The sequence below is a fragment of the Pan troglodytes genome, chromosome 1, assembly GCF_028858775.2.
Source record: "Pan troglodytes isolate AG18354 chromosome 1, NHGRI_mPanTro3-v2.0_pri, whole genome shotgun sequence".
NCBI lineage: Eukaryota > Metazoa > Chordata > Mammalia > Primates > Hominidae > Pan > Pan troglodytes.
In genome coordinates this window covers 143211144-143499501 of record NC_072398.2, presented here as the reverse complement: position 1 = coordinate 143499501, position 288358 = coordinate 143211144, and the positions used below count along the sequence as shown (strand labels likewise).

The window sequence follows — 288358 nt, the reverse complement described above, 5'->3', positions numbered from 1 at the left end:
TTCCATATTTGTATACATTTGAAAGAAGCAGGAGAATGTGAGCTCTCTTCAGGTTGACATCAAAAAGTGACTGTGAATGATTTATAATGCATGCAGAAAACATAGTTAACTTCTCAAAACCATTAGTTACCTTTATTTTGTCCTAGCTTAGAACCCCAGACAGGAAAACTCCATAATAAGCTTTTGGGGAGGGACAAATGTTGGCAATCATGCTTTCCAACAAGAGATTTCAGAGAAGTCACAAAACCAAAGAAACCATTTCCCTGGTTTCTTTCTGTTTGCTGGGCAAATATACAAAGCTTCTTGTCAATTTTACAGTCAATTATGGATATACCAAACTGGAAAAAAAAAAAAGCAGTGAGACACAGGTGACACTTGAACAATTCTGAGAAGCACTCAGAAAAATTAATGTCATTCATAGAGAAACTATGTGCTAAGCGCTGGTCAATTTTTTTTTCTGTCATCTATTTCTTCAGTTTCAGCAAACATTATGATGTCAATGAGAACTTACAAGTGCTGCTCCTTGGACAGGACTGGGATCTGAAGGAAGGAGTTTAGAGAGCTCAGTTCCTATTGGAGTGGCCCAGGCAAGTTGCTTCACTTCTCTGAACCTCAGTTGAGTCTAGAAAGTGTCTTCAATGCCCCAGTTCAGCTTAATATAGACCTTGGATTGTCATACTCTCTGCCTAGATTAAAAACATCTGAGGTAAGACATAGAAAGAAATAAAGTTTAACTCTTTGCCAGTTAAAGAAGAAAGGAAGGGAGGGAGGGAGGGAGGGAAGAAAGGAAGGGAGGGAGGGAGGGAGGGAAGGAAGGAAGGAAGGAGGGAAGGAAGGAAGGAAGGAAAGAAAGAAAGGTGGGTTGCTAGTTTATAGACTCCCTGGAGCTACACACGGTACCTATTTTCCCAGCAATGATCCTAGCAAGGAAAGAGCAACAAGACACTAGGGGCAGCTGAGCTCGCCTACCCTGCCTCTCACCTGAGCTCTCTCATTCTTATTTGGCAGGGACCCCTGAGGATCCATCTCCCATAACTGGACTTCAAAAAACTAACAATCCTCAGAACAAGAATTACTGAAGAAAACAAAAACAAAAAAAATCCCCTAACAATCCAAGGCAAAGTGAGACAGGCCAAGTTCTGCTTCTTAACCCTTTGAATACTATGCATTTAAATACATGTATTTTCTCAAAGAAGAATGTTTGTTCACTGTAGCAGAGAAACATTCACCTCCACTGTTGTGTATAGATAGTGTTTTAATATGACTAAAATCTTTAGAAATTATTCTTTTATCTTTTTGTGATGTAGAAGTTTTTTGTTTGTTTTTTGAGACAGGGTCTCACCCTGTCACCCACACTGGAGTGTAGAGGCGCCATCTTGGCTCACTGCAACCTCTGCCTCCCGGCCTGAAGCTATCCTCCTGCCTCATCCTCCCGAGTAGCTGGGACTACAGGTGTGCGCAACCATGCCCAACTAATTTTGTAATTTTTTTTGTAGAGACAGGATTTCACCATTGTTGCCCAGGCTGATCTTGAACTTCCCAGCTTATATGATCCACCCACCAAAGCCTCCCAAAGTGTTGGGATTACAGGCATGAGCCAACACACCCCATTTAGAAGTATTTTAAGTTTTAATTTTATTTATTTTAGAGACAGGGTCTTGCTCTGTTGCTCTGCCTGAAGTGCAGTGGGATGATCATAGCTCATTGTAACCTCGAACTCCTCGGCTCAAGTGATCCTCCTGCCTCAGCTTTCCTAATAGCTAGGGCTACAGGCGGGTGCCACCATACCCTGCTAATTGTTTTATTTTATTTTTTGAAAAGATAGGGTCTCACTATGTTGCCCAAGCTTGTCTCAAACTCCTAGCCTCAAGTGGTTCTCCTGCCTTGGCCTCCCAAAGCATTGGGATTACAAGCATAAACCACTGCATCTGGCCAGAAGTTATTAAAAAAAAAAAAAAAAATCTGACTAAACAGGGCTCACAGTTGAACAACTTTCAGTCATCTGGACTTGTCCCAAATAACATTCAGTCTTAGAAAAATAAGAGCAGAAAGATTTTAAGTCACTTGCTTAAGCACCCAAGCTGCTTCCTGTCAGAAGCCAGGGGCATCTTTTGCCCTGTTTGCGTGTGTGTTTGCTCTTTTTAAGGTGAGAGCAGCCATTAGGAAGTCTTTCCTCAAGCCAGTATTACATCAGGGCTGCAGTATAAATCAGGTAAACTCAACATGGTTTTTGGCAGAGTTGTTTTTTTTTGTTTTTGTTTTTGTTTTTTTTTGCACCTAGGGAAAGAAGTGAAGGCCAGGATTTTTGTATAGTTCAACTCTTTGTGTTGTCCCCAGATACATCCTCTTTTCCTCCCTCCCTAGTAGCTAACTTTTCCTTTTTGTAAAGCATGTGTTTCTTGGCAACAGACTCCTTTCCTGATTTAAGAGTTAGAGCATGCAACCCACGTCAGGCCAATGAATGCATTTTCTCTACCAACCTCAGTGAATCCAGAGGGGCCCTGTGACCAAAGCTGCTCCCATCAGAGGAATATCAGGACTCATTAGCAATACTGAAATAATGCTTTTTTCCTTCTTGGCTGTGAGAAGCACATAGCTCCAGGAAGTTGGTGCTGTCATTTGAGCACCACGGTAGGAGTCATCTTTAGGATGAAGTGATAGCCCGGAAGGCAGAGCAAAGAAAAAGAAAGAACTAGACACTTGGTGACAATGTTGGGTGGCTGGATCAAGCCTCATTTGATACTTCTGGATTTTTCACCTACAGAAGGCCTTATATGCCTTTTTATTGTTTAAATCATTTGGAATTGTGTTTTCTTTAAGTGCAGTTGAATGAATTCCAACTGAGAGAGGAATAATGGGAGAGCAGAGTGATTATAGGATAAAGGTGGGGCCTGGGAGTCAACTGTCGATTTAACATGAACCTGAGAGTAACCGGGTATATCTCCTCCACCCGGGGGCAGATATCCTAAACCCTTACTCTCAGAGATCAACACAGAGTCTCTGAAATCTTTACCCTCATAAAAATGAGGGTAAATATTTCTTTGTTTTTGTTATATTGAGATGATTAAATCTAATATTTTTGTGGGAAAGAGAGATACCTCAGTTCACTGGTGTGGTGTGTCTGCACAAGTGCTGATGGAGAAGGCATGGTTAGCTGGAGAAAATATATGCCATTGGCCTCCTTCCTCACCACATGAATGCGTGAAATCTCAACGGGCAGCAGAGAAGAAGTATAGAAGGCAACTGCCTTGGCCAGAGGTTTCAGGTCAACCACTCGGGGGTCTGAATTACGCTGCAGAGTTGAGTAGAAACTAGTGTGTGGAATAAAAATGTTTAAAAGTTATATTTAAAGATAAATAGTTATCTTAAAAACTCTCTGACTGGAGAGGTTTTTAAAAAGACAAGGGTTAAAACGTCACGGCCTGTGTCAGGTATCTAAAACAATGTCTTCCCCCCTTTTCTGAGGGAAGGGTCTGCCATGGTGATTTAAGCAGAGAGAAAGCAGGGACCTGTGGCCTGAGAGGAGCCTGAGAAATGACGGGGAGCATTCCTAGGGATGCAGAAATGCAGAACGCAATGCCTTCGTCGACGTCTCTGAAACCTGGTGGGATCGAGTTCATAACCAGAACGGGAGCAGTCCTACCAGGGCATTAGAATTCAAGAGAGCTAATTTGGGGGAATTAAAAAAAAATCTAGTGAGTATGGTATTGAAGTAGGGAATACTAAAGCCCAGGAGAAGGGCAGGCTGCTGGAATATCCACCATAATTAAAGCAGATTACAATTGCTCTGAGAAAAGAGGGACGCAAAGAGTTAGAATATCCAGTGCGCCCGTCGAGACTGATGGGACGGAGGCTCTGTAATGGCAGTGAGGAAATTGGGAGGGAACCCTAGAGAAATTTTTCATAATACCTATTCTTTTTTTTTTTTAAAGAGGAAATGATAATTATGACAAAAACCAGAATGGAAAAGCTGAATACTGTAGCTACGTGAAAGGAGAGGCATTTGTGTCTCATATGGGGGAGCAAAGCAAGCAAGGCCACTAATACAAATCAGAATATTTGCAGCAATAATCTGTTTTTAAACTCTTTTAAAATGAACGGCAGGGAAAAAAAAGGAAACTTAGAAAAAAAATACTGACACCTCTGTTAAAGTCACAAAGCAGAAAAAAATAATTTTGAGCAGGTACACTGACATATTTGGAAATCAACAGATCTACATGACAGACACAGGGTAGCTGTTAAAGAAGACAGATGACAAATTTAGACCCAACAATTTTTTTCTCTCCCTTCGGAGTGGGAAAGGGAGTGTGGAGAAAGCTTTGAATCTGTTTGATAATTTTCCTTCCTTTTAATTCTATTTTTTTTAAAGGAACTACATCAGAAAGTTACCAGTACATTCTATAGTAATTAAAATAAAGTAAAGCAAAACAGACTCATTGAGCCATAAATGAAAACTGAGGAATGTTAACAAACAAGCGGAAGTGTGATATGTGAAAAGAAGGTAGTGGCTATTAACAGGACTACAGAAATAAACCTGGAAAATATCCCTTGAAAAGCCTGATGATACCACTTTAATAAAATTAAAAATTGTCTGACTCTATTTGACACATCTGTGAGCATGACAGCAGCACCACTCACAGAAATAGCTGTACAGCAGATAGTCCTGGGCAGGTCCACCGGATGGCCTGTGAATTAAGTACATATGTCAATCAGCTGGCATCTCATATTTATGGAACATTCATGATGTGCAGAGCATTAGTTAACCCTTATGGGCAATTTCTACCTCCAAGAAGTATGAGGCTACTTGAAAACAAAGTAACATATGTATAAAAATAGTTACTAGCATAAAGCAGTATAGGCTTACTGCACATTAGGCTCAGGAGAACGCAGCACAGCTGGGACCTGAGTTTAGAATTCAGATACAGAAGACTACATAATTCTAGGCCAGAGTAGAAAGGCAGAATTATCCAACATTATTTTTTTAAAGGTGGAGTTAGAAGAGGGCAATTAAGTTTATCAGTCTACTTGGAGTAGAAGAATTCAAAAGTGGGAACTGAGATTTCACCAAAAATAAGAAATTAATTGAGAATGGATTATAAACCTGAAAGTGAAATGCAAAATAATAAAACATCTAGAAGAAAACATAAGAAAATATTGACATATTGCCATGATCTTGGGGAAAGATTTTTTAAACAAGATACAATAAAGCACTAAACATAAAACATAGATTAATTGAACTACATTAAAATTAAGAACTTCTCAACCAAAAGCAGCCATTAAGACAGTAAAAAAGCAAGCCATAGACTGAGAGAATGTATTTGCTATCTAGCTACATATCTACACATATACATGTCATATATATACACATGTATTAACATGTCATATATATACACATATCTACATATCTACACATATACATGTCATATATATACACATGTATTTTTATATATGTACATGTATTTGGAAATGTATGTAAAATATCTGGCAAATAACTTATATATAGAATATATAAAAAGCTTCCATTAAAAAAAGAAAAAGAAAGTTGCCAAATTAAAAAAAAATGGGCAAAAGACTTGAACAAGTACTTCATAAAAAATGACATCCAAGTGGCTAATAAGCATGGGAAAAGGTGATCAATGCAATTAGCAGAAAAATGAAAATTAAAATCATAATGAGATGTTACTACACACCTACTGATACGGGAGGGGGGCAGGGAAGTGCTGGGTAGAGAGAGGCAGGTCCCTGGCTAGGGCTCCACTCCCATGGACCTAGGTGAGGACAGGCACTTCTGCTTTCACACCCAAATGTTGCATTTTCCAAGACCATCCTGGCCTACCACACCCCTATCCTATGTCTATAAAAACCCGAGACCTGGCCGGGCGCGGTGACTCATGCCTGTAATCCCAGCACTTTGGGAGGCCAAGGCAGGTGGATCATGAGGTCAAGAGATTGAGACCATCCTGGCCAACATGGTGAAACCCCGTTTCTACTAAAAATTAGTGGGGCATGGTGGTGCGGCCTGTGATCCCAGCTACTTGGGAGGCTGAGGCGGGAGAATTGCTTGAACCCGGGAGGCGGAGGTTGCAGTGAGCCGAGATCCTGCCACTGCACTCCAGCCTGGCGACAGAGCGAGACTCCATCAAAAAAAAAAAAAAAAAAAAACCCAAGCCCCTAGCAGGCAGACACACAGGCAGCCACAGGGCAAGAGGAGTACATCAGTGGAAGAAGACACAAGCAGCTCGTTGGCGAGAGGATGATGTAGGAGCACACCGGCAGAAGAGCACGCCACCGGTGCCAGGCGCAGGCAGGCCATTGACTGACGGGAGGAGGCGGAGTTTGGCCTGAGCAATCGGAGGAGAGCCTGGGCACTGAGCAGCGCAACTCCAGGGAAAAGACCATCTCCCTTCTGGCTCCCCCATCAGCAAGGATTATTTCCACTCAATTAAACTTTGCACTCATTCTCCAAGCCCATGTGTGATACGATTCTTCCAGTACACCAAGGCAGGAACCCGGGATACAGAAAGCCCTCTGTCCTTGAGATGAGGTAATGGGTCTAATTGAGCTGGTTAACACAAGCTGCCTATAGATGGCAAACTAAGAGAGCACCCTGTAACACATGCCCACTGGGCTTCACCTGTAAACATTCACCCCTAGACATTGCTGCCAGGTTGGAGCCCCACAGCCTCCCTGTCTGTATGCTCCACTAGAGGTCTGAGTAGCAGGGCACTGAAGAAGCAAGCCACACCCCCATCACATGCCCTGCAAGGGGGACAAGGGAACCTTTCCTGTTTCACTACCAGAACGGTGAAAATTGAAAGGACTTACAATACCAAGTGTTGGCAAAGATGTGGAACAAATGGAATTCTATGTATTACTTGCTGGTTGGAGTAAAAATTTCTTAAACTCCTTTGGAAGCTATTTGGTAGCTTCTATAAAGCCAAACATTTATACACTCTACCAGAAATTCTACTTCTAGGAATATACCTAACAGAAATGAGTGCTTATGTTCACACACACACACACACACAATGTGTACAGAAATATTCATAGCAGTTTTTTTATAGTACCCCCCAAAGAGGAAACCATTTGTTCATAAATTAAAAAATATAAGTAAATTATGATATATACAAAAGATAGAGCACTGTGAGTATTGAAAAAGAACAGCTCTACATAATGGTATCTTATTATGCCCAGTGAATAACGGAAGCCAGGCATAAGGGTACATGTTGCATAACTGCAATCATATGAAATTGAAAACAGGAAAAACCAATCCATGTTGATTATGGTTAGAATAGTGGTCACCTTTGGGAGTATAGTCTGAAAGGGGAATGAGAGCTTTCTGGGGGATTGGTAATGTTGCGTAACTTGGATTCAGTAATGGTTTCTTGGGTGACTGCATATGTAAAACATTTACTAATCTTTACACTTAAGATTTGTGCCCTTAATTGTATGTAATTCACACCTCAATTTAAATGGAGGTATCAGAAAAAACAATTGAAGAGGACATTAAAAGAGAAAAAATATAAATATTTATTCTTTCTTACATCCCTTCAGGATTTAGGAGTCAGATTATGGAGAGTATCTAATCACAGGATGAGGAAGCTGATTCTGTTTTGTTGGCAATAATAAGCTGTTGCAAACTTTTTGGGCAAAGTTGATATTTTAGGAAAATTAACTTTATATACAAATATGGAGAAAATATTGGAAAAGAGAGAGAATGAAGGGGAACAAAGAAAGTCATTAAGAAGCAGTTATCGGCCGGGCGTGGTGGCTCACACCTGTAATCCCAGCACCTTGGGTGGATCATGAGGTCAGGAGTTTGAGACCAGCCTGGCCAATATGGTGAAACCTGTCTCTGCTAAAAATACAAAAAATTAACCAAGCGTGGTGGTGGGTGCCTATAGTCCCAGCTACTTGGGAGGCTGAGGCAGGAGAATGGCATGAACCCGGGAGGCGGAGCTTGCAGTGAGCTGAGATCACGCCACTGCATTCCAGCCTGGGTGACAGAGTGAGACTCCATCTCAAAAACAAACAAACAAAAAACCCCACAAAAATTAGCCGGGTGTGATGGCGTGCGCCTGAATTCCAGCTACTCAGGAGGCTGAGGCAGAAGAACCGCTTGAACCCCAGAGGCAGAGGTTGCAGTGAGCCAACATCACACTACTGCTCTCCAGCCTGGGCAACAGAGCAAGACTCCGTCTCAAGAAAAAAAAAAAAAGAAGCCGTTATGAAAATCCAGCAAGAGTGCAATCATGTGTCCACTGTACAGGAAACAGTCTGTTTTCCCAGCTTAGGGTACAACAATAAATGAATTTTAATTTTTCAATCGATCAATTGAGATCCCATTTACATGTATTTTTAGGAATTGTAGTACTTCACTTTTGAGGTTCACCGATTCTGAATTGTCCAGGAACTCTGAGGGATTGCACTGTTCAAAGGACGGCAGAACTGTATCACACTTCAGCCGCTAAGCATCGCTGCTGAAGACTGGTTCTGCACTTGCAGGGATGCAGTGGGGCATGCATGCCTTCCCTGGGGAAGCAAAGTAATAAATTTTTAATTCAGTTTCATTTGGTTAGCCATTTTTTCTTCAAACCTCAACACTGTTCCATGGTGGCTGGATCCAGATGGGCTTCCGGACTCAGGCATAGGTTGTGCTGGAATCAGTTCTCCAATCCAACCCTTAGGTGATTGTGTTGAGTTCAAGTCATGGACCAGGCCCTGTACCCACTGGTAGGTATTTCTTTGGGGGCTTTTGAGAACTCTCCTGTCAGTAGACCTTGGACAGAGCAACTGCAGTTGGACATGACAGCTACCTATCAACTTGAATCTTAGAGAACCTGAGAGCTTTGATCTCCTTATAAAAATTGCTTAACTCTGCTTCCAGAACTTTCTATACTTAAGGACCTCACATGGTACCATCTTTGCACCATCTTTTTCAAGCCACTATACAGTTTTGCTATGGGCCTCTCCCTATGGTAATACATCTTCACCTTCCTCCTCACACCTTGTTAACAAGAGGGGTCCATTCAGGTGAAGCCTATCATAATGATAAAAATCGGCCCCAAGGCCGGGTGTGGTGGCTTACGCCTGTAATCCCAGCACTTCGGGAGGCCAACGTGGGTGGATCACCTGAGGTTGGGAGTTTGACACCAGCCTGACCAACATGGGGAAACACTGTCTCTACTAAAAATACAAAATTAGCTGCACGTGGTGGCACATGCCTGTAATCCCAGCTACTCAGGAGGCTAAGGCAGGAGAACCGCCTGAACCTGGGAGGCGGAGGTTGCAGTGAGCCGAGATCGTGCCATTGCACTCCAGCCTGGGCAACAAGAGTGAAATTCCGTCTCAAAAAGAAAAAAAAAAAAAATCTGCCCCAAAACTGTTTGATGTTTTCATTCGTGGGCAGAGAAACAGCTGAAATCATTTCTAAAATTACACCTTATCAGGTAAGTAGAGCATTATATAAATAGCCTTTGCTAAAAAAAAAAAAGATAAAAAATTTAAAAAATGGAAAATCAAACAACCTAAGTTCATTTGCATCTATTTAGTATATGATAAGTGATTAAAAATTCTTATGCATCACATGCTAAAACAATAGCCGGCCTATTTTCTATACAGAAAAATTAAACTAGAATTTATGACTACTTAAAGGGGCTAAAATAAAAATGAAATAAGCAATTAAATTAACATGTGTAGATGGTTTAGTGGGATAAAAAGTAGACTTGGGGTCGGGCACGGTTGTTCATGCCTGTAATCCCAGCACTTTGGGAGGCCGAGGAGGGCAGATCACAAGGTCAGGAGATCGAGACCATCCTGGCTAACATAGTGAAACCCCGTCTCTACTAAAAATACAGAAAAATCAGCCAGGCGTGGTGGCAGGCGCCTGTAATCCCAGCTACTCGGGAGGCTGAAGCAGGAGAATGGCATGAATCTGGGAGGCAGAGCTTGCAGTGAGCCGAGACAGGCCACTGCACTCAAGCCTGGGCGACAGAGCAAGACTCCGTCCCCCCCACCAAAAAATATAAATAAATAAATAAAATAAAATAAATTAAAAAATAAAAGATGAAAGGAGACTTGGAACTCGAAAACCTGAGTTCAAATCATGTTTCTGCTATTTATTAGCTGTGTGAGCTTATTAGTTTATTAATTTCTCTGAGCCTGTTTTAAAACATGAAAAATAAAACATCTTCCAAAAGTTGGTGTGAGACCATTATGAAGGCATCTAGCACACAGCTAGTCCAATAGGAAAATGTCAGTGAGTAATTTTTTTTTTTTTTTTTTGAGACAGAGTCTTGCTCTGTCGCCCAGGCTGGAGTGCAGCGGCACAATCTCGGCTCACTGCACCCTCTACCCGCACCCCCTCCCCACCCCCCGGCCTCTCCCCCAGGCTCAAGTGATTCTTCTGCCTCAGCCTCCTGAATAGCTGGGATTACAGACATGCGCCATCATGCCCAGCTAATTTTTGTATTTTCATCAGAGACAGGGTTTCGCCATGTTGGCCAGGCTGGTCTTGAACTCCTGATCTCAGATCTGCCCGCTTTGGCCTCCCAAAGTGCTGGGATTATAGGCGTGAGCCACCGCGCCCAGCCAGTCAGTGTTTCTAAACTAAAACCTGACGGGGGGTGGGAGAGGAAGTTTTTTAACAGATGGGTTTCAAGGTGAGTAGTAAGTCCTTATTTGTTTATTCATTTGCCTTCATTAGTAATTTGGAAAATGAAGCCAACCAGATAAAAGTGACAGTAAATTGCGAAGTAAATTGTGGGATAAATTGTAAGGTATAGTTTTAAAAGAACATAAAATGCTTGAAATAGGTGGTCATTTTCTTAGGCCTATCATAGGTAAATTTGATGAGGCGGAAGAAAATGCCTCAGAAACTATTCGAAACAAACCTATAGTCTTTGGAACTCAGTGTAGGAGTCAGAAATCTGTGTATCTTAAAAGGCTGGGCTACCATATTTGCATCCACTTCAACACTATAAGGAAAAGGAAAACACAGACTGGATTCAGAGTAGAACCATTCCAAATGGTTAATGGAAAGAATTTACCATGAAGAGATTAACGTCTGTGCAATTGTGTTGAATGATGGCAGGGGTCTCGGTTTGGTATTTGGCAAAGGTCTTCAAGTGTCTGGGATGAGGAAAAAGAAAATTAACTGAGGACAGGAATAAAATTAACCTGGTATAAAATAGCTTTATTAAGAAAAAAGAACTAAACTTTGGCTATGTAACACTTAGGCTGGATTTTAGGGAACAAAAATGACCTTTCTGACAGTGGGAACCTCATTTAGGAGTAAAATAACATTAAATGGAAAAATAACCCATGAAAAGGTGAATAATTGTCATCTCCCAGAAGATTTTGAAATTATTTTCTGCCAAATGGAAATTGGGAAGTCTTCTTATCTATGCAGCTGACTCCCTGCTGTACTCTATCTCTGTCAATGCTTTAACCCTACTGGGATCTCCAGTCCATTGATCCATCTTTTTAGTGTCCCTTTACTCTTGGTGACCTGACTTCCTTCACTTTCTAGCTTAAATTCCAAGTTCAGTTCCTATATCATTCCCTGGCTTACGGATCTACCTCTCTTGCCCATCTCTAGTATCTCTCCTATAGTCAAAGTGACCTTTTTTAAAACTTAAGTGAGGAAAGTCAATTCCTTGCTCAAATATTCTAGTAGTTCCCCCATTGGCTTTTAGAAATATATATAAAAATGTCAGTAGCTACAACACAGAATGCTAAACTTGGTATTTTCACATTAACTTAGCATCCTCACATGGGAGTGAGTGCTCTCCTCTTAGGAGTTTTCTAGCAGAGGCAAATAAAACATTTCTTTAGAGGAAGGCATCTTCACTTTGGAGCTTTGTTATTTCCATAGATGAAATCACATAAATATGAGCCCATAATTTACTAAAAAAACCCTCCAAACATACAAGGAAACAAACCACCATGAATGGACATCAGTTGAAACAACAGAGATCCAGACTCACAAAGACTTCATATATTAACTTGGTACACATAAAATATAAAATAAATACACATATAATGTTTAAGAAAATAAGAGGGCATAAAAGTAAGTAACTTTCCAAGAAACCTTAAAAAAATCCTTGAAAGTTTTGGGAGGGGGGAAAAAGCCCAAACTGAATATGTATGGATAAAAATATTGCAATTAGAAACAGATACTAATGGAGATGAAATGTATAAACTGAAAGGTAGATCTGAATAAATTATAAAGAATGCCACCCAGAGAGCTTTGTCACCCAGAGAGACAAGAAGATAGAAAATAGGAAGGAGAATGTAAGAGTCATTGAATACAAAATGAGGAGTTCTAACAGACATCTAGTAAGAGTTATAAAGAAAAACAGGGCGATTAAGAGGGTTGTAATAATCGGAGTCTACAGCTCAGAATTTCCTGAAACTGACAAAATAGAAGAATCCACAGACAAAACAAACACAATTTTGCCAAGCCACTATAACTAAGACATCCACAACTAGACACATTACAGTGTATCTGCAGATCACTGGAGACAAAGAGAAAACATCTTAGCAGCAGCCAGACAGAAAAGGTGACTTGCAAAGCAATGACAATTTTACCCGCAACAGACTTTGCATCAGTGATAATGGACACAACAAAAAATAGGAAAAAAAAAAAATCCGTGTGTTGAAAGATAATCCACCTAGAATTGTGTACCTAACAAAATATCTTTTAAAAAATGAGGAGAAGCCGGGCGCGGTGGCTCACGCCTGTAATCCCAGCACTTTGGGAGGCCGAGGTGGGCAGATCACAAGGTCAGGAGATCAAGACCATCCTGGCTAACATGGTGAAACCCCATCTCTACTAAAAATACAAAAAAAAAATTAGCTGGCCATGGTGGCGGGCACCTGTAGTCACAGCTACTCGGGAGGCTGAGGCAGGAGAATGGCGTGAACCTGGGAGGCGGAGTTTGCAGTGAGCTGAGATCCAGCCGATGCACTTCTGCCTGGGCAACAGAGTGAGACTCTGTCTCAAAAAAAAAAAAAAAAAAAAAGAGGAGCTAATACAAAATTTTTAGGATACACAAAAGTTTTTTAATCATATGTATAACTTAGCTAATCTTCATTAAAGGAACTTCTGACTAAGGGACTTAAAAATGAGCTCGGGAAGAATGGTTGCAATGTGAAGTATAAAGATATACAAACGGCTTATTAAACTCAGAGATACTTAAAAAATTATGCTGTCTATATAAAATAATTTTAAAATAAAGTTTAATTTACAGAGCTTAAAAAAGATGGGATTAAAATGCTGGGCAATACTAGCCTATAAATTAGGAGTGGGGTGGGTCATAGTAAAAGTGTTCTAAGACCTTCATATTATTCAGGATAAGACATTACTAAAACTTACACTTTTGGTAAGTTAGCATACATAGTGAAAATTTCAAGAGTGACCTCTAAATTATAGAAATAGAATGCATAACATTGAAACCAGTAAAAGGTATAATGTAATATTATAACAAATTCTCAGTTACAAGAAACAAGGAAAAAAACAAGAAAGAGACAGAATGGTAGAAACAAATATAAAAGTATCATTACTTATAAAAAATAAAAATAGACAATATGTGCAAATTAAATCAGAGTTTGTCATATTGGATAAAGATACAATCCAGTGATATACTGTTACAAGAGACACAACCAAAGTTGAAAGACATAGAAAGGTTTAAATTAAAAGCATGAAAAAATAATAGGCAAATGCTAACCACAATAAACATGGGGTGACTGTATTAAACCAAACAAAATAGGCTTTAAGATAAAAAAGAAGCATTCCTGGGAGGATTACTTACATAATTATAATAATTTCAATTCACCAGGAATATATAACTATTCCAAGTGTGAGCTGACTAGTAAAATAGCCCTAAAAACATGAAAAGGAATAATTATAGAGTTATAAGGGGGAAAGTAAAAAATCACAGTTGCAGCAGCAGATTGTAACAGGCTTAACAATTTAACTCCCTTAATTATTGATAAATCAATAGACAACACATTAGTAAAGGTATAGAAGAATTTAGCTCTGTTTTTAGCAAGTAAGATAAAATGGACTTCTGTAGAATCACCTCAAAATAGACAATACATATTATATTCAAACACATATGTGATCCTTATAAATTTACCACCATATTAATACATACAGCGAGTCACAACAAATTTCTAAGAATTGGTATTACATAGATCATATTGTTTAACTGGAGTGCAATTAAGTTAGAGGCCAATAATAAAGATAAATGAAAATTCCTACATTTTTAAAAATTAAAAACACCTCTAAATTACTCATGGATCAAAGCAAACATCATAATGAAAATATAAAACTCACTTATAACTAAGTGATGATAACATTACCTATCAAAACTTATGTGATGTGGTTGAAAACAGGCTGTGAAGGCCATTTATAGCCTAAAATGGTTACATTAGAAAAGAAGAAAGGCTAAAAAAAAAAAGAATGAGTTAAGTATCATACTGAATAATCTAGACCAGTTGTTTTCAAATGTTTGCCTGAAGACCATGTGATACTCTTAAAAATTATCAAGGGCCCCAGCTGGACATGGTGGTTCATGCCTGTAATCCCAGGACTTTGGGAGGCTGATACGGGCAGATCATGAGGTCAAGAGTTCGAGACCATCCTGGCCAACATGGTGAAACCCTATCTCTACTAAAAAGACAAAAATTAGCCAGGCATGGTGGTGCGTGCCTATAATCCTAGCTACTTGAGAGGCTGAGGCAGGAGAATTGCTTGAACCTGGGAGGTGGAGGTTGCAGTAAGCCGAGATCAAACCATTGCACTCCAGCTCTGGGGGACAGAGCAAGACTCCGTCTTGGGGGAAAAAAAAAATTATCAAGGGCACCAAAGAGCTTTTATTTATGGGAGTTATAACTGTCATACGGAGGTAGAACTTTAAAATTTAAGACATTTATTAATTCATTTACAAATAATAATAAACCTATTTTATATTAACCGTATGTTTTAATAAAAATATTCTCCCAAACGAAAGAATTTAGTGATAAGCATATAATTATTTTACATTATTGCAAATTTCTTTAATGTCTACCTTAATAGAAGAGAATTGGATTCTCATATCTGCTTCTACATCTAATGTCCTATAATATGTTAGTTTGGTTGAAGTATATGAAGAATACCTGGCCTCACACAGACATGTACTGGGTAAGGGAGAGTATTTTAATAGCCTTTTCATATAATTGTGAATATTATTCTTTGATACTATGTCAAATCTCCACTAACAGTAATCTCTTAAAGGTTAATTGCAATGTGGAATCTGAAACCACATCAATGAATGTTTCATAATCTGTTACATTAAGATCTATGGGTATGTCTTGCACTTTGAATGAATCTTTTACCCATGCATAATTTTGTAATATCATTTATTGATCATCTAAAAATATTCATACACCAAGTAACACAGATCTCCTGAATGTTTACATATTTCATTGTATTATATGGAAAAACACTTGTTAATTTCACCACCGATTTCATCAAAATGGCGTTTAAGCATTGGGAAGCTGTTAAACTCACAGTGACAGATATTCTAATTTTTATGTGAAAGCTCAAATTTTAACACTTATAATAAGCATTTTCAACGTTTTCCTTGAAGTGACAGTCTCATTTCATTCATTTTTGAGAAAATGTCTGACAAATACCCGAAGCTAGGTACTCGTAGTTTGCCTAGTTCTTTCAAGTAAAAATGCTGTCCTGTGATGAAAATGGCTAGTTCAGCTTGCAACTCCAACAATCATGTAAGTTCTTTTTTTTTGAGAAAGGCATCAGACTTTAAAATACAGCAGAATTGCTTTATGTGTAAATCCCAGTTCATTAGACAGCATACTAAGAAAATATGTAATCAAGGATCAAGTTTTAATAAAATTAAATAGTTTTTACTGTTTCGTTAAAGAAATTCCTAAGTGAACTGACATACATTTTTATAGTGAGGGTGCAGTGATGGAAATACCATCACTGTCTTGATCTGTGCTAAAGTGCCAGTGATTTTATCCACCCTAGTTTTTGTACTGCAGTTCAATGTAACACGGTAAGAAAGTAACATCCTAGCATTGTAATGAAAATAGTTTTGATTTTACTTCCTAAAAAGTTCCTAGGGACCCCTCAGAAGTTTATAGACCACGTATTGAGAATCCAAGAGTCAGTAAACTGGCTCAAGCCAAGAGTCAAATCTTGCTCCTGTTTTTGTAAAAAAAGTTTTATTGGAACACACCATGCCCATTCATGTACATTTTTTTTTTGTCTATGCTTGCTTTCATGCTACAATGGCATGAGCCTATTACTTGTAACAGACACTGTATGGTCCACAAAGCCTAAAATACTGACTACTTGGTCCTTCACAGAAAAGTCTGCCAATGTCTGAATTAGGCTGTATCAACAGAATAAATCCAACAAATGTACTTGAAGGAGATAATGAAGATCAGAAGTTAATGTAAAAAGAAAATGGCATGTGATAGAAAGGATGAATAAAGACAAATGCTAATTCTTCAAGAAGACTAATGAAATACAAAAATCTCTGACAAGATTGACTAAAAAAAGTTAAAGGATACTTATAAGCAATAATTATAATCATAAAAGGGGGCTAAAAACATGTCAAAGATTTACACATAAGAGAAAAATATAAAAAATTTTATGCTAATTTTAAACTAAAGACAGAAATGATAAATATCAAGAAAAATCTGAATTACAAAATCGGACAAAAAATAAACAATTATTCATTGCACATTTAGTTAAAAATCTTACCTTGAAAAAACTAGGGACCAATGGTTTCAGGCAAGTTCTGTAGAATATTCAAAGGATGGATTATTTCAATCTTATAAATTTTTCTAGAAAACAGAATAAAAGGAATATATAATGCTAGTATTTAACCTAATTTAAAAAATAGGTAAGCACAAAATAACAAAGGTAAATTACAGTCTAGTTCCACTTATGAGTTTGACTATCCTAAACAAAGTATTAGAAAACTGCATATACTAGTATATAAGAAAGAATAATTCAGCATGACCAAGTTTAGTTTATCCAAGTAATTCAAAGAAAGTTTACAAACTTGATCAATATAATTACTCCAGTAATAGATCAAAAGTGAACAACCAATATTAATTTTTTTAATAGATGCAGAAAAAGCACTTGGTAAAATTCAACACTCATGATTTAAAATGCCAACAAAACCCTTAGCGATCAGGAAAAAGGAAAAGTTACCCACTATTACCAGTTCTATTCCACATTCTATTTCACATTCCACATAGCCAGTGCAATAATCCCTTCCCCTTACAAAAGTTAGCAAAATTAAGAACTGACATTATTCTCAAATTATTATTTTCTACACAGGAAATATAAAATAATCTTATGGAGATATTTGGAATTAATATCAGAGTTTGGCAAGATTGCTGAATATGCAAGCAATATAGCATTACAATTGATACATAAAAATAAATTACTATCTACACCTTGACAACAAAACAGAAAACATACTTTCTCTCTCTCTGTCTCTCTCTCTATATATATGTATATATATGTAAGTATTTATATAACTTATAATTTCAACTGAAAATATAAGATGCCTAGGAATAAGAATAAGAAAAAAGAAAAATTTCAAGACCTATTTGGGAAAAATTTAAAAACTTTATTGAAAGATCTAATAAGTGAGAAGTAAACCATGATCCTGGACAGAAAATCTCAGTAATGTAAGAATTTCGATTATTTCCAATTTTAACTATAGATTGATTCCATTATATTACATCGAACAAAATTCCAAAAAGAACTTGATAATGTATAAATTGTGAAATTTACATGTAAGAACAAAGGCCCAAGAATTTTTAAGAGCCTTCTGTCCGGGTGTGGTGGCTCACGCTTCTAATCCCAGCACTTCGGGAGAATGAGGCAGGTGGATCACTTGAGGTCAGACATTTGAAACCAGCCTGGTCAACATGACAAAACCCCGTCTCTACTAAAAATACAAATATTATCAGGGCATGGTGGCACACACCTGTGGTCCCAGCTATTTGGGAGTCTGAGGCAGGAGAATCACTTGAACCCAGGAGGTGGAGGTTGCAGTGAGCCGAGATCGCACCACTGCACTCCAGACTGGTGACAGAGCAAGACTCCATCTCAAAAACAAAACAAAACAAAAAACAGAACCTTCTGAGGAATAATAAGCTAAAGGATTTTGTTCGTTCATATATCAAGATGTATTATAAATACATAGTTTCTCAGATAATATATTGGCATGGGGATAATGAAGTCGATCAATGCAACAGAATAGGGAACTTACAGGGGAATCTGACAGTTGGCCTGCCATAAATTATGATGATGACCAGGTTTCCTAGCAGCTCACTGGGAAGTATGGATCACACAGTAAACGGTATTTATATTACTAATTATCCACATGGACAAAAATGAAATTGAATCTGTTTTATTCACAAAAACAAATTCCAGATGTATAAAAATGAAACTAGTAAAGACATAACTATAAAACTTTTAGAAGAATGTATATATATATTCAAGAAAATATAAAAATTTTGTTGCTACAAAAACAAGATTTGTGAGCTTACAATTGCTCATCAAAAAGCACCATAACAAGAGTAAAAGGATAACAAACTAGAAGATATTTGTAATATATATACTATGGGCTGAATTATGTCCGCCCCCAAATTCATATGTGGCAGGCTTAACCTCCAATGTGATGGTATTTGGGGATGAGCCCTTTGGGAAGTAATTAGGGTTAGCTGAGGTCATGAGGGTGGGACACTCATATGGGATTAGTGCCTTCATGAGAAGAGACAGCAGACAGATGGCTCTGTCTACCATAGCAGAGGCAGCTGTTTGCAAGTCAAGAAAAGAACCCTCACTGGAAACCGACCATGCTGGCATCCTGATCTTAGACTTCGAGCTTCTAGAACTTTGAGAAATAAATTTTCTGTTGTTTAAGTCACCCAGTTTATGGCATTTTATTATGGTAGCCTGAGCTGACTAAGACAACATATAACCAACAAAGTATTAATATCCTGTATTCATAAAGAACTCTTGCAAAGTAAACAAGAAAAAAAAACCCTTCCAAACTGAAAAATGGATAAAGTATTTGAACAGGCATATCACAGAAGAGGAAATACATTTGAGAAATACAGAGAAAATGCTCAGGCCAGGCACAGTGGCTCACGCCTGTAATCCCAGCACTTTGAGAGGCCGAGGCGGGTGGATCACTTGAGATTAGGAGTTCGAGACCAGCCCGTCTCTACTAAAAATACAAAAATTAGCTGGGCGTGGTGGCATGCACCTGTAATCCCAGCTACTTGGGAGGCTGAGGCAGGAGAATTGCAACCCAGGAGGCAGAGGTTGCAGTGAGTCAAGATCACACCATTGCACTCCAGCCTGGGCAACAAGAGCAAAACTCCATCTGAAAAAAAAAAGAAAAAGAAAAAGGAAAGAAAAATGCTCAAAATCATTAGTAATCAGGGAAATGCAAATTATGACCATGATGAAATAGAATTCATATACACAAGACTGGCAAAAACTAAGAAGCCTGGTAATAGCAACTAAAAGTGAGGATGTGGGAAAATAGACATATTTTGCTATCCAGACTAAAAATTGGCATGACCACTTTAGGAAACCACATTGTGAAATCAAACATTCTTATACCTGAGGATCTGGCAACTCTTCACCTAGATAAGGTATTCCTTACAGCAGAAGTTTAACAGTGGTGAAATGATGTGTCGAGAAGCCACAGTGTGCTGTTTGGTCTGCTGAGTAGAGCTGGGAGCAGCTGCAGTTCAGATTAATGCAGGTCTGACAGTGCCATAATGTGAAATAGACTGGAAAGCTTCACCTGAGTGAATTCCTGGCATATGTACAGGAGGAGATCTTTAACGGATATGCATAGCAGCTCACTGGGAAAAGGAGGATTAAATAAAAATGGTGGTATAGTCATAGAATGGAATATTATATAGCACAGAAAATGTGAAATGGGAAAATTTCCCTTGTCCCCCTTGCAGGGCATGCCATGTGAGTGTGGCTCACTTCTTCAGTGCCGCCCTGCTGAAACCTCTAGGGCAGCATACAGATGGGCAGGCTGTGGGGCTCCAACCCCATGGCAGTGTCTAGGGGTCAATGTTTACAGCTTCTGAGGCCCCTGTGGGCATGTGGTACAGGGTGCTGTTTTAGTTTGCCCTCTATAGGTGGCTTGTATTAACCAGCTCAATTAGACCCTCTACCTTGTCTCAAGGATAGAGGCCTTTCTGTATCCTGGGTTCTTGCCTTGGTGTGTCGGAAGAATCAGATCACACATGTGCTTGGAGAATGAATGTAAGGTTTTATTGAGTGGTGGTAGCTCCGGGGAAGTGAGAAGAGGATGGAGAAGGTTTTTCCCTGGAAGTTGGGCACTCAGAGGCCTGGGCTTTCCTCAGACTGCCCCAGCCAAACTCCATGTCATTCTACTTCTGCCAGTCGGTGGCCTGCCAGTGTGTGGGTGCCTGTCTGTGGGTTCCTCTAAATGTCCAGCCGCCCGTGTGTTGTTCTGCTGATGTGCTACTCTCCACATCCAGCTGCCTGTGTGTCTGCTTGCTAGGGTCTGGGGAATGGGTGGGGGGAGGGGTGTTTATAGGCACAGGATGGAGGGTGTGGCAGGCCAGCGTGGTCTTGGGAAACCCAACATTTGGGCAGGAAAATAAAAATGCCTGTCTTCACCTAGGTCCATGGGGTGGAGCCCTCGCCATGGACCACGCCCTCCTCTACTCAGCACTTCTCTGTCCCACTTCTGTATCATTTAAAGAGACCATGCCCTTCTCTACTCAGCACTTCTGTATCACATCGATGAATTCTAGCTACACTTATGAATTGTCGAACGTACTTCAGTGATAAAATCAAGCTGTAAAAAAGATGCACGCCAGTACCATTTTTACAAAAGTCATTACAAATCAAAGCAAAGAACAATGTTGTTTAGGGATATGTATATGTAATAAAAGAGATAAGAAATAAAGACATAATGTAAAATTTCTTAGGCTCCTGGTTACCTCTAGAGAGAAGCGGTGGCTAGGATTGGATGGGGCAGAACCTATGCAGTTAGTAATATTCTTTCTTGTTCTTAAGTTGGTGGTGGGTTTACTTTATTACTGTGCTTTAAAACTTAATAAATACGTGTGTGTGTGAATATACAATCTTTTAAATACATTAATATTACATAAGAATGGTTTGGCCGGGTGCAGTGGCTCACGCCTGTAATCCTAGCACTTTGGGAGGCCGAGGCAGGCGGATCACGAGTCAGGAGATTGAGACCAACCTGGCTAACACGGTGAAACCCCGTCTCTACTAAAAATGCAAAAAAAAATTAGCCGGGCGTGGTGGCGGGTGCCTGTAGTCCCAGCTACTCGGGAGGCTGAGGCAGGAGAATGGTGTGAATCCAGGAGGTGGAGCTTGCAGTAAGCTGAGATCGCGCCACTGCACTCCAGCCTGGGCGACAGAGCAAGACTCCATCTCAAAAAAATAAATAAATAAATAAAATAAAATAAAATAAAATGTTAGAGCCAGAATGGACTAAAACATATGATAGGTGCACTAAATGTTTGCTGAGGGAAAGAAAAAAATAAGATGGGACCATAGATACCAAGTCCACTGGCTTTTGAATGTTTTTGATTTCAGGTCACAGTAAGAAGTACATTTCATATTGTGTCCAGAATTGGTGGGTTCTTGGTCTCACTGACTTCAAGAATGATGCTGTGGACCCTCACGGTGAGTATTACTGTTCCTAAACATGGTGTGTCCGGAGTTTGTTCCTTCTGATGTTCCGACGTGTTCCGAGTTTCTTTCTTCTGGTGGATTTGTGGTCTTGCTGACTTCAGGAGTGAAGCTGCACACCTTCCAGGTGAGTGTTACAGCTCTTAAGGCGGTGCCTCTGGAGTTGTTCCTTCCTCCCGTCCAGAGTTGTTCATTTCTCCTGATGGGTTCCTGGTCTCGCTGGCCTCAGGACTGAAGCTGCAGACCTTTGCAGTGAGTGTTACAGCTCATAAAGCCACTGCGGACCCAAAGAGTGAACAGCAACAAGATTTATTGCAAAGAGCGAAAGAACAAAGACTCCACAGTGTGGAAAGGAACCCTAGCAGGTTGCCACTGCTGGCTTGGGCAGCCTGCTTTTATTCCCTTATCTGGCCCCACCCACATCCTGCTGATTGGTCCATTTTGCAGAGAGCTGATTGGTCTGTTTTACAGAGAACTGATTGGTACGTTTTGACAGGGTGCTGATTGGTGCGTTTACAATCCCTGAGCTAGACACAAAAGTTCTCCAAGTCTCCACTAGATTAGCCAGACACAGAGCACTGATTGGTGCATTTACAAACCTTGAGCTAGACACAGGGTGCTGATTGGTGTGTTTACAAACCTTGCACTAGACACAGAGTGCTGATAGGTGTATTTACAATCCTTTAGCTAGATATAAAGGTTCTGCAAGTCCCCACTAGATTAGCTAGACACAGAGCACTGATTGGTGCATTTACAAACCTTGAGGAAGACACACAGTGCTGATTGGTGTGTTTACAAACCTTGAGCTAGACACAGGGTGCTGATTGGTGTATTAACAATCCCATAGCTAGACATAAAGGTTCTCCAAGTCCCCACTAGACGCAGGACCCCAGCTGGCTTCACCTAGTGGATCCCGCACCAGAGCCACAGGTGGAGCTGCCTGCCAGTCCCGTGCTGTGCGCCCGCACACCTCAGCCCTTGGGCAGTCAATGGGACCAGGCGCTGCAGAGCAGAGGGTGGCACTCGTCCGGGAGGCTTGGGCTGCGCAGGAGCCCATGGCTGGGGGGAGGCTTGGGCATGGTGGGCTGCAGGTCCCAAGCCCTGCCCTGTGGGGTGGCAGCTGAGGCCTGGCAAGAATTCGAGCACAGCGCCAGCAGGCCGGCAATGCTGTGGGATCTGGCGCACCTTCCGCTGCTGCTGGCCTGGGTGCTAAGCCCCTCGCTGCCTGGGGCCAGTGCAACGGCCAGCCCCTCCAAGTGAGGGGCCCGCCGAGCCCATGCCTACCTGGAACTTGCACTGGCCCGCGAGCGCCGCATGCAGCCTTGGTTCCCGCCCGTGCCTCTCCCTCCACACCTCGGAGAGGGAGCAGAGGGAGCTGGATCTGGCCTCGGCTAGCCCAGAGAGGGGCTCCCACAGTGCATCAGAGGGCTGGAGGGCTCCTCAAGCACAGCCAGAGTGGGTACCAAGGCCAAGGAGGTGCCGAGAGCGAGAGAGGGCTGCAAGGGCTGCCAGCACGCTGTCACCTCTCAATATTATGCCCCACTAAACACACACACACATAGAGTACATAACTGAAACAAAAGTTATACAAAACAGAACCCACCCTTTCTACATGCAATTAACTCTGATGGTTTCTATTCTAATTTATTCTACTATATGTTTTTTAAATTGATAGTTGTTACCTACTATAATAGATTAATCTCATGACCCTCAGAAAGGCCATGCCATGCTTTGAAAAACACTGAACTGATTTATCACTCATATTTTACAGATGAGGCAACTGAGCCTCCAGCAGGGTTACAGAGACAATGGTTTTGAAAAGTGGTATATGTTCATGTGTCTAGAATAAACTAACATGATGCTAGTTTTAAATGTACCCTGATCATTGACATAAGTTTACATATTTTATCTTTGTTTCCTCTTCTCATATACCCACAGCCCGACATTTGTCAAGTATGTCACTGTCTCATGAGATCAGATTAATCCAGTGGAATTTATTCTGAATAAGCCATGCTAAGCACTAGCTAGTATCTTCTCCTTGTTTGCAAATCAATCTCTTGAATGGCTTTCCAATTTTTTTTTCAGGTATTAAAGTTAAATCTACAGAGCTATCTTTTTAAAAAACAATGTTGTGATAAAACAACCAGCAATACAAAGCAGTCCCTGGATCTGTGACTTTACACATTTATTTCATTACTTAAGCTGGAATTGAAAAATGCTTTGAAGTCCAAACACAAGTTTGTGTTTGCATTCTCTGATGAAGCCCATAACATACTGGCAAAACATCAGTTAAAAGAAAAAAAGTCTTAAGCTCAATTTTTATGTATTTATTTTTTACTTCCTATACGCATCTTCACAGATCTGTGTCTAGATGGTTAACCAGTCATCATCCTTTCTAAAGAATATCCAAAATACATTATTCCATGCTTAGTTTCAAAGGGGATTTTTAGTTTAAATTTATACGTGAATTCAAATAACTCACAGGTGGATTCCTTTTTTGTTACTGTTCTCATTACCATGATTATTATCAGCAATTATACTGTTATTTTTAACCAAATATAGATTAATTTTTTGCTTTCCAATTGCTTAGAGGAGTCCAAAGCAAATGCACAGGAAAGGGAAGGAAATGCTCACTGTTTGAAGACCTGTACAGGGATTATTGGTGGTCCATTCCTCCAGGGTAAAGGCATGTTACTACTGCTCCTCAACAGACCAGCATCGTATGGAATTGAGGTAGAAGGTGAGACTCGACTCCAGAGGCAGGGCTTGGGCACCAGACCAGATTGAGGACTAGCTAAAAGAGGGAAGAGGAGAAAGCACCTCTCTGTAAGACCTGGACACCAGTTTGCTAAGTCAGTTTACCATTGCCATGGCAACACCTGGAAGTTACTGTCCCTTGCCATGGCAGTGACTCAATGATCTGTGTATTAGTCTGTTCTCACACTGCTAATGAAGACATACATGAGACAAGGTAATTTATAAAGGAGGTTTAATGGACTCACAGTTGCACATGATTGGCGAGACGTCACAATCATGGTGGAAGATGAAGGAAGAGCAAAGTTAACATCTTACATGGTGGCAGGCAGGAGAGCTTGTGCAGGGGAACTCCCCTTTATAAAACTATCAGATCTCATGAGACTTATTCACTATCATGAGAGCAGTGCAGGAAAGACCCACCCCCATGTTTCAATTACCTCCCACGGGGTCCCTCCCACAACACGTAGGAATTATTACAAATAAAGGTGAGATTTGTGTGGGGACACAGAGACAAACCATATCAGTCTGGAAGTTACCATATTTTGTCTAAGAATTTGTGCATAATTTGCCCCTTAATTTGCATATACTTAAAAATGGGTATAAATATGACTGCAGAGTTGCCTCTGAGCTGCTACTCTGGGCACACTGCCTGTGGGTTAGGCCTGCTCTGCAAGGAGCAGTACCTCTGCCACTGCTGTACACTGCTACTTCAATAAAAGTTGCTGTCTAACACCACCAGCTCACCCTTGAATTCTTTTTGGAGTGAAGCCAAGAACCCTGCCAGGCTAAGCCCCAGTTTGGGGGCTCCCCTGCCCTGCATCAGAATGGCCACTTGTAAAGGGAAACAGTTTATGACTTAAAACTTTTTGAAGGTTCATACACTGGCTCCTGATGATAAGTGTTTTTTGAAAGTACTTACTGTTTTTGCATTTCTGTATCCTATGAGATAACATGATGCTTTTCCACATAGTAAATTATCAATAAATGCATATTTAATTTTGCAAAGCATTCTTAGAATATTGTTCTGGAGAAGACCTTGAAAACCCTTCACTGTACAGGTGAGGAAAGTAAGGGGAAGTGAGATCAGTTTTCTCCCCTAGGTTTTGTGGCTTGGAAGTGGCAGTGCTGAAAAAGTGGAGCTCCTTTTTTCCAAGCCATATTACCTCTTAACTTTGAATTCTTTCCATGTTCTCAAAAGGACTCACAAAAAACAAATGAAATATTCCTCTGATCATTGTCTTTTATCAGTTTTAACAATAAACTTTGAAGCCTCTTTATCTACATGTAGCAAAACCTCTTTTTTTCCTGAGTGATTGTATCTAATAGTAAAACTGATTAAGCATTCCTTCTCTCTTCCAGTAAAACACCTCTATCTCCCTAAAAAAGAAAATACAAAAAAAAATTGCTCATACTAGTGCTGATCTGTTTAAAAGTTAGAATATACTTAACCTAGTCTTTCTGTCTCAATCTATCCTGTATTTATAATTGTTTAGCATTGGCCAGGTGCGATGGCACATGCCTGTAATCCCAGCACTTTGGGAGGCCAAGGTGAGTGGATCACCTGAGGTCAGGAGTTTGAGACCAGCCTGGCCAACATGGTGAAACCCCATCCCTACTAAAAATACAAAAATTAGCCAGGTGTGGTGGTGCACCTCTGTAATCCCAGCTATTCGGCAGGCTGAGGTGGGAGAATTGCATGAACTTAGGAGGTGGAGGCTGCAGTGAGCTGAGATTGTGTTACTGCACTCCAGCCTATGAGACAGAGCCAGACCCCCCTCTGAAAATAATAATAATAATAATAACGATAATTGCTTAGCATTATGGCCATATGCATTAAAAAGTCCCTACTCATCAAATAAGCATTGATATAGTCACTACATTGTCCTTAAAGATGAGAAATTTGTACGTTTTAAAAGTCTTTATAGAAAACTTATAGAAGTAATTTTCCCATGTAGTTGTAAATTCAATTAATCAAAATTCTATATTCTCTGCAATTTTTTTTTTTTTTTTTTTTTGAGATGGAGTCTTGCTCTGTCACCCAGGCTGGAGTGCAGTGGCACGATCTTGGCTCACTGCAACCTCCACTTCCTGGGTTCAAGCAATTCTGCCTCAGCCTCCCGAGTAGCTGGGATTACAGGCATGCGCCACCACACCCAGCTAATTTTTTGTACTTTAGTAGAAACGTGGTTTCACCGTGTTGCCCAGGCTGGTCTCGAACTCCTGAGCTCAGGCAATCCACCCGCCTAGGCCTCCCAAAGTGCTGGGATTACAGGCATGAGCCACTGTGTCTGGCCCATGCAAATTCTATTTTTATTTATTTTTTATTTTTGCTTTTTTTTTTTTTTTTTTTTGGACTCTTGCACTGTTGCCCAGGCTGGAGTGCAGTGGCGCGATCTCAGCTCACTGCAAGCTCCACCTCCTTGGTTCACGACATTCTCCTGCCTCAGCCTCCCGAGTAGCTGGGACTATAGGCGCCTGCCACCATGCCCGGCTAATTTTTTGTACGTTTAGTAGAGATGGGGTTTCACCGTGTTAGCCAGGATGGTCTCAATCTCCTGACCTCGTGATCTGCCTGCCTCGGCCTCCCAAAGTGCTGGGATTACAGGCGTGAGCCACCGCACCCGGCCATCTTTTGGTTTTTAAATATAGAGATGGGATCCTACTATGTTGCTCAGGCTGGTCTCAAATTCCTGGCCTCAAGTGATCCTCCCATCTTGGCCTTCCAAAGTGTTGGGATTACAGGTGTGAGCCACCGCACTCAACCTTAAAATTCTAGTTAAGTATGGTTCGAACTATTGTGTTTCTTTTGTCATGTTTGAATATTTCCTGTCGCTTGCACTTTGATTTTTGAGGTAATGCACATTGAAAACAAGACATATATTAAGCCCTACTATTTACTTGAATCTCGTAGGAACACAAGCTGAATGTTATAAAACAAGACTTAACCTTGCATATCAGGAAATAAAATAAGTTTCCAGGGTGAGACAGGCAAGTCGGTGGAAATTAGACAGGGAAAGATCATTTCAAGTAAGAATTATACAGGGAGATTCCAGGATGGGCAGAATTGTTTGGACAAGATGTTTAAGGTTCACAGGTATCAAAGGTATACAGAAATAGGTGTGGTCTCTGTGGTGGTCAAGAAGAAAGGTGGCCTGGGCAGAGCAATGGCCACAGAATTGATGAAGGCAACGATAAACAATAAAAGCAATATTTATGTAGCACTTGTAAGCATTATCACACTTAGCCTACACAACACTTCTAGAGGTGAGTACCACTGCCATTGCTAGCTAAGATCTGAGGGCTCAGAGAGGACAAGAATTTGCCAAAATCACAGTGCAAGTAAGGGACAGAATCCTCTGACAGATTAAGCTCTGGGAGCAAAAAATGCCAATGGCTTGACTCTGTTCTAAGATGAAGTTCTGGCTCTTTTCCTTTGTCCCCTCCTCTTCCTCCTTCTCCTCTTTGTTATTATTATTTTTAATCTGAGAATTCCAATTGTTTGTGTATTAACCTGGCCAATAGTAGGTGATGCTATGCATTGTATTCTAGACACATTTCCCAATACCCAGGACCTATCTCTTTTGGGCTGGTTATCTTCTTCTCAGAGATTTGTTATTTCTGAGAATTTCTTGATGGAAGAAGCATCTTTTATTGTTTGGGACGTGTGAGCACGGGCCCCACGTGCCCCCCATGCCCAGCAGAACTAGGGAATATGAGTGAAGGTCTGTGGAGCATAAGGCATCCAAACAGCAACACTGAAGATCCATCCTGAATGACGTGAGAAAAACACATTTCTGTGCAAATCAAAAACTAACAAAATGAAGCCCTCAGGATGAAATAATTCCTCAATCAAAAATCACTTTGGTGGAAATACGTACTGACACCTGGATTTGCAAGAAAAAAAAATATGAGACTGAAAAAGAATTAGAGCTCCCTTTCAATTAATAAATCTTGGCTACTGTTGGTAGCACTGAGTTTTGTTTTCCAAATGAGGTTTAAAACTATATTTTGTAAAAATGCAAAATGACAGGTATTTAAACTCGTCCACTTCCTTCGAGCACTTTCCCTAGAAACTGTTTTTATCTGGTCTTTTTAACCACATGCATGCCATATGTACATTCCACCCAGGACCACTGGCCAGGGGCAATTCTACAGTGATCAGTCGAGCAGCATGCTGTTTACCTCTTGTCCTTCAGGCTGAAAAAGGTGCCCTTTTGTCAGAGTAGACTCCCTCTGGACAGTCCATAGATTAAAGAGAAAAATAAAACCCCCAAATGACTAAAAATAAAACCTTGCAATGACTAAAAGTTAGAAACAACCATAATAAAAAGAAATATAGTCGGGAGAAGAATATTGTGGATTTTCTTCTTGGAAATTTTGAGAAACCTTAAGACGCAGGTCTAGAATGATCTTACTGTTGGCCACAGTCAAAGGACACATAGCTTTAAATGAAAGTTTCAGGGTGGGTATTTGAGAATGTTGGGGCTCCTGAAATGATTATCTGTTTGAGCAGGTGGTGTCCATGAACTGGTCCTGAGGACATACTCCCCTGGTCTTTTAAGTCTGAGGTCAAACATTTCACAGACTCTGCCACACTAAGTGATTAACAAAACTAAGTTGTAGCTGGTAGGCAGCTGGGTGCTTATAGCCTTGTAAGCCCCAGTGGTTTAGGCTTCTTTGATTATAGGAGCTGACCTTGGTCTCTACAAGAGTTGGGCAATCTGGGGGACTGGACAAACTGCAAATAGATTGCTAGGAGTTTCCTGTTTTCATTCAGATGTGTACAAATTACCTCAACATGCCCTTTTTTTCAGAAAACACTAAGGTCTGAAAGAAACTCTTGTTATATTGTTGCCACTTAGGTTTCACCGAGCCTGCATTATCTACTCACAGCTTTAATGACTTCCTGCTGAGAGAGGTTCTGTAGCAGTCTTGGCAGCAGGGCTAAGAATAGCATTAAATGCAAGGTTATCTAGGCATTACACTCACTGTAACATGCAATTAACTCTCCTCTTCCATTTTCATTACACAATTATTCATTAATGTCAATTTAATTTTATGCATTGTTCTACATGACCGAAGGCTGATTACGGGCCTTTTCACTCCAATATCCTAAGTTAACTGGTGCCAGCCGCACTCAGGGCTGCCTAATTGCAATTTAGCCCAGAAAATTCCTCCCATTTTTGCCCTCCAGTAATGGAACAACAGATCATGGCCAGGTAAAGATTTTAAGGTGGAAATAAAGCCCAAGCTACAAAACACTGAAGTTCAGAAAAGCCTTTTTTCTTTTATTTAACGGAATAAAGGCTCTCTGGAAAAATTAAATGAAGCAAGTTTTGTCCCCTTTTTAAAAATACGATGCTTTTGTGAACTGGAGTTTAGTAATTTTAACATAACTACCAAAGTCAGAGTGTACCCCACGTCCAAGAACCCCACTGGGCTCCTTTAGTTCAGCAACATCCTTATAATGCAAAGCTATGCTGTCCACACCTAGGAATTTTAAATGATAATGTGGAATCCACAGGAACATTGGAGAATGGTTTCCATAGGTTTGATGGGTTTTTTGACATTAATGAATAATTATTTGTTGCTGTTGTTTTAGAATATGGGCAGGTTGTAGGGTTCTGAAGTTAGTCTTTTTATAACTGTAATGGAGTGTTTTTTGAACAGCATCCCTCAGGAGGTAGAAATGAAAAGAATCCTGCTTCTCTCAAAAGCTTTCCCCACTACAGTCTTTCTACTTCAAATCAGAGTAAGTCCATTAGATATCCACCTTAAAACTATAATGGTGATGTAGACTAAAAGTAATTCAGATCCTCATACATCCTTGTGTCCAAGTAATTCACATTATCGTTTAATCTGCACAAACAGCTCATCATTAGCTTTTCTAGTTTTATCAGCAGACAATTGTTGAAAATTAAGATTTAAAGAACTATTAAAGAGGAAACTGGGACTGTTCCCTGCTTTCTGTAGGTAGTTACTGTTGTTAAATCCAGGGGAAGGTGAGTCTCTGGGATAATGAAATCTATTAAAAGTCAGGAAATAAGTTTGTCCCCTCTCACAATGGGTTACTAGGTTCATTTCACAGAAGGCTTCAGTGCTAGCTTCTTTGCAAACCACAAATAGTCAGAATATATGAACACACACATACTTTTAAGCAGTGTATAGTGCCCAGGGCTAAGAGTCAAGATTTCTCTTTCTAAAGCCACAACAAAGCAAACATGGTACAAACAGGCAGTGCAGCAGCCCCCTTCTTGCCACTATGGGTAAAGCTGCGTCAGCATTTCCACTAGAAACCCCCTTTTTCAGGGGCTTTATAACTCAGCCATAAAAATTAGTTCCAAACAAAAACTTGGCATACAAAGTTTCAGTCTTAAAGTGACCTTTTTTTTTTCCTTTGACAAATTGTCAAAGGAAAAAAACCCAGTCCTTTGGCTATTTTTACTTTTTTTTTTTTCTTTTTTGAAGGCACAAAAATAGAAAACAGAAATGTACTGGTTGTGCACTTTTTTGGAACTCTTACAAAAACATTTATAGGCCATTATGGGGCATGAGTGTTCTTGGAGTACTACAGGTTTTCTAGACAGATGGTTTTATAAGACTAACGTCATCAATGCTTGTGAGGTGACTTTTCAAAAAAGTATTCTCTGTTATATCTCTTTGTCTTCAGTCACATGGAACAGATCTGCCTTATAAATGGGTGTGACAGTTCTGATGCACACAATAGTGAGTCGTTGAGGTCTATTAGCTCAATAATCCACGCTCTGAAGTATCCGTCAATATAAATTTGGCCAATAGACCGCAGAGACTGGGAAAAGCTTCCATAGTTCTTAGAGCAGCTGCAGTGTGTTCTAACATTCTCTAAATATGTAGGAAAACAACTGGGCCCGTGTGTAAGTTTTCAAACTCCTTTGAAAACAATGGGCTAAGATCCCACTCTGTGTAACTCTAGGGGAGAATTAAATAACTTTAAATAGCAGCACTCAAAACTTAATTAATGTGATTCAGCCAGAGTTGTGCAAGTTTGGTGATACAAAGTGCCAGTGGTCACAGAGTCACACTTGTGGCTAACAGTGACTCACCCCATTGTTCAAAAATACAGATGAGGTCTGGGAAAAGCTTGTGATGTTTTGACACCATAGGGACTATAGCAACTTGGTACAATGTGACGAGTTAAGGACAGTCGCAGTGAGTTAAAAATGAGGCCTACTCTTTGGAGCTTGAATTATGTAAGAACATAATGAAAGAGTTTACATTATGATTATAATTACTTTTATTTGTGCTGAGGTTGCCTTTGTTAGGTTACATTAAGACCATAACCACTGAACTTACTCTCCCACCCAACTTTGATTTTACACTTAATTTATATGTTACTAATAGCTAACTTCTGTCTAAAGCCTTTTTGATTCATGCTCTGTTTGCTTTCCTTCTGTGAGGTTTATGGTCAAGGGACCTAATTTGCTGGTTTCGTTATAAACTGCATTTTGGACAAAATATGAACTAATGGGGTTGAATTTAGGCTCTCGACTTTGCCTCAAAAGTCAAACCATGGCTTTATAACAAAGAGGTATTTAGCGGTGTCATTGGAGCATTTAGCTTCCTGAAGTTCACATATGATTAGAAGTTAAATATCTAAAAATCCATTTATTTGCTTAATAACACTGCCAAATTGAACCCGTCTGTGGTTTCTGCATTATAAAGCTACTAAAGGACTCTTTTGAGGTACTGTGTATGTGATTACTAACTTAATAGATTTCAACCAGCACCACTCAAATCAAATCATCATTCCTCATGGATTGTGCACCTAGTTCTCATTTAGCAATGCTGGGTGTCAGGGGGATTTGCAGTTTCCTGTGCTTTCCTCTATGATCTCGCTAACCACAGTGTAGTTTTATCAAATATTTGAGTCCAGGTCTGTCCCCCACTTCCCAACCCCTGTTCCTTGATGGTGCAGGCGAATTTGCATATATGTGTATCCTGCAGCCCATAGCACGCTCCCATATGCTCGATGTGGGAGATTAAGCCTTTCCTACATGGTGGTAGCCAATATCGATTGGGTGCTATAAGACACGCCAGGTCCTATTCTGAACTTGATACCTGAAAACACTACGAAAATCTTCCCAACAACCTGAAAAGATAGGTACCATCATATTCCCCATTTTACGATAAGAAAACAGAGATACACAAAGATATTAGGCCCCTGGCTAAGGTCACGCACTAGTAAGGAACATGGGTAGATTCACATGAAGGCATCTGTCAACAAAGTCCAGCCTCTCAACCTCATGTTCTTCTGTTTCTCTAAATGTGCACTAAGTCACTCTGTGACAGAGTTCCTGTTTTTGTTTGTTTCTTTGAGACAGAGTCTTGCTTTGCTACCCAGGCTGGAGTGCAGTGGCACGATCTCAGCTCACTGCAAACTCCATCTCCTGGGTTCAAGCGATTATTCTGCCTCAGCCTCCCGAGTAGCTGGGACTACAGGCAGGCGCGTACCACCACGCCTGACTAATTTTTGAATTTTTAGTAGAGATGGGGTTTCACCATATTGGCCAGGCTGGTCTCGAACTCCTGACCTCATGATCCATCCCCCTCGGCCGCCCAAAGTGCTGGGATTAAAGGTGTGAGCCACCATGCCCAGCCGAGTTCCTGTTCTTAAAAAAATTAAAATCTAGTTGAGCTGATGAGCTCTACGTACACATGTGACACAGCTGTGTAATAAAGGACCACATGTGATTAAGAACTAAAGGTATGACAAGGGTAACAGGTGCTAGAAGCCTCTAAAATGGCAGCTATCAAGGTATGTTAGCATGCTAACCTGGGAAGACTTCCTGGAGATGTCACTGTTTTTGAGATTTGAAGAATGTAAAGGCCTTGGATAAGTGGCGAGGAAGTGGGAGTTATTTCTGTTGTGGGGAAAGAGGAAAGGAGGACAGTGCTCATCCTGGCAGCATAGTCGAACCTGGGCAGAAGAATGGTAGGAGAAGTTGTCTAGGGAGGCAGGGGCCTTGAAAGCCAGGCTGAGAAATACAAATAGAACTCAAAGAAAAATCATAATGATCTGGTTAAGTGTATGGCTTGGAAAATCATCTTTTTCAAATTTGTTCAACAGTCTAGGAAATGGAGTGTGTTCAGAAGAAGGGCCTTGCTGTTTTAGCATGGGAAAGAGCTGTACACACCCTCCCTTTGCAACACGACTGTTGGTCCCATGTCCTTCCTGAGACTTCCTGAAGTGGAGAAGCTACTTCAGTCTGAGGTCTGCAAAGTCTAAAGATCAGGAGAATATGAGCAGCAGTTCATCTGTAGTTAGCAGGGGCCGGCCCCTAAGTTGACTTGGCTGGTAGTCCTAGATACTGGTGACTATAACACATGCATTTCTTGAATTAAGAACTCAGTCTGCCATATTGGATTCAGGGAATTCAGTTAAGTTCAGTGGTTCTTTCCCCTTCTCTCGCAAAAGAGTATTTAGACAATCTCTTAGAATCTCTCATAAAATCTGATTTTAAAAGTATATGTGTTCTGAAAATCCCAAATTGACATCCAGCTGATAACAAGGTAGCGCATCATAAAACAGTCATCAGGATTCAACTGAGTGAACAGCATACTCTTAGAAAAAGATATCCATATTTGGAATTCCACTTCAGATACTCACATTTGGCTAAGTTCTGTCTGCCAAATCGGGGCCTACAGCAAAGTAGATTCTCAAAAGTAGATTCTCCTAGGGGTGACAGGTGGTCCAGGCCTAGGCTAGATTGGAGATTCTTGACATTTTAGGTGGAAGTTATCTCACAGTAGGTTTTAAAATGCATTTTAGAGGCTATTTTTAAAAGCATCATATCAGAAATGTTTTCACATGTTAAACATTTTTGTATTTGCTTTACAATGATAGAATTTAGTCTTAGAATGTAAGAACCCTTAATGAACAACCCTTAAACCCAGAGAGAGTAAATGATTTGCCAACACCAAAACCACGCATTCAACCTAGATCTCCCGACTTGTATTCTGGTGCTTTCACAAACTCAATGTGCTCTTTCCTAATATATCTTTGAGGCTGTTCAAATTATTAGGCTAATTAGAGAGAGTTCTCCTTGGTAAGGATAATTAGCAGAGAGGTACCAGCTTTGAATCAGAAATCCTAGGCTTCAGTCCAAAGTCTCACTATCTGAAAGACCTACAGTAAAGCATTTAACTTTTCTGATCCTCAATTTCCTCATCTGTAAAATGTGTATAATAATAGTACCTAGTGCCCTGGGCTGTTAAGAGAATAAAAAAAGATAGTATATAGGAATGTTTTTAATAGACCGTAAAGCACTCTGCAAATATAATTGTAAAAAAGGATGAAAATATGATTTTAGAATGTGATAATGTTTGTATTGACATAGTTTATATCTGTATATAATTTCTCTCCTCCCACTACCCCCTAAAATACAAAACAAACAAGAAATTGGTTTTAGAACAGATTGCATTCCTGCCATTTTTTTACTCTAAATTGAGTGCTATTGGAAGGTTACAAGGCATAAGAAATGGCACATTCTAAATCATTCCTGTTGAAATACATCAAAATGTTAACAGTGGTTGTTTCAGGGTAGTAGGAATGTGGGAAATCCTTAAAAAGTTTTTTTCTTTATAGTTTCTCAATTATTGCTAATGAAAATGTATTAGTCTTATAATTAAATAAAAAGCATTTTAAAATAAATCTGTGGTGCATGAAAAGATCTCCATTTGACAGCAATAATGATTGCTACAGTTTATCTATTGCATATGGATATATGTAAAGTATCTGTGGCATATACTTTACATACATTGCTTTACTAGAGTTTTTTACATCTTGCATTAAGTATTATTGTTCCATTTATAGATGATAACCTGAGTCTCAGTGAGATTAAATCCCTTGCCCAATGTTATGCAGCAAAATCCATGGATTCTCTCTGATTCCAGAGTCCATATTCTTCTTGCTGTGCGGTGCTATGCTGTGGGATTGAGATCGGGACTTGGCATGTAACTCCTCTCCTCCTCCTAAGTACCACGGTTACAACAGATTGCTGAATGGAACTTTGCATAGTGGGCAGAGACCTGGCTTCTCCTGCGTCAGGGGAATTGGGTTCCAGTCCTGACTCTGTCCTTTAAAAGCTGAGGGATGACCTCACATAGATCCCTTCACTTTTCTGGAGCCTGTGGTTTTTCATCAATAAAATGAAGGCCTTGGATTAAACAGATGGCTTTCAAACCAGCTTTAGCTGCAGATCTAACCCACTTTTATTTTTCAAATGAATTTTAGTCATCTGACCCAGGTGTTAGGGACTCCTCGACCTTTAAGTTCTAGGAAAGCCAAGTGAAGCCTCATCAGCCTCTACCGGGTGAAAGTGCAATTCCCAGGACTGTCATCATATGGGCCCACTTCCACTGAGTATGGGTCAACACTCATGCAAGGCCTTGTGTGTAGAAGGATTTACCAAATATTTTGAGAAGATGGCGGAATTTACAAGCAAATAAAATAAAATTTCTATCAGGTGCTGCTAGACGTTTTTTGTCTGTTTTAAAAACTTGGACTCTAGCCTCTGGTTGTTGCCCTTTCTCTCCTCATTCCCTCCCCCTTCTCCCTTCTTTTTCTCTCTGAACATCATGGATTCCTATTTATTCTTTTTTTTTCGCTCCCAACAAAATATCTACCTTGAAGAATTTGTGTGCCAGGTGTTAATTTTTTTTTTTTAACAACATGTCATTTGATGCTTCAATATATAGAGTGGATCAAGAGTGATGCTTCTCTTTGGAACTGCAGAAGGAGCACACCTCACTTTCTGAGGCACCTAAACACTCAGAGGAACCTGATGGAAACCACTGGACAAGATCACCTTTAAGGTGGAACCCTCTCTGAGCTACTCCCTTCCTTGCCTTTTCCCAAAGACTATTGGCCACTTTCTCCTTTGAACCCCACTGTGCTCCAAGCAGACATCACGTATAGTACCTAAAACGTGTTTGCACATCTCTGTTAAATATCTCTCTCACTGACTAGGCTGTTGAAGGGGAGGAGGGGGTATGTTATTGATTATTTCTGTACACCAGGTATTTGCTAAGCAGGTGCATAATGACTGCTTGTGGATGATAGTTTATGACTGTGTGACCACTTGATTAAATAGATTATCTGCTAGAAAGAAGCCAGCTAAAAGTGGTCATATAGACAAGAAAGAAAGCAAACTCGCTGTATTATGCCTGGGGGAGAAACTAGAGTGATGTCTTTGCTCTCTGTCCTTCTCTGTACGTGTGATATCTGTAGCACCTAGTTTTACAAGGGAGCGAGAAGAAGTTCTGCTTGAAAGCTTCACTTGTAAACTTTTTGTGATCAGCCCAGTTGGCCGTTTTATTTAGATCATCTTGTGAAAGACCATGTTTGGATTAGTGTTGGGCATAAGTAAATGGCAGTTCTTTATCCATTCTGAAATGCTCAAATGGCTCACTGAGGTATCTGTGCAGCTGTTGTAGAACATGTAATGGCATTAGGCGCTGAGTTGGAGAGGAGTCTGGTGCCAGACATTTCTGGCAGCGGCTGTAGTTGTAGCGCTTCTCCTGGTGAGGAAGCTATCATCAGTGGCAGTGCTAGGGGCTAGGCCCCTGAGTAGGCGACTTGCTGGATAGAATACTGGATTTCTGCACAAGGAAGGAGGGAAAGAAGTTTTGCTCTTGAGTCATAATAATTAATAATCACCCTTGAAATTTCATTTCAGTAACTGGGCGTGAAGTGTTCACAACCCAAAGTGATTTTACATGTAACCTGGATGTTTTGTGTAGCCTCTTTCCCCCTCCCTTCCTCTCTCCCTTCCTTTCTCCCTTCCTCTCTCCTTTTCCCTACTGGTCAGATAATGTAAACGAGAGAGAACTTATTACAGCGGCTTGCTCTCACTGGCTTCTTGGGGGCATTATGTCCTTTAGCTCTCATATTCTGGAAATTTGTGTGTGGGGGGGGGGTTCTTGTCACCTCATGTCGGTCACTGTCCTAATTCTTTTTGTAATGAAACTGACAGATAAGGGGAATTACTGTGATTGTACCTCAGGGTAAATTACCAAGCTCCTTCCACCGATTAATAAGGAAACTCTCACATATTTCTAATCACATGCACATACACTTTCTTTCTTTCTCTCATTTTTCACCCTCCCTGCACATAAACACATCTACAGAAAAAATAGGGCCACTAAGCCACAGCACAGACATAGAGAAGCATGGGTAGTATTTCAGGCTGGCCATTCCAAAGGAAACTTTATAATTACATATTAGACTAAGATTAGCTGTCAGTCAAATGTTGATGCATACAGAAATTTAAAGATGTGGATGCATATGGAATTGCCTACAATACTTACCTATTAAAGATTAGAGGCTGCTCTAATTATTCATACTGCTAAGGGTTTGTTTGTTTAAAGACCAGCATTCCACATATACATTTGTGAGGCTCAAGCGTGCAAGTTTCTGACCATTAGATTCAGTTCCTAACCATTAGATTCAATTCTTATGGAAAAGCTCTAAACCATCTTCCCTGTGAAAGCTGTACCATTATAAAGGATGTTGGTCAGACATTCTGTTATACATTCATTAATTTCTTCCTCCACAAACATTTCCTAAACACATTTATTAGGGTTTTAAAGTCTCAATAAATAACACCACACTTCCTTGTCTCATATTTAGGACCATTTCAAAGATAAATGCACAGTCAGAGATATGCAGATCAAAATGTCAACTTTACCAATAAAGCTGATTCGAGAAATGGCCATATAGACTCGCTAAGATAATCAGCACTCTCTGAATTAAATTTATCTCCCAACTCACTAAGCTTTCAGTAGAGTGGAAAGAGAATACAGGTTCCTGAAGGCAGGCTGATTCCTTCCGATGTGTTCTGGGTTATTCTGCCAAACCTGTCAATTAGAGAAGTTTCTCTTCTTCCAGGGAAGCCTGGGAGAGGAAGAGCAGTGAACAAAGGGCCACAGAGAAGCTTGGAGTATTGCATTCATAAACATTGCTATGTGGGAACATGAGAAGTGGAGGAATAAGTGTTCTTCCTAATAGCAGACAATGGCAATACAAGAATGAATAGAACAGAGTCCCTGATATAAAAGCTGCATAAGCAGCATAGAGGCCGTGAAATATTTGTTTTAATACAATGTAGTGAAAGGTAACAAGATGTAAAGGGCAGGTGGAGGGGTGTGCAGGCGGAGCCTACTAGGTAACCCATTTGCCTAGCTTGAAAGGCTAACTCTTCTTGCAGGCATATCATTTGACTCAGCACAACCTTTCGTTTTCCACAATGCCATGTTCCAACTGGATTTTACACATATTCGTGATCAGACATGAGCAGTGTGAGTCCTACAAGAGCACCAGGTGCAGTGACCACGGTGGGATTAAAGGAATTATCCAAATGGTGGCTTCTCAAAGGGGTAGAGATATCAGTATTAGTATGACAGTAATGGAACATTCTCTGGTTGTCACCACCATTATAACCTAATTATTACCCAGTTAGCTCTGGATTCCTCAGACACTGGGTTTTTGGTTTCAGAATGATCTGAATCTTTTTGCTGCTCTTCCTGTTGGCCTGCTTTTTGATCATCTTGCTGTCAGAGGAGACCAAGGGGAATAGCCGACAATGAAATGTCAATCAATTGACCATTGTAAATCTAAGACATTGTATTCTCATGGGACTAGTATGGGATTTGAGGTCAGAGGATCCGAATTCAAATGCTGGCTCTACTCTTCAATTGGCTCTCAGATCTTGGGCATGTCTTCAAACGTCTGAGATTCTATAAATGAAGATGCTAATAAGAATAGTGATACTTTATAAAAACTTACACTGATGGTGAAATCAGGTAGTGCATATGGTAGTAGTCTGAAAAATACATTGCTACCCAACATAAGTTATTATCTGATGAGACATTTGGTGGACTCATCAAGCTGAAACAGATGGCTAAAACATTGCAAAAATCTTTTATTTTTCCCTTTCTCTGTCATTCTACCTCCTCCCCAGATATTGAATTCTGTGCTTTCATTATATGCTCGACCCCACCTTCTGAGAGGTACATGTATCAAATGGTGATGACGGCAGCAAAGGACTGTATGGACATGATGCCTTTCAACCCAGCACCCTTCCCAGGCTGGTTTGCACACTGATGCTGTTGAACCAAGAAGACTCCATTTATAAAAGGGGACATTCAGTGTAGGGCTTTGCAAGATAATGCTGCTCACTGAGTCAGGCCTCTGTGAAAATTGCATCCACTTAGGCCAGCTCTGAATTTCTGTTTTTATTATGGGTTGTTAAAAAAAAAAAAAAAAGTGACCAAAGTGATATGAGAAAAAATTAAGAACAAGTAATATCCTACTCAGGTGAAAAATAAGAATTCCAGATACCTCAAGCATCTGGATTGTGATAGAATACCTAGACAAAGCATCCCTTCTTAGGCCGACCTCATCCTTGCTTCTCCTCAACCCCTGAAAATAAAAAACACATCTGATAGAAAAATAATTTCCTTGATTATGAACATGGATAAAGAAAAACTTAAAACTAAAAGGAATTGATAAAAATAATTATAAAAGTTCAACAGAATAAGAATATTTGAAACACAGGCATGCATGCCTTACACACACGTATTTCTAAAAATTATAGGGTTTTAGGCTGGGCATGGTGGCTCATGCCTGTAATCCCAGCACTTTGAAAGGCCGAGGTGGGTGGATCACTTGAGGCCAGAGACCAGCCTGGCCAACATGACGAAACCGCATCACTACTAAAAATATTAAAAAGTTAGCTGGGGGTAGTGTCACCTGCCTGTAATCCCAGCTACTTGGGAGGCTGAGGCGTGAGAATCACTTGAACCTGTGAGGCAGAGGTTGCAATGGGCCAAGATCATGCCGCTGCACTCCAGTTTGGGTGATAGAGTGAGACTGTCTCAAACAATAAATAAGTAAATAAAAAGAAAAAGAAGGCTGGGCGCGGTGGCTCATGCCTGTAGTCCCAGCACTTTGAGAGGCCGAGGCAGGCGGATCACGAGGTCAGGAGATCGAGATCATCCTGGCTAACGTGGTGAAACCCCGTCTCTACTAAAAATACCAAAAATTAGCTAGGTGTGGTGGTGGGCGCCTGTAGTCCCAGCCACTCAGGAGGCTGAGGCAGGAGAATGGCATGAACCCGGGAGGCAGAGCTTGCAGTGAGCCGAAATCACACCACTGCACTCCAGCCTGGGCGACAGAGCGAGACTCCGTCTCAAAAAAAAAAAGAAAAAAAGAAAGAAAGAAAAAGAAAAATTATAGGGTTTTAGACTGGAAGGGAGTTCAGGAGGCATCTGGTTAATTCAATTCAATTTACTCTAACAAACATGTCTTGAGCACCTTCTGCATGTCAAGCTTGAGGATGCAAAACTGAAAAGACATGGGATCTGCTCTCAGGGGGAACACGCACACACATACACACACTTACATCAGGATTACAGAATAAAGGATTCAGGGAGAGTACAGAAGAGAGAGCTCAGCTATGTTAGGGGTTATAAAAGCAGAAAGAGGCTGCAAGGGAGATAGAACTTGATCAGGATCTTGCAGGGTGAGTAGGTGTCTGGAGCATCTTTGGAAAAGGAAAGAGCTGAGCTAAAGGAAAGAAGTGACAACCATAAGGAGAAGTCAGAAAATGACCAGTGATCCATTTATGTGAGGGGGCAATTCATGCTCAGGTTGGGAAGTGGAGGTGGGCTTTTAAACTCTGGGGAGTCTAAAAAGCAACATTAAATAGTGGTTAAGAACGTGAACATCTGGGTTCAGATTCTGGCTCTGCTGTGGGATTTGCAGAAGTTCCATGACCTCTCTCTGCCTCCTGATCTGGAAAAATGCAGAAAATTATATAAAGTACTTATCTCATAGAGTTATCATGAGGTTTAAATTAGATAGTTCATGTAAAGTACTTAGAACAGTGTCTTGTACACAGTAGTTACTGAAAATAATAATTATTAAACTTATTGCTGTGGACTGAATTGTGTCCTCCCCAAAATTAATATTGTGAAGCCCTAACCCAAAGTGACCACATTTGAAGACAGGACTTTTAGGAGGTAATGAAGGTTAAATGAGTTCCTAAGTGTAAGGTCCTAATCAGATAGAATTGGTAGGTTTATAAGAAGAAGACAGATGTCTCTGTGTGTGTGCACTGAGGAAAGGTCACATAAGGACACAGGAAGTAGGCAGCCATCTGCAAGCCAGGAAGACAGTCCTCACCAGACCCCCATCACTCTGGCACCCTGACCTTGGACTTCCCAGCCTCCAAAAGAGTAAGAAAATAAATTTCTGTTGTTTAAGCCCCTCAGGCTTTGATATTTTGTTGTGGCAGCCCAAGCTGACTAATACACTTATAGTCTGGGGATTGTGAACTCAAACAACCATGGGGTGACAAAAGTAATATAAATAAATGGAGCAACATGTTCTTGGAAATGCAATAGTATAAGCTCAGTGATAAATGGCAATGGACACAGGGCAGATGTGATGGACACCTGAGAACAATGGAGCCTGGTGAACTGCCGAGTGACTGCCAGACCCAAAGGGAACAGCTATCACGTGGGCTGAGTCCATTGATCACTGCTGTGTAAGAAACTGGGCCTAGCATTCCCAATTCTCCAGTGTTTTAAAGAAAAGACAGACTGCTTTTTTCTTGGGTGTGGTGGTATGGGGAAGAACTTCTAAAATTTAAAATATTGGCCAATACTGTGAGGTCATGAAATTAAAACCTGGCCCACAGACCACTGAGATGTCCCACCAAAAATGCTGGGAGACCAGCGACAGGGAGATTATTGGGATGAAGAAGAAATGCTGAGATGGGAGGTGGGAAGACACTGGGATTTCTAGTCAGACCTAGCTCCATTTTAGCTCTGTGATCTTTTGCTAATACTATAATCTTCCCGAGACTCAGTTTTTCCAAGAGAAAATGGTGATGAAAATACCCGTTTTGTATGATTCTTGAAGAAATGGATGGAAACTGTCTGGAAACTGTCTTGAAAATGTTAAGTTCCTTCACTTCTCTCATGCCTGAACAAAGGACATGGTGGTGGAATGGAGAGGATGCTATGAAGATGTTATGAGGTAGAATTTGATTGGATGAGGAAGACTTCAAAGTTGATGACCCTTGGGAGGGAAGAGATAATGAAGCTGTTAACTGAGGAGGGAACCACAGGAGGCAAAAGATTAATTAATTGTGTTTTAGATAAATTGAAGTTGGGGAGTCTATGGAACATTTGGGTTATGTCCTACTGGCATCCAAATAAAATGTATGAAGAGATCAGCTAGGGCTAGAGATGTAGTTTAGACTACCATCATCTCATAGGGAATAGTTGAATCCATGAGAGTGGAGGGGATTTTTCAGACAATGGGGAAAAAAAGCCACCCTGGGAGAGTGAGAGTTGGGGGTGGGGGTGGTGGTTACAGCCAGAGGAGCACGTGTAAAACAATGAGTGGGCAAGAAGCAGCATGAACAGAGAGAAGGAGCATTTCAAGAAAGAAGAGCTTGTGATAGCAGTATTAAGCAGAATGAACATAAAGAAGAAGAGCTTGATTTTCATAATTTGAAGTTTACTAGTGAACTTTAAAAGAGCAATTTGATACAAAAACTCACCTTATGTGGTCTGACTTACAAAAATCAACTCTGGTGACACCTCTTTTACCCTTTTGTCTACATTCTCCTAACTCTCAGTGATGACTCCTACCCATTAAAGACACATTAACTTATGTTTATAAGAAAGAAGGTATATTTGCATTTAGGGTAAGGTATTCCCAGAAACTATGCTGTAGGTTAAACTCAATTTTCTTGTAGTGAGAGTGATATAGAAAAGGATTATGCTCCTGACACAGGGCCGTATGCCCAACTTTTTATGGGCAGGAACACAAACTCTATATTGAATTAATTATAAATGATAACCATGTATAATATAAAGGCTTTTCGAGTATACATAATTAAACAGGGTAATACAAAAACCAATCGCATAAATTATATTTAATATGAGGGAATGGCATAAATATTAAACATAGTTATTATTTTACTCCCTGACATTCTTTCTCATTGGCAGGTGACAAGAACGTCACCATCATGGAATCAGAAGGAATCTTTTGGAAAAGTTTTCATAGACATCTCTGAGAAGACCTTGGAGGCTATTGGGGCTGCTTAATGCCTTTATGTGGAATTAATGGACTATTTTTGCTTCCTTCTTTTTGTTTTAATGATTTTCAAGGTAAACATTGGAGACCTAGATGTTAACTTTTCTGTTACCATCAAGAATATAGAATTTCTGTTTTCCTAACCTGCCATCTCACCAGGATTAGCCCCCTTCCCTTACATCCTGAGATTATTCAAGGAATATAGACTTTGAACCAATGTAAAATACATTTTAAAATGTTGATTCTCTCATTTTGTTGCTTTACATAATATCAAAAGAGGCCCAAAGCTTTTACTTAAATGGTAGAAAACTCCATTAAAAGTTTGATCCAGATCTGTGGCAAGTTTTAGTGAATCTTAGCAATCACCATAGGTTTTACCCTTTTGATGGAAGGAAATTTTTGAGAAGTTATATTTTATGTGGTTTATAAAAAAAGATAGGTATTTTAATTGGCACTGAAAAATCTCACTTTATAATTGAAAATATTTGTGTTATACTTTGGAATTATAAAAAACTTCCTATATATTGATTCATGGTAGTTTCAAAGTGCTCTTATCTATAATAGTAGGGTTATTATTATTATTGAATTGTTATGGATGAAGGTTGGGGATCAGTGAGATTAAATATCCTTCCCTGTGCAACACAACTAATAAAGGATGGAATGAGGGGTGGGATTCCAGGCTCTCTAACCCCAAGATGATGTTCTTCCTAAGAAATTGCCCCTTCTATAATGGACGGTCCCCACATCCCTTGGGATGCTGTGCACTTATTCAAGTGTTGGTATAATTACTCAAAATATTTTCAGAAAACTTGCTTTTAGGTTTATTTTCTCAGTGACATTAAGAACTTGGTCTCAACGCCATCCACCTTCTCACCCTACTTAGAGTGTCATCATCTGCTATGGACCCTGAGGCTCAGCACAGGTGCCTTCTGTTGCAAGCATTTGAGAGAGGTCTGTGCATGGATGATGTGAGCCAGAGGGGTCAGGGAACTCCTGTGAAGCCTGCTAGGCTGCTGCCAGAATCGCCTGGGGAAACTTGTTTGTCACTCTCCTGCCCTCTGTTAATAGTTACTCTCATGGACATAGTGAGCCTTAGCTCTGCTATTGGGAATTGCTGCACATCAAACTTCCAGAAGTCAAGCACTCCGCATCCCTTCCTTATTGAAGCAGGGCAATGCAATCCAAATATTTTCATTAAAATGATTATAATTTTATGTCCACATTTTGGTTTTTATAAAAGTACGTTTTATGTCTCTGGGAATTTTCCTTATGTGGAATTTCTCATTCCTTTATACTACCAATAAAGAGTTTGCAGACTGACCTAAAATGGCGTACAGACTATAAAGGGATGTCATTTGTATTGATGATAAACAGAAATGGAAGGAGAAGAATGTTTATGACAAACTTGTGTGAATCACCAACTGAGATAGTATGATTTCCTTCTGGATATCTCCACAAACAATATATTATCTTTTCCAAGGGGAAATGATGTTACCAGGCTTTCTCAATCTTTTCAAAGTAGTGCATGCTTTTTGAGTAATTCTTTTCTAGTTTATGCGATGGATTTGCCTTCTTCAACCACCCACATTCTCCTTGACCAAGGTTATATATTTTCACAATGTCTGACCCAATAATAGTATGTTAGGATACTCACTAGAGATTAAAAATGAAATAAAAGTTTCTCATACACCTCTAAGGGTCTGTATTTAGATCTTTCCAAAGAAGGTAAGGGTGATTATGTTTGTATTTGTGTGAATATACATATGTAAGAAGACCATCGCCTCAAAGGTGCTGAAGGCATCTTCTCTATAAGGGGTGTGTGTGAAGGCATCTTCTCTATAAGGGGTGTGTGTGTGTGTGCATGTGTGTGTGTGTGTGTGTGTGTTGGAAGAAAGGAAGAAACTGGAATAATGAGATCTATTTTTGCAAGGTGTAAGGGAGGCTGGACAATAGCTAAGCGGGAGAAATGGTGGTAGTGGTGGTGGCAACTGGGAGAGGATGAGCTCATAGAACAGTCAAAACCTGAGATTCTCCTAGCTCACACACCCACAATTTGACTTTGAGCTTGGAAGAGGCTCTGCAAGTGAAGAGGGGGAAGACCTGCTCTGAGGGGCTATGTGCAGAGCCTAAGGCATTGGCTGCACCGGTGTTTAAGGGCATAACCAGGCAAGCCAGCTGCCATCCCCGTGTCAGCACCCTGTCTCATGGTCATAATAGAAGATGTTGCTGTGACTCAGAACTGGAGCTCCAACTCTGATACTCTGGGGAGACAGACAGATCCAAACAATTTGGGCAGAATGCTGCCAGGAGATAAAGGGATACTTTCTGAATACCCTGGGTTTTTTTTCCCCTATAATGTACACATTCATCTATGACACCTATTATCTTCCAAGAAATCATTTTTTAACCACCTCATAGGGATTCCTAAATGTGTTGGTTCCATGAGTCCCTGAAGGTTCATATTATACCCAAGGGTCCTTAAGGAATTTTCAGTTTGTCTTACAGGTTTCTTCACTACCAAAATCCTTTGGGATTATTTCTAGCTCCTATCATACTACAGTTTCACAATGCTTTATCTGAAGTTCTTAGAATTAAATGTATTTTTTTTAGATATTCTCAGATTTTAGAAGAATAATATAAATTACTTAATGTCCCCAGTAGCGTAATACATGCACCCAGTAACACAAAAAAATAAGATTTCCATAGTCTATGTATAAACATTCATACTAAGGGAATAAATGAGGTTCATAAGGAACCTCACATTAATCTACACCAGCTTTTGTTGCCACTGAACTTGTACCAAGTTTGTGAAAAAGTATTTCGGTTTTCAGGGCTTTTCGGATCTCAGAACTGTGGACAAGGAATTGTGAGCCTATTCTAGTATCGTTAAACATCATGAAGGTGAGAAAGAGTAATGGATACAACAATGTATTCGTCCATGCTTGCATTGCTACAAAAAAATACCTGAGGCTGGATAATTTATAAAGAAAATAGTTTAATTAGCTCACAGTTCCGTAGGCTACATGAGAAGCATAGTGGCTTCTGCTTCTGAGGAGGCTTGGGAAGCTTCCAGTCATAATGGAAGGCAAAGGGGGAGCGAGGCATTTCACTGATGGGAGCAGGAGCAAGAGAGAGAATGAGGAGTGGGGAGGTGCTATGCACTTTAAAACAACAAGATTTCATGAGAACTCACTCACTATCACGAGAACAGCAGCAAGAGGATGGTGCTAAACCATTCATGAGAAACTCCACCATGATCTAATCACCTCCCACCAGACCCCACCTCTAGCACTGGGGACTACAATTTAACATGAGGGTGGTGACACAGATCCAAACCGTATCAAACAGGAAGGCTCGAATGGAGGAGAATGGCATGTCCTCTTGTAGTAGGCTGAATGATGAGCCCTAAATTACATTGGGACTTCTCCCTGGGCTCTGTGAATACTATACTATATGGCAAAAGATGAGGCAATGATCTAGGATGATCAGGTAGGCCCTAAATGCAATCACACATATCTTTTTAAGAGGGAAACTTGACCCACACAGAAGAAGAAAAGGTAATACAAAGATGAAGCAGGGAGAGATTTGAAGATGCTGACCTTGGAGATCAGAGTGATGCAGTCACAAGCCAAGGAATGCTGGCAGCCACCAGGCACTGGCAGAGAGAAGCATGGGTTCTCTCAAGAGCCAATGGAGGGAGCAAAGCCCTGGCAATGCCTTGATTTCACACTTCTCACCTGCAGAACTGTGACAGGATAAATTCTTGTCATTTTAAGAGACATTTTGTGGTATTTTATTATAATGGTCATATAAAACCAGTATAGATTTTGGTACTGGGATGTAGGGTGCTGTGGTAATAAATACCTAAAAATGTGGAAGTAGCTTTGGAATTTGATAAGAGGTAGAGGCTGGATGAATTTTAAGGTACATGATAGAAAAAGCCTACATTGCTTTAAACAGTATATTGGTAGGAATGTTAGAAGCACTTCAGCTGAGGACTCAGAAGAAAATGAACATGTTATTGAACATCAGACATTGGCAAGGAACAGTTTCTACTGGGAAGAGTGTGGCTCTACCGACACCTTGGTTTCCATAGAGTGAGACTGATTTTGGACTTCTGGCCTCCAGACTTGTGATAATATTAACTTCTGATGATTTAGTCACCAAGTTTGTAGTAATTTTACAGCAACAGCCCCCAGAAGGGGTATCTTAACACCCACCCCCCCGACTCAAGCTCTCTAATGTCAGTCACATTTTTCAGATCATCTGTCCCTTCTCAGTGGTTCATTGGGTCTTACTTCTTTAAATTTCAGTTTCTTCATGTGTAAAGTGAAGATTATAATACACGCCTCAGAGAGTGATTGTTAAGAATTAACTTTAAAAAAATGTACAGTATGTTTTACATGTCACCAGCATATAGTTAGTGCTCAATAAATGGTAGTTTGTTTTTGACATTACTATTCTCTTAGAACTCCTTTATAACTTTCCAAGAGATAGGAATTTACATTTAGATTAGAGATCATCTATATTGCAGAGAGAGCTGATCCATCAAATCTCAATTTTCCTCATCTAAAAGATTTTGCCAGCCCATTTATATTCACCAGTGTCACAGTGATGATGCATTTGATGTCTAAGACTGTTAGAAGACTAAAGACATACCAATCAGTCCTGGGAAGCTTAGTTTCTATATCTATCCCAAACATTTTTACTTTCCCAAAGGCTAGAGCCTTTGAACCCAGCGTCTTCAATCAAACAATGATAATTCTCTTGACAAATGCTTAGAATTATGCCCATTTGCAGATGGGTATGCCTATGGTGCTTGGTAAAGAGTAGTTTTCCAAAAGTAGGCAACTATATTAAGGGAGGGGAAAAATATCTAAGGGGCTAGTACATTTAGAAGGGAGACACCTAAGAATTGCAAAATTGCCCAAGCTCCTAAAAACAAGAATAAATAGGACAGTAAATTCATTAGGATGCATCCACCAGGAATTAAGAGATATAGAGAGCACAAGCTAATGGATGGCAAAGAAGGAAAAAATGAATATTGTTTGAGTGCCTGCAATGGGTGAGGCATGCATACTAAGAATAGTCACACACAATAGGTATTTGTTCTACTTAGCTCCAGTCAGACCAACTATTTCATAGCCCTCTGCAGCCTCCAACTCCTGGGCTCAAGTGACCCTCCTGTTTCAGCCTCCCAAGTTGCTGGGATTACAGGCATGAGTCACTGTGCCTGGCCCCAGATAATTGTGTTTTGTTTTTTTTTTTTTTGAGTACATACATTTAAAATACATTATTCTTTCAGGCCATGTAATTTTGTGCCCTCTGATAAATGTGTTAAAAGCTCCGGGTGACTGGGAAGTATCCACAACCCCACCAAAAAGCCCAACTGATGCTAAAGTCACAAAATGTGAGCACTGCCAGAGCCTCAGCAATTACTTAGTACTGTATCCACAAAGGAGGAGGAACTCAGGTACAGAATTCCACATACCCACTTGACCATATCACAGTTGTTGATGAGGGAGGCAAGGCTAGATTCCCAGTGCTTGCCTTTCCAAAGACAGCTCTTTCTGTCCCAAAATAAGGCACTAATCGTCGATATGTGATTAATTCCTTTCTTGACTTCCAATTTCGGCCTTTTCAAGCTTGCAACACTGGAGAAGAGAAAGGAGCACAGAACAGTCCTAGGAGTTTTGATCCAAATATAAAACTCAGCTCAACCCCTGATAAAGTATGATCTTGAGAAGATCAGTTACCCTCAATTTGTTGAAGGTTTCCCCATCTGGGACATAGTTCTCACAGCCCGTTTTGTATGGTTTGGCTGTGTCCCCACCCAAATCTCATCTTGAATTGTAATTCCTATAAGGCCCACGTGTTGTGGGAGGGACCTGGTGGGAAGTAATTTAATCTTGGGGGAAGTAACCCTCATGCTGTTCTCATGATAGTGAGTGGGTTCTCATGAGAACTGGTGCTTTATAAGGGGCTTTTCCCCCTTTTTGCTGGGCACTTTTTGCTGCCACTAGGCGAAGAAGGATTTGTTTGCTTCCCCTTCCACCACGATTGCAAGTTTCCTGAGACCTCCCCAGCCCTGCAGAACTGTAAGTCAACCAAACCTCTTTCCTTTAAAACCAGCCTCAGGTATATCTTTATTAGCAGCGTGAGAATCGACTAATACACCCTCGTTCCTTCCTTTCGTAGTACTTACTTCAGTTGTCATTTTCTAATATCTGATTCCTGCTCCAGGGTGTGGTGGTTAAGGGCACAGACTTGAGGCTACACTGCCTGTGTTCAAATCCTGGCTCCCTCATTTATGAAATGTGTGGGAAAGTTACTTAGTCTCTCAATGTCTCAGTTTTCTAATCTGTAAAATGGCATAATGATAAAAGCTACCTCAGATGGAGGATAAATAAGTAGGACACTTAGACGGGCACATGGCACATATTGAGCACTATTTGTGTGCTTGTTCATTAGCCATCTCCTTTGCCACTCTATTCCATGTGGCAATTGTCTTCTTAATCTGGTCCCTCCCTTTTGTTTCCTCAATTTTATCTCATGCTACTCTCCCAGTGGCACTAAACTATTTTTGTTTCTCTCCAACTTTTCTGAAGTTTCCATGACTTTGTACAAGACTTTGTCCATGACTTTGTTTCCTTTCCTTCATAGCTGCCAAACAATAATGTGATAAGAAAAAGACCAAACATGAAAAGGGCAGAGAAAAGGAATGATTCTCTTGGTTTTCTTTAGAAAAAGAGGTGCCTAAGTGCAAAGGGTATTGAATTGGCTGCACAATAAAAACAGTGAGACTCCATTCACTAGCTTGTATGACGCTCTGAGGGTGGATACTTACTTGGTTCACTCAAGCACACCAGTAGTTTTCCTCTAACTAGTACTGACCAGCACAAAGTGAGTATCACCACACCCATTATCATTTGAGAGTGCCCAGAGATGCTCCACGGATCCTGGGGACATGTTCCCTAACACCCTAGGAGAGTTGAAAGCCTTCCTGCTCTGTGCTTCCACTGCACTGTGTCTATATTTTTCTTCCATTGTGTGCCATGTAGATCAATGTTAAATGGTTTAAATATTTTATGTTTTTGTTTTTCTCTCTGACAAAGTTTTGAGCTTTGTGTGTGTCTAGCACAGTGTCTGGCACATGGTCTTAAAACTCTCTTATTCCTTGGTTTCCTGGACATCAAACCCTTCCAGTTCTCTTCTAAATTCTCTGAATCTTCCATTAATTTTTCTTTGCTGACTCTTTTTTTCTTTGCTCAGTCCTTTGGTGGTTCCTAGTTTCATTTTTCTTCCTTTTCTTCTTATCCCTCATGCTCACATGGGTCCCAAGGCTTTCGTCACTCCCTGCAAGCAGAGTCGTCCTACACTCTGGAATCTATCTGATCTCTCCCTTCAACCCAACTGCTGGCCAGGTATCTTTACTTAGATGGCTCATGTGTACCTCAAAGTAAGTCTGTTTCTAAAATAGAACCCATTTGACCTTGTGATATGGTTTGGCTGTGTCCTTACCCAAATCTCATTTTGAATTGTAGCTCCTGTAATTCTCAGTATTGTGGGAGGGACCTGGGGGGAGATAATTGAATCATGGGTGCAGTTCCCCACATACTGTTCTTGTGGTAGTGAGTAAGTCTCATGATATCTGATGGTTTCATAAGGGGAAATCCCTTTCAATTGGTTTTCATCTCTCTTGCCTGCTGCCATGTAAGACATGCCTTTTGCCTTCAGCCATGATTGCGAGGCCTTTCCAGCTGTATGGAACTGCGAGTCCATTAAACCTCTTTTTCTTTATAAATTACCCAGTCTTGGGTATGTCTTTATCAACTATATTCAATTATTTTATTTTTCAGACCTATACATTCCATTAGATTTTTAATATAGATTATTAGTACCCGCTGACATTTTTTTTCTCTCTTTTCTTGAATGTAGTTATTTTAATGTGCCTGTTTAATAATTCTAAAAATATCATTCTAAATCTTATTCTGGATAAATATCCCAGATGGAACACTTGGATTTCTTCATTTTTCCTGCCACATCTAAGTAGTCTTTAAATGCTGAAAATGTAGAATTTATATATCGCATTCTTGATCCCCCCTCAAAATCTACATGGTAATGCTTTAGTTCAGGTCTTCATCATCTCTATGTTGACTGACAGCAGCAGCTTCCGTAACTCCCTCACAACACTGACATTTTAGAAGACTACAGGACAGATGTTTTTCAGACTAATCCTCACTTTGAGTTTTCTTATGATTAGATTCAAGTTATACATTTTTGGCAGAAATAACACAGAAGTAATGTATCCTTCCTTATCAGTGCATCACATTAGAAGGCACATTATGTCTCTGTAATTAATAAGTAATTTGTGGGAAGATATTTTGAGATTATGTAAATATCCCATTTTCTCATCAAATTTTCACCAAGTAGTTTCATCATCCATTGATGATTCCTGCTCGATAAATTACTACTATGATGGTTGTGAAATGGTATTTTTTAACTCCATAATTTCCTCTACATTTTTAGTTAACATTCTACTTTAATTAATTCAATAATGTATTTACTATTTGTATGGATTCGCAAATTATTATTCAATGAAGTACAATCTCTTACTGTTATTATTTATTTGGTGTTTGAATTATCCTGGATTTGGCCAGTGGGAGCCCATTCAGACTGGTTCCCATGTCCTATTACAATTTCTTGAGCATGTCTTTATTTCTGGGATAATAAGATGTTTTATCACTCTAATTTTTGAGGAATATTTTGACTGCTATAAAATTATAGGTGACTAGTCATTTTCTTCCAGTATTTAAAAGCTGTTTTTCATTGTTCTCTGGTGTCCACTGAAAAAATCAATATTGATATATAAGCCCCAAGAATTATTACTGCTTCTTTGAAGTCAATGTGTCTTTTTACCTCTGTTTTTAAGAGTTTCTCTGTCTTTGATTTTTAGTATGTTTTACTATCTTGTGCTTAGATATAATTTGCTTTATATTTATCCTGTTTGGTTTTTAAAGTTTAATGAATCTGTGGTTTGATGTCTTTCAGTTTTAGAAACTCTCAACTAGTTTTTCTTCAAATATTGTTTTTGTGTCATGTTTATTCTCCTTTCTTTGTGGAACTTCAATTACATGTTAGACATTTTCACTATGTCCTACATATCTCTTCTACTCTTCTCCCTAACTTCCATATTTTTCTCTCAGTGCTCTGGTCTAGACACTCTAAGCTGGCCTGTATTCTAGTTTACAAACTCTAATTTCCTCTCTGTCTAAGTTTCTATTAAATCTTTCTGTTGAATTCCTAATTTCACTTGTTATATTTTTCAGACCTATACATTCCATTTGATTTTTAATATAAATTATTAGTACCTGCTGAAATTGTTTTTCTCTCTTTTCTTGAATATAGTTATTCTAATGTCCCTGTTTAATAATTCTAATATCTGAATCATCTGTAGGTCTGTTTCTGTTTGGCTTCGGTCACTAGTTTTTTCTTTTTTTTTAACATGCTTCATACATTTTAGTTGGACGCTGGACCTTGTGTATTGATTCCATTAAAATTATAGAGAGTTTGTATGGTGTTATCTTCTTTCTAAGAGGGTTAAGACCTCTTTTGGCAGCAAGGAGTACTTGCAGATCACCTTAATCCTGTTGAAGATTGATTTTGGAGCTGTTTTATTTCATTTTGTCTTTACTTCTAGGTTATAGACCTTCTGATGTCTCAACTGAGAGTCTGGGATGTTTACCAAGGCCATTTGACATTGGCAGGCCTTAAATTCCTATCTTTGCCTCCTCAGTACCACAATATTTCCAGCTGCTAGTTTCTGACAGTTTTCGTGTACAGCCTAGAAATTGGCCAAAGCCTCAAGTGGAGTTTGAACAGATTTCCAGGCTGATTTCCCTGTAGTATCCTTCTTTCAAGATTTTACCCCTCAAGTCCCAGCTGGTTTGGCTGTTCAAAACTCCAACATGTATCTTCTCCGGCCATTGGAACTACCACTTTCTATTCTCTCGTTCTAAATATTGGCAAATGCTCATGGAGAAAAAGCTAGGCGAATGTAGATCTCATTCATAGTGTTTACCTTCTCTTAAAGGATCAGAGCTTCTCAAGTTCTGTGTTGGTCACTGGCCATGGTTTTGAATGTTTTTTTATTTTCCCTTCTGCAGGTTTTACAGCAGATTTTAATGGAGAAGTGCTTAGTCCAAATCAAACTTGACAAAGGCAAAACTTTTCTATTTAGTGATTATGTTAAATATTTCAGATATATTTTTCAAGCTCTTGCTTTGTCATTGATTTTTAATACTATAGCACCGTAGTCAGAGAAGATATAGTCTGTGATATACCAGTTTGGACCAAATGAAATTGTCATTTTTGTACATCAAATATAGCTGAATATTGGTACTCTTGAAGAACTTCAAGCTGCAGTTCCTTTGCAATTTATTGATGCTTTAGAAAGGGAATATGGATTTTTTATAACATATCTTTCTTTGTTTAAAGAAAATAACATGTATCCTGTATTTGTTGGAGGTATTCTTTGTTTTTTCTTTCTCTTAAAACTGTCAGATGGGTGTGGTGGCTCATGCCTGTAATCCCAGCACTTTGGGAGGCTGAGGCGGGCAGATCATGAGGTCAAGAGATCGAGACCATCCTAGCCAACATGGTGAAACCCCGTCTCTACTAAAAATACAAAAATTAACTGGGTATGGTGGCATGCGCCTGTAGTCCCAGCTACTTAGGAGAGTGAGGCAGGAGAATCGCTTGAACGTAGGATGTGGAGGCTGCAGTGAGCCAAGATCACGCCACTGCACTCCAGCCTGGCAACAGAGTGAGACTCCGTCAAAGACTTAAAGACTTAAATGTCAGACCTAAAACCATAAAAACCCTAGAAGAAAACCTAGGCAATACCATTCAGGACATAGGCATGGGCAAGGACTTCATGTCTAAAACACAAAAAGCAATGGCAACAAAAGCCAAAATTGACAAATGGGATCTAATTAAACTAAAGAGCTTCTGCACAGCAAAAGAAACTACCATCAGAGTGAACAGGCAAACTACAGAATGGGAGAAAATTTTTGCAATCTACACATCTGACAAAGGGCTAATATCCAGAATCTACAAAGAACTCAAACAAATTTACAAGAAAAAATCAAACAACCCCATCAAAAAGTGGGCAAAGGATATGAACAGACACTTCTCAAAATAAGACATTTATGCAGCCAACAGACACATGAAAAAATGCTCATCATCACTGGCCATCAGAGAAATGCAAATCAAAACCACAATGAGATACCATCTCACACCAGCTAGAATGGCAATCATTAAAAAGTCAGGAAACAACAGGTGTTGGAGAGGATGTGGAGAAATAGGAACACTTTTACACTGTTGGTGGGACTGTAAACTAGTTCTCAACCATTGTGGAAGATAGTGTGGTGATTCCTCAAGGATCTAGAACTAGAAATACCATTTGACCCAGCCATCCCATTACTGGGTATATAGTCAAAGGATTATAAATCATGCTGCTATAAAGACACATGCACATGTATGTTTATTGTGGCACTATTCACAATAGCAAAGACTTGGAACCAACCCAAATATCCATCAATGATAGACTGGATTAAGAAAATGTGGCACACATATACCATGGAATACTATGCAGCCATAAAAAAGGATGAGTTCATGTCCTTTGTAGGGACATTTGCTCAGAACCATCATTCTGAGCAAAGTATCGCAAGGACAGAAAACCAAACACCGCATGTTCTCACTCATAGGTGGGAATTAAAAAATGAGAATACCTGGACACAGGATGGGGAACATCACACACCGGGGTCCGTCGTGGGGTGGGGGGAGTGGGGAGGGATAGCATTAGGAGATATACCTAGAGTAAATGACGAGTTAATGGGTGCAGCACACCAACATGGCACATGTATACCTATGTAACAAACCTGCACATTGTGCACATGTACCCTAGAACTTAAAGTATATATATATAAAAAGACTATTCTTTCTCCTTCAAAACAAAAACAAAAACGAAACACACACACACACACACACACACACACACACACACAAACTCTCTCTGGGCTTGCCCTCTGGGATTGCCTCTCACTGGGCTGCCTTTCAAGGTATTATGCTTGAAATGGCCAGTAGAATCATCGGCTATTAACAGTGGGCCCAAAGTTTTCTACTATTTAGATGGATCCATCAGTACCACAAGTGCCACATCTTTCTCATGTCTTCCTATTAAGAAGCAGAACTGACCATGTTATCCTAAGCCACTACCCAATCCTTTTTCTTGATGACGTTAAAAATGCTATTGAGGGAGGGAAAAATGCAGTCAAAATTAAGACCTTCCAGTGGCATAATGGAGACTGAGGCAAAGGAAAATCCCAACAATATTTTTTTTATTTAAAATTTTGATATTTGAATCACTGTATTTTTTGGTCTTAATTTTTACTTTTAAAACATATTGCATTAAAATACTATCTATCTTGATTACTGAGGTTTTTGATGCCTCCTTAAATTTTGTGTCTGAGGTGAGTGCCTCAAGGCCTCATCCTAGTTTGGTCCCCAGATGTTCAGCTTTGCAGGAAATGGAGCTCCTGGTGAGAGGTTTTTTTTTCCTCTCTGTGAAGTAGGCTGGGGCTTCTTGAAGCAATATAAGCTGAGGCAATGTAAGTTGACAGACCAGGTTGAGCCACAGACAGATCAGAGTACTTCCTTACCACCAATAACTGACTAGTTAAATATTTCTTACTCCAGACAGGAAAAGAGTTAGGCCCTATAAGAAGGAAAAGGCAGAGTCCTCCTCAGACTAACTCCACCCCTTCCCCTTCCCTCATATGCTAGTAGAGTGGAGAGGAGCATAGAAAGAGGACACCATGGCCTCTCCCCTTTGCAGATCCATATGTTCTGTATTCAAAGAGGAGAGGAGAAGGGAGGGAAAGGGAGGGGGATGAAGAGGAGAGAAAAAGAGATTTATATTGAAACTGAGTTTGAAATCTTAATTAGACCGAATCTCTAATAACCAACAGTGACCAGACAGGGCATTTGTTCAAGTCATCATTAAACAACGCAAAAGGGAGATTTGATAATATAATGTGGAAGTCCTAAGGTGGTGTATTAGTCTGTTTTTGCACTGCTATAAAGAAATACCTGAGACTGGGTAATTTATAAAAGAAAGTGGTTTAATTGACTCACAGTTCTGCATGTCAAGGGAGGCCTCAGAAAAGTTACAATCATGGTGGAAGGGAAAGCAGGGACCTTCTTCACAAGACAGCAGGAGAGAGAAGAACGAGGGAAGGAGGAATTTGCCAAACACTTATAAAAGCACCAGATCTCATGAGAACTCACACAAGGACAGCATGGGGGAAACTGCCCTCGTGATCCAGTCTCCTCCCACTGGGTTCTTCTCTCAACACTTGAAGATTATGGGGATTACAATTGAAGATGAGGTTGGGGTGGGGACACAAAGCCTAACAATATCAGGTAACAAAACCACTTCATACCCCATAGTAATTGGTTTCATATATGTTGATAATAAAGGATATTTTTAGGCATATTATTCAAATCTTTCATGTCATTGCTTAAGTTTTATCAACCTGATCTACTAGAATCTGAGAGAGGTGGATTAAATCTCCAATGACTATTACTGGGTAGTTTTTTGTTTTGTTTTGTTTTTGAGATACCTGGTCTCACTCTGTCATCCAGGTGATCATAGCTCACTGAAGTCTTGCTGGAACTCCTGGGCTCAAGCAATTCTCCCATTTCAGCCTCCTGAGTAGCCGGACTACAGGTGTGTGCCATCATGCCTGCCTAATTTTTTATTTTTTATTGATGGGGTCTTACTGTGTTGCCCATCCTGGCCTTGAATTCCTGTCCTCAAGTGATCTGCCTGCCTTAGTCTCCCAAGTAGCTGAGATTACAGGCGCAAGCCACCAAGCCCAGCTATTTTCTGTAGTTCTATTAGCTATTGCTTTATAAGTTTTCAGGCTATATTATTAGGTGGAAATATGGTCATAATAATTGTGCTTTTTTAATATTGTTTTTTCTTATAAATATTTTTTTCTCTTGTGATTTTTAATTCTCTTTTGTCTGGTATTAAAATTTTTAGCCTTGCTCTCCTTGGATTTATATTTGCCTAGAATATTTTTCCAATGATTTATTTTTAACATTTCAGTGTTTTTAATCTTAAGGTTTCTTTCTGAAGTTTGATTTACTATTTTCTATTTATTCTTTATTCTTTTATTTTATCATTTTTTCATGTTTTCTACTGGGTAAATTAAATTTTATTTTGTTTCTCTGAAGATTGCACATTCTATTTTTATTCTTTTAATGAATACTCCTAACTTGTTTATACCCACATTTCCGCAGTTTCCTTCCATTAGCATCAAAAGCTTATCAATAGACATATCTTTCCTCTCTGAACATGACCAGAATTTCAGCACTCCCTTAATTCCTTTAGCTTTATGCTTCTGCTTATGCTCTGTGTATGCTTTTGGAATTTTGACATGGTCTTTGATATCTTAAATATCACTCTATTAGACTTGTAAATCTTTCCTTAATTTTGAGAAGTTCTCTGTCATCACTTCTTCACTCTTTCTTCCCCTACATAATCTCTTTTTCTTTTCCTTTTTAAAAAATTATTTGGATTCCTATTGGATGTATATTGAAGATTTTGCTTCATTGCCCTGTGTTCTTTTTTTTCATCACTTCATCCCATCCAGTATCTTCTATGCTACAGCTCAGCTGTATTCATTCTGCTCTTTAACCAATCCATTCATTTGATTTTTTTTAATTCAACTATTGTATTTCTTATACCTAGGAATTCTAACTGATTTTCCTTTATAATATGTGCTCCCATTTTGTGCTTACATTGTCCACTCATTCTCTCTCTCTAAAGAGATTTATTATGCTCATTTCAAACTCATACCAGTTTCATGTGTTTTACTCTTTTTGGTATAGGCCACTCCAATTGTTCATTTTGGTAGTGCTTCTCTGATATCTTATTTTTTGCCTGTGAACTCACCCTTTATCCCCTTGGAATCTTTAGCTGCCTTTGCTAGTCCTGTCAGTAAGGGAGGGAAGGCAGAAGTCTAGTTCCTAGCTTGTGCTCTTTTTCAGATGGGACATAGTAGGGAACAAGAACCTCTAGAGATGATATTTCCGGGTGTAACACATCCCTGGATTTTTCTTTTGACATTTTTAACCTCTTAGTAATTTGGCCCTGTAAGAGCCTACAGGGTAGAGAGAAGAGGGGAAGGAAGGAAATGCTCATGGGGTCAGCCAGCTTACCTGTACTCAGTGACATTGGCTCCCCACCTTCCCCTGGCTCCACTCCCCTAATTTAGCCTGGGTTCCCCAAGATGGCTTTAGGCTTCCAGGGCTGCCTTTTTCGCCCATAATAGCTACAGTGCCCTAAAGATCTACATGAGGGAGGAAGAAAGGGCACAACTAGAAATCTTTCCCCAGTCTAGCCTATCCTAGAGGTCCATAGCCCTGTAGTCCTCAAGCTACCATTCCCCTCCCGCTATGCTAGGACCACCCTCTGCCTTCATCAGATTTCTCACAGCTTTGGGGTGTCTTGGGTGGGTGGGAGGCTACAACTATGATATCTGTCAACCTCTTTATATTCTCTGAGTCATCTTCCATGTTTGATTTAGGGGATGGAGACAATGACCCATGTTCATTTACCATCACAACCAGAGCTGTGAATAAATTATTTGTTTCTCCTTAATAGAAAATTAAGGCCTAAACCTCTGTGTCCATCAGAGACAAATTCTTTCAGCAAAATTATTAATATGGTCTCAATACTTACAGGATTAATAAATAACACAAAACATAACTTTAAGATCTTTTATAGAACCTTCACAATTTTTCCCCTAGGTTTCCACTCAATATTAATTTTACCTCAGGGGGAAAAAGGACCTTATGTAAAAACCCTTTATTCTCTCTTCACCCATTCATATTAAATAATACAAAATTATTTTAATAATTGTGATATGGAATCTAGAGACAAAACACTGGTCTACAAAAGTGAACCAATTCATTTCATAAATCACATTCTTCTGCTCCTTCCAGCAATTTCCCTTTTCCCTGGAAGGGGGATGTTATTGTGTTTTATCTGTGGCTCTTTGTGTAATTTTAATTTATCATTAAGTAACACTTCGCTTTTTAACATAAAGAATTCAGTGTGCTTGACGGAGCAGTACTCCATGGAAAGTTAGTTTGAAGCGACAACTGTTTGGAGCAGAGGAGTTTATTAATTTATCAGAACCTTATGTTCAATTTCACATTTCTCAGCATAGGAACCAACAATCAGCTGCACCTGTTGCCAATTAAAGTATTAATGGCACATCAATCAAAGAAAAATCACTGGGAATGGAGATTACACAAGCTCTGCACTCACATCATTTTTTGGAAGTCATCCTTTATTTCAAAAATAAGTGAGATCTGCAAACCGTACCTTTCAGTCTGCATTCTCCACTTTTCCTCTAAGATAATTTGGTAGCTGAGTGCCTTAGACTGCGAAGGAAAATGCATTTTCCACTGGAAGAAACCACAGTCTTGTATTTAAAAATTAATAATGGTGCTATACATGTGGAGTGTGGCAGGACCCTGTTAACATTTTTAGGAAGTTTGACAAAAGTTAATTACCAAGTTTATAGAAAGCAGGGTGGCACTGGCATAGCTCAAAATGGATAGAATCTTCATTGCCCGTACAGGTTACTATGTTTGCTTGGAAGAAATTCATGGTGCTAACACAGAAGAGGCCAGCAGAGAGAGCTGTGCTTTTGAATTCCTTATTTAGAATAGGTCAATATTCTGGAGGGTATGGCTAGGGATAAGGATGGCTGAATAGGTCGATATTTTCGGGAAGGCATGGTGAGGAATGAAGATGGGGATGAGGATGGCCATAGAGGGAAGGAACAGTTGAAAGAACATAGGTTATGTGTTTGAACCTCGGCTCATTTTCTGTCTGGCTCCTGTTAATTAATTATTCTGGGCACTATTTTTCACACCTATAAAGTGGGGGTACAACGACTCCTCCTGGGGCCTTAGGAGGAGTAGATGAAAGGTGTATGAAAGAGTCTGGCACAGTACCTGGCATAGGTAGGTTCTTTCCTCTTCCTCTCCACTAGAACAGTCAGGTATCATGGTGTGGACAACATACTACCTTGCTGAGCTAAGGCAAGGTACTTAAAAATCAAGGCAATTAACCTCAGCCTGGAAGCAGAACCCTGGGAATGAATGAACACTTCCCGTATTCTCTTCTGCCAAAAAGCTGTCCTAAATTGCCTTTATATTTTCTCTTCCTTGAACTGCTGCAGTCTTTTTTTTTTTTTTTTAACTTTTAAATTAGAGACAGGGTCTCACTCTGTCACCCAGGTCAGCCATAGCTCACTGCAATCTCGAATTCCCCCCACCTCAACCTTCCTAGTAGCTGAGCCTACAGGTGTGCATGCCTGGCTAATTTTTTTATTTTCAGTAGAGATGGAATCTTGCTTGCTATGTTGCCCAGGCTGGTCTTGAACTCCTGGCTTCAAGTGATCTTCCTGCCTTAGCCTTCTAAAGTGTTGAGATTACAGGGGTGAGCCATGGCACCCGGTCCAGTTCTTAATATCTCTATTGCTTAAAATACTTGGTTGCTTTACTGAGGTAGAAATGACAACAAGACTGCCATAACGGTTAAGACCAGGATCTCTGGAGTCACATAGGCCTGAGGCCAAATTGAGGCCCTGCCACTTTTAAGCTGTGTCATCGTGGATAAATCTACCAGATTCTTTGTTGCCTCAGATTCTAACTCTGGAAAATGGGCATAAATGCTGACCTCACATAATGGTCCAAAAGAGTGTAATGAGAATGCAAATACCTTGCACAGTGTCCCGTGAATAGTGGTGGCTGTTGTTATTGGCCAGACAGGACTAATACGGAAAGCTCCACCATGTCAGAATGTTTCTGGCAGGCATCACTGGAAAGGTGTTAAGTATAGGAGAAACAAGTAAAAGCAAGTAGGAAATTTTAAGTCGGGGCTGTTTGCCCTCTAGCTGAATTTATGCAACACATAGGCGATGTTATAGTGGCATGTGCCTTTTGAGGCAGTGACAGAAGATGCCAGGATTAGCCTAGTTTATATTATTAGGGAAACACTCTAGTACATCTGCCTTACATTGCAAGTGGAATACAAGCTAGAAGGCAGGTGCCGTACCTTCTTCTTTGTTGTGTCCCTCACATGTCTAGTACAAAGCTTTGTGCATAGTAGGTGTTCAATTAATATGTATTGATCAGTAAAATGAGTTTCTTGTTGAATAACCCAGAATGTCTCTAATTATTTCAAAATGTTCTCTTTTCTTTTTTTTTTTTCTGAGACGGAGTCTTGTTCTGTCACCAGGTTGGAGTGCAGTGGCGCGACCTCAGCTCACCGCAACCTCCGCCTCCCGGGTTCAAGTGATTCCCCTGCCTCAGCCTCCCAAGTAGCTGGGATTACAGGCATGCACCACCAAGCCTGGCTAATTTTTTGTATTTTAGTAGAGACAGGGTTTCACCATGTTGGCCAAGATGGTCTCGATCTCCTGACCTCGTGATCTGCCCACCTCGGCCTCTCAAAGTGCTGGGATTACAGGTGTGAGCCACCATGCCCGGCCTCAAAATTTTCAAAGTCATTCTCAGAATATACTTTAAAAGAAAAAAAATCCATTGTAATTTAATAATATTATTTCAAATATTTTGGATGGCCAAAGGCTAGGAAACAGAGGAGTGTCAATATAGTGGATCTTGATGCTAGAATGGTTTGGAATTACTGCTTTAATGTGTGGCTATGGTTTTGCATCCTTCATTGTAGCATAATTACATGTACAGATTTTGATTTTCCTATCCATCATTTTTTCCTTTGCAGAGCTACCTTTGACCATTCATTCTGCTGTAGTGAGATTGTCAATAACAACACTCCAGCCTTCATTACTACCTCTGAACTGCCTAGCCTTAAGAATAGGTGTGACCAGTCATTGCACCTCATCCTCAGGCAACCAAGATTGGTCCATGGGGCAGGCACATGACCAGAATAAGGCCAAGCACATTGTTTGATATAGAGATGCCATGCCTAAAAAGTGATTTTTCCTCTGAGGTTTCTAAGCCTAGAGTAAAAGGCTATTCTCCACAAGGTGAGGTCCTTTCTGCTGTAGTAGCACATGATGCAGCACTGTGCAAAGAGAAGAGAGAAGCAAAATGAGAGATGAGTAGGGTGGGAGATTCCCGTGAGCACAGAATTCCTGATTTCAGTACCTGGGATCTTTGCTGCTATAGCCCTTCCTCCAATTCCGAAAGCTATCCAGCACCTTTCCCAGCCTTGCAAGCAATATATATATTCTGGCATTCAGTGTTCAGCACACTATATGTGTACATCAGGATTTCTCAGCTTTGGCACTGTGGACATTTTGGACTGAAGAGCTGTGCATTGTAGGATGTTTGACAGTATCCCTGACTTCTACCCACCAAGTGCAGGTGGCACCACTGCCCGGGTTGTGACAAACAATAATGTCAAGTGTTTCCAGACATTGTCCAATGTCACAGGGAAAGGGGAGGGACAAAATCATTCCTGTTAAGAACCGCTCATGTATACAGAATGCAAGATCCATGGCAGCAGGTTTGCTTTTTCTTTCCTTTTTTGGGATCTGTATTCCCAGTACCTAGAACTGTGCCTGGATCATAATAGGTGCTCAATATATGTTTATTCAGTGAGAAAACAAATGGGTTCAAAGTAAATGGAGGACATTGTTGCAGATGCTGCAGGAATCAAAAGCAAAGAAAGTTGGGCCCGGTGGCTCACCCCTGTAATCCCAACAGTTTGGGAGGCCGTGGAGGTGGATCACTTGAGCTCAGGAGTTTGAGACCAGCCTGGCCAACATGGTAAAACCCCATTTCTACAAAAAGTACAAAAATTAGCTGAGTGTGGTGGCGTGTGCCTATAGTCCCAGCTACTTGGGGGACTGAGGCAGGAGGATCGTTTGAGCCTGGGAAGCAGAGGTTGCAGTGAGCTGAGATGGCGCCACTGCACTCCAGCCTTGGTGACAAAGTGAGACCCTGTCTCAAAATAATAATAATAAGAAGAAGAAGAAGAAGAGGAAGCAAAGAAAAGAAATCCAAGGAAGAAAACCATGTTATCTTCTAATACTATGACAACGCAGGCTCAAACAAACAAACAACAAATAAAGAAGAAGAAAAAAACACACATAATTTGGCAAATGAAGAATCTCATGTACAACACAGTTCCTTTTAATGTGGAAAGTAGAGAGTTGGGTCAGGGAGGAGGGAAAAATTGATTTTAGGAATTCTCCTTAAAGCACTGTGGCTTTCTACATTCTCTCTGTGTGTGTCTCTGTCTCTGTCTCTCTCTCTCTCTCTCTCTCTCTCTGTCTCTCTTTTTTATTTTAACAGAGAAGTACAGCCCAGCAGTGAAGACTGATTTGGGACCTAGGTAGTTAAAACAGAACCTGAAAGAATGCCTCAGGAGGAAGAAAATATCTATAGTAATTTTGCTTTTGTTCTCTAAAAATGACACATGCTTTTTGAAGTGTATTCTGATTTCCACACCTTTATTGAATAGTTTTCCCATCAGGATTGAAATGATCAGCACATAGAAGAGCCACCCCTAGATTTTATCTTTTTCCTTTTATTATAACTCAATAAAGAAGATGTGAGTTAGATAATTTAGTTTTACAATAAGTTTTCCCACATTGAGGGACACCTGATATATGAAAACATACATGCATATTCTTGGCAATACTAATGTAGCATTCATAAAGTGACTGAAACTTATATTATCCAGTCACATCATGTGAGACACAAATTGCAGGTACTCCATCCATATCCAAATAGAGCAGTGATTATACAGTTTGGAAGTTGCCAGAACAACAGCCCCTGTTCATCAGAAAAGAAATAATACAGAGCTGTTTCCAAACTGCATGGCCACACTCTCTACTTTCTCCACCTGCACTGCACCTGAGCTCCATAAGATTATCATCGGCTGAGACCTATGTAAATCCTTAAGTTCTCAAAAAGCATGACTTCCTTTTCAGTTTTATCACCGGTCCCAAATAATTAGTTTACTTTTCAGCAGTGTTTCACACTAAGCAGTTTTGTTTATTTGCTTATTGTCTAGAGTGGACAGCAATAAAGCCCCAAGGAGAGGAAATCCTGGGTGGTCAGCCAGGCACTCCACCAGCAAAATGATTCAGTCTCTGCCTCAGCCACAAGAACAGGCCATTGAATTTCATGCCTCAATAATATTTAAATCACTGCATGTTGTTGAGAGGCAGGATAATGTGGTCAAAGTCACTTGCTTTGGAGTTAGACAAGCCTGGGTTTGCAAATTTACTAACTGGGGGCCCTTGGGCAAGTGATGTAACTGCTCTGTCAATAGATACCATGTGTAAAATGTTCACACTATAATACTCATAAGGTTATAATAGTCTACCCCCAAAGGGGTGCCATTGTGATTAACTTCATTCAGGGTCACTCACAAATAATGAAAATCATGAACGTTAAATCCATGAATGCTAAGATGCATAATGCAATTTTAGCATTCAACAGCAATAAGAGAACACTATCAGGTAGTCCGTGCTTCAAGCATTTTCATGATTCTGGATTGGTCTCTGAATCAGATTTGCTGATAGGCAGGTGGGAATTAAATCCTAGGTTTCCTAGTTAGATCTTACCTATGAGGTAGCTGGACTCAGAATTCAAATCTCCAAGGAAGCCACAAAGTGGTTCATGACTATCTTCCACTTGCACTTGATTCTGCTCCAGATTAGACTATTACTTCCCTTTTTTTTTTTAACTTTGCTTTTGGAGATAATAGAATCACCACATTTAGATGAAGTAAACTAATATCCTATTGAAAGCTGTAAAACAGTGGCCATTAAATCTCAGTTATAGTCAATAAATGGCTGTAATTGCCTAATCTATATAAGAAAACATTCGTTTTTCCAGCAATGTATATGTGCTATATCTGGATATCTGTGTCCCCCAGATTCATATGTTGAAACCTAATCACCAATGTGATCATATTAGGAGGTAGGGCCTTTGGGGAGTGATTAAATCATGAGGGCAGAGCTCTCATGAATGGAATTAGTGCCCTTACAAAAGAGGTCTCGGAGATTTTCCTTGCCCCTTCTACCACATGAGGAAACAGCCAGAAGGCGCTGTCTGTGAGGAGCAGGCTCTCATCAGAAACCAAATCTGCCTGCACCTTGATCTTGGACTTCCCAGCCTCCAGAACCATAAGAAATAAATGTTTGCTGTTTAGAAACCACCAAGTTTATGGTATTTTGTTACAGCAGCTTGGATGGACTAAGACAATGTGACAAATTATAAGGAAATCATTGAGAAATCTAAAATCTAGAAGTCTAAAATCAAGAAATTTGAAGGTTTCTCACTGGAATGATCCAGTGTGTCAATTTTTATTGAAAAACTGATGTTAAAGCCTTATATTTCAAAGAAATACATCTTAAAACATAGACACTCCCACAGTCATCTATCTTAAGATACTGGAACTAACTTTCCAAAGTACCAGAAAGCTTTAATTAATTACCATTCTGTGTATGATACAACACCAGGTGCTGTGTATATTGACATACACTTGGTCTCTGGCCTTAAGAAGATTTTCATCAACAACATACACCATTGATGCAGATAAAAATCATATTACACTTTGGGGAAATAGCAATTGAATGTCAGTAACATGTGGGCTTCCAATTATTTGTTTTCATTTTCAAATGGCTAAGTTTGAATAAATAATTTTATCTTGGATAGGTCAGCAGACTTCTCTAAGCAATGAAGAAGGATTAAGTAAACTAATTTCATACATTTTTCAAATTTACCGACTTGTCTCTCCACAGCTATATACTGTAGACCACCATCATGTCTGAGTTACTGCAACAGCCTTCTAACTCTTCTCTAGTCTTGCCCCTTATGGCAAATCATTCTCTCAAGCAGAGTCAGTTAATTTTCAAAAGTAGGCACATGAACTTTTATTAAAAATCAGAACTTGACTATTATCGCTGTTAATACACAGAAGTTAGAATGTCTCTAAAAATAAACTCATCTGACCTAAAGGTTAAATTTTCTAGAGGCCAATTTTGGGAATACAGAGCAAGTTTTTCTTACAAACACCACCCTGTATTGGAGAATTATCTTTTTCTAGTTGTATATTTTAGCTCAAGTTTTGAATTCATTTAAATGATCTTATTAATAAAATACTAAAAATCTAAAAAGAAAATGAAAGGTGGCACATGATTGGTTTATTTCTCTGCTTAAAACCCTCAATAGCTCCCCAGTGCACTTAGATTAAGGCTAAACAATTGGAGCTTACACGGTCCTGTGGGGTCTACCTTCTGCTTACCTTTTCTAGTCATTTCACCCCTTGCAAAATGTACCACAGCCTCTAACACAGCTGGTTAATGCCTACTTATCCCCTTCTTTTTCAGGTAAACTTTTTCTTATCTCTGAATTATGGGTTAGTTGATTTTTTCATGTGCCAGCATGACTCTTAGTAGTCTCCTCCACCACCATTACACTACTTACACTACTAAATAATAATACAATTATTTACTTTTTTGGATCTTCACTCACTTCTAAGTTCCATGTAAGCAGGCCCATACATTTCCTGTTTACCACTATATCCCTAACACTTATCACAGTGCCTAGAAAACAGTAGATATTGTTATAGCAAATTAGAATGGAGACCAGACCTGGAAAATTCCAGAGCAGTCCTTGAAAGTATCCTTAACTTTGCTTGGAATGCAAACATAAGCAAAACTTAACTTGGGCCATTTCTTATAAATACTTGGATTAGAGAAAAACAAAACTTGACCTCAACCAGCAGAAGCCGCCCACTAACTTACAGTCATCTAACTAGGGACTCTTCAGTGTGATAATACAACCGTACGGCTGGGCGCAGTGGCTCACACCTGTAATCCCAGCACTTTGGGAGGCTGAGGTGGGCGGATCATGAGGTCAGGAGATCGAGACCATCCTGGCTAACACAGTGAAACCCCGTCTCTACTAAAAAATACAAAAAATTAGCCAGGCGTGGTGGCAGGCGCCTGTAGTCCCTGCTACTCGAGAGGCTGAGGCAGGAGAATGGCGTGAACCCGGGAGGTAGAGCTTGCAGTGAGCCGAGATCGTGCCACTGCACTCCAGCCTGGGCGACAGAACAAGACTCCATCTCAAAAAAATAAAATAAAATAAAATAAAATAAAAAACAAATAATACAACTGTACAGTGTAACTAATCAGATATTGTCTTTGTCTTGCTTCTGCATTTGCCTTTTGAAAGCTTGACCCTTGTGCTCTTTTCACGGAGCTCAAGGAACCTGTAAAGACTTCTTTTGGTTTGGTGCTTTCTGATTCATGAATTGCTGTTTGCTCAAATAAACTCTATAAATACTTTTGTGTCTCACTTCTAATTTCAACAATACACAGTACATATTTTGTTGAATTAGGTGACTTTTCTAGTGGTTTGATTGCTCTTTGCATTGGTGTCTTTTCTTTGAGAGCACCTGCATCCAATAGGACTTGGTGTGATAAGAATATTCTGTATCTGTGCTTTTCTAATACTGTGTCCACTAGCCACATGTGGCCATTGAACATTGGAAATGTGGCTAGTGAGACCAAGAAACTAAATCTTTAATTACATTGAGTTATAATTAATTTAAATTTAAATAACCAAGTGCAGACAGCCATATTGGACAGCACACTCCCAGATCTTTATTTGGTAAGATTTATATATGGTCAGATTCATACAGTGTTACATTTTTTTCAGGAAATGGGTCTAGAGCTACGTTTTTCACTAGTAGCCACTAGCTACTTGGGACTGTTTAAATTCAAATGTGAATCAGTTAAAACTAAATAAAACTTAAATATTTGTGTTGCAGTCCTGCTAGCCGCATTACAGCTTACTCAAAAGCCAGATTTGGCTAGTTACCATACTGAACATTGCAGAGAACGTTTCCATTATCACAGAAAGTTGTCATGGACTGCACGGGTTTGAAGAATAGCTCACCTGACCGGAAACAAAGATACAAATTCTTCCCAATGGGGTGTTTGTTACCTATGGGTCCTGACTATTAGGAAGACTTGATTAGAGAACTGAGGTCATAGTGCTCTAGAAAGCTGATAAGATCCAGCTCTTACCTTATCTGAATAAGATATTGACCCCTATGTCCCAGGGTAACCCTAAATTAGGGACACTGATGAGGACAAAGTAGCTGACACCCAACAGAGGAGTCCAAGTTGACTCAGGCAGGTATTCTCTTATAAAAGAGTGTCAGGGTCAATTTCAACAGTCCCAATTCATGCTCCTTATTTATTCCCAGACATGACAGCTGGCAAAGTTGCAGTGACCTCTTGACCCCTCGCTGCTACCTGATTCCCAGAAGGCAACCTCTTCCTAGAGCATCTCTTTTCTCTTTATTCGTGTTCAGCTCTGAGATTGGCCAGCTCTCCTCCCCCATGATGCAGCTATTGGCAGCTCCAGTCTTTGTTGCCTCCAGAATGGATAACCACAAAGCGTCCCTGGAAGACTACCCAGAAGCTTCAGCTGGCACAGTGTGGCGCTGTCCATCTGCTTAAAAGCACCGGGCTTGCCATGCCAGGAACACCTGCGCTCCACGGTGTGCCCTGGCTACCTCGTCACTTCACAGTGACATTCAAGGTGCAGTCCTGAATGCCCATGCTGGAAATGGCTATTTTGGAGGTTTTCTCCTCCCCTCAGCAGCATCCCAGCAGTGCGATGCTCATCATCTAAGAATGGCCCCGAGCAGGGGGTTAAAGTCAGGCCATTTTCTGAAGAATTTGCTTCTCCTCCTGGTTTGACAAAGCTGACTTTTCTGTGTTCTGGGACACAGTGAAAAAGCCATCTGTTAAGTTAGGCTTGTGCCATGAAGGGTGGTCTTGGGGAGCAAATATTTAAATAGTGTTTTTCTGTCCTCCTCATGTACATTTGGAACTTTAAAAACATATCAATAAAAAAATGATTAACTACAAGCCTTCCGTTTCTATTAGGATTCCTTTTCCTTCTTCTTCTTCTTTTTCTTAATGAAGTTAACTTTGTTGGCAATTTTGTGCATCTTCCCCAGAATAGTCAATGGTCCCTCCACTCAGTTACCTCACCAAGTCATAATCCTCATTTCTCAATCTTTGGCCACAGAAGGGCTTTGCTTTAGCTGTTTTACTTCTCCTATTTACTTCCCCTCAAGCCCACTTCACCCCAGTGTTTTAAAACCATGACCATTAAAAATTCTTTTAAAAAACACTTAAATAGTATCACCCCCCCTTAAAAATGTCTTGTCAGATTTCTTCCTCTTGTTTGCTTCAGAAAGTGGTGCTTTGATTGTCCATTAGAGAGTTGTTTACATTTCTCCAAAAGCTCCATTTAGTTTCCTTGACAAGGTGGAATAAGTGACTGGCTGTGATGGATAGAGGCACCTGTCCTAATGGCTGCTCACACTGTGCCCACCAGTGCACGTTACATTGATAAATTGACAACAGTTGGGACATGCTCTGCTAGCAGCAAGAATGAGGCTACGAGGACAAACACAGGCGGTTAGACAGTCTGCTTTAATATTCCTGGGAAAGGTGTACAGCCTCCTAATCTAACACCCCAACAGCTGCGGTGAGGAATTAGTGCACAGGCAGAATTTCTTTGTTGCCTTGACACTACCTCTGCTAGTTAGCCTGGAATTATATTCACTGTAAAAGATTCCTTGGTCTTCCAGTGATATGCCTGTAGTACTTGGGTTGGGTGATTTAATGAAAACTATAAGATTTTAATTTTGTTATGAATGTATGGGTTTTTAAAAAGATTCCTTCATTGAACTTTTCTCCTTCCTCTGATGAGAAAAACAATAAGGACAACAAAATGCCTTATTAGCTATGAGTTGATTATCAGGAAAATGTGGGACATAGCCTTAGTCAACACTAAGGTGTTAATTATCTGGAATAAGGAGCTCAGGAGGGCCCAAATTTCCAGTAATGAAGAGATAACTGTCCGTCAGGACACCCCATGCAGCCAGGGGGTCTTAGAAGGTGTTCCGTTCTCTATCCTGCTTCCACTTTCATTTTCTTTTTCCACTCTGCTGGTTTCGTGTTACCTTTAAAAGACCGTGCAGCAGTGGGTCTTAGCAACTGAATCTCCCCCATGTTGACAAAGAGCCGAGGCAGGCACATAGCTATAAGGGCAGACCCAAGATTTTGCAGTCTCTCTTCATAACGCCCTCCCTCTCAGATAAGTTGAGAGCATCCGGGGCAAAGTGGTGGGTGGATCAGCTCACATCGCTGGGCCAAGAGCCGCCGCCGCAGCAGCAATCTCGACACAGTCCCTCGCTGCTTCATCCATTACATGCTTATCTTAACTGAAGACTAATCTAAAGGAACAAATGACCACACGGAAAATGCTACAACTTAATACAAAGTCATAAAAAAAAAAAAAAAAAGAATGCAGGCGCGAAAGAAGCACGGACATAATAATGCTTCCCTGAGCCTCGCTTTTGAATGGCCTAGTTACTGATTTTATGATAAGACACAGTTTGCCTTTATGATTTGCATGGCTAATGAAGCAATTAGCAGCCATCATATATAAAACATGCTAGTTCTTCATTAGACACCAAACAAAATGGCATAACACGAGATGTATAGTGTGGGGAGGCTCAAGTGACTTGCTCATTCTGTTTACTTTGTGTGGAGTTTTGTTGGAAGCCTGGTCGCTGCACGCATCACATTTAGAAGGCTAGACTGTGGTTAGTTTGATGTGAAATTCTGACTGGCTGGCAGTCGCCTCCACTCCCCACCCCCTAACTGCTACTAAATTTCATTTCAAGTTATAATTATTGACATTGGAAACAGCTACTCGTATCACAACAACAAAGCAACAATTATACAGGATCTGGTGTTTCTCATGCAAATTACAGCAATAAAATACAGGAAAATCCGGCCCACTTACAGACCAGTCTTTGTCTTTGGAGAACACAGTCTGAACTATTTGGTTAACTAAATTAAAATGTAAATCTTGGCTGGCTTTTCTTCTTAGATAGCGATATGAAACAGTTTCTAAAAGACAGAAAAAGCTTAAGGGACCACATTTCAAACAACTTGTCATGAATATTTTTTTTAATGAATTAGGTCTGAAAAGCTTAACTGTCTATAACAATCACGGATTCTACGATGCTGTTCAAACAGGAAAAGCAGAAGAAGGGAGAGAGTCCTGTATATTTTCCCCTTATATTTTTGTTTGTAAAGGAACTTGAGAGTGTTGGAAGATGCACGGCAGTAGAGTCCCTTGCGTTGCACAAGTAAAGCCATAGCTCTCAGACTCCCGGTCGGTGTAACATGTATAATGACACATATAACCTAGAGGAGGAGATTAGTGAGCATTAAAGCTGAGTTCTTTTACTTTATTAGTGTTGCTTTCCTTCCTGTCTTTGTCTCTTCTCCACACAAAACCCAAGCTTGTGAAAAAGTGTCCCAGCGAGGGAGGGCTACATTAAAAAGTCAACCACGGTGGCATTAGCATTAAGGCGCTCTGAATGCAGCCACTCTGAGCCACATGGAGTTCTGCAAAGAACCGGAAACAATGATTTGAATCTATAGGGAAATGGCATGGTTTCCGATCCATTATCATTACTGGTTTAAAAAACAAAACTAAACCAAACAAAGCCCCCCTCGACAAGCATAAAAAAGGGTTGGATCCACAAGGCCGCAATCAGAACTACAGAAGACAACATCAAAGAAAGGAGAAGAAAAGCAACTGCTTGTGCCTCTGGCCAGGATTCAGCTAACAACGCATCTGCTTTGAAAGCCATACCTCAGAGTTTGACCACAAGTAAACTGACCCGTAGGAAGCCACGACAATGGAGACACTGACATTTAATTTATGTATTTAATTTTTTTATACAGAGAAAAGCAATTGTGTGATCACATCTCATTTATAACAAATCTGATCTTTAAAAGGCAATAATTTTACAAATGCACTTTTGCATTAAGAATACTGTTATCATAAGCATGGAGCAAACACTGTGTGGGCAGTCACTCTGACTTATAGCAGCTCTGTACAGCTGCTGCAAGATAACCAAGAGTAATGGTTTTTGATAATCAGGCCACACTATTAATATAACATGAACCACAAGTGCTTTTGTACTGCAGCTCTGGTTGAACTAGCAAATCTCATTGGAATATAAAGAAGGGGTGGGGAGTCATGTTCTGTTTTCTGCTACTTCTGCACTGAGAAATATGCCTCAAGGTGCTGTCTTAGGTGTTTCATGTCTTAGGGCACATGTAGTGGCGCTGAAGAATGTTTCCCTTTAGAACCTCTGGCCCTTTCTGCTCAGTTCGAGTTCAGTGACTACCTACTAGGTCAGAATTTAGGTCCGTGAAATGCAGCAGATGGATTCCAAATGGCAGTTTTGTTGGCTGGAGTAAAGCTGGTGGAACATGCTGAGGCCCATAGCAAGCTGGGTTTATGCTGGTCTCTCACTGGTCTGTGACTGTTGAAATATTGCTGGGTGTAAAGGGACTCATTTTGGCCAATGTGAGCAAAGGGGAATGCTGCCCCTCCATCGTAAATGTTAATGTGAAGGAAAATATGAGGGAAACACTTCTGGTGGTAAGAGTCAGACAACATAATCATAACAAGTAAAACCAGGCTTAAGCATGTCACTGCAATGTTTATTCATATGGTGACATTTACTGTAGCTTTCCTCTAAAAGGCAATGGTTTCCTCCTGTTTTAACAACCCAGAAACCATTATGAAGTTGCTTTGGACACATGATGTGTACTTCTGTCATAGAGCTCTCCATTTCCTAGGACATCTGCAATGGGAGTGAATTATGTCTAGAAAATCAATGCTTGGGCCAGTTCTGTAAATTTGAGGAGGCATGTAAAGAAACATATTTCCCGAATTTCACAATGAGGAGAGAAGATTAGAAAGGGCCGATTAAAGAAGCAGAGCCTCTATAAGACTGAGTGCTGTGTTTAAACATTTAAGAACCTCCTCCCGTGCCATGTTTTTTGTAAAACTCGCCCTACGAATGCACATCAGGAGTGGATCTCTCTGGATCTCTTCAGCTGTCATGGCAGGAGATGAAGGCTAATGTTTATGGTGCTTAATTGTGCTTCAGTTGTGATGCTTTTGTGTGATGCTTTCGTCACCATATAATGCCTTATATTGTTATTCATTCATTTATCAAACATTTATTGAGCATTTACTATGTGCCAGTCATTTTACCAGGCATGCAGAAAGAGGATGAAGTGAATCTGTCTCAAGCATATCAGAATCTGGTAGGAAAGAATAGACATGTACATAATTAATTATAAAACTTGGTAGAACATGTTAAAGAGAAGTACATTTAAGTTGCTGTGGGAAAGATTACATTGAATAACATGGAATTAATGAAGATTTTGATGCATTTAATCTGGTCCTTAAATAATGTGTGGGTTTTAAATACATGTTTTGTTGTCCCCACTATGATGGAAATTAGTTGAAGTTAGTCACCATGTTTAATTTTTATGAATATATTTAATATATTGCTATATTGAGTCAAATGTCTGTTCTATGGAGGCCTTACATTAACGGATACCATCTATAGAGCACTTGCTATGTTTCAGGCATTGTTATAAGCCCATATGCTCTTCTTTAACCCACGTAGCATCTGCAGATAGATTCAAATTATCCCCCATTTTATAGAGAAAACTGAAGCACTGAGAGGTTCACTAAATTGCTCAACTTCATAGCTATTAAGTGGAGAAGCTGGGTTGGAGCTAGGGCAGTCTGGTCTGAGTCTATATTCCTTACCCAAACACTTTAACTGCTTCTGGTCAATAAACACTGAATGTTGAACAAATCCTGATCAGTTACAATGCAATTTTACTTATCACTGTTGAATTTCTCAAGGATACTCGGCTCAGGAAACAACACAAAAAATCATCAGGGTGCGTAAAAATTGGTTTACAATTTAATTAATTCTCTTCATAAGAAAGTCAAGTCATTGTTCACAATGTTTGTTCTCTTGAAAGCCTTGAGGTATTGAATCATCTAGGATGGTTTCAAGTTACACAGATTTTTAAGATAATAGTTTTATTGTTTGATAAACACAGCATCATTGCCCTGGGCATCAAGTCCGGTGTTTAGTCTTGCATTATCATGATACAGTGTTATGATGCACATCCGTATGGTAAAGTTGGGTTCTATGGACCTGAGTCTCCAGCACCCTTGGTGCTCCACATGAGTTGCAGAACAATCCTTCCCTGTCAGAAAAGAATTCATTGTTCAGAAGATGATCAGTAGCTTGATCTTGTTTGCACAGATTTCAGTGGTGTAGAGTGTAGGGAGTTGGTGGGACAACTGGGTAGAGAGTAGGCAATGCCACCATACATATAAGCATGTGAGCTGCGTGCAGACACCTGCTCCATTGGAGAAGCGAAGAAATGGAATGTCCTCAAGTGGACCAGCTATCTGCATTTCACCAGGTTCAATCTTTGCTTAAATCCTTTTTTCCACAATACAGCTGAACTTGCCTGTTTCAAATAAGAAGTTGTGAAAAATAAATATGAAACTGACAGATACATTTATCCTTGTAAAAATTAGCAAGGAACAAAGAAAACTATAATGTTCAATTTTGCTACAGTTATTGAAAAATTGCTATTCTTGTACATCACTTACATGTAGTGCAAAAAATTGTGATCTTGGTGATTTGTAAACTTTATCTAGAGCTATAAAATGCTATGCCAAAGGTACACATAATTCCATGGCCAGTAGTTCATTATAAGGAAGCAGTTATGAACATAAAGATTCGTAAACAAGGATGTACATCTAAAATTATTTAAGATATTAAAAAACCAGAAATAGCCTAAATTTTTATCAATAGGGAAACTACTAATTTTAGAACATCTATAAAATAAAATACAAAAAAGCAGAGTACAGGCCATACATAAAATGTTGCCTCGATTCAGCATGAAATAAATGCTCTACAGAATAAAATAACTGTGTAGCAAAATGATGGGTACCTTTAATTTTTCTTGTTTGTACACCCTATATATTTGTTGAAATGTTATACCATGAACATATATTGTTTCTGTTTTTCAAGGATTAAGTAAATATGAAGCACTATTTAGAAGGCTGTGAACGTGCTGAGGATCCATCCAGAAGGACTCCAGACTTGCTCTGTGAGGACGAGGCTTGTCCCCTCTGTCCCCTCTTGATTGCTGAAATCAGTGCTGCTTTTTCCTTACCCTTCTACTGTAAATTCTAGGAGAGGTAAAACTTTTTAATAGGCTATGAGAGAGCAGCCTTTAGAACTAGGAAGAGGAATGAGCATTTGAAATATATTTTCAAGAAAAAAATAAGCATGTTATTTTGGAGAACTTGTTGGAAAATAGAAAATTTTCCTCGTGCTTGAGTTAAACAAATCTCTGGGTGAGTTAGTTTTGGACTATGGACTGTAGACAATATAGATTGCTTTTGACTTTGTAAGTAATAATGTCTAACTTTAACAAGTCAAACATTATGAATAGATTTGAGCACAAAATTTTCAAGATAAGATAAAGTAAGGAAATAAGAGGAAACAGTATTTAAAGCAGGCAAGGGCATGCCTTTCCTTGGGTTTCTCTAGATAAGTATTGATTTCTACATGGCTGCATTGGTTGCAGTGGAATATTGCTGGCAGCTACTAATTACGATTATACCACTGGCTTGTGATGACAAAAATGCTGGCCCATTCTGTTAATGCTTCTTTTCAGTTTAAAGAAATAAATAAAATAATTCTGATTTCCCCAGATATTGCCAAGTTGCAGCGTCAGTCACTCTCAATTATATTCCTGTTCAAATGATTCTACAAAGTTTAATTCCCTTTTATTCGTAGTTGGCATTCATTCATTTATTCAACATTTGCTGAATTCCTATTATATTACAAGAAATAAGAAGTTTTATTTGTCCTTTAAATTTTATTTCCAACCTCTTAGAGATTGTTTAACTTAATACCAATTATTTTCTGTTATTTTTACACCCAGCACCCAAAATGGTATGGGGAATATTTATTTCTTAAATTAAAGTGAATTAAAATAAATTCTTGAGAATTTCATTATATCCCTTGAGATAATTGGAAACATAAAATAACATACCACAGAAAATGTGCCTTTATATCCGTGTGTGTGTGTATATGTATTTGTTCAGCATTAGAAATAAGAATCACAGATAATCAAGAAAGCAGCAAAATTTTTAATAGTCTTTGAAAATGTTATATTTAACTGACAATATACTTTTCATATGACAATTTGTAGAAAAATTGAAATATTGGAATTTGTTTAACTTTTAGATTTTAGTGGCAGTAACAAAAAGCTCTTGTTGTTATAGTTGTGTCTATAATTGGATTCAAAACAATTCAATAAAATTAAATTTACAGGTTAATATAAATAAATTTATAATTTAAATAAATTAATAATTTAAAAAAAAGAAACAGTATGACATAATAGAACAGTCTTTTAGAATAGTCCTGGCAAAGAAAAAATGTCTTAGTATTACAAAAAACTAAAATAAGAATCAACTTTCTATAAAATCCTATTCCCTCACTTTAAAGATAGACAAGTTGAGTAACTCGTCCAATGTTCTATAGCCAGCCAGTAGTAAGCTCACTATCAAACTGAAGTTTTCAGACTTTCTGTTTGGTCACCTTGTCTCAGTCCACATGAGCCAAATTTTTCTCAAACTCCAATCAGTTGTATAAATGGTTTATTTGCCAACTTTTCTAGTAGCAAACCAACCTAACTATAAGAAAGTTTAATGTCAGAGAGAAAGAAAGAAACAAATAAGCAAAGAAAAGAGAGAAGCAAAGAAATAAACAAAAAAAGAAGGAAAGAACAAGCCAGCCAGCCAGTCATTGGCCAGTGTTAAATAATAAGGGTAAATAAAAATGAATATTTACTGTGAAAACTAATTGCACTAATGTCCTGTGTAGTACCCAAAATATATAGAACTAGAATGCCCAGCAAATACACAAAAGGTAGAAAGGGCAAAGGGAATCAACATGTTGGTAACATCAGTATTACTTGGGAAGGAGTAAAAACATGAATTTATTTATATGTTGGACCATAATAAAATAACGATGCATACTTTAATCTCTAGGGTAATCATTAAAAATAATAAAATACAGCCAGGCATGGTGGCTCATGCCTGTAATCCCAGCACTTTGGGAGGCCAAGTTGGGTGGATCATGAGGTCAGGAGATTGAGACCATCCTGGCTAACATGGTAGAACCCTGTCTCTACTTAAAAAAAAAAAAAAAACAAAAAATTAGCTGGCGTGGTGGTGGGCACCTGTAGTCCCAGCTACTCGGGAGTCTGAGGCAGGAGAATGTTGTGAACCCAGGAGGTGGAGCGTGCAGTGAGCCAAGATCGTGCCATTTCACTCCAGCCTGGGCAACAAAGCGAGACTCCATCTCAAAAATAAATAAATAAATAAATAATAATAATAATAATAAAATACTAACAAACCAACAAAAAGAAAATGGAATGATTTAAAATAATTAATTAATTTAAAAGAAGGCAAAAAGAAAAGAAAAACGTATACAAAGCAGAAGGAAGAAATAGAAAACAAGTAGTAACGTTATAGCTATGAAACTACAAATATCAGTAATTACATTTAATGTCAATAGACCACATACTCCAATTGAAAAACAATGATTGTCAAATTGGATGAAAAAACAAAACCCAACTATGTGTTGCTTACATGAGATACATCTTAAACATAGGTACACAGAAAATTTGACAGTAAAAGGATGGACACAGGAATAATGCAAATCCTAACCCCCCAAAAGCTGCTGTATTTATACTAATATCAGATAAAGGAGCATTTTGAGAGATAAGCAGTGACATTTCAAAATGATAAAAGGCTTTGAATAACTAGATGCAGATAATAATTTTAAGTTTGTACCACCTAGCAACATAGTGTCAAAATACACAAGTCAAAAATAGACAGAAAAAAGTAGAAATAGACATATCTGTAATAACAGTGAGAAACTATAACACTTCTCTTACTAACTTGTAAACAAAGCAGATAAAAGTCAATAAATACATAAAATATCTGAACCTAACAATACACATTATTTTCAAGTGCATGTGGGATATTTACCAAAATTGACCATATCCTGGATCATTGATTAAGTCTCAAATTTTGGAAAACTGAGATCAGTCAGAGTATGTTCTCTGTTCTCAGTGGAATGAAGCTATAAATTAATAAACAAATATAAAAAATCCAAATGTTTGGAAATCAAGCAACACATTTATAAATAATTTATGCAGAAAATAAGCAGTCACTAAGAAAATTGGAAAAAAATTTTAACCAAATGATAATAAAATATAACATATCAAAATTTTTAGGAATTTGCTGAGGCTGTGATTAAGGGGAAACTATAGCCTTAAATGCATACACGCTAAAAGAAGAAAGGCTGAATATCAAGAATGTGAGAATTGATATCAAGAAATATGGGGAAGAACTCACAACAAATGAAAACCAACAAAAGTAGAAAAAACCACTAAAGATAAAGTAGAGAATAATAATATAAAAACCAAATTTACAAGAAAATAAAATCAACAAGGCCAAAAGTTTGTTCCCTGAAAAGACTTTTAAACTGATAGATTGATCAAGAAGAGAGTGATACAGATTACCAATATTAGAACTGACAAATGGGACATCACTACAGATTCAAGACACTGACAGAATACTAAGAGCATAATGTGAACAACTTTATGCTAAGAAACTGGAAAACTTAAGTGAAATAGATAAATTTCTAGAAAAACACAGGTTTTCTAAACTAATAAAATAAGAAACAAAAAATCTAAATATTCTTATATATGTTAAATGAATTGAATCCTTAATACAAACCTTCCCACAAAAAGTCTTTAATCCCAGATAGCTTCACCAATGAATTTTCCAAATATTTAAGGAAAATCACATCAATTTTCAACAATCAGATGCAGATATTTCCAGAGAATAGAACTGAAAACACTTTCTAATTTATTTTAAAAGGTCAGCATACCCTTGATACTAAAACTTGTCAAGTACTTTTAAAAAAATAAGCATAGGGCAATTTCTCATACAAACGTAGCTGCAAAAATCCTGAACAAAATATTGGAAAATAGAATCTATTAATACATTAAAATAATACATACATCATAATGAATCAAGTTTATTCTTGAATAAAAGGTTGGTTTAACATTTAAAAATTAATCAGTGAGGCTGCTCTGCCTATGGAGTAGCCATTCTTTGTTCCTTTACTTTTTAAATAAACTTGCTTTCACTTAAAAAAAAAAAAACTAATCAATGAATCACCAACATTAATAGAATAAAGCAGAAAACTCATACAGTCATTTCAGTGGATGAAGAAAAAAATTGAATAAAATTCAAGATCCACAAATGTAAAAAAGTTCTTGGTAAACTAAGAATAGAATAGAATTTACTTAATCTAATGTATACATTATTTGTAAAACTATTGACCATAGGACTTCAATGACTTCCAAAGAATCTAGTCTTCTTTAATAAAAGTGCTGATGGACCAGAACAGTTTCTGGGAAATTATAGATCATCAGGGATTACCAGCTAAGAGTTTTTAAACTGGTTAACAATTGTCCAAGTTGGTTATTACTCTGCCAGAATTAGTCTGCACTTTCATCATTTTCAGATTACAGTTTTTTACCTACAAGATTTTTTGAATCACATTAAGGAAGTTGCCTCTCTTGCTCTTTTTTTAGTAAAAATATTTTACAGGACATATTCCATTTACTTTGAACATTTATGTGTTATAATTATACTTAAGCTACTAAGAATGGCATAAAGGCAAACTTTTTCATAATTGATTAAAACACAAAACAAAACCACTGGCCCTCAAAAAGAAAATGTAACTCAAAGTATGGGAGGGAAAGAAGAGACATATGGTGACCTCATGAGTGGGTTAAGTTCAGAATAGATAAATGACTTAAAGGTTTACAGTTTCTATTTTGAGAGACATACAATACACTTCAAAAAACCTATTGCTTAAAGAAATATTAAGAACAAGAAAGGAGCTATATAAAAGAACTGTTCTTAGAAACCTGGAAGCGATGTTCTACCAGTGTTCTTTTAATTATAATTAGATAATGAACAATTATAATAAGGAAAACTGCTACAATACCCACTTAGGCTGATCTTTCCCTTTAACTTCACAGCAGGATATAGGACTTACATTTTTTCAATTCCCTTGAAACCAAACCTAAGTGTGAAGTGAGCCATTCTCTGGAAGTATGGGCATATATATTTATTTTTCACTTAGTAAGTTACCAAACTTGACATGCAATAAGGAAAGAATGTTTTTGAGTGTAGAAGAAGTCGTGTAAAAATCCACCACCTGGGGTGGTTTGAAAGATGTGGTCTAATGTAGAAGATAAATTAGTGAAAAACAAAGGATAATTCCTATACTGCATGCAGGTTGGCTGGAGACACCCAGAGATGGCCACATGAGAAGAAAGGTGACACATAAGGAAATTAGTGTTGAACAATTTGGAAATAACTGTCAAACCCTGGTTGAATATTTGCATGTAGGAAGATATTTCTTTTGCTGTTTGCCCTGTGTGAATGAGTTAATACCAGTAGACAGGATTGAACAAAATGGACTTATTAGAATAATTGTTCTAACTCTCAGTCTCTGCTGAAGACAAAAATAATGCAGCCTAGGCAACATGGCGAAACCCTACAAAAAAAATACAAAAAGTTAGCCAGGCATGGTGGTGCACACCTGTAGTCTCAGCTACTCAGGAGGCTGAGGTGGGAGGATCACTTGAGCCCAGGAGGTGGAGGTTGCAGTGAGCTGAGATCACGCCACTGCACTTCAGCCTGGCAAAAGAGTGAAACCCTGCCCCCCTGCCCCGAAAAAAAAAAAAGATGAAAATAATGACAGGAGCTATTTATTAGTAATTGGTTTCCCACAAGACACATATTTGTCATGTACATAATCCTTTCCGAGATGTATCTTAAAGGCTATTTGCACTGCAATATGGCCTGACTTTAAGTATAAGATGTGTCTATTTTATGCACTACTATATATCCCAAGAACCTAATACAGTGCCTGGCACATTGTGCTCAGTAACTATAGTTATCCCTTGAACAACATGGGTTTGAAAGGCATGGGTCCACTTATAAATGGATTTTTAAAAATAAATATATTAGAAAATGTTCTGGAGATTTGCAACAATTTGAAAAAGAATTTGCAAACTGTGTAGCCTAGAAGTGTTGAAAAAATTAAGATATATGTAGATACTAGTCTGTTTTATCATTCACTATCATAAAGTGTACATAAATCTATTATAAAAAGCTAAAATTTATCGAAACACACACACACACACAAACACATGTAGACTATACATGGTGCCATTTGCAGTGGAGAGAAATGTAAATGAACATAAAGACAGTATTAAATCATAACTACATAAAATTAACTCTAGTACATACTGTACAACTGTAATAATTTTGTAGCCACCTCCTGTTGCTATTGTGGTGAGCTCAAGTGTTTGGAGTATCTGCTTAAAATGCCCTGTGATGCTACTAATCACCTCCACATTAGTACTTTCTCTCTATAGTAAATTGCTTATTGCAGTAAAAAGTAATCTCTTGTGGTTCTCACTTGGTTTTCATTGTGTTTAACACCACACCCAGAACCTTGAATAACACCAGGGTACCCATAAGAAGCACCACTAGTGGTGCTGGAAGTGATCCCAACAAGCAGAGAAAAGTCATGACATTACACGAAAAATTTGAATGGCTTAAAATGTAACATAAACTGAGATCTGCCGCAGCAGTTGCCTGCCATTTCAAAAGAAATAAATCCAAGTATAAGAACCATTGTGAAAAAAATAAAAGGAAATTCCTGAAGGTGTCACTGCAGATATGCCAGCAGGCACAATATTCTTCTGCTTTTTGCAAAATATCTTTTTATCTTGTATTGAAAATGCAGCTTTTATGTGTGTGCAGGATTGCTATATGGACAGCATACCTGCAGACTTTAATATGATTAGAGAAAAAGTGAAGTCATTATACAGCAACTGAAAGCAAAAGGAGGGTGAAAGATCTAAAGCTGGAGTATTTAATGCCAGCAAAGGATGGTTTGATAATTTTAGAAAGAGGTTTGGCTTCAAAAATGTCAAGGTAATAGAAGAATCAGCTTTTGCCAACCAAAAGGCAACAGACAAGTTCCTAGATGTCATTAAGAAAATCATTGAGGAGAAAGGATATCTGTCTGAATGGGGTTTTAACGCAGATGAAAGTCCCCTATTCTGGGGAGAAATAAAAGCCATAAAGGACATTTATTACTAAGGAAGAGAAGTATGCACCAGATTTAAGGCAGGAAGGGATAGTCTAACTCTACTATTTTGTACAAGTACATGCAGGCTTATGATCAGGAATACCCTTATCTATAAAGTTGCTAGCCTGGGAGCCTTGAGGAAAAATGTAAATAAATACCAGCTGCCAATCTTTTGGTTGTACAACGAGGAGGCCTGGACAATGGGAATCATTTTTCTGGATTGGTTCTATTGATGCTTTGTCCCTGAAGTCAGGAAGTACCTTGCCAATAAAGGACTACCTTTTAAAGTTCTTTTGAAATTAGACAATGCCCCTGGGCCTCCAGGACTTCATGAGTTTGACACCAAAGGTGTCGAAGTGGTCTACTTGCCCCCAAACATAACATCTTTAATCCAGCCTCTAGATCAGGAGGTCATAAGGACCTTTAAGGCTCATCACACATGGTACTCTATGGAAAGGATCTCCAATGTCACGAAAGAGAACCGTGTTAGAGAGAACATCTTGACTGTCTGGCAGGATTACATTATTGCAGATGCCATTGTTGTTACAGAAAAAGCTGTGAAAGCCATTAAGCTCAAAATAATAAGTCCCTGCTTGAGAAAACTGTGTCCAGATGTTGTGCATGACTTCACAGGATTTATGACAGAATCAATCAAGAAAGTCATGAAAGAGATTCTGGATATGGCAAAAATGGTATGGTGTGGCGAGGGTTTCAAGATTTGGATCTTGGAGAAATTTAAGAGTTAACAGACACTACACTAGAGGAATTAATAGGAGGTAACTTAATGGAGATGAGTGCTTCTGCACCCGTGCCAGACAATGAGCAAGAAGACAGAAGAAGCAGTGCTAGAACACAAATTAGACAACCTGGCAGAAGGGTTCTGATTATTTGAGACTGCTTTTGACTTCTTTTATAATAATGGACACTGCTATGATATGGGCACTGAAACTAAAGCAAATGGTGGAAGAAGGATTGGTACTATATAGAAACATTTTTAAAGAAGTGAAAAGCAAAATGTTAGAGAGAAATTAATATGCACTTTCTCAAAGTTACACAAGTATGCCTGCCACTCCTGCCTCCCCTTCCACCTCTTTCACTTCTTCGGACTTTGCTACCCTTGAGAGAGCAAGACCAGTCCCTTCTCTTCCTCCTCCTCAGCCTGCTTGATGTGAAGATGACAAGAACGAAGGTCTTTACAATGATCCACTTCCACTTAATGAATAGTAAATATATTTTCTTTTCTGTATGATTTTCTTAATAACATTTTCTTTCCTCTAGCTTACTTTATCATAAGAATACAGTATATAATATGTATTAATTGACTGTTCATGTTGTTGGTAAGGCTTCTAGTCAACAGTAGTCTATTAGTAGTTAAGCTTTTGGAAAGTCAAAAGTTATATGTGGATTTTTGGCCGGGCTCGGTGGCTCACGCCTGTAAGCCCAGCACTTTGGGAGGCCAAGGCAGGTGGATCACGAGGTCAAGAGATCGAGATCATCCTGGACAACATGGTGAAACCCCATCTCTACTAAAAATACAAAAAAATTAGCTGCACGTGGTGGCGCGCCTGTAGTCCCAGCTACTCGAGAGGCTGAGGCAGGAGGCTCTGCTTGAACCCAGGAGGCAGAAGTTGCAGTGAGCCGAGATCGTGCCACTGCACTCCAGCCTGGAGACAGAGCGAGACTCCATCTCAAAAAAAAAAAGTTATATGTGGATTTTTGTCTGCGCAGCAGTCAGAGCCATTAACTCTTGCCTTGTTCACAGGTCAACTATACTTTGAATAAATGATACCTGAGTTTTGCAAATAGTTGCATCAGTCTTTTCTTGATACTTGTATCAATCTAAAACAAAGCCATCTAGAAAACTGTCTGTCTTTTTTTCTTGATGACCTTTTATCAATTTATATGTGTCACATATATATTATATACAGGGAGAAAGAGAGAGAGAAAATACATGTATGTATTTACTGATACACATAATCTGTGAATACTTTTTACAATTGTTTCTAGGAAAGTCATTCACTGTGTGTCCTGTGTCCCTTCCCTGTGTCCTCAAAACAGGGCTAAGTAAGGACAATAGGGGTCATGATACTTTATTGCCCACTATGTCCCCATTAGATTAAAGAAAATTAAGAAAGTACTTCAATCTTTGAACTTATGTGACATGACCAGAGTGACCTTGTGTTCTCAAAAGTACTCAACACATTTGAGAAAACCTCCATCTTTTTTTACTTCACAGGGTAAAAATGTACATTGTTTTTAACAAGTGCCAAAAATGCTGATTTCCCAAAGGGCTTAGAATTTTTCTGAAGGGAGAAGGAAAATTGTGTGTTAAAAAAAATTACATATTTCCCATTCATTCTTATAACAGTAGGAAAATACAGGAAAAATAGTGTCAATTTAGTAATCATATGGAAATCCATATTTATTTACACCATAATGAGTGTAAAGGAGACATTATATTCTGCAGGATAAAATTCACTTTCAACAGATTGTTTCAAACAAGGATAATATACTAACTCATACCTGTCTTGAAAGTTTTATTATTTTCTTTCTTAGAGGTCAAAGACACCAAGGTCTTGAAAAATGTTATCAAAGCATATGAGATGTAAATAATCATGTAGGGACTTGCTGCTCACCAGTGAAAAGCAAGTTAACATATCTACAATGTGTTTTCTGGGTTATATTTAAAGGGAATTTAGACATAAGTTAGATATAATTTTTGTGCTCAAGGAATGTAGAATCTGCTAGAGAGAATATGCGGAAGAATATTCTCCGCATATTCACGTGTTGTGAGAAATTATTGAACAATATAATTTATCTGTCTGAGATGTTGCAGTCTGGCAACTTGTCAGAAGTCAAGAAAGGCAATTCCTATCTTTGTTTTTTGCATACTGTTTTTTTCTTATTACGCAGGGCATTTAGGCCACTATGAGGATGACTTCCCTTGAGTTTTGTGACTTTTTAGTTTATCTGTTTTGTTTCTTTGTGTAGCTAATTCTAGTCTAGGTGGGTGCAACTGTGGCAACATCTCTTGAGTGGAGCTACACCAGCATTCACTGCCATGCCTTTTCCCATTGATTCTCTTCACAGTGTCTGCAATGAGCCTTTTAATTATATCTGTTTCATGCCAAGGAGTCTTTGTACATTCTTTTTACTCTGCCTGGATCTCTTTTCCCACTCTCTTTGCTTAATTACTATTCACTTTTTAGTTCTCGACTTAGATATAATTTCCTCCATTTGGCATGAATCCATGACATTCTCTAATACCTCCTTGTTCTAGAGAGTTTTACATTTCAACACGTATTTCACTTAGCTATTTGAGCATCACTTTAACTAGACTGTAATCTCCCTGAAGGCAGTGAATAGGCAAAACTAAACCTATTATTACCATATGATTCAGCAATCATGCTTTTTGGTGTTTACCCGAAGGAGTTGATGAGTTATGTTTTACACAGAAAAATCTGCTCATGGGGTCGGGTCCAGTGGCTCATGCCTGTCTCAGCACTTTGGGAGGCCAAGGCAGGAGGATTACTTCATGTCAGGAGTTTGAGGTCAGTCTGGGCAAGATAGTGAGACCCCATCTCTACAAACAAACAAACAAACAAACTAAAAAAAAAAAAAGCTGGACATGGTGGCACGTGCCTGTAGGCCTGGCTACTTCAGAAGCTGAGGCAAGAGGGTTACTTGAACCCAGGAATTTAAGGTTTCAGTAAGCTATGGTTGCACTGCTGCTTTCCAGCCTAGGTGACAGAGCAAGACCCTGTCTCTAAAAAATAAACAACATAAAAAACTTCTTGTGGATGTATGGGTGTTTATAACAGCTTTATTAACAATTGCCCAAACATGGGAGCAACCAAGAAACCAAGATATCCTTTAGCAGGGGTATTAGTCCATTTTCACAATGCTGATAAAGACATACCCGAGATTGGGCAATTTACAAAGGAAGGAGGTTTAATGGAGAACTCACTGTTCCATGTGGCTGGAGAAGCCTCACAATCATGGTGGAAGGCAAGGAGGAGCAAGTCACATCTTACATGGATGGCAGAAGGCAAAGAGAGACCTTGTGCAAGGAGATTCCCGTTTTTTAAACCATCAGATCTTATGAGACCTATTCACTATCAGGAGAACAGCACAGGAAATACTCACCCCCATGATTAAATCACCTCCCATCAAGTCCCTCTCACAACACATGGAAATTATGGGAGCTACAAGATGAGATTTGGATGGGGACACAGAGCCAAACCATATCAGCAGATGAATGGATAAATAAACTACAGTACACCAAAACAATGCAGTATTAATAGACATTAAAAGGAATGAGCTATCAAGCCATGAAAAGATATGGAGAAAACTTAAAGACATATTAATAAGTGAATGAAGCTAATCTGAAAACACTGCCTACTGTAGGATTCTAACTGCAGTTGATCCTTGAACAACCCAGGGGTTGGGGGCTCCAACACCCTTCCCAGTTGAAAATCTGCATATAACTTTTGACTCCCCCCAAAACTTAACCACTAGTAGCCCACTGTTGACTGGAAGCCTTGCTGATAACATAAACAGTAGATTAACACATATTGTATGTTGTATGTGTTATAGATTGTATTCTTACAATAAAGTAAGCTAGAGGAAAGAACATGTTATTAAGAAAATCATGAAGAGGAGAAAATATATTTACTATTCATTAAGTGGAAGTGAATCATCATAAAGGTCTTCAACCTCATCTTCATGTTGAGAAGGCTGAGGAGAAGGAGGAAGAGGAGGGATTGATTTTATTGTCTCAGAGATGGCAGAAGTGGAAGAGGTGCAGGAGATGGAAGAGGAGGAGGCAAAAGAGGCAGGCACACCTGGTGTAACTTTATTGAAAAATATTCATATATAAGTGGACTTATATATATATTCTATTTTATAATTATATGTATTTATATGCAAATATAAAAGGGGCTGGGTGCCATGGCCCACACCTGTAATCCTATGCTTTGGGAGGCTGAGGCGGTTGGATCACCTGAGGTCAAGCGTTTGAGACCAGCCTGGCCAACATGGTCAAATTGCATCTCTACTAAAAATACAAAAATTAGCCAAGCGTGGTGGCGGGCACCTGTAATCCCAGCTACTCAGGAGGCTGAGGCAGGAGAATTGCTTAAACCCAGGAGGCAGAGGTTGCAGTGAGCTGAGATTGCCCCATTGCACTCTAGCCTGGGCAACAGAGCAAAAACTCTGTCTCAAAAAAAAATAAAATAAAATAAAAGGGACTATACAGATTTTATTTTATATATATATAAAAAATATATATTTATATATACATAAAAATATATAAAAATATATATTTATATATACATAAATATATAAATATATATATTTATATATATAAAATATATAAATATATATATTTATATATATAAAATATAAATATATATATTTATATATATACACAAAAATATATAAAATATATATTATATATACACACACACACATACATACATTATATATAATGGGATATTGTTCAGCCTTAAAGACAAAGGAAATTGTGAAACATGCTACAACATGGATGAATCTTGAAGACACTATGTTAAGTGCAATAAGCCAGTCACCAAAAGATAAATGCTGTAAGAGTCTATTTATTTGAAGTATCTACAGTAATCAAATTCATAGGGACAGAAAGTATTAATAGAATTGTTGTTGCTGGGGACTGGAGTGGGAGAAATGGGGATTTGTTGTTTAATGGGCATAGAGTTTCAGTTTTGCAGCATAAAAATGTTCTGGAGACAGGTTGCACAGAAATACTAAACTGTATACTTAAGATGTACACTTAAGCTGTATACTTAAGATGGTAAATTTTATGTTTTGTATATTTTCCCACAAAATAAAACAGATTTTAAATAATGTATTCAATGATATATTAAAAGAAGTAGGTCGGCCATGGTGGCTCACGCCTGTAATCCCAGCACTTTGGGAGGCTGAGGCAGGCAGATAATGAGGTCAGGAGATCGAGACCATCCTGGCTAACACAGTGAAACTCCATCTCTACTAAAAATACAAAAAATTAGCCAAGCATTGTGGCACGTGCCTGTAGTCCCAGCTACTCGGGAGGCTGAGGCAGGAGAGTCACTTGAATCCGGGAGGTGGAGGTTGCAGTAAGCCAAGATCATGCCACTGTACTCCAGCCTGGGAGATAGAGTGACAGTCCATCTCAAAAAAAAAAAAAAAAAAAAAAAAAGAAGTATGCCACAACCAACTTGAGTATATCTCAGGAATGCAAGGTTGGTTTAACATTAGGAAGCCTACTGAGATAATTCACCCCATGAACAAATTAAAGAAGAAAAACTATATGAGACCACTCATCAGATGCAGAAAATGTATTTGATGAAATTTTACAGTTCTTTGTGATAAAAACTCATAGCAATCTAGAAATGGAAAGAATACCACTCAAACAACAATAAAAAAGGTTTTTGCTGAATCCACAGCAAATATACCTAATGATAAAGTCTCCTACAAATTTAAGAGAGAACATAGGTTGAGCATTAATACCACTTGCATTCATTTTGTGCTGGAGCCTCTAGTTATGTCTACAATATATGATGAAGAATTTTTTTTTAATTAGAAAGAAGTAAGGATAACAACATTTATAATTCACTAATAACATGGTTAAAAAAATAAAAATGTGGGCTGGGTGCAGTGGGTCACACCTGTAATCCCAGCACTTTGGGAGGCTGAGGTGGGTGGATCCTGAGGTCAGGAGATCAAAACCATCCTGGCTAACACAGTGAAACCCTGTCTCTACTAAAAATACAAAAAATTAGCCGGGTATGGTGGCACGCGCCTGTAGTCCCAGCTACTCGGGAGGCTGAGGCAGGAGAATTGCTTGAACCCGGGAGGTGGAGGTTGCAGTGAGCCGAGATTGTGCCACTGCACTCCAGCCTGGGTGACACAGTGAGACTCCATCTCAAAATAAATAAATAAATAAATAAAAATGAATAAAAAATAAAAACAAAGCATACACTGAGAAGGTTTGGGACTTTAAAGACTTCAACATAGTTTTGGATAAATAATTCATATACAAAAGGAAATGCATTCCTGTAAATTTCAACAATTGGAAAAATATTTAGAAAAGGTATTTCATTTAGAAAAAAGATTCTAACAAAAATTTTGAGGAGTGCAAAATCCTATTTTTTTTTTTTTTTTTTTTTTTTTTTGGCAATTGGGTCTTGCTTTTTTGCCCAGGCTCCTCTTCAGCTCCTGGGCTCACACAATCCTGCTGCTTGGCCTCCCAGAGTGCTGGGATTACAGGAATAAGCCACCACGCCCAGCTAAGGAGCACGAAATCTTGAAGGAGAAAATTTTTTAAGATTAAAAATGTCTAAATAAATGGAAAGGCTGGGCGTGGTGGCTCATGCCTGTAATCCCAGGATCTTAGGAGGCCAATGCAGGCAGACAGCTTGAGTCCAGGAGTTTGAGACCAGCCCGGGCAACATGGCAAAACCCCATCTCTACAAAAAAATACAAAAATTAGCCAGTCGTGGTGACATGTGCCTGTAGTCCCATGTATTTCAGAGGCTGAGGTGGGAGGATCACTTGAGGCTGGGAGGCAGAGGTTGCAGTGAGCTGTACTCCACTCTGGGTGACAGAGTGAGACCGTGTCTCAATAAACAATAAATAAATAAATAAATAAATAAATAAATAAATAAATGGAGAGATCTGTCATGTTCATGTATAAGAAAACGTCATAATGCTACAATTTCTTTCCAAATTAATCTATAAAGTCTAATTAAAATTTGAATAAGACTTTAAAAATATAATCTGACAAATGATTATAAAATTAACTTGAAGATGCAAAGGGACAAGATGATTTAGAAGAATAAGATGGGGCATACTATACTGCATAGAAAGAAACATTATTATTGTAATTGTACTTATAATAACTAATACAGTGTAATATAGAGTTAGGAATAAACACGTTGGACCAGTGGAACAGAAGAGATTGGATTGGTTGCCCAGAAGAGATCCAGGAACAGACAGAATTATAATGGATGACTGAGGTGGCACTACAAATCCATGATCCAACATGCTAGCATCAATTAACCATATGGGGAAAAAATTTGAATTCCTATCTCTTAACAAACAACAAATCCATTCCTGGTGAATCAGAGACCTAAATGTGAAAGCAAAACTTAAAAACTTTTCAAAGAAATTAGAGAATATTTGTTTGATCTGAGTGTAGGAAAAGACAATTCAATAGTAAAGCCATACAAAAATGGAAAAGTTTGACATTAAAGACTTCTGCCTAGTTGGGGCATGGTTGCTCAGGCCTGTAATCACAGCATTTTGGGAGGCCAAAGCGGGAGGATCGTTTGAGCTCAGGAGTTTGAGACCAGCCTGGGCAATATGGTAAGACCCTTTCTCTACAAAAAATACAAAAATTAGCTGGGCATGATGGCATATACCTGTAGTCCCAGCTACTCAGGAGGCTGATGCGGGAGGATCACTTGAGCCTGGGAGGTCAAGGTTACAGTGAGCCATGATTGCACCACTAGCTTGGGTGACACAATGAGACCCTGTCTCACAAAACAGAAACAAAAACAAAAAACACTTTTGTCCAGCAAATGATACTATAAAGAAAAAAAGAACAGAAAAACACAGACAGGGTGAAATTATTTGCAACACACAGTTGACAAAGCATTATCTGAATATATGAAAACTTCTAACAAAACAATGAAAAAAAGATAAGAATCTCTACTTAAAAATAAGCAAGTAAAAAAACAGAATGAGCAGGTGCCATGGGGAAAAGAGGAAACAGAGTGGCCAAACACCAGCAACAAACTGAGAGGTTGAACAGCAAATATGCTCAACCTCCCTAGTAGTCACAAAATGCAATTTTAATTTATAATAATATAAAATTTCTCACCCATTAGATTTGCAAAATCAGAGTCTGAAAATACCAAGGTGAGATCTGTGGGAACTCTCATATATGTCAATTCAGGGGTCCCCAACCCCTGAGCATGTCCTGTTAGGAACAGGGCTGCACAGCAGGAGGTGAGCAGGTAAGGAAGCAAAGCTTCCTCAATATTTACTGCCACTCCCCATTGTTCGCATTACCAGCTGAGCTCCACCTCTTGTCAGATCAGCGGCAGCGTTAGATTCTCTTAGGAATGTGAACTCTATTGTCAATTGCGCATGCAAGGGATCTAGGTTGCATGCTCCTTATGAGAATCAAATGCCTGATGATCTGTCACTGTCTCCTATCACCCCCAGATGGGACCATCTAGTTGCAGGAAAACAAGCTGAGGGGTCCCACTGATTCTACATTATGCTGAGATGTATAATTATTACAAGTTGCACAATCATTTTATTATATGTTACAATGCAATAATAACAGAAATAAAGTGCACAGTAAACATAATGTGTTTGAATCAAACCAAAACCACCCCTGACCCATGGGTCCCTGGCAAAATAGTCTTCCACAAAACCAGTCCCTGGTGCTCAAAAGGTTGGGGACTGCTGTGTTAATTGACAACCACTCAGGGGAGAAATTTGGCATTATCCATAACACAGAAGATGAGCTTATTGTATGACTCAGAATTATATCCCAGAAAAATTCTAGTATAAGTGCATGGGATTCATGTACAAGAATGCTCATGTGTCTCTTATAAAGAACAGAAGCTTTGTGTGGACAGGGGCTTGCTTGGGTTAGTTCATTACCATACTCCAGAGCCCAGAACAGTGGCTGGCACCTAGTAAATAAATAAATATGGCTTTAAAATGCACCTAAATCAAGCAAAATCAAAGACAAGACAAGAATGCAAGTCAGTTCTATGTACATGAGGATAATTTGAGCATTCAGTATAACCATTCCACTCTTGTATCATTTTTCAGCAGGCCAATCTAGAGTTGGCTCAGCCTATGTACTAATGATCCTAGCATTTGTTGTTCTTTCTCATCCCAAAGGCCATCCTTGCTATTTTCATAGAATGGTTTGAGGATGGCCTGCTGCTTCAACAGCTCAGTCTAATGACTTATGGTTATTCACTTATTTTTTATATTAATTCTCCACAACTGTCATCTGAGAAAAGAATTTTGCATTTTTGAAATACCATCCTTTGAAAATATGATAGTGGCACCATATAAGTGAAGTCCTTCTGCACTCAGCCAAATAGCTCTGATGCCTTGAAAGATAGGCCTGTCTCCAGTTTCTTCCCTCAGCAGTGAGCAGAGGGCTTTCAGGCAGTTAGAGATTGACTTGAGGCATTAGAATAAAAAGTAATATGTAGATTAAACTGTATTATTTTCTTTAACATGAAATAAAAATGAGCCTGTATACAAAAATATTTTCGCTAATCATTTTGGAGATCAAATATTTCATTTCCTAAGAGCTCAAACTTCACATCTTTCAGCAAGGACTTACTTTGAACCCTGTTTAATGACGCTGTAGAAGACTTTTTTTTCCTCTTGAACTACAGCAAAAAGACTGGTAAAAAAACTGTTGTTTCAACACTGAAGCACTTTAAATGACTGGCTCTAACCACAATGTATAAAAAGTATAATTCAGACTTGGCAGAGTGAACTAAATAAATAGTGATGATAAGCGACCTATCTAACAATGTAGCCTCCGTGTCTTGTCATTAACACAATTATGTCAGCATAGTCAATCAGCAGATTGCCTTGACTTTAAAGCCAGAGACTGAATACATGCTTTTAAAGTTGGAGGGAACAGAGAGAGAGAGAGAAGAGCTAACACACTTAAGCCAGCAACGTGACTTCACAGTTATTCAGGGCTTTTTAAGAAAAACGAGGTTATACATTTACAAAATGCTTTGTTGTTGCAGTAATGCTAAAATTATTCTTATGAGTTCAATACCATTTGTAATAACCCTCTGGCGATCCCAAACAAAAAGAGGGACTCTGGTTACAGCATTCCTTTCACATAGGAGAAACTGATTTACTACCTGAAGTGATAATTAATGGGATTCCGTTCAGTTTCAAGTGGAGATGAATCGCACAAGAGGTAAGTATGGAATCTCAGAATGGCAATATTCTTCTGAGAGCTCTCTCAAGCGTTCTGGGCTGAAAAACCTCCGTAATCGTAAGCGGCAAGTGACAGCACCTGCCAGCTGAATATCATCCATGACAACAGGCAGAGGGACTAGGCCACAGAAAAGGGAAGGACATATCTAAGAATTCTATACGTTATTTCTCTTCTGTTTGGCTGGATGAAACTCGCCCAGGCTGCAGCAATCTATTTGCATCATTTGTTGGAGTGACTTCAATTTCATTCAACAGCACAACTGAAACGCCACAAGAAACACTTCCATTCACTTGAGTTTAAAAGAGCCTGCAGACTGGTGAAGAGGGTCAGTGGTTTGAAAATTTAGTGAAGAAGTTTGACTATCAGAATTTAAACAATGAAATCTTACTTTGATGCTTCAAAGGGTCGAGGGAGAGGGAGCAGTGCCCTGTGCTGGGTTAGATAGATTTTTATCTCACTAGTTCTAGAATGTTGGCTATTTTTTTACAAGTAATAACTATTTCACATAGTTACATAGGAAAGGATTATATATAATCCTAGGGGCCCTTGTCTGAGGGAGATACTGTATTACTCCCATTTTACAGAGGAGGAAATTGAGGTGCAGAGAGATGCAGTGACATAAGCACTCATGATCCATATCACGGACAGGATGCAAATACACTCATCTCACACAAAAACTTGAAATTGTAGGGTCTCTCGGAACGTGTATCTTTAATAAGTATTTGTTTTATTGCCTATTTTACCTTCATTTTTACCATTTCAGATTCCATTTTCATAATCAACCAAAGTTTGCAAGAGCTCTTGCCCACATTCTCTTAGGTAATTTTCCCAACACTGCAGGAGGCAGGCCGTGCTCACCCCTGGCTTCCTAGTGTTGGCAGCGGCCCAGCACTCCGTGTCCCCCTTACCCTGCTTTATTTTTCTCCATGTTAGTTTTCACCACTGGACATAGTGCCAATTATGTATTATTTATTTGTTTACTTGTTAATGTCTGCCTACCCACCCAGAATACAAGCTTTTTGAAAGCAGGGATTTTTGTGTTGGGTTCACTGCTGTGTCCTGAGTGTATGGAGCAGTCCCATTGTGCTGTGGTTATTAATGAAAAAATGAATGGATGCTCAGGTGGGAGCATTCATTCAGAGGTGAGATGATTAAGACTCAGAATCTTGCTCAAGGTCACACAGAACATTGAGTGGTGGAACAGCCCTTTGAACCTAAGTCTGAGAACTTTGCAGTCCTCTTTGTACTGAACCATATCAGCTTCAAAATAGAGATTATGTGGTCATTTAAAAACCCCAAAATACTAGCTTTATCAAGTTTGGATGTAGATCAAATCGAGAAAGAAAAGTCGGTGATATTTACTGGCTTCAGGAAGTTGGTTTGAATGTTCTGAGCATATAAAACAAAACAAAACATTGAACTTGGGTAGGAAGTGAAATCATTTGATTATTTCCCAAACAATTCTGACAAACAGTTTCTGAGGTTTCAGAAATCATTTAATGTAATTATTTAATGATGGCATTGAATACAGATTTTCAATGCTATAGTAACAAGTTCCGAAGGGGGGCAGAGGGAGGTGGTCCTACTTTCTGTAATATTTAAAATAAAAATAAAAATACTAGTTTCTGACTTTCCACACCAACTAACACTATATTATTTTTCACTTCTTCCTAAACATCAGATTGCAGCTTGTTTAAATAAGGCAATATGCTTAAAAACCACAAAGCATTTTGGGTGGAATTTAAGAAAGGATATTTTAAGGTATTTGGACACTTCACAGAGAGCCAAGGATTTAGTTTTTACTCTGAATGTACCTGAACATTATTAATAATTTCATGAACAGAAGAGGTTTGTCCAAGAAGAAAAAAAAAGGGAGAGTAAGAATGTCTGACAAGGACCTGAAGTAGGTGGGAAGAGCAGGAAGGGGCCACCATTTTCCAACTCACACTACACACCAGAAAGCCTGCTCAGCTATCCCATGCAGGGATTATTATATCCATTTTACAGATGGAAATGAGGCTTATAATAGCTAAGTAATTTGCCCAGGATCACACAGTTCATTAAGAGGTAGAGTCAGGATTCAAATCCAGAAATGCTCATTGCATATTTAAACCTCCTAAGAGAGACAATGTGGTGGCCAAGGAAGTCTTGAAGTCCACTCATTTTAGAGCCTATTGTGGAAATGTCTGAAGAAACAAAGATTTTACTGTTAATTTACTTATAATGTAACTAAAACTAGGGAGCCTCAGTTTCCTCTTATATAACACTCGTGTGTGTGAAAATGACAAGAAACAAGATGTTAGATGTGTATGAACCAGGCAGGTTGTCAATCAATGCTGAAAGACCTTCTGGGCAATTGATTTCTTTTCGATTTCATCTATAACATCCTTTCAACATTTTTTTGCTGTGATTTGGGGAGGAAAGGAAATGGGCAGCAATTATGAAATATATTTAATCATGAATTTCCAGCCAGGGATGATGCATATCAACAAAGATCTTAAATGAAAGGTGACAGAAACCTCCTAGAATTTCACATTAGGCAATTTTCTAAAGAGCAGGTGAAACCGGCAGAGAAACCTTCCCTTGCTGACATAGAAAGAGGAGAACACAATGAATTTGGGGGACTAAAATCCCCAAAGCCTGAAAAACATGTTCTGTCAATGATTACAGTCTCAGGGAGTGTCAGCTTTGATAACTCTGAAGAGAAAAAAAAATACCCTAATTGAGAAACCGGATCTGAGAGATTTTCCACATGCATCACAATTACCAACCCATTTATTGAACAATTATTACGTATGTGACATTGTACCACAGTGTTAACATATATTTTCTCCTTACAACAGCCTTTTAAGTTAGATATCATGGCCATCTTATAGGCAGGGAAACTGAGGCCTATAAAAATTGAATTTGCCCAAAGTTGTTCAGCAAAAATAGACCGAGAATAGACCTTTCTTTCTGTCTTTAAAGCTGTGGCATGTAACCGCTAAGCCATAAAATCTAACAGGATTCCTTAGGTGGAAGATTTAGTACTCATTACCATCTCAGGTGAGAAGATCATTATAATTTGCTGAGATATTTTCTAGAGGAGCAGAGTGGAACCGGGTCTCTTTCAGACAGGAGAAAGACTATGTTTCTGTGTGAGTTTGCCCTGTTGATCATGGTGATGGTTACAAAACTGAGGGAGCCACCTCCTGAGTTCCCCATTTGAATGAGGGTATATCCATGTCGGAAAGATGAGAGCAAAACTGATTTAGAGAAATGCTCATGTAACAAACAGCCTGTAATACAAAGAAAGGTTAAGGATGTAAACTGGAAAGAGGGCTGACTAAGCAACAATTAACAGGGATGTGTCAACAATTTACAAACACTGGAAGTCTACAAATATCAAGGAGAGATTTTCTTTAAAAAGATCATGAAAAGGTGTAACAAAAGTGAGGTATAATGGTATAATAATTACACTGAATAAAATTAAGTAAGGAAAAAAATTAGGCCAAATGTCAAGAAAAACCACCACCCTGACAGAATTAATATTAGCTAGAGTATGGAGGGTTTTAGGCCCTCCCTGGCTCTGTCTTGACAGCCCCCTCATAGCAAGATTGCAGCCACACTTTTCTCTGCTGGGATCCAGCCCTACTCAGTCCCTAAGTGGAGGCCTTAGGCCACGATCTGGAGCCACTCTCCTACAGCATGCTGGGGCTCAGCATCAAGTCACTTGCTGCTGGATGGACTCTTTAATGTATGCCTCAATTTCTTACAACTGACTTTTGCCTATTTCTAGATTTGTTTTCCTCTTTTACCCCTGTCCTGGTTACTGGTTATTTTTGTCTTGTTTCCTGAGCCCAAGACCCCATTTTATTAAGCAATCCAGCTATCTCTAAGCATACGAACTGTAGTTCTGCCCTCTCTAACAAAGTTCCCATATCAACCAAACATCTACCTACTTAAGTTAATTGACTGCTATTGGATTTTCCTTTGTTGAGTGCCATGTCTTTATTAGGACACCCACACATTTCATTTGACTCTCCTCCGATTTGAACTATCATCTGTAGCCATTGGCCTGTTGCAAACATTCCATGCTTAATGTGCTGGTCCAGACTTCTCCCAGCATTTTCACCTGGGTATGGCCCCCCACCCCTAAACTATTCTCATTATATGGTGTGAACCTGCTGGCCCCTTTGCTTCCATGGAAATATAACTTGGGTATGTCTGGCCATGACTATAGAGATTGAATGGAAGAGTGCCTTGGAAAGTGTCTCTACCAAATGGCACCTGAGCTGAATGTTGTAGAATAAGAGCTGTTCATCAGGATGACAATGGGAGGGGAGGAGGCTGAGATAAAGGCATTTCAAATGGAGGGAATAGCAAAGATGTGGAAGCATGGCCTCCCATTAAACTGCAAGTAGTTCAGTATGGCTGGGGAGTACCAAAAGAGATAGTGAATGGCAGTGTGATGTGAAGAAGTAAGGAAGGGGATGGACTTAGAAGGAATTTATATGTTGTGTTAAAGAGTTTGGACTTTGTCCTAAAGGCAATAGAGAGACACTGAAAGATTTTTAATTGAATTAACTAATTTGATGTACTTGTATTTATATTCTAGAAACATGATTTAGGTAAATAGAGTGGGAGGTGGGGATTAAGAGTAGAGACAGGGCAACCAGGTAGGAGATGATGACAATGTTTCGGTCAAGGGTTGAAGAAATAATAAATTTACAAGAAATGGCATTGAGGAAAAAGGTGAGCAATATAAAAGAATAGGAGAAATATTTTGGAAGTGAAATTGATAAAACCTGGTGGCTTATTAGATAGAGAAGGGAAGGATGAGGGAGAACTTTAGAACACCCAACTTTAAGATCAAATAAAGGAATACATTTCTTTCTTAGACTAACAGAAAGCCAGAAACAATTTCTCTAGGAATGTGGGCTTGGCAAGCCCAGCGATGGCCTGCAGGACTGCAGAACATAGAACAGAGGTGAAACTGAAGGCCAGACAGACACTAGAGCCAAAGGGTCAATTTAAATAGCTAAGCAGGCAGATAATCCAGGTACAAGAATACCATTCAGAACCAGGAGATTCTAAATGGAAGGTATGAGTCACAGAAATTCTCTGAGATACTCTGACACCTAAGTCACAGGCAGGGAAGAAGAGATGATTAATTCAAGCTCAGGCATACTAAGCGTAAAGTGTCTATGGCCAACCCAATAGAGACATTCAGCAGGCAGTTGGATTTATGGTCTGCCACTAGGGATGAGTTAGCAGGTAGGCTGGGTCTAGTCCACAGGGACAGGGGAAGATGTCCAGATAAGTGTAGCATTCTGAGTGTAGTTAGCCCATACTTGTATCCTCTTTCTTATTTGTCCCCTATGACATTCTAATTCTCTCTCACTGTTCCTCTGCCATTAGGAGCTCCTTTAACCTCTGTTTGTTACACTGATCCAGTTGCAACTCCTTTGGAGCCCCTGCAATCCTCCTTGAGCCTCCCTTTGCTGTTCTGATCCCTTCTATGCCTCCCTTGTGAGCCTTCAATTATCTCTCAGCTTTTCTGAGTCCCTCAAATCCCTTAAATCTCAGCTGTGAAATGCACACTATTCTTAGTAGGCATGCCCCTTTTGAAGTCAATGGGAATTTACAAACAACAACAATAAAAAATAAACATGATCCATCTGCCTTCAAACATTGATGCAATTTAAGAAAAAACTAGAAGTTGGTAGTCTATAAACTATAGTATCTAATCTCTCCTTCTTTTGAAAAAGCAATGTCTAGTGAAGATTTTAGGTCACATTTTTTCCCCAAACCTTTCTACATTTTTATTTTAATCTAGCATGTTCTCCATTAAAAGTGTGTTGAAGTCAACCAATCAAATTAATGTCAAGAATTACACACACATTCGCATACCCAAAATCAGATTCTGTGATTAGTAACTGGGGGTAAGGAGAAATTGATTTCTGCATGCGTTTTTGAACAACAGAATTTCCTGCAATATTATTATAAATGGTTGTAAAAGGTCACACAAAGTTAGGTTTAGAGTCGTGAGGTTGACTAGTCCTTTAATGTACTTTTATTAAAGACACTCATAAAGTCATGTATCACATTTGAAGACTCAGGTACCTATCAGCTGTGATTTAAACTTGCTTTGTGTGCTGTGAGACAAAGAATCACTGATAACTCATGTTTATAAAAGGCAGAATAGAATATTGGAAAGGTCCTGAGCTTTGCAGGCAGAGATACGTGTTTTTCAATTCCACTTGCTGAATTCTTTGAAAGCATGGAGAGAGTCTCTCTCTCTCTCTCTCTCTTTCCTTTCTCTCTGTCTCTCTCTGTGCACGTGTGTGTGTGTGTGTGTGTGTGTGTGTGTATTTGGGGGGAAAGAACGACCATTTTGTGATCATTAAACATCTTCAAGTCATATCCCAAGCTGCATTACAGATATGATTTCTAACCTTACTCACTATAAGGTATTATTATTCTCATTTTGTAGATGAGAAAACCAAGGCTGAAGGAGGCTAAGTGCTTCACATAACTGCAAAATAAATAGTAGATCATGAATTCAAACTCAGGTTTTATATGCTCAATAAAATGACAGCACTTTCATTACATGCCACTGCCTTCCTTATAAATGACTTCTCTCACTAACAAGCTATGTGACCTTAACTTTGCTAAGCCTTAGTACCTAATCTTTAAAATGGGGGCAATTATTTGTATAAGAGAATTTGCATATAGAACTGTTAAGGGGATGTAATGAGAAATGTATAGCTAAGTGCCTGGCACATAGTAAGTGCTCAATAAATTGTATTTTTTTTTTTTGGTAGCTGAGAACCTATGAAATGAAGTACCTTAGTTTTTATTAGAGTGACAATATAAGCAGATAAATTGCCACAACTCTCTTAAACCCTCCATGTGAAGAAGGGGTTTCTGCTTCTCAGGGTGGACAATACTTTGTGGATAGTTTTCTTGCTGGTCCTTGAAAGATGCCATGAAGTGTTCATTCACTCTATAGTAAATAACATTATTAAAGTTCTTTTTGTGCTCTTATTTTATTTTAACTAATGGTTCAAGAATATGTTTAGTTAACATATAGCACTGTTTATCACTATGCAGCATCAGCAAAAAATCAGTAAGAAACATTAATTATCAAATGTGCCAGTTTTGTGACCATTAAGTACCTCATTAGATTCTGTTTTGGAAATTGCATTTATGAGCATCTTTATAGAAAAGAGCACAACATGATTGGCATTGCTTAACCACAGCACAATCTAAGGCAAAATCACCTATGTAATGCAGCTCTTTTATTGTTATTATATCACAAAACAACAAAATGATAATTTCTCTTTGCAAGCATAACTAAAAAAAACTCACAACCTCAGCCTCCAAACATATAACTTGTTTAAGGGTAAAACTACAATCTTCATATTAAAAATACTCAACTTTCTAGATAAAAAAAAGATGTATCTTGAAGATCAATGTGTAATTTCTGTTTTGTATTTAAGCTCCCTGTTTGAATGGTGGGGCTTGTCTGCACCTATAATCATCCCTTCTCATTGTGCTTGCTGGAATGTGGGCAAAACTGGTCTCTGTTGACAGGTTTTATATCATATCATTCTTATAGGCACTGATTTTTTTTAGTAGTGGTTAGCATGAAAATCTGATACGCTTCAACTGTGAAGAAAAAAATAGAGAAGAGAAAAAAATAAATTAAAACTATGTTTAAAATATATGATATAGCCTAACATTTTCTCCATTAGGGAAACTATAGCTGCAAAAAAGATTAAATACAAATTTGCTTTGCTTTTAAACCTACTTAAGAAGCACCTATCCTATCTGTCCATATAAATTCCAATGGAAAACACGATGACACGCAATTACTAATCTCAATGTACACAGCTATGCCTCGGGGACTTGGTGGTTCATATTTTACTATTCTGTAATCAAATACAAAACTAATGAGTAAAAATATGCTTCCCCCAATAAATTTCCAGCACCTGGACAAGTGTCTGACAGGGAAATGGAGGATGCACACACAAAATTCATTCTGCAAAGCTATTAAAGTGTTATACTTGCCAACAAGTGTTCATTAAGCAAGAATGAAGGATCTTTATGCCAGTTTCTTACCAAAGGCTTTTAAATATTTTAATGGAGAGTAAAGACTATTTATCTGAACTCTGATCAGTTAACGTTCAGATCTGTTATGAAGAAACAAGGAGTCCTTTATAATACCTTTCATAAAAATCCACTTTGCAATGCTTCAAATAAAGAGTAAGGACTGTAAAAGATTATGCTGCATATAAACAAAATCAGTATCATTTTGAAATTATATGGTTATCCCTGGATCTCCTTAGTACATTAGCATCATGCTGTATTTTTATTTAAAAAGTGGTTAACAAAATCCAGTATACAAATGGAAAATGGGATTAGAGATGGCATTCTAGTCATGTGACTTCATCCAGGCTCCAGAAAGCAAGGAACACACTTAATGGGGCAGACAAGGGGAACAGAAGGCTCATCTTCTATCTAGGACTCAAGAGAAGGAAAGGGAAAAGAGAAAGGAGAGGAGAGGAAGGGACGGGAGAGGAGGAGCCACAGGATCAATATATGGTGATGGGAACTGCTTTTCAAACCTGAATTGAAACAGGTAAGTCTCTTCCTGGGAGTCAAAGTATATGTAAACACACAAAACACAAAAGTTATGAAGTGGAAGCAGTTTTATAAAGGTTATAATACAGTACCTCTAAAACAATATTTTAGTGCCAGTTTACCATTCATATGCTTTTATCACTTCTACCATATGCAATATATGCATACATACATTTGTGCCTACATGGAGACACACACATATATAAGCGTGTTTATAAACACACACACTTTTAAATCTAGCAGTCAGGCAGTACAGAAGCATGGATCAAGACATGGGATATCACATACAATGAGTTTTCAGGACTCTGTCTCCAGTACCTGCATTTGTGCATGGTAAGCTTATGCTTGTGCATGACTAGGATGTAACCAAGCAGATAAAACAGAGCAGGAGTCATGCCTGGTCTAACTTAAATGTTTCTTCATTTCAAAGAAAGAGATTAATAAAAAAACAGTAACAATAAAACCATACTTAGGTTAGTATTTGTTAGAAATTGACTGTGTGCCAGGCATTGTTCTACGGACTTTATATTGGTTTTCCTATGTAATTTTCAAAACAATCCAATTAGGAAGATACTATTATCAATCTTATTTTACAGATGCAGGAATTGAGCCTCAGAATGATCACACCACTAGCTCATGGAAGAGGCAGTCGAAAGTTTATTGATTGATTGATTGATTGATTGATTATTTTGAGATGGAATCTTGCTCTGTCTCCCAGCCTGGAGTACAATGGCGTGATCTTGGCTCACTGTAACCCCTGCCTCCCAGGTTCAAGCGATTCTCATGCCTCAGCCTCCCGAGTAGCTGGGACTATGGGTGTGTGCCACAACACCCAGCTAATTTTTGTATTTTTTAGTAGAGATGGGGTTTCACCATGTTGGCCAGGGTGGTCTCAAACTCCTGACCTCAAGTGATCCACCCACCTTGGCCTCACAAAGTGCTGGGATTACAGGCATGAGGCACGGTGTCTGGCCAATCTATACTTTGAAACCAGACATTGGACCAAAAATATTAGGAACATCAGGAATCAGAATTAGAACAGATGATGCCTAATTACCTGGATTATCAAAGTGGCTAAGAGCCTTTAAGGGGAGAGGCTCTGTTTTGTGGAGATGAACCCCATAAAAGGCAGAGGTTGGCCTCTGGTTCCCTAGTGACTTTGTACATGTGATTTAACCTCTGGGTTCATGCTTGAGTGAATTAAGATAATAATGTACAACTAGAAAAGAGCTGAGAGAAATAAATACTTTTTGGATATTTCAAGCTTCTCAGATGAGATATGAAAATGTTGGTGAAAGATACTACAGTACTTCTGGTAAATTCCTATCTTGACCCAAAGTGTCTACAAGAATGTTCAAGTAAAACCAAACACAAGTTTCAGAATTTACCTCTTGGGGGTGTTAGAATCTGCTTGTTATGTATTTCTGCTAATGCTATGTTGGCAAAAGGAGCCTATTTTTGCTAAATGTGAGAATAATATCACCATTATCAGCTGATTTCTTTTGTTTGGCTTGTTTCGGAAGAGTTTAACTTGATTCTAAGATACCCTTTAAGATCCTTCATCTGGAGTTTTGAGTTTCACAATCATGGTTTGTGGTAAGAATATAGAGTATAATTATATAGTTATCTTTATCTTTGGTCTCAGAAGGGAAGAGTGAGTTCATAGAGTCTTTCTTTCTTTTTTTTTTTTTCTAATGAGAAAAGAGAAATGGGTCAGGATTTGGATTAATAAATTTGACATTCAGACCAATAAGCTGTTTAGGTCATAGGGAAAACACATTTAGAGCCCTTGGCTTTAGTTTCTAAAGAAGACTTGTTCTTCCAAGAAACCAAACCAAGGGGCTGCCAGGGTCTGTGTTCACAAAATCATTCAGCTGTTAAGAGTGAGGTACAGTGAGATCCAAAACCTCACATCCTCACCAAAACTGTCTGAAGTTAATATGATCTCCCATATCTCACAGGCAGATTGCTTTCAGTAAGAAACCCAGCAGGAATGTTAGTTCTGATGTCTATGAATAAATAGAAGGTTCTGATCTTCCTCCTTGTAAGAAGTATCTGAATTTTAAAAACCATGAGAAGAAATAATGACTAACAAATGTGGAAAACTCCACTAGCAAGAAAATACTGGCAAGGAAGGGAAGATGGACTATATGTGATTTTTCTGTGGGGAGGTAAACATATAGATATACACTGTGGAATGAGAAAACTGGATTTTAATGTCACTTATTTAACTTATTTTACAAACACAGAGCATGCTTGCTGTGTGCCTTGCACTGTTCTAAGTGCTTAACAAATATTAACTCATTGAACTTTCTCTTTTGATGCAATACTAAGCCTAAGAGATTGTTTTATTCTGAAACCTGGAACAGAGATAAGGTTGTCTGTACATTAAAATGTCTTGCCTTATAAGGAAGTGTTTGACTGCACTAGATTAAACTCATAAAAGCTAATGAAGAGTCCTCCTTAATACACATTTCTTTTTTCCTGTTTGGACTTGAAGTGACAACATTACAGAAACACCCTGCAGGTTTTTATCTAAATAGCATCCTATAAAACAATGTCCTCTTGTCAGTCACCACTAATTCAGCACAGTCAAGCTATAAATCTGTCCAAAGGCCAGCAAAGTGCTTAACTTGGCACATCACTAATAAAATTAGGAATGTGGGTTTATTACATGAACCTTAAGTAGGTTTGGCCAAGATATTAAGATTTTTGCTTATGGCAACCATGGCTAATGTGGATTGGTATTTTCATTATAACACACCCCACAGCATTTCCCAGTAACATCTCAGGTTTCCAAATTAGACAATAATCTTCTGCACTTTCATACTCACTGCTAGGTGCTGCAGCTGGAGCCCCCATCTCTAACGCCTCACACACTTTAGGGTACTCAAAGATGGTAAAGACTTTTCAATAATGCTAATACTACTGAATAAAATTAGAGCAAATTAATTAATACTTCTATTAACGTAACCTGATTTCACTTTGTTCAAGAACAGAAGCACTTATAGGCTTTTAACATGCGCTTAGAAATATCATTTCAGCTCAGGGCAATTTTGAGAAGTGATTTATAAGCAGTTGCAAATGCTTCTAAAATGGTAAGATTTGAGAAAGCCAAATGTATGTTAACCGAGTTGTCCTGCGGTCCTGGGTATTTTATTTTTTAAATTATGAAAGAATAATAAGTATATCCTCTCTCCTGAGCCAAGCTTTTTTGTGATGGCTTATATTTGCATAGTAATTTAGTTTACAAAGTGGGCTCATCTGCTTTCCTGTGTCTGATCTTGGGATGACCCTACAATGTGTATTATTACCTTCATTTTATAAATGAGGACACATAGGATCAGAGCTGAGATTGGGAATCAGCTCTCTACCTCATATCAAGATAACCCTCACATTTGTGAACATTTACAATGCTACAAAATGTTATCATATCCATTTGATCCTTATGCCACCTAGACAATGTGCCTGTATAAGTGTGCCTTCGCATGCATACTTTCTAATTTTTTACTCTAGCGTTTCTATTTTCCCCGATCCAAAGACTGACTCTTCCCTCCCCAACGACACTAGCTTCCACACTTACCTTTCTTACCAATCTTGTTGAGGTTGCCTACATTGGCAACCTGCATTGTGGCAGCTGCATTATGAGATTTCAAATGCAACTGTGCAGAGGGGAGATGGGAAGCTCTCTTTAGCATGCTGCAGTCTCAAAAACCTGTAGATGGGCAAAGTCACTAAAGTTCACTTCATGAAAAATACAACACACCACTGAGAGCAAGTATGACTGATGCCCGTAGAGCAAACTGTTTATCAGACAAACACATTTTGCAAACTTTCACATAAATTGTTAAGTTGCCTTATCACCCAGACAGTGTAAAACTAGCATCTTTGTAGGAACTTCCCCAAAACTCTTTAATGACCTCTAAAAAGCTTTATCTTATCGTGATCTGATTTGCTACTACAATAAATCATTTACAAATAGGTTAAAAGAAAAACGAGTATTAGAAATATGGATTCATTTTCCAAATATAAGAAGCCTTCAGCGCTTGGCTGGCTATTGTGCAATTGTGAAGGCATGATAAAACACTCAATATGCTCAATACTAAAAGATTCAACAGGAGAAAAAGTACTGCAGCCTATTCAGATCTAATTGGAGGCTAATTACACATTTGGTAAATCAGGCAAGCCCTTTAATTTTCTTCTTTCCTGCTTTCTGACTTTTACCATTTATAGTAGGGGTGGGAGTAAAACAAGGAAGTTATATTGTTCAATTTCTAGCATGTCTGATATTTGAAAATGAAAATGATATCCGGAGGTGGTGGTATACAATTGGCAGTCAGGATACTAGGGTTTAAATTGTGCCTCTGTCTTATATAATCCAATTTGGTTCAATCAAATCAGTTAAATTAACATTTATTGAGCACCTACTATGAGGCAGACATTGTAGTAGGTATTAGGGATATGAAATAAGCAAGATATTTCTGTCCTTAATGGATCTTTTATTCTGACAAATCACAACTACTCAACACATTGCCTTTTTCACCTTTAAAATAACAGAATTAGCTCAAGTAATTTTTAGCTGTTTCTAATTTCTGTGTGGGTTATTATTATTATTATCTTATTTTGCTGAATCTCATCCATTGGCTTCTTCTCACCTATTTTCCATTCTTTTCGACCTTACTCTCTACCCCGGAAGAATGACAACAAGCTCTCTTGCCCTTTGGCTTTGGTTGTGTTTGGTTAATGAGAAGCCCTTGTGGTAGATCAGAGGGAGAGAAGAAGGAGAGGTCAGATTATGTGTTCATTTGGCTCATTTGTTTGCAGGGATGAGTTGCACTGGCTGTGTCACTCTATCGAAGGTCCTTGGTTTTCTCAAGGTAGCCCTATGTGACTCTTTCCTTCAGGGTGCTGGTAACTGACCTCTTTCCTCCCTTTGGGCAAAGGTATGGTAAAAGCACCACTGTTTTAGCTACAGAACACTGACTGTTCCTGTGGCCTGCTTATATCCTGCCCACTGCTTTTAAAATAGTCCCTTTGTAAATTGTCTTCAAATCTTCCTAAATTGAGGGTGCCATCTGTTTCCTGCCAGGACCCTGGTTGATATACTATATGTGTCTTGTCAATTGGTTGAAAGTGATTTTTGAAGTTTTGAGGAGAGGTCAAAGTAAGGTAGAAATTCTAAGGTGGGGTGGGGGATATATTCATTCTTATAGCAGATTCACCATTTTCCTTGCCATAGGAAAGATATTCTTTTTTAAATTTATTTATTTATTTTATTTTTTATTTTTGAGACAGAGTCTCTCTCTGTCACCCAGGTTGGAGTGCAGTGGTGCGATCTCGGCTCACTGCAACCTCTGCCTTCCGGGTTCATGCCATTCTCCTGCCTCAGCCTCCCGAGTAGCTGGACTACAGGTGCCCACCACCACGCCAGGCTAATTTTTTTGTATTTTTAGTACAGAGGGGGTTTCACCGCATTAGCCAGGATGGTCTCTATCTCCCGACCTTCTGATCCACCTGCCTCGGCCTCCCAAAGTGCTGGGATTACAGGCGTGAGCGACTGCACCAGGCCACGAAAGATATTCTAACATTTAATTTATTTTTTATTTTATTGTGGTAAGAACACAACATGAGATCTACTCTCTTAACAGATTTTTAAGTGTACAATACAGTGTTGTTGACTACAGGCACAATGTTGTACAGGAGATCTCTAGAACTTATTTATCTTACATAACTAAAACTTTATGCCCATTGATTAGCAATTCCCTCTGTCCCCCTCCATTCAGCTCCTGGTAACAACCATTCCATTTTGCTTCTATGAGGCTGACAACTTTTGCTACCTCATAGAAGTGGGATTACGGAGAACTCTGGGACTGATATATTTCACTTAGCATAATTTCCTCAAGGTTCATCCATGTTGTCACATATTGCAGGATTTCCTTCTTTTTTAAGGCTGCATAACATTCCATTGTATATCACCTTTTCTTATCCATTCACGCACAGATGGAGGTTTAGATTGTTTCCACATCTTGGTTATTGTAAACTGTGCTGCAGTGAACATAGAAGTGATAATATCTCTTCAAGATCCTGATTTCAATTCTTAATTTCATGGGACTTGCAGATGGCATATGATGAGATAACAAAGAATCATAGAGATTTGACTAGGCCGAATTACATTTCCCAGAATTCTTTTCCTTATATGTTACAGGGTAAGGAGGGCCATGAGAGACTAGTTTTGTTTTGTTTTTGCATTACAGTTGGAATGTGGAACCAAAATAGCAGCCATATTGTTTTATATTCTCAAAAGTCCAGGCAGGGTCACCAGGCATGTCTGCAGCTCATGCACTTATGCACTGACTTACTTCATTGGTGTTGGGACAGCAGCAGGGCCTGCAACTGCTTTATCTTCCCCTGAATTCTCCTTTAGCTTCTTTAACTTCTGGGAAAGATGTTAAGCACAGTGATGAGGAGGACTAATTTCTCTGGCAAGGCCTGACTATCATCAAGGTTAGCAGCAGGGAGAACTGACAGTTTCCAGTTTGTGCTTGTGGCTTCCAACTTGTGTTGGTGGGTTCCAGCTTGTTTTTGTTCTCCTGTCCATAACTCCATCTTCCCACTCAACTCCCTGCCTTGAGGATTTCAAGCTCTAGTATAAAATGTAAAGGAAACAGCCTTACAGAGACTGTTTAGCTTGCTCCTATAATTGTGTAAGAACAAATCTTTGTAACTTCTTTCTCTCTGTCTCATTGAGATATATGTGTGTGTATCTGTTTATCTATCTTGCTATCTATATCCTTGCAATACTGTGTGTGTGTGGGTGGGAATAGATGTGTGTGTGCTGGGATCCATTCCCAGCACATCTATGTATATTTATGTATAACCTAAAATATAATTTATAAATCTCTAACCATCTATCTACACACACACACACACACACACACACGGATGCACACATAGGCACACACACATATCCTGGTGGTTGTTTCTTTCTCTGATTGAATCTTGACTGATAGACTGTCTAAGGCTTTTTTGGAAGCCTGAGCTTCAGGTATATCCCCTTTAAGTTGGATATGCTCTTTGTATCACCAGCCAAGAACACATCAGCCAAGACCAAATCTTGAATATCATATTAAAAGCAAAGAAACTCTCCTTAAAATAGCTCATTGGCAAATGAACATTAAAACTGGGCAAGATTTTTTAATTGGGCAATTATATACAAATCTCTGAGAGAAGTTAATGATCTAATAATCTGTTGGCTTGATATTCCTTGTGATAATTTTATGTGTCAACTTGAGTAGGCCATAGGTTGCCCAAGTTAAACATTGTTATGTGTATGTCTGAGATCAGCATTTGAATCAGTGAACTCCTAAGGTAGTTTGCCTTCTCTAATGTGGTTGGGCATCATTCAATCCACTGAAGGCCTCAATAGAGCAAAAGGTTGGGGAAGAAGAAATTCCCTCCTTTTTATCTTCCCTCACTACTTAAGCTAGGACATCTCATCCAATGTTCTCCTGCCCTGAGACTGTAATTTACATCATTAGCTTCCCTGATTCTCAGGCCTTCAGACTCAGATTGAATTACACCATTGGCTTTCTTGGGCCTCCAGCTTGCAGACTGCAGACTATGGGACTTCTCAGCCTCCATAATCACATAAGCCAATCCCTTATAATAAATCTCACTACTGGCTCATGTGATTATGGAGGCTGAGAACATGTATTTACATTTTTTCTCTATTGCTTTTGTTTCTCTGCTGAACCCTAACACACCTCTGGAGTCAACTCTGGAGACATCACAGAAGGAAAATGGAGGTTGATGATCTCAGAAAAAAAAAATAGATGCAATATCCCTGGGGAGACAGCGTTTGGATCATGGGGTCTGAGTATGGAGAGGGAAAAGATGAGCAGCCCAGGATGGACAAAAGTGTGTGTAGTAGAAAAGCAAAAGGCTGGGAGTAAGGTTTTAAAATGTGCTGATTACCCACTTCCAAATCATGAGGAGACAGAAAAGCATGAGGCAGTATCATTCCAGCCATTACCAGTGGGGATGATACCAGGGAGTGCAGAGGCCTGGATGGGTTGGAGAGGGGAAGGCTACAAGTGCAGGCAGACTTGTGGGTTCTTGAGCATTCCCTCTCTACCTCCCTGCATTACAGCCCAATGGCCAGGTGGATTATAATCAAGAGATAAAGCCCTTGGATAAGAACAGAATCCAGAATCAACGATATAGGAGAATTCCCTGAGGGTCACTGTAACCTAGTGAGATGTGTTTTTGTATAGAACAATGAGTGATCAAGCTCTGAGGGTAACATCAGACGATTTTCATCCTGATTTGTTGGCCCCCTACCTCCTACTTTCTAAATTCTCACAGAAGGGCATAGGCTAGGGTCTAGACTTTTACTCCTTCTTTAAAGAATACATGTCCATCACTTCTGTAATCCCAGCACTTTGGGAGGCCGAGGCGGGCGGATCACAAGGTCAGGAGATCGAGATCATCCTGGCTAACACAGTGAAACCCCGTCTCTACTAAAAATACAAAAAAAATTAGCTGGGCGTGGTGGCAGGCACCTGTAGTCCCAGCTACTCGGGAGGCTGAGGCAGGAGAATGGCGTGAACCCAGGAGGTGGAGCTTGCAGTGAGCTGAGATCGCGCCACTGCACTCCAGCCTGGGCCACAGAGCGAGACTCCGTCTCAAAAAAAAAAAAAAAGAATACATGACCAGGCCGGGCACCGTGGCTCACGCCTGTAATCCCAGCACTTTGGGAAGCCAAGGCGGGTGGATTACAAGGTCAGGAGATTCAGACCATCCTGGCTAACATGGTGAAACCCTGTCTCTACTAAAAATACAAAAAATTAGCTGGGTATGGTGGCACGTGCCTGTAGTCCCAGCTACTCGGGAGGCTGAGGCAGGAGAATTGCTTGAACCCAGGAGGCGGAGGTTGCAGTGAGCCGAAATTATGCCACTACACTCCAGCCTGGGCAACAGAGTGACACTCCATCTCAAAAAAAAAAAAAAAAAAAAAAAAAATACATGATAGTTGATATCCTCAGGGTAAGATAAGCTCAGAAAAAAAGAAATCATGAACTATTTGAGGTGTTACAAGCATGTGAAAGACTAAAGGATGAAACTAAATTTTCTGTGTATGAAGCAGAATTAATAGGCCAATAAGGACAGAAATTTAAAATACACATAATAAACATTCTCAGATAAGTAAGTTGGAATATTGATAACATGAAACAATTGTAAGATATAAAAAGAAGTCAATTTAAAATCTGAGGAAAATATGGCAAATTAAGAGCTCCATAAATATGTCCAATGACAGATAAATCTCGATCATAAATTAGTAAATTGAAAGATCAAGACAACAGTTTCTCTCAGAAGACAAATGAGAGGCATAAAAGATGGAATATATAAAAGTCACAAGATATGGAGGATAGAAGAAGAAATATTAAGATATGGATAACAGAAGAGCTGGAAGGAGAGGTAAAAGTAAATGAGAGAATAAATATTTCATAAAATACCTGATAATTTATTAGATTTAGAGATAGAACACCTCTGATTTCAAAGATACATATTGCCCAACAAGAAATACACAAGGGTTAAAAAAAACTCCTATACACAGACATTTGATAGTAAAGTTTAAGAGCATCAAAGACAAAAAGTAAATTCTAAAGCTGGTAGAGAGGAAGAGCAGGTCAACAGACAAGAAGGAAAAATTGATTGATTTTAGAGTTCATTGAGGAGAAAAAAAGTCAAGAAAATAAGGGACTGTAAAGAAGATTTATGTTCTGTATCTAATGGGGCATTGTCAGTTTCAAAAGAGTCGTGAAAGCTACATTTTACTCCTCTTCATTGAGCAGGGGTCTTGTCTTCCGGAACTCCCTGTGAATTGTTTTGCTGACTTAGTTTCTCTAGTGGCCAGGAGTTTCTTTGTCAGAACCACTTCTTCTAGCACTTAACAGGTTGCCTGGAGCATAGCAGGTGTTCAAAAAAAATGCTTCCTGATTTTGTTGTATTGGTCTAATAATCTGTGATATTTCTTCTTTACTGAGAATTTGATTAATTAAACTAACAACAAATTTCCTCAAACTATGGAAACTGAGTACACCAAACACGTTCCACCAATAAATATTTACTTAGTAAAACACAAAGCACTAGATCCAATGAGAATGTCAAAATGAATAGAGTACAGCTCCTGGAAAAAAATGTGGGAGCTAAGTGGTTATATGTAAAAAGTTAAGGTACAAAACACTTTAAGAATCAGTTACACGTCAGAGAAGAAGAAGATTGATTCAGGAATTCAGAGGAAAGAGACATCACTTTCATTCAACAAGATAAGGGAAGTCTTCATGAAAGAAATGACATTTGGTTTTGGGTTCTGAAGAAAGAATGAATAGGCAAAAAATTTGGTGCTCAGATTCCAGGTGGAAGAATGAGCAAAAGCACAGAAGAAAGTGTTCTGAGAACTGCGAAAGCTAAGTGTGTCTAGAACTGGAGTTTATGAGGGATAATGGGAGATAAGCCTGTCTGGATTCAGACTGTGGTGGACTGCAAACACAAACCAAGGAGCAGAATGAAATATAGAGGAGTATGTAGACCACTGGAAGTTTATGAGCCAGACAGTGGTACGGTCAAAGCCAGATGATTGAAGAAAATTTTTCTCCAGTAAAATGTATATGTTGGTTGGAAGAATCCTAGAGTCAGAAATATGAGTTCACTTATCTGAGTTGAAAAATAATTAAAAATGTAAACCAGGAAGATAGTAATGAACAAAGCAAGGCCAAATGGGATGGTGACTATTTGGGAATTGGTTGGGTATGGGTTTGAAGAAACACAAAGATACTCAGATGGCTGATAGTTGTTCCTGAAAAACATCTGCAACTTGTGAGGTATAAGGTGTCAATGTTTAATTTTGACTTCCATTGACGGGAGAGATGATTATATATATTTATATAAACATACATACATACATACATATATATCGGTGAGTGTCTAGATACACAAACACAATCAATAACCAAACCACAACGTTTTTCATGAAAATCTGTTCTTTTCAACTTTCAATCAAAAAGGATTTTATCCAAAATATCCAGATATTTTGAATTTCTGCCTTTCTTCTTCAGCTGACAGATAATGACTAGAAAAACCAATCCAGTTAGGTCATTTTGGATTCATTAGATTAATACAGCTAAATTAAACATTTGGAGAGGAGAGAAGCAACTAGAACTAGCCAGGGGTTACCAAGTCTTCCCAGGCATTTAGACCACGAGGGGAAAGTCCTCTTTTGCAAGTGAAAAACCTGCAGTGAGCAACATAAAGTAAATTTACTTCAGTTTAATATGGATAATCATATGCAGATCTAGAGTCCTTATATTTTATAGCTCTCCTTAATTCCACATCTTCCGACTGCAGACAGTACAGACACAAAACATTTCATCATTGTGTTTAGGGATATTTTTCCTTTAGAAAAGGAAAAGAAAGGGGAAAAAAGTTCTTTCCTAACAGCATATACTCTCCAAATTCCTAGCTATATTATTGACAATCATAATTTTTATGTCAGAATTACAAAACCGCATTCACATGACTAATTGAGAAGAAATTGAGAACTGCACAATGGAAGGTGAAATAAAAGAAACACAGAGCTGCATTTTCCAAGGCCTCATTTTAGATGTAAGTGTTACTGATAAAACGAACATTTTACTAGTAAGTATTTGACATGTTGCATTTAAATCACATTAATTCCCAGCTTTTTGCTCTGAAAGAGCAAATTGCCCCCTTAGTATTTAACATGTGCCTTGGCTTCCTTTAAGCATCTCCATGTTTAAGGTACACATGGTAGGGCGGGACCTGGATGTGCTCACACCTGCACACATATCTACACAAAGAATTCACTGTATGTCATTAACCGCCCTGGTTATCAAAAGTTAATGGACCCTGAAATTGATACAATTCCAATATTGTGGCTCATAAATACCAGAGAGATATTTTATTTGTGACCTACATCATTCATATTTAAGAATCCAGAGGGAATTAGGACACCTTTCTGCCTTTTGCCTACATAACTGCTTCATTCCTTATTTTAAATGATATCTTGTTAAAATTGTGATAAAATACACATCACAACATTTGCCGTCTTCACCATATTTAAGTGTATGATTCAGTAAATGTTAAGTACGTTCACATTGTTGTGCACCAATCTTCAAAACTCTTCATCTTGCAAAATGGAAACTCTAGACTCAGTAAATAACTCCCCATTTCTCCCTTCCCCCAGATCCTGACAATCACCTTTTTACTTTCTGTCTCTATGAATTTGACTACTCTAGATACCTTATATAATGAGTCATGTTATACTTGGTGTTTTTTGTCATTGGCTTATTTCCCTTGGCACAATGCCCTCAAGTTTCATCCATGTTGTAGCATGTCTTAGAATTTCCTTCCTTTTTAAGACTGAGTAATATTCCATTGTAGGTATATATCACATTTTGTTTATTCAGTCATCTGTCAGTGGACACCTGGTTTGCTTCTACCTTTTGGCTGTTGTGAATACTGCTACTATTTTTTTTCTTTTTTGTTTTGAGACAGAGTCTTGCTCTGTCACCCAGGCTGGAGTGCAGTGGCATGATCTCCGCCTGTGTACTGTAACCTCTGCCTCCCAGGTTCAAGAGATTTTCCTACCTCAGCCTTCTGAGTAGCTGGGATTACAGGTGTGCACCACCATGCTCTGCTAATTTTCAAATTTTTAGTAGAGACGGGTTTCACCATGTTGGTCAGGCTAGTCTCAAACTCCTGACCTCAAGTGATCTGCCCATCTCGGTGTCCCAAAGTGCTGGGATTGCAGGTATGAGCCACTGTGCCCAGCCTATTACTGCTATTAATGTGGGTGTACAAAAGTGTCTTTGAGACCTTGCTTTCAATTATTTTGGGTATATACCCAGAAGTGGAGTTGCTGAATCATATAGTCATTCTATTTTTAATTTACCGAGGAATTGCCATATTGTTTTCCATAGAAGCTGCACCATTTTACATTCTCACCAATAGTACACAAGGGTTCCAATTTCTCCACAGCCTCACCAACACTTACTTTCCGTTTTCTTTGTATTTATTTTTGACAGTAGCCATTCTATTAGGTGCAAAATATTATTTCATTGTGATTTTGATTTGCATTTTCTTAGTAATTCATGATGTTGAGCATCTTTTCATGTGGTTTTTGGCCTTTACGATATTTTCTGACTTATTGACTAGAATGAGCAAGATGGTAAGGATGGGAAACAAATTTCCTTGACTTCCTAGGACTTTGGTGTAACAATCAGCGAATATTATTAAGGATGTCCTTTAAACAAGGCTCTAGGATAGGGCTAGAAATTATTTAAATAAATAAAACAAATGAGTTTAAGAGGAATCTGCCTACAGGAATGTGGCAGAGGAGACAGGCCATGCATATAAAAATGCAAGGGCTCTCTTGAGACTTCAGGTTCTTTGAGGATAGAAGTAATTACATCCCTACTATTTCCAGCACAGGGATGTCTTATGCTGTGCCTTTAATAAATATTTGTTAACAAATGAACAAACTCGTTCTTTATACTTGTGATCTTTAAAAACTAAAATTCCCAGAGCAAACTTTTTATGCTTTTTCAACAGATGAGCTTCAACATGGATCAACATACACTACACTCTTGTAAGTCTTCTGGAAACAGTTGCCTCTGAAGAGGTGTGAATTTTCCTTACTTTTCTTAAAAGGGTGTTAACTTCAAAAGGCGACCTGGTGAGTGTTAAAAAATTAACACATTTAAGTCAGTAGCCAAAACATCACCCCCAGATCTGTGAACCTGAAATTGAACTGGTAGACTGAGCTGACTCTGGTGTGGATGCCAAAAAAGTCATCACTCAGCACTAATCTGGACCAGTGAAAATTTGCTCTTTCCTTGGGTTGGGAAAAAGAAGGATTTGGAGGACGGTGATGTTAGCAGGACATAAATGCATGAGACAGCCAGTTATAAATGCTCCTTTAGGCCCTTCTAACCCCTTAAACATGCTTTAAAAGTGACTTCACAGCAGAGAATGTGTACTTTAGCTGGCTAACATAAAAAGAAACCTCTTTCTATTAAAAGTGGAATTGTTTATTTGTGGAGAAAACTGACTGAAATATCTTCGCTCGGCCCCTTTCTTTCCTTCTTTCCTTGTTTCTCATCCTGCTAGGGCACAAACAGATTTTTTTTTTCTTCAATTTTCTGTCACTTTGTGTGTCATCCACCAGTACATTACCTGGGTCCTCCTTTCTCTCTGCCGTCCGTGTTTAGAAATGATCTTAACGACTAGATTTTGGTCAACAAAAGTGGAGTACATGCTCCTGCTGTCCTGCTGTCAGGCTCCACATCAGGGACTCTACTGCTAAAAGGAACTCTGAGGGCATCTGCGTCCACCCTCCTGCCTCTGGGCACGACTGTGCTTAGCTGGTACCATTACAAACGCTTTCATGCCACACAGAGGCAAGACATTATAGTATGGTTGTGAAATACTAGGAAACATTAGAAGCAGAGAAAGAAAACTGGTGTAAAACAGAAGTACTGAAATGTAAAAAAAAGTTTCTGAGAGTTGGAGATCAAGAGGCGGTGACCCAGGCTACAGTTTTGTGAAAGCTATAAAGCAGTAGATAATGTATGAGTGTTTCTAAACGGGAGAGCTGGTTGTTGAGTGGTGTTCCTAGGCATCTCTGCAGAATTCCAACAATGACAAGCAGTGATCCAAGCCTGGTCAGACAGTGCATTACTTGCTCTACCTAGGAAATGCATTTCTAAAAGCTGTCCGTACACATTCACCAGGTCATTCATTATTTCATTCACAGAGATTTATTAAGTACTAACAACACATCAGGCCCTTTGCTAGGTGCCAAAGATAGAAGGATGAATATGACCTATTAATTGAATTAGAGGTCTCCTAGTCTAGTGAGGAAAGGCAGACATCTAAACACGAATTCAAATAGAGGATGGTAAGTATAGCAATAGCAGCAATGTTAGGTACAGAAGCAAACAGAGAAAGGGAGGCTGTCTGCCTCTTGGTGAGTCAGTGGAAAAGCTTTTGGAGTTTTTTGTTTCTCATTTTCTTGTCTGTCTCCTGATATCTGTTTCTCCATTAGCATTCTCACTGGTCCATGGACCTCTCCCATTCTCCTACTCAGAACTTGGAGCCCAGGAGAGAAACAGTCAAGGGATATGAGGGATATATATCTTGCTAGTATATTTTAATATTTATTCAGACCTTACAATGTACTGGGCACTTTTGTAAGTTCTATATATGAATTATGCGATTTTATTCTTTACAGTCAACCCCGCCGCCCCACCCCCATGAGGTAGGGACTATTTTCAATCATCCTTTTTTTTTTTTTTTTTTTTTGACAAGGTCTTTCTCTGTCACCTAGGCTGAGTGCAGTGGCACAATCACCCCTCACTGCAGCCTCAACCTCTCAGGCACAAATGATCCTCCCACCTTGGCCTCCACAAGGGTTGGGATTACAGGCATGAGCCACTGCACTCAGACTCAATCATCATTTTTTTAGGTGAAGATCTGATGCACAAAGAGATACATAACTCTCCAAGGTAGTAAACTAAGTGGTGGTTTGAAGTCAGGCAGTCTGGCTGCAGAGTTCATGTGCTCTGGAGATAATAGCAGCAGTTGACATAAGAGTACTAGAAGAAGCACTTGTTGTCAGAAGAGAAGTAGGCCAAAGGCAGGGCACTGAAGAGTAGAGAGATTAGTGGCCAGGCCCAGGTAGAGATGGCAGCAAAGATGGTACCTGAGAGGGCAGAAAAGATGACAGAGAGCCACAGCACAGTGGCGTCCTGCAAGCTTAGGGAGGAGAGGGCTTCAGGAGGATAGGAGTCCAGGCAGCTTTGCATTTCGAGAAGAACGCTGAAGGGAGTAAGGTAGAAGGTAGAAGACTGGACCCAAGCCTGGCTGTTTTACTCATACACTGTGTGAGCTTGGGAAGGTCACTAACCTCTCTGAGCCTTTTAATACTCATTTTAGAGCAGTGATAATGATTTTTTATGTACCACTGAGGTTGTTATAAGGTTCATGTCAGAATAATTTTTGTGACCATCCTGAATATGATTTAAAACATTCATTATGTGAACGATATGTTCATTATTACACCATTCCACCTGAAACTGATTTAATTGAAACACTAATAAAAATTGCCTTTAAGGGTCCTCATTTTTACTTTAGGAATATAGATAATGGTGCACATTTTATCTTCCTTTTAAATTCTGTGAGAAAAGCTAATATGATATAATCAGCGTATATGACTATTAATATTCTAAATGATCAATTCGTGCATGCATTGATTAAGGCTTTGAGTGCTTACTATATTCAAATCAAGAATATGTTCAGCCTACTACTTCTTCATGAAGGAACTTATGATCTAGACAGGAAGTCTATCTGTATACAATAACTATAGTACAGCTGTTCTTAACTGGGGGCTGCTTTGCTTTTCTCCTCTACTCCAGAGGACATATCTGGAGATATGTTTGGCTATTACAACTGAGTAGGAGCGATGCTACTTGTATCTAGTGGGTAGAGGTCAAGGATACTGCTAAACACCCCTCAATGCATGGTACCGTCCCCTCTCCTACATTAACAAACAATTGTCTAGCCCAAAATATTGCTAGTGCTAAGGTTAGAGGATGCTGCTATAGCACAAATGATATGGTTAGGCTTTGTGTCCCCACCCAAATCTCATCTTGAATTGTAATCCCCAGGTGTTGGGGGAGGAAACTGGGGGGAGGTGATTGGATCATGGGGATGGTTTTCCCCATGCTGTTCTCATGATAGTGAGTTCTCCTGAGATCTGATGGTTTTCTAAGTGTTTGGCAAGTTCCTCCTTCACTCACTCTTCTCTCTCCTGCTGCCTGGTGAAGAAGGTCCTTCATACCCTTCCCCTTCCACTGTGATTATGAGTTTCCTGAGGCCTCCCCAGCCATGCAGAACTGTGAGTCAATTAAACCTCCTTTGTTTATAAATTATCCAGTCTCGGGTAGTATCTTTATAGTAGTGTAAGAGTAAACTATCGCAAGAACAGAAAACCAAACACCACATATTCTCACTCATAGGTGGGAATTGAACAATGAGAACACATGGACACAGGAAGGGGAACATCACACTCTGGGGACTGTTGTGGGGTGGGGGGAGGGGGGAGGGATAGCATTAGGAGATATACCTAATGCTAAATGACGAGTTAGTGGGTGCAGCACACCAGCATGGCACATGTATACATATGTAACTAACCTGCACATTGTGCACATGTACCCTAAAACTTAAAGTGTAATAATAATAAAATAAAAAAATAAAAAATAATAAAAAAAGAATAGACTAATACAACAATACAATAGGTACTGTAATAATGGATTGAAAGAATGGCACAAAATAGGAAGTCATAATATATTTCCTAGAGAAATTAGGAACTGACTCTTGGCCTTAATAAATACATTTGGATCTTGAACAATACATGCCAAAGATAGTTCCCATTTCACTGAAAGTTCTTCAATGACACATGTATGTTTGAGCAACTATACACATTATTCAAAGAATTCAGCACAACTCAAATAGGAAATTTTCAGGAAGTGATTTTGAAGTAGAACCATTAGACACTAATGGTTCACTAGTTCCTAATTGCATGCCTATCATATTAGTCAGGGACTAAGTTCAAGAAAAGCAAAACTACTGTAGGTAGTTTGAATAGAGAAAATTTAATGCAAGAAAGTGGTTATATAGATGATGGGAGAGATGAGAACCCATAAAGGAGACAGTGTGGCACCCGGAAATTGGCAATAGCAGGAAGCCATGATGATCCTGAGGGCCAGGGAAAAAAGGAGAAGCTGGTGCTACCAGGCCTAAAAGCTGGTGCAAACCATTTGGGGTTAGAACCATGAAGGATGCTGCCCAGTAGAAGCTGGAGTCAGGGAGGGAAGTCTGTCAGGTAGAAGCTAGAGCAGTGGAGGAAATACAACCACAGCCACAGATGCCACCTTAACAGGTATCAAAAGAGATATATCCTGACGTCTTCCCTTGTCTCTTCTTTCCACCCTCCAGGCTGCTTCCAATCCATTTCCATTGGCTGAAACTACTCTTCAACTAGTTGGCATGGAAATCTAAAAATGTAGTTGCTGTGATACAATCAGAGCAGGAGAAGAGTGGTGAATGAGCAGAAGGCAAATAAATATCTGGCATTTACATTGTCACTAAGATGCTAAAGGAATACTCATCCCTTAAAAGAAAGAAATGTGCATCATATAATTATTTTATAAAATATACCTAATATTAGAATTTATTTTAAATAATAAGTCTTTATTCAAATATATAATAGGTACGGCTGAAACAGTTTTAGGCTGATGGTGATGATCTCTGAAATTTTCTCTGTAGTAAGGGACATCTAAGACTTAAAATGTTTCTTCAGTTCAAAAAGGGTGGACATACAGGCATTTAACCATTAAACTGAATCATTACTTAATTGATAAAAGAGAACCCAGTCTTGCGAATACGTGTATTATAGTTAAGTGTTTAAGTAATGCGATCAATGAAATGTGTGTGTCTGTAATCTAATGAAGTACAGTTGCCACCATTTCTGTATTATAACAAGCAAGTATTCATGTTTGAGCACTTGCAGTTCTGATGTTGCATAGGAAAGCAAAAGTTGACATAACGTGAAAATATTCTCAAATGCAGTGAACACTTAAAATTAATCCTCACGCAAATATCCTTACCAAGCTTGGCCCCAGGATTTGTCTCTTCCAGGAAAGCCAAAGCTTCCAATGGTCAATATTTCAGTGATGGTCAAACACTGTACCACAGAATGCAAACACTATAAATACACTATGGAGTAAAACAGAAAATCTTAAAAAAACAAGGTTGACGATGATGATGTTGGTTACTTCCGAATAACCTGCAAAATCAATGACAAATGAAAATCTTGTAAACTCAAACCAGTTAACAAACAAGAGAAAATGGATAAGAAGAGTAAATTAAACTTCAAATAAGAATGATTTTAGTATTTAAGGATTAATAGAGGGCTGTAGGATTGATGAAGTGTCCTGAATCTTGCAAAAAATATTATTTTTTATGATCACATAGTAGGTAAAATTTGAAATAAAAGTTGTTCAATCAGGCCATCATATAATATGTCAGAGAAAGTAAGTTCCCAAAAGTCAATATTTGATTCATTCTTCATTTTAAGAATTAAAACTAGTTGGGAATATAATCAAAACTCTGTTGTTATAAGAAAAAATAGCACGTTTATTTTCATATATTTTAGATTCATTTTTATATGAAATTATAATAGTTTTTTGTCACTATTGCCTATGAAAATTTGGTCTCCATCTTCAGTGAATTTCCTTTACATGACTTCTCCCTGTATAAATCATCTTTGGGCAGGAAGGATGTGCTATTCGTCTCATGGCACTAGGGCATCATTGTTTTTGCTCGTCTCTCACTCTAGCCATTGAGTCCCTGGAAGTAAGTAGTCATGGACAGTGATACAGGCAGTCACTTCAGTATCAGTGCAAAATAATATCTACAGCTTTTGTAGTGCACAGATTGGTGCAAAAACCAATTGCTCTAACTTAAAAGGCGAGAGAAATAGGAACAGATAAGAGAGGAAGCAGACTTACAAAATGTTACAGCTGAAAGGGATCTTAAACTCTTCTAGTGCCCACCCCCCTCATTTTGTAGTTGAGGAAACTGAAGAGTCAAAAGGGGATAACCTGCTGTGTCATGCCACCAGCTTGTGGGAGAGTTGTTGCTTGAAACCATGATCTGGACTCCAGAACCTCCTTCTAAATGACACTTCAGCATTAAGAGCAGTTGATGAACTCTTAGCTGTAGCAGAAGTTGTATACTTTAATGACCTCACAGGCACCAGCTAGCTGCTGGCTAATGAGCAGAGTCGTCTGCAATTCACAGGCGTAGCATTGCATAGTGATGATGAACCTAGGCTCTGGAGCCAGACTGCATGGGTTTTAATGAGGCCCAGCCACTTCCTAGCTGAGTGACCTTGGACAAACTACCTAGCCTCTCTGTGCTTCAGTATTTTCTGAGTGACTGTTCCATGCCAGGGAGAATGAAAACCCCTACCTCAAAGGGTCTACAGTTAGCTGATATTTATGTGAACTACTTAGAATATGGACTTCCTCATAGTAACCTATCAACCATTCCAATGTGAACCATTAATGAGCTCAGGAAGTCAACAGTGGGGAATCAGAGGCTGAGCAATGAGACTGGGGCAGGGAAAACAATCTGCATCTGCACCCACTGACCACCTGACCAACTGATACTATAGGGGCTGGTTAGATAAGGTCACAAGCACCTAGGAGCTATATCCTTACTCTTCTATAGGATTTGCTCTACTTAAGTTGAAGATTCGGTAAGTCTATAGTTTTTTCATGGAACTTGTCAACTCTTAACTCTTTGTTGCCGCTTTAAAACCTTGAGTTAAAAATTAATTTAGATATTGTTAAGATGCCAAAACTGGGTGAACCCAACCACATTCACTAGTCTTGTTTTCTGATAAGAAGCAGCCTATATTTGTTACCAAACAATAGAAAGTCTTAAAGAATGAAAGGTGTGACAGGGAGCAGCCCTGCTGGGCTGACTCAGATAAGCCATCCCTTAAAATACAGTCTACATGTATAAGCGTATACACGCACAAACACACACAGCAATTTGGATCATCAAATTTCCTATTCCATGCTGTAGATTTAAGTTCATGCATGCCAGATTTCTTCACAAATTTTCTCCAAAAGGGACCAGTCACAGAAAATACATATATAAGTTCAAAGGAATTAAAACTTTCTATTTTCATGAAAACATTTATTAAATAAATCCAACCTAATTTCTTTGAAGTCCAGATGGCATGCTAATTTGCATAGTTTATCAATTCTATTCTTCAACATTCCTGGGAAGTAGATTCTTCAACCTAGCTTCGAATTCCCCTCAAGTTTCTCACAACAAGTGCTAGGCAACCATCTAAATTACAGAGCGAGAATCTGAAGAAAACAGGCAATCCTACAAATACACCTCTGTTACCTCCACCCTTGCCCATTAGATCAGCTATATTGTATTCTTCTTTAAAAGGTGCTGAGAGAATATACAAACTATTATAAAACCAGCCCTCTAGAAGTATAATGGGGACAGGGTTGGAGAAGGGGAGAAGACTCATTTCAGAAGGCTGCTTTTAGAGGATTGTTGAGGCTTGAGAAATTTCATTCTAAACGTTAGAAAAAAAGAGGAAACAAGAGATTCACATTGGGCATCCAATGCAAATGGAATTAAACTGTGAAAGCTCTGGGGAGCAAGAAGAATCTAATTATGCTTTTGTTTTTCCATAAATACATCAATTATTCTTACAATATTTATTGAAAGGCAATAAAAAGGTGGGGTTAAGGGCTTGAGCTTTGGAGTGAGATACAATTGGAGTTGAATCCTAGTTCTGCCACTTATTAACTGTGAGATCTTGGGTAAGTTGCAAGCATCTCTGAACCTCTGTTTTCCAGCTGTAAGGTGAGGATACTCTAGTACCTACCTTATAGGGTTGTGAGGACTAATTAGATAATGCAGAGAATGGACCTAGCATTGTTTTGGCATCCTGTGAATATTAATTTGCTGCTGGTGTACTGCATGACTGCTATGTGTAGGCAAGGAATAATATCAAGTCTCCATTACCTTGGAAGCATGTTCTAGTTGAGGGAATAGAAAATAGGCACTCCTTACACAAAAAAAGCAGCATATTTCTTGTGGTCACAAAGAAAATTAAAGCAATGTAAAGAGACAGAAAGAGATGGAGTTGGGTTGGGCGCCGTGGCTCACGTCTATAATCCCAGGACTTTGGGAGGCCCAGGCAGGTGGATCACAAGGTCAGGAGTTCAAGACCAGCCTGGCCAAGATGGTGAAACCCCGTCTCTACTAAAAATACGAAAAAAAAAATTAGCCAGGCGTGGTGGCACATGCCTGTAATCCCAGCTACTCAGGAGGCTGGGGCAGAGAACTGCTTAAACCGGAAAGGTGGAGGTTGCAGTGATCCGAGATCACACCACTGCACTCCACCCTGGGCGAAAGAGTGAAACTCCATCTCAAAAAAAAAAAAAAAAGCAAAAAACAAAAAACAAAAAATCAAGAGATGGAGTTGGATAAGGTTGCTACTTTACATGCGGAGTTCGAAGAAGGCCTCTTTGGTCATTTAAGCAGTGACCTAAAGGAAGTGGAGGAGTGTTTCAGGCAGAAGGAACACCACAAAGGCCCCAAGGAGGGACCATGCAGTGGTGTTCTGGAGCAACCATGGGAGGCAAATGTGGGTGTAGTAGAAGGAGATCAGAAAGGAGCTGGGCAAAACCATAAAAGGTCATTGCAGCTGGTGAGGAGTTAGGATCTGGTACTGAGTGAGGAGGAAGTCACGGGAGGTTTGGGAATAACAAGTGATGTGAAATTTTAAAAGGATCACCTAGTCTTTGAGTTGAGAATAACCTACAGGAGGAAAGCAAGAAAGTAGGGACACCAGTTAGGAGGGTTTTATAATAATCCAAGCAAGAGATGATGGAGGCTTGGACTAAAGGGGAAATGGAAGCAATGGTGTGAAATGCTCAGAGCCTGGATACATCCTGAAGGTAGATCTAAAAGGAGTTGCTGATGAATTTGATGTGTGGTATGAGGAAGGGAAAAGTCAATGATGATGACAAAGTTTTTATTTTGGTGGTAGTCCAAAGGCCTGGGAGCTAGAGAACCAGTGGTGCATATTCCAGTCCAAGTCTGAAGGCCTGAGAACCAGGACTATCAAACACAGAAGAGGATTGATCTCTCAGCTCAAACAATAATGCAGAGAGCAAATACAACCTTCCCCAGCCTTTTTATTCTATTCAGGCCCTCAACAAATACCCACACATACTGGGGAGGGCAATCTGCTTTACCCAGTCCACCAATTCAAATGTTAATCTTTTCCAGAAACACCCTCAAGACACACCCAGAAATAACATATAATCAGATATGTAGGCATCCCATGATCCAATCAATGAACACCTATGATTAACCGTCACATCTGTCACCTCTAACTGCAACATATTCTAAATGGGTCATTGTACCAACATGGTCTCATTTCCCTCATTCTAGAATAGAATGGATTTCTCTTTCAGGTTCCCTTCTCATCCTAAACTTCTGCATTTCCAGACAAATTAATAAATATTTTCAAATTTATAGTGCCTAAAATAGAGCCTAGCACTCAAGAAATACATGCATAATGAAAAGTGAATATACACGTTAGAAGACTTTGACATTGACACTGTCATTGTCATGACAATGCTATTGTCAATGACGTGACAGAGATATTGGCATTGACTAGTTAAGTGACATTGACATAGTAGGTGGTTGCCTAGCCCAGTCAGAGCTGCCAAGTAGTGAAGCCAATGGCTAAGTCTTCTAACTCCCAAGTCAGTGACAAATTTGGTCTGGATTTCAAGATTTAAAATATTAAACCTTTCCATCCATAAAAACAGCTACTTTTTTTTTTTTTTTTGCACATTTACAATGATATGGATACTAGTCAACTGAAATAGCCAAGATTTCTTGACTAATTGGTCTGGGCTTCAGAGACCTTCAAGAGAAAGGATATGTACATCTCACATATATTGAGACAACTGATTTGGATACAACAGCATCATTTAAAATAGCTCAGAGTGTCTCTTTCATTAAAAGGCAAGAACAAAGTCATTCAAAAAGTAGAGGAAATTTTTTTTGGAAGGTTTATTTGTTTGATTCCTCAAAGTAAAAATGCCCCAAATTCCCATACAAGCAGAAACATAGTTAAGCTGCATGGTTCTGTCTTGAGTATGCAAATATCACAGCCCAGTCTTATGTCAGCTTGAAAAGATAATGTCATGCAGAAAATTAAGACCATCTGATGAAATCATGTTATGAAATGTGGCTTGAGAGAGCAGCTTTTTGTGTGTTATGATTTGATATATTTTCACACCAAAACTCAACTGAACAGGCAAGGAGTCTCAATTAATGCAAAATTTGAAATTTTCAGACAAATTTACAAGGTGTTTACTGAGGAGAAAAGGGAGGGGGACATCTTAAATACTGTCTCCTCATAACAGCCTTGATTTTATGTTATGTGTCTAAGAAACTGAATGCCTCAGCTTTTCATTTAGAGTTTTGAATTTAATCTGATGGCAGTTTGGATATAATAATGATGCATTTATTGTTAATTTCCTTAAAGCCTTACTGTCTAACAATGTAGACCATTATCGCCCCAAATACTTTCTGTGTTTGGAAGGATTTCCATATTCCACAGTGCACAGAAACTGACTCTGAAGCAAGGCTTAAGAGGAATATACAAGAAGCAAGAATATATTTCCTTAGTAACTAGCTGGCCTTTTTTTCCTCACTGCAGACCTGTTTTCCAGAAGATGAGAAGGAGACTTGACAGGACTTTATTGGTTCATAAATTAACTTGGTGGATTTACAATCATTTTTTGGAATGTTAGGAACTCTTTTTAGGAACTTATTTTCAAGAGAGGAAAAAAACATATTTAACTTAGAATATGAAATTGGCACTACAATCCACCTAGACCATGGTGGGTTAGTTTGTTTTTCACCTATGGATTGATCCCATATGCTATTGACACAGTTATTTTTGGCCAAATGTAATATTTAAACGGATATTCACGATATGTTTTCTTTCCAGTGTAAGTGAATAAACAATAAACTATCATTAGCCATATGATCAGTGAGGTATAGTCAGTCAAATTTGTTGGCTTCTTTAAGAGACTATAATGAAGTGGAGAAGGTCAAATGAGCACTACACAAGAGCCCCAACTATCCTTTACTTCCTGTAAACATGGAAGTGTAATCCAAAAGTCAAGAAAAGTAGATTAATATCTGGGTGACTATCTCCCTTCAACCTCTGCCCAAATATGTAAATAATCCAACTTTTGGAGATAAATGGCACGCATCCTGAGAAGATCTCTGGGCCCAGGGTTTGCTGGAGAGGTATTTTCCTAAATGCATAAGCGAAATAAATTCTATACTCACATGCGGTGGAGAGAAAAGTCTACCCATGTCTACTGAATCAAAACTTTCTGTCTGTTTATCTTAGTCATTTGTGCCCACAAGAGAGCCACACAGAGGTCTCCAGCCCTCTCAGAAGGAAGGATACAGAAAAACAAACATTTAAATTCAGAACCTTACCTTCTAGAAAAACATAGGCTACTAATGAAGAAACTGCTCATTTGTCCAAAGCAAACTTGAGCCCCACTTTCCTGTGATCCAGGCAAGCAAAGTAAAAAAAAAAAAATTTAAGTAGGATGGGGCTAATTATAGGAGGCAGAGGGTAGGTAAAATAGCTCCTTGTTCAGAAGCATCCACATATTTTCCTGAGATGAAGAGCAAATATTTTGTTTAAATAGCAAGCAATTTTCTATAAAAGTGCTACTGCTTGGAAATGCTCTTTATGATTTATTGCTGCCTTTTAACCTGAAAACATATTAATAACTGAGGAGCCCTTGTTGGTATCTTTATTATACTTAAACCCAAATTGCCATAATATTATAACTGGTGTGGCCACATTTAATATTTTTCTTCCATGAATACAGCATGGGCTTATTAACAGAGACCAGAAAATAAAAATAGAGGCGACCTTCCAAGCTCCAGCTTTACACAGAGATACCATGGCAGTAATAAGGCAGCTAACTTTCAAAAGAAGCTGGGGTAAGGCCACAGAGAGAATCTTTCCACATTTTCTCCTTTTCTACCAGATAGAGCACTTTCTCTGCGTATGGATCCATGTCATCATTCAGCTGTTTCTTCTGGCAAAGCCAGAATCCAGAACAGAATCTCAGTGAAAAAGAAACCAATAAATTAGATCTCTTTGTGAGCAATTTGCCGTTAGTTCTATCCTCCCTGCCTGTTAAGATTCTTTATTTACTTCACCAAGAGATTTCTGCTGACAAGTCCATCCATTTACCACTAGCCTAGATAAAATGATAATAAAAAAATGTCAAAAAATGTATTCATGGGACCTTCCCCATTCTCACCCCCTCCCCTTCTCCTTTTTCATCAAGCTGGTATATTAAGGAGCCATCAGAGCTAAAAAGTTTAAAACCTACAGGTTGGCGGAGGCTTTCTGTTTCTTTAATGAAATATATTTTATGACTATGTTTTTATATATTATATATTTATAATGATATATATAGAGAGACGCATATATATAAATATTATACCCAAAGCTGGTGCGGTCAGAAAGAAGGCAAATCCCTTTCAGTTCCTGCTGCTTACGTTCCTGATCTGATCTGGCTAATAATCATGGGGAGACTGGATGAGGCATATTGGGGGAAAGGAAATTTTCCATTTTATGCTTATGGATGATTCCCAGAGGAATCTTTTGTTTCAAGTCTCTTTCGAGTCCTTTGGGTGAAAGGCAAATGCTGAGCAGCTCTATCTTGCGCATAACTCCAATGGAGACACCTATAATACAAAACAGAGATCCCCCGGGGGCACCGTTATACATTTATTATAAAGCAAAGATTAAAACAATTTTATGGAAATTAAAGATAATATGGAACATTTGTCTCTCTCTCAGTCAAAGAGTAACATGAAGCAGTTCAACAAACAGCTCCAGGCAGTTCCATGTGAGATGATCGAATGGCTGGGACTAAGGGGACAGGCAGGGCGGCTGCCGACTGCGAGGTGTGGGTTTTTTACCAGGGCATCTTGCCGGTGCTTGGCAACTGTGCTTGGGTGAAAAATGATATGCCTGCAAAATCAGAACAATGGGCAAGTCGAAGGGTACTTAGGTGGTTTGCCCTCTTGAAATCTATCTCAGCAGGACAGGATGCAAACAGCAGGGTGGGGACCAGAAGGGGTGTCCCGGATAGCTTTTTATGTTTTGTCTTTTTTGGTGTGAGTGTATGTGTGTGTGTGTGTGTGTGTGTGTGTGTGTGTGTGTGGTTTTCTCTGTTTCTACTTGATTCATGTGCTCACTGGAAAAAAAATGTACAAAAGCCCTGGAAATTTGCTAAAACTCCAAGCTGGTAGCATTTCCATTTTATATATAATAGAATCTTGTTACCAAAAAGAAGTGGTGGTCAGAGGAGAGTAAAACATATGTGTTAAACAAGAAATATACTTTACTTCATTTGCACACAAGGGTCTGATTTGACCTCTAGTGCACTGAATTTATGGTAAAAGGAGGGCTTTTAAATTGGGTTTGTTTTATTTTGATCCTCTGTCTGGATATTTCTTTCATACCTCCCAGGCAGTAGCTCTCATGGGGAAGCTTATATTTTTGTTAATAAAAAATGCAATTGGTGCTAATCTAGACTTCCATCATGATCATTCAAGCTTTCCAATGTTAATAACCACTCCCTAAGAAAGGATCATCAAAAGAGTTCAGACTACGTTGTTTTGCGGTCAAGGCAGTGAGCCATATTCAGAAATGTCTGCTTTCCATTCCCTGGCCCACTGCTGGATAACTATGTGACATTTATAAGTTAATTGTTTTCTTTCAGTCTTGATTTCTTTAGCTGTAAAAGGCTACTCTTTATTTACTTATTTAACATGGGTCGAGGGATGGCAAGGATTTATGGAGTGAACTAGTTAAGATATTGGGCTTTTGATCTGGCTGACCTGGGCAAAGATCTCTCTTCAATACTCACTAGCTCTGTGACTTAGGATAAGTTAGCAGCTATGTAACTCATTATATACATATATGTATATATATACACACACAGATATATACACATATATACATACACACACATATATAGTTATTGTGAAGATTAACTGAGATAATGTAGGTAAACTATGTTTTACCTACACTCAATAAATGTACAGATTTTATAAATAATAATAATAGCTAAACGTTCTTTAGGCCTCCACACAAATAATTAACTCAAGAGGAAGCATTATCATACAATTATTATTCATAAATAATAGCAGCAACATTTATATACAGATTTTTATGAGCTCTACACAGCAATGAATTTCAATGCCAGATCACAAGCACCATACTTCACCTTTCATTTCAAACTATATGACTTTTTCATATAGTGGCATAATGTAGTACAGACGCTTGAAACACCTCCAATTTTAATTCTCCTCCTCCCCCACTGCCTCCTGCTTTGCACTCTGTAATGAAAAATAAAGGTTAAGGGCAATCTGTTTGAGGCTAAACTAAAGCCTACTAGACAGACCAGGCCAGGTGATGGTGCAGGGCTCAGAGTGATGTGAACAGGAAGGGAGACAGGGAGGAACTTATGAAACACACAGAAGGTGTCTGCACTTTTGTATTAAAAATACCCTTGGCGGGGAGCTCAGCACCAAAAATAGAGGAAAAAATATTTTCAATCGCTTTTCATGTGCTTCCTTTCACCCTTCAAATAGGAACTATTTTTCCCTAAACGGGTGGATGTGTTTAGTACAGTAAATACAAAAGCTCTCTTGTTCAAATTCATTTAAAAAATAAATGTGAAAGAGACCTCCTTTGTAATCACAAAAAGACACGGAAGCCAGGGGTTTTTGGGTAATCACACACATCAAGGGGCATTAAAGGGACAAGGCCTTCAGTACTACCTAATAACATTCACCCTGGAGTGTCATTGCTTAATTATGGCTTTTCAAATATTTGGGCAATAAAGGAATCAGAATTCATTTCAAACACATATTGATGTACAGCCAAACAATAGAGTTGTTTCTTATCTATTAATGAGGTTGAGACTTATGCCTTTAAAGGGATCACAAATAAATTCTTGGGTGTATTTGGCCTTTTAAATATTTTGAATATATGAATTCATCAGGATTTAGGGATTAGGTAACTGCTGTCTACACAAAAAATCTGCAAAATTTTTCATTACTTTTTTATTAGTTGGCAGCACATACTCTGACTGTGAACTTTTATGAAGCTATAAACATAAAGGTCCTTCTGATACTGGTATGATGATAATTCTAAATTTCCTCTTTGCAGCTGGGGTTGATCCCCTCTATTTGGTACAGTCTATTTTTTTTGTGACTTAACAGAAGAACGTTGGCTCACTACTGTATTGCCTTCAAGCACTTTCTTGGGAAGTTCTTGAATTAAATCCACATGGAAACCCAATGCCCCTCTCCACCTTTCCCTTAAGGTGGTTATAAAATGTCAGTAGAAAGTAAAGCTGTTTATTTTACTTAGGGTTGGATTCTGTTAGTAAATGAGTTTCTGGTGGGGCTTATGTGCAAACCACATCTTTCAATCAGATTCTTTACATGACTAAATGTATATTAAATTGTGCCATAAATATTAATTTAAAATTCAGAAGTTCAGATTCCATCTAAATCCATGTGAATAAGCAGAGATACGCACTGTTTAACAAGTTCTAGATTCACATTCTAGCTCCACTAACAAAACATTGCCTCACTTTTGTATGCGGCAGGCAAAAAAGACAATAGTGCTGTCTTCCCAATAGGCAGAGTTCCCCACCAGCAGAGATCTATGACTTGGCTTTAACACGGTGGCTTGGAGATCTCTGCAAAGAGAACCAGGCAATCCTGGAAGGATAGTTCTACTTCTGGAATTGAGGAGATGATATGTGCTGAGGCAGAACCCGGCTGCCGAGCCACATCTTCTGGAGTTGGGACAAGTTTCAAATATGATGGAACAAGGCAGTGACCTGGGAGGTGCCAGAGTACGAGGATAATGGGAGGTAGATAAAGCTGAGATAATATGGTTTCTTTGGGCTGGGCATTAAGGGTTAACTCTCATGAAACTACTTGATGTTTCTAGGATCTGGTGGGCAAGAGACCCTCCCTGGGCCCTCCAGGCATTTCTTCTACTGATTTCCAGCTATATCCTTTGAAGAACATTCCACAACGTGCCATAGGTTGAAAAGCAATAGCTTACGTGTAGGTAAAGCATGAAGATAAAGACTTCTGTTGCATTTACCTTTTCATATGACTTGCTTTAACTCTGGCAATATCTTATTGATGCAGACAGGAGGCAGAGAAATACTGGGTCGACTAGGGAGGGGTCCCTGGCAGAGGCTCCACCCTCAAGCCTGGACCCGCGGCCCTAAATTAGAACATACATTCCTGTTTTCCCACCCGAATGTTGTCTTTTCCAAAACCACCCTGGCCTGCCGCACCCCCCTACCCTGTACCCATTGTACCCATTACAACTCCAAGTTCCACTGGCAGAGGAGCAGAGTGGCAAAGCAGAGAAGGAGAGTAGAGAAGAAACTTCTGAACATTGAGAGGAGAAGAGGTAGCTGGACATCAGAGACTATGGTTGGAGAAGAGATCAGCCGGGGACAGCCAGGGGAAGATTATATTCCCCCTCCATCTCCTTTCCAGTTCCCCATCCCACTGAGAGCCACTTCCATTGGTCAATAAGATCTTCTGCATACACCACCCTTCAATCCATTCGTGTGACCTGATTCTTCCTGGATGCCAGACAAGAATTCCAGATGCACTTGGTGTGAGACCCAAAAAGGCTGTCACACTGACTCTTCACTGAGCTGTTTAAAACTTAAGCCATTTGCAGATAGCAAAGCTAAAAAAGCACTGTTTGTAACACATGCCCTCTGGGGCTCCAGAGGTCACTAGCAACCCCCAGACGCTGCAGCGGGCCTGCAAGGAGTTCATTCCTGCTGGTGCCCAAAGGCACTTGCCCTGGCTTCTGCACCTGCTCACCTGCGTGCTCCCCCTCCCACAAGGTGTTTAAGCTTGGTGACCAAATAAACCAGCTACCCCTGTCGAAAACCCCACAGGGAGTCAAGGGAACTCTCCTGTCTCATTATCTTTTACTAAACTCAAGGCTTAAAGAGAAGGGCAGTGACATCAGCATAAATTGCAGACTGAATGGTAGAAACCACCTACTTTCCTTTCTTTTCATTTCCCTACAGACCTGGACCTGTTGTTCCTACATAAAGCTGTGGAAATCTGTCATTTGTTTTGGAGCTTGGAGGAATGAATGTACACATTCTCTCATTAAAGAGAAACAGGATGCCCTTTGGTACCTGTATTTCTGTCTTGCTTAAGTTTCAAAAGTGAGATTCTTGAGTCCAGAAGATGGTATTCAATTGTTCTCCATCTTTTTTATTAGGAGAACCCATTTCACTTTGCTATAAAGTCTCACGATCCTTCACATATGTGTTCTTAAATCTGCATTATTAGTCACTTCCACATCTATAGATCTTTGCAAATACACAGAAAAATAATTAAATGTATCTTTATGAAAGACAATAATATTTGAGGAAATCCTTGCCTTTAGCTTTACTCACCTCTGGTATTAACTCTGCTATTTCCTAGGAGCTTTGGAGCCCATATATTGCTAACCATTGAAGCACTTGAATGAAGATGGCTGCTGGAAGTCATTTGCTCTGCTCTTAAATGCACTAATATTAACTGAATGGGTCTTTTGCTATTGTCTGGGATTGGCTTATTAGCATCCTTCTATTCCCTTGGTGTTAAAAACAGAGCCTGCTTAGATTATAAAATAAACCCAGATGAAAACAGACGTGTGATGGATAAGCATGCCTGCGAACCACAGGGATAACTACCATCTTTGTATCGTTAGCTTGCAGGAAAGGAGAAATAGAGTCAACATTCTAAGAAATAAGGCAAAAAATAGCTTACGCATGGTAGTAAAGCTCTCCTTGTTTTTTCTTCTATGGAATGCTCAGAGGCTTATGTTGATGCATTTGACTTAAACGGCAAGAATCTATAAAATCTAATGGAAAGGGTAGTGGTTAAGAGAATAGGGTTTGAAGTCACATTTGGGCTTAAATATTTCAATGCTTACCAGCTATATGAACATGGGTAGGTATAATTCAGACTCTCTCCAAGTCTTGATTTTATCATCCCTAAAGGAGCAATAATATTTATACCTATAAGTTAGTGATTATTAAATAATAAAATTATGTAAAGCCTTAACACAAATGATGGTGCATAGTAGCACTCAAAATTTGCAGTAACACTTGTAAGTACCTTGTGGCAGGTTATGAGAAAGAGATTTAGGGGAATACTACTTAGAGTTTAATTGCTTTTGGGCATTAATCCTTAAAATCGGTTGGCTCTACCCACACTGTGCAGATTCCCTGTGAGGTTTGGATCTAAGAACTCACATGTACTGTCTGTGACATGGGGACAAACAGGAGCATGCCAGGGATATGATTAATCTGGAAAACATCACTGTAACTGAAGGAGCAGAGAGAACAGTGGAGGATGGTGGAGACACTGGGAGAAACATGGGAGGAAAAGAAAAGAAATAAACAACTAAGAGAAAATAAAAGAAGGAAGTGTGATCCAGAAACAAAAATTGGCATACAATTGAAGGACACTGGGGGAGCTGAGTATTTCAAATCCTTGTGGCAGGACATTAAGTTGAGAAAGCCCATAAGCCTAGGAATCTGCAAGTGAGTTGATATCAGTGAAGTCTCTAGTATTTGCACTGCCATTGGGAGTTGGGGCAGAGATTTTTTTCTTCTTTTTGTCTTTTATGCGGTTATGCCTCATATTTAGGCCTCCAGTTTTTACAGAGTTTTTTTACCCCCACCAGAGTTTTGGCATTACCACTTAATAAAAATAATACCATTACCAAGAGTAATAATATTGATAACTAATACTAATTAGGTTCTTACTATGTGACAGGCTTGCAAACATGCATTAGCCCATGTAATCTTCATGACACCTCTATGAAGCAGGTAATATTGTATTACTGCCATTTTTACAGATGAGAAGACTATGGCTTAAGGAGATTATGTAACTTGTCTGAGGTAATACAGAGAGTAAATGGCAGAGCTCAGACAAAATTAGAGCTTTTGCACTCTAGAGTTACTAAACAGGGTTGCTATGTATAGCTGCACAAGTTGTGCACTGTACAATTCATAGGCTTGGTTTCATTCAGAATATGATGTGAAGGTGGCAACCTTGGCACTGTGTAATGTAGAGGCCCCAGTTTTTAATCTTCGCTCTGTAACTCAAATTTAGTGCCCCCAACTTCTTCCTTTAAATAAACCTTATGTCTTCGTATCTTCAATTTGAAGAGGGCTCTTCAGCCTCTAATGTTTTTTATGTGTATTTCACAAAAACAGTAACTCATGTCTGTAAACATGTTTCTGATGTAGGCAATAGCTAAACAAGACAAGATCACCACCAAAGGTCCCACTTAAGATAAACGGATGTTAATCAAATGTCTTTGAATAATGTCTAGACTCTGCCAATCTAAACCAGTCTCTTCTAAGGTTGGAATCCTGTGTTAATTTAGAGAGGGAAGAAAAGATCTTTTTCAACCAATCCTTAACATTGAGGACCACCATTACCAAACCGAAAGACCATATCACCTTTGTCTAAATGGTTTTGATCTGTTATAACTAATAGTATTCAATGTTCACTATCTATCCAGGTAAATGAAAATTTGCTTTAGAGTAAAACAGTATCTATCTTTCCAAATCCTTGGGGTAGGATGGTTTGTTGCACATGGAAGCCAAGCTTCAGATCCCAGGAATCTGGTTGAAGTTTGGAAGTGTTCAACAAGCAAATATTTTTTACACAGTCAAAAAAAAAAAAAAAAAAGAGCCTGGTACGGACATTAGAGGCTACAGTGATAGATTCACTGCCTAGTGAATTGATCAAGAGAACAGAAGCACCAGCCATTTCCCTACAAGACCAGCAGAATCTAGACGTGAGTTGGTATTTGATATGAACATAATCACTTGCAGAAACAACCAAAGCTATTTTTGAATTATTCAACTCTGATAACAGTAAGCTTTCTACCTGCTACTTTTCTGCATTTTCTTCTATAACAACTTCTTCCATCCTCTTATACTGCATCTGCTTTGTCCCCTTTCCTCTTACAGCTCACATGTCCTTTCTTTACACACATGTGTCATCTGCTTCTCAAGCTCCACCGTATTTCTTTTCTCCAGAAATTCTAGAGAGTATTATTTTCCCATTAGAGCGGAACACCAGGACACTGAGAACAGTTTAATATTCCAAGATTCCATAAACAGTCTGAGTGATTGCTCAGATTTAAACGACCTCACACATAATTTTAGCAAATGGAGATGCATTAGATGGCTCCAACAGGTGTATGATTAAAAAAAGAATGTCAAATTTTTGTGGAAATTAATACTGGATTATAGGTTCTACTATTACTGCTTAGCAGCAAATGGTTCAAGTAGTATAATAATATAGCAGACTTATGGAGCCAATTAATCCATTAGAGGAAAATTCCATTTATTTAAAAAAATAAAGTGAGTTTTAGCTTAAAAAGGAACTGCAGACAACAATTCTAAGTGGAATTCATCTTTGCAAGTTACATACTGTTTTGTAGATAATTTGAAATCCAGTTATGGAAGGCAAAGTAGGGTATTGAGAAAACATAATTGCTATTTTTAATAAAATATGATTTTTGAGGTACACTAAAACTTTATGTCAATGACACTAATTATTTTGGCATCTTACTGGCAGTCACAATTGGACAAAATGTGGAAGTGTATAAGCGCAAAAGAAGTTCCTGGCTTCATTTCCTCATCCTTACCTACTTCAGGGTTTTATTTATGGCTAAATTGAAGCTGGATGTCAAATCTGGGCCCCTCAGAACAAAATCTTAATAATTAACTGGCAAAACTGAACATGATCGCTTCTGACACACCTACACTGGTAATTATTGCTTTGAGGCCATTTACTAATGAAATTAATGTATTCATTGCCCTAACAAATTAGCATAACTCATACATAATGCCCCACATTTCAAGACCTCGCTAGAAAAACAACACTTAGTACAGCAGAATGAGATGGCAAGGGCATTACATGGAGACAGTGTTCACTGAATTACTACATGTTAAAAACCACAATAGCTAAGTGTTCGTTACCAGGCAAAATGTAAACACAATGTGGGTATTAAAGCCATTAATAGTGTAGTCAAGAGTGTACAATTGATGATTATCTTTGCACTTCAAATAAGCAGATATTATAATAGCAGTAACCATGGAATCTAATTAAATGTCTACTTTTAGAGCTACAAAGTATGAAAAGAATGCTCCCAAGACAGCCTCTTCTTCCCTACCACATTGATAAAGAATATTGTGCAGCTGTTGTCACTTTTCTACATTTCTTATTAAATGAACTCAATGGCACACTCATTAAATACTGGCCCTTACCCTAGCAGCAAGAGGGTTAAAAAAAGGAGAGTAAACAGTTTTAGTTTCTACATGTTATCTTTAAAGGGGAAAAACGTGAAACTATCCTTATCTGAGCTTAATGATTTAATCACCTCCTTAATGTATAAGGAGGTGATTTTGCTTTTATTCTCTATGTACTTTTCACTTTAAATGACCAAGAATAACTCTAAGTCAAGTGAGATAGTAAGAAGATAAAGCAAAAAAAGAAGACTCTAAACTGCATTATATTTTCTTTGGCAAACTGTAACCTAAGGACATCTTCCCAAGCATACATGTATAGTAAAAGGTGGTGGTGGATGTTTTTAACATCCTTGCCCCACACCTACTTTAAGAGAATTATGCCCTAAAATAACCACATGCTCAACTGTGATAGTGCTTGACACCAGTGTGCCATGCACACACACAGAAGAGTCAGCAATTGGCCGGGCACAGTGGCTTAACGCCTGCAATCCCAGCACTTTGGGAGGCCGAGGCAGGCGGATCACGAGGTCAGGAGATCGAGACCATCCTGGCTAACATGGTGAAACCCCGTCTCTACTAAAAATATAAAAATTAGCCAGGTGTGGTGGCGGGCACCTGTAGTCCTAGCTACTTGGGAGGCTGAGGCAGGAGAATGGTGTGAACCCGGGAGGCGGAGCTTACAGTGAGCCAAGACTGAGCCACTGCACTCCAGCCTGGGCGACAGAGCGAGACTCCGTCTCAAAAAAAAAAAAAAAAAAAAAAAAAGTCAGCAATTACTGGAGACTTGAGGTGTGGATTTGACTTATGCTTGATAAAACATGTATTATGAAAAAAATTGCGTTTACAGCATCCTCCAATTCACAAATGTTGGCCTCTATTCAGTACCTATGAGTATGTATTGCATCAAAATTCAAGGCATAATGACTGAGACAATTCATAGGATTGATTAAAATTGGAAGCTTAAATTTTTATGGATAGAAGTGAGCTTGGCCATCATCTAATCCAGCTCTGTCACTTTGTCAGTTGGGAAGTAAACTTTTTTTTTTTTTTTTTTTTGAGCATTTGAGCAACTTGTCTAAGGTATCATAGTAGGTTTAGTCAGTTAAAGTCTCTGGATTTTCTGACCTTAATTCCAGAGCTCCTTTCATTACATTGCAGAGAGAGTGAATGGATGAGCACTCAGAAAAGAAACTGTAGGTGTCCCTTTGCTTTGTTAATGGGAAAAATAACTGACAAGTATATCTTAAAACCAAGGACTTTTGCAGTTTCATTAAAGCCTCCTAGAAATATGTTTTAAATAAGGTTAAGCCTGAAATGCTATAAACCCTGAAATGTATGCAAGCACTTCAGCCATAAGGAATCCATGCCTTTGAAATCCAGACTCCAACCCCGACTTCTGTGTCTCCCCATATCATTCTAAGGAGGCTTAAATAACTTCCTTCATCAAATACACACAGGGAGTTGATGTGACAGCAAAAGAGTTGGAAAAAGGGAAAATCCTGTTTAGTTATTTATTAACTGTGTCTATCACAATGGAAAAGATGAATTGCAATTAAATTGACTTAAATCACACACACACATACTCACATGTATGCGGTATACATCTATATTTATATTTATATGTGTGTGTTTGTGCAAGCAGAGACCATGCCTGAAGGTTGCTCACAAACAGATTCTTGTGAAAATCAAATCAAACAGAAATAGCATGAAGACTACGTGGTGAGAGTATTACATTTCTGTTAGATACACTACATAATTGCCATTTAGTCTACAGACTGGTTTCTATTTAATTTATACACAAGAGGTCTTGTGCTTTTATAATTGTCACAGCTCTCTTTGATTATGGCTATGATTTACTATTGTGGGTCTATTCCTATTCCCTTCACCCTTGACCCCTCCCTCCCTCCCTCCCTCCCTTCCTCCCTCCCTCCCTTCCTTCCTTCCTTCCTTCCTTCCTTCCTCTCTTCCCTCCTCTCTTCCTTCCTCCCTTCCTTGCTTCCTTCTTTCCTCTCCTTTCTTTGAAGTTATTTTCAGAACCCTGTATATCACACTGAATATCCTATAAAAGTGGCCAGTCTGGAGACTGGTGATGGTAAAGACTTTTAGCTCATTACCCTGCACCAGTGACTTCTTTACTGCCTTATTTGTGGCACACCTTGCTGAGATGGAGATGGTGAGAAGTTTGGAGATGGGCCATGTCTAACTCTGGGTTCTTTCGATTCCCTTCTGAGGCTAAAAGGGAAAAACATTAATAAGACAACATAACATATACCAACAAGCACATTTAGGTATGCATTGAGGCCCATGAGTGGTAAAGGCAGCTCTGATGAGGGACTTTGCTGCATTTACAGGAGACAAGTGAGGAAGGCCTTGTGACAGATATGAAAACCCAAGTGTAACAAATGTGCTTTTTATGTATAGAATATGGACTTGCACCAAATGAAATGTTGGCTAAAGTTCAGTTCTAAGAATATTTTGATGCTCTAAGAATATTTTAGTTTCAGTCAATTTAGAAAACATGTAGATTTGATACTGGTTTTAACTTAGAGCCTATACTACTATTAATAAAAAAAAAACAACAGTAGTAATAGCTACCAGAGCATTGAGCAGTATGTGCTAGACAACATGTGCTAAGAATTTTACAGACATTATCTCATATAATCCTCAACTAAATACTATGAGGCAGGTTTCATTATTAGTATTATCCTCGTTTTAACTCTCTGAGGATAATTTTAATATTAATATTGATAATAAAGATAATTATGATGCTAAGAATAAGAATAGTTCATATTTATGGATCATTTGCCTCCTATATGATAAGTCCTGTTCTACATGTTTACATTTACATTTATGTAATCTACAACAACACAATAAACTAGGATTATTATGCCCCCCGTTTAATAGAAGAGGAAACTAAAGAACAGGGAAAGCAAGTGATTAGCTAAAGGACACACATCTGGTAAGTGCTGAAGTCAAGTGAACCCTGTTAGCCTGACTCTATAGTTCCTGCTTCTAACTGTAATACTCACTACCTCAAATTACTTGCTTAGATAAACACAACAAAGCTAAGATTTGGAGGTAAGTCTGTCTGACTATACATTCTGTTGTTTAAACACCAAGCTCTGTTCTGCCTCAGGCCTTTGCTCTTGTTTGTTTCTCTACCCCATGTTCTGTTCCCCTGCCTGTCTCTGAGGCTGACTCCTTATCTTGCAGTCCCAGACTGATCTGGCCCTTTCTCAGTGAGGTCTTCTTGGAATGCCTAAGTATGTCGCTCAGATATTCATCATCACACCAACTTTGTGACATTTATTACTATATATGTGTGTTACTATGTCTTTACTTGTTTATTGACATTTTATTGTCTGACTCCCCAGTGCTAAGCTCCATGAAGGCAAGAACTGTGACCATTTTCTTCACCAATGTACATCAGGGCATCTCTTAATCCTCTGCAGAGAGTGGAGGCTCAAAAGTGCTTGCTGAGGGAAAGAATAAGTGAATAAATCTAACCTCTGCTTTACAACTACAGCTAGAATTGGTTCACTATGCGAACCAGCTGGGTGATGATGAGTATTTTAGATCATGGCAGTGTTTTAAGAAAAACAGATACCGTTTGCCTCAGGGTTAAGCAGGTTTCACTCTAGCATTGTGGTTTTATTTAAGTTCTGTTATCAAAAGCTTTATGAGAAGAAAGATGCTAAAGGATATAACTTTACATCCTACTCTTACAGGTATTTTTGTTGACTTTTTTTGTTCCAAAATGGCTGCTTTTTCTGACTATTTGGAGTTTTAAAAGTTGCATTTTGATTGGAACTTGCATTTTTCTATAAGCTAATAGCAAGGTGCTGCTTGGGCTAGAATTGCAGGGTTGACCATTAGAAGGAGGAACTATCTCTTAGAAATTCACTAAACAAGAATTTGAACAATTTGTCTGTCATCTTTTCCTTAATTTCTATGACAATAAGATATTCTATCACTTACAAATTGTGTTCTAGTTCTCTCTTTAGAGTTCATGTGTCTGTACCACATTGAAAGAAAGTGACTTCAGCTTCCATATGGGTCTGGGTAGGTGTGAAGGTGATACCAAAAGAAAATTTATTTAATGTGGTCGTTGCTCCTTCTAGTTTGGGGCAGTGGCAGATAGAGGGAAGAAGAGGGAGACGAGACTCCTGGGGCTGGAAGTCCATCCTTAAATCACACCAGAACTAAGAGTTTTTGGATCGCATAGAGGGCACAGGAAAGAAGAAGGTAAGTAGGCTATAGGGGTAGGTTAAAAAAAGGTACCTCGGCTATTCAAACAAACAAACAAAAAAAGTGAGAGAGAGGAAGAAAGAAAGAAATCAGACAGTGATCTAGATATCTTGGCATAGGAATTAAAGACTGGGGAGCACTTTTCCCTCAGGAATGGCCCTCCCAACCCTCACTACTGCTTATTAAGCACTTACTATGTGCCAGCCACTACGAAATATTAGGCATAGCTTAACTCACTAAATCCTCAAGTCTAGTAGTTCTCATTACCTGCATTTTATGGATTAGTAAATTGAGGCATAAGGAGTTAAGTAACTTGCTCAGGGCACGCAACAATTAAACGCCAGATCTAGGATTCAAAATCTAGTCTGACTACAACTCAAATCCTTGCCTCCCAGGATCCTACACTCTTTCTTGGAAATTATTTCCCCACCAAATTTTAGCCAGAGTTCTTAGTTAAGAAATGTCCCCAATTTGAAAGCTAGGTAGAGGCTGGCAGAGGAAGAAGCCATTTCCCTTCAATCAAACATGGCTACCTGCAACCCGGTTGGATTTTGACAGAGAGAGGTAGAGAGAATGTGAGTTGTATGATTGTTTGTTTAAAAATGGTGTATGAGGCCAGGTGCAGTGGCTCACGCCTGTAAACCCAGCACTTTGGAAGGCCGAGGTGGGCAGATCACGAGGTCAGGAGATGGAGACCATCCTGGCTAACACAGTGAAACCCTGTCTCTACTAAAAATACAAAAAAATTGCCGGGCGTGGTGGTGGGCGCCTGTAGTCCCAGCTACTCGGGAGGCTGAGGCAGGAGAATGGTGTGAACCCAGGAGGCGGAGCTTGCAGTGAGCCAAGATTGCGCCACTGCACTCCAGCCTGGGTGATAGAGCCAGACTCCGTCTCAAAAGAAAAAAGAAGAAAAAGAAAAAAAAAAAAGTATATGAAAGCGTGCTGACAGGGGAAACAAAGATTTGAAAAATAAATAAAATGTTATGTATCTGTTTATTTATTTATTTATTTTGATACGCAGTCTCGTTCTGTCTCCCAGGCTGCAGTGCAGTAGCACCATCTTGGCTCACTGGAACCTCCGCCTCCCAGGTTCAAGCAATTATCCTGCCTCAGCCTCCTGGGTAACTGGGATTACAGGCACGTGCCACCACGTCCAGCTAGTTTTTGTATTTTTAGTAGAGATGAGGTTTTGCCATGTTGGCCAGGCTGTTCTCGAACTTCTGACCTCAGGTGATCTGCCTACCTCGGCATCCCAAATTGTTGAGATTACAGGTGTAAGCCACTATGTCCAGCCGAGAAATATAATTGTATCTGTTTCATAAAATAGCACAAAAATTGAGGGGGGGGCGGCGGAAACAGGTCATTGTCCAAACCCACAACACATACAACATCAAGAGTGAACCCTAACGTAAACTGTAGACTTCGAGTGATTATGATGTGCCACTGTGAGTTCATCAGCTGTAACAAGTGTACCACTTTAGTGGGGGATGTTGATAATGGGGGAAACTATGCATTTGTCGGGGGAAGGGGTATATGCGAAATCTCTATACCTTTTTCTCATTTTGCTGTAAACCTAAAAGTGTTCTGAAAAAAAAATGTCTTTAAAAACAAAACGCAATACTCCAAATGATCCAAAAATTAAGAAGACCAGGTAAGGAGGGAGCCTAGTGAAGTTCTATAAGGCACAAGTCATTGTTGTGGCCATTCAAATTTGTGGTTCAAGTAATGATCCCGGAATATAATGTCAAAGAGTAACAGCCTAATGTAACAAAATTATCCTATAAGGTGGGTAGCAATCCTGTCCACTAGGCCTATGCTTATAAAGGGATATGTGCAGGGTCTTATATCCATTGGAGCACACACATAGATGTGTGCACAGATCCACTGAGCTGTAATATTTGATATTTTAGAATCAGGTGATCACAATTCCAAAATATTGTGGCCAAAACTGTTGTCTAGGATACAGAATTTTTTAGCACAAATCTCTGGGATAAATAATCTCTGAGAATTCCCTGGTGGCATCTATTTTCTATGGCCTTAAATTCTGTATGTGTCTGTTTGCATGGTGAGGAAGGTTAACTAGGTGGCTCGTGATTAAGGATCAACCTTAGCTTATCGCCACTCTGCCTAATGGGTAGGCAGGATGGACTGGGGAAATTTTCTAAGCCTCACCTGAGGTTGGGGAAGAGACACCAGTGCCCTGAATTGGGTGTTTGTGGTTGCCTAGATTCAGTGAATGTTCGTAGACCTCTCAGTCTCACTTTCTTACTCACAGCAGTGAGTAAACATCTGGTTCTCCCAGGGACTCCATGGTTTTGTCAGGCCAGAGCCTGAAGGAATGCCACATTGTGAGGGTCAAGTGCTGAGAACCTAGGGACTGGAAAAAGACCCAGATTGGTGAAACTTATGAGAAACATTATTAAGAGGCAATCAATCTTCTTCTGGTGACATTCTGGCAGGAGTACAGGGCTGCTGAGTATGATCACCGGAGGGGTTAGCGCTGGGACAGCCAATGTGGGCAGTCCGCCTCCCCTTGCAACTAAAGGGTGAGCTGTCGGGAGAAGGAACTTTGGGTGACCTCAAGGAGCGATGCATGCGGCCTGCCCTAGGACACCCGTGAGAACGTTCTCTGTTATGTTTATAAACTTTACAAAGTTATGCTCACAGTTATATAACCCCTATGTGGTGCCATAGTTAATGAAGTGCTGGAAGTTAGAAAAATAATGATGATGTTGTTTTGCCCGTGCTAGGCTTTACCATATACAGGTTAAAGTCAGTGCTAATTTGCTGATGTGACACAGGATGCAATCTCTCTGGCACTAGCCACAGGTCAAGTCAATCTTCTAGTTCAGGAAACTCGTAGAAATCAAATTAATATACAACCACATTAAATTCATTTCAAAGAAGGAATGCTAATGAGTGACTGAGATTTGTGGCCTCATCCAAAAGCAGAGCAAGATCATCTCATAAAAATAGTGATAATAATAATAATTTGTTGACTCCATAGTTTATCCTTGTTTTTATTTTTTATGCATCAATCTGTGATACCAAATACCATTTTGAAAACTGCCACCACTCCATCTCTCCCTCCCCTGGCTGCTACATAACTTCCCTGTTTAGAGAGGATGCATCAGCCTCTTGGATAGCTTTCGAATTCGTAACTTTTTAATAAAATAATAAGTAAAATTCTATAGAATAAAATGTGAGTGCTTTTCCTCTTTATATCCATCTCCTACCATACCACCACACATGCACACAATACCTAAGTATTGCCTTGCAGATGGTAGGCACTCAATAAATGTTGGTTGAGTAAATGCAACAAATCAGCACAACCATTTGTGGATAAAAGATCACTCTTTAATCTGAAGTAGAACCTGGAGGTGCAAGTCAATATTTAATTAAAGGACTAATAGTTGTGTTAAACCTAGTGAATTGTTATATCTACAAATGTCATAATGTTTCTCTCTTAAGAGATCACCGAGGGACTTTGAGGTCCAAAGAAGTACGCAGGTCAGTAAAGTATTTGGAGAACCATAAAAATCTTAGTGTCGGTTGGATGAATAAAACATTGTATAAAGTAATAAATGCCTGTAGCCATTTCCTTACATTAAAATATTCCATTTTATAAACACATTGGGAGGAAAACAATATAATGTGATATTCAAATATATTAAAGATAACAATATGCTCTTTTTTTAGTTTTCTCAGAGGACAAAGTATTTACTAAAATCATTTTAGGGGTTAGTTTAAATATTGAAATTTCAACATTTAAAATATTTACAGTATTTATTAACATTTTTAAGAGGCAGTATTTAAGAATTTTGATTTTTTTCATCAGGCTTCTATGTAGATACTTCAACTCTAGGCAAATTCCTCAGAACAGAAAAAGTGAAATAAACCTTTTTTTTTTTTTTTAAATGAGACATACAAGACTGGTTACAAGATGAATAAAACTCATAAAAAGGAAATAAAACAACCAAATATCAAATTGAACAAGATAAGAATTATGATGTTATTTCACCTTTTATCATCTCAGATATGAAAATTTTAAAATCCTCCAATTTTCCTTTGAAAGAAAAATAAGCATATAAAATGTCAACAAGGCTTCTCTTAAATTTTTAACAGACTCATAAAAAAGTAAACTGCAAAAAAACTTGAGAAACATTTTGCATATGATTACCATAAAGTTGTTTCACTTCCGGAAAACTCAGAATAGTACTGCACATGTTCTGTACAGCATAGCATAGGGGAGAGTGCCAAGGAAGAGAACTGCACATTTCAGAGTTCTATCAAAAATAATGTTTTGTATCATTATAATTGAGTATCTCCTTAGAGTTTCAAGCCATAAGTTTTGTGGAACCTACCACTACACCCTGAAAGAGAATTGTGGCGTTTTCCGTAACATTTCATGTCCAATTTCCTCCAATGGTATGTGTCTTGCTAACTTCTCTGGTGTTTTGGGAAAGTGGGTGGCCCATTAGTTTTCCATATGTGGGTGGAGCAGTGCTCACACCAGAATAAACAGCATGACTTTATCCTGGTACAAACGCAGAGTTGATTAATTGGGAGGGAACAGAATCCAGGTTCAAATCAAATGTAGGAGGCTAGAGGCTTATCTATCTTTTTCTATCAACCTGCAATAGCCGCTATTTTATTTAGCCCACTCCTCAAAACCTCTTCAAGAAAATCTATTTCTACTTTTCTGAGTAAAATGGTGCGTGAACAGAGGCAAGACGCAAGTCTAAAAGCAAAACCAGATAAAAGCCTTTTTACCCCAGGAAACACTAAACCAACACCCTTTCCTCCCTTCAGTCCCACAAAATATCCTCATTGCTCAGATTTAAACATGTCTTTCTTACAAATATTTTGGCTGTTTTCTGCGACTTACATGTGAATGACTCAAATGGCAACCATGTATTCTGCAAATCTCATGTAATTCTCCACAGCTTTAATAAATGTTAAATATGATTAATTCACCAATTGGGAAATTCTTATGGTTAGGAATAATTATTACAGCTATTTCATCTGTGAGCAATTATTTTACTTCTGAAAGTCCAACACAAGAAAGTTATTTTCTTGTGCAGGAACCCAGGATTTTGCCGTAGAAGGATGTCTCCTGTTTGTCTGCCACCCATTCAGGCTGTGCTGATACCCTGTTATTCACCATAAATAACTTCAGACACATCACAGTCTCTTAGAGGATGAGGAGGGCTCTATTCCGAGTGCTGCATGGAGCTAGTGAGAATAATTAAACGATTTACTCTCAGCTGTGGAAAACACCCAATTAGAAAAAGACAAGAAAATGTTAAGAAACAGTATCTTTTAGTGAAAATTAGAGGTAAAGGAAAATGTCAAAGAATATTCTTCATCAAAACAGTCAAGAGACAGAAGTGGCTGTATGTAACTATGACCAGCCCTGCTCTCTGGCTAAAGATGACCTCCTGTATTCAGTGTATAAACAATGTTCACAGATACAGTACATTAGCTATACTGTACCTCCAGCCAATTACTTACTCAGAATACAATATCTTTCACATGTGAACTTGTGGGTCATAAATCATTTGTTTCCCTTTAATTGAGCTCATCTTTGAACAAATCATGGCAAGAAGAATAGCTGTGTTTCTCACCTCGGAAGTATGACTCTCCATCTTGTTCTCTCATCCTGATCAGAACGCTATTAAAATAATTTGGTTTTAGTAGGAAAGCAACTTTAAAAATTATGTAGACCAGAAAAACATTAGTATTCCTCCTGCTTTCCCCCATGCACGCAGAAGATGAAAATGACAGTTAAAAGGTGAATGAAAAGTGTATCCTGTACTATTTTAAAATCTGGTTCCCATTTGATAATTGGCATCATCTTTTCATTTATATTTGTCATTTTATGAAAACAATCTTTAGGAGTCTTCTAGTCAACAAAGCGATCCTTGAAAAGGCCCTGGACAATGTGTTCACAGTGGCACTCAGGCTTAGGATCCTCTTTGAACCTTCAGAAATATTCAAGGTTCATGGTGTTGCACCATCATCCTGAAAATAAGAGGCAAATTAGTGTATTCTAGGAACAAGATCTCCAAAAATAAAGACAAGGTGTACTTGAAGGAGGAATGTTCAGGAACTGACGTTTCCTTCTAACTCTACAATCTTGTAATGAGTTGGACCTTACCGCAAATAGAAAAAGAGAGCTACCACCTGAGATGAAGATAGACACAGGGCACCTCAAGAGTGAGCTACATACAGAAGACTTAAACGAATGCAGTTCAACTGCAAACATCTGCAATAGTTGGAGGGTATGATTTTTCTTCTTGGGGGAAATATGCTTTTTTTAAATCTCAATGCAGAAGTATGAATCATCACACAATTTTTTTGAAGTGCATATAGAACCTAACATTTTTTTCATAAATTAAACATGTTAAAGAGATAAACTTTAATATTGCAAATCACTGTATATCTTGAAAAGCACCCATTTTTCTTGTGGACATCTTGAAGTCACAACTGCTTTTACAGTTTTTTGTTTGATAATCTTTGAGAACTGAACTTTATTTTATGAAAAGTATTTTTGTATGAATATTACTAATTATTTGATTAGATAGCCTCTGTGTTTAAATAGCATAATTAAAAATTTTGAACAAAATAACTCTATTTTGCCTTCTCAACATCTGCACATACATACATGCATATATGCATACATAAATACATTGTATAACACATTAAACAAATAAATTATTCTAGAATATTATAATTATTTTAGGGCCATTTAATGCACCCCAAAAGAAAAAATCTCTCCCTCTTTTATATATTATAAATATATTTACAATATTAATTGTTTGAGTTCTCATGACTTTGAGCCCACAGTCTGCCATTAGTGTTATTCATGTAGATGACTGGTTGCCACAGAAAACCATAAGCTCTCAGAAGTCCTCTTTATTAAAATCTCCACAGTTTTTAGACTTCAACCACAGAACAGCAATTAATAATGTGTGATAAATGAATAAATTAACGTAGATAACTTTTTTCTCCCAAGGGCTATCAGATTAATCTCAGAATTTCCTTAATGGCATTTAGTTTCTATATATCAAACTGAAGTTTTAAAAATGAATAGTAGATAAAAAAGCTGTAGCCAAAATGGAGAAGTCTGGTATAACTAAAAGCACCATTCCAAATATGAGGCAATTTTAAGCTATATCAAGACTGACTGCTAATTTATTTTTTAGTTATGTTTCTATCAAAAAATGGAATCTGGGCCAGGCATGGTGGCTCACGCCTGTAATCCCAGCACTTTGGGAGGCTGAGGCGGGTGGATGATAAGGTCAGGAGATCGAGACCATCCTGACTAACGCGGTGAAACCCCGTCTCTACTAAAAATACAAAAAAATTAGCCGGGCATGGTGGCGGGCACCTGTAGTCCCAGCTACTCAGGAGGCTGAGGCAGGAGAATGGCATGAACCCGCGAGGCAAAGCTTGCAGTGAGCAGAGATCGTGCCACTGGACTCCAGCCTGGGCAATAGAGTGAGACTCCGTCTCAATAAAAAAATAAAAATAAAAAGTAACCTGAAGGCTAGGCTTAGTGGCTCATGCCTATAATCCCAGTACTTTGGGAGACTGAGACAATAGGATCTCTCAAGGCCAGGAATTTAAAACCAGCCTGGGCAACATGGCAAGATGTTTTCTCTACAAAAAATATGGAAATTAGCCAGGTGTGGTGTTATGTGTCTATGGTACCAGCAACTCAGAAGGCTGAAATGGGAGGATCACTTGAGCCCCAGAGGTCAAGGCTGCAATGAGCTGTGATTGCCACTGTACTCCAGTCTGGCCGACAAAGCGAGACCTTCTCTCAAAAAAAAAAAAAAAAAAAAAAAAAGAACCTGAATGTTCCCAAGTGAGAGAATCGTTAAATGAACTAAGATGTGCTCATATAATTAAATATATCATACCAATTAAAAACTTTCTTCTGAGGAATTTTTAATGACTTGGGGAAAAGTTTACGTTATGTCTTACGGGGGAAAAAGCAGAATGTGAAATTGAATATATAGCTCTATTGCAATTTTGTAATAAAGAAGGAGGAGAAAAAGAAGGAGAAGGGGGGAAAACACATATAATTGCAATCTCTATGTAGGAACATTTGGGGGTGAGTTTTATTCTTTATATATTTCTGCAGTTCCTAAAATGTCTGTAATAAGCATATAATAGTTTTATAATTGAAGAGTTACAAAACTATGAGTAAGAGGGTGGATCTGAATGAAAAAGAAAGCAAAAGAAGAAAAATCTACTTTTCAGTAGGGGAACTCCAAAGGAACCAAGACAGCAAATGTAGCAAATGTCAAGACCATAGCAATAAAGATGCTCCAAATGGATTGAAAAAGTGAAAAACTTTTTAGCTTTCTCTCTCCCAGTTACTACCAAACATCCTCTAGTTCAAGAGGCACATTTTAGCATTCACAGGAAAACATTCTGAAATTGAACGGCTTACATTTCCTTTTCTTGTTTTCATCCAAAATCTATTAGTAAACTTTACAATAGCTTCTTGTAAGAGTTGATATTTTATAAATCTGAATTGTCAAATATAATTCTCAATTCTCTCTTTGCTCCTCTTCCTTCCTTTCTTCCTCCCTCCCCTCCCTCCCCTCCCTCTCCCCTTTCCTCCCTTCTTTCCTTCCTTCCTCCCTTCTTTCTTTCCTTCCTTTGTTCTTTGCAACATGATTAAATGCCTACTGTGCACCAGTTACCATGCATGGGTCAAGTGGTATAGTGTGAATGTGACAAGTCCTATTTCTCAAAGAGCTAACAGTCCGGTGAGGAGCAGATGGTGTTAGGAAGAAAGGATGTTTTAATAAAGTGTGAGAACACTGCTATAGGGTAGATGACACAGGAAGCTGTGGAGGCATGTAGGAAGGCATCAAACCCAGAGAAGGCTTCCCAGAATGACCCTGGAGCAGAGACCTGAAAGATGAATGGGAATTTGTGAGGTGAGAGGCAGCAAAGTGGGGAGTGTCCCAACAAGAGTAAAATATATATTCAGAGGCCTAGTGTGGGAGTAGACGGATGCATAGGAAGGTGGAGAGAGGGAAAGAGACAGAAACAGAGGGAAAGAAAGAGACAGCAGAGAGACAGGGAAAAAACAAAGAAAGCCAGAGAAGAGAGTGAGAAAGTTGGGAAAGGCACAAAGAGAGATGGACAGGGTGACAGAGAGAGACACAGAGAAGCAGACCGCAAGAGCAAGTCTGGGTGAACAGGAAGCAGTTCAGCCTAACCTGGGTACAGATTTTAAGCTGAAGAATGTCAAGGGCTGGGGCTGGCAAGGGAAGCAAAGACCAGAGTATGTCAATGGCTTTAGGCCTTATGTGCTGTGTTAAGGATTTTGAGCTGAATCCTGCTGGATTGAGGTATAGGGTGAGAGTTTTAAGTATGGCGTGGTTTGGTTTCAGAAGGATTACACTGAATCCTGTGTGGAGAATGAATTACTTTTATGTCCCTAATCATCATGCATCTTTTTCAATTTGTCCTTTTTATTCAGACCCTGGGGATCCTACTTGGTCTTCCAGGCTCCCCTAATCTTCATTCTTCTAGTTAGTTAGATTTATTCACTTCTCTCAGATCTTTGCCTGTACTTGAAATGTGGCACAGCTCTATTTTGCTTGTGTCTGCCCTGGGAACAGTGTGGACTTGGCTCAGGCAGAACAGCCTGCCTCTCTGTTCTACCACTTACTTACCATGTGGCATTGGACTAATTTTTAACACTCATAAAATCTCGGTTTTCTCATCAGAATCAGTACCAATCTCATATAGTTTTTGTGGGGATTGGTTGGAGAGCTCTATATAAAATGCTTGGCCTGTGCTGGGTGCTCAGTGCTCATGACCCCTTCCTCCCATGATTAATTCATCTCCATGGCATCCAGTGAAAGGGCTGCACAAAATAATTACCAAAGGAATGGTTGCTAAGTGAATGAAGACAATGTTTAATGGACTAAAATCTTCCAAGTCAGATATTTTTCCTTTGTTACTTTTGGATGCATGTTTATCTGATTTTATTGAAATTCTTCTTAATAGTGGATGCTGTGATGCCCCTCACAGACCCTCCTTCAGGACTGCTGCTGTGAGTTGCCAGCACTGCCAGCAGACAGCCCTCAGCTACAGCCCTCTACTGCAAGTGGCTGGGCTGCCAAGATTCACTGCACCCTGGTCATGCCCATTTCCAGTCCTTGTAGAGAAGAAAGGGTGGTTCCTTCACCCAACTCTGCATACTTCCTTCCCTTCACTTCCAGAGCACTGATCGCCTGTAAACTGTGCACTTGTCCTTGTCTCAGAGGGCAATCTCTGGGAAAATATATCTGATACCTCTGAAGTCGAATTTTCAAAATCCACCTTTTTCTTTATAAAGATGCCTTTAAGATGCCTTAGAATGACATGAGTATTTATAAGTGACTGGCTATGTTTATTAAGCCTCCTGTAATGCAGGAGACATGACTATGAATGTTTCATGGTGTGCTCTTGTGAAACAGCAATTTTTCAGTGAATCCCCCTACTTCCCAGCTCCCCAGGGACAAATAAAACTTTCCTAGTCAGTGTTGGATGTAGGCAGATTCCAAGGGAACAGTTTTTCCCTATAATTTAAAATAGTATAATTTATAATATGAAATTAAAAACAACATAAATTAGTAATTCAATCCCAGCATTCCAATTTAATGAACTAGAAGTTTTATTGCATTATTGTTTTGTTCCACTGGACCAATTTTTTGGTGTATGAATAGAAAGTTCTTCTTTATTAATAAGTAAGTATAAAAAAAAAATTAAAGGTGCCTCTCTGCAATTATGTTGATGTCTCCTAGGAGTGCAAATTCAATAATTTAAAATATTATTTTCTTAGCATATTCACAGCCACAGTAGATAAGAGGGTAAAATTTGTGTCTCTTTAGTTTAAACTCCTTTTAAGTGCAGTGTAGCAAAGCAATTGTTCCCCAGTGGCACATGAGAAGCACTTACCGGGAAAATTGTTATTGAATTAAGCTGCATAAAGTGTAAATAAAGGACATTTTTGACATCCAAAGAGTGACCAATGGTCAGGGATGTGTAACACCTTCATAAGATTCAAGTTGAATACAAGGTTTCTTGTCTTCCTAAAACAAAAGTGACATGTGGGATTTTAGTTCTAGTTCATTTATTGCTATTTCATAATACTTTATCCACTATAATTTGGAACATATGACAGATGCAAAAATCTTATTACAGATATTTAAAAACTGTGTCAATCTAGAAATTTCTCTAAATGCTCTCATCTCTAGACATCATGGTCCTTTAAGAGATCATATTTGCCCCTAACGAATGTAGGTCCATGCTTGGAATGCCACTGCCATGTGCAAGATTGGCATTTTCTAACTGATTTCCTCAGGCTACTTCTACTTGAACAGCCACGCCTCTTGTAGTCTATGGCCTTCCTGTTTGCTCACATCAGCTCTTGTTTATGCTCTGGCTTTTCTCCATTCTGACTCCTTCAGCAAATCCTCTGTACCTTCAGCCTACTTTCAGATGGGCAGTAAGGTCTGTAAGGGCAAGGATCCTGTCTGTCTTGTTCCCAGCTATACTCCCCAGCACCCAGCCCAGTTTCTGATCTTGAGTAAGTGCAGCATACCTATCTACTGACTGACTGGATGAATGGGTGAATATCATACAATATCATAGCCAGATATGGGTGAATATCTGGCTTCCACTTTTGTTTCCCCTCTCTCTTAGCACTGTATATATGCAGATAAATAAATTTACAACAGATTCTTTTTAATCTTTTAATCCCTGGACCTTTCCACATCTACTACCCTTTAAACAGCTTTGGCATGATGAAGAATGAATATTTTATTGTTTGATGAACTTTATGGACTTTCAATATTCAAATATAATAAAAATGTTTAAGAAAAAAAATGAGAGGCCAGGCGCGGTGGCTCATGCCTCTAATCCCAGCACTTTGGAAGGCCGAGGCGGGCGGATCACGAGGTCAGGAGATCGAGACCATCCTGGCTAACATGGTGAAACCCCGTCTCTACTAAAAAAATACAAAAAATTAGCCGGGTGTGGTGGTGGGCGCCTGTAGTCCTACCTACGCGGGAGGCTGAGGCAGGAGAATGGCATGAGCCCGGGAGGAGGAGCTTGCAGTGAGTGGAGATCGCACTACTGCATTCCAGCCTGGGGGACAGAGCGAGACTCCGCCTCAAAAAAAAAAAAAAAAAAAAACACACAGAAAAGAAAAAAATAAGAAAGAACTTTCAGGTTTAGTAGTGTGAAAAACTAGATATCCTAAACAATTATCCCAACAAAAAAATTATATATTAAAAATATGTTAAATTTTAAAGACATTTAACCGAGTTGTCAAGAAGGTAGATAAATTTTTCAAGAACCAAAAATTAGTGAAAGCAGGAATTTAGAGTAGAAAGGTTTCTGAAGCCCCAAAACAAACAAAACCAAGAGAAGTGAGAAGCAATTGCTACTCCTTGGGGATCTAAAGTTCAGTTTTGGTGAATTTGAGGGATAAAGATGGTACGCAAATGTTAGAGACCTAACTTGGAGATTTTGACATGAGCACCTCACATAAAGCCAAGACCACATGGGTCGTCATCCACAGGGGATAGGTGAGTTAGGAGAAAGCTTGTCTTACAGGGGAATAGAGAAATTTACATTTAAGTGGAAAGAAAAATTCTCTCCTGTTAATTCATAAGCCAGCCCTCACTCAAATTTGTAGCCCTTACCTATTTACACTTTCATTTTGGCCAAAACTAATTCAAACCTATAAATTATTTAAAATATATCCTGATTTGAAAGTTTTAAACTGAAAGTAATAAATATCCTGTATAGATTAAAGCCCCTTGAAAGTAGGTCTCAAAGCATTTCCCCAGATGAAGTTCTATCAAACATAGAATTGGAAAAAATAGTACAAAATAAAATAGATTAATTATTCTGAGTGTACTGGTAACTACAGAACATTGAAATGAAGTAAACACTTCATTTAAAAGATAAACAGTGGGGGAAAAAGATGAATATTGGATGATAGAATATTTTTTAAAAATCCACGTATATGTTATTTATAAGAAAAATGTCTAAAATATATGACTAAGAAATGCTTGAAATTAAAAGAAACAACATAGAAATCAATAAAAAGGTTAGTATATGGTAATGATAAAATAATTCAAAATATATATTAATATTAAAACTATTACTGGAAATTTAAAAAATCATTATATAATGTTAAAAGATTTAATGTACCTTAAAAATATAAAGTTCTGGATGTGTTAATTTCTATTAATACAGCCTAACGTGTATATATACATATATATATATATATATATATATATATTAGAACAAGAAGAACCTGATAAATCGGCTTTCATTGGGGGTATTCTAACACAATTCTTTCAGCAATTGCTAGATCAAGTAGACAAAAAAGAATAAGAATATAGATTTGAAAGCCATACTTAGCAAACTTTATCTAAAAGACTTCTATAAAACATGGTATCTAATTATTGAATATGAAAGTCAACCACCCACTAGACCATAAAGCAAGTTTCAAAAAAATTCAACTATTTATAGATGAATAACGAGTCAAGGAAACCATTATAATAGAGATTATAAAATACTTAGTACAGAAAAATAATTAAATTACTAAATGTAATAGATGTTTAAAACTTGAGAAATGCAGCTAATGTGGTCTTTAGAGGAAAAATTATAGCCTTAAATGTTAACATTAGAAAAATAGGAAAGTTCAAAATTAATGAGCTTTATCTAAATTATAGAGTTAGAAAAAAAGTACAAGATAAACCTTAAGAAAATAAAATGAAGGAAATAAGAGGGATAAAAGCAAAGATTAATGAAATAGAAAACAAATACAGAGAAGAGAAAAATCAGTAAAACCTAAGGTTGGTTGTTCAAAAGATGACAAAATTCATAAAACTCAGACTAGACTAACCAGATACTAGTAAAACTTTTCAATATGAGGAAGTAAAGCAGGTCATTACAACAACAGCTATAGAAATTTAGAAGAATAATATCAACCTCTTTGTGGCAATAAATTTGAAAACATTGTTGAAAGGAATAAATTCCTGGAAAAAGCACAACCAAACAAGCTAAGAGGAAAAAAATAAAGAGGGTACATATTAACCGTTAAAAAATATTAAAGCAGAGGTTAAAAATTCCCCATCAAGAGAATACAAAGATCAGGTCGTTTTACAGAATTGTTATACTGAATATTCAAGGAACACATAATTTTTACACATAAAATATGTCAGAGAACAGAAGAGGAAAGAACATGCCTCAAGTCACATTATATGATTAGTGTATACTGAAAACCAGCACTAGATGACGACTGGATGAGATGGGCAAATCACAAGTCAGTCTTATATGTAAAAATCAACACAAAATCTCAAACAAAACAAAATAAAACAAACAAATGGAATCCTGCCATGTATAAAAAGGAAAACAGATCAAATCCCATGTAGGTTTATCACAAAAACTCAAGTGTGGTTTACAATTAGAAATTTTATTAACACAAACTTTATCATATTTAGCAGATTAAAAAGGAAAAGCCATAAAATCTCAATAGATGCAGAAGCATTTGATAAGATTCAACTTTTACTCATGAAAAGAATATCTACAAAAATCCTATAACAATTATGATACTTGAAGGTAAATTTTAAAAGCATTTTCTTTAAATTCAGGAAACTGACAAGATGCCAGGTGTCAACACTTCTATTCCTCATTACAATTAAAGCTCTCATCAAGATGCTTGCACTGTCCAGATGCTCACGGATCCAGTGTGGTAGAAAATTGGAAAAGAAGGAACACTTTTATAATAGACTAAGGGCATAACGGTCTACAAAGAATAACAGGGTTTACTAAAATGCCAGATATGAGAAGCTGGTTATATTGCTCTATACCAGTAATAATTAAAAATTTAGAATTTAAAAAGGCTATTATTTATAATAACAATACAAAATATAACAGAGCATGAATAAATCTAACAGAAGGCATGCATAGACTTTATGGAAATGTTAGTTTTGGATTTATTCAAAGATAATAAAGACCAAAAAGTCGTGGAGGTATACTATACTTGAGGATAGCAAGACTTAATTTTATAAGGATGTCAATTCTCCCCAATTTAATCTATAGATTGAATGTAATGCCAAGCAAATTTCCAAGGCTTTTCTTGTTTTGTTTTGATTTGGGTTTTGTTTTTCAAATGTATGGGTACTGCATAGTGACCCTGAAATGTATATGGCAAAATAAAAGAACAACAGTGGTCAAGATGTTCCTAAAGAAGAAATTGGAGCAATCAGCATTATCATATATCAAAACTTCTTAGAGTTAAAGTAATAAAGATTTTTTTGGTATTGGTGAGATATAGACACATAGAGCAATGAATTCAATAGAGAGCCCAGATAGACACTGAAACATATATGACATTCGATATATAAAATAACTGGCAATGCAAACCAGTAGGGAAAGCATGAGCAATTCAATAAACTAGAATGAGACTAATAGTTATAGATATGCCAAAATCCAACCTCACATATACTGTTCTTGGTGGATTAAAGGCATAAATGTGGAAAGAAAAAAGAAACTTTTGGAATAACGTATAGGAGGACATTTTTATGACCTTAGGATAGGAAAGGTTTTCTTAAACTCTACCTTTTTTCAAAAGGGCAGATCATTAAGATAAAAGTTTATACATTTCTTTGGAGAAAGATACTTTTTAATACCTATAAATGATGACAGAACATATCCAAAATATAAAAAGAACAAATCAATAAAAATGATAACTCAATATTAAAATGGTCAAAGGAGTAGGTTAGTATTTTATATAAGAGAAAACATTGATAGTCCTTAAAAAACATATATGAGATGTTCAACCTCATTATTCATCAGATAAAATTAAATCCACTGTATCATGCCATTTCCTATTCAGCAGATTTTAAATGATATAAAAGTCTGACAATGTTAAACAGCTTCAAAGGCAAGGGTGATAAGAACATTTATACACTGTGAGTAGGGGTATAAACTGACACAATCACTTTTAAAAACAATTTGATATTACCTTGAAAAGCAATTTAACTCATCAGCAGTGGTCCTCAAAGTAATGCTGTGAGAACCTTTCCAGCAGGTCTGAGAGATCATCTTATTTCCAACCACATATTTGTGCGAGGCCGATGTTTTTCACATACTTCAGCCAAACAACAAACCCAACAGACAGAGTACAGAGCAGATATGAGAATTTAGTTGTCGTTATTTAAGCCAGGCATTAAAAAGATTTACCAAAACCAAAGATAATGTCATTCTTTAATTAATGTTTTTTCTTTTTGGAAAAAATAGTCAACTTTAATAAAGATGTTATTGATTTAAACATGTGTCTACACAGTTCAGGGTGCTATAACATAGACTGGGCAGCTTAAACAACAGATATCTGTTCCTCAGAGTTCTGGAGGCTGGTAAGTCTAAGATCAAGAAGCTTGCAACTCTGGTTCCTGGGGCCCTCTTCCTGGCTTGCAGAAGGACAGCTTATTGCTGTATTCTCACATGGCAGAGAACAGATCATCTCTCTCTCCCATCCGTTCTTATAAAAGCACTAATCTCATTCATGAGGTCTCCTCCTTCGTGACCTAATTACCTCCCAAAGGTCTCTACCTCCAAATAGCATCACATGAGGGATTAGTGCTTCAACCAAAGAATTTTTGGTGGGAAACAAACATTCAGTTTATAGACACATCTAATGGGATTATTGTTATTATTTTTGAATAAACTAATAAACATTCAAAGATTTCTGAGTTTTAACTGCTAATACTGTAAGAATTTTTATAGATACAGTCGATGTAAACAGCAGCCCTTAGTTATCCTTAACAATTCTCAAGAGTGAAAAGGGATAGTGAGGTCAGAAAGTTTGAGAATTGATGCACTAAAAACTTTTGCAAGTATAAATTAGGATATATGAACAAGAATAATCATAGCCAATTGTTTGCAATAAAGAACAAACCAAAAATGAACAAAGAAAAACACTAGACAAATCCCTAATATGCATTGACAAATGGACAAACAAATTATGGTATACTTACTCAGTGGAATACTATATATTCTGACATATATATTCTATACTATGAATAGTCTCTATCTATATATCTATATATCTCACTATATATATACTATATATTGTGAGAATACATGAACTTTACCTACAGGCATTAATATAGATGGGCTTCAAAAACACAATGTTAGATGAGAAAAGCAAATGTTACACACAAGAAAGAATTCCCAGATCTAAAGAATACAATACAATTCTTATATAATATATTGTTTAAGGAGAAATACATGTGTAGCAAGCCTATAAAAATAGAGAAATATAAAACATAAAATTTAGTGGTGGAGTTACTTCCAGGGAAATACAAGGGGTACGGAGGAGCTTCAAAAATGTATTCTATTCCTTAAGCTCTGTGGTAGGTTTCATGGGTGTTTGTTTTATTTTTAGGGTTATTTTTTTGTGATGAGAACACTTAAAATCTACTCTCTTAGCAATTTTCAAGTTTACAATACATTATAATTAACTATTTTTAGTTTTTAAACCTTACTATGTATTCCAAACGTTCTTTTGTGTGTAATATTTAATTTAGAACATTTTTAACTTAAAAAGGCATTTGAATACAGGGGAAGGAAAAAGAAAGGGAGAAAAAAGGGGAGAAGGAAGGAGCAAGCAAAGAAAGAAATATTTCCTGACCTTTAATGGGGGCTAAATACATCTATTAAATGCACTTTGTCCAATGTTACCCAACTTTTCTGTGCTGAAGGAAGATAACCTTTTGGGGAAAGATATCACCTGTTCAGCCCTACATGTCCTAAAATGCTGTTAAAACATCCATTTTAAAGCTCTTTCAGATAAAGAGACACATTAGTGATGAAAGTGATGCTGAGCCGATTTCTCTCTAGGATTGGCTCCGTGCCATATACAATTTATTTGAGCTTCACAGTTTAGCAGGATCAGAATAAATAGTCTCAAAAAGGTTTCAAGTTTTCATGGAAATCGTAGTCTCTTTCCCAGGACAATCTACCTCAAGCTTTCTACCCATTCAAGACCTTAGGTGAGGCACACAGCTTTTTGCAGTGAGCATGATGACCTTGCTGCCATCCCCTAAGATACTAATGACCGAATGACAATGTCCTCTAAAGGTGAATGCAGGACAGAGACCAGCAGTGCAGAGTCTGGTTGCAGGACCTTTCAATATTTTCTAACTAGAACAAGTGAGTTCGTTTTACTTTTTAAAGCCACTCTTTATATGGCTGCTTTAAATTCTCATAATTATATAATTAGCAACTTTGGCAATCATTTTGCTACTTTTTAATTATGTCACTAAACATAATTGGAAAAACAAAGAAATACACCTGGGAAAAGAAAAATAGGAATCCAAGAGGAAAAAAGTTGCACTACTTAGACTTATGCTTGTGCCAGCAACTATTCCTACTATTAGTAACTCCAGGGCTTCAGACACATACTTCCTGTTACAAGGTCATCGTTTTGTGTATTAAGAATCAAAGATTTAGTCAAATGCTAGGCCCCTTCAGAGACTGTAAAGTATCAGCACAGTGACAGTTTCCTCTCTGATCTACTTTTCCAAATACCTGACATACCTGTAGCAGAGTGATTTACTGAAAATTTAATGTGGTAGAATAACCATATTCAAAATTAATGGTGTCTTATGGGTTTACCATGAAATATTAGGAATTCTTTTTACAACCATTTTTAAAGAGGGTATCCAAGGCTTCTGATTTTGTTGGGTTTTAGCCTCCCTTTTCTCAGAAGAGAGTTGAGAGATTTTTGCTTGTAAAACCAGGACTCTTCAAGGGTCTCTGAAAAGAGAAGAAAGAGGTGTGGCGTGGCCCAACCACAGAGATTCCTCCGATGCTCAAGGTATGGAGAGGTGGTGTTGCCCAGAGGTGGTGGGATCTCTGATGGGCGTGGGTGCATGGATAACTGAAGATGGGAAGGAATCCTAAGTACATAGGCCATGAGAGTCATAATGTCTCCAGTGAAGGGGTGTGAGAGAAGAGGTGGATGGCATGAGCAAAGAACTTGCTAGCCGCTGACCAGTGTGGATGCCATACAGTTCAGCAGTGATGAGGATGGACTGAAAGCAAGAGGATAAAATATCCTTCCCTTATTTCTTGATTTCTTAAATTGTGTAAGCTCCTGGATTCCTACCCAATTCAAAGGCACAGAAGAACCCCAGAAAATTAACTGAGGTTGGATTTCCCACCAACTCTATTGAGCAGGCAAGATGGGAGGAAAGAAGGGCAAGAGTCAGATTTAATGTGATTTTAAAATCACATTTCACAGAGTGCATATGTCTTACAGAGCCCAAGCAGGCTGGGAGTCAGATGGGTTGAGCTCATTCCTTGCAGTAGAACACAGGACATTAGAGCCAAATGGTTAGATTCTGGTCTTGGTGATAAACAGCCTGGTTCTGGTTCTGTCCCTTGTTTACTTAGTCTCTATAGACCATAATCTCAATAGACCAAAGTTTCTTCACCTGTAGAAAGGAGAGTCTAGCAATATGGGTTTCTACCAATAGGGTTCTTAGGAAAATTCTGTGTAATAACCACATAAAACGATCATCTTAGTGGCTCACGTATTAGTGGAAGCTCAATAAATATTAGCTGTCATTTTTATTACAATGCTCGTCATTCTGAAGCTCAGTCTTCCTAACCTATGAAAGGAAGACTGTATGACTGGCCACCCTCCTGCTAGAAATGCCTATACATTTGAAGAATCGAGTTGTAGAAAAAGGAAACATGTAAAAGAAAGCTACCCAAAATAATTTTATGGCGACCATTTACTGAGACCTTAAAGCGGGCCAGATCCACAATAATTGCTTCCACCCATATGATCCTACCAAATCCTTCAAGCAAATTTGAAAGGTTGATTATACAGATTAGGAAACTAAAGGCACACAGAAGTTATCTGCTCATGTCCACAGTGAATAAATGATCAAGCCTGGTTTGAAACATGGCCACTTTTGTGCTCTTATAATTTTAGAAGAATTATGATCTTAAATTCTTCCCTCCTAAATGCAGTGTTCTAATGTTAATAACTACCAAATACTAAGTAATTGCTAAGTGCCTTGTTTTAGACTTGAAATTCTACTTATAGTTCATTATTTGCATCATAGGATAACTCAATGTGATAGATATTCTATCTCCATTTTACATGTAAAAAAATTTTCTTCATAGAGATACACAGTATAACACAAGAGTTATAGCTAAAACTGAGATACGGCTGAATTCAAATACTTTACTTTTCTTCTTCTGCCGTAATTCACTGTCTCATATGACCCAGGTATTCTACTTCTAGGTAACTGCCTAAGAGAAATTAAGATATACACATTCGGCCAAACTTCCACATGAATCACAATCTTAGAAACATTACTCACAATAGCCAAACATTGAAAATAACCAAAATGTCCATCAACTGGTGAATTAATAGACAAAATGCAGTATATCTATACAACGAAATACTACTCAGCAATAAAAAGAAACAAACTACTGATACATATACGAACAGGAACAAACTTCAAAAGCATTATGCTAAGTTAAAGAAGCCAACATAAGAGACCACATATTACATGATCCTACTTATATCAAATGTCCAGAAAAGGCAATTATGCAGAGATAGAAAGTATATGATGGCTGCCTGAGACACTGAGTGGAAAAGAAGATGAACAGTAAATGGACATGAAGGATCTTATTGGGATAAAGGAAACATTCTGAAACTAACTTATGGTGATGATTACACAGCTAGGTTAATTTAACAAAAGTCTTTATATTATACTCTTGAAATAGGAGAATTTTATGATATGTAAAACATGCCTCACTAAAGTTTTTTTAAAAAGCATTGTGAAGAACATACAGTATTTAACAGTTCTTAAAATACTTTTCATTTTGGTTCATTGTGGTATTTTTTTTCTTGTTATTCTAGCCTGTTATGTTGTTAAGTATGGTGCAACATTATTTTGATGACTTATGAGTCATTTCAAAAAATAATTTTAAAATGCTCTTGGAAATTATGTGTTCCTATTATAATAAATAATCATTATCAATTATTTTTAAAATAACTATAAATAATGCATACTGTAGCAATTCTAGAATACTTCTATTCATTGCCACTTAAAGATAATATAATTTTAAAAAAGAATAGAGCTACAAAGATGTGGATCTAAAGAAGATATTGAGGGCCCCTTCCTCATCTCTAGCTACATTCTCTCCCCACTATCAGTTCTTGATAACTTTCAAAAGGATCATTTACCTCAAGGGACAAGCTACAACTTTCTGTCCCTTCCACCTGCATCTTCTCCTAGAGTTCCTTCTTAGTATCTTGATTTATATTTTATTGATAATAAAAAAGTGAAGGAAGGCAGAAGAGAGACAGTGATAGATAGAGGATCAAAGAACAAACAGATGTTTGAAAAGAAGATTGTGTTCGTGTGTGTGTTTGGAAGTTTCTTTCAAACTTAATATTGCCTTTGACATTGGAAGAAAATCTATTGACAGATCTTGAGCTAATTCACTTTGCTGAATAGTAATTCTAAGCCACTCTACAGCGATTCTGTGAAATTGGTTGGTGATAGTTTAGGATGTTTCTTTAAAATAGATGATCAAGCTTTGTCAGGAAGAGGAGAGAGCCCAATGCAGCTGGGTAGAAGAGGAAAGGAGAGAACAACATTGCACATAATTTAGGTTACATTTTCCTTTATTTTCTCAAGGATTTTGGATATCCTTTCAAAAAATAGATTAAAATCTTTTTTAGAAAAAAAAAGTCACAAATTGGAGGATAGGACTGAAGCTGATAATTCAGCCTTTGTGCACCAATATGGTATACCATCTGGAGTCCTTTCTGATTTGTCAGGTGTCTGTACTGGCCAGGCAGGGCCTGCACTATTGCTAAATATTTTGAACATAACTTCTGAATATGAATGTCCCAGAAACTTCTAGTCTTGACGCTTCATGAGGACAAATGGTATGGCCTTCTTGCTCTGTCTGAAATACTTAGTACACACAGTTGGCACTCCACAAATCTATCTATCTGTCTGTCTATCTATCTATCTATCTATCTATCTATCTATCTATCTATCTATCTAATTTTGAGACAGAGTCTCACTCTGTCACCCAGGCTAGAATGTGGTGGTGCGATCTCGGCTCACTGCAACCTCCGCCTCCTCAGTTCCTGCCTCTCTCCTGCCTCAGCCTCCCAGGTAGCTTGGATTACAGGGGCCTGCCACCATGCCTGGCTAATATTTTTTGTATTTTCAGCAGAGACTGGGTTTTGCCGTGTTGGCCAGGCTGGTCTCAAACTCCTGACCTCAGGTGATCTGCCTGCCTTGGCCTCCCAAAGTGCCCTGCACTCCATAAATTAATGAACAATTTGAACAAATCATCCAAGGAGTTTGAATATTCCATGAGAAAGTGGGTACGCAACTCAGTTGTGATTGTGGAGATGCCTTTAAAGCCCCCCACCCACCGTTGTTATGCCATAAATAATTATGGTCATAGTTAATCACGACATTATTTTCTTACCTTATGGGGATAGAAATGTAGATGCTGCTTCTGAAGTTAATTCTCAGGGTGCAACAGATATTTCTACACTACCAGAAAGTGAGAGTGTACTATGGGCACTCTGTGGTCAGCCTGCTCCGTTTGAAAACATGATGCTCCTATCTTAGTTTCTTTTCCCTGAAATATGTTATTAAGTTACCGGCAAATTGGAGTTGAAATTAAGGGAATGAAGGAACAAAATTTGACTTATTTTTGAACAAAATATCCTACTTACCGTACAAATTATTTCTCTATAGTAGATGTAAAAAAAAAAAACTAAACTAACAGTCCTATTCTAATAGCTGATTAGAATAAAGCCATATCTCCTTTTGGTTCTCCCAGCAAATTTAATCCTTTCTTTCTATTACAGAAATAATAGAAAAAATAAGGTGTATCAAGGAAAGGAATAGATTTTTGTGTCTTTGGTAGGGGTGTGTGTGTGTGTGTGTGTGTGTATGTGTGTGTGTGTGTGTGTGTTTGGGAGAGGCAAGGAAATGCCAAACTTAAAAGGCATTTTAAATATTAGGTCAGAAAGAAGCCTAAATTAAATTCTACACCAACAAAGACATTTGCATCCATAGGACCAAACTGGGTAAAATTAAAGCTGGAACTCAATAGATATAAAATAACAATAATAAAATAATTGGAGGTTTTAGATTTCAATGAGGGGTCATTATATGCTCTTTCTATCAATATAATGGGCTATAAAGATGAGCTCTTGCCCAGTTATAGTTATTAAATACCACTTTTTTCCCCTAAAAATGCGATGCCTGAAGATGCTCTTTTGAGACTGTAATTTGGTTGATGACATTTTGACACCTCTGTTGGGAACTCAGGTCTTCATCTCAGGGAAATTCTGCATTTTGTGTTCTAAGACTTGACCCTGACCTCACCCTGCCATGTCGCGTCTTGAAGATTTGTCTCTGTATCATTTTTCTATAAGCCTCAAAAAATTATCTGGATGAATTTCACTTTTTTGTCTTGACACTTAACATGTGGTAAGTAGACAAAAAGATTTGGGTTGATGAATAGCAAGGGAATGCAAGAAGAAGTTTAAATCGCAAACTTGCATTCTAGTTCAAAGATCCACGCATTCCATGCTGGTGAAAGCAGACCTGAAGAAGCACATGAATACACTGAAGTGCTTTGGGGAGGGTAAGAACAATGGAAAGGGGTTTGGCAAACATGGGATAGGAAAAAAAAAAAAAAAAACTAAAGGCTGGGTTATGACTCAAAAGCCTTATAGGAGCCAAGCAAGTAATAAAGGTGAGCAAAACGGGGCAGCAATAAAGAATAGTTTTCACTGCCTTAAATAATTATTCTCTTTCCTATCTTTCTTGAAAATGCAGATGTCTCAGTCCTTCTTCCCTCATCTATCCTTTGATAGAGAAATAAGTCCAAGAAGTATTAAGTTTCATCTTAAGAAAAATAAAAGTGTAAGCAAATGATGAGTCATTGAGAGGGCCCAGGGAGGGGAGGCTGACCCATCTAATGAAGCAGTGGCTATTTAGCTAATTGATGCTATGTAGCAAAATGGTCAAAGTGCTTCTAGAGAGTATCATCATTAAGAGAAAATGGGGATTCATTATTTTATGTAAAAATCTCCCAACTTAAAAAATATTTGCTATGTTTTGGCCAGGCATGGCGGCTCACGCATGTAATCCCAGGACTTTGGGAGGCCAAGGCGGGTGGATCACGAGGTCAGTAGCTCGAGACTAGCCTGATCAACATGGTGAAACCCCGTCTCTACTAAAAATACAAAAATTAGCCAGGTATGGTGGTGCGCACCTGCAATCCCAGCTACTTAGGAGGCTGAGGCATGAGAATTGCTTGAACCTGGGAGGCAGAAGTTGCGGTGAGCCAAGATGGCCCCATTGCACTCCAGCCTGGGTGACAGAGCAAGACTCCACTGCACAAAAAAAAAAAAAAGAAAAAGAAAAAGAAAAGAAATATATGTGCTATATTTTAACCAAAAGGAAAGACCCTTGTGAAGGCCAATATTGTACATATATTGTGAATCACATCTGTAGGGAAAATCTGGCCATAGGCATCAATGACATCTCTGGAAAATGGCTGGCAAAAGAGAAAATTCAGAGCCAGAGCCAGGAAAGAAGATCTAACAAAATAGAGTGGACTTCTTCTGGACCACCCTAGATGAGAAAAGTAGCCCCATGGATGAAAGTTACCAAAAAGAATATTTCAGTGCCTCAGGGAGAAAAATAGCCTACAAAGTTAAACCTCCGTGAGTAAAACAGGTTGGCTGATACGACAGGTGCTCCACGATCAGCCTCTAGCTGGATGGTCTTCAGTTAGAGATCTTGCTTAGGAAATTTTTCTTGGCTCCTGTGTGAGGGCTCTAGCATCCTTTCTAACCAGAAAAGACAGTAACTTTAGCCTGGCTCTCAGCAGTTAAACAAAGGAAACCACATAGCTTAAACTAAGTTTATTTCCTTCATATTTAAAGTTTTATTTACTCAATGTTGACTTGTGTTAGGTAATATCTTCATGGGCTCTGGAGTAAGACTGCCTGAATTTCAATTGAGGCTTTATCATTATTAACTTTGTAACCTTGAATCAACAACTGAAGTTCTGGGAGTCTAAATTTCCCAATATGCAAAAAGGGTTTGGTAATAATACTTCTTTTACAGTGTTATTGGGTAGATTATATTAATACATATTAAATGATTAAAATATATAGTAATGGATTCATAAATATTAATCAGTTGTGATAAACATAAAGTATCAGCAGCAACCATAGCAATAGCTGTGGTAGTCCTATGATGATTAGGGAGGTAATGGAAATATATTATAAATTTGGTACTTTAATATGATTCAAGCTACTAGAACATAAACTTTATAACAGCAGGGACTGTGTCTGTCTTATTTGTCATTTTATCCCTGTGTTAGTTCAACAAGTTGTTGGAATCAGTTTTTAAATCAAGGGAGATTCTACGGAGACCCTTTATAAACTACACTTGGTAGGAAGACTATAAATAATAACCATAGTGTGCCCAGGTTTTAAAACATGGAAACAAGCCATGTTTTCCTGACTTAAAGTACAGTTTAGCAGATTCTTCACATTCCTGATAAATGTATCTCAAACTTTGAAAATTCCTGTTTTTGTAGACATCAATAAAGCATTGTTTTGTGAAGTTTCATTGAAAAATATGAGACCCCTCTAGATGCCAGATAAAAGTAACCTAGCTGGTTCCATTCACTCATAATAAGTGAGATTCAATAGCACATCTCTACTAAATCACAAATCACAGCGATGACACTAAAAATCTGTGAAGCCCAATGAGTCCCATCAACTGATCAGAACAGACACCCAGCCAATCAGAATAGATGTCAGCCATGAGCAACCAGTAGAGATGAACTGATGGGTACTGGCTGAATATTGGCCCTACAGATCAGATGCCTGGCTCTTTGGATCATTTATTCATAAATAACTATAACCTGAAGTGTTAGATCCTCAAATGTTAAAGCTCTCCTGTTTAATCAGATATGCTTATGTGATTATAGGGTTCTATGGTAACACTTTTAATATAATACTCCACGCACACACTACCATTATTATATTTTTATCTGTTTGGGCTGAACTGATGCCCTCACCAAACAGCTGTTCCAAGATCTGAAAATGTGGACTATGTTTTGCTTGGGGCACACTTACAATTATATCCTGGAGTTCTATGTGTCCAGTCCAAGAGAGACTTGTTTAAAAGAGCAGAGCCTTCTATTTTCCCTCAGCAGGTCCAGTGTGTCCCGTGCCTTTTTAAGTACTTTGTTAGGATTTAAATCAACACTCTAATTACAGGCAAGAGCAGAACATTAGAAACCAATGCCAAGACTGGAGAAAGCTGTTTCTTCTCATGACCAAAAAGAGTTACACAAACTGCTCAGATCTGCTGCCCTCACTAATGTGGAGGCACAAGAGGCAGATGAGAGAATCAAACCTCCTTCCTCCCTCCTTAGCATTTGGGTTATCATTATTTCTAAATAATTGTAAAATCAACAGGATTTTTATGGGCAACATATAGAGAAAGAGATTGGCATCAGGGGATCTAAATTGTACACTTCTTATCACTAACAGATGATTCATTTGGGGCCATTAATATAAATTGAGATATTGTCAACATATGCTTTCTGTTTACCAAAACCTTCACCACTTAGGCTCAAGATCTATGTTGCAGACAGGACTAGACATCAGAATTGAAAGATATTTGACATTCTCTACTTTCATCTGTCTATTTTGAAAATAAATTTGGATTTGGGAAAACTGAATCATCACTAACCAGTGTTTAGTAAAATTTGGTCCTCAGACCACCTACATCAAGATCCCCTGATGTGCTTGTTAAAAATGTAGATTCAAAATCCTCAACCAAGAACTACTGATCTATCAGCGACTATGTCTTATCAATTTCTGTATCCCTAACTCCAAGCATGCTACTTAGCCTAGAAGTATTCAATAAGTTTGTTGAATAACATGACTTATTAATTAGTAAGATCCTGAGATAGATGAGTTGGTTGGGATTAAATTAACCAGGGCTTTGCTTTTATCCTCCTTCCCACTGATCTTCAGTTGGCAGGACTGACATAGTTGGAAAAAATGCAAGTCAAAACATTTTCCATAGTTCCCTTTAGGCTTCCAAATTTCCATCAAGTCTGTAATCTTTAAGAGATGAAGTTAGTCTTGGAGCAGTTCTATGCTGGCTAAAACTCAAAATAATCTAAAAGGTCTAGAGTTAAAGCCCAAACTTCAGACAAATAAAATATTCAACACCTGGTGAAGAGTGGGGAGAACTGTCTGTGTTGGAAATGCAGAACTAAAAGTACAAGATGAAGAGGGGAGCAACCAAGAAGTGCATTTGTCACAGGTGTACACACAGGTATCCTATGTAACTGGCTAGGGCAGACCTGACCACAAAGGAGTAGATGGCTTCTGAAATGGTAGGATTTAGGTGTCAAAACCCCTCAGAAACCCTACATCGTCTCTTCCACCAGCTTTTCTTGCTCAAGCATGAAGAATCAGAATATTATGGAAATATACTTAACCACTGATTTCTATCCTAAGTCCCACAAAACTGGAGCTTACTCAATTTAACATGACGGACTGGATTAAATAAAGTTTTCATTGCATACCATCTCAGAATCTTCACTACTCCAATGGGCAAGTTAACATACCCTCGAGAATCAGCAAGTGCCATTTGTGTCTGTGTAGAGACAGAGGTTGGTCTGCTCAACTCAGAAGTAGTAAGAAGGAGTAGGCCAAGAAGGTTGACAAAAGAAGATAGTGAAGGAGCCTCAGCCACCCTAAAACACAAGCCAGAGGGCAGCTGCTCTCATGAATGTTAGTTACTTCATGATTTCATTATGTCTTTATACAGGGCACTTCTTACAAATGACACTGCTGACAACCCTGGAATGCTGACCCCAGTACTGTGCCCTCATTCTGTGTATCTTAATTTGAACAAACCAGGTTTGTCTCCTCAAAAGAAAAATAAAGGAGACTTCCTGGTTCTAGGAGGGAGGTGTGTTGACAACAAATCCCAGTAAAGACAACAGTGGCTCATGAAGAAACTGACCATGTGTTATCTGGAAAAAGATTATTTAATAATAGGTCTCTTTGTCTATGGGGTGGCCTGTGCTGGTTTTTCTCTTCCTGTATGTTCTGTCTCTTGCAGTGCTCCACAGTTTGACTCCTCCAGGTCATTATATACACGAACAGAGCCAAGACACTTTGACATTCGCTTTGGGTGATAATGTACTTGAAGGGATTGGAACACACCCATGGTAGGTCCTGTCCCCGACACATACACAGTGGTATGCCAAATACTAAAATAAAAGAAAAGAAAATGGGGGGGAGGGGGTCATGTTCAAAAGCACTAATTTAAAAGCTTTTTAATAAAAAAAAAAAGCCAAAATTTATCTATTTTAGCTCAGTGTCCCATCTGATTAAAGTCCAAGAACATGAACTGGGTCATAAAACAAGTAAAACACCCCAGAACGGGAGGATGAGAGGACTGGAGAAACACTGTCGGGAAACATGCGTGCACTGATATGGCTACAAAACCATCTTGCAGTTCCCAGCTCTGGTCCCTTCCTTCCATTCACTGGGGAGTTGGCCCTTCATCCCAAGCTTTTCCACATGGCACAAGAGCAGCTTCTACCCCGTCCTTGGCATTGTCCAACCTTCCGTTGCTCTGGCTTAGACTTGTCTTCAACCTCAACAAACCTGCTATGCCCTGCTTTTCTTACCATCTTCACTTTGTATCACATAGGTCTTCTGTGTAAGAAGGAAACGTTTATCTAGATGGTTCCAAACCAGGTTTGAAGGGGAAGAAGCAGGATCTTACTTATTTGAATAAATGTTGTCATCATGCAAGATCTTTTATGAAGACTATTCTCTTGGTACAGCTCTTAGTGATTTACTCCTTTCCCAAAGCCTTCTTTTGCTTTTAAAGCATCTATTGGGTTGACCTGTTTTGACTGCAATACTTTTAATAAGTGATCTATGAATGACTTAACTGCGTGGGTACTGCTTAAATTCATTAGAAAATCTGGAATTGAACTTCTGTCAATTTTTCCCTTCAAACTCTTGCTAAATGGGGCTAGCATCCTGATGTGAGAAAATGATGTGCACTTTTAAAATTGAAGTTCCCTGCAACAAATCTCTGTTGAACCAGGAATTCTACAAGCAATTGGAAGTGACACCTATTAAGCTTCTACTTACTTCATGTCAGACACTTTTACGTACCTCATCGTCTTATCTTCACCGAAACTCTTAGGGAGGTGTGTTCCCTACTTCATGGACAAGTAAACTATGGCTTACAGTTGGGACTCAGACACAAGTCTATGTTATTTATGCTACACAATATGGGCGCCTAGTAAGGGGTGAATCTATTATCCAGAGTCTCTCTGGCTCTACAGCTTCTCCTCTTAACCCCTGCACTCTAATGGCTGCTTATTTAAGCTTCCTTGGTGGAGTCCCATCACCCACACCATGAGGTCCCTCCTTAATTTGGCTTCTGCCTGCCTCTCAAGCCTCATTGTGCACCATTTATCCAATTTAGAACCATGCTCCCAACTATGTGTCGTTTTCTCAACAGGAAATGCTGCTTCATAGCTTTACAACATTTCTCTGTATCTACCCAGATAATTCCTATTCTTCAAGAGTCAGCTGATGTACTCATTCTGCCATGTTTACCCTGACCTCTACACCACCAGGCAGTTAGATCATTTCTTCATTGTGTTTCCATATTCACATATGTGCCTATACCACTTGCGAGCTATGACTCTTCCAGGTTTTCTTCCTACGGATAGCATCTCCAGGACCCAGCACAATGCCTGATGCATAGTAGGATCTCAATAAGACTTTGTTGGATGAATATATGATTCTGTAGCATAAAGATCAAAGTACTGACTCCAGCAACCTTTAAAGTTCAAAAGAGGGTTACTTCACACTGTTGTTCATTTACTTACATTTCTCATTCTTCCCAATCCTGTTTTCCTATTTTGTCAGTTCTGGCTTTGTCATAAGCCTGCAACGCAGTTAATGCTGTTCTCATTATTTTTGTTTCTGTAGCCTAACTATACTTTCTGACATGCTTCCATCATACTTTGGACTCCCTTTCCAGTTTCCCTGATATTGCCGTTTCAGTTCTTCATTCTTAGTTTCACTGTACATGTGAACTCCCAACACTGGTGTGGCAACAATTTTAAATGCCCTCCCTAACTCCTCAATTTTAACAATGCCAGCAAAAACGAATCTAATAGAAAGGGCAAAAAAATGGCTCTTCATGCATATGATTTGCAGCAAGAGATATAAGAAAAGCCCTTCCCAGCTGGAAACAAATGTTCCCAGCTTTGGGCCCCTCACCTTGTGGCCCCAGGTGAACAGTGAACTCTTGGTGAGCAATCAGGCCTTGTAGTCTCGTAAGTACGGGAGAGCATCACTGCCCATCTCATCTCCTTCCTGGCAGATAAAACATTCGTTTGCTTCTAATTAAAAAGATTAATAAAGGAATAGAACACATCAGGCGCACATCAATCATTGCCCATGTGGTTCTTATTACTGTAATTAAAAGTTATCTTTCCCAAATTTTGGGATAAAAGTGCCATGATCTGCAATTGAAAACACATTGTAAGTTTTACATTTGCCAACTTCATTTGTTTTTCCTCTTTACAAGAAGAATGGCAAAGCAATACTCTTATGGCTGATATGTTTAGAGGTGTCCTTAATAGCAGTCTATCTGAAAAATGCACTTCTTTATTTCTTGAAACACCCTGAAAGAAGGTGCATTTCCCTTTTGTATTCAAAATGTATGATTGCTTATTTTTATAATTCCTATGCCTGTCTTTTCTTTTTGTTCAGCTGTCAGTGCCCTTGAAAATTCTGATATGAAAGGCATTTTTAATGACAAGTTAAAAATTTACTAAAGGCTCCACTATCATGCTTCGGCTAGAACAAGACAAACTTAATGCTTAAAGAATTTCTGTCTCCCAGAATGCATCAGCTTCCCCGAAATGGAACAAAGCACCAAGCCCCTTGATTCACCTGGAAATGTGTGTGATTCTGGGGACACTGAATCCTTTTATACAATCTGAAGGAGTGAAGTCAACCCTGGGTCAATTTCTGGGGGATTAGCAATGCAATTTCACTGCAATCAAATTTCATTAAGAACTGACAGGTCAACCAGGCACCATGGGCTTATGAGTTTATTAGGCTGCAGCCAGGGTGGGAATGGCTGGAGACATAGAAGGCGGTTCAGAAAGTTCATAGCTCTCTTTCTCTTTCTGGGTATGAGGTCTCCAGGCAAGAATGATTCTCCTAGGAGGCCAATTGATTCTTAAGGTTTCTGGCTTTTTCTACACCAGTTTATATCCCTCTCCCTTCTTTGAATCTACAGTTCTTACTGGTATTCCTTCTCTCTCTGGCTCTTTGTACTTCCTGGTTGCTGGAAGCCTTGCTGGTTGAAATGCATGAACATTGCCTTTCCCAAGGCTCTCGGCCTTCTGACTCAAGGCTCTATCTTCTCTCTGTTTCTCTTATCTGTGTCAAAGCAGGGGGCTTGTAACAGTCTTTGCACATCTTGCATCTGCACAGTTCAAAGCAGAAGTCTGCAGCCTCAGTGTTTTTTCTTATCTACCAAGGCTTCCCTGTGCAAACAAGGGCCTCAGCAGCTTCATCTACATGGCTCCTGCACAGCCCAACTTAGCACACATTGAGATGGGGTGACCGCCTGTAAAATTCGAGTTTCTTCTATGAAAAAGTGCATACAACTCCAATTTGCACAAATCTGAATCTGCTACATAAAAACCTGACGTTTTACTATAGGATGGAGGGACGGGGATGGTAACAAAACAATTAACATGAATAAATGACTGAATGAATAAAAAAAAAAAAAACTCATGTTTTTAGCTTATTGACACAGAGCACCCCAGGGGCCTTTGCATAAGACCAAAGTCCTTGTCCTCAAGGACTTAATCACCTATTCCAATAAGCCATTCAAATTTGTGTAGAGCCACATTCCCAGATTGAAATACTTCCTTTCCTAAAATCATATTATTTCAATCATTCACGTGGCACTAAGTGCAGTGCTCTTTGTACCTTAGCGTTTTGTATTCATTCTTTCTCACCTAGGTTGTGAGCCTTTGGAGGCAGGGAGATCTGCTTTTTTCTCTTTGGTTCCCGGCACCTTTCACAGTGTTCTCACATTGCAAGTGCTCAAAGAATGTTCCCAAGGATGATGACTTTTAGTGATTCCCACAGTGGGTAAAGTCAGAACATTACAGAGTTAGCCCAGCAGGTGGAAAGCATGCACATGGAAATGCCTGTAGTTATGGATAATTAATACCCTTCTGCCATGCCTGTCTGTGTCAGAGGCTGTCATCTTGGCCTCCCCTGGATTTCTCACATGCTGATCGTCTGTGCTCAGAGCCTCCCTTGCCTACACCAATGTACTAAGGCAATGGGGCAAAGTATGGAGTCAGAATTTCTTTCCCTGAGAAAGGATCGCAGTTTATCTAATCAGTGCTTAGAAAAGTGCAACGGACGAAGCAGCCAGTTAGCTGCACTTGCGGGATGGAATCTTAAAAAACCAAATTAGCATATTCATAGGAGCAGGTAACCTCTGCAGCTTTATGAAGAGAATGGAGCCTGGCCTGGGTACTAGCCCCTCTGCCAAACCCACAGGACATGGACCTAACCTCAGAGGGAAAGCCAAACAGAGAGATGGAGGTCAACATTTTTTCAGCTCAGAACTAGAGTTTCCTAGTTTGGGTCCAGGGCTATAGAGAAGGACTACATATTGAATCCAGAGGCAGAGACCAACTATGCAGAAAAAGATTTTAAAAAACGGAAGGACTCTATAATGCCAATACTTTAAATGCTCAGAGTATATTCTCCAAAGCAGTCAGTTTTTGTTATCTTGTCACCTGCTGTTTTGTTATCTTGTCATACCCCTATAGTTCTTTACTGAGGAACTTGCCTATATTGAAAGTTAAATTTTCCAAGGGAGAGCCATACATTTCAAATATTCTAGGTCTGCAAATATTTTCAATGAAATCAAATGAAAACATATCATTTGAGACCACAGATATTTTCCACATTTTTCTTTGTTCCTCTTGGATACTTTTCTAACTTATGTTTGGTTTCATCACTTTTTAAGACAAGAAAACATATCAGTGGGACAGTTAGAGCACCAGCCCAACAGAACACTCAGAAACAAGCAACAGAAGCACATTGTTTAGGCTGCAGATCCTTTTTTTACTTTTCCATATGTTGGTCTACATGGAGCTAGTGATAAGGCAGAGTGTCTGTCACCCCGACAGCTAGTCTGGAGGCTCTTGTAGGAAAAAAAAAAATACAGCACAACACATTGGTTGGAAATGGAAATGGACGTTTGGATGAAATGTTTTGTAGGTAAGAGGCTTGCTTTCCAACTAGTCTGCAAAATCCTTGAGACAGAGCCATGTACCTATCATCCATAATGCATGGCTTATTTTTAGTATACATTTACATACAAAGTTGATTTGAAGTCCTCGATGAACACTTCTTTCCAAAAAAAGTTTACTGGCTGTTGCAGAGATACAATCTCCATTTAAACGGCATCCTTCGTGCTTTGCCTTGGTGGCTGGCCATGCATTTTAAAGACAGTTTCTCCTACCCTGTTTGAATAAGGAGTCCCACCCTCAAAACCCAAGAGCAACTTAGCGATGCTTCATCCTGTGTCATGTTTGGCCAGGGCTACAGTTCCTTTTATCCCTTTCACTCTTTGATTATCAGGTAAGTGACACTTACACCTATGCATAACTTTCAATGTTGTATATTAAGGGCATTGTTTTCTCAGATACATATTGAAGACATGCTGTAATTCAAGATTAATAGAAGGTAACACAGATAGCAGAGGCCAAAGAGATGGGAACTTTAAATGGACCTGCAAGAAACTCCTCCTCCTCAAATGACAGCAATAAGTAAGGAAGATGAGTAATTATTGCTCTATTACCATAACCTGCCATGTTGTGGAAATGAGTTTAGTTCTAAAGTAATACTAGTAGGCTGTGGGATTCCACTCAATTTGTAGAAGTCCTGTAAAATCTAGATTTACATTCCTAATGGGTCCCAGGAACACACGAGAAATTCAACAGTAAGCCAAAACTGCTCTTGGAGAGGCCAGATAATTCCCAGCCAGCCTGAATACACACTGACTATGTGATGGTGAGATCTTTGCCTAGAAATCTTCCCACACCTGCTCTGACCTTCTCAAGAGTGACCTTCCAGAGCTAAGCTGGCATAGACTGGCTTTGAAGGTTTGTGAGAAATAGGGTGCAGTGTTTCATATAGTCATACCTCATCTTTGCCATCTAAAACAGCTGCTGAACTATTGAGCCAAGGTTTAGAGAAATGGATGGGATGAGCTACCTAGAGTTTAGTACTTGAATAAATGTTACAAAATCTATATGGTGAATACCGCTAAGTCTTCAGATATTTGAGGTATCTTTCCTAAACTTTACAATAGCCCTGAATTTGGTTTTAAGTTAGAACAAGAAAGCCACATAGGAACAATATTTCTTTTAAATTACTCCATGCTATGAGATTACATGGGGAGCAGATGAAGGCAGAATAGTAGAGTTCAAAATATTGTATTTCAAGAACAAGAAATAGTGTTTAGCAGGACTTCTGAACATTTTGAACATGTCTAAAAGCAAAAAACAAGAGCCTAGCCTAAACATTAAACATTAGGAGAAGGTTATTTATTCAGATCTCTGTTTCATGTTACACAAATAAATAATAAACAAGGGTGCTGGGTTTTCTAAATAGGATGCATTCTGCATTACGAATTTAGATGCAAATGTGGTGTGATGATCATCAGTGTTTATCATTTTACCATCATGATATAGGCTATAGCTTGTAGGCAAATTGCCTTAGAAAAATGGGCTTCTCCAGCTTCTCCTGCTCCCCAAGAGGAACCACAGAAGCAAACTAAGCTTTTTCTTTAGTTTTCTAGACAGACCATCAATAATAGAGTGTAGAACAGTGAAGGGCCCCCAAAGCAAACTCATTGTGGTCTGGGTAATGTGAACCCTCATCATTTTGATGATGCCGTTTCGAGAGAGATTTGTTATGTGCTGCCTATGTTTCATTTCCAACTGATCTGCTGTGACCCATTTGAACTGACCAGGGACAATAGCCAGCGCCTGAAATACAAGCATCTCACTTCATTCACTGAAATAGGGCCCTCAAGAGCCAGAAATTCTACTGGTTTCATTGCTTACTGGCTTGTAGTGCAGGTTGGGTAATGTAGAAGTAGACTAATGCTAAGGAAACTGGTCGCTGGATTAGTTAACATTATTCTCCTCCTTCCTCTTCTCTTTTCTTCTGCAATTCCTTGACAAAAGCTTTTTTAATGGCTCAGACAAACCATCATTGAGCATGGTACTAAATGCTTCAACATGCATCACAGACTTAATCATTGCAGAGGCCCTGTGTGGTTAAGCATTTTATAAATAAAAAACAAACAAACAGCAGCATCAACAGGTTAAGTAATTTGCCTGAGGTTGCACAGCTCATGAATAAACCCCAAGCCCATATAAATCAAAAGTTGTTAACCACTATGCTATAACTGATTTTTACGAGCCACACTGGCTTCAATTGCCAAATTTCTGAAGAACATATCCCTTCATTCCCACTCCAGCTTATCTATCTTCATAACACCTCCTGTACACCACCTTTATCTTCTTCTTATATGACTTTTTAAAAATTAAATTTGGGTTGCTTTCAGAATTATTCCTGATGTTTTGTTTGGGCAATATCTCCCGCCACTTCTGGGGAAACTGACAGAAAAGTGTTCAGTCAGCAGAGGCCAGTTCTTTATCCCTAGGAGCTTGTCTATAATTTTGCATTATAATTTTGAATTATGTTCTCAAAGTGGCACCTTTAATTCTATTTTGGGCCTCCAAAGAGCCAGATGCACCTTGACTATGGAAAGCAACTGCTCAAAAAGTCATAGAGGGATAGACAATGGCAGGTGGAGAATACATCATGCTGCCTCTGAAATTGAGGGTCCACAAAAGGAACATAAAAGACAAAACAGGAATGAAGTGGAGGTCAAAAAGTACTACAACTTCTTAAGTAGGAATGAGGAAGAGAAAAACAGTCATAACAAAAGAGATATAAAACAGAAAAAGTCCGTACTGAAGATCAAAAACTAATGAAAAGAACAAGGTAAGATTCCTTCAACAAATTTGCATTGAGCACCTACTGTCTTCTAGAACTGGAATATAGAAATAAACAAGAGAGGCAAACTCCTTGTCCTCCTGTGGAGTCTATAGTTTATTGGGAAAAATAGATATGGACCAATTGTCTGTAAAGCTTGAAGAGTGTTTAGGGTGTTTTTAAGCTCTGCGAAGCACTTTAGTTGCTGAAAACTGAAGGGCTAGCACAACTTGTCTAGGAAAAGATTAGTAGAATAAAGAAGTAAAACTAATGCATGAAAAATGTCAAAGAAAAGTCTTAACAATGTTCTTTATCTCCTTATGTTTTGACTAGCCTAGTTCAGTAGGAAGTTCATGTTTCCACCATATTTCATTGCTCTGTTTTTGGACCATTTTGTACAGAGTACTCTGAAGTCTGTTTAGGGATCATGCTCTATGACAACTTGGAAAAGAAGATGGTGTGTCTGTATATTTTTTTCTTTTGCCATTGAGATGTTTGACATATTTGGGTGCACAATAAGCAAACACAGATGTGATTGAAGCAAAATAACACAAGGAAGTAATGATGAAAAGCTGAAAATGAAAAGGCCATGCAGCGTATTTCACAAATGATCTGAACACCAGAGGTCAGACCATATCAATCCTATGGTTATGCTCCCATATGAATATCATATTACAGGAAATACACATTGGAGAAGAATTAAAAAGGTGCACAAGGGGGTAACCAAGATCTGAAAGTCTTGGTATGCAACAGGGTTAGTGACTGAGCTCCGTGGAAGGAAGAGCTGGTCATACAGTGGTGTTCCTCATTCTGAGACTCAGAAGACCTGCAGTTCCATGGTTGGGAAAAAAGATAGATGCAAGACCAAAAATTCCAATGAACTACATCTGAAGCAATGCCATTACACATAAAGTAATTTGGGAAGTAGGCTCCTAAAGTCAGCAGGAAATGCTCCACATATGCACATACTAACAGAGAATTGGGAAGAGGAAGTGACTGAGTACAAGAAGCAGCAAAGTTGGGAATGGGAAGAGAGAGCTCAGCTGTCTTGATTTCTCCAGAATGCCTTTTTAACATCTCAGACAGTGAAGTGGAGAATGCATACAGGGCTGTTACTAACGTCACCTACTCTTCACGGCAAATGAAAAATGTCACCACTTGGCAACTAAGAAAGCTGGCAAGTAAAATGGGGGAACAGAAAGTGATCAACAAGAAATTTACCATGAAACCAACAGAAAATACCTGGTAACTTAGCAAAGACTTATTTTCCTAAGCTATGAAAATAATTTTTCTGTGGTATAGCTAGGAGAATTGCCTAAAAGTCTTAGAAACGCCCGGTGATTTACTGACTGACCTCGTTACCTCCCCTCTGCTTCTGTCCTCTGCATAAATTGTCCTACTTATCAGATAATGTTTGGGGAACTCTTTCCAGCAGCTGTCTATTAGCTATCTTCAAAAATTCTCTCCTTAGGCCACAGAAGTGGGTACTGAGGCATTACTGCTCTAAATGATATTCCTTAATAGAAAACATTGTTTTTCTATTCATTCCTTCATTCGCTCATCACATATGCTATAAGTGCTCTCTGCACACCTCATGCCATGTTTAGAGGCAGATCTGGAAAAGATGACTCCACTTCTCCACTTTTGCACAATGGACTTTCTGATTATCTCAAGGAGAGGGAGTAGATGATGCTATAAATGAATATTCTAGGGTGCTCTAACCTCGTACACAGCTTCAGTGAATGCAAATTGTTATCGCAGTCTTAGTGGCTTTGTTTCTAAACTACCTCAGGCTGGCTGGTCACCATAACTTTGGTCCTGACAGATGGATACAGGACTAACTGCAGGGTTTCAAGTATATTCAGAGTATAAAGCCAAAAACAAAAAATGCAAGAAAAAAGCATCATCAATGTATGTTAGACAAATAGTAAAAATATTATGCCATTATTTTTTCTCATTCTAGTGGAATATTCAATTTCTTATTTTGTATTTGTAATTCTGTGTTCCTTCTTAAAACAAGCTCCTTCCCCTGTCCACGGCTGTATATGCTTTAGGCCCCACAAAACTTAAATTTGCCCTTGGTGGAGAGATGTGAATTCTTCTTTATATGTTCTGCTGTTATCTAGCTGTGACTACTAGGGTTGGTCAGCAAATTTATTTATTTATTTATGATTGTTGTTACTATTATCATTTTTTAAAAGGGGAAAAAATCCTTGTTTCTTTATTTTAAATTTTTCCCTCTTATTTCCTGTCAACAAAAACCCCAAATATTTTCCCAGTAACAGAAACCAGAAATCTGGGAGTCAGTCTGGTCCCTTAACCTGTCAAAGCCAAACCAATGTATGATTCTTTTGATTTTGACTTCCATATCTCTCTCAATTTCATATGCTTTCCTTCATCCACCTCCACTCTTGTGACCACTGTACAAGTTACCATCACTCAAAACACTCCTAGGTTCTAAACAATCACAGTGAACTTGTAGGAGATACATTTTACAAACTTTCTGCAAAATGTTTCAGTAATTTATACTAAGCATCTTCAGGTCATTTTGTTTTATTTTAAAAATCTTATTTCTTTCAATATTTATTTATTATTTTACCTCATGTTTCTTTTAAACTTACATATTTTCAATGAATGGTAGTGGTGAGTTTTAGAAAACGTTAAGCAGTGGAAATATACTTGTCATGGTAAAATTCATTCTAGTTAAGGGATCATTTACAAACCCTCCAGCCCTCCCTACTTCAGCTTGGTAGTGCATCTACTACAGCAGTTCAGCCTCAAAGGTCATCTGTGGGACTTCTATTGATGTTTGGCTCTGGAATTCCTTTTTATCTTTCATATATTTAAGCCCTGAGTTGCTACCTAATCTAACATTCCCTCAAGTGGACATTGAGTTATCTATCTCCTTGTAGTTCTCATTGGACCTAGTACTGAAACACTGTAAGTCCTTACTAAGTATTTGTGAATTTGTTCAATTTATTTGAATTATGAGATTTTGCACTGGTAACCATCCATCCATCCACCCATTTATCCATCCATCCATCCATTTAACAAACATTAATTAAATGCCTATCTGTGCCACTATGGATGCCTAGAGTGGGAACAAATGAAAGCTGGGCTGTTCTGGTGGAAGTGGGCTGGAGGACCAGGAGTCCGGCCTAGCTAACTTCCTCCTGGTAGCATTTGAAGCTTACGTCTGTGGATACTTGTGAGCGATGTGTGCCAGGCACTATCCCCACAACCTCACTCTGCCAGGTACTTCCTAGGCCATGTGCTGGTGATATAACAGTTAACACTATACAGTGCCTTCCCTCCAAAAGCTCACGTCGTCATGGGCAAGACCAGGAGGTAATGAGACAAACCGTAATGACTTCGCCTAAAGAAGCTAAAGAAGTTACACAGTGGGGATATCTTTTGAGCTAGGTCTTGAAGAATGAGGTAACCATCCAGCAGGCATATAAAGTGGGGAAGCACTCCTAGGATAGGAATTGGCATCAGCAAGGGCATAGTGGTGTGCAAGCCCATGCCAGTGAAGATGAGAGGGGGCTTCTGTGGCTCTGACATAGCACACATGGAGGTGGAGCAGAGGTGTCACAGCAATGGGATACTGTAGAGCTTTGTTGACTATCCTGAATGCAACCAGCAGCCACCATGCTTTTAAATGGGGAGATGTGATCAGCCTTGCATTTCAAAGCTAATATAGAAAACACCTTGCTGGTTCTGAGCCTCCAGAGCAGGAATCCTATACCCAGATTCCAAAATGATTTGTCACTTGGTATATAACTGTGGATGTCTGCCAGATGACTCATAGAAGCCGCTATCACAGACCCATCCCTTCTGATATTAATTGTACTTAATCTGAACTGTGAAACTCCAATAGTGTTGAGGAACGAGAAAGAAAACATGTTTGAAACATAACTCTCTTATTTTAAAAGTTTTCAAAGAAAGTAAGAATTCTGGACAAGGAACTACAATATTCACTGTCTTTCTCTAACTGTACATTTCTTCTAAACAATTTTCTGAGATTTCTCCATTGATTAAAGTTAGGACTTCACTGTGGGAACCCTTGAGTTTTAGAGAAACATAGATTACGCTTTGGATAATGCTGTGCACAGTGAGATGGAATATGCCTACTTTTGTGTATCTAAAAATGATTAAGAAGTTCTGTCCTGAATGTGAAAGCCAGAATGAAATGATACACATTAGGCACAAAGCAAAGAAGTAAAGTACCACCTGGAGAGCAAAAAATCTGGGTTTTGACATGGGCATATCTGTAGGTCTATCAAAAATATGATAAGGCAGAAAAAGCTGCTTGCATTAAGATCCACGTCTCTGAATTCTCCCAGAATCCAGGCACAGTCAAGTGTGGGGAGATTGGCACTTCCCTAGGGAGGTCTTCTAGGCAGAATGAGCAGAAACGTTAATCATTAACCTCAATGCGAAGCCGTGTGTTAAGAGTTCATATTTGTAAATGTTTTTTGATCCTCAGTTAAGCTGTTTCCTATACCAGAACTCCCTAGGTAACTCCAAAACTTTTTCTTTTTTTTTTTTTTTTCAGTTGAGACCTTGAGTGGGGGAGGAGGTTGTGTTTGGGGAGAGAGTTAGAGCTTCTCTGCACCTGGGAAAATGCTAATTCCTGTTTTTAAGAAAATAGGCTAAGAAAAGGCTCAAGGGAGTCTAGGACATCAAAGAACTCTTTTAAAACAACTTTTTTTTGACGATTTAAATGAAAATGAGGCAGACATATATGGATTAAATTTCCCCTTAAAGCAGCCTGAGGTTTAAAGATTAAGGGGGAAAGAGTTGGAGGTAAAATGTATTGGGGGATTATTATCAGAGTTTCAACTACCCAGACTGAGTGCATTAACCCATGATGCGTCCATGTGCACTCCCATGTGTGTGCTTGCATGCAGACGTGCGCACACGTGTGCCCCACGGCCGTGAGACAGTCCCTCCATAGCTGATGATTTATGCAGCTTGCCAGAAGAGAAGTAGGCCACGCCAGCCTTGAAAGCACTTTAGTTTGGTTGTTTTTACTCATGAAGGACATGTTGTCCTGTAATTACTCTGTCATTTCTTAAGAGGTGAAATTCTTAACGGGTTTGTGCTTTATGTGTTGCTGTGAGTGTTCTTGTCAGAGCACATCTAACCACGTTGGAATCCCCATTCCATATCGCCTTTATGGTGAACAAAGAGAAACTGGACATTTTAACATGTATTAAAGCATCTAGAAGAAAAAAAGCATGAGTCAGGGAGGACATAGATAAGGTGCAGAAAAATTGCAAACAACATTCCTGTTACCTCTTTAGGTTTCAAAATACCTATGAAATAAATACTTTGTCATTAACTTCTTTTTTTTTCCATTTCTCTCTCTGTCAACAAACAAGTATAACATTTTGTATCTGCATGTGATAACAAAATAGGGTAGGGTAAAAATAGCTAATGTTTAACTCAAAGGAAAAAATGAAAAACGTACAACTCTAACTAATGTAAATGTTAAAGTTACATTTTAATACTTAAGAGAATGTAAAAGGAGACGCTGGAATTGATCAAGTTAGTTATTCGTTCTGTGTACTACTGATAAATGTTCCAAGGTTAGTGAATTAAAAAAAAAGAAAAGTTTGAAAGCCTCAAATAATTAAGAATTTTACTGTTTCAAAGATCAAATGCAATAGGAATGTAATTCATTTTTTTCTATACCAAAATTAATCCTTCAGTTTGAAAAGTCTAGCACTGTGAAATGTTATAGGGCATTTCTGAGCCAAGTCAGAACGAACATTTTAGCAGGCTTATCATCAGCTTAAGAATGATGTTCTAAGTTCATAAATTGTAAAAAAAAGCCTTGCCTTCTTTAAGTCCATAGGAAAGTCAGATCAATAGGTGAAATGTCTGTGGACCATATGGCTTTGTATGATTGAGAAAGCGGAAGTCTAACCTCGGTGTATGATATAGGCAATTACTTTCTAGTGAGTTCTCAAGGCTAGGTCTCCTCCTGAGGTTCTTAAACTGTAATCATCAAACATAGTTACTTTTCATTTGGACCCAGCCCATAGCAACACAGCCATTTATCATTCCATCAGCTACCTGCTCTCTGCTGGGGCATTTTAGTAATCAAGCTGTCTGTCTTGTCCCCTCACCTGCACACTAGTGCTCAGAAATCTCTGTTAACTTGAACTTTTGAAAACATAACGCATAATGATCATGGAAGTCAATGCTGAGATTCAGCCAGTGCACAATGGGTTACAGCCACCGTGCTTATGTTTGGAATCTTTTCTGATGGTGGCATCATCTTTGTTACTCAGTGCTCATGAAAAATTGATTTTTACATATTTTGAATATTATCCTTGAATGGATGCATAGTGATTGCTATCCTAAATTCTTCAGGTCAATGTCACTTCTTCTCAATTAATGCTGTCACTGACTTAGTTAAGGGTCTTGTGATAGTTTGCCAAGGCTATTGCAAAAGGCCCTGATACAGCATGAGGCCAGGAGTGTTTGCCATAGGATATAGGCCGGATGAGATATGTCTAGGTAGGCAAGACTGCCCAAGCCTCTGCTGTCATGATAGATTTAGAACCTTCAAGGAAAACAAAATACACACACACAGAAAGATTCAGAGAAGACAGAAACTAAGAAGGGAGTTTTGGTTCAAGAAAGATGGGCTAATGTCAGAGGAGAGATGATTCTGAAGTTGACAGTATGTCTACTCAGGAAGTCTCCCAGCCAATCTTGTAGCCTTTTGCCTGAGTTTCAGGACAAAGTGAATGCAGGTGAAAATCAAAAATTAATTTCACCTCGATCTTGGCAGGACTTTGGAAGTGTAGCCCTTGGCAGCATTGACTTCAGTACTTTCTCTAGCCAGAAGAGGTATCCTTAGCAGACACCTCAGTTCCATCAAAACCTTGATGTATATGCCAGTGGGTGTCTGCAGAAGCAGCATCCCCCTAGGCTCCTTGACAGTAGGTTAGCAACAAAACAGCCTGTTTGGATATTGAGAGCCATGGTCATGGGATCCATGACCATAGAAAGCCAGTGTTCTAATACATCCATTTATTGATTCCAATCAATATTGAGTTCTTACTAACTAAGAATAAGGGATTAAGAATATAGTAATATAGCAAAACAACAATACCTGCCTTTTTGACCATTAACCACAGTAAAAACTACATTTTCTATCCCAATCCAGTACACATGCATATATGTGTACATATACCACCATGTATATTGAAACAATGCTAACCCTTGCCATGCATACTCCGAGGTATTCTGTATTTACAGATATTTTCTATTATGCCATATTTTATTTAAAAAGATACACTGGTCAGTCCTGCTAAATTGATTTATGTATCATTAATGGTCTGTGACCCGCGGTTTGAAAAACACTTTTCTAACAGGGACTGAAGCTGTTATATCTAATGTTTATTAAGCATTTACTACAGTGCTAGGCACTGTCCTAAGTATATTACATGTATTAACTTATTTAGTCCTCATAACTTAACCATGTTCACTCAGTAAGTGGAGGAAGCAGGATTTTCCAGACAGTCTTAAAATTCTACACACTTAACCAGGGAGGAAGGAAACAGTGAATATTACAGAATAACCAAAGGGACAAGACACCTTTAAAGACTCCCAGATCTAATTAGGAAACAAATTTAGGGCAGAGTTTTCTATGAACAATCAAGAAAATAATGCCTTACGAGTGTTATATGATGCTTTTGCCTTATAACAGTGCCATGGCTGGAAAACACAGGCGACACCCCACTCCATCCCTGCTTCTTCTAGAATTGAGTTCTTTCAATGCAAAATGATCTTTTCATCCTCCAACTTCAAAATCTTCAGTGAATCTCCAGGGCTCACTTGGAAAATTCCATTCGCCTTAGCATGGAGTGTGTATTCCTTTGTGTGCCACCCCTGACTACATATTTAGCCTCAATTTTCATCACTCCCCACAGGAATCTACATTGCAACCAGGCCTCGGTATCTGCTAAGCATAAACAAGCCATGGCCTTTCCTGTTTCTATACTTCCGTATATGTGCTTGGTCTTTGCATACGTTCTTTCCCCTGCCTAGCATTCCCTTCTCATATTCTCCACTGGTTGCTTCCTACTCACTCTTCAAGAACTTGTTGACTTTTTGGTGAAGCTTTCTTTAGCTCCCTCCCAGTCGCCTGGCACAATTAAGTGGTATCTCTTGCTGTTTTACAGCCCCTTATATAGACCTCTATTATCTCACATATTACTTGACATTATCATGATGGTTTGCCTAGTCAATTTTCTGAAAGCAGAGCTTATGCCATATCACCTTCTTGCTACTCAAGAGGAGGACTTGGGGATTTTCTTTTAAAACACAAATAAAAAATCCACACCATAGGGGAAAAAATATTGTTTTCATGCTCCTTATTTTTCCAAGAACTACTCTAATAGCTGAGAGCCATGAGTCTAGTCACATTGGGCTGCAGCTAGAATAGGAAATGTCTATTGGAAGTAACATAGTATGCTTAGAGGCAGAAGCCAGGCCAAATTAAAGCATCTTGGAGAAGCCTGGAATTTAAACACTGGAGAGAACAATTCAATAATTGAGGGAGTATGTCACAGGGTTTTATAAAAGGGCTCAGTCTCAGTATTGAGTAATGGAATGTTGCTTAGCAATTGCCAGGATTATCCATGACATCTATTGCTTACATTTACAGAAATGTGTTAAGCAGATTACATTTCTATAAAATATAAGGATTTCTAAATATAAACACAAATGTCATAAAAGAAAGCATTAATAAATATAAATTTATAAAAATTAAAAAGTTCTCCACATTTAAAAGCATAATAAAGAGAAAACAATAGGAGGATGAGAAAATTTTTTTTAACATATTTGATGTATATCTTTAATATACAAAGAGCCTTTACAAATCAATAAGACAATATAATCCTCCCAACAGGAAAATATAGAAAAACAATTTACAAATAATAAATAAATACACACATATTCTGTGTCAGTCAGAGTTTAACCACTGAAGAATAACCAGTATGAGATACATATTAAGATATTGACTGTGGGGACTTGGCTTACATGATTGTATGTCTGAAATCCATCACGTAGGTCCTCAGGAAAGGTAGACTGAAGCTGTCCATAGGTGAAGTTTCCTCTTCAGGAAACAGCTATGCTCTTAAGTCCTCTTAATGATTGAATCAGGCCCACCTAGATTACCTCAAATAATCTCCCTTCCTTAAAGGCAACTGATTATGGACTTTAATCACTTCTCAAAATATCTTCACAGCAACATCACAGTTTAATGTGTCAAGTTAACACAACAAAAATCGTACTGTCTATCCCTTGAAAACTTGACAGTTATACACATTTTCCTAAACCATATTTAATCTCCAAGCAGAAAAAAAAGTCATATATTTCTACCTAACCTGAAACAATTATCTTTCATATAACTGAAAACACAGTAACCTTTTCACCAGAAAAGGATGCAAAGTTTTTTGGGAGTTGTTCCTTCTTTTTTTTATATCCAGTAACTTAAATAATGTGATATAAAGTTAACTATTATTAATACATCTTATATTAAATGATAGGGGGATAAGAAAAAAGAAATCAAAATGTCATTTACATATATATATATACACACACACACACACACACACAAATACATACACACACTCATATGCCCACATACAAACATATTCATAACAAAATAAGGAAGAAATACTTACAACATTTACAGTCATTGTTTCTGCAATTGGTCACACACTTGTAGCTGATATTTGTAACTGCCTTCTCCCACTAGGCACTCCGTATTCCCTTTTCCATCAGCAGCACCTCTGATGGTCATGGTTGTTTGCCTGGTGGAGTGATCCAAACCTTCCTTTCTGAAGAGTCTGGGCCACTCTCAGGTTTGTTATAGTTTTCCATTGGCTTTAATCACAGGACATGGGAGTACTAGGAGATGCCAACCTAAGGGCCTCCTGCATTCTAAACATAGTGTCCGTTACCTCCATTGTGGAGTAGCAGTTTAATTTCCCCTTGATGATTAGGACTGATAATCCCAGTCAGTACAGTAACTCTCTTCTTTGCCTGTGAACTCAGAGACATGAGGAGCTTACAATGGTCGGGTAATAGCTTCAATTTCCAGATCAATGGAATCATTGTGATGTCTTCTGGTAGAAGCACTCCTAACTTTGGAACTAAGACTTCTAGATCAACAATGCAAAAGTTCAGGGGGATGGCAAGCAAAACTCCTGATAGTGACTTCCCAGGAGTAAGAGTGAGTGGAGTCATTTTCATCCCTTGATTTTCTAATTTTCACCCCTTGATTCCTGGACCCATGAATCCTGGCTATGGGAGAAGCAGCACCATACACTAGATGCAGATTTACAGCACATACAGCCTCCTGGAGGAAAGTACTTCAGTCCTGGAAGGTGTCGCCATGTAGTTGGTGCTGTCTCTGAATTTCCAAAAGGCCATTCCAATATTCTATGAAGCAGCTACTTCAGGATGCTGAGGAACATGGTAAGATCAGTGAATTTCATGAACGTGGACCCATTACTGCACTTTATTTGCATGAAGTAAATTTCTTAATCAGAAGCAATGCTAGATGGAATACTGTGATGGCAAAAAAGGCATTCTGTATGTCCACTGATGGTAGTTTTGGCAGAAACACTGTATGCAGGGAAGGAAAATCCACACCCAGAGTAAGTGTCCATTCCAGTAAGAACAAAGCATTGCCTCTTCCATGATAAACGCAATCCAATGCTGTCATACCACTATATTGCTGGCTGATCACTGCTGGGAATGGTGCTGTATCAGGGACTCGGTATTGGTTTGTTTTCCAGCAGACTGGGCACTCAGCAGTGGCTGTAGTCAGTCCAGTCTTGGTGAGTGGAAGTCCATGTTACTAAGCACTTTCATAACCTCCATCCCTGCCACCATGGCCACTTTGCCCATGAGCGCATTCCGTAATGACAGTACTGGCCGGGGAAAGAAGCTGACTGGTATCCAGAGAACAGACCGTCCTGTCCACTTGATTATCAAAATCCTCCTATGCTGAGGTCACCCTTTGATTAGCATTCATATGGGACACAGATATCTTTACACTCTTTGCCATCAAAAAGGTTTTTCCACATACCTCTTTCCCAAACCTCTTTGTTACCAATTTTATAATCATTTTGTTTCCAAACCATTGGCCACAGATCATATATCTGTATAGACTCTTACCTCTGGTTATTTCCTTTGCCAGTGTATCTCCAGGTGCTGTGTTTGAAGTTCTGCCCACTGGGAGAAATTTCCTTCACTACCGTCTTTCAAGGATGTCCAGAAAGGGGCTGCACTGCTGTTGCTGTCCACTTTTGAATGGTGCCTGAATATTGTGCAGAAACATCTGTAAATCAGGCCCAAGTTTTATCTTCCTCAGTCAACTAGTTGCATGTGTGTGTGTGTGTACGCGTGCGCGCGTGCACGTGCACTTGGGGGAAGGTGTATATATTTGTGTGTGTGTGTGTGTATAAATATATATATATATATATATATGTCTATATCTACTCATCCTCACTTAAAATAAGTTAGTATACAACAACAAAAAAAATAAGTTTAAGCAGTTATGCTGCATCTTTCCAGGCAGCTAAGGCTAGCATGCATATAAAAACTGTGTATTCAAATTCTTTAAGTCTCATAAAGTGCAATAGTAGGTACAGTATTATTTCTCGGTAAGCTTAACACAGTCCATTTTTTTCTCTTCCACTAGAATAGATCATTTCTTTGGTTGCTCATCAGATAATTAGCTTGCCAGGAAAGGAGCTAAGACCATGTTACAAGATTTACATATAGATCTCTAAACACCACAGAAACAACAGCAAAGCAAGTTACTCACCAAATGACAGCCAAGAGGGAACTAAGACCTTTAGATAGAATAGTAAATGTCTACCCCTCTCATCTCATGAGCTAAATAAATAAACAAGCCAATCAGCCAACCAACCCAGAGTAAGGATTATTTTCAAAGTGAATACAAAACTCTATTTCAACACTAATAACTGTTTATTAACACTTACTGTCTTTCAAAAACATGATAGGTTTTGGGGATATAAAGATGAACATATCTTGTCATTGAAAATATTCTATATCAGAGATAAAACACATGTCTTTGACCTTAAGAAGTTTGCATTCTGAAAGATATGAAGAATAATTACTAACAGTGTGTACTGAAACCTATGTAAGCATAACAATCTATACATAAAAACATAAGTATTTATATATGATGAAATAGGAGCATTACTTACATCTTGCTGATACTATAGCTTAGAATAATAGCATAGTAACAGTTACTAAAAATATATAGTGTTTATTTTATGCCAAACAATGAAATACATGCTTTTTATCAAATGCATTAGCCATTTAATTGTTCCAGAAAACCTACATTTATTATTATCACCATTAAGCAGATGAGACGATTGTGAATAAAAGAGATCACTTAACCAATGTCCCCATACTACTATAAAGTAGAGGTGGATTTCTGGTTTGAGTCTAAATCTTATGCTTTTATCCATTAAGCGAAGCTTCTTACAGTGAAATAGCAAATAAACAATTCAGTCCCTCATCAGTAAGAACTTTATGAGGTGATCCCTTTTCCTTAGTTATACATTCACAACTAACATGGTGTAAACAGTAAAAAATGCTGGGTTCAAGGTCTGGCTTCGCTAATGTCTGGTTGTGAGACCTTAGCAAAGTCATTTAACCTTGCCAATGCTCTATACCTTATCTATAAATGTGTTAAATAGTAAATAGCTTATATCATTGGCAAGTCTGAGACATTAAGTGTTTTGTAAATTGAAAAGGTGAATCTAAAGGTAAAATGTTATCAGCTTTCTTTGCAATGTTGCAAGAGGCTAAATGAAAATTAGAAAATAATGAGCAACAATTTTGAAAATTCCTTATATCAGTATTTTATCCTGGAATTAATATCATCTCCATGATAAAATATAAAATCAAAAGAAACCAACTAAGAAAATCAATAATTCCTGAAAGAATTTGATGAGGGAGTTAAAAAGATCTCTATTTGAAAGGCAAGTGAGTGAACACCTATACCGACCAGTTGAATGATGTCAGCTAAGTCATTTACTCTCTAGGCTTCAATTTCCTCATTTACCAAGCTATAGCTTTGGGCTAAATAATCTCTAAATGCCCTTGCAAGTCTAACAGTTTATCATAGGAGACCCTCAGGATCCTGTGGCTGGGACCACTGTCCTCTACTTTGTTCTGACCAGTTTAGAGAATTAGAAATATCTTCCACCCAGTTGATCAAGTTGCATTTCAACCAAAGAAACTCTAAAGATAGTGTGCCTTTGGTCTGCTTTTCTGAATTGAATTAACAGTTTTGTAAAATGTATCTTTCATTGACTTCAATACCAACGCCTTAATCCCTGGAAATTAAACGAGGGAGTTTGAGTTTGAATTTCCCTGGTGTTATTGGTGTATGGAAAATCTTGTTACTTAAATCTCACTTTTGTGTGTCACATTGTAATTTTTAAGAGATCATCATAGCAATCTCCTATTTCTGTTAACTCTGAAAATCCAAATGGGTTTATTTCTTAAATTGCTAATAACCTTACCCAGCCAGACAAATTATCAAGTATACGGACTACAGCTGAACACGAACTCTTTATTTGATGAAGGCAAGGAAAATACTAAGATTTCCATTTTGAGAATAAAACTGCCAGGGTGAATTACTTGAAATGCAGTTCAACATGATGAAATGCCATAAATTATACTGAACATTTCTTTATGTAGATATTCAGCTCTGTATGCTTTTATTGATAAAGCCGCAACTCCCCCCACCACACAACACTTTTTTTATGAGGACTAACAATTACATTATCCTGAAAAGGAACTTGACTCCTTTATCTGACTACCAGACCTTTACAGACAACTTATTGTCTTATACTAATTTTGGCAGAAAAAAATATATATCTCTGCTGAGAAGCTCTGCCTTGTACCTTGTGTCCTTTTGGTCTTTGTAGCAAGAGAAGAAGTCATTTTACTCGTTAAAAGCAGGAGCCAAGGTGGAAAGTATTCTCAGATACAACGTAACAAATGTACTGCTGCATAAAGATGCTTTTTCAAACAAAAGTCTGGCAGAGCTCAGGAATCAGAACAGAAGGTAATACAGAGTTCTACCAGGCTGTACTCGAAGCTCTCGAAGTGTGCTGGATGATTCCCCACACACTTTTCCCCAACTGGGCATGCGTTTTGGCAGTGAGTCTTCCGTTTAGGTTCTGCCATTTGATTTTCAGGGAATTGCTACAATATACAAAAGTTAAAAAAAAATCAAGGTTTTAAAGTTCCATATGTTTGAGCAAAGTCTTCAATAGTGACCAGCTGCATTCCAAAGAAACCTGTTTGAAAGTTTGGACAAAACCTCTGCCGAGTTGGGGAGGAAAAGGCCTCGTTCCCTTTGCATTAGTCACTCCATAAAAGATTAATCCTAATGAGCTACTTTCTACAGGCAGGCACACCCAGGCTTTGTATTACATACCTACGATTTCTCAGTATTTAGGCCAAAATGTGTACACTCAGATGCTGATAGATATCGTCTTTCCAGAAACCATTAACCACGGTATTAACTGTAATAACTTAGTGAGTTTAAGGAATGAGGCCAAGCAGGGGGGGAGTCGCCGGGGAAAGAGTTCTTCAAAGCAGTGCAAAAGAACACACTGACGGAACTTCACATTTCTAAAAACAGAGCAAGAAGAAAACTCAGTCCACAATTTTTTCATTTCATCTGTTCTACCCTGCCATCCGTTCCTCTGCTAGATCAGTCTTCAGCAGGTAGTGCTGCTGGCTTAATTGATTTCATCAGTTAATGGCAGCCACTCTGATGGAGGTTGATGCTTTTTATCAGCAGTTCACTACTTTTGCACTATGACACAACTCTACTGTAGCCCGGTCCCAGGGAGCTGGCGGAGAAGCCTGTTGCTCTGAATACGTTTCTAGGAGTTAAGGGTTTATACCTAACCAACTTTATTCTAATGCAGTTCTAAAATTAAATTTCCTTTATATTCCATGACTGTTTTGCCTTATGAAAAAGGGCTTTTAAATTTTATTTTTCTCACCTGTTGCTTGAAACTTTAGTGACTATTGAGACCAAGAAGACAAAGAGGCAAAGCAACTGGAAGAAATATACAAATGGAGATAAGGAGGGCATGTGAAGCAGGGTGAAGTCTGAATCCAGTCAGTGGTAGCAGTCAGTTTGAATTTAAACTCAACCATTGACTGAGCTGTATATACAGCCATATGCACAGCACAGTGCTAGGTGATGTCCCTTTAGCAAGCAGATCAATGACCCTCACCTTTAAAGACTTACATTTTAGTGAGAAACAGATCAATAAATATTTGCTAACATTATTTTTGTAATTTTTTTGGTGACAAACTCTGACACAAAGTAAAGCACTTTATAGGCTGTATCACTTATAATCCTCACTACATCATATTATTGAGTAATTATTATTCCCACTTTGTAAATAAAGAATGTTAGGCTCAGAAGACATAACTGCCCAAGCCAATAGATGGGCATTCGGGGGATCAAACCTAGATTTTTCTAAACTTAGGAATCATGTTCTTTAGGATTATGACATAGCGATTCACCAAGGATACAGTAAAAAATACTATGAGCCTATTGGAATAAAGCCTAAAACAGAGGTAAGAAGAAGTTCTTTGGGATAACAAAATAAGGAAAAATTAATTTTAGCTAGTTTAATTAGGAAGTTGTAGATCCTTGGCTGTTTCAATGCCTTCAAGATGTTACTAAGAGTTTTGAATGTCAGTTTAAGGTATATGAGTGTTATTTTCAGGAAGTGAGGTGCAGTCCCATCTTTCTAATTCAAGATGTAACATGCAAGCAGAAAGGAGGCTTTGAGATGAGGGCCTGCATTTCACGATGGTCTGTGCTGTCCAGTGCAGTAGCTGCTAGCCCACTTGTAGCTACCGAGCACTTAAAATGTGGCTAGGGAGACTGATAAACTAACTTTTTAATTTAACTTAAATTACTTTAAATTTAAATTTTAAAATTGACCCTCAATTCAGTTTTTGGAAACTGTTTTTGTACATTTGAAATAACTTAGGTACGTGAATCTAATTTTTCAACTGTAAATTTTATAAAATCTAAACACAGATCAAGCACTTTTGATGAATGCTTAACTGAGATATTCTGTAAGTGTAAAGTACATTCTAAATTTTGAAGACTTAGTAAGAAAATATGAATGCAAAATATCTTAATAACATTTCATATTATTTTGGATGTGTTGGAGTAAATACAATGTATTATTAATTTCACCTAGCTCTGTTAATTTATTTTTAAATGTAGCTACTAGAAAATTTTAAATGACACATATGGCTCATATCATATCTCTAGTGGACAAAGCTGACTTAGTCTAAGGGCAAAGACTTTACTACTAGGCAGAAATTGGAGAAATCAGTAAAATCTGGACAAAAGCCTCAGGCTCTGTGAACTTAATATCAAGGGCATTTTACTTTGGAGGAAGCAATAGAGCAATAGACGTGTACCTGTACCTGAGGTGAACAGCCTGTATAATCAAAGAACAGGACCAACAGAATGAGGCACTAGGCCCACATGAAGCTAAGGTAGTCATACAATTCTAGGACTTGAAACAAGCAGCAGATGTCACTTATATGCACACAGCCTTCCTTTCTCCATGAGAAGATAAACACCAAACAATCAGCAACTGGTATGTACTTTTCAGTCACATATTTGTCTACATCTGTTCTGAGCCTATTTCAATAGTCTCTCAAGTTGCAATTTGCCTTCACTTTGGAAGGAATGCAATATACCTTTACCTGGCTTCTTAGGTACCCTCCTTTGTTGGTGTCAGAAAGATTAAACCATGCAAGCCCTGGATCATGAAGGGAAACTTCACTTTCACCTCTAACTATCTAACCATCATAAACCCAAGACAGTCTCCATTCTCTGCTCTCCCAACCATTTTCAGAACTGCTTGGGAATCTGTTCTCCCAAGGAATCTTCAACCCATGATTAATAAAAATTTTCATACTCTCTTGGTATGTGTGTATGGTACCATCAGTCATGATATCTGAACAAAGTTTCACGTGGGGAGTCCATTCATTGCTGTGGGGTGATTGCAACAGCATACAATTCTAGTTGACAGCTATGTGGCTTCAACTTACTGAAGGTACTATACTACTCTCTTGACTTTTATTGTTGCTACGATAATTCTGCTGTCTGCAGTCAGTATAATATTATTCTTTCAAATGATTTTTCCTTCTTTCTGGCGCTTTAAAGAAACTTGTTTTTTATGTTGGTGTTCTGAAGTTTCATTATGATATGTCTAGGTGTGGATTCAATTGTACTTAGCATGTTGAGGCTACTTTTACGATTTGAATCTGATGATTCATGTTCATATCAGTTTTGGAACAATTTCTCAATTACCATTTTAATTGTGTATTCTCCATTTTCTCTGTTCTCTTCTTCTTCTGGATTCCTTTGAAATAGTTCTCTTACATGTTATCCTTTTCTTTATCATTCTGTGCTACATTATAGGGGTAATTTTTAGAGATCCATCTTCCTATTTCCTAATTCTTCCTTTAGCTAGATTTAATATGTACTTTAAAAAGATTGTTGGCCAGGCACGGTGGCTCATGCCTGTAATCCCAGCACTTTGGGAGGCTGAGGCGGGTGGATCATGAGGTCGGGAAGATCCAGACCATCCTGGCTAACACAGTGAAACCCTGTCTCTACTAAAATTACAAAAAATTAATCAGGCCTGGTGTCATGCACCTGTAGTCCCAGCTATTCGGGAGGCTGTGGCAGGAGAATGGCGTAAACCCGGGAGGTAGAGCTTGCAGTGAGCCAAGATTGAACCACTGGACTCCAACCTGGGTGACAGAGAGAGACTCCATCTCAAAAAAAAAAAAAAAAGATTGTTAGTTTTATATTTTCAATGATTATTTAAAATTTTTATTTTCTCTATTTCAATAGCTGACTAGTCTTTTTATACTACCTTTAAAAATCATTCTCTCATTGCCTTTAAAGGTATTTAATACTTTAAAACATAATTATTTTATAGTATCTAAACTTCTTATGTGAGGGTAGGATGCGCATAATCCCATTTCCTGTATGTGATGACTCTTGTTTACAGAGAATTGTTTTCTTTTTTTTTTGAGACAGAGTTTTGCTCTTGTTGCCCAGGCTGGAGTGCGATGGTGCGATCTCGCCTTACCGCAACCTCCGCCCCCTGGGTTCAAGTGATTCTCCTGCCTCAGTCTCCCGAGTAGCTGGGATTACAGGCATGCACCACCACGCCCGGCTAATTTTGTATTTTTAGTAGAGACGGGGTTTTTCCATGTAGGTCAGGCTGGTCTCGAACTCCCGACCTCAGGTGATCTGCCAGCCTCGGCCTCTCAAAGTGTTGGGATGACAGGCGTGAGCCACCGCGCCCGGCACAGAGAATTGTTTTCTAGTGTGTTCTGTAAATTCTGAATTATTAGCTCATTTTAAATAGAGATTTATCTGTGAGAATCATATTCAGCTTGTTGAGGATATATCCCTTCATAAATGTTTTGTGTTTGCTTCTACAAAGCATTCCAGTTTGGGACAAAGACATGTAAGTATCCATGTTTAAAGGGATCCTTGCTTACATTGATAGTATAATTTTGAAAGCACATTGGCCTAAGGGAAAGCAAGAGGTTATAAACTCTTAAGTATGTAGTTCTCCCTTCCTCTTAGAGCTTATGTTTATTTTTTTAAACCATCTTTATTGTTTTCCCATACAAGTGGGAAGGGTTTTGAATTTATGCTGTCCAGCTCCAGACTTATAAATGGGGTCTGAGTAACACCTCTCTCCCTCCTTGGGGCTCCCTCCTTCGGCCTTGCTTCTTACTCCTTGGCTGCTGAGAATCGTGGCTCCTTCTTATCAGCACTAAAGCATCAGCTGCAGCCCACTGTCCTGCCAATGTTTCCTGTTCAATTTTGAAATTTTTTTTTCTGATTTCATGTTAGCTGGCCCATGCCATGCATTTAAAAAGATGTATGGTATTATAATATTTTTTAATTTCTAGGTATTTCATAGCTGGGACAGATGTCAAGTTATCTTAGTACATCATTGGTGGAAACAGAAATCCTCAGAAAAGCTTTTCCTCCCTTTTGTTCCATAGCATGTATCTAGTGTGCTGTGAAAGTGAAAAACACTAGAATGTGGAACAAGTCAAATTTTACAAGTTCTTGGATGCATTTGGAGTAAATAAAGGAGTGGTACCTTTACACATTAACTTAGACCCTTTATGCTACAAAACAAATTTCTCTGATGCAAGTTGGAGAGTAGCTGTGTTGTGTTGCTCTATGTGCATACTTATTCATAAATGCATATTTATTTGTGTGCATAAATGGATACATATATAGACATTGATATTTCACTTTGGAAATTACTGCTTGTCAGCGCCTACTTCTGTATTACCCAGCTGTGTTTCTTAATTACTTCTCCTGAGGGGTGACACTCACCATGGTTCCCAAATAGCCTGTATTCAGATCAGGCAATATGTGTTTCTCTCGCAGCCCCAGTGCACTGAAATCTGATCACTCCTGCCCTAACCATTGTTCTCCAAGGTTTGGGTGCTACTCTTCACACCAAGAACCATTGCCCTTAAAACGACCATTGAGCTACTGAGTTACTGCTTTTCTTCATGTGCCCGAGTTCTTAGACTGAGTTCTTTGTGTTTGCCCACTGTCTTGAAATCCCTATTCTGAGAGATCCTAGCCCTAAATCTGAAATCTGTTCCACTTTGTTCTTGCCAGTGTCTCTTTCTGGGACAGAGCACCTGCCACCAGTTGGTGATAACATGATGGAGGTACTCCAACCATGGTCAAACCTCTTAAAGAAATCTCCCAAGTATAACTTGCTTGGATTCTGCATGCACATGTGTTGCCCATTGACCTGGGGCCCTGAGACTTCCTCTTGGAAAACCTGGTACATAATATTTTCTAATTTGTACTAGTCAAGTTCTTTGGACACCATGCCTTGCATAGCTTTTCTGTGTTTATGAGAGTTACCATTAATGATTACAACCAAGTTTCCAGGTAAGTAATTATCAACTATTTGTATAAGGTGAATATAAATATTAATCTTTAGGAGTGGTCAAATATGTGCTTATATTTACATGTATATATTATATATACATACACACCCACACCCACATACACACACACACACACACTCATATACATGCTCTTCATTTTACAAACAAAACACCCAATAGAAGATGGGTTGTCAAAATATTCAGCCAGGCTAATAGTTTCGATATTTATTTGCAAACTTCACTTAGCTATTCATTCTTAAAATAGAGATAAGACTTTCATTCTCTTTAGATTTTTATTTTTACAATAATTCAATACAACAGTTTTTCCATGATTATTCTTAATATGAGCATTTAATTCCTATTTTCTCATCAATAACTTAAAGTAACTATGGAAACTCTATAATAAAAGTTGACCACTTAAAATATACAGCCTCAAAAAGTAGATATTCTCAATATTTTAATAATAGGGCAAAATACTTATTTCAGTCTCCTATGAATATGGTAAAAGGTGAGGAAGAAAAAAAACCCATGAAGTTAGTAGGTGAGGGAATAGGACCGACTGGAATAAGAACATGGTGCCAACAAGGGTATTAAAGAGAATGAGGGATGCGTCGTGAGAGAGCAGGGGGCTGAGGAGAAAATTGGTAGGAAGGAAGAAGGAGCTATTCAAAGAAGGGGAAGACAGGTCCTGCAAAGAAAGGCTAAAAAGGTTTGGGAAACATTTTCAATTACCCAGACAAAGGATCTGGGCGAACGCTTCTAAAACGGTAGAAAAGAACAAAGTCCCAGTAGCAGGGAATGAGGGTCCTTTTTGGGGGTGGGAGAGTTCAGAGGGAGAATTTGGTGGAGTTCTTCTGGCAGACATTTATTCAACTGGATCTTGTAAAATTTATTTCTGGAATTTAGAATTGGAAAGTTGGATGTAACAGAATATTTAAGTAAAAAAAAAAACTATGTAAAATATACCAATTGCAAAAATATGAAGTCAAGTCTTATATAACTTTTAAAACATTAATCTTATTTTTCCTCAGGAAATGATTATAATTCCATCCATAACCATAAGAGTGATTAATTTGAAAGTTAAAAAACCTTCACATGCTCAAATTATTCTTAATACTATGGAGATAGAATGTGTTTTGTGGGAGTCAGAAATAAAAATAAAGTATATAAAAGAATGCCATCAAGTGGGAAACCAGCCGAGGCCTGTTTCTTAAGAAGTCTTAGTATCTACTAAGCAGCCCACATAAAAGAAACATGTATCTTAACGTATTTGTCATATTCAAACATATTAGTCATATTCAGTGCATTTTAAAATATCACCATGTATTTTATAAATGTAATTCAGAAAAACTTTGCTAATTTTCACTTCCCTAATCTGCAAACCCCCAATTCTCACAAAGAACCCTGCAGTCTCACTTCACTTCTCAGCAAAGATTTAATAGCTGAGAGCTCTATCGTGTTCTCCCCTTACTAAGACTTCATTACTTTTACATGCCACACTACAGGACACTTACTAATATACTATTAAGTATTATCATAAATAATTAAAATGCAACTACACTTGACAAAATGAAAGAACAAAGTGTATTCTGTGTTGCAGTCAACTTGTGTGTATGTTGGCTGGAGTGAGCTGAGCACATATTTTAAAAATAGAAAATCAATTACTAAGAGCGACCTCAGTCGCTCTTAGCAATGGGCCTACCTCTCATTAGTGTGAGTTAGTGAGGTCTTTTTCTGGCTCCTACCTGCCAATTAAATCATATAGTCATTATATCATTATCACTGTTAAATTAAAAAAAAATAAGTACCAATAGAATTTTGTCTTTGTGCCAGCCTTTTTCACATAGCCATGCCTTTCATTCCTAGTTGATTTGGTGTATCTAGCACTTTTTATGCTCCCTTGCTTGCCTCACACACCCTGAGGTAAAAATTTACTATCTTATTAATTGGTCAACATATATTTGGAAGCACACACCATGTGGTCAGCATATATGAACAGTGTTCAGGATATATAAGTGTAATAGCCTTTGTCTTCAAGGAGTTTACAATATAATTTGGGTAACAAGATCAGCATAGAAGAAAAAAAAAGTCCAGGTGTGGTAGCTCATGCCTGTAACCCCAGCACGTTGGGAGGTTGAGGTGGGTGGACCACTTGAGGTCAGGAGTTTGAGACCAGCCTGACCAACATGGTGAAACCCTATCTCTACTCAAAATACAAAAATTAGCCAGGTGTGGTGGTGCATGCCTGTAGTCCCAGCTACTCGGGAGGCTGAGGCAGGAGAATAGCTTGAAAGCTTGAACCTGGGAGGCGGACGTTGCAGTGAGCTGAGATCGCACCAATTGCACTCCACCCTAGGCGACAGAGTGAGAGTTTGTCTAAAGAAAAAAAAAAAAGAAGGAGGTACCAAGTGACCAGTATTAGAATACATATAATTATATGTTTTAGATTGTGTGGCCTTTACTCCTGGGGCAACATGTCAGATGACACTGAATCCAGAAAAACTTCCTAGATGCCATGCGCCTGGGTTAAGTGTCAGTCATATGTGCTCTGCTGGCATCCTGCATTTACTCTGTAAAAAGTTGTTCATTTTTATGTAGCTGTAATGGGATTCATGTCGTGTAATGTAATATTTCTCACTAGACCATATGCATCTTGAGGACAAGGACTGACTCTAGTTCTCAGCACCAACCCACTGCCATGGAACGCCAGGCACAGAAAGTGATAAGGAGTGTGCAGCAGCAAGAGACTGGAGAGTAGGTGAGGCTGGACCACACTGGCCTCACCTGTGGCCCTGCTGCAGAGTTTGGCCTTCAGCCCCACAGCAATGGAAAGCTGGTGAAGGCTTTCAAGCAGGCAAAATGACAAGAGCAGATTGGAGTTTTGAAAAAAAGCCCTCCATCCACAGTGTGTTGAAGAACAGAGCAAAAGTGAATGCAGGAAGCTCAGATCATTTGAAATAAACATTTAGTTAAGTAAGGAGGGGTGGCCAAAATTAACATGTGTTTGTGGTGTGATTTACTCAAATTTGGGTAATAGCCAGGCTTTCTTGGCCAGTGGCATGGAAGTGTGGTTATTGCTCTGTTGTTATGAATCAGCTCATTATTTCTGAAGGTAAATAGCTTAAATTACATTACTATCACTTTTGATAATCTTTGATAGTCTATATATGTGCTGTGTTCGAAGTTGGGTATAGACATAGAAGGAAATTAAAAGTAATACAAAAATAATACTCAAAAAGTTTCACTTACTCTGTTAGTAGGTGGCTTTGCTAAGATATTCCAAATGGAACATTTTGTTTTCTAAATCTATTATTAGTTGCTAATCTTGCTAGGTGTGCGGTCCAGATTGCTGCATTTTTAATACCTATTTGTCATCCTCCTTTGCCGAAGAATATGAAATTGTCCAGTCAGTGTTTAAGGAAATGAAATTAGTGTGAACCTTTAGGATTCTCCTGGTAAACTGGTATCATTTTGGTTTCTAGAAGATGTGGATCTGGACTTGGAGTAGTGTAGGGGGTAGCACAAATTTTTTGGGGTTGCAGGTAACTCCCTCGATACTAGCAGGAACAACAAGTTTCTTATTACGTTATTCTCTGTGCCTTAAGCCTTTCAGTGGCTCTCCATTGCTCTTTGGATCACTTCCAATAGCTTTAATAGGGTCTGCCAAGCCCTGCGTGGACTGGCTGCCTCCTACCAACACTCCAGCTTCAGTTCGCACCTTCTCCCCAGGGGTTCAGGTGCACAGGACTTCTTTAAGATCCTTAAATGTGCCCATCTTCCTTTGACAAGGGACATTTTGACTTCTTTCTGCACTCTGCCTGATATGCTTCTGACCCCATTCTCATCCTCCCCTCCAACTTTGCTTAGTTGATTCCTACAGTTAAAAAACAAATCTTAGTTCAATAAATACGTTTCTCAGGCACACCTCTGAGATGCCGCCACCAATACCTCCACCCCAGACTGGGTAAAACTGACTTATTTTATGCTCACATGGCATTATATAATTATCCTTCACAGCACTTAATACTTGTACTTTTAATTAATTAATTTACATCATTATTTGATTGATGCCTCTCCCTCATCAAACTGTGAGCTCTGTGGGAAGAGCAAGCATGTCTGTTTCTGTGCAACATATATCCCTAGTGGTTAGCATAAGATCTGACTCGTAGTAGGTGCTTGATAAACATTTTTGAATAAAGAAGTGAATGAATACATAACTCTAATAATACGTTTCTTAATTTTTCCCCCTCTCTGTGGTCTCATAATCATTTGCTGGAAATTGTGTTTTTGTCTGTATTTCACTTTGAATTATCTAAACTCTCTAGGTGCAATTGTACATCCTCCTATCGCCTTACCTAGTATAGGAGGTGGGAGAATGGTAGCCACTAAGACAGAGGCTCAATTCTAGAAAGTCCTGTATAAACTCACTAGGGGAAACATTTCAGCTTCCCAACGTGCTCTCTTGCCGCTGAGAAGAGATAATAAAACAAAAAATGCAAAAGGGCCAAGAGGCCCTAAAGAGACCTTGTATGTACTAGACCTCTTGGCTCATTCTCTGCCATTTAAAAGGAGGTACTCTGGACATTGTGAGCCTCTATTTTACTTTTCTAATAAAAAGGTGAGATTTAAAGGGAAGTAGATTCAAGTAAAAATAGAAACCACTAAAAATCATGGAAAATAAAGACTTCATAAATTCACTTAAAAGTTCATCTTTCAGGCATTTCTAGAAACATAAATAGGGTGGAAGTTCATTCGTCTTTCAGAGAAGCACAATTTGTTTCTCGCCTCTCTTGTAGTACATATGTGAGAATCTTATCCTCATAAAAATTGCTTTAGGGTAAATATAACCTTTGTCTAATTTTTTATTCCTCTTAAATTCATTCTTACTGTTCTTTGCAGAAAGTGGTCACTGTGGTGGTAGAGACAGAAAGATTTGGGGCAGCTGGGAAATGAAGAAAAGCAGCAGGTAATTATGAAGTAGGGGCAGTTTAAGTCCTGACTTGTCCCACTATTGGTTCTGTGGGCCAGAGATCCTCCAGTTCCTCTGGCTTCTGGTTGTCACAGGCACAGCCTTGGAAGCGGTGACCGTGGGGTCCCAGGGAGAGTGGAGAGGGACTGATTCCAGCAGCATCAGCTGTAGGAATGCAAACATGCTCTCTGGGGTGGAAGCAGCAAAGCTGGCCAGGAGCCTTCTGGGAGACTTGTTTTTAGTCCTCTTTAAAGTTGTAATAAAATGGTAGAAAGTAGTTTTGAAGCCTCCTTTGAGCAATTTTATTGTCTGTTCCCTTTGCCATAGCAGGGTAAAGTTGATAAACTGCTAAATAATCAACCTTTGTATATTTCATTAGAAAACTTTAAAATTTTAAATACTCACTTTATGGCCCTGATAAAGCATGACAGATACCCATTGCTGTCCTCATTGCACTCCTGTAGTGGGTGGATTAGAGATGCCTGCTTTAACGGCACGCTAAGGGGCTGTCACTGGCCTGGATTAGACCCCCAGTTCATGACTCACTGATTGGAGAGAGTAACTACTCCTGGGAAGCAACAATTTCACATATTTCAGGGAATAGGCTGGGCCCAAGGTAGAAGTGAAATCTAGTCTCTTGGGGTTGGCTGGGGGATATAAATAATATTTATTGGGAAAGAACCACACACATAAACGTAGATCCCAGACTGGGATAGGAGGAACCTAAGAACATAATTATTAACCCTTTGGAATAGTCACGTTTGTTTGAGTATGGGGATTGGGTCTTATTCATTTTTGTATCCTTACTGTTTTGTGCAGTGCTTGGCACATATTAGGTGCTTAATAAATGCATCTAATATGCATTATGTTTGATGAATACATAAATGAATGAAAAGTAAACTTATTTATTCAAACTGAGTAAACCTCAAATAGAATTGTCCTCTATATTAGTTTCCCAGGATTTCTATAATGAAGTAGCACACACTGTGTGTCTTAAACAACAGAAATGTATTGTCTCATGGTTCTGGAGGCTGAAAATCTGAGCTCAAGGTGTCAGCAGGGTCATATTCCCTTGAAGGTGCTAGGGAGGGATTTGTTCCAGTACACTCTCCTAGCAGTTTAACACTAATCTTCACATGATGTTCTCTTTGTGTGCATGCCAATCTCCACTGGCACCAGCCACATTGGATTAGGGGCCCACCTTATTCCAGCATGACCTCATCTTAACTAATTACATATGCAATGACTCTACTTCCAAAATAAAGTCACATTCTCAGGAACTGGAGGTTAAGACTTCAACATATGAATTTTAGGTGAACACAATTCAGCCCCTAACACCCTCTCGACTGCACTATGAATACAGTTAGAAGTTTAAACTGGCTGGATGCGGTGGCTCACACCTGTAATCCCAGCACTTTGGGAGGCCAAGGCAAGTGGATCACCTGAGGTCAGGAGTTCAAGACCAGCCTGACCAACATGGTGAAACCGTCTTTACTAAAAATACAAAATCAGCCGGGCATGGTGGCACATGCCTGTAATCCCAGCTACTCAGGAGGCCGAGGCAGGAGAATTGCTCGAACCCAGGAGTGAAGTTTGCAGTGAGCCGAGATCATGCCATTGCACTTCAGCCTGGGCAACAAGAGCAAAACTCTGTCTCAAATAAAAAAAAAAAAAAAAGAAAAGAGAAAAAAAAAAAACACAAGAAATTGAAATTGATTATAAAAATATTCAAAGGGCATTCATTTGTTAGGTACTTTTCTGGATGTCAAGAGATATAGGTTCTGGACTCAGCTTAGTTATTAAAAACTGTGTGAACACAAACAAGAATTTCATTTGGATTAACAAGGGGGCTGGGATATAAGGTCTTTAAGGTACTTTTTAGCTCAAAAGTTCTATAATGTTCTTAGCTATCCATCTGAGATACACTTCTTATATGTGTTTTTCTTAGTGTTCCTTGCCTGTTGCTGCACATTTAGATTAGACTTTCAGAATTCTACAGCAATTGAGTCCAGCAATATTTCTTTAAAGAGTTTAAGAGCTTGGCCCTCCTGCTTCAAAGAGGCCAATGTTCTGAATTCATGAGGTCCAGGGACCATGTCTGTTTCACCTACATGACATTTCAGTAGCTACATCTTGCCTGGAACTCAATACTCAATAATAGTAAACGCTCAATAAATTTGTGATGGATAAATATTAAATGAATGAATGTACTTATTTCAGTATTATTTTCATAAGTTTTTCAAATGTGTTCATTCTATATATACTTAAATATTTTTTCCTCAGTATTCACATTTTGCTATAACTATCAATCCCAATGTAACTTAGAATTCAAAAATTTCATGTTCAATGTCCATAGATCAATGGTTGTCTATAAAGTCCTTTCAAGCTACCTAGGGGATTATATGGAATATTTTGAGCATTGTGAAGAAATCAAGATATAGTAAACACAGCCCTGCATGAAAAATGGTATGAAGCTACAAATGTCCAGTGAAATCTAGTGGAGAAAATTAGCACCTCTCTATGGACTTTTCTTAATAAATCTTACAGTTTCTATTTCTATGTAGATATGTAGATGGTTCTATGTATTGGGACACTCATGAAATAAAAAGCATAGTAAAAAGCTGAGATTATAGAAAACATCAATTTCTGTGTTACCTCAATGTTTGGATACAATGGATCGTGTACAGTACTCAAGGAAGGGTGCATAAAAATAGTGCAGAATACTTTATGAATTACAAACATTTTCTTGTTATTATTATTTAAAGCCCCAAAGAAAATTGGTCTCTAATACTATTTTCAGGGATTTGACATTATTTCTTTATTTTCAGTGCTTGAAATTTAAACTTGTCCTAGTGTATTAGTCCATTTTCACATTGCTATAAAGACATACCTGAGACTGGGTAGTTTATAAAGGTAAGAGGTTTAATTGACTCATAGTTCCGCTTGGCTAGGGAAGCCTCAGGAAACTTACAGTCATGGCACAAAGCAAAGGGGAAGCAAAGACCTTCTTCACATGGTGCAGGAAAGAGAAGAGGGAGAAGTGAAGAGGGAAGAGGCCTTTATAAAATCATCAGATCTCATGAGAACTCACTATCATGAGAACAGTATGGGGGGAACCGTCCCCATAATCCAATCACCTCCCACCAGCTCTCTCCCTAGACACATGGGCATTACAATTCAAGATGAGATTTGAGTGGGGACACAGCCAAACCATATCACCTTGTGAAATGTAAGAAGAAGTATTATTTCCAAAGCTGCCCTGTCATCTCTGGCTAAGCCAAGAGCCTTTGTACTAACCTACGAATTCTACCAATAACAGGACTGCTAGGTGTGATAGCAAGCAACATTAATTAGGTAACCTAATTCTTGAAAAAGTTTAATAATTTGAAAGAGAATTTTAAGTTAGAGAGAATAGGATCCCAGGAGTATTTCATTCCTCCTATTTCCATCTAACCCTGTAACCCCTTGCTAGTCAAACCTCAACTAGCCATTAGCCTGAATTGGGGGAACTGTTTGAAAAATCTTACAGGGTACAAAAGGTGCCTCGTCTTACTGAACAGTTAAAGGAAACAGGACTCTTGAAATGATAATGTTAGAAAATTATATCTAGTTTAATTTTTCTCCTACATCCCGGTTTCATTTATGAGACTGTTCAGTTCTCTGAGGCTGTAGCTGAAAATCAGGAAAGCCTTTCTGCCAAAGAAGAAAAGTTTCCATTTGACAGAAATACTGTTCAGAGTGATTGATTTAAAAGTGCTGAACTCATATTCAGAGTCTAAAATCCAGGAACTGCCAGCTGGGTTGGGATTCAAAATTACAAGGCTGGAGTGAGTTTCTGAGTTGGGATGCATTAAGCAGTGGGGGCAATTGCTTTTCTCACCTGTCTCACAAGGGAGGGAGAAAGGGAAACATTTAAAAATTAAGAAAAGAGATCTTTGGACTGTTGAGTTACTGCATCTTGCTCTGCTAGAGGCAGAACCACCGTCTGCATTTAGCAGGGAAACTTTGGTGAGGAATTTTGATAACTATGAATTGTTTGAAAGGGTAGTTGGAGAAGACAAAATAAATAATAGAGGAGGAAAACCGTATAGACCACTCACTTTACTAAGGCTGGACATACTAAATATGTAGGTGTCTGAGAGCATAATGGACCTATTTAAAACAAGCAAAGCATTTCCAGGGTGTGACTAAAAGGAGTTGGTCTGCTGGAAAAAATAGCTTTTGAATATTCTGCAAGAAACAGTAAGCACGAACAATGGTGCTAGGAGATTAGGACATGTAATGTTAACTTACTCTTTTAATTTGTGTACTGTGGTTTTTAACAGATGGATTTATCAGTGGTTTGTTTCTTCTTCTTTTTTTTCCTAACGCATGCCGAGCTATTTCCTTGCATGCCATTTTAAATAAAAATATTTTTAAAGGGGACACAATGTTAAGGGAGATGTATAAATAAGGCAAGTGCTAATTACAGTGTCTAAAAAGAATGTCTTTATCCTGTAAATCGCAGCACAACTGCTTACACAGAGAATGAGAGAGCTCCATTCTGGAGCTGCACTTTCTATCAAGTCATGGCGTATAAAACTGTGTAACTTGTACAATGTTCATAAAAGAAATTAATGAACAAATAAATATTCTCTGATGGACGAGCTGGCAAAAATATATCTTGCAAAAATGTCTTCCTCTTTAGTTGGAGAGAATGGCACGGAAGTGACATCGCTTTGAACAGCGTGCCTCGCTTCACAGAGATTAATGCTTGAAAAGTAATCTTAGTGCCTGATCAGAGAGCCTTGACATAGACCATAACCCTGTGGCTGTCAGTGGGGGATCTGCCTGGGGTGAGGATGCAGGATCAAGCTATTCTCTCACCTTCTGGTCACAAAGAAACCAACCTACATGAAATTCTCAGAGACCTAAGTATTGATTTGTATCCACAGAAAGAAGTTTGTGGGTCTTCACTGTGAATAGAAGTAACCCTACAAGCTCAAAAATCTGTAAAGGCAGATGACTTTTGTTAAAGAAGTGCTCAAAGAATGACAATGCCGGTTGATGTCCTGTGAGTTTTGATTGCACAGTGCAGAAGCAATTCTGATCTGGTTTCATTGAGATAGATATGTAGGGTGCACCATCAGAAACACCACTCGTGGGATGTCCATTTCTTAGGCAGGCATATACAAATGCTCTATGGCCTGCGTCAGCCAGTCTAAATTCTGTGGTGTGGTCTTTAACATTTCAATTAATATGACTATGCTTCCCATTCATAATTACATCCCACCATTTCAAAACAGAAGTATTTTTACTTTTTTCTTACCTTCCACATAATCTCTGGCTTCAACCATCCTTCTTATTCTCCTGTCCCAAGCATTGCACATATTGCTTCTTCCTTAGCCCTACACGTACCTTCCTCTCCAAGGATATATTCCCAGCCCATCCTGCAAGGCACACATTAGGCCCCCGTTTCTCAGGGTACTACCCCATGGTGATTTCTCCATTCTTTAAACTTTTGGTTTTAGAACTTGATAGCACACTGAATAAATTTTCTTGTAATTGTTTCACTTCTCTTCATATTATCTTCCAAAGTAGGCCTAAGGCTTTTGAGGTCAGAGTCAGTATTATACAAGGCAAGGTTATGTGTCATGTGAATATTTAAAGTAGGCAATTTGATATAGTGCAAGTTAAAATATTAATAGCTCTTCACTTTATGCACAAAATTTGAAATAATCATTTAAAATTAATTTATAATTTTAAAATGTCATCAAGAACCTCTAATTTCAAAGTTTTATGCTTTAGTCTTACAGTAGTATCTCTTTAGCTGATAAGCAGAAATCTTTTTTTTGTCAAGATCATGTGAACCACACATCTGTTGACCTGCAACAAAATGTTTGCAAATCATTTTGGTAACTATTTTGAAGTTATTTTAATTGTGATATAATTATACTTTTAAAATTATAATGTATTAAAAGGGGATTCATGTGTCAGCATTAATACTTCAGCTCCAAAGAAATGTGCCCCAAATAAATAACTTTGAATTGGAAGTTAGATTTGATACGAAGATACTAAGAAAGCCAAATAGTCACCATGATATGCTGTGAATCACTTAAGACAAAGTCCTCTGTGAAATTCTAGAGACAGCATGGTGAACAAAAAAAGCAACATTAAAATAAACACATTTTAAAATTCTCAAAAACTGTAAAATAATCCAGCCAAAAATGATTTAAAAATGGAAAAAAAAAAATAAACCCACCTGGTGTTGTGGCTATAAGATCAATACCCCCAATCTGCCCAAGGCGATAATGGCCATAGATGTATGAATGAATTCTGGCATGCCATCCCCTGCTTTGTATTTATTACATTAATTATGTAAATTTGGAATTCTGGAGAAACACACACACCTTTCTTTTGCTATGTTGTTTTCCATAGCATAAGGTTGCCACATAGAATATAGGATAAGTTTAAATTAAATTTAGAATTTCAGATAATTTCAGTTAAATTTGAATTTCAGATAAACAACAAAGAAATTGTTGGTATAAGTTTTCCCCAAATATTGCATGAGACCTACTTATAATGAAAAATTGTTCACTGTTTATCTGAAATCCAACTTTAACTGGGCATTCTCTATTCTAGAACTAGTTGGATGATTTGTAGTAATTAAAACCCAACGAGTATGTACGTGCTCATGTGCTTATGCACGTGCACAAGTGTGTGTGTGTGTATGTGTGTGTGTATGTGTGTGTGTGTGTAAAACCTAGTTTGGAAGATTTTTAATTCTAAGTTATCTGGCATAACCTTCTACCTAAGACCAGAGTCCAGTTTATAACAGCTCTTTTAGATTATCTCTGATTTAACACAGTGATGGAATTTACTCCACTAAAAGACAGCTATAATGATTACAATTTTAAAACAAAATTATCTCCCAATCTTCCTGCCCTCTCCACAATAGAATATAAGTGTACTCACTATTTCAGAGGATATCTTTATCATATGTAAAGATAGGTGTGATGTTTCATCCTCTATCTAACCCCTGTTCCTGTCTCCCCACTGTTTTATTTTCTTTAGGCTGAGAAAGTTACTATTTTCTTAAATGATCCCTCATAATAATTTAGTTTCCAGAGCCTTTACTAGTTCTAGTAATAATTGACATTGCATAGCCTTTGAAGTGCACTGTTGCATAAGAATGTCTGCTGTCCGTCTGTCCCTCTCTCTCTCCTCCACCACCACTGAGCTGGGCACATAGCAAATGCACAATATTTTCTCTAGGCCCTTCGTGATTCTTCAAGCTAAAATTATCCTATCCTTCCTCTGTTGTCAAAATGCTCTCTCTTGTTATTCACATAGTCAACAAATATTTATTGGGCACCTACTGTCAGCCAGGCGCTGTTCTAGGCTTGGGAGATCAGTAATGACTGGTCAAAAAAAAAAAAAAAAATAGACAAGGCACTGCCTTCATTGAGTTTATGTTCATGTGGCAGAAGAAAATAAAACACCTAAAATTATATAATTTATCTGGCAGTAATAACTAATCTGAGGACAAATAAAGCAGGATAAAGGGGATGAGGGCCATGTTGATAAAGCTGCCTTTGAGCAGACACCTGAGGAAGAGAGAATGTGAACCACACAGACATCTAGTAGGCAAAGAACCACAGAGGCACCAGCCTGAGCAGCACGTTTGGTGAGTTCCACGAATGGCAAAAAAGCCAGCGTGCCAAGAATGGAGAGAGCAGGGGGTGTAGGGAGGAAGTGATAGGAGAAGAAAGATGTAGCCTGAGCTACATTCAGGTTATTTCTGAGCGACTATTGCCTGAAATGCAAAACAATCAATTCCTGTAGGGCCAGGACTATGTCCTGGGCAATGTGGGCATATTGTTTGTATGCAAATCTGGTTAGGGCATTTATTCTCCGTGGACTATAGCTTTGATGTGTCAAGTCAGAAGGGCTGAGGAGTTGCCCTTCTTTCCCTCCTTGCTCCACTGAAATTTCCTCCTAAAGATGAAAACTTGAACTATTAGAGTGGGCTGCTTATATCTAAGGGAGATGTCGTTTGGCTGAAGCTACATCAGCAGGTGCATCTGCTGGCTAAAACAGCCAAAGGAATTCTTGCTTTAATGACACTGGTAATCTTTTTTTCTTAGCAGCACCCAAAATTCTGCCTAACACATAGTAAATTGGAAATAAATGTTTGTTAAATGGAGTTGTTGAGCCACTCAATCCACATTTTTTTCACCTCCATTCATTAGGTTGATGCTATTCGGTAACTTCAAAAGTCTCATCAATTCACTAAGGATAGAAGTTTCCTAACTCATCTTCTTTTACATGATGCATTTGTTTACCATTTTTTTCCCAAATGTGATATTTTCCAAAGATTCTTTTAAAATTTTAATTCAAATTGCATCAACTTGCTATCATGAGTGACCACTGGAAAAATGACAATGGTAATTTCTTTAACCCAGTTCCTTTCTTACTTCAGATGATGCCACTGTTAATAGATAACTCCACACTGTGTTCATTTGTTGTAGTATTTTCTGCTCATTACCAACAGGCACATACTGACCACAGAAATAATATTTTGTCTCCATCTGGTATTTATGTTATGCATGTTTGTAAAATTCAAAGTCCTAAATGCGTGAAGCAAGATGAGTCTCCTTGAGCCATTGGTGATCTTTCCTTCTCTCTCGGGAACCCCCATCTTCTTTCCCGTAAGTTCTAGTCTCCTCACCTTTGAGCTGGCAGGCTTTTAGAATACCCTAGGACTTTCCTCTGTTGCCCCTCTACCCTTGCCCAAAGAAGCTTCTTTCCATTTCCCTCTTCTATAGGACTTTTTCTTCTGTGTATATTGTGGTTGCTCAATAAATAATGGTTGACTGACTAGTTTGTATCTGTTACACTGCCTCACTTTCTTTTTCCTCAAGCACCACTTCCTACAGACACCTACTTGATAAAATGCCTCTATAAAGCTATCATCATGAATACATTTGCTCATATTTGGCAAATATGCTTAAAGTTACAGACAAAGGGATGAAGTGGGTTAGGGTGATGAGAGAGTAACCAGAAAGCCCTCCATTGAGTTAAACCAAAGAAAGTCCCATTTAAACTTAAATTCACATTGTGAGCCATAAAATCAGTACTTCCAAAGGTTCTTGGTCTATCCCATATGACAGATGATCAGCAGGTACATTTTAAGAGGCGCCACGTCCACAATCCACAAAGATTTCTCTTTCAGAAACATTAGTTAAAAAGCCAAAAAACAAAAACCCCACCACATTCATCTCCTTGCTAAGCTTAGAAAAACAGGCAAAATGATGTCGGGTTTCTTCTTGCCATGACCTGTCCTCTTTCTTTTTTAACCCAATTATAATCTGTTTTTGTTTTGTTTTTGCTTTTGTTTTTGAGATGGAGTCTCACTCTGTCGCCCAGGCTGGAGTGCAGTGGCACGATCTCGGCTCACTGCAAGCTCCACCTCCCGGGTTCACGCCATTCTCCTGCCTCAGCCTCCCGAGTTAGCTGGGACTACAGGCGCCCGCCACCGCTCCCGGATAATGTTTTTTATATATTTTTTAGTAGAGACGGGGTTTCACCGTGTTAGCCAGGATGGTCTGATCTCCTGACCTCGTGGTCCGCCCGCCTTGGCCTCCCAAAGTGCTGGGATTACAGGCGTGAGCCACTGCCCCCAGCCCCAGTTACAATCTCACTCCTACCCTGAATCAACATCAAGGTGAACAGTTACCTTCAAGTGCAAATGGAGAGGACCAGGAAGGGATTTGGGGGACTCATAACTGTTGCCCAGTGGCCAGTCATTTCATTTCTGGAAACATGGTCTTCACATGTATTTATTCTTCTGCCCCACATGGATGTTCCCAAAAACCGTTCTGTGTCTCTCCTCCTTTCTGTGTTTTCCCTAAATTCTACTATGGCAGTCTGGGCACACATCCAACATCAGTAAATGAAAACCTCTTCATGCAGTCCAGGTTCAGCATTGCATACCAGCAGTTAAATGCTGTCTTCCCCGTCACACATCCAAACATGAGCATATACAATATCAATAAGCTGTTCCTTTAATCTTCCCAGCACTATCGAGTTGTTTATATTTGTGTGGGACATTTAAGCAATTCTAGCCAATGGGCTTTTGCGTCAGGGTAGGCCCCAGGCAGGGAGCAGCCTCAATTGGAAACAGGAACTGAAAGTGTTCTTGGTAAAACTCTCCCTCTGCCCAAATCGAGCTGTCTAACTCAATGCCTGACCTTCTTTAAACAGGTTACCTCAGAATTATGGAGCAGTTTGATAAGCTGGACTATACTAATTTATTGGCCATTAAAAAAAGAGGAAATTTTATTATGAATTACTCTGCTTTCTTGAAAACTTTTTTTATAATTAAAAACATCTGGGAGGCATTTTAATATATCATAAACAAGAGGAAATCCAAAGCACGTGACTTCTAAGAAAATGATGCAAATAGAATTCCTTGCCAAAATTTACTGTAATCTGTTTTGCTTTTTTTTTTTCCGGGGTGGGAGTACAGAGGTGGAGGATTCAAGAAAGGAGGGCAAGTGAGAATAGCATTGAGCATTCTGCAGAGAAAACAGTTATTTCAAATTTAGTCTACTGATAGTTTTGGCCAGTGTTAGAAGGCATTACACATTGGCAGAGCCTCTGAAATATATTTGGTTTGTTTTTAACAATTAGTCATTTTACTGGTCATTTTTTTTCTGAAATGGACAAATAAATAAACACAAACTGCATTAGGAGGTTGTAGTAAGATGTAGAATCAGAAAGGATACATCTTTCAGGGTGAACTTAGGTAAAGAACAGATTATTTGCTTAGTGTTTTACTCTTTCTATACCCATTTTTTATTTGTATAATAGCATAATAAGGTTACATGCATTTCTAGTAGGTATCACCTGAAATTGATGCTGCTACATATAATACTTCAGATATTTCCCAATTTGTCTTTCATAAGAAAGGAAATAAGCTAGCTTAAAATATAAATGATATGTCTGGGGACTTTCTTCTTTAGTTTAAACATGGAGCTATATGAAAAATAAGCATCAAGCTCAAGAATTGCATTGTTTTAAAACTGTGCATAACACGCCCTGCAACACCCACACGCTCACCCTTCCATAAAACAGACTTAGCAATAACAGTGTGGCTAATGCTTACCTTATTTGGCTTCCAAATATTGGATATGCACTTAATAATTCCATGAAAATAACAACATTGTTTGGTGTAGAGTATATTTTAAGTATACAAATAGTTTATAAAAACTCACTGCAGTACTCTAAATCTGTAATTATACAAAGTATGTGAAACAATAAGTGACATTTTAAAAGACACAGGAACTTCTTATTTTCCTGAATAAATTTCAGATTTGGTTTTGAGGGAAAAGCACGGAACCTGAAGGAACATCACAATGTGTTCAAATCATGACCTTGCACTTTATAGCAGTGACTTCTTTGAGTTTCATGTTCCTCATCTCCAAGATGCGAATAATAGTACCTATATTTTCTAAGAATTAAATGAGATAATATATACAAAGGACCTGGTAAAGTTTCTGGAACATAATGGAGTATTGAGTGATAGCTGCTATTATTATTATTATTATTATTATTATTGATACTGTTGGTATTAATATTATTGTCCAAATATTCTCATAAAGGACCAGCTTGTGGCAAGACATTTTGGTTTTTGTTCTCATTTTATTTTGGGGGGTTGCTATTCTGTCTTGCCTCTTTCTGTTCAAGAGGTTGATCATTTGATTGAATGATAGACTCATCCCTTCTTCATATTTTGCAATGTGGATGTGGGCTCTGACCGACATGCAGACACATTAGAAGAGTTAGATGTCCTAACATTCAAGAATGTTTTTGTCTATGTAGGGGAGCAATTAACTCTAAAACATCTATTCACTTAATACTGACATTGTGAGTGATGCTGAAGACAAGAAATGAGTGAGACAACTTTCCTGCTAGGCTAGAGGAGTTCGAGGAGTATTTGTCTCTCTGAGCATAGGTAGAAGTATAAACAACTGGCTAACTCAAAAGGAGGTCATTTGTGTTGACTGTGAGGTTTGAGGGGTAGGTCAGCGGCCAAGGTATACTTGAATGCAATGTGGAATACTGAAATTAAATTCATAAAGGTCAGCTAGGGTCCTATTTACAAATATCTGTAAAGAAAAAATATTTATAGAAAAATGTTATGAATTAATTAAGGCAATGAAGGATCATGAGGGAAAATGTAACAACTTTACAGTTTCCAAATCGTTAGAGCCAGCTATGGTTTTATATTCCAACTCTATAATTGTCTGAAGTGAAGCATTGAGCAAGTTATATAACCTTTCTTAGCTTTGATTTCCTCACCTGAATAAAGTAAATAATCATATGTATTTAGGGTGTTAAGAATTTGGCAGGTGGTAGCATTCAATAATAATGTCTGTTGTTGGTCATTATTATTATCATCATTAAGAAGGCCTAAGGACTTATTGAATTTACAAATCATTTTTCTGCAATTAAAATATAATTCATATCATTTATAGATTCATACATTCCTTCTACATTGTTATGAAATTTAGCTGGTGTGTGGTCATTAGCCATGGAGATAAATTTCTGCAGTATTTTAAAAAATATTTATTATTATATGTGTTGAAAGTTTTAATTATTTACTAATTTCCAAGAAATTTATTAAAATATATAAAGTTTAGCACTTTCAAAGACAACATTCAGTATTCTACAAACTTTATGTTAAACTAATGTTAAAAAAAAAGCATCATTTAACACCGATATCTGAAGTATATGATAATGATTATATTTACCACTCTTCTGACTCCTCTTTCGTTAATAGGAACACAAAACAACCAGCCTGAAGAATAATTACTCAACTACAGATTAGTGAGCAAAAGCAAAACTTTTAGTACCAAGGAAATTACAAGGCTAATTTGCATTGACTGGTTTAAACAACAGTCTGCCAACCACACTAATCTTAGAAAATATTACACATAGAAATGAAAGGAATAAAGCTAAAATAATGCTTCTTTAACATTCATATTTTAGAATCATATATCTCGAAATAGATTATCAGATGTGTTAATGGGCCTGACTATTTCATTTTAACACAATGCCAAAAAAAAAGTTTGTGGAAGCTGCACTTTAAAAGGCTTTTGTAAGCCCAAATCCAATAATTATTAGCTACACAAGAGGAAGAGAGCACATTAAAACCTAACATGAGAGAGGTATATTTAGTAGACCCAGGGATTTCATCATAAGTATTGTGGTGAGGAGTGTAGTGTAACAAAAATTAAAGCAATCAACTGCAGACAAAATACTAATATTTAATAAAAATATGCTGCTTTGAGAGAAGCAAAGTAATATATACTAGTAGATATAAAGGAAATATTAATAGTTAGTTCACCAATTCTGTTTAAGCCCTGATGTGTTATCTACAACCTTCATGGGATTCAGAAATGCCTTTTTCTCATTTTGCATTTTGGCCTATGGTGATATTCTTTAAATTACAGTATCTGTCCTATGGTTTACCAATGGTATTGTCAACCAGTCTGTGTACATACATTTTGAAGAGATTCTTAGTTTTTGCTAGTGGAGCTATGTCCAGATCAGAGAGTAAAACGACAAAGAAATCTCTCAGACCAATGTTTAAAAACAAACAAAAATAGGAAAACAAACAAACAAACAAACAACACATCGACAACCAAAACTCTCTAGAATTAGAACAAAGTAAGTCTATTTAGAACGAGGTGAATATATTCAACGGTCAGTAGCTGTAACCTTATGTACTTAAGGACTTAAGGATGTCAGTCATCATGTAACAGATAAACAAGGATAAAACAAATTTAAGGAAGTTACTCAAACTGCCCATGTTAAAGTATTACTGCTCTAAGAGGTCATCAGTAAATTTTAAAACAGTGCCCAATTACTCTTTCTCTGTGTTCAGTTGCTGATGCTATCTGCCAAGCTACAGTCAAAGTCTGTAAATAAATAAACCAATAAAGCCCTTGGGGAAAAAGTTATTAACCTACAACACAGTGATCTTGTAACTTGGAAAAATAAACTTTTGAAAATACAGAAGTCTCCCCTTATCCACGGTTTCACTTCCTATGGTTTCAGTTACCCTTGGTCAACCATGGTCTGAAAATAGGTGAGTACAATACAATATGATATTTTGAATAGTCACATTCACAGTCACATAAATTTTGTTACAATATATTGTTACAATTGTGCTATTTTATTTGTGTTACTGTTGTTAATCTCTTACTGTACCTAATTTATAAATTAAACTTTATCCTAGGTAGGTATGTATAGGAAAAAGCATAGTATATAAAAAGTTTAGTACTATCTGCAATTTCAGGCATCTACTGGGGGTCTTGGAATGTGTCCCCCATGGATAAGGGGTGACTACTATAAACTTGCAAAATAATAGTAGGAACAGTGTTCATCTTTCTGTCTATGGTGTTGATAAAAACACAGCCGGTGTGGTTCATTGATTTAATGAAATAATGTTGAGCCAAGCAGGGTGTTGGGGTTTTTTTTGGAGAATAAGACAGACTTGGGCTCTGTACTCATAGAGTTTATAGTCTAAATCTCCCTTCATATCTTCCCTTTAATATCCAGGGAAACAATCATCCAGCCATATAAACTCTGCCTGGAATGTAAAGAGCAAGAGCATGCACCATCGGAAATAATGTTGCAGAGGTGGGAAATCTGAAGATTCAGAGATAAACCTAATCTTAGCAGTAGTCCTCAATTTCTCAATGAGTAGTATTACAAATCAGAGAAAATGTCTAATTTCTTCCTTCGTTATAACATGTGAAAAAATGAGAGGGTACTAGGTAATTTTGAAAGGAAATATGCTGTATAAATCTCGGGTGTTCTCCATATCAAATGAGTCAACACGTTTTGATTGCACGACCATTAGACACAAGAAGAAATTCATCATGCCCTAGCCCATTTATTTTAAATGGAATATAGCATATTCACTGGAAATCTTAATAAAAGGCAGAGAATAATAAATCCTACTATGAAAGTAAAATACTCTAGGATGGGTCCTCAGAAGATGAAAAAAGATATTTTGACAGAAGAAGTTGGCTTTGGGCTGAAATTTGACATAGAGGTAAGATTTAGTGTGTGGAAGTGACAAAGCAGGGACATCCAGGAAAAAAAAAAAATAGACACAGGATCAAAAAGGCCTCTAGTCAGTTGAAAAGTTTCATCCTCCAAATTTTGCAAAGTACTATTTATGATTCAGGTACAAGCTAGGAGCTCAGGATTCTGAGGTCTGTGACAGGAATACTGAGAGACAGGCTACAGTGGGATTGGGAGCCAGATTATGGGTGATCTTTACTGAAAATTAATGACTCTTAACCTTGGTCAGCAAGGAGAATCACTGAAAACTTTTGATTATAGTCTGAGCTGGTCCTTAAGAAGAGTAATTTACCAGCATTTGCCCAGTGGATTAGTGATAAAGAAAGCACTGGAGAGCAATCTGGTAAGAATTAGTCCAGGAGTAATGGAGGTAGTAAGGTTTGGACTGATCTAAAAATTAAAGGATTTGACATTGAATGGATTTAGGACATGAGGGGAAAAAAATTACTTCCAAAGTTTCAGACTCAGGGTGACTGGGAGGGTGGTATGACAGTATTCAGCAGTGTGCTAGAAACATGTTCAAAAATCAGCCTTTAGAAAAGAAAAGAAACCCCTGATTTGTAGCATTTGCCATTATCTGTGGTGTAAATACTCCCCACATGGCTGACTTCAGGGCTGGGGAGACAGGCAAACCATAAGCCCTCAGAAACTGGTGTGAGCCAGCTCCAGCACAACACTCCTAGAAGCATTCTCAAGAAGTGAAGAGGAGGAGATCTGAGAAGGGTGTCAGGGACTTCAGCTTTGAATTTAAAGTTAAAATTAAAGTGATTGGTGGGAGCTCCTAAATGGCATTATTTGGCAAACAGTCAGAAATTCTGGATTGTAGTCCAGTGGAGAAGTCAGTTGGAGACAGGTATGTATGTGTGTGTGTATGTGTGTGTGTGTGTGTGTGTGTGTGTGTGTGTATTTATGTTTAGGGGTTGTCTGCATAGAAATAATACTCAAAGTGCATACAATTACTTACAGAGAGAATGCAAAGAGAGAAACACTGGCGATAATTACAGAATCTTAGAAAATAGCTGTATTTAGAAAGCAAGAGGAGGCAGAAAAAGAATAGTTTGGAGAGATAGGAGGCAAATCAGAAGAGTCCTACATTCTATCAACCAAGGAAAAAAACATTTTAAGAGGATATGGTTAAAGTGTCAAGGATGGTTGTGAGGTCAAGGAGAATTAAATTGAAATAATCATTGAGTGGGTCTTTTTAGGCCACTGGAACTCTGAAGGAAGCAGTTTCAGTAGAGTTGTGGATTGAGAGAGAGTTTTAGCGATGTATACATATTCTCATTTTTCCAGTAAACTTGGCAGTGAAAGGAATAAGAAAAGATGAAAGAATAGCATCTCTTTTTTTGTTATTATTATTTCAATGGAAATTTAGCTGCAATATTAGAAGAAAAACAAACCCTTGTAAGCCTCACTAGTAGCAAGAATGGCTTTATTCCAAAGTCAGAAATGTGCGGCCCCATCAGGGCTGACCCTTGGGCTGCCTGTTATGAGCTATGAGCCTCGCTTAGTCAGACCACTGGGGAGAAGAAAGACTCATGGACAGCTGTGACCAAGCAAACAGAAGCAGTGGAATGAGCCAATATCAGTCACTGAAGAGGAAGAATATGACGAAGCATTTGCTTTATGAAAAATACGGGGGTGGGGGGGAAAAGGAAGGCAATGCCAAGAACAAATATCTGAAAATACATTTTTCTAGAATGACTTGTGGTCTTCATTCAATTTAAAGCTTTACATAAGAGAGTTGTCCTCTGAACCTACAATGCTTATTTCCCAAGTCATTCCCCATGTTGTTTTCTTCTTGCCTGGAACAGTCTTCCCTGACACATATTATTTTCAAGTTCCTCAGATAACCTACACCTTTTTACCTGTACAAGAAATAATATAGAACAATAAATATCTATCAAGTAACTATTTCAAGCAGTGCACGCATGTGGACACATTTCTTAGTCTTCCATTCTATTATGACTATTTAATGTATGCATTTTGTTACTTACATTTGAAGAGCTATGACCTTGTTTATTCCTGTTATAAACCTCTCTTCCCTATATGGTACACAGAATTAGAGGCTAGTTTAGAAAGTATTAACTGATGCTTGTTGAATTGGATTGAAATAAAAACAAATGAACAGATTTTTATTGAAATCTTAAGGATAATAATACATGGAAGCTATTGTGTAACTGAAGATAAACTGTAGAATATCTTTTAAAACACTTTGTTTTAAAAAGTAGCTTCTCAAGAAAAGGAATGGTTCTTCTAATAAATGAATTTGGAAATAACTGAAAGATAAAAGTAATTTATCAGTATCAGCAGTTTCGACTATAACAAGGATAAGATTTTTTTGAAATAAATTAGTTGACCCCCCCCCCCCTTATTCAGCCAGAGGCATCCATTATCTCAGGCAGGATTTACATTATTAAAGCAGGAACACAAAGAGGAAAAAAGTCATTGTTCAAGAAAGTCTTTTTTTTTTCTTTTTAAATCAGTGTTTAGTAAGACAAAAGTCTTGTGAATCAGGATTTGTGGCAACAGAAAGAAGTTTTCTGGCTGGGTGTGGTGGCTTACGCCTTAGGGAGGCCAAGGCAGGGGGATGATAACTTGAGGTCAGGAGTTTGAGACCAGCCTGGCTAATGTGGCAAAATCCCATTTCTACTGAAAATACAAAAAAAAAAAAAAAATTGCCAGGGGTGCAAGAGCACGCTTGTAATCCCAGCTACTTGGGAGGCTGAGACAAGAGGATCAGTTGAACCTGGGAGGCAGAGGTTGCAGTGAGCCGAGATAGCGCCACTGCACTGCACTCCAGCCTGGGGGGCAGAGTGAAGACTCCGTCAAAAAAAAAAAAAAAAAAAAGGAAAGAAAAAAAGAAAGAAGATTTCTAAATTCCAAGAACTTCTTACATATCCAGATTAAGCCTTCGAGGTATGAAAATATGCTTTGAGTGTAAAGAAGAAAAAGAACTTGATGTAGGGAAAGATCAACTTTGCCCAAAAGAAAACAGAAGGTATGGTACTGATAGCAGTGCTGAGAGAATTCAAGGGAAATGAAGCAAGAATTCAAATGGAGTGTCCTGGCTTTCCCATCAGGAAAAGGCAAAAGGGAAGAAAAGTGGGGTCTGAAACTCAGATAGGTTTGAAAAATTCTCAGTACTTGATTTTTCCGGGGGGTTGCTCAGAAAAATTACAGACCTCTGAAAAGAAATACCTCAGGCCAGCATGATGATAACCACGCCATATCACCTAGGGTGTTTTTAGAAATTTCTGGCCTGTCATTAATCGGAGAGCACGTGAGAAGTCTTCGCAGAGTGACTCACATCGGCCTTAGGGCAACCTTTAAGAAGGAGAAAGGGCAGCATGACATGCTGAGGCAGAGAAAGTGGCAGTGTGGAAGAGATCTACAAGTTCTGTTATGGATCCAGGAGGCATGGGAAGGCAGAATTGAGACACAATCGACCTTCAACGGGACCACTGTGGTGAGGCTAGGAGCAGATGAAAGGAAGCTGACCAGAGATTATGCACAATGAAGAACTGAGTAGGCCAGTGAAACTTGAGCTAGACATTTCCTTGAAGTTCACCAGACGTAAATTTCAGCCACAGCACAATGCCTATCCCTCTCCACTACTCCCTGGCAAAAAGCATTATCAGCAACAATTTGGTGGCCATTAGTGTCAGATGCCTAGTGACTGGAGGAGACCAGACTGCTTTTGTCAGATCATAGACCAGCAAAGATGTGAAGGACAGCTTGAAACACTTCTTCCTCTTTGCAAGCAGGACACAAAAGCTTTTCCATGAATCCAGGTACCATCTTGAATAATAGGAAAGGGAGGAGATCACTAAGAAGAAGCTAGACTGTAAATTAGCTGAATATTTATCCAAAACACTTTGTTTTAAATGCGCAAGTCTGGGATTTCTTACCAAGTTTAAGTCTGTACTCCCCAATACCCAAATGGGATAGTGGGATTTGAAAGTTTAGACTAGTCATAAAAAATAAGTGGCAGCAATTCTTTTGCACATTTTGAATCATAGTCTATACATTTTGATATAAAAACTAACAGAAGAGTAAAAAATAATTGGAAAATATTGTTTAGTAGAAATCATTTTTTACTTCCCATAATGTTTTTTGTCATTTTACGTCTTTCCATGAAAAGTGGAGAAAAAAATAATTGAGAAGAAAGTATTGGTTTTTTTTTTTTTTGCCTTGTGCAAGACAGTAAAAGACACAAAGCAGTGAAATGTGAGTACCAGTGGTAAAACAAGGCACGATGTCATATGACAAGGTTCAAGCTAAATTAAAACTGTAATGCTACTTTTAGGAAACTGAGTATAACCCAAAAAATTTTCAGCACCTGAAGCATTTACAAAGGAAAGAAAGAAGTTTATTTTCTAAAACAAAGTAGCTTCAATATAATAAATTAGGGTAAAATTTATTGAAAATGCAGTGTCTAGAAAGTTGTGTTCATTTAAATCTTGCTCCAAAGTTGTATTTTTGTTCTAATAGACTTGGAAATGTTAAAATTTAGCCATGTGTAATTGTGTATCGCTTAACAACTAGAGCATGAGTTAAGAGAAATACATCGTTTGGCAATTTCATTTTTGTGTGAACATCATAGAGCATACTTACACAAACCTAGATGGTAGAGCGTACTATATCTGTAGGCTATATGGTATGGCCTATTGTTCTGACCACCATCATATAGGTAGTCTGTCTTGACGTTGTTATGTAGCACACGATTGTATTTATGTTACTTATTATAATAAATGTTTTATTTTATAATAAAAAGCTTAATTGAGGAAAACTACTATCTCCTTATCTTCATGGGATACTTTTCAAGACCGCCAATGGATGCCTGAAACTGAGGACGGTACCCAGCCCTGTATATACTATACACAAATTTATTTTTCTTTCTACAGTTTCATAAATAGAGTATTCATTCTTACTGTGGATCTTAGCAACCTCAGCATATGATTTCTTTCCTTTCCTTATTAAGTTGAGAACTTTTACCTTTTAGAAAAGTCAAGGAAGCACTTTATGGCTTCTTTTTAGCATATCCAAATTGCCAGCGTCACTACTCTTGCACTTTGAAACCATTATTTAGTAAAATAAGGGGAACGTGAACACAAGCACTGAGATATGGTGACAGTCAGTCTGATCATCTAGATGGCTACTAAGTGACTAATGGGTAGGTAGCATGTCTCGCATGGAGACACGGGACGAAAGGAGAACTGGGCGGGGCAGACTGCATGAGACTTCATCAGTTTTAGGAATGGTGCACAATTTAGAACCTCTGAATTGTTTATTTCTGGGACTTTCAGTTTAATATTTTTGGGCCATATTTGGCTTTGAGTAACTAAAGCCTCAGAAAGTGAAACCATGGATAAGAGGGAACACTGTATATGAAATTCAGAATTTTGTGACTGTATGATGCCTCGTAGAATGGGCTCATATTCATAAGCCGGACATCTCCAATAACCTGTTGGTAGTTACCCAGACAAGAGATGTAGTTTCAAGGACAAGTCCCAAAGCTGTCAGGTGGCAACAAATATCACATAGTAAAGTCATGATTTTATAAGTAATCTCTATAGGACATTCTGATTATTGTAGAAGTTGATGAAAACTTGTCAAATTTGAGGTGGTTGTTTTTTAAATTATAGAAATAAAATGTTACCTGGAATTACTTCTATCTGACTAAACCTTTTGGTTTATTGAAAACAAAATTTTGGAACAGGTAGTGAAAATTTTATATTTATTACTACACAGTTCTTTCGATGCAGTTGAAAGAGTCATGCATATTTATTGTCATATTATTTTCCTTAAGAAAAAAAGTCACCATTCATAGCTCTGCAAGAACCACATAATGCTACAAATGTTTTTAAATTTCAATAATAAAAACATTAAAATAACTTGGTAATTGTATCTTCTGTAAAATATTTTCATTCTCAATTCCTTTTTTTTCTCTACAAAACATTAAGAATTTTGAAGTTGAAACTTCACCACAGTTGTGCCTTAGGTGAAGAAATGGAAAACTATAGAATTAAAACCCAGAACGTTAAAGGAAGAAAGACACATGAGGTGTATGAATCTGCAAACATATTCACTTTACTATTGATCAGCAAGTGAAAACAAGATTTCAAATTTCTGTCCATTAAGTTTGATGGGAAAGTTTTCTGCTTTGTTTTTATTAATACTTAACGCTTGCCACCATGCAGCGAAAGAGATCTCATCCTTAGTTAGTGGAAGCATAATTTGGTGAAACCTTCCTGTAAAGCCCTTTGAAAATGTGAGAAATGCAAATCAAAACCACAATGAGATATCATCTCACACCAGTTAGAATGGCAATCATTAAAAAGTCAGGAAACAACAGCTGCTGGAGAGGATGTGGAGAAATAGGAACACTTTTACACTGTTGGTGGGACTGTAAACTAGTTCAACCATTGTGGAAGTCAGTGTGGCGATTCCTCAGGGATCTAGAACTAGAAATACTATTTGACCCAGCCATCCCCTTACTGGGTATATACCCAAAGGATTATAAATCATGCTGCTATAAAGACACATGCACACGTATGTTTATTGCGGCACTATTCACAATAGCAAAGACTTGGAACCAACCCAAATGTCCAACAATGATAGACCGGATTAAGAAAACGTGGCACATATACACCATGGAATACTATGCAGCCATATAAAATGATGAGTTCATGTCCTTTGTAGGGACATGGATGAAACTGGAAACCATCATCCTCAGCAAACTATTGCAGGGACAAAAAACCAAACACCGCATGTTCTCACTCATAGGTGGGAATTGAACAATGAGAACACATGGACACAGGAAGGGGTACATCACACTCCGGGGACTGTTGTGGGGTCAGGGGAGGGGGGAGGGATAGCATTAGGAGATATACCTAATGTTAAATGATGAGTTAATGGGTGCAGCACACCAACGTGGCACATGTATACATATGTAACAAACCTGCACATTGTGCACATGTACCCTAAAACTTAAAGTATAATAATAATAATAATAAAAAGAAAATGTGCATTGAATGTCTACAAATGTTCACAGGGCTTAAACCACAATTGCCATACCTGAGACTCCATCTTAAAGACATACAGATAAGTCAATGTTCCATGTACAAGCACTTTCACTACATATTTATTATAATAGAAAAGTGGAAATAATCTAAATTTGCAAAGATAGGAATCAAATTAAAAAAACAGTTATTTTGTTTTGTTTTGTTTGGCTTGCTTCAGTTTGAAGATGGCAATATGGACTCCTGAGTTCAGTTTTCTATTGGACAACATCAAACTTGACATAATGGCCATTTTATGCTGTCAATACATTTGTTAATGAAATAGTTTGCTATTGGTTAAGAACATGTTATAAGGAGCATATAAAATAGCAGTAAAATGCCAACCATAAAATGTTGTGTTTGTATATATGTGTATTTGGGTGGAAGGGAAAGAGAAATAGTTCAAAATGCTAATAGAGATTACCTCCCAGTAGTAAGATAATACAGCTTTTGTTGTCTTCTTTAACTTCTCTGAATTTTACAAAATTTCTACTATGAGACTTTATTCATTTCAAAGTCAGAAAAAAATAAGATTATTAAAATTAAACACAAAATAAGTCCTGAAAAAACATCATACCTGGTATATTTTACAAATAAAATTCAAATTTCCCAAACTCACCTATTTGTGTATAATATTCTCTTATTAAACATTCTCATGAAAATAGAAATGAAGATCAGAAACCTTCCAAAAATGATGTTAGATACTGCCCCAAATCATGAATAATGAAAACAATGTTTCACATTTTTATAGAAATCCACATTTTTCAAAGTGGTTAAATGTACATGCATTATCTGCCTCTTCTGCCCCCAACTTGTTTCATCAGAGAATCAGAGAGTCTGAGTTGGAAGGAACCCTAGGAGCCAACCAAGTGAAATCCCTCTTAGTGCCAAAGAATGTATTATATGACACCCCGAGAGACTCTGTCTTCAACCATGTGAATGTTTCTAAAGCTCATAACACCACAAGTCATTTTTGCTTTCTGGACAGTTCCGGTTATTATAATGTTCTTCTTATATTGAATATATATACACATATATGGAAAAACTCCAACTGGCTACTTATTTCATACTTCCTTGTAGAAAAAGACATTGTCCATCTCTAGCCCTGAGCTTCAATTTCTGCCAAAAATTAGGGAAGATAGCTGGCATCAGGAGACGGAGGTTAAAGCTGGTTACTAAAATTGTGATCCACAGAACACATACATCAAACCACCTGAGAACCTTTTGTGAAACAGATTTCCAGGCCCTATCTGAGACCTACTGAACCAGAATATCTGGAGGTAGAGCCCAGGAATATGCCTTTCCATAAGCTTTCTAATTAATTCTTGGATGTCTGGATGGGTAGAAGGCCCTGCTAGAAAGGAAGCCATTCTTAGATCTAAGGGCCATTTCATTCCAGCATTAATCCATTGTTAAACTATCATTCATTCAACATTAATTATCCATGACATCAGGCACTATGCCTGAGAGCTGAGGACACAAAGATGAAGAACATATGGTGTCTACTGGTGAGGAGCTCATTCCCTGGCATGGCAGCACGTGTTCTATCTAGCTGGTATTAGAATTTGATGCTTTTTCCTTCGTTACCTTGCTCTAAAAGGTAATATCAATTGAAAAGTACCTGCTGTTAGCATAGATGCTAGAATTTATTTAGCTAAGAATTGAATCTGATGATTCCAATCAGGCTTTGCCCCTTCTTTATTTTGATTTTGCAAATTATCCCAGTTAAAAGTATCCCCATCCTCAGCCTGGATGTCTTTTACGGCCTTTATTTATCTTTATTTCATCATACATATATAATGAAATATACACATACACACACACATATATACACATGTGTATACACATACATACACATATATATAATTTACCAAATGAAAATAAAAATTTACATATATAATATATAAATATATATATTTAACCATTTTAAAGTGAACAATTAAGTGGCATTCATAATGTTGTGTAACTACCACCTTTATCTAGTTCCAAAACATTTTCATAACCCCACAAGGAAACCCCATAGCCATTAATCAGTTACTCGCCATCCATCCTCCTCTCTGTGGAAAGGAAACCATATTTTGTATGGTTTCTTTTTCAGTTAATTTTTCCCACCTCTTTACCTCCTGCTGAGTTAAGGCTTTTTAATACTGAGAGATTGTTTCTGGCTCCATCCGCATTCATTCTGTGCAATGTTCTACATTGTGGGCACCTAGTATCATCTTATTTTTTTACTTCTATAATGAACACCTAGCTTCCAGATTATCTGATGTAATACGACATTTTTTATGATAGTTATGGCATAAACTTTGTTAATTATAAAAGTAATATATGTCTGTTGTGAACATTTAAATATTATATAAATAAAGTAAAACATGAGAATCTCTCATAAGTCCCCTACATTTACCAGAATAACTACCAGTAATAAAGTGCTGTGTAACATTTCAGGTATTTCTTGATTCGGTTACATGCATTTCCCCCCCAAAATTATATTACAATATAATTATATCAATAAACAGTTTTACCACTTGTTCATTAATTTTATGTTTCATTTATTCATTTATTCTTTCAATCAATATTTATTGAGTGCTTATTAGATGCCAAGAATTCTTCTAGGAGACAAGGATACAGAGGTGAAAAAAAAACCATGTCAGCATTTGTCAGATCATTATTTGAAATAAGAATATGTCATTTCATTACCTAGAAGCATCATGATTTAACACAATTTACTTAACTATTTTTCTACTGATGGACAGAAAAGATTCTTTTGACCAACATTTATTGAATATTTACCACATGCCAGGCACTAGGCTGAGATGAGTACATTTCTTTCTTGTTTTTATAACTAAAATTCAAGTAATGTTCAGCTTCACTTCTATAGTGCCAAAATAACCTCTCTTTCATATTTGAAGCAAAGTTGGGATTTTGAAGGTCTGTGAGTGAAGCAGTTTTAATCATTCCAACTATGTGCTCAGGACTATGGGGAATATATTTACCCATCCCTAAAACATTGTACAGCAGAAGAAATAATCAAAATAATTAAAATCTTTCTGGCCGGGGCACACCAATCATTCAAATGGACACCTGACCAGTGAGAACGGATAGAAGCTAGGAAAAAATGAATGCTTATCAGCTTAAGTATATATCCTAGTATGCGCTGTAGGAATATCCAGTCCTCAATTTGGTTGAGTCCTTTCTGTATCTTTTTTTGTGTGGTTTGCTTATTTGTTTTGTTTTGTGGGAAATGGGCAATATTTTTGCTTTTTCATTTACATATTTGGCTATGTGGAAACCCGAGGGAATGAATCATTCTGGATAGCTGAAAATTTTAATCATTTTTGATGGAAATCTTTCTAAAATGGATTTCACACTTCCCTGCCTTCTTAAACAGAGTGGATGGAATGTAATTAATCTTTTTTGATGACTTGGTTTTATCATTATGAACATTAATGACTGTGTGTGCTATCCAGAGATGATGTCCTCTACACTGATTGTGGCATGCAGGATGGTCTGGGTTCCTATCAGTCTCTGAATATTTGTCTCTAGTTATATTCTTCCCTTACTGGTGGACCATCAGTTGTCACTTCAGCTGACAGTGAAGCAGCACAGTGTGGGTGCAAAAAGGCAGGCTTAGGAGGAAGAGGAAGTTGCATTCAAATCCCAGCTTTTGATTTTGGGATCAATTACTCTCTAATTTCAATCTCTTCATCTGTAAAATGATCACCATAACCCACTTAACAGAAATATAATAAAGATTAAATGATGGGTCTCATGCATAGTGCAAAATAAACATATGTTAGTCCCTGTCCCCTGTCCGGGTGCTGACTTATAAAAACATATTTTCTGACTACATTGCATTTTCTACTTTGCTGTGGAACTGAAAGCTGGGCTTTTTCAGATGTTGCTCTTATCAACATCTGACATAATTATTTTGTTCCACCCTCTGGGACTCTTTGCCATTTCTTGAACCATACCATAGTTTTCAAACCATAGCAACACCCTACCACAAGACAGCAGCATATACTTTCCCCCCTATTGCACACAGGGTATTTACCAAGATAAGTCATTCACGAGGCAATAAAACAAGTGTTAAAAAACTCAAAAGGATTAAAAGCATACAAAGTATATTTCCTGATTACGATGTAAATAAAAGTAAATAATGGAACGATCTCTGGAAAATCTTCAAATAGTTGAAACTAATTAACACAATACTACATAACTCATGGATCAAATATGAAATCAAAATGGAAATTAGAACCTATTTTGAAATCAATAAACATGAAAACATAGTATATCAAAATTTGTGGGATGTAGTAAAAGTTATGTTTACAATAAAATTTATATCCTAAAACACATAATTAGAAATAATAATTAAAGGTTCAAATCAGTATCCTCGGTTAAAGAAAGTAGGAGAAAAGCATTAAAACAACGTAAACTGAATAAAGAAAAGTGGTGATAAGTGCAGTTGATAGGATTGTATGCAAAATAAGATTAATGAAGTTTTTGGGGGGCAAGTTACCAAGAGCTCTCAGTTTTGTTCCATATAGACTTGAGACATCAATTTCGAAACCTTAGATATACGGTTTCTTCTTCTTCTTTTTTGTTTTTTTTTTTTTGTGGGGGTGGTTTTAGACAGGGTCTTGCTCTGTCACTCATGCTAGAGTATAGTGGCACAATCATGGCTCACTGCAGCCTTGACCTTTTGGGCTCAAGTGATCCTCCCACCTCAGCCTCCCAAGTGAATGAAACTACAGGTACGTACCACCATACTCTGCAAATTTTTAAAGTTTTCATAGAGATGAGGTCTCACTATATTGCCTAGGCTGGTTTCAAACTCCTTGGCTGAAGGGATTCTCCCACCTTGGCCTCCCAGAGTGCTAGAGTTACAACGGTGAGCCACCACTCCCAGCTGCTATAGTTACTTCTTGAATCCTAAGAAATGTTCTGCCTCCACGAAATAGAGTGCTAGAGGGAAACATAAAACTTAGGTATTTTGAAGTCCATACATAATACGGATAATGTTTTACATCAAGTGAATATTTAATTTTTAATATAATAATCAATGAAGATCCCATGGGAAAGGTGACATTTGAAGAAAGACTGAAACAAGCAAACCATAGATATTTGGCAGAAGACTCTTTCAAGCAGAGGAAATAGTAAATACAAAAGGAGGCAAAAACTTGTGTTCAAGAAATGGCAAAGAGTCCCAGAGGGTGGAACAAAATAATTATGTCAGATGTTGATAAGAGCAAAAGACAAAATCAAGCAGAAAATGGCATTGGGAGTACCTGGGCTGAGGTGGAAAGGATGGAGTTGTGGTGGAAAGCATGGAGTTAAGGTGCAACTTTAAATAGGCAATTAAATTAAAGATGATTGGTCTAAATGCTCCAATTATAAGACAAAGACTATTATCAGATTGGATAAAAGTATAAGGTCTTGTTTATGCCTATAAGAAACACACTTTCAATATAAAGACACAAGCAAATTAAAAGTAAAGGATGGAAAAAAGGTATGCACATCATGCTAGCATCGATCAAAAGAAGTTTGGAGTGACCATACAAATATCAAAGTAGATCTTAGAGCAAAGATTATTACCATGGATAAAGGAGATATTTCATAATAAGTGTGAAATCATGAAGAGGAGATAATGATCCTAAATATTTATATATCTAATAACAGCTATACATAACACAAAATCTGTATAATTTCAAGGAGAAATAGATAAACATGTAATTATAGATAGAGATTACAAGTAAGCAGAAAATAAATGAAGATATAGAAGATTTGAAAAACACATCAACAATCTAGATGTAGTTGATGTTTATTATACAGCTGTCTTAGTTTGATTTGTTGCTATAACAGACTACCACACTGAATAATTTATAAAGAAATAAAAAGTTTGCTTAGCTCATGGTTCTGGAGACTAGGAAGTTCAAGAGCACGGCACTGGCCTCTTTTGAGAGACTTCCTGCTGTGTCATAACGTGGTGGAAAGCATCACTGGGTGAGAGGGCAAGAGCATGCATGTGTGTCAGATCAAATGTCTCTCTTAGAAAGTCACCAGTGCCATCATGGAGGCCCCCACCCTGATGATCTTATCTATCCTAATTACCTTCCAAAGGCTCTACCCTCCAATCAACATATGAATTTGGGGATTAAGTTTTCAAACCATAGCAACACCCTACCACAAGATAGCAGAATATACTTTCCCCCCTATTGCACACAGGGTATTTACCAAGATAAGTCATTCACGAGGCAATAAAACAAGTGTTAAAAAACTTAAAAGGATTAAAAGCATACAAAGTATATTTCCTGATTACGATGTAAATAAAAGTAAATAATGAAACGATCTCTGGAAAATCTTCAAATAGTTGAAACTAATTAACACAATACTACATAACTCATGGATCAAATATGAAATCAAAATGGAAATTAGAACCTATTTTGAAATCAATAAACATGAAAACATAGTATATCAAAATTTGTGGGATGTAGTAAAAGTTATGTTTACAATAAAATTTATATCCTAAAACACATAATTAGAAATAATAATTAAAGGTTCAAATCAGTATCCTCGGTTAAAGAAAGTAGGAGAAAAGCATTAAAACAAAGTAAACTGAATAAAGAAAAGTGGTGATTATCAGAGTAAAAATCAATTTAAAACATTTTAATAGAAAAAAATCAATAAACCAAAAGCTAGTTGTTTGAGCAGATCACTAAAATTGATAGACCCCTAACTACATGATCAGGAAAATCTTAGATGATACAAATTACTAATATCATGAATGAAAGAAGTGACATCACTACAGATTTCACAGATAATAAGAGGATCACAAAGGAAAATTAGGAAAGCTTACTCTTAGTAAACCTGACAACTTAGATAAAATAGACAAGTTTATTCAAAGTAACAAACTATGAAAGTTTACTCTAAGAAATAGGTAACCCACATAGTCCTATATATATTTAAGGAATTGTTATGCATTTAAAAATCTTCTCACAAAGAAAACTACAAGCCCAGATGTTTTAATTGGGCCACTGTTAGAAGAAATAATACCAATTTAACAAAACTCTTCAAAAGTACATAGGAGAAGAGAAGGGAATACTTTGAATGCATTTTGTAAAGCCAGCATTATTCCAGTACCAATGCCAAATAGAAAGAAAAAAAAAAAAACCTACAGATCAATATACGTAACAAACAGGTGCAATTTTTATTATTGCAAATTTTAACAAATTTAATCCAAGAATATAGAAAAAGGAAATACATCATGACCACGTGGGATTTATGTCAGGCATGCAAGTTTGGTTTGACATTTGAAAATCAATGAATAGAACTCATTATATTAGCAGACTAAAAATGAAAAATCATGTAATTATCTCAATAGACCAAAAAAAGCTTTGGGCAGATTCAATATCCACTTGTAATAATAATAAAAAAACCTCGGCAAACTAAGAATAGATGAAAACTTATTCAAACTGTTAAATTCCATTTGTGGAAAATCTACATCTAACATAATCATTTTTAATAATGAAGGACTGAATGCTTTTCCCATAAGATCAGGGACAAGGAAAGAATATGTACTATAATTACTTATATTTAAAATTGTACTGAGGGCTTTAGGTAGTAAAATAAGACAAAAAAGGAGAAAGACATCCAGATTGGACAGGAAACAGTAAAACACTTCTTACTCACATATAAAATGGTTGTTTATGTAGGAAATCCCATGGAAACGTGAATTAATTAGAAAGGTTGCAGGATACAGGATCAATACACAAAATCAGTGTGTTTTTACATATTAACACCAAGCAATTAAAACTAAATTAAAAATCTATGTCACAAAGCATACAATGAAATATGAAGATATATATACAAAAAGATGTAAATGATATTAAAACCTAGAAAACATTGCTGAAGAAGACATAAATAAATTGAGAAATATAGATTCATAGATAGAAATACTTGATTTTGCTAAGATGTTAATTATCTTCATTGTATATCTAGATATACAATATAATCCTAATAAGAATTTAAGAATAATTTTTTAATATTGAAATTAAGAACCTGATTCTAAAATTCATATGAAAATGCAATGAAACTAGAAATGCCCAACAAACTTTGGAGAAGAATGAAGTTGAAGAACATACATTACCTGAATCTCAAGACATTACAAAGTTGAAGATATTATTACAAATATCAAGACAGTGTGGTATTGGTGTAATGATAGACGAATATGCCAATGGAACAAAATAGAGCATTTAGAAACAGAACCACAATTACATGGTTAATCAATTTTTGACAAAGGGACAAAGGTAATTCAATGGAGAAAAGATAGTCCTTTCAACGAATAGAACTAAAATAATTGAATATCCACATGTCAAAAAATAAACTTCAATTCATATGCCACACTATGGAAAAATTAACTAAAAAATGGGCTATAGACTTAAATAGCCCATATGGAACCCAAGTGTGATGGTTAATACTGTCCACTTGATTGGATTGAAGGACACAAAGTATTGATCCTGTGTGTGTCTGTGAGGGTGTTGCCAAAGGAGATTAACATTTGAGTCAGTGGGCTGGGAAAGACAGTCCCACCCTCAATTTGGTTGGGCATCATCTGATCAGCTGCCAGCACAGCTAGAATACAAAAAGCAGGCAGAAAAATGTGAAACGACGAGACTGGCCTAGCCTCCCAGTCTACATCTTACTCTTGTGCTGTATGCTTCCTGCCCTCGAACATCGGACTCCAAATTCTTCAGTTTTGGGACTCAGACCGGCTTGCCTTACTCCTCAGCTTGCAGATAGCCTATTGTGGGACCTTGTGTTCGTGTGAGTTAATATTTAATAAACTCATATTATATATAATATATATTATATATATAATATATATTATATAATATATATAAGTTTATATATAAATACTTAAACTCATTTTATGTATATATATAGGATATATATATATCCTATATATGATATATATAGGATATATATATATCCTATATATGATATACATAGGATATATATATATCCTATATATATATCTCCTATTAGTTCTGTACCCCTAGAGAACCCTAATACATCAAGACTATAAAAGTTCAAGAAAAATAACCCAGGAGAAAATCATCTCTTGGCTTAGGTAAAGATTTCTTAGGTATATTAAATGCATAACCCATAAAAGAAAAAAATTGATAAATTGGACTTAGTGGAAATTTAAAACTGTTAATTGAAAGACAGGAAAGTGAAATATGATACAGACTGGGAGAAATATAAACTCAATAATAAGAAAGCAAACAACCCAGTAAAATATTGTGAAAGATTTAAACAGATACTTCACTGAAGAAGATATAAATGGCAAATAATCACATGCTATGCTCAACATTTTAAATCATTTGGGTAATGCAACTTAACACCAAAATGATATATTTCTAAATACCTTATAGAATGTCTAAAATTAAAACATTGATCTACCAAGTGTTCATGAGCATGTAAAAGAATGGACCACTGCTGATGGGAATGTAAAATGCTACAACCACACTGGAGAAATTTAGTAGTTTCTTTAAAAGTTAAATATACTAATATATGACCCAGCTGTTCTGCTTCTATGTATTTACCCAAGAAAAATTAAAGCATGTGGCTGTATACAACTTATATATAAATGTTCATAGTAGTTTTATTTCTAATAGTTCCAAACTGGAAACAACCCACACATCCATCAATGGGTAAGTGGAAATACAAATTGTAGTCTTATCTATACAAGTAGTATTGCTGAAGAATACCACTCAGCAATTAGAAAGGATAAGCATGTAAAAAAACACGGATTAACCTCAACCTAATTATGCTGCATTAGAGAAGTCAAGCACCACCCATCCCAAGAATACATATGTAATTTCATTCGTGTAAAATTGTAGAAAATGCAAGCCAATGTGTAACAAATAACGCATATAAATGGTCACCTGGGGACAGGTATGTAGGGGACAGGGATATAGGGAACAGAGATGAACGTGGGGATTACACTGGGCAGGAGAAAACTTTCTGGAGTGTTGGATGTATTTACTATCTTGACTGTGGTTATGGTTTCACAGCTGTTTATTTGTCAAAATTCTTTACATTTTGCACATCAAATATGTACAGTTTATTATATGTCAGTTATACCTCAATAGAGACATTAAAAATTTTTAAATCTAAAATTATAATAAAAGATGGCATGTGATAAGAAAGTTCATTCTAAAATTTTCTTGATGACAGATATTTTAGAGTATTTAAAAATTAGGCAAGCAATTTAATTTTTTTTCTTTTAATAACTACTGATAAAATGCTTAGTTTGTGCTAGGTACTATTCTAAGTGCTTTACAATTTTTAACTCATTTAGTCCTCATCATAATTCTATTACATAAATAAGGCATTATCCATACCCTTTAGACATGTGAAGAAATGGAGACACTGAGAATGGCATAGTGTGTAAATGCAGAGCTGGGATTTCAACCCAGGCAGTCTGGCTCCAGGGATAGAGCTCTGTTTAATCTTGCTTATAGAGAAAGAGTTTATTTTGACTACTTCACAGATTCAGTGACTGTACTATAGGATTTTACTTTCATTCTGTTGCCACCACATTTTTTTGAATAGATTTTTGCACACAGGTTGAATTATTTACTGCCTTTTATAGGATCATACTTTTAACACATACTAAGCACCGCTTTGATTAGCACACACTGTCCTGCCCACCAGGCCCCTGCCTTAAATACCTCTCTGTCTCCTGATTCTTCACTTCTTTTCCAAATTGTTTCCATTCTACAAAGCACAAGCCTTCAGGTTTTTAAATAAATACAGCAACACGTCACTTACCCTTATTTCCATCCAAATTTGTTTGCCCCATTGTAAAGTTTCCATGGCATTTATTATCCAAATAAAATTATAGAATACCTGATTACATATTGCTTCTACTGATTCTTGTATAGTGAATGTAAATTTTGTGTTGCCAATTAGATTATGTGTCTTCAAAATCAGAAATCAAGTCTTTACTTTTGCCATACATATGCAAAAATACAAGTTTTTGACACAGAATTGCCAACTTCTCTGGACTCACAGGAGCACACATGCCCCACTTAAAAACACATTCCTACTGTCCTTTTTAAGCACTCATAGAGAATAAATAGCTCGGAATATGAGGACTGGCAATACATCCATCCCTACCTCCACTGCTATCTCTAAGTTTTGCCTTGGGTGTGTAATGAGAGATGTCCACTCGGGCATGAAAAACAGAGGCTAAATGAATTGTATTTGAATTCTGAAAATGGCACATTTATTGGTTAGGGCAAATTCCAAGTTTTTTTCTTCTTTAAAGAATGTGACATTTGTATTGAACCAATGAAGAGTGGGTGTGCAGCGCGGGGGTGGCGGGGGGGGCGTCCTCTTGGAATGGATAAAAATTCATTAAGCTAGTTCAGCAGGGAACACCAGGATCCACATTTCACCCAGTCCTTCCTCCTCAAATAGTTTTCATTAACTCTCTGAGTTCTAAAACAAATCACTCTTGTTTTTTCATTACATGTTTCATATAATTTATTGTACATAATAAATAGTTTGCAAGAGTTGGGTTTATGAATAGCTTGAAACAGGTTTTCCATGTCCAAATCAAGCTGCCATAGTAACCATTTTTCATTTCTGCCAAACGTATGGTCTTTTCCTTTTTTTCTGCCTTGAAATATGTTGTTTAAAAAAATCCCAAATTATTCAGGAAAGTTGATCAGGTTTCATTAAAATAATGACTTCATTGTTAGCAAGTGCTCATTTCAATCTCTTATTAAATGACTGCTTCTTGCATTATGAGTATCAAACTAAAATATATAAAGAGAGCATTAAATTTTGATTCAGTGATATTTATCACAAAAATAAATTAAAACACATATTTGTTCTCTTCTCATCTCTCCACAAAGGAACCCTCTATCCTTTCAAACAATAGAGCAGAAGCAAGGCCAAGTTAAGATTCTGCCAGCATAATCCCGTGTAGAAAGTCCAGGAGGACAGTAGAGTCGCCTGAGTATTTATATCCAAATAATCTCACGAGCTTCTATTTCTTTGGCAAGGAGGATTTAAAGGTTGTTTCTACAGGTGTTTTTCCAACTTCCCATTTTTATAATCTTTTGCCTTTTTCAGTAACTAGCATTGCAAGTCAGAATCCTCCATCAAGCATCCAGTACCTCCTAGATAAACCTACGAGTTCCAAAAGCCAACCCAATTCCATACGGTTTACAAAACCTGCACTCAACAGTCACTTACCTCAAATCCTCAGGCAAAAAACCCACCTTCAGAAGTCACTATGATATATGTCCATTACAACAGCAAGTGTTATGTAGGTTGAAGGGAGCGACAGTGTTTTGGCAAGTAGAGAAATACCTACTTTTATGAAGACACTCTTTATATTAATGATCTACTTTTAGGGGTTCTTTCTTTTTTTTCTCATTAGAATTTTAAAACGTTTGGCTACCTGTTTCTGTTCTTTCAATCTCTATAAGCTAGTATTTAGCTTAGAGAAAGATAATTTATTAATCAATCCTGATATATTCTTCAACACAGCAGCATCAAGAGATGTACAGAATTTTACCATGCCTATTAAAATACCTTGCTTTAAAGTACTTTATAGAAGCCTCATTGTTTTTCAATACATACTTTAGATTCTTACATGTCTAACCTAATTGTATTTCCTTCACAACTTCATTTATTCAACAAATATTTAATGAGTGATTTCTCTGTGCAGTATCATATAGATTCTATGGATTCATATATTTAAGAATAAAATCTGAACTCTATCATCAAGGATGTAAATTAAACACAAAGATGAAATGTAATGTAATGTGGAAGCCAGATTGTGTAACACTTTGAGTGAGAAACCAGAGTTTGGATTATACCACCACTATTACTACTACTGCTATCATTCTTACTGTTACAATGACTACTACTAATTATATTTTAAAACATTTTTTGCAAGCTTCAGAAACCAACTGCAGATAGTTTAACTAAGAAAACAGGTGGTAAGCAGATCTGCTGGAAAGATCTATATATCTCATGGAATCTAAAGAAGAGATTAATAAGCTTTGAGTGCAATAGGAGCCAGGGGCTCTTTGGAACCTGAATTGTAAGTTTCTGAATCTTGTCTCTTGATTGCTGTCACTAAAATGAAATAGTTCCCAGCTTCCAGTGTAAGGCTCTTGAGTTACAACCCAAAATTTGGGAAAACAAATCTACTTAGTCCAGCTTGAGTCAACGTCCAGTCCAGACTAACTGTGGTTAAGTCGGCAGGTTCAAGTATTACAGACATCGTTGAGGTCCACTCCCGGGTACTGAGTGAGTGGAGTTGAGGGAGGGAAAATCACAGTGAGGTAGTTAATAAAAGATGCTTTCTGTAACTGCAACCACCATTCTGTAGATGAGCCCCCCTACTGTCAGGTCAGAGCTCAATAATGGAAAAATGTGCAAAGCACAGTGCTAAGTACTTCTCATACCATCTCAAATAATCCCCCAAAGCCTAATGCAGTAGATTACTACTCTCAATATGCCTAAAAGAAAATTGAGATTTAAAGAGAATAATACCCAATAAATAGTAGAACCCAGATGTAAAGTTTGCTCTTTCTGGCTGTACAGCCTATAATCTATCCCTTATCTGCTGTGGTCAATCCAATAGATTAACGTAGAGATTGAGTCTGGTGTCTCTGACCCCAGGGGATTTCTGTCCACAATTCTTTATTTTGAATACATGAAGAGTTGATTGATTGAAAGAGTAATTTAAGGAGCCAATAAACATCTGGTTCTAGTACCCTAAAAGTGCTTCACTTTTCTAGTCATGCTGTAATATGAAAAGAAATGAAAATGTGTTCCAGGTATGTATGAGTGTGTTTTCCCATGGAATCTATGTGATGCATTGTGCCTAGGTGTAGAATAAATGGTACTATTAATATAGTATTCCAGTGCATCATGAATAGAATAGAACTTTTTGTGGGAAACCAACTACCACTTATTATATGGTTTATATGGGAAATTCCAAACATTTGACTGATAAATAAAGTTTAAGCATGGATACAAACTATTAGCCAGTCAGATACTGCCTGTAGATGATTTTCTCCTGGACACAGAATAAGCTATTTATTTCTCTAGTGAGTGAATTTTAACTTGAAAAATGAGAAATAATCTGTATCTGTTTTCCAATCAGAGGAGCAGAAATTCCCAGGAAGCTCTTGGAGGTGGAGTGAGGACTCAGATGTTGGGAAGGTAAATCCAGGCCAGTAATGAGTTTTCTGTACATGTTTTCATAAGATAAGGTAGCACTTTGGGCCTGGCACTCGAACTTGTTAAACAAAGCCCAGTTTATTACCCAGCAAGGGTGGAGTGGATGGTGAGGGTGAGAGGAAGGTGAAGAGCAAGCAAAGTTGTGTTGGCTATGGCTTAGTCATATTCTCAGGTTATTATTAAGTCTTAAAGTCATAAGTGTCAACTGAAGAATCACAAGTTCATAAATTTGGAAAGGAGAGCTTTATTTCTCATAAAGGGTTGCAGCCTGCAGGCAGCCATTCTAACAGGCTGGAGAAGTGTAGCCTCCAGTCAGGAGCCAGAAAAAGGCACTTAAAGGGTAGAAAGAATAAAACAGGGATTTATGCTGAATGGGATGGCCAAATATACATATTCAACAACTTATAGGAGGAGCTATGAATATTCACAAAGGGGAGGCACAGGTATGCGTAATAGGCTAATAGGCATGCAACATGTGTCCCACAGTCACTTTGGGGTGGACTTAACAACTAAATGTATTACAATTAGGCCCAAATACATCAAAAAAAAAAAAGTGAAGCTGAGGACATGAAGGGCCTCTGTACACAGCCTCTGTAGACTGGTCAGAACCACCTGGTGGTTGGTGGTCCCTCGTTAGGAAGAAATGCTGGTCATTTGTTATGCCAAAACCACAAAAGGGAGGGGCGGCATCAGGTGGTTGGTTGATATTGGTGGTGGAGCAAGTCTTTTAAAAGGACTGATTTCTGTTTAACACTTAGGAAAGAAAGCCTAATGGCGATCAGCTGGGGAGGGGTTATATTGAGGTATGTCCAATCTCTGGTCAATCATAGCTGGAAATTCAGTTTTTAAGATTTCTCTGGGGTCCCCTTGGCCAAGACAGGGTCTATTCAATCAGCTGAAGGGAGCTCATGATTTTAGTTTTATTTCTCGCAAGTTAGGGACTTTCTATGAGGAAAGTCATCCTATGTTTAAATGCTACATAAAATGGAAATTCCCATCAGGTTTAGCATGTACAACCTAAAAAAAGAAATCATGAGCTTATCCTTTGTGTAGTGGACCTATTCTTGAAATGGATCCTTTATGAAAGTATTGATGTTGACTGCATCTCTTTTGGGGTAATTGTAGGCAATTAATTCCTTAAAGAAATGAAAAAAGTTTTGTCCTAGATGGGGGCAGAATTCTAGTTTGGCAGTGGAATTCTCAGTAATGGGAAGATGAGCTGGACTCCCTGTGGTGAATAAACCAGGGTGACTCTACCAAACTTGATCATTTGCCTCCATTAGTCATGATGTCTTCATAAACACTGCAAAAGAGTTGAGGAAGAGCTAAGAATGCAAAAATATCCAAATTTACATTGATGACTGAATTAATTAGGACACAACTAATTCAAAAATTCTGCTAACAAAAATAGGAGTCAGTGGGAAAGTAAATTAGCTCTCCTATCGGAGAAGGAAACACATATCAGACCTCCTCATCTTAAATTCAGTTTAAATATAGCCCAAAAATAGTCCTGATGACTTTTCTTTGTCATCAGAGAGTGTGCTTTTGACTAATTCTGGCTTGGTTTCCAAGAAGATTCTGGTGCAATAATGAAGAATTGTTATCTGAGAGATGCAAAGAATGTACCTGAATGGCTTTAATGCTAAATGGCCCAGCCAGAAGCGTGAGGCACCTCCGCTTGTCAGGTCAGAGTGGGAAGGAACAGTGAACAACTGCTGACATTCTCTCACTGTATTCATGACACAATACGTTTTTAAGGAGAAAGAAGGAGAGGAAGCACAGGAAGAGAGGAAGGGAAAGATTTGAGAAGAGAGATAAAGGGATAGAAATTAAGGAGAAATTTGCTGTGGACATTGAATATTAAATTAAGATTATGTGCTATGCGAATATTCCCCTCCCCAATTTTTAGGATGTTAGAAAATGATTCCTGTTTAAAGGAGAGAGAAGCTTTCTGAAAAGCTAAAAACATCTCCCAAGAAATTGGCTACAACTTCCTTCACACACACACACACACACACACACACACACACACACACAACAAAACAAAAACAAACAAATGAACAAACAAGTTTGAGAGATACGAATAGTCACAGGAGGGATATTTTATGTAACAAAATATTTATTCTTGTTTCACTTTTGAGGGTATCAAGACAGAAAATAGTCTCTGAAGGAAATCATGCCTCTGAAAGATATTTTAAGATCAAAGTTTGCCTGACATATAAACCAACTCACTAACAATGAAAAATGTGAAATTCTGTTTTGAAAGCCACTGATTTTTCTTTTTTCTTTTATCAATTTGGCCCTTTTGTCTTGCAAAATATACATGCAACTATAATAAAATGATCTTAAAACTTGAAACTTGTAATATGATCAGAGAATTCAAGCCCCACATGGAATACTAGGAACTTAGTTTCCTTGACATACTTCTGACAATTTTTTGAAACAATGAAATTTATCTCATACTAAATGCCATCAATCTTCCCATTTATATACACAATGCATACTAAATTTTTGAAAAAAAAACTTTTCAATAGTATAATATCTTTTGTGGCTCAATTTCTTTTCAGTTGATGATGAGAAAATCAGAAATACATTATTCTTACTAACTTGAGCTGAATGAAAGTCTTCATTTAAAGTAACTTAATTATATACAGAAAATATGTAATAAAATAATGACCTCTATTATAAATCATAAGTAGCAATCAAAATAACAATCAAATCAGATAATAAGTTTGATTATGTGTAGAATTCCTCTTTCCTTAGGTATGTTATTACTCCCAGAACAGGATGGAAACAAAAGGACTTGGCTGGAAATAGTCTCCCTCTTGATCACATGCCTAGTGCAGTTCTCTGTGCCCAGTAGGTTCTCAATAAATATTCAGTGATGATTATAATACGTCCTCTGGAAAACTACAATGTGCAGGTATGCACAGATTTCAGGTTAGAAAAAAAAAATTGGCCAGTGTAATTGATTGTATATAAAGAAAAAGAATTCGATATCCAATATCCATCACGTAAACTGTGCACCCAGACAAATGCAACTGATCTGTGGCATTTTTCTTTCAATTTCTTATTTTTTTGGCCACCCCACATACTAAATGGAGACCCACGGGACACACGCATCTCTTGGTCAAATTATTGAGGGGAAGGAAGAACTGTAACACCGTTGCCAATGTTTCTGGAAGGTGTACCTTATTTCCTGAAACAGGTCTTCGATTTCTAACTGTTCTTTTCCAGAGAATCGCCCTATGGAGCGCAGTACTTTGGAAGGTCCTGAGATTACTGTTACTGTGCCAGACTTCAGTCCTTTCTGAAGTTAGAGAACAAAGTTGCACATGCAAAGTTGCACATGCCATAAGTATTTATGTTAAGGAAATAAATGCTGAATTTAAAAAATAATCAAGCGTAAAACAGCTCTGATTATTTGCAGATTGTGATGGTATCTGGGAAAGGTTTAATATTAAGCCAGCGGAAAAGTGGGACAGTCATTTTGTTCCATTGCTGCAGCCTAACAACTGCACCTCCAGCAAATGTGAATCATAGGTCCCCAAAGGGAAAAGCAAGAGTAGATGGTTAGATTGTTCAGTGCAGGAAACTGGAAGTCAATCTCGACTTTTAAATTTGTTTCACCTATATTCTTCTACATGTAATCTGTGATGTGACCACGTTTTCTCTACCATCTAAAAATATTTGAAATATTCCCACTTCTCACCAGCCTGCTGTCACTTTCATTTCTTATGGGGAATATGCAATAAACATGTCATTTGCCACCTTCACATGTCTTTAACCTCCTTAAACCCGTTTGCCTCTCTGTGGTCTGAGTCATGTTTTTAAGTATCTGGACACAGTCAACTTACTTATACAAGGCACTGTTATAGGGACTTTATACATGTTTCTTTTTCTCATTCGAGACTCTCAAAAAATTCAATTTGATAAATGTAATTATACTAACTTCCTATTGTTTCTGTAACAAATATGAAGAACTTGCTGGCTTAAAGCATAAGAAATTTATTCCCAGTGAGTTCTGGAGGCCAGAAGTCTAAAATGAGTCTACAGGGCTAATATGGAAGTATCAATAGCCTCCTTCCAGAGGCTCCAGGGGATAATCTATTCATTGCTTCTTTCAGCTTTTCGTGGGTATTGGCGTTCCTTGTTTTGTGACTGCATCTGTCCAACCTCTGCTTCCATTGTCATGCTGCCTTCTTCTCTTCTGTAGTGAAATCTCCCTCTGCTTTCCTCTTATAAGGATTACAGTTAGGTCCCACCTTGGTAATCCACATGATCTCCCCATCTCAGCATCCTTAATTTAATTGCATTTTTTCACCATAGAAAGTAATACAGGTTCCACAGATTAGGACCTGGCTATCTTTTGGGATCTATTATTCAGCCTGGTGCAATAGTTCTCGCTTTTCACATATGACAATAAAGTTTCAGTGGGTTAGGTAGCAGGCCCAAGTTTATACATCCAGGAAGAAGCAAAACTGATATTCAAACCCAAGTCTTTTTGATCCTAGAAGTAATGTTCATGTATGATGAAGAAACTGGATGTAGTAAGCTCAAAGAAAAAAAATCGAAAACAGGCATTATTACCCCCAAATATTTGAAAGAACCATCATATGATAAAATAGCTAATCATAATATCTAATATATATTGAAGACTTATATATGCCAAGAGGTATCATAAGCCCCTTTACAAGTATTAACTCATTTAACATTTACAACTCCATAATATAATTTCCGTTATTACTGGTTAAGTTAATTTTTCAAAATGTCATAGCTAGTAAGTGATGGAGTTGATGTTTGAACACTTGTTGTCTGGCTTCAGAGCCTGTGCTCTAAGTCTCCCTAAGATGTACTGATCTCATCCTATAAGTTCTGGCAGAAAGAACTTGAACCAATGGAAAAAAGTAGATGAAGACAAATATTTACTTCAATATTAGAAGAACGATTAACAATTGCAGCTGTTCAAAAATGAAATGGGCTTCCTTTTGAGATAGAGAAGTCTCTGTCACTGGGAATAATATAAGGATTGACACTGCTTCTCCGACATATTGAAGCTGATGATGATGAATTAGAGACAAGTTAGACTGATAATTTCAGGTACTTCCAGCTTTATAAGCTATGGTTTTAGGATTTTATAACTTCAGAGGCTTATCATCAATGTGGAGCCATTGGTAAATGAATGGTAGTGTGCTTTAGGAAGATTAATCTAGCACAGGGTCATCATGAAAGTGAATAGAGAAAGAGTAGTTTAGGGAGAAATCACATAGGAAATTATTTTAATATAGTTAATAGTGGGCTTGAAACAGCCACTGTGAGGATAAAAAGAAAGGGATTATAAATATAGTCAACTGATATTTGACAAAGGAGCAAAGGGAATACAATAGAGAAAAGACAGTCTTTTCAACAAGTTGTGCTGGAAAAACTCAATAGCCACATGCAAAAGCACGAATCTAGACACAGATCTTATACCTTTCACAAAAAAAAAGAACTCAAAATGGGTTGTAAACCTAAATGTAAAATGTGAAAATATAAAACTCTTAGAAAATAACATAGGAGAGGCTGGGCGTGGTGGCTCACACCTGTAATCCCAGCACTTTGGGAGGCCGAGGTGGGTGGATCACGGGGTCAGGAGGTCGAGACCATCCTGGCTAATATGGTGAAATCCCATCTCTATTAAAAATACAAAAAACATTAGCCAGATGTGGTGGCAGGTGCCTGTAGTCTCAGCTACTCGGGAGGCTGAGGCAGGTGAATGGCTTGAACCTGGGAGGCAGAGCTTGCAGTGAGCCAAGATAGCGCAACTGTACTCCAGCCTGGGCAACAGAGTGAGACTGTCTTAAAAAAAAAAAAAAAAAAAAAAGGAGAAAATCTAAATAACAATGGGTATGACTTTTTAGATACCACACCAAAGACATGATCCATGAAAGAAAGAATTGATAAAGTGGACTTTGTTGCAATTAAAAACTTCTGCTCTATAAAAGACCCTGTCAAGTGAACGAGAAGACAAGCCTCAGACTGGGAAAATATTTGCAAAAGACATATCTAATAAAGGACTGTTATTCTAAATATACAAGGAATTCTTAAAACTCAACAATGAGAAAACAAAGAACCCAATAAAAAATGGGCAACAGACCTGAACAGACAAGTCACCAAAGAAAATATACAAATGGAAAGTAAGCATATGAAAAGATTCTCGACAGCATAGGTGATTAAAAAATTGCAAATTAAATCAACAATGAGCTATCACTTCACACCTATGCAAATAATCAAACTCCAAAACACTGACACCACCAAATGCTGGTGAGTATGTAGAGCAACAGGAACTCTCATTCATTGCTGGCGGGAATGTAAAATGGTATAGTCACTTTTGAAGACAGTTCGGCAGTTTTCTTACAAAACTACATATACTCTTACCACTAGATCCAACAGTCACACTTTGCTATATACCCGTTAGTTGAAAACATGCTCACATAAAAGCCTGCTCGTGGATGTTTATAGCAGCACTATTCGTAATTGCTAAGACTAGGAAGCAACCAAGATGAACTTCAGTAGGTGAATGTATACATAAACTCTGGTATATTCAGAAAATGAGATATTATTCAATGCTAAAAAAAAATGAGCAATCAAGCCATGAAAAGACATTGAATAAACTTAAATGCATATTACTGAGTGAAAGAAGCCAATCTGAAAAGATTACATCAACTATATGACATTCTGTAAAAGGCAAAACTATGGAGACTATAAAAAGATCAATGGGGGAAGGGATGAATAGGTGCAGCACAGAGGATTTTGAGGGCAGTGAAACTTCTGTATGGTACGGTGGTGAATATATGTCATTATATAGTTATTAAAACCTATAGAATATACAACACTAAGAATGAACCTTAATGTAAACTAAGGGACTTTGGGTGATAATGATGTGTCAATGTAGGTTTATCAATTATAACAAAAAAAATTTAAAAAGAGATCAAGTGAGACACTGAAGAAGCAAGATTCTGAGTTTCAGTCTAGTCAAGAGATCTACATGAAAAATCTGATGTTTACACCTTAATTTTAGAAGAATGATGGTGTCACTGGTAAAAATAGAGAAGTCTGAAGTCAATACTTTTTTTTAAGGTGGACAATGTAACCTCAGTTTTGATCATGAAATTTAAAGAATAAGCAAGACATCTAAAAGATTATTGTAGTTAAGGACTGGAACTTGAGAAGATGCCTAGGTTACACATAAAAGTTTGGTGATAATTTATATAGATAGTAGTTCTCTGCAACAATTAGCTTTCATTAAATAGATTTCATTTTACATGCATTATCTAATTTAATTCTTGCATCAACCCTATAAAGTAGATATCATTGCCCCATTTCATAGATGAGGAGACTTAGAGAGGTTAAATAATTTGCCCAAGTTCACATAAGTACATGAGTGCTGGAGCATCAAACCATACCCATCTGATCTCAGAGCCCATACTCTTCATCACTTTGTATACTGTCATAAGAGTAAGTACAGTCATTCTGAGTGGCACTTCTTGAAAGTTGCTTCTAGATTGTGCCTCATGGCAGAGTAGACTGCCAGCCTATTCTGCCTGTGCCTGAGTGAGGAGGGTAGATGGGAGGAAGTTGATGGATACCTCTCAAGTATTAATAACACACTGAAAAAAAAGTCCACATCTTAAAAATTCATCCTAATATTCCATTAATTTAAACAAAATGTTTTCTCCTCCCCAAGTATCAAGTAAACCTGATAAGCTAAGAAGATATGCCCTGTGTAACCTCTGCCTTCACTTTCAGCAGACTCTCCTACACTCTGGGCTTGGGAAAAGAATGACCCAGGCTGAAAAACATAGGCCGTAGTAGAACATAGAGGGCTAGGGACAGGAGCATGAATACAGGGACTGAAATGTCAGTATTTGGGAAATGAAAGGAAGAAGAAGGACTTGTACAAAGAAGGAAAGAATTGTTAGAGAAGTGAGGCCAAATTGTCATAACAGAGAACAAAGCAGGGTGAGAGTTTCCACACTATCAAATGCTACATGGAAATGTCTAAAAGGTTAAGAAATTGCAAAGAAAAAAAAAAACCCAAAACAAAAAAGCCTTTATATTTAGCAGTAAGTAACTCTCAAAGGTGGAGTTTAAATGGGGTGAGAGTCTGATTACAAAACAGTAAGAAACCCATAGGTACTCAGAAATTGGAGGGACAATCAGCGAATGTTATTGGTTTGTGAAGTTTGTAGGAGGAAAAAAGGTGCTGGATAAACAAAACAAGAAACACTACATCAGTGAAGGTGTTTCCGTCACTTACTACAGAAATTAATTCTGCACAATTTAAGTAAAAAGAGAATTTAGTACAAAGATATAAGATAATTCTCAGAATTGAAAGAAAAACTAAAGAATCAGACCTTAGAAAGTACAAGAGCTGGACCATTTCTAACAGGAACTATTAAATAGGAACTAGCAAATGGTCTCTTCAGGACAATACTATCAGGTGAATCTCCTCCAGCTCTTTTCAGTTTTTGTGTTGTTGTGGCTCAAGTCGTAAATACCAGGGAGAATGTCTGACTGGCCTAGTTCCGGTCACATGCTCCCCCTTTACCAGGGAAGGATAATGTCCTTGAATTACAGTTTATCTACTAAGGAAAAGCCAGTTCTTCAAAGAAAACTGGACAATGAGCTCCAAAAGGAAAAAAAAAAAAGTCCCCAGCCCATGTTTACTACTAAGGAGTAGAAAAACACAGGCAGTTCTCACTTTGCACTGTGCAGTGTTAGCTGAAACGGATGCATGCTGGCACTGATTCTTTACTTTGCACAGTTTTGTGGTAACTGACATTTGACCTTGGACCCACGGAATGTTGCAAAGTGAGGAATAGGTACCAGTACACACCAGTTGCAGTTAACATAGTAGTGTGCAAAGCAAGGACTGCCTGCATATATGACCAAGAACAACTATAAAAAATAAGAGATTTCAAAGAATTTTGTAGAATCAAAATATAGTATACCACGTATATAATATTTATAATATACTATATGTAAAATATAGATGAACTTAGAGAACATCAAATATAGCCCTCTTATCATAGCAAAGGAAACGGAGGCACATTGACTTATCCAGGGCTCTTCCTGGACAAACAAATTATACTAGCTAAAGAAGTAAAAAAAAAAAAAAAAAAAAAAGAAAAAGAGTGGTGTAGAGCTGCTACAACTTAACAGGGAAAGCAATCTGTGGGAAGTGAGTTTTGAGATAGGTTTTGAAGGACTACTGAAATGTGTTTCCTCAGGTGTAAATTGAGGAGGGCTGGTCTAAATCTCTAAGAGCCTTTTCAGCTCTGACATGCTATGATTCAGAGCAAGATGTACTAAAATTATCAAGTCATATACAGAGAATGGTAAGCAGGGTGGTTTGATTGGAGCAAAGAGGCATGTTGGGAAATTATGACAGCTCCAGGAGGGTCAACTGATGGATGTCTAGCTGGGAGTTCAGGGTTAATACTCCTCTGAGGGGGCTAAGAGACTATGCCACCTCCGAAATGTTGCAGTATGCTCTCCATTGTGAAGTAACAATTCAACACATTCGTTAAAACAATAGCACCCAATACGCTTCCCAGGGAATGTGATTAAAACATTATTGGAAAAAATTTTCCTACAAGACTGTAACAGCTGAGATTCCCTACTATCTTATTGGATGAAGCAGCTATAATTTTTAATTCTCATTTTCATGGAGTATATGTGACTTATAGCAGATGTGTGGAGTCCCTAAGGCCAGTGTTAAGAGATACACAGAATGAACATACAGATTGAAGATTGAATATAACTCATTTTAGTAACCATATGAGAAACCTGCTCATAGTTGCCAAACAATGTTTGCTGAATGTTTTATTCCCTCGTGGGAGCATTCACTTTTCATATATATAGAGGTTAGATGATATTTTTAAAAAAGAAAATTACTCGAATTCTTTTGGTTCTACTATCTATTATCTTTTCACAAACCCAAATGCTTTTTGATCAGATTACCAAAATTAATGGACAAGGAAATGTATTCAGTTATTTCACTGAAGTCCAGTTGTATTATGCCATCTCAGTACATCAAAACCAACATCTTATGCTTGCTTCTCTGCCCGGCCTCTTCTTTTCTTGCAAGTTTCAGCATCCTTCTCTAATTTCATTCTTTCTTTGTCTGCCTGTGTATCTTTCTCTGTCTCTCACCTTCTACCACTCAATCTTTGCACTACATTAGCATTGTTTACTTTGAGTTAATCAAGATGCTTTATCTTCCCCTTGTCTCCTAGCCATCTTGGCACACTTACACCAAACTTCTACTATATTTTTATAAATGAGTTGGGAATATTTTCTCTGTCCATAACTGCCAGTGGGTTCGTTCCAGATCATGGTGACTCTGGAAGTTATAAATGAGAGCTGGGATCAGACCTGGAGTGGGCAAATGTAGAGGCTACTTCTTATGTAAGTTGTTCATCCTTTCTGTGATAATCCCATATTGTCGACTGTGGCACACATGCTTTCTTATCACCTGCTCACCTATAGTCACCATTTTCTCAAACACTTTATTTATTTTATTGCTTTAACTGAAACCAAACTTTATCCTCCTGATACTCATTAGAGTCTGTCATTCTACTCATTGCACACTAGTGCTTCATGGGTTTGTCCAACTATTTCTTTCTCCTTCTTCTTCTTCCCATTAACGTCATAAGTCTATGCCAAATTTTTCCCATCATTAAGTTTTTATCTAGATTTTTTTTTCCTTTTTCTGGATGACATAAGCATGTCACTTCATCATCAGCAATTATTATTCTCAAACATTTAAGCATCTAAACTAATATCCTAACCTCAAATTTCTTCTCCTAAACTCCAATGATCCCCAAACACAGCCATTTCTTAGATTGCATTCTTACAGAATTGTCCATCTCTATACCTTAAATTCTAAGCTTCCTTTCTCTAATTTTCACTTCCTTCCCTTCCACTTTCTAATGTCTCCTTTCAAATGTAAATCAGATTTTATCATTCTCCCCCAACCCTCTTAAAACCCTCCATTCACTTTTCATTGCACTTGAAATGAAATGCAAATTTCTTGCAAGACTTGCTCTAGGAATGGATCTGGCTTTATGTTCCTCTCTGATATTATCACACCCCACTTTCTCTCTCCCTCATGGTTTCTAAAACATAGGCCTTCTTTCTATTCCTAGACCAAGGCAATCTCAGACACTTACATGGCTTAAGCTCAATATTACCTCTTTCTTGATATTAAGTCCTTCTCAGAGAGAACTTCTCTGATACCCTCTCTGAAAAATCTCCTTATCTGATTTTACTTTATCTTATTTGCTCATAGCACTCTCTGAAATAGTCTTTTTATTTATTTATTTATGTATTTATTTATTTATTTATTTATTGACTCTCTGGGATAGCAGGCCTCTTATCTGTCCAATTTGTTGTTTTCTGTCCTGGGGATATTTCAAAGATCTAGACATATAGTCTTTGCCTTCTGGGAATTTCCAGTTAAGCAGGAAAGTCAGATAAATTAGAAGGAAATTATATTCTAAGTAATCTTTCTGAATTAGTACAATATACTTTTTTTTTTTTTTTTTTTTTTGAGATGGATTCTCGCTCTGTTGCCCAGGCTGGAGTGCAGTGGCATGATCTCAGCTCACTACAACTTCTGCCTCCCAGGTTCAAGTGATTCTCCTGCCTCAGCCTCCTGAGTAGCTGGGATTACAGGTGTATGCCACCACGCCTGGCTAATTTTTGTCTTTTTAGTAGAGACGGGGTTTCACCATGTTGGTCAGGCCGGTCTCAAACTCCTGACCTCATGATCTGACCGCCTTGGCCTCCCAAAGTGCTGGGATTACAGTCGTGAGCCACCGCGCCCAGCCCATGTACAATATACTTATTAAGAATATAAATTCTGCAGTCAGGTTGTCTGGGATTAAGTCTCAGTTTTCCCACTTATTGGCAGTGTAACCTAGATTACTTAATCATGCCATGCTTAGCTCCTACTCATTAAATTGTGATAGCAATAGTATCTACTTTACGGGGTAGTCTGAGGGTCATAAATGAGTTAATGTTATTCAAAATGCTTAGAATCTGGAATGTAATAAACACTCACAAATGAGGAGGAATTATTATTTATCAAATCTGTCTTTTCCTCTTCATTACAGGCATCACAACCCCTGTTCAGAACTGTGAGGGTCTTTCTTCAACCATTGAAGTAGCCTTGCCTTTAGTCTTGTAACCTCTTCCCTAATCCATGCTATATTATTGTCTACACATGGATCCATTTCCTAAAACACTTAAGTGGCTTTCTGTACCTTAGGATAATGCCGAACTCGTTAACGTGGCTGGCAAGGCCCTGCATTGTTTGATATTGACCTTATTTCCAGCCTCTTTGATTCTCACTTTCTGTTTCCCACTTTATGTTTCACAAATGCCCAACTTCCTGTAGTCTCCTAACCACAACCTTCTATTTCTTTTTTTCCCTTTTCCCATGCTGTCTTTTCTTCATAGAACATCTATTCCCTATATTATACTTGACCTAAAATCACCCTTATTAATACCTTAAGACCTAGCTTAGAGTTTCATACTAAAAGTGAACAATAGTACTTAAAGTCAAGTTAAAAACGTTTATATAAAATCCTGTGTATAGCATTACCACTGCACTGAATACATTGCTTTATCATGTATGCCTGACCCCCTGAGTTGCTTGAGGGCAGGTACTACTTCTTGATCATTTTGATATCCTTAATGTGACAAGCCTGGCACATAGAAATTATATGTATTAGTCAATGATTGATACATTAATGCTTTTTAACAAACAACCCCAAATTTTAGTGGTTGGACATCTGCTGCTTGCCATCATAGGAAAGCATCATGGGACCAGACTTAAATTCCCATTATAATAATTTAAATGTTTGACAAATATATAAAGTAGTTGTTTTTAGACATTGAACAACAGGCAGCATAGAACTATAATCCCTGAGAAAAGGGAAACAAAAGAGATGAGCCCTATAATCCCCTTGTATTTCTCCCTGGAGTCAGTTTCTAGCCTGTGAGTACAGGGATGGAAACCTAAACAGAACCCAGAGCCCCCTGGGATTAGGATGTGAACTTGAAATTTAATGGGGGCAGAGACAGCTGTAAGTTGTAGGACAGACTCCACAAGGAGGGAGTCATTAAGAAAAGGTTTTCAATAATTAGTGTAGATTTCACTTTGAGTCTTGCTGATTATTAGGCCATGCATGTATAAATCTGTATAAAGAACAAGTAGAGTATGGTGAGTTAAACAAACAACTTCCAGAGTTCACAAAGGACAAAAAGATGTTCTACCTCCCAACTGCTAGAGTTGAGAATCCTTAGTGACCATCTGGGACCCCAGAGGGGTTATGCCTTAGAAATGGGACTGAGTAATTACTAGAGCGAAGACTTGTCTAGAGGTTCTAACAAAGCTTAAAACACGTTCTGGAAGGATAAAGTTGATAGAGTATATTTATCAAGGTTCTCCACAGAAACAAAAGCAATAGAATAGAATAGATAGATAGATAGATAGATAGATAGATAGATAGATAGACAGATAGATAGATAGATACACAGACAGACAGACAGACAGACAGTTATAGATGTAGAAGAGAGGATTTATTATGGGAACTGGTTCATGCAATTATAGAGGCTGAGAAGTTCCATGATATACCATCTGCAAGCTGGAGAAAAAGAAAAGCCAGTAGTTTAACTCTCAGTCTCAGTTTGAAGGCCTAAGAAACTATGAGGCTGCTAGTGTAAGTCCCAGAGTCTGATGGCCAGGGAACCTGGAGTTCTGATGTCTGAGGGCAGAAGATGGATATTCCAGCTCCAAAAGAGAGAGTAAATTTTCCCTTTCTCCACCTTTTTCTTCTAGGTTGGCCCTCAATGGATTGGATGACGCCTGCCCACACTGGTGAGGGCAGATCTTCTTTGCTTGGTCTACTCTTTCAAACACCGATCTCTTCCAAAAACGTCCTCACAGGCACAACCAAAAATATTGTTTTACCAGCTATCGTAATATCCCTTAACCTAGTCATGTTGACACATAAAATTAATTATCACAGCAAGTAACTTAAACACACAGACAGAGAGAGAGAGAGAGAATCAGAAATACATATGAAGATAACAAAATCCAAACAGTCAGACAATGTTCAGCACCCAATCCAAAATTACTAGATAGTCTAAAAAACTAAAATATGCAATTAGGAGAAAAAACAGTCAATGGAAACAGAATAAGACATGACAGAGATGATAGAACTAGCAGACAGAAAAGATGTTACAACAACTGTTATACTATGTAAACTACTTAGAACAAAAGTACATAATAAAAAGATACAGAGAAAAATAAAAAGTCTAGACATGAAAAATATAACTCTGTAATGAAAACTTTACTGAATGAGGTTAATATCAATAGATAATAGACACTGCAGATGAAATAAAATAATCAGTAGTCTTTCATATAACAATAGAATAAAGCAAAAGAGAAGAAACAAACAAACAAAAAACCCCAAAGCTTCTGTGATCTATGGAACATTATAAAGTATTTAAAAGGTATGAATTATGTCCTGGGGGTTAGAGGGGGAAAATATTTGATGAAATAGTGGCCAAAACATCTTCACATTTGCTAAAAACTATAAAGCCAAATTCCAAGAAGCTCAATGTAAACTTAATGAAGAATGAACACACTCCCCCGTCCCCCCGCCAGCAACAGACATACACACAGAGTGAAGTGGAAGGTGAAATAATATTGAGAGAAACAGTGATAATCATACAATCTTAAAAATAGAGAAAAAAGACACATTACGTAGAAATACAAAGATATGAAGCTAAAGACTTCTTGTGAGACATTATGAAAGTCAGGAGGAAATGGAGTGGCATATTAAAAGTACTAAGAATGCTGTCAGCCTATAATTTTACACTCAATGAAAATATCCATACAAAGGAGGGGTGGGTAAAAGAGTTTTTGAAGAAATCAAAAACTGAGGGTGTCATCAGCAGACATGAACTATAAGAAATGTAAAATGAAGCTCAACAGCAGAAATAAAATGATACCAAATGGAGACATGGATCTCAAAAAATAACAAGATTGCAAAAAATTGTAAATATGTGGGCAAACATAGCAGATTTTTTTGTGTGTTTCAAAATTCTTTAAAATATACTTGTTTAATTTGGAAGCAATGGTAACATATTGTGGGGTTTATAGTATGCTGTTTAGGGACCTTATATTAAATATGAAGAGCAGGGTAACCCATTTTATTCCCGTCTGCCTGTGACTTTCCTGGTTTGGTCACTAAAAGTCCTAAAAACTGGGAACTCCCTACTTCTACCCACAGACCTTGGCAAACAGGAATGGTTAGTCATCCAAGGTGGAAAAGCAGCTGTAATACATTAAAAGTGCATTTTGTAAGCCCTAGAAAAACCACTGAAAAACAAAACAAAAAAAGTATAGCTCATAAGTAAATAGTAGAGATAAAATGGAATACTAAAAATACTCAGTTAATCCAAAAGTAGGCAGGAAAAGAGTAAAAAAGGAACAAAAAAGAGATGACACAAATAGAAAAAAAAGCAAGTTGAAAATTTAAACTGACAAATATCAATAATTATATTAAATTTAAATGGCCTGAACACTTCGATTAAAAGACAGAAATTGTCAGAATAGATCATCAAACACCTAATTTCATGTTGTTAACAAGAAACTCATTTAAAATATAAAACACAAATAGGTTAAAAGTAAAAAGATGAAAAAGTTATACCATGAAAACCCAGAGCATTACAAAAAGGTGGAGTGGATGTAATTAATATCAGATAAAACAGATTTCAGAACATGGCATATTACCTGGAATTTCATGATCTTAAAGGGATCAAACCACTAAGGAGACAAACAATCCTAAATATGTATGCATTTGATAATAGGGCTTCAGGAATATGAAGCAAAATCTGAATAAACTGAAAGAATAAATATTAATAGAGCAAATCGACAGATAGTAAGAGTATAGATGCCTGGACAATACTAAACAACTTGATGTAATTGACATTTATAGAACTCTGCAACCAGCATCAGCAATATACACATTTTTTTCAGGACTGTTTGAAACATTCAGCTAGACCATATTCTAAATCAAAAAGTAATTTTCAATAAGTTTAGAAATATAATTAAAATAATACAGTATATGCTACCTAATGATAAAGAAATTAAATTAGAAAGTAGTAATAGAAAAATACCTGAAAATCTTCAATATGTGGAAATAAAGCATGCTTTTAAATACCCACGGGAACAAAGAAGAAATTACAGGAAAATTATAAAATATTTTGAAAGAAAAGAAAACTAAAAACACAACATATTAAAATCATGGGTTGCAGCTAAAGGCTGGAGAAAATTTTATAGCTTTAATGGTTATATTGAAACAGACAAAGATTCTAAAACCAATAATCTAAACTCCCACATTAAGAAATGAAAAATAGGAACAAATTAAACTCAAAATAAGCAGAAGAAAGGAAATAATAAAGGTGAGAAGAAAGTAATGAAATAGAAAAAGAATAGAGGGAGCCTATGAAACCGAATCTTGCTCCTTTGAAGAAAAACAGAACAAAATTGATAAACTTCTGGCTAGGCTGGTCAAGACTGAAAGAAGAGATAAATTGCTAACATTCAGGATGAAACAGAGGAGCTCACTATGTATCCTATAGAGATTATAGTAATAATATGATAATATCACAAAAACTTCCCTTCTAACAAGTACAACAATTGAAATGGACAAATTCTTTGAAAGACATAAGTTACTAAAACAGACTCAACTATTTTAACGCAATCAGTATCTACAACAATTACCATGAAACCATTTTGACAAGGTCACTGATGACTGCCCTGCTACTGAATACAATAATCTTTCAGTACCGATTTTTCTATTTGATGGTATTGAGCACTTCCTGAAATTTTTCTTTCTCTTTTTGGTGACATAATACTTTCTTTGATTTGTTCCTGTCTCTATGGTTATTCTTTATCATAATCTTCCATGGCTTAATTTTCCTTTGTCCACATGTTGGCTTTCTCTCAAAGTCTGTCCTGGACTCCACTCTCACTCAAAAACCTCTCTGGGTGATCTCATTTATTTTCAAGACTTTATTACCTTCTGTAGACTGATAAATCCCATATTTATGACTCAATCAGGCAATTAAATATCTGCACCTGAGTGTATCACAGGCACCATGAACTCAACATTTCAAAATGGATTTCATTTGCTGTCCATATTGGAACTTTCATCTTTGCTTTTTCTTTCTCAATACATGCCTGAGTCATTTCTGCAATTTCCTTATTTTCCCAAGCCAGGAAGTTTAGAGTCATCTTTCACTGCCTGTCTCTCTCAGTTTCATAATCCAGCTAGTCATCAAGTTGTGTAGACTCCACCTACCTACCTACTGTTTGCATTATTACTACTTAACTTTAGGTCGCTATTTCTTGCTTAGTTTACTAAAATATCCCTCAAACTGTTCTCTCTTACTTCCTTTTTCCCCACTACTCTATTCCATTGTCTACATGTGCAAGAATTATCTTTCAGAAACAGGAACCTGATTATTCTCCTTCTTAAAGCCCTTGATCACTAACCTTTACAGTTAGAATAAGGATCAAACCCTATTGCAGTGTGCAATGCCTTTTGCAGTTTGATCCTTGCTTTTCTTTCACCTTATCTATCACCTCTTGCTCAGCCTTTACAATTTGCCCTTTAATTGTGATTACTTGCAGTTTTATTCATTTGTTCTCCCTACCCACTACCCTCAAGCTCTATACATTGATGCTGTCTCAGACGAGAAAGCTTTCCCTCAACCCCTTTCCACATTACTTCTTGTCCTTCAGAACTAAGCCCAAGCATTACTTCCTCCAGAAATCTCATTGCATCTCACCAATCTGAGCTGTTATCTTTCCTAAGTATTCTTATACCCCCTACAAATAAAACTTACATAATACTTATTACACTTTGGAAAAATATTGAAAACAAACAATGATATTTGGAAAAGCAAAGTCATAACTCTACAGATTTATGAAATGGAGAGAAAAATGTAAAATAAAATGTTAACACAACATATAGAGCTTGGTTAAATGGAGAAAGACACTACAGATAAAAATAATTGTCTATTTTAATACTAAAAAGGAAAGACAGAAGGAAGGAAGAAAAAAGAATGAGAGAAATAGAGAAAGAGGAAAAGAAAGAAAGTAATGAAGGAAGGAAGAGATAGAGAAAGAAAGAAAAGAAGGAGGGTGGGAGGAAGAGAGGAAGGAAGGAAGGAAAGAAGAAAAATAGGAAGAAGAGGGAAAAAAGGGCCTGAAAGATGTGTTTATAGTAGCACCACTGGGCGCAGTGGAATGAAATTGAGCAAAATGTAATGCAAGCTGGTTTTCCAGAAGAAAAATCTTAATAACCAGATCCATTGGTCTATGGATGGAGCCGTTGGAGGAAAAGTGATAAGTTCCAACATTTGAGACATTTTATGCTGAAAATATCTAGCATCTGAAACAAACTGGGTGAAGGGAAAAATGTTCTGTTGGCCAAGGATTTCTGGGATCCTACAGATCTTTCCTCTAATTTTTGGATGCCACTAAATTTTGTGATTCATATCCAGAAAGCCCAGCTCTGATAGGCCAGAAATATTAGAACCAAATACAAATAGTTTGCCACACATCTTCTCCTTCCATAGGTTTACAGCTTTGATTCTGTTTTGCTTCAGAAGCAGTTCAGGTCATAGTCAATGGACACAAAGAAGATGCATCTTCAAACCAGGATATGATTGGGAGGACTAAAGACTTGCAATTCTCCAGGTATGGTGCAAAGAACTTACTATGATTCGAGAGAAGCCTTGAAGACAAATTGAGCATTTGAGAACCACAGGGTGCAATTACTTTTACAAAAGATTTGTGTGATCAACAACCAGAAACTTTAAGAGTCTGTTATTTAAAAAATTAAATATTGAATTTACTTACTTTTTGCCTTACACAGGCAGCTGCTAGGAAGTATTTGATACTAAGTACTGGGAATTATGGCATGTGCCAAAAGCATTTTAGAATTGGGATCTAAGTTGTGATCTAATTAAACAATAAGACCTGACAAAACAGTCACTACTGGTCTGTTAATGACTTCCTGGGGCAGTTCAACTTCACATGTCAAAGCAGAACAAGGGCAAGGTCATCTGTCTTTGGCTAAGGCTTTTTTTTCCCCTCTTAAAAATAATGCTTCTACTGTTCCCCCACCCCCATTGCTCTCTCCTTCTCTCTTCCTCTTCCATCCTCTCTCTTTCCCTTCATCCTTCTTTCTCCGTCTCTCTCTTTTTCTCCCTCTGTTTGTGACCAAAAAGTCTGATTCAGAAGTCTCAAAACAGCAAGACAAAAAAAAAAAAAGTACTTAACAATCATCTAAAAATAAGCAAGAAAGAAATAGCACACCACAGCCCACAGCTCTACCAAATAGAGGCATAAAGTGAGGCAGAGAAGTCCGACAGCTTGAGAACACGCATGGCCACGATGAATGACACAAAGGAAAAGGCAAAGGCAGCAAATAGATACTCAAACCCCAACTCCCACATGTGGAAACACCTGTTCCAATTGTGGCCACACCTGTAGGCCTGTGTAGAGCACAGAGGCAGGTCTCAGTTCAGGAGAGAGGCTTATCTACATTGCCTACTTTATGTGTGACTTCCTGGCGGTCTTGGTAGTATGTCCATTTCAGTGTTGATAATTTTTTAAAAATCCCCTTGCTCAGGTGCAAAATTAAATACAACATTTAGTTTGGAGGACAATTAGGTTTCTTTCAGGCCACTTTCACTGAATAAAAACTTAGTTCTTTAAAATACAGCAACTGACTGCATTAAATTAAAGGTGAATTAAGAAAGGTTGTAACAAGTCTACAATACAGGCCGTTAGATTATTAAGGTTCCTTTGAACTCCTATTTTCTAAACTAAGGAAATATTTTTAAAATTTAGATTAGGTACATTATTTTAGGTGACAAATGTAGGTTTTTCTGCATCAATTCACATATGAGGTCATTTGCAAATGGTGTACCAGCTACCTTCAGGCTGTGACTTCCGCCTTTTTTGCATAGAGCAGCCAGATAAAATATAGGGCACACAGTGAAATATGAATTTGAAATAAACAACAAATACTTTTTTCGTATAAGTATGCCCCATGTAACGTTTGGGATATTTTTGCTTTCTAAATCCAGGAACCCTATTTTCACACTATTTTTGTTTTTAAATAATTTTCATCATTCTCCCTTTATAAGGAAAGGAGATATAGAAACATCTTGCCTGTAATGTGTTTGATATAGACCAAATTAACTGAAAATACTAAAATTCTAGTTGGAGAAAATAAAGACTTTTTTTGTAAGGGAACTGTGTCTGCCAGGCATCCTCATATTGTAGAAAGAACCTTACAATATCTCAAGGAAACTGTTAGGAGCAGAGGCCTGGGTCATTCCCCAGAGACTGGGGATTCAGTTTTCTTGTTTTAGGGCTGGGGTAGACACAGCATCTCAGGTGATTTTAATGCACAGTTTTGTTGGTCGTAGTCTTCAAAAACATTTGTCTGCCTATCATGTGTAAAGCATTGTTAATTATTATAAATTCCCTATCAGGCTTTTCCTGTCATTATGATTGCTTCTCAAAATATGGCCAGGGAAGTCCAATTTAGACAGGTAAAACCGATTCACTCATTTAATTTTTCTAGTAAGGATTTATTCACCTTCTTGTCCTCTAAAACACTGAGCTGTCTTTTTAAGTTTTTAATGCAGCAAACATTATCCTACCTGCCCTCTTCCGTTGGGATTTCTGCATGGTTTACTCTAATTACTCCCGATGCCAGACGTTGTGTGCTCTGAACAACTTCAAAGAAAAAAACTAGAAAAGGAACAGTGTGTTTTTTTTCTTTTCTTTTCTTTTCTTTTTTTTTTTTTTTAAGACACAGTATCAAGGAGACAAGATAGCATTTTGTTCTCACAATGTGATGGACAAATCATATGGATAATCTATTAGGATGATGGATGGTATAAATTTTAACATGAAACATCAACTGTACTGAATTTCTCCTAGAATGTCTTTGAAACTAAACAGTCTCTCTCTTTGGTCCAAATTTAATAGTCAGGTCACTAAATTTGAAGCTTCTCTGGATATTAAAATTTTTAAATTAATTTTAATTATGTATATTGCAAGAACTGTAAAATCTTAGTTTAGAGCAATTGTTGCAGGAGGAAGTATCTGAAAATGAAGCCTGTTTCCTGCCTCAAGGCAAACTTAGTATCTTACTTTTAATGTCCCTTTACCTGACTGTCCTGACAAAAACGTTTCCTTCGTCTCTGTTTTTCTTTTTTTCCATAAAGTCAAATTAACTTAATGAAATTGTTTTTGTCTTGTTCTGTTTTGTTTTGCTATAGACTTTTTATTTTCTTAAAATATATTTTGTTCAAAAGACATCTCCTAGATATCTACTATGTGCCAGTGTTTGCATCTCTTGACTTTGTAAACCATGATCTTCGTCTTCAAAAAGCTCACTCTCTGTTGTGGGTCAGAGACAAGTAAAACAACAATTAAAGTAATAAGATATGATGAATGCTTTGCTAGTTATATGCATAAAGTGCTTTGGGAGCAAAAATGGTAGCGCAACTAACTCGTAAGCATAATTTTATAATTCTAATCAAAATAGGATTTTCATGGTATTATAGATCTTAAAAGTATGCTACTGGTTAAAATTAGAACTGGTTTCAAAATCTGTTACTTCCTAGCCATATGACATATTAAAAATTACTTAACTTCTCTGAACTTCAGTTGCCTCTTCTATAAAATACGGATATTAATCTATAAGGTTGCAAGCTGGGAGAATTAAATTAACAAGCTAGTTCCTGGTCACCACTACTACCGCCACTACTACTACTGGCTGACATGCATTCTTGAGCTGTGGCCAGCACCTTATGTATATTGTTCAGTTAATTCTCATAATGGCCCTCTGAGGACCGTATTCCTCATGTTCCCACTCTACATGTGAGAAAGTTAAAACACCCAAGGTCACACAGCTAATTCTTTTAACTCAGGCCTACTTCAGGGTCTCACCTATAATCATAATACTGGATTTGTTCAAGGGAGCTACTTTTCTCTCACTTTTTATAATTATTATTATAACTATTATTATTGAAGGAAATCTGGCACCATCTAGTTAAAGCCCCTCCTCCTTTTTTTTTCAAGTAAGTGAAGGATCAAAGGACAGAGCAGTTAAGACACTTGGAGAAGCACAGCCGGTAAAAAACTGAGACTAAATATTTTAGTCTGTTCATGCTGCCATACAAAATACCTAAGACGGAGTAATTTATAAAGAAAAGGAATTATTTCTCAGAGTTCAGGATGCTGAGAAGTCCAAGATCAAGGCACTGGCAGGTTCAGTTGTCTAGTGAGGGTTTTTCTCTACTTCCGAGATGGTGCCTTATTGCTGTCTTCTCCAGAGGGGAGAAATACTGTGTCCTTACATGGTGGTAGGCAGAAGAGCAAACCAGTAGGACTCTATGTGAAGCCTTTTTTGTAAGGAGCCCTTATGGCCTAATCACCCTAAATGCCCCACCTTTTAATACTATCGCATTGGTCATTAAGTTTAGACACCTGAATTTTGGAGGTGGCACATTCAAACCAGAGCACTAAAACTTCTAAGTTCAGTACGTCATATTGCCACCTGTTTTCATATTGAACATTGGTTGTTAAATTGTAAAATGATAAAACAATTTTTTAACCAAAAGATTCAAGGTGCCTGGCTTGCTTCACACCAATCCTCAAATACAAATTAGTCTGAGGTAAACTTAAGGTTGCCCTCTTTCTAGAGGCTGACTGAGGCAGCATCTATGAACACTCCAATAAAGGTGATTTCTGTGATCCTGAAGTGACTTAGATACATGGAAAGCAGAATCCTTTCCTCGGTTCAGAGAGTTCAGAATTATATTTCCCCAGCTGTGTGCAACAGAATCATAATGCCTTCAGAAACCAAAGGGACTTTGACCATCACCCTGACTTAACACCATATTTTGCAGAAGCTTCGAGTGTGGCTTCTATTTGAAATGATAGAGTCAAGTCTAAACAGCTAATTGGTGTTCAGAATGTTCTTTAAATGAGAAAATTAAAATAAAATTACTACATTTACTATATTTTCCAAACTGCCCATAAAGCATTTATTTTTTAGGACTTTCTGTGGGACTCACACAACAATTCAGTTTCTTACTATCCCACTCAATGTCTGTGTCAAAGAAGCTGAGAAATAGATATAAACTTCATTGTTATTTTGTAAAGGGGGAAAGCACCTGGAAACTAATCTCTCTCTTTTTTTAAAAATCAGTATTATTGAGGCATAATTGACACATAGCTGTTGTATATATTTAAGGTGTTCAACTTGACATTTTAATATATGTACACATTGTGAAATGATCACTGCACTAAACCCAATAAACACATTTATCACCTCACATAGTTACCATTTCCTTCCCTTCCTTCCTTCCTTCCTTTCTTCCTTCCTTTCTTCCTTCCCTCCTTCCTCCCTCCCTCCCTCCCTCCCTTCTTCCCTTCCCTTCCCTTCCGTTCCCTCTTTTCTCTTTCTTTCTTTTGCAGAGAACACTTAAGATCAATCCTCTTAGCAATTCTCAAGTGTATAATACAGCGTCGTTAATGGTAATCACTGCACTATGTATTAGATCTCCAGAGCTCATTCATCTTGTGTAACTGAAACTTGGGACTCTTTGATCAACAGCTTCCCATTTCCTGCCATCCCACTCCATCCCCATCCCTGGCAACCACAACTCTACTCTCTGCTTCTGTGAGTTTGCCTATGTTGGATTCTACATGTAAGTGAGCTCATGCACTATTATTTTTTCTAGGTCTGGCTTACTTCACATAGTATAATATCCTCTGGTTCACCCATGTTGTTGTGTGTGTGTGTGTGTGTGTGGGTACCACAATTTTTTTTACTCATTCATCTATTGAGAGACATTTAGGTTATTTCCATATCTTGGTTATTTTGAATAATGTTGCATTAACATAAGGGTGCAGATATCTCCTTGAGATCTGGATTTTATTTCCTTTGTTTATATTCCCAGAAGTGGTATTGCTGGGTCATATGATAGTTGTATTTTTAATTTTTTGAGGTATCTCCATACCACTTTCCATAATGGCTGTACTAATTTGCATTTCCACCAACAATGTATATCTACTCCCTTTTCTCCACAGCCTCATCAACACTTGTTATCTTTGCCTTTTTGAAAATAGCTATTCTAACATGTATGAGATGATATTTCATTTTGGTTTTAATTTAATTACTGTTTCATTAGAAAACTAATATTTCCCCAGAAATGACATTGCAGTCCCTGAAAAAGGAAAAACAAAAATACCAGATCACAATACATTATGTTTTTATTTACCTGTTTATTTTCCTTTATTATTATAATTCGGTTCCTCCAATGTAAGTTATACTATGCTAGACACTATATTTGTGAAGTTTTATTAAATTCTCACAAACAACTCTGCAAGGCAGGCAAATTTCCATTTTCCACTTAAGAAATCTGGATCTCCAAAAGATTAAATAATTTTCCCAGGGCCTCACGCTTTATCCTTGCCAGAGTCAGGATCATAACTTAGGTATTTCTGAGTCCAAAGCTGGTGCTCTTTCTACCACGTTAGGTGGACTTTGAGAAGTCTATGAGTTTAAGACCTAACTGAAAGAGGAGAAATATAATTAGGAAAATGAGCATGATTTGGCTGGTTCAGAAATAAAATCCAGATCTCTAAATGCCCTTTGTTAGTAAGTGTGAGCATCAGCCCTCATCACTAGTTCTGGAGAGAGTAAGCAGCATTCAAAGCAGGAAGGAGGCCAAAAGGACCTGTCGAGAGCACCTACGGGTCCTTCAGTCCATATTCCTTTGAAACAGACCTTCACTATGACTGCATCACAGTGCCAGCAGCATATCTTCCACCACGTTAGTTAGTCGTATAATATTCAAATATACCTGACATCATCAGTTCACCTCTCTTAATTCTGCCCAGAGAGAAAAATGTTGTGGATCTTGCCCTTGGTTGGTAATGCAAATAACGTTGTTCTTTAATCTTTGAGAAACAAAGCCCATTCTCTAACATGTATATGTCAAATATATTCTCTCTGAAAGAAATTGTAATATTTCACAATTTGAGTTTTTTTATAGGAAGAGGGTGTGTGTGTGTGTGTGTGTGTGTGTGTGTGTGTATGTTCTTACATGAGTTTAAACATGTATCAGTCAGATCAGGGATGGCGTCATGGTTAACCAACAAGCATTTCCATGTTTATATAATGAGTTTTCCAAAACGATGTCAATGCATCCCATGCTTTCTAAAAATATTTTTAAATTTGAAGGTAGAGGGAGAAAAAAAATCACTCCAAGTCACTGATTCTATATTTTGTGGAAGGGAATAAAATTGTCTAAATATTGCATAGGGAAGGTCACCTAGGGACTTCTTTCACCTGATGACTTTTTAAATCCTCCACCCAATGTCACGAATTTTTTAAACTCAAGAAATTCAGTTGAGATGCCAAACGGTCTTTAAGCAAAGAAGAAGTAGAAATCAATACTAGAATTATTATTCTGAACAGGGTATTGACAGCGATAATAAAGTTATAGCAACCGGACCTGAAAATGTAAAGTCAGTTAATGGACTTTATTTAGACAACATCAGATAAGAACATTAGTAATAACTGTTATCTTGATAGATAACCTTAAATTCAAGAAAATGTTTCCCCCAAACACAAGTTGTTGTGAATTCTTTTCCCTTTTATCTTATAGTAGGCAGAAGATTGCAACCTTCCATTATGAAACAGCATCATAAAATGCAGAGCACAGCTACCCTGACTAAAACCACCTTTCTCCTCTGCTGATACAGACAAACTAGCAGTAAATGCTTTTTGAGCTCCTGGCGTGCAGGTAAATTCCTACAGACATCCCCAATTGGACTGAAAGATTGAGACACACAAGGGAGAGAATAGCTGAGGCCAGGAGAATTTAACATGGCAATTAGCAACCCTTCGACTTTGCTAGACCCCACAGCACAAGACAGGATGGAGGCAACCAAAAATCTCTCCAGCAGAGTAGATGATAAATTGATTGGGTCCCAGGGGTTGCTGGACACAGTTATTATCCAATTGCAGGCCTGGATGGTGTGCAAGTCTATGTAGTGAAGTCAGAAAATGAAACAGGACTTTAAATTCCCAAGGAGAGCTCCTTTGCTTATGTATCCATTGCTGCACCCTTTCCCCTCATTTTGGAAGACTCTGAATCACATCACATAGTGTGTATTATCTTCTCTAACTGAACAAACAAGTTCTAAAACATAAAATATATAAAACAACTGTAACCATTATCATCAATGATTCTGTTCTTAAGAAGTTAGAAAAGTAAAATATAAAATTAAAATTGAAAATATTTAAAGACTTCCAGAATTTTTTTTTTTTAAAGCAGAGGGAGGGTGTGTGGGGGAAGAGGAATTTTAATCCTCTTTCTGTATCAATTCTGATGGCTGCTTTTAAGAATTATTTTAACCATCACATATGGATCATAACAACTTTAGCACTGTATTGAAATTAACTCAACATTTCTCAATTTCTTAGGGTCTCAGTTTTTTCATCAGAGAAGTGGGGCCAATATTATTAGCTATTTACAACATTGCTATGACGATGGAATGAATTAATGTGTGTAAAATGCTAGAATAGTGGCTGGGACTGAGGAAGTTCTCAATATGTGTTAGCTGGGATGATGATGATAAGGATGATGATGATGATGATAGTGATGGTGGTTTTTAAATGTTGCTGTAGCTAGATTTTATAAGCTGTAGGGCAATAACCATGTCTGCCTTGCTTATGGCTAAAACCCCAGCATCTAAGCACACTGCCTGAAATGCAATTAATATTTATTGATTGATAGGATGGATGATTACATGAGTTTTTAAATGCTGATTTCCATACCTGTGTTACTATTGATTTAACTTAATATTGAGGATTATTAGGAGTCACTAAAAAGGAAGTGGGAAATGGATTTAGCAAAATCAGTATCTTCAGGATACGTTTATTGAGGAACTACTATATGTAGGGCATAGGGCTTCGAATATCAATTTCCAATGTGTATGTTAAAAATCCAAAATACAGAGGACAGCCTAATATAATCTTCTGCCTGGTATAATAAAAGGATCATGGGAGAGTTCTATAGACATTTCACTTCTATTTTTCTTTTTGCAAATTTCTAATAGCTTTCAAGATATCAATGTCAATAGTCTCTCTTCTTCCCTTCCTCCCTGGTTCTCTCCCTTCATCTCTTTCCCTTTTTCGCTCCACCTCTCCTCTCTGTCTCTTTTGCCCCCTTTTTTCTCTCTTTCCCCCCCCTTTCCTTACTTCCCTCCCTTCCTGTCTGTCTTCCTCTCTCCTTTTCTCTCCTTCTTTTCTTTTTTTTCTTCCTTCCTTCCTTCCTTCCTTCTTCCTTCCTTCCTTCTTAAAGGCCATATATTCAAATGTTTTCAGCAAAAAACAAAACAAAAACCCAAGAAATGCTTATTTTTCTATTGAATTGGCTCTTGAGATTTTCCTTTTAGACGTCATTTCAATTGAAACTCAGAGTCATTTCTATATGAAAGGAAATAGAAAGCCCACTCATACTGGAATTCCTTTGAGGGTTTCACAACTTTGGCCATAGTATTCTTGATTGAGTTGAGCCTCCAGATTAAAGGAAGTCTCTGCCTTTCCAGCCAGTTTCTTTCCATTTCAGAGGCCTAAGGTAATACCTGGTAGGTTATTCCACAATGCCAGTGTTAACATTGAAGGGCATTTAGTGTGTCGAGCGTTTTACCTTTTGTGATATTTTGGTTTTCCTTTTTTTTTTTTTTTAATCTTCCACTGGCATTTCTAAATGCTTAATCACCAATTTGGGTAATATTTAAGAAGCTGGAGGCCAACCATGGATGGGCAAACACTGTTTGTTCCAAATTTAATAGTCCAGTGTCTAGGTTTAAAGTTTTTTGAACTTGTAAAATCTTAATTCAGTGCAATAGTTTCAGGAGGAAGCGCCTAAAAATAAATGGCATTTCCTGTTCTAACAAAGTGTTTGAAGTTTAATGGCCATTTTTTCTTTTCCCTGATAAAATGCCATTTGTTAGCCATGCTGTTCACAAAGCCAACAATTTTTTCAATTGGTTTTGCTATTTTCCGTTTGTTTGTTTTTTTGGTTGCTTTGATCTGTCATGAATACATGATTCTATCATTGCTCAATTTGCTTGACATCTATTAATTGATACTGTGGGCTAAAAACCCAGAGACACAAGGAAAACCTAGACATGATTCCTGTGCTCCATAGGCACCCTGGTAACCCTCCATGTAACATAGCTACCCTCCTTGCACCTTTACCTCATGTCCCTTAGCCTGTTCTGTCTTCATATCATACGTCTGCTGACATGTATGTATTTATTTGCTTATTGTTTGTTTTTCTTACTATATTGTAAGTATGCCTAGGGCAGTGCTTGTCACAGAGTAGGGACACAGCAATTATCTGTTGAAATAATTAATGAATATTAGAGGGGAAACTTTAACATGCATTAGTTATATTCTTTGAGGCTGGTGTGGGTGGTCACAGAGGGGTTTATTTTGTGATAAATCAATGAGCTATAGATTTTTGATTTATGGGTTTCTTTGTGTGTATATTATACTTCAAAATAATGCAGGTTAAAAAAATCCCAAACTTTTTTAAAGATTGAAATCTCATTATATTACTTACTTGTTGGCTACACCACCTAGTACTTAATTGCCAATGTCAAAATGCATTGCCTGAAGAAATATTTTCATTTGTGTTGTCAAAGCTTAACCTAGGTAGGAAAGTGATTGTCACTTATATCTGAAAGTCTTTATTTAGTATCTACTCTGTTTACATCTTACTATGTAAAAGTTAAGTTTAGGGGCAGAAAATTCTTTAGATGACAACTCTTCAGAGGCCAAGTGATATGAAGAAATCTAGACTAGCAATCTAACTTCCCAAGCCTTGAGAATATATACAGAAATGTAGATTTTGGAGAGGTTCACTAAGGTGAGGGAATTGAAACCTTAATAGTGGTTCACAGAGGAAGGTGGGTAGACCAAATACTTAGTCTCAGTGGGACAGATCTTTTTCCAGACTGGAAGTGGGTGCAAAACTATATCCAGATTCAATGTAAAAAGTCACAGATGCAATGAAAAAATCCAGTTTGGCTTCAGTATTCAAAATAAATTCATTTGATGAGTGTGTTCTGCATTTCAGAATATAAATCTGTTTCATAGATAAAATGTGGCTGGCGAGGTTAGTGGGTATTCAGCATGGAGAATGAAGTGGTACGTGCTTTTGGCATTTTATCTTTTGATTACCCTCCCCAATGTCTCTTACTAAATGATGACCTCCACCTGCAGCTGATGTCACCCACATGCGTGCCTATGTGCCAATGCCAGGGTTTCATGTCTAGGGCTACAGCTATACTTGATAAACAGGGTAGGGCCAGTTGCATTAAATAAATAGTTTTATGGCTTATAAAAGCCAATGTTTTAGGAACCAAAGAAAATAATTATGTCCTACTTAAGGAAGGTTTATTTCAAATCCCAGCTAGGGCCCCACTGTGGCCACTGCTTACATTTTCCAAAGTTGATTTTCCACCATATATACAGTTCTTCTGAAGTTAATTGTGGCATTTCCTCCCAGTAACAATGATATAGTGTCTTTGAAACATTTCCTGGTTTTTCCCATTTTTCTTTCTTTCTGTGATACTCATTTCTTCAACACATTCTTTCCAGGGGAATTTGTTCCATGGTTCTACCATGCTAACTGTTGCCCTGTGTGGCCCAGACAGAAAGGGAATCAGGAATCTTTACAAGCAGAATTTTACTTACTCCTTGGAAATGAAGGCTTTGCTTGCATTAGTCTCCCCTCAATAAGTCTTATTCACTTTCACATACAAAGCATTAAGGCCTGCACTAATCGGTTCTCACTGTATTGCTCCCCAAGGCAAACTTGGGAAGGAGAAGTTGGTCTTTAGAGTTTATCCAAGCTCCCTTCCTCTCTCCTCTCTCCTCTCCTCTATTAGGAACATTGACTAACAGCTCCTTCCCTGAGACCCCATGCACTGGCTTCCCCAGGCCTAAAAATCTACCCAGTCCTCCCCTGCGACTTGATGTCATGGCACAAGTCTGCCCAGCTTCTTTCAAAGTTCAACTGTCTGTGTCCTCATCCATAAGAATTTTGCTGCTTGTGTCCCAAAGTAGCTATAAAAAGAACTAAGGAAAGTTGTTAATATCTGTCAAAGGACCTATATATGTTTTCAGAGGCAGAAATCAAAGTATGTAGAGTGAGAAAGTCTCAATTCATATTACAACTCTCCCACACCAAATCTGGGTGACAAATCTCGTAGTTTATAAGCCTTGGTTTTCTCACCTTTAAATGGGGTTGACAATACACATTCTGTGGTATTTTGAGGCTCAAATTAGGTGAAATGGGTTAATTTTCTTGCAAACTGTAAATTTTGCAGCTGTACCATATTGTTTTAATTAATGGCATTGGGAGAGAGATGTAACCCTTCTCTACCGTCAGCATAAAGGCTGTGGCCTGCTCCACCTGTGTGCCGTGTGCAGGGCTCTTCCTGGAGAGTAGAGGATGGTTTGTTTTCATGATTTCAGAAACAGATATTCAGTCTCTCTGTTTGAATCTCACACCCAGTTCTCTGCCCCCAGGATTTCCATTCATAAATGCTTTAGCTCCGGCATACCTCCAGTGTGAAAACTCTCCAAGAAACCCAACCCTCCCTGGGTAGGTGGCTTACCTTAGAGAATCAGTGCACATACAATGATAGTATTTATAACCAGGGAGTATGAACTCTGCCTCTGTTCCAGGCCTAGAGACTCACTAAATAAATTCAGGGCAAGTGGCACTCGAGAGGGATGGAACATGCCTCAAACTCATTAGGAAACTCTGGTCAGAGAGGCCGAATGTAACTGAATATTGTGTGGCACTATGGAACATCTAGGTGAAGCTAGTCGTCAAGACAGCACTCTCTGTGTAAAGGGGTCAGAGGGAGTCCACTCACCCATGTCTGGACCTTTACTTACTAAGTGCTGCCAGAATGTGTAAGTGTGTATTTTGAGATGTCAGAGAAGAGCAGAGAAGAAATATTCCAAAAGCAAAAACACTGAACAACCCACATATGACTCAGTCTTTATAATCTGTACCTCTAAATAGTATAACACGTAACATGTTAGGACTCTGAAGAGGTGAGAAACTGAGACAAGTCTTCATACCGTGACAGTCAGGTCAATCAAGGTTGTGCGGTCAAAACTGTAGAATTCTGCAAGGAATTCCAACGTGAGTGGGCTTTTTGCGTCCCCGTCATATAGATTGGCTCTGCATTTCAATTAAAATGGAATCTAAAAGGAAAATCCCCAAAGGCCAATTTCAGTAGAAAAAATACTTTCAGTGATTTTTATTGGCTTGAGACTTTGCCACCGATACTTCTAGCCATCTCTTGATATGATGTTGCTCTTAAAAAAAAAAAAAAGTCTGAATGCCTCAAATCTCTAAGCTAAAACTTCTTCCCATGGGTTGAATTTAAAACACATTGGGGTAATAAAAGCACTATTTAAATTTATCATGAAAGGAAAATTTACAGAAATTGAGGGTCCTGCATGTCAATAAAATAATTGCTGATCAATGTATTTATTAAATTAGTTACAATCAGTGTATCCATTTAACATCACATAAATCTGTTGCTGTCTTATGGTTATTAGTCTCAGATAATGAAGATACTGCGGGTAAATGTCTCTCCTTAGCGCCAAGGATTGTCAGGTGACTTCCTCACCAACTCTTTGAATTACTGTGGTTCTTAGAAAACTTTATTGGTGAGGCATGTGAGCAGGGCACTGCCTCTGTTTTTCTAGCATTACTGCGGCTTCAGAGCAAGAGCTCATGGGCTCATTTGAAAATTCTTTTAGTGTTTTCATCCTCGCTCGTGGCATCACATTATATTTTGGTGTATAGAAAGCGCAGTATGTGAGGAGGATAATATCATATCAAAAAGAACCCTGGAGATAGCTGTAAAGTATACCAGTTAGCAACTCGGCAGAGAACCTTCCATCAAATAACCTGAAGTGAGGTTGCTTTGTTCATTAAACTGACCTACATGAACCATTATTGCTATTTGGCTCTGAATTATTAAAAATCAGTAGCAAGATTTAGCACACCTCTAACTCCAGGCTCTCCTGTTCTCCAGGATAAAAACAGTCTCTCTTTGTGCTAGTTAGAAAACATATGTGAATGTACTAGCACTCAGCTTCTAGTGATAACCTTGTTAGTGTCTATATAACTGCATGTAACCACTCAACATGACATCCTTTTCCATTTCTCTTTATGAATAATTTTGTTATACCTCATTCATTTTCTAGTGCTCTTTATTACAGCATGCTACTACATCTATTAGAGTTCCCATCAGAGGATTCTTCTTCTTGTTATCCTTAATAGTGCCATGTACTGCCCTCTCTTGACTGTAAACCTGGCGCTGTTCAAAGAACATTTATTAGTTTATAACCCTTACATTTTAAATTCCTGCCAAGAACTTCCTAGGTGAAGAATAAGTTTGCAATAAATACACACACAAGCACACACACACACACACACACACACACTCCACTACCACCACCACCTTCACCAACATCACCATCACTTCTACCAGAATTATGGAGCCAAGGGACTTCTTTTTAATCCAGAAATATCAGAAAACACATGGGCTAATAACTCCTTCATTTAAACCCATTATGACCCGGCACTTCAGCAAGCTCTAAGGAGCAGGTGCTTTCGATTGATTCTAGAACACACACTTAGACTTGAAGCTTTGAGCTAAACTGAGGCATGTTGGTTTCTGTTCAACAATATTGCTCTCCTAGGTTTTATTGCGCAGACAACTTCAATCTGACTAGAGGCAGAAAGAATGCTGAAAGTAACTAACAAACTAATCTAAAATGCTTTTAGGGCTGGCCAGATTAGATATTAGCTGCTTGACATTGGCAATTGCCTTCTTTGGGTTCCCTGTAAGATCACCTTTGAAATACAGAGATATGGAAAATGAGCGAACATCCTGTCCATTTGTTACTTAATCACTTATATGTGAAAAAAAATTTCCTTCCCAAGGGACAAAGTGGTCAACCTCTGTTTATCTTATGTTCCTCAGAGGGAGGAATGAAGAGGTTAGAAAGAACCAGGCACGGTGGCTCATGCCTATAATCCCAGCACTTTGGGAGGCCAAGGTGGGTGGATCACTTGGGGCCAGGAATTTGAGACCAGCCTGGCCAACATAGTGAAACTTCATCTCTACTAAAAATACCATACTAAAAATAAAATACAAAAATCAGCTAAGTGTGGTGGCACAGCCTGCAGTCCCAGCTACTTCGGAGGTTGAGGCACAAGAATCGCTTGAACCCCGGAGGTGGAGGTCTCAGTGAGCCAAGGTCATGCCACTGCACTCCAGCTTGTGTGACAAAGCGAGAGACTCTGTCAAAAAAAAAAGACAACAAACAAACAAACAAAAACCCAAGAGGTTAGAAAGATAAAAGGAACACTGCCATCAGGAGCAAGAATAGAAAAGTGGGCTGGAGAAGGAGAAAAACAGGGAATGACCACTACTATCATACCAGAAAAGGCTTTCATCCACGGAATTTGCCACATGTATATTCACACATAACCATAAAAATCACTGAAAGCTTTCTCCACTTTTGTTTCAAGTGGATCTATTCCTTCTTTCTCCAAACGATGAAATATATCATTACAGGAAGATGTAAGTGCAGAGATGCCAAATATCTTATAATTTTTGGAGCTTACAAAATCCTTATCATGCAGCTGGCTCTCAAAAGTCTTAATGGATAGAGGCAGACATCACCAATAATGGGACCAGGTCACTAGGGGAAATCCACTGGGCTTCACTCATAATTAGGTTCTGTTTTGATTCCCAGAGATGTGTATTTTCTACTACCAAATCCAGGAATTGTTATGCATATCATCAACAGCAGTCCATGGACAAACAGGCAGCATGTCCTCTCTCCCTCCTCTTATTCAGTTATTATTATTTTACACTAAACCTTCTTTTGCTACCTTTAAAATTTTGTTTGCTCTTTTTGCTGTTGGCATCTAGAACACACATACTGTGTGCTTTATACGAGAATTTACACCCACTAGCCTTTGTCATTGTTGCTACCATTTCAATATCACAAGCTGAGATGGCAGATTTAGAGATAAAATATCCAGAGGTGGGAGGAGCCTGAAACTGAATATACCCCACTTGGTTATTTTTACACTCATATGCCATGAATGTCAAAATGGTGGCAGTTTTTCTTTTTTGTTGTTGTTTTGTTCCCTTAGTCATCCACAAGAGACAAACAACACTTTATAACCCTCTTCTCCTTCTGCTTCCTGAATTGAGTTCTCCACAACTGCATCTATGTGTTCCATTTTTAGCAAACTAAAGGCAGTTTCTTAAGTGTCCAGTTAAGAGATATTGCCTTCTGTATACGTCTAGTTTTTAAAAAATCCCATGCCTGAAGTTCTTAAGACATAAATTCTGGAATGTGCTCAAACACAGGACTTCTGTAATGTCTTACAGAAAAGCATGATACCAGTATTTGAGGTGAAGGCACAAGAGCTGGCTCATAAAATTTTGGTGTCGGAGACTTCTTGAACTAGAATTATGTCATCTAAAACAGATACTAAATGCCAGGGGTTCAAGAAGTGCAAGAAAAATTGAAAACCCTCCAGAAGATTCCTTATGATACTGAGAGGAGAAGACAGATGAAGAGAAGGCATAAATGTCAGGAAGGTGGAAAGACTAGACTTAGAGAGAAAAGTAGCTAAGGGGAACTAGGAGGCTGGTGTTACACCTGGAATCAAAAGCCAGCAGAAGGAGAACTAGTCAGTGACTCAGCATGAAGTAAAGAAGATCGAGTGCAGGTGGTTTTATTTTAATTTATTTCATTCAGTGTAGGGATTGTTGGTAAGGGTAGAAAACAGTGACAAAGATAGAGAAGAAAATAGTCCATATTTAAACACAAGGTAAATCACAGCCAATTGCCGTGATACAATTGTTCAGATAGATTGAAGGTGAAATTGATTGCTATTTGACTACATTTGATTTGTACATAATCCAAAGTTTACAGTAGACACACAAAACTGCCCCCTGATCCACATGACTTCCTGCTTAGAGGCCCTTTGATACTCCAAAAGTGTTCCATCTGAGGCCTTCTCATGGGTAGTCTTTGGATGAGACATAATTACCCCTTCTATTTCACTTTCCAAGTCCTCCTCAAATTAGAAGACTGTAGACTTTCTTCCTTATTTTGCTCCCTTCTCATCTCACTAGTTGACATAAGGTATTGTTAATTCAACAAAGCATTTTTCTTCCCCTTGGTAAGAATAAGTGCGTATATTGTGGATCCCATATTTGGTCCAGTGGCTAAGGTCCTTCCTGAATGATAGTGTCTTCAGATTTTTGTATCTGTTACTGTTGGGCCTGCCCAGAAGTGTGCTTGGGTCTTAGAAAAAATTAAGTACAAATTGTAGATTTACTATTTATTATTTATTTAGAGAGATTCTTTCCCCCAACTTCTTGAGCCAACTGGGAAGCACGTTAAGACGTTTTATGGTTAGATAAACATCTGAATTCCTGTGATGATTATAAAACTTTTCCTGTAACTACTTGCATGTGTCACTGATGGTAGTTAATCATTAGAATGGGGCAATAAAGGTGGCTTCTCAACATTCTTACATCTACGCTTTTTGTAAGCATTGCCCAGCTTCTTAACCTCATCTACCACAGTAAACAGGCCCCATCAGTACTATATTTCTTCTCCGCATTGGGATTTACCTATCTTTTGCCAAACCCACCTAGAATCTTAAATGCCAAAAATATTTCCCATAATATGTCACCCACCAGGCAAATGCTATTCATTTTTATCTCCAGTTTTGTAGAGTTATTTTTTTCCAAAAAAATGAAGAATACTTATTTTTTAAATGAAAGCTAAATTTACCATATTCTAAATCTTTCTCTTTAAATTTTGTAGTCATTTCATTTATCAATCGTCATCTAATTCTTAGATATTGTTATATATGCTTAAGTAACACAGTCTTTGAAGGTTTAGTTTTGGGTTATACTGAGTGTATTGTCACTATTTTCCCTCAGCCCTTAACATGCTGGGAATTGCAATCCATTGAAAGCGATTCAAGAACTGAAAGTAAATGGAGTTTGCACTACAGTTTCCATTTTGGATTTATCCCCATAAACCTTTAACTCTAAGATTGCTGGTGAAGACTGTGCTCTCCAGTCACCCAGAACAAACAGAGGGCAAAAAAGTAGAAAGGGAAGATTCATGAATCTTAAGGATGACCAATATTCTGGCATAAATGTCACAGCTTGCAATATATTGCTATATTATTCCTATGAAAGTTTGCATGATTAAATGGAGGCATATTGACAAGTATGGGACAAGTCAACTTTTCTTCATGGATTTCTTGTTATGAAAGTCTTTTATGTTACCTGAATCAAATAAAACAGTCCAAACAGAAACAGTTGTTTGCTTAATGGTCTGTGAAACTAGAACCAATGATTGCACTTTTAATTTCTAGCACTAAGGCTCTCAAACATTTAATAAAATCATCACATTGCTAAAATTTCTTATTTCACCTCTGTACCTTATTATGGCTCAGAGATTAAATTTCAATAATGTAATCAATAGTGTGATGAGGAGATTGTGGCTTTATTTTCAAGGATGTATTACACAGAGAAATACAAAGAACAACTTTCTCAGCCAGTATGGAAAAGAGATGTAAGCAATGGCAATCCATTCTGACTGCTTAGACCCCCCCCCACCCCTTAACTCAGCACTCTTCAAATCCTGTTGATGGCTCATTCTTATCTGTGAAAACCTCAAAATATCAGAAAACCAACCATCTTTCTCTATATGCTTTATGTAGCAATTATATTACCTCGTACTCTCTGACTATATTATATATTAAAATCTATGTACAAAATACAAAATTATAAAAATGAGAGAATGAAATCAATATTATTTTTAAGATCATTAGCTAATATCTCAAGGCATATTTTCCATTTGGGGTTTATTGTTATGATTGTACATGATAAGTCCATATTTTCAAGTAATTTTTCTTGACTTTAAATATTCAGTTTGGAAGAATTATTGGAAAAGCCAAATAGATCTTCACTGCATTCAGCTCATGGAAATAGTTTATTCTGTAAGTGGAAGTGTCAGCTTTAGACTTTCCCCATACTCATCTGGGCTTACATTAATTATAATCAGCATTATTTCTTGGCTAGGAAATGTGTGAGCCACTTGTCCATTTAGGGAGAGTTAATTTAGCTAAAATCCTGATAACACAACCTATATTTATGTCACTGGCCATATACTAGTATACACTGCAATATACTGAAAATGAACAAATGAGTTGAAGATAACTCTATTAACCATTTTGCCTTATACAATTATGATCCTTCTCCCAGGGACAGTTACATAACATGTGGTCCTCTGAAACATAGACTGAGAACCATTTAAATCTGTTTATTACATCTTAGTAAAGGTTAATTGCATTCTTACTATACATGTGGACAAGAAGAATATATAGAAGCTGGCTGGGCTCGGTGGCTCAAGCCTGTAATCCCAGCACTTTGGGAGGCCGAGGCGGGCGGATCACGAGGTCAGGAGATCGAGACCATCCTGGCTAACATGGTGAAACCCCGTCTCTACTAAAAATACAAAAAAAAAAAAAAAAGATTAGCTGGGCGTGGTGGCGGGCGCCTGCAGTCCCAGCTACTCGGGAGGCTGAGGCAGGAGAATGGCGTGAACCCGGGAGGCAGAGCTTGCAGTGAGCCGAGATCGCGCCACTGCACTCCAGCCTGGGCGACAGAGCGAGACTCTGTCTCAAAAAAAAAAAAAAAAAAAAAAAAGAATATGTAGAAACTGTAGCGTTTTCTTCTCATACTCTAACGGATCATCTTGTACAATTGGTCATGTCTATGTATCCAAGTTTAGAGACTACTGTCCTAACTGGTAAACCTGAAGTTTGGTCTCACACTTTTTCTCTTCTAATTTTTGGTACTCTCTGATTTTACACACCCCGAAGATGCCAGATGTACCACCATCCCAGACTTCTCTTCTGAGCTGCAAACTCATATATATATATATATATATATATATAAAATATGTTGGATATGTCCATATGAAAATCCTACATTTTCAAAACTGAACTTATATTTTGATTAATGGTTCTAATATTCATCCTTTGCCCAGGTAAAAAGCCTTAACTTCTCCTTCTTTGCCTGTCATAGTCATGCCAATAGGTTCCTTTTATTCCACCTCCTAAAATCTCTCCAAGCCACTACCACTAGTTCCTGCTTTTGTTGTTTCTGCCCTAAATGATGGGAAGTTACCTGCTGATTTCCTCCAGTCTTACCCAACAAATTCTCATACTATTGTTGGATGATCTTTTTAGGAGTCAAAACTATGTTACTCCACATTTCAATAACTCCATGTTAATGGTTCCCCTTTGTCCACAAGATAAAAGAGACTGCTTCTCAAGGGCACAAAGCTTTCCAAGATCTTACTCCTGCCCTGCTCTCCTTTGTTACTATGTGACACTCTCCTTTCGCACCATGAACTCTGATCATCCCAAACTACTTGAATTCTGAAGGCACCACCATGGTTTTTCATAAATTCATTTATTCTAGGCTTTTCTGTCTGCCTCAAGGGCCTCCAAATTCAATCCATACCCATCTGAAAACTTCTACTTATTTGAACACTTTAATTTTTCATCTCTAAATAATTTCCTGCTGCAAGCAGAATTGCCTTTATTCTACCACAAGTATATCTCTGTCACTTCATTTTAATTAGTTTCTTTATTTTCTCCTCGACTTGATGGTGAGTACCTACTTAGCAGAATCTATTTCTTATTTATGTTTATAGAATGTAGCACAAAATCTAGCATGTAGCAACAAGACATTTCATTAACAATGTCTGTTAGGAACTGTTCTAGGTACTGAGGATTCAGGATGAATAAAATAGACAAAAATCTCTGAGTTCTTACAGAATATATTGTAAGTTTTAATGGATGTTATCCATATTATAATCTATACAACAATATACTATAGTTTATATCACATTGATTTGAGCTGAATTTTGCCAAATAGTAAAAAACACTTCAGTGTCACCAAGCTGATCATAGACTGAAAATTCACTCTGCCTAATAAGAAGAAATTTATTTCTTGTAATCAGATCATGTAAAACTCTTATTGACCACAATTTACATGGCATCAATTTTTAAAAATTAAAAAATAGAAAGATAGGTATTTTATGCAAGTTTTGATAATGTTTACTAACCTTTTGAGACAAATTTCTCTGATAAAACACTTGGGTAAATAGTAAGTATGCAGTAGTTATTTGTGAATGTGACTACATGAATGGTAACTAATTAATTTAGGCCAAGAATTGATATGATTTTTATAAGTTCTCTCCATGAAATGAAATTAGATTACAAGTTGAATAAGCTGGAGCTAAGATTTAGAGATGAAAAATTAACCTACATTTCATGTGATGATCAACGCTCTACTTCAAACTTCTCAAATCTCAATTCCACTCGTATGATGCTGCTAGCTTTAACAATTTCAAGTTTTTCCAAAAATAATAATGATAGGTGATTATGTGCTAGATACTGTTTAAAGTGTTTACATGAATTGTTGCATTGAATCTTCACAACTTCGTGAGGTATGTGTTATTATTCATTCTATTTTACAGATCAGGAAATTGAAACTCAAAGATGCTGATAATCTTCCTATGATTATACTGCTAATAAATAGTAGAGCAAGAATTTGAACTCAGGGATTTCAGCCTTGAAATACCATAGGTCTGCCCTGTGCTTCACTTATTCAGGACACTGATGCTGAAAGTAAAGACTAAAGGACAATAAAACAACCAAACCCAGTCTACTAACATATCTATAATCTACTGGGATTGAGGGCTGTGCTCAAATTCACAATAAGGGAAGAGAATGGAGAAGGACGAAAGTGCTAAATGTGAGCTGAACATAGAAGTTGTCAGTCTTCAACCTCAAAAAGTTTCAAATAGAAACTTGTCATTGGCTCAGGAAAAATGAAGAGGAAATAGCACCACACTGATTATTGTTGAACTTATTTATGGGGAAATGCATAAAAAATTTTCTGCCTCTGCTTCATGTCAGTTTTAAATTCATTCTGGCAAGCTCACTGTTAAAATGTTCTGATGGTGTTGGGAAGCAGCAGAGTAGGCTGGATGGCTCAAAAATATGTCACTGCTATTTGAGATCAATATATTTAGTATAAACGGATCCATCAGGTTAGCTGTAGTGACCAAGCATGGCCATGATGTATGAGACTTAGACAATCAGGTTTTGAAGAAACACTGCATTTTGATTTGGTGAGCTTAGAACAGAATTAGAAAAGAGGTAATCAGGGTAGATAACTGAGAAGGATGATAATAGGGAGATGAACATGAGACTTAGAAACAAATTCTACCTATTTCTATTTTCTATGGCTATTTCTATGACTTAGCAACTTCTGCACTCCTGGAGCTATTCACACCTCAGAAACTGGTTCTTGAGGATGAGCAATATCATCAGTTTTGAAGTCAAGCCTATGCTCAAATGTAGGTTCCATTTATTGCTAGCTCTGCAAGTTTAATGTATCTGAACCTCAGTTTTCTCTTCTTTTAATTGGAATAATCATATTTATCTCTCAAAATTATTGTGAGAATAATCATATTTATCTCTCAAAATTATTGTGAGAATCAAAGAGATAATGTGTAATGTCCTCAGAACAGGCCTAGGAGGCCTAGAACATAATAAGTACTCAATATTTAGTTCTCTTTCCCCTCACCTGGTAATCTCACTATAAAAATAAATGCACCATCTACAAGCAGATTCACACACATGCATACAAATGCAAATTACTGGGTTAGATGAGAGAAAAAAGGAAACAGGAACCATTCAAATGTGGAAAATATTAGCATTATGCTCTGACCCTCTTTCTTCCTGTATGTATTGGTAAAAATTTTATGTGATCTTGAGAAAAGAGGATGTCAGTTAACAGTCACAGAGCTCATAGGGCGGCTTCTTATAAGAAGCAGACTGCTATGGGGCTACAAGGAAAGTGCTCTGTCTACCCACTAAACAGATTTTTCTTCAGGAAAAGTTGTTTAGAAGAATCTTTAGATTTTCTGCAGAGTCAAACATACCTAATCCTAAATGATAAGACCTTTTGGAAGATAAGATCTGAGGCTAACATCTGCTTGAGACTCAAGTTAACCAAGAAGAAAGCCATAATTTTTCTTAAAGAGGCCACCTTTCCCTCCAGTGTGCATACTCTATCTCACCTGGGATTCACATTTTTCTTCACTTCTCTTTCTGTAATTCCAAAGAATTCTGCTTCTTGTCCTGGTACTGTGAAGAGAAAAGTACTGTAAGTGACTCATAGTCACTGTTTGACTACATGTGATGCACAATGACTATAATAATTATATTTTATGTTTTTTCTAGATACTTCAGAACAGTACTTCATTATCAGTGATGAAGTCTAGACAAGAATTTAAGGGATTTAGCCATCCCTCTAAGAAAATATTAAGTAGCAAACATAGTTTTTTTATATGCCTGGCACTATTCCAAAAAGGATCCAATACAAGGTAATGACTTATAAGGTGGTTACTATTATTATTCCCATTGTGCAAACAAAAAGTTTTGGACCAGAGAGGTTACATAATTTGCCAAAGGTGAGATAGCTGGTAAATGCGGAAGCTGTCCTGTGTTCTAATCGATTCTCGTATATAGTACCATTTCTCGTGGTACTTACAACACTTTGTGCAAAGTAAGCGACCTTCTTTCTCTCAGTGTCAAAATTTTTTTAATACGGTAAAATTCTTGTCCTGTTCCACCCTCTGCCCAACCCCTTGAAGATGGGCAAAAAACTTTCTTACAATATGGAGAGGTATTATTGCAAAATTTACTGCCAGGTTGAGACCTTGCATGCCACACTAAATTTTTATGACAGTTACAAACGCCTAAAAAATCTAAGTCTATCATGGGACTACTTATAAATCCTAATAATAACTCTCTGACCAAGCTGCATCACAAAGGAGTCTAGTGGCTAAAGTCAAGTAAGCAAGAACAAAGGCCTGAATGATTTCTTTAGTACGATGATTGACTCTTCTTCCCCCCCTTTTTTTTTTCAAGAGAGTTAAGAGAAGAGGGAGGTAAGGAAAGGTAGAAGAAAAAGGAGGCTTCCCATAGAAGCCCCAGTAGATCTCATTTTCTGAACTCCAGTTTTCTTTTAAGTAAAATGGTATTCAATATATCGTGAAGTTCTTTGAAATTCCATTTTACTAAACCCGCTCAGGATTTAGGAGGCCAATTTAATAAGTGATTGTAGAATTCCTGCCATCTGAGTGCTGCCTCAGGAGTTATTCCCCTGTTGTGTGTTTCTTTTTAAGTATTGGAAGGCCTGAGGAAATACTAAACAGAATTACAAAAATGAATTATACAAGATGTGACTTTAAAGTAATGAGACCAATTCTACAAGCCACACCTGAAAATCAATGATATTACCAAAATTATACTTACACTTTTAGTCAAAAGGGCATAATGCAAATCCATGGGATTAGGGAACAAAAAAGGATTGGAAGAATACACGCAAACTCAGAACAAGGTTACCTCTGAAATTAAAGGGGACTTTAGTTTACTGTATTATGTTCTATAATATTTTAAGTGCAATATGTTCATGTATTTTTAAAATTATCTAACTCAATTTGGACAAAAAGAGCATGAAAATCAACTAAAAAAATTAGTTGTTCAATTTCTTTGTTTCATGAATATTCAAAGAATGAGATTAAGCTTTCAAGAAGTAATCATTCCAAAGCTTCAACTCTTAGCCAATACTGCATTCTCATAGCCCTTTCATTTTAGGGTTAGCATAATTATCATGGCTCAGCAGAAACAGAAACAGAATAACTGTTTGCCATGACTGGGATCTCATTGGTTTCTTTGATGTACTAATGGAACCTTGTCACAGTTCTTACTAGACTTCGTTCATTAATTTATTTAGTCAGTCTCTCCAATATTTAACACCCTCGTCATTTATTTCATTTCTTTCTGTTGATTTATGACATTATCACCAATTGGATTTCACCCAATGGTTGGGTTTCTCTATACATTTCTCAGTTTTATAGAACAAAATTCACTTTTCTTCCTTTGAGAGAAAAAGGAAGGAGAAAGTATTTATTCCTGAGCTTGAATTTTTCATCATAAGCAAGTGCTAACGAATGATGGTGGGGATTGGCCTGACTCTTGGAAGAAGTTGGATGTATACCCTAGAATGCCAGATGTTAAAAAATATATATATCTTGGTCAAGATTCAGGAAAAAGTATATTTTAATTTTACCCAAAGGAAAAATATTGGTTAACATGAAATTAAAATGAAAAACAATACTCCTCTTTGTTTCCTTCTCTCCCCAAAACAATCGCAATCTCCTATGAAGTCTTCAAAAACAAAATAACATCAATTGATGTGTTTTGCTCCTAACATTCTATTGACATTTATAATTTAGTACAGAAAGACTTTTAAGATGGAAAAATGGTGAGTTACAATGTATCAAATTGCTTAGGGCTGAGATTGCAGAGGGTCTCCACTCACACTATGGTACCATCGCTCACCAAGCAGGTAGAAACAGAACAGGAAGAGAAAAGAGAAAAAAGGAGCCTTTCATGCTTACTGATCCACATGCTGACTCTAAAGCAGAAAAAATAGCTTTTCAGAAAAATCACCTGGGAAAATAAGCCTGCAACCCTTCTCATTTGGCACAGGTGGGCATCCATGAATATATTCTCATATACAATTATTGACAGTAATATATAAGTCTAATGGATCATAATCATTGAGAAGAACTTATCAAGCCCATAACAATGAGTATGAATTGGAAGAAAAATCCCTGTGGAAGGACCGGGGCTAAGTCATTCTTGACTCTTTATCAAATAGTGAAATTAACTGAGAATGCCTGGTATGACTGCGCCCTGAAGCCAAGTGATATTCATATGAGATATTTCTGGGTTAACACTGCAGCCCAGGGAATTAAGGTATAAATACTAGCCTTAATCCCTCCAGCTGCTTGCTCCCATTTGACTGGAAAGCCTTGTAATACTCTGTGCTGATAGGGGCAGTATTGTGCATTAGCAAATGAGGTGTCATAGGAAAATTAACTCCTGAAAAAATTTCAAATGCATGTGTTTGCAAATATCAATTTAAAGTCGATTATTTTTACCAAGGGATTTTAAGAAAATTAAAAAATAAGTTGTTTATCATTCACAGAGGTGAGAGCTGCAAGAAAGAATGCCCTGATGATATTAAAACATCTTTAAGGCTTAAGCACTTTTGATGTTGTATCCACTCTTAACAGCCATTTGTCTAAATCATAATCTCCTGACTGATATGTGTGGATAAATAGAAAGAGTAAGGACATTGGAATCAGGCCTAGAATCACTTGCAGCTTCATTTCCTAGCTATATGTCCCTCGTCAGGTCATCTGTCCTCTCTGGGTCTTCACCAGCAAAAATGGAGATAGTAATATTTATTTCACATAAATGTGCAATACAGAAATAATACAGTTATTAAATTGAGACAAAGTAGGTCATCCATAATTGACAAACTTTGGATTTCTATTATTAGTAAAATAAATGCTATTAGACAAACAGTCTTACCTTCTCCCGGGAGCAAATCACATAAGGCACTAACAAGAGCAGAAAGAATACAGTATCTATTCAACTCCTAGTATATGCCTAGAATTTCATTTGGCACTTTGTATACCTTATCACATGAAATTGTGCAAGTAATCTTAAGAAGCATGTATTCTTAGCTCTGTTTAAAGATGAGATGGCTGAGACTGAATAAGATTAGGTAACTTCTTTAAAGTCACACAGCTATAAATGTCAAAGTATCATAAAGTGAGGATTTCTGGAATGCTGCTAGCTCGTCATTGCTTTGCTAATTGAGTCCTTGTATCTTTCTGAATTCATTTTTAACCAAGAGATTGTGTCAGGTGTAATGTCTACGATCATAAAATTACAGCTCTCACTAAAGTCGTCTTCTGGCAAGCTTTGCAAAGAACTGCAAGTATGGCTTAGAGGCTTTGTGATGATGTCCAGAAATCTTAGTAATGCAGAGCTTGGAATTTCAACGTCAGTGTTCCATAGATCTTCTCTATAAGGGAAAGGTTTATTTTTCTTCATCATGGCAAAAGAGAAGACCTTGCATTTTCAGGGTTCAGAATAGACCCTCCATTTCCTGTATTTTCTTCAAATTGCCTTGGGTGACAGTTGATCAAGTATTCTGTACTATGTCAAAACTGTTTGTAGAAATGCTCCAGGAAATTGTAAATTTCAAAACATGTAGGCTTGTTGTCTTCAGAGTACAATAGCTAATAAAGTCATGAGGGCATCAAGGGCTTATTTTTATCTTGTGGACTTCCAACTTACAAAAAAACCACACAGTTACACACAAAGCTCCCACAGTCACACATGAGCTCTGGGAATTTGCCAGATCACTGGGATATTTGTTTGTTCAAAAGTTTGAAGATATTTTATTCAAAAAGACTAATTTTAGAATTGTTAATGTGATTGCAAAACAATGCACATGCACAATTGTCTCCTTGCTCACTGGATGTTTAAGAAGTTATTGAGAGAATGAATCATCATATAATGTGCCTGGTGTAGCACCTTGCATTAGATGATCTTAATGAATAGTTGCTCAATGAAAGACTACATTAATTCAGACGCTAAACATATGACAATCCTTTTCCCCCTTTAAAACACACAAAATAATTTTTTGGTTAAGGTGGCCAAATGAATCACATTAAATACATGCTTTCAGAATGAACAAGTTTATTCTCATATAACTAATTCTAAAAGAAGTTCTCCTCAACATTCATACACAGAACATATAAAAGCATATAAAAACCACAAAGAAGAAAGCATACACAGTACTGCCATGTATTTATAAACATCCTACTTTAAGTAGCAATTATTATCTCAAGTTATATATATATAAAAAAGGGAAAGTATGGAGAGTGTTATTAACTCAATATTCATTCATTCATGAGTAAAATTAAGTCATTTGGAAAGCTACATTTTCTTTAATAGTAATAGAAAGAGAAAGAGCAGCTATCTATTTTTTTTTTTTTTTTTTTTGCCTTACTGAAGGCCACTTATTTAACATTATACTTCTATGGAGAATTTCAGATACTTACGAAGTTGAATGGCTAGACATTTTGGCAAATCCCTTAACCAGTTCACTCATGCTACTATCTTTATTACAATCTTTATTGCCTTCCAAATAAAGTCCAAAATCCATAGCACAGCATTCAAAACCTTATGAAAATCAGAACTTTGCTTTCCTCTGGTATTAGCTATAGAGCTTTGATTTCAGTCAACTAACACTGTATATGGCTTGCTTAACCAACTACTGAATTTGTTGGGAGGATGAGTGACGTGACATGTTGGAAAGGAGGGCTGCAGAATCAGACCCAGTGCTGGGAGGAACCAGGCTGTTTCAGAAGGTCTGAAGGTTTGGTGCTGCTTGACTGTTCCTTGCAGGAATACCTCTGGAAACCCAAGGACCTCAGAGATTCTCAGTCTTTTTGTCATTCCTCTTGAATCTAGTCAAGGAGAAAGCAGGGCACCTGATTATTAGTCCACCGAATGGTACTAAATGGGGAGAAGTCACTACTTCCAAATAAAATCAGGTTCATAGAGCCATAAGAAAGTAAAATGAATAGTGACAAATATCATTAATTGTCCATCTCTCTCTTTCAACTTATTTTCTACCCCTCTTTTTTCATTTCTTCAAGCACATAGAAGAACTTGCAATTCCATTAATCCTCCACCATTCCTTTGCGTACACCTTTCTTTCACTCTTCTAAAATGCCCTCCTTTCTTTTTCTAACCTCATGTGGTAGTTCTGACCCAGCCTCTGAGGCTCAGCTTCTTTTTCAACAGCCTTTGCTCCCATCTCTTTCTCCTTCTTCATGCCTCATTTGGGCTGGGTGTCCCTTCTGCCTTTCCCTAGCATTCCCTGTTCACCTCCGTATCACCACAGGCAGCATTGTAATTGGTGACTTCTCTATCTCCTCTTCTCAGGCCTGTTACTACATTTGCCTGGAGCTCTCTCCAACCTTCTCTCTCAACCCTTGGCATGGTGAATGTGTGTCCTTGGGAGGGTGAAGTGGGGAAGAGGTACTTCACAAGCCCAGGAAGTAGGGCTTCCCCACTGGGTGGGGAATTCTCAGTCTCAGGTACCTAGTGTGTGGTCTAGAGGTGGGGGGAGATGGGAAGATAGATTGCTCAAATTCTGGGTATATATATATCTCCTTGGCTCCATGGATTCCTTGCCCCATGGAGAGAATTGCAGTCAGAGAGGGCAGGTAGGGTCTTCTAACGCTCAGTGCCTAGTGCAGAGACCCTGATTAGCTGATTCCAAGGGCAATGCTATCTCAAATAGGCTGTCAGTTACTCGAAGGGAAACCATGTTTACTTTGTAAAACCAGCAACTCCTGTAGCTTATGCATAGTTAGTGCCCTATATGAATTTGCTGAGGACCAAGTGAATGGGTTCATGAACCTTAGTTTTCTCTCAGAAAAAAGGAGGTTATGCTACCTACCTGTCCTGTCTACTTTCCATGCTGATATGAGAGGAAGGAAGTAATTGATGCAGGTATGCTTTGAAAGGAATTAAAGCTTTTAAAGATTGTGCCTAACAGCTTCTCAGACAGACTTATGACTTATTTTGCTTGCCCTCCCAGAAAAAGAAACAGCAAAATGTTTTACCAAGTCATTTAGAACAGAGTTTAGATTGTGTGTATATATGCATATGTACATATATATTCATATGTATTGTGAATCCTTGGTACAGAACCTTAAGAATTGGGTTATGATTATGAATAATAATACAAATAGAATCATTAGCATTTTCAATCTCTATAATTTATAGTTCACCCTTTCCCTTTAAAAAATGTTAGAAAATCTCTAATAAGGGTCTCAAACAAGAAGAATAGAAGCTCACCAACTGGCACAGGACATGAATTATTCTTAAGATACTCAGTTACATACAAGCTAATCATCTTAATATGGCAATTTTAGGCTGAACTTTCTTCTGAGAATGATTATAACACAGTTTTCTTTTCTTTAAGCTTATTTATATAGGAAAGATTGCCATCTGGGGTGTGAAGTGACCTCACTAAGGTGAAAAATACAAGTAGGATTTACTGCATATTAGTTC

General features: G+C 37.9%; 1 long non-coding RNA gene across 1 annotated transcript; it reads right to left on the bottom strand.

Moving 5' to 3' along the window:
- Positions 1-72610: 72610 nt before the first annotated feature.
- Positions 72611-284975, bottom strand: LOC104001436 (uncharacterized). The gene is made up of 4 exons (XR_001707534.3): positions 284789-284975; positions 281419-281485; positions 189599-189740; positions 72611-75232 (listed from the first exon to the last, which is right to left on the bottom strand). It is a non-coding gene; the product is annotated as an uncharacterized LOC104001436 (long non-coding RNA).
- Between the last annotated feature and the right edge of the window lie 3383 nt (positions 284976-288358).